General features: G+C 45.9%; 2 protein-coding genes and 1 pseudogene across 2 annotated transcripts; all 3 read left to right on the forward strand.

Annotated features, from left to right (window-relative positions):
* Positions 1-62986: 62986 nt before the first annotated feature.
* Positions 62987-190404, forward strand: LOC115324323 (serine/threonine-protein kinase BRSK2). Its single transcript, XM_042286343.1, has 18 exons — positions 62987-63073; positions 140441-140535; positions 142365-142450; positions 147543-147683; positions 150063-150213; positions 152607-152675; positions 153560-153706; positions 158782-158816; positions 159703-159754; positions 166439-166551; positions 170741-170862; positions 172451-172508; positions 173190-173249; positions 176184-176422; positions 177494-177542; positions 177623-177746; positions 180484-180682; positions 186268-190404. The coding sequence occupies exons 2-18, from the start codon at positions 140452-140454 to the stop codon at positions 186642-186644; spliced, it is 2106 nt and encodes a 701-aa protein (XP_042142277.1). The 5' UTR covers positions 62987-63073; positions 140441-140451; the 3' UTR covers positions 186645-190404.
* Positions 85095-86042, forward strand: LOC115324322 (Y-box factor homolog). The gene has a single exon (XM_029984853.4). The coding sequence runs from the start codon at positions 85095-85097 to the stop codon at positions 86040-86042; it is 948 nt and encodes a 315-aa protein (XP_029840713.2).
* Positions 190405-234135: 43731 nt separating the features above from the next.
* LOC115324328 lies at positions 234136-234894 on the forward strand (annotated as a pseudogene).
* Positions 234895-263889: the final 28995 nt, after the last annotated feature.

Genomic DNA, 263889 nt, shown 5'->3' on the forward strand with positions numbered 1-263889 from the left:
AACATTCAAGGATCGAGATGTTCGCTGACAATTATTTACAGAAATCGTAATTTTGGTAATCTGAATACCCAAGCCTTCTTCGGTGACTTAGTCTCACTCTGGATATGTGTCTTCATTTTCGCAATGGGGCCCATTCCATACAATTCGATAAGATGTTTCATGTTAACAAATGGGTGCGAGGTCCAACACAGTTCGCGTTATATTTCCAAATGAACGAGATGACGCAATGCCAGACATGTGCCTAACGCGTTACTAGTAACGAGTTAATTATACCTAGTTTTTTTCGGTAACGAGTAACGTTTTTTGTTGTTTTTTATTTTTCAACAAAGGAACGAGTGACGTATTTAGTAACTTTAGGCCATGTAGCGGGTAACGGTATTATGTCATTTTAAGGAATGACGTGTACAGCAGAGTTTAAATGGCCTCGTTTTAATTATAACCAGAGTATGCGTTTAATGCAACAAAGGCCGATCGGCAACCCGAAACATGACAACATTATGATAGTAGCAACGTTTGTCGCTGAACAAGTCAGTCAAACTCTACAGCTGGGAATGTCCTTCACCCAGCGAACGCAACAAGGTTCGTTGATTGAAGCTTCTAGAATCGTGTATACAGACCGAATGTAAGCCCGGATGTTGCCAACGCGGGAAGGCACAGAACTCATTGTCAACTTAGAGCTTTAGAAGCAGAGAGGACAGGAGAGAAAAAAAGGTCAAAGATTCGCCAGCTCGACCTGATGCACAACACTTCTGTTCCTTCGAGCTTGTCTAGAACGACTTTTAGCGTCGCCGGAGATGAAGCAGGGAAACATAACTCATAAAAACTTTGAGAGGCAGCTACTGCTTAAATGCAACGACTACTGCGAAGAGAACAATCAGCCATGAAGCAAAGCAGTTGTGTATTTTGTCGCCAAAGTAACGAGAAATGTTACTCACTACTTTCGAGGTAAAGTAACGCGTTTCTTTTGAGAATCAGTAACGAGTAACGTATTTAGTTACTTTTCGGGGTAACGCGTGCATGTCTGCACAAAACACAATGAACATAGCGTGGGTACTTGAAAAGGGAAACCCATCGCGATTTTCTGAATTCTATATAACTTCGAGCCGATCAGTCGATCATTCGCGTAAATATCTGACATTCCAAACAATACCACTCGTAAAATTCGTGTTTCTAATTTGCATGACTGGAGTCTAACTTAACCGTCTGCTTTAAAAGCTTCGTCCATCAGGGTATCTTCTCACGTTGCTAGAAGACACACTTAATCGTCGAGTCGGCGTGCATCCCAGCACCGTTCCAAATATAGGGGCAGTTAAGCAATCGTCGCCAAGGACGACACGACAGAGCACGTTCGACGGTCGTTCTGGCCAACACCAATACCGCATGCCGACACGCAAACGGCGCGCGCTGTGGGGGAGGCACTCCCTATACCAGACCGCACCAAGAACCGTGTCGACACTGCCGAGGCAAAAAAACAACAAATGCGCCAGACGCCTTGGACGACCTACAAGGACGTTCCAGTTCGCGCAGCCGATCGAGTCTCAGCGCCGATTAATAATCCCTCTCGGAGCGAGCCGCGTGTATGACTATTGGAGTATGGAATCCGCGCAGGCAGGTATAGGGTAGGCTGCGTCTCGTCGGCGTTACCAGCAGCAACTTATTCGCGGGGTATGATCTCAGCCGGAAAAACCCAGCGTCACCGGGAGCTAGCTTTTCGAAGGACGCTGCTTCTAGTCGCTTTTTTTTTTCTTCTTTTCTTTTCTTTTCTCCCGTTTTCTACGTGCGAAGGTATCACGCCTTTCCCAAGAAGGTCAGAAGACGAGGAGACAATACGTCAATGGGCCAATAACACGAAGTATCGGGTGCGAGAGCTGTGACGTCATAAGGAAAGACAAATCTGAGGAAGGATTACAGGGTGCCGGATAGTGCGGCGAATCATATCGCCGTCCTATCGCGTTTCGAACGTTTCTATTTTACTACGGACACAGTTTAAAAGTGGGCTTCCGATGTGTCACGTACTATGGAGGGGGTTAAAATGTGCGTGTGTGGTTGGTTAAGCATCGAATCTGAAGTTTTAAGCGATGTGTGAATAGTTCACCAGGAGCGCGTTGCCGTATCGGTGATGAGGGCAACGCAGCGTGCTCTCTCGAATAAGATGTAAACGCAAAAATCATGTACAAAGTGATGCGTTTTTTATCTTACTAGATTTGTTATCATTCAGTTTATTTTTTTTTAACACATTAGGGGCCCCTAAGGTGATCACACAAGAGAGATAATACCGCAATACTAAAACAAAACAAAAAATCAAGACTTAGGCAGAATACAGCGAGGACAACTCAACAAAATTAAAGGAAGTGACAACAAATGTTGATGACAGGAAAAAGAAATCTGGAAACTTGAACAAAAAACAATCGGGTCCACGATTTTGATAACGGACGATGGCGGTCTGTTCCAGTGGCAGATGGCTTGAGGAAGATAGAGTTCATTAAACACGTAAGTAGAACCATAAATTGGCAAAGAAGTTGTTAAAGCAAGGGGATGTACTGCCAGGAGCTGATAACAAAGCTTTCTTAAGATCAGGACAATTATATTGTAAAGTGTTGCAAGTTTAGAATAGCAAGACAAGATCCTCCAGCACAGCTTTTAGCCTTTCCACTCCAGGGGAGCTAAAGCTGGAGAGAAGGCGGATGGAGAAGTAGGAAGCCGTCAATCATATGGCGAGCAGAAAGCTTTAGTGGAGAAAAATTGTCCTGCAATTCTAAACATGTAACAGACTAATTGCTTATGTGAAAAGAACACAGAGTCCATAAAATTTTCGTCGAAGCTGCGAAGGAGAAATACGAGGGGGACCCAAGAAAAGAAACCGGAAGTTATTTTTACAAGGCTGTGTATTTATGTTTGCACGCTCAAATTTTTTGTCACCTTCAAAGTACTCTTTTCCTAGTGCAAATTGTCACCATCTGATGGCCGGTCGTGGCAATGTTGTGTCAATATGAGACGATAGCATAATTTACCTCGTTTAAATAAATTACGTTAAGCAGGAAACATTGAAGAGTAGGTTGTTATCCTGGTGAGTATTCGACCAACTCAGCACATAAAGGGGAGGAACATGTGATGTTGACGTCAGCTTAGGGTACCTCGGTGCCAACAAGTTTCCAACAAACACTCTGTTAAAAGAGAGATAACATTCAAAGGGAGAGCGAAGGTAGCCAATGTGGTAGTACTTGTAATACCAACGAAATGTGACGAGTGAGTAGCCGTTCCAGTGTACTCTAAAAGATCTTTTCGTAAAAGAACGTTGGCCGGTTTGTTGCCCAACCACCATGTCACACCGCGCTGACGGCGGAAACAACACGAAAAACCCTCCGCCATCTTGATTGTTTACCTTCGTTCGTTGGTGGCGTGGCGTCACTGGAAACGTGAGTCTCCAAAGTGCTAGTGCGTCCGAATGGCCGGAAAGTACCGGGAGACTACGCCAACCAGAGGCTGTGATTAGAAAACTTGACACGGAGAGTATTTTTCCCCTTTATTTTATCAAAATGTTCTTCACTCGCTGACAAAGTAGATAGCGCTAACCGAGGAAAGTGAAATCGCTGATATATGTTCGGGATTTACGCCACCGTATGAAGTGCTTCTCTCCTGTTCTTTCTTTTAGACAATTCCTATTTTTACTGTGAAATTGAGTTATCACCGGCAGTACCCCAAAGCGTCTTTTGTGCTGAGATGACAGTGCTCGAAAACTGTGACACCGCAATGATCAGCCTTCCATAATCAACGCTGTCTATTTGAATACCTCCTGCTATGTCGATCGCTTCATTCTCCAAGACGTCCTTGGTATTTTTGAAACAAATCAGGTGTCTGGTAGTTCCAAGTATCAACAATCATGATCAGAGTGGTCGTTTTAATGCTTAAAGTTTTTAATACTTGCTTTTCTGAACTCTATTTATTATACTTTATCAGCGGGGGAGTAGGCAAGCCATTTTATCTATCTGGCAGTAATGTGAGCTGGTCTCTCGGCAGTTCTAAATTTGAGCACCAGTCTGGACGTTCACGATCAGAATGGTGTGACCATTTCGACAAAATATTATTTTCGTAATTACGCAGTAAAAACATTCGCAAAGTTATATTAGCCGCACGCCAGCCTTAATTATTATTAAATAACATTTTCCAAACATTTGTTTGAGTAAGGCGCTATGGATAGGGAACTAGCTCTGCCATCGAACGTATCTGTGTTGTCGTGTTGCTGGCCCGAAATTAGCTCAGCCAGCGATCAGGGCAACACACGTTGTCCAATACAAGTTGCTGCTGTTTTTGTGGTCAAAAGCTGTCATACCGAGGAAAATATTCGTTGTCGTCCATGTTGTGGTACTGTTGCTGCGATGTGAAAGGTTTGTCGGACAACACAGGGAGCGAGCAACAAGTTGCCTAACTGTTGAACAACGTGTCGTGTAGCTGTTGCCATCCGGTTGCCTCAGCATGACAGGGTTTTTAGGGGTTCTTCGGCTTGTCCGTATTTTGCACAATAAAAAGTTATTTTAAACACCCCCTAAAAATTATTTTTCGTGAAAAACCTATAAGGGGTTCTTTTTTGCTCATTTTTTTTTATGCGAAAGAGTTCCTCGTCGCCCAGTTGCCTTTCTAGTCCACCAGGAGGCGAAAGTGCTTGAGCCGATACGAGTCTTTTGGCGTCCAAAAACCTTTTAAAAGTGGATCTTTTTTTTTAAAATTTAGTACTAAAATAGTAAATTAAGTGTAACTTACGAATTTCAGTTGGTTGCAAAAATACATTTGGAATGACTATTGTTCGTAAACACTTTAATTTGAAAATTAAAAAAAAAAATCTTCGAAGTTGGGGAAAACATTTTGCTAGTGAAAAATCATACTTCGAAGCTTTTAAACTACTTTGTAATATGGCAGAATTGTGGTAAATTTACAATGTAATTCACCTTTGTCATAAGCAAAAAAAAAAGTGTCGTATTTTGGTCAAGATTCACTAACATAAAACAGAATACCATTTCTTGACTACCGATGAGTACGAAGTACACTTGAACTATACTTGTTGCTGTTCGCCTGCGATAATATTTTCTTCACCGGTTTCTCGTGACTTGCATTGGCTAGGACTGCAGCACCTGCCAAAAAGAGTAATAAAATTTTACCGATTGCTCGAAACAACGCAGCTGACTTATCTTCATGCATAAGTAGTCTCCGTTGTTTGCGTCATGATTTAGCCTACTTCGTCGATGTTGTACCAAACGTTAATTTTTCGTCCCCAAGCCAGAAATAACTGTGTTTGACATTGTATAATAAATTATGTATGAGTCTTGAAGTACCCCAACGATTGTTTTCTGAGGACTTTGGAAGTTCGGGAGATGCTGTAAAATTTGTTACATGCAATGCATTTGCACTTTTATTTCAGACTGCAAACGAAAGCAGTTGCGCATACAAAAGAGTTCGCCTATAAACACCCACTTTACAATTTATTTTTACTTTTTACTTTTACTTTTTAACATAACTTTTTGATTCCGTCGTAACTGTATACACTGACATTTGTAGATACTTGTTTTTTAAGCGCATACTTTAAGTCTTCAGCCTATTCTTCAATAGTTAGGTATTTATAAATTGCGTGAATTATATAACTTGTACATATATCCATTCAGAGTTTTTATCACTTTGTCAGCGCGAGCTAGGCCATACACCTAGCAAAACGCCCATGCATAATCCTACGCGGTTCGTTTATGGGAAATCTGCATGAACAGGTCATTAATTTGGGAGATACTTGCAAATAATATAATAAATTATAAGCTTAAGAGAATAGAGGAGCTGACTACCTTACATTATATTAAAGAGCGAGGTTGCCAAAAATCAAGATGTCTTAAACTAAAGGCTCTGAATCGTCGGTTCAATATAGTATTTATTCGTTGAAAATTCCACCGAATATATGTCCCATACCTGCCAGTGAAGGCTGAAAAAACTTGAACTGCCAGTAAGTTTTCTCATTTATCAAAGTAGGGGAAAAAATGAAAGACCTGTACAACTTCCTGTGACGCAGTTTTAGACCGCAGCTCCTGAGGAAGAGGAGGGGAGGGTACTGCGGGGAGGGTATGCCCCTCCTCCTCCCCTCCGTCTTTCACACGCAAAACGCGCGCCGTCACGTGACGTTTCGTTGCGGTGCCGAAACGTCATGGTGACGTTTCGTCACGGTGACGTTTCGGCACGGTGACGTTTCGGCACGGTGACGTTCCGGCACAGTGACGTTTCGGCACCGTCCCATAATGCACCGCGCAATTACGCCGACGGCGACGCCGCTCAAGCTGGAAATGGGCGCCTAAGAGCTGCGCTCTAAAACATGAATACAACACGAGTACGACAAGAGAATAATGCTTTTGTTTTGTGCCTTCGCTTTTTTTTTTTTTTTGCGATGCAATTTTTTGTTTTGGTGAAGTACGGTGCCTCCGGCCTAAACAGTATTCGTTTTTGTTTTGTTAACAGTACAGATTTTGTTTTTATTTATTCTTTTCAAATTGGTCTCTAGCAGAGCACAAACGCCCTCCCAGTACGAAGCAACACCTCCCCGATAGCAAGGCCATTTTGCTAAATTTTCTGCATCCCCTATACAGTAGGCCAACACGGGGCAAAGATTGACCACGAGTGTAGCGCGTCAGCGTTCGGCTGGCCAAGGTGCTCGTAATTTTCACTGATTCAGCACGAGTTTCGGCCGCGAACACTGTCCAATACCCCGCATCGAACTCCCGTAGATGGGGCAGAAAATGCATCGCTGTACACCATTTCACTCCACGCCCAACCGCAGTCGATGCTATACGGAGAGCAAGCCTGCTTCTTGCGTAGGAGTTGCAGAGACGTCAGAGCAACGCCGAGCTCTTATTGGCTGACTGAAAAAAAAAATAGTGTGTATACCTCAATGCTAAATGCCTAGAGGCCGAAAAAAAATATTTTTTTTTTCAATCAACCAATAAGAACTTGGCATCGTTTCGATGTCACTACAACTCGTGCTCACTATAGAAGCAGACGACTTGCTCTTTGCATTGAATCCAATTCCCGTGAAGCCAAAAACGCCGCGCCAAAAGTGCGATCGTCACGGCGCTCATCTTTTTTGTGCGTTGCCTTTGAGCGTTACCTTTGTGCGTTAACTTTGCGTGCGTGGTTGGTTTAGCCGGTGACAGAAAAGTGCCTGTGTTGTAGGCGTTACCGAAAAAAAAGTAACGAAATACGTAGTTACTTGTTACTTGCAGATAAATTGAACGTGTTACCGTTCCTACGTTCACTCAAAATATAAGCAACAGGTTACCTTTACTGTTGTCGGTAAAAAGTAACGTACGTTACTTTTTGCGTTACTTTTTTAAAATTGTGAATAAACGCGTTTTACTGTTTTGACGTTACAAATGTGCGTAAGCGGACATATTTGAAGGAATATTTTGTTCATGCAGAACCTGAACATAACCACCTTTTATTTCTAACGGTTCCACTAGATACTAAAAAAAAAAAAAAGTGCAAAAAAGCTCCCTAAAAAGTTAATATAGCTTGACCCATAAAAACACGAAAAAAATAAGCGCAATTTTTGTCTTGAGAAGAATACGTAACGAGTAACGTAACTACGTAACTACGTTACCAATTACTCGAAATAAGTCGCGTGAGTGCTAAGTACGTAATGAGTACATTTCTCTCTTACAGAAGAAGTAACGCGCTACCGGTAACGCAGTTACTTGTAACTCGTTCCCGCCAATGCACGGTAAAAAACGAACAAACATAAAGACAACGAGTGTCGTGACGATGCACTTTCGACAACCCTTGATCGAGTCCACCTTGCCATATCGTGAGCTACGGTCGGACTTAAAACGGAAAGAAATATACGACCTCGCAAACTAGCAGGTGTTGTACGATCCCCTCTTTTTCTTTTATTTGCCAGATAGTGGTAATCGGTGTCTAAGAACCTTAAGATTGGGGGCCCCATCGGCACTGACTTATCGGGCGGTTCACGGCGGAGGCTTAGCGGATCTTTCGTCGCGACGACTCTTCGCCGCGACAATCTCCTAGCCGTGGGCTCGAAGCTGAGGGGAGGAGCAGAGGCCTATAATGTCCGGACTGGCTTTCCACCCCTAATCAACGTCCCGGTCCTGTCATTAGGCCCGAGCCGGCATCATTCGTTCCCCCGACAACTTGGCGACGGAGGAGGCACGGCCGCCGCCCTGTCGCACTCCATTCTCCGTCCACCCCCTAAGCTGGCAGTGCGGGCAAAAGATACGTGCTTCTGGGACCAGTGGCACGTCCGTATCTCTCTCTACGTGGTCACGCTTCCGCCCATTCCCCCGCGCTAAGAGCGTGTCACGTGATCAAAAAGGAGGCGGCTGATTGGTTCGACGAGCGAGTAGCTTCCACTGCATTATGAGCTTAGAGGTTAATGGAATGTATACAGCAGGGAGTACGGGAGACGTCGTCTGTCGCTGCTTCGGGGTTCCGACGGCGTGCGGCGACAACCGAGACGACTGTAATTAGTGGCAATTTACGGGGAAGCCGAAATAAAAGAGAACGGCGCCTGCGCGCGCTCCCCGTTCGAGCGCAACGTGAAAGAACCACGCCCGTTGGGGAGCATCGGCGTTTGGTTCCAGTTGGGCAGAGAGTTTGGAAACGGCAGTGGGCTGTCGTAAAGTTTCGGTGTAATTGAGAGCAGCGTGTAATAACCACTTAGCTACGCGTAATCTGGTTGTTACGCTCGTGTTTTTTTGTTTGTGCTTTATATAGAATTGCATCGGCGTTATTTCGTGGGCCTCTGTATATTTAGATTTGTCGTCGAACATCGCTTTATCCCCCGTAGAGTTAACTATAGGGCTTAGGCTGTGGTGCTTAAAACGGAAATTCCTATTACCGAAGCTACCACATGCCAGGTATTTTTGGCGGCCTCCTAGACCAGGTTATGGTTTGCGGTAATAGGAAACCTGGCGGAGGGAACATCAAATTGGATAACAAGGAATAACCAGTTTCGCAAAAAAAAAAAAAAAAAAAAAACATGTGTATTATATTGTAATATTTGTTGCTCTAAGCAGGTTATATGCCAAGTATAAATATAGTGTACTACCGCGGGCGATATATATGAGCTGAAATAGTCTTTCGTGCTTCTTCGACGCACTTGTCAAATATTTAAAGGAGCTACGCAACAATTTTTGTACTTTGCGCAAATACCGCTTAAAACGGATCCCTAACGTTAAGGACCTATGAAACACGCCTTCGTTTTTCACCCCACGCAATAGAAGTCATAAAAAAAAATTAAAGAAAAACAAGCAGCGTTCACCCCCTCAACTCGCAGCCAGAACAAGCGGCCACGTGATCTGGAGCCGATTATATGCCGCCAGTGTTGATCATAGCCACGCGCTGGGGTTGGCAAAGCGCAGGACACGCGCTGAGTTCCAGACATTGTTATGGCTCGGCTGTTGTCGTCGTTGCAGCGATTGGACACGGGTCACAACTAGGGCTGGGCGTCGATTAAAAATTTTAACCCGATTAATCGCCGGCCTTTAATCGATTAATTAATCGATTAATCGGTCGCGTTAATTTTTTATAAATAATATATTAAAAAGAATGGGCAACAACTCGTCTTGCCTTTAAAGACATTTTACTGCCTGTTACACGGCGCAAAGGACATTTAGCATTGAGGATACATAAAGTTCAACGATTCAAAGACATATTTTTGCTCCAACTCCGAAGACAAAACGTTTGTCCACATTCTCCGACAGGAAGACAAGAAGTCAGGGCTTGGGCGACGCTCTCTTCTTTTTTTCAGAGAAAAGAACCTCGATGAGAAGGCGTTGATTGTTGTCTGCGTTTTGGCCGATGGTCCTTGCTGCAGCCGAGTACATGGGTGCTTCGCTCGTAGGTGATACTGAAGCGAATTTACGCTTCCACTGTACGAAAACGGCTTTTTGCAGATGATGCAGTGGACTTCCTTCGAGTTAAAAACTTCACCGCTGGAGTTTACTTTAAACTCAAACTTTGCAGCGATATTGCCTTTCATACTCGTGAACTCGTTCATTTTTACGTGCCGAATACTGGAACAAGTGACCATGGCGTTGTTAGCTTCCCAGCTCGTTTTTCTGCTTGTTTGTCTTGCCTGGGCGGGATGTGTAATAGATCCTCAACACGTGAAGTTTCGCGGTCTCGGGGGGATCAATTGCGGGCCCGGCTTGTTCGTCTGGCCTCGGTAGAACTGTAATGTACATCCTCGAACACGTGACGCTTCGCGAGCGCGAGAATTGAACCTTGCTCATAGCACCTGGCTGGGAACGGGCTTTTTTTGAGTACCGATTAAAAAACCGATTAACCGGTTAAAACGTTTGATCGCAGTTAAAGCCTTAATCGATTAATCGGAAGGTTAATCGATCAATTGCCCAGCCCTAGTCACAACCCGAATGCTTCTCGAGCTAGCAATTGTCACGAGCCCAAGTCGAGTGCCCACGCAATGCTCGGGTCCAATCTATGAACCGCATTCAAATATCGTCACTTGGGTGTACTGCGATCCCCGAGTTACGTCATCAAATTTTGCAAAGGAGAGATTGAATGAAAATGATCGCTTTTGTCCTTGAAATTACGCCGCAACAAAGGAGTTTCTTGGCCAATGGCGTTGCGTGTGAGTATCCTTGAGTCCCAGGGGTGCCAGTAAGCTCGTGTAGAGAGAAAAACATTTAAATTAAATATCGTTGCACAGCTCCTTTAAAGAACTAGGGTTCAAACTAGGGGTGGAATGCGAAGTTGGGGTCCCATGCGACGGGCTATTTGACAAATCAAGAGATAATAAATTTTGTGAGGACCGCAGAGGAAAAAAAAAAGGTTGGGTCATGTGTTTGAGCTCATAGTGTCGGCGGAGGTAAGCCACCGAGGTATGCTGTAGTCTAACAAAATATAATCATAATAATCATAATCATCTTTATTTCCTCAGGAGAGCCGCGGCACCGCAGAAAGGCAACAGCCCGTACCAAGGAGGCCCGCGGTGCCGCGTCTAGTGAAGAGGATTATGTGATGATGTAATATACAAGATGAAAGTTCTGATGATTAGGATATGTGTGTTAGGCCTAACTGCGTTCTTCGCGGTTGCGGTCTTCGCAATGCTGCCGTTGGCTGCTTACTTCTAGCAGGCCGGTCTCAAGCAAATGAGAGCCCCAGAGGAATTGCTCACCACGATACTGTAAAATATGCCATAAAGTGATTGTCGAGTTTCGCCGACAATCACACAGAGGAAACTGCCAAACATATATTATCCGTAATATAAGTAGCGTCATAATTGCAGCTTATATTGTACGACCGAAAATGTATAGCGAATCAATGAGCTCATCTCATGGTTTGTTTCATAAATACTATAACTAAACGCCGGTCATTTGTTTTTTCAAATGATGGGAAGTACGAAATCCGGGTGATTTCATTGCAGGTTTCAATTTACGGCGCACCGCAGCATTTATAATTTTTGTTTTGTTTTAATAGCTCGAGACCAGATTGATCTTCTGGGAAAAGCATGTCTTTCCACAGCTATAGGCAGTATACATTGACGAATGAAAGTATTAGCCTAATATTATTTAGACAAAAACTATAAAACAAAACCTCAGAGGGAGTGAGTGCGAGCGTCTTACCGAAAACACTGCTTTAGCCGCTCGAGGCACTGTGCTTACCAATTCTAATTCGCGCACTTCACCGGCTTTACACCGGCTTTTTCAGTTTCTGCAATCAGTCACAGCGACAAGTTCAATTGATTCTACACTAGCTGTTTAATTAATCTAAGAAGATGTACGGCTGTGTCATGGCGCATTTCATTTTTATTTTCAATGTTTTTTGCAATGTTTTTTATGATTGTTTTATTTTTATTGGTGATACATCACATGGGCTGAATTTTTTCTTTTTTCTTTTTTTGTTCGTGACACCGCAAATATATATTGCGAGTTTGCGTTCCTTAAACTCAGTTGTAAGTCAGCGCTACGTCCGTGTCACTTCTTTGTCTGGTCCTCGTCTTTCCGCGCTGTTTTTAATTTCCGAAGATAGAAAACGACCTTAAATTGGCATGAAGAACAAATCCAAAGACGACTCACACAAAAAGAACTGGAAAAATCGCTGTACGGAGCACCACCATCTAACACGAGTATCTTCTTTCTCTCTCTCTCTCTTTCAGCTTATTCCTGCTCAGCCAGCGCGACTGAAGCCGACAATGATACCAGGCCCGGACGATGCGACGACGCTATTACAAACCAGAAGTAATAGCTTGCCATTTAAGTAGAAAAAGGAGACACAATGTCTTTAGGACTCCGCTCTTCACCGTAAGTATTGTTTTTGTCCTCTGGGGCACTCGCGGTCAGATGGGCCTCGGCCATTAATCCGACACCATTAGTCCGACAACTTGTCTTTAACGACGCTGCTGAGGAACTGGTCGAACAACATAATCCCCCCTCCCCGCTTTTTTGTTTCTCAAATAAAAAAAAAAAAAAATTCGGGTCGGGATGTTAATTTCCAAAAGCACGCATCACTGGAGGAGAGAGACCGGCTCCGTGTAGCGGCGACGAAGAGCACACCATTTTAATCGGATTCTTCGAAATCTCCCGTTCCATGCACGCAATGGCCGCAGGGCTTAAGAGGCCCCTGGAGGGCTCTCCGTTCACGCCATAGGCGACAGCGTGGAGGAACATATACGCGCTCGCAGGGCCAGTCGTATACGTCTATCTTTCGTCACGTGATCACGTACGCTCCAGCCCCTACAAAAGCTCAGAGAGCGAGATCATGCGATGAAAGGAAGGCGGCTGGTTGGTCCCACCGCACCGTCAGCTTAGGCGGGTGGACGGAATATAGGTTGCTGTCCATCTTCAGACGCTACGAAACCGGCGCTTCGACTCGATACCATCTAGAAGACAAGGGCTTGCGCATGACGTCATCTTAGTTAATACACCATAGAGTTATTATAATGTACGCTAGAGGTTCAAGTGGCGCTAGTGTGCTGACGCAAATCGAAGCAGACAGCAATGTGTCGAAAATGAATTTTCATTTTCGACCAGCATTTTCTCCCTGCGCTCGATCACAAGAGTAAATATCTCAAATAATTCGTACGTACTAGGTTGCTTGGAACATGTCTCAGTCAGGCCGACGAAATGTCAGCCTGACGAATTTCAGCATGAGGGATATACGTGCCAAACGAACGAAGAACATCTGAAAATTAAGGAAGACGGCAAAAACTACGCAGTAACACTGGATCAGTAACTACACGTGCATGTACGATCACAATAAATTTAAGGCCACGTAATCTATTCCGATTCTAAATGAGTAAGTACCGCCTTATTGTTTCTGCTCTGAGCGGAGATGTTTGTTCTACGTTCAAAATATCACCTGCACGCTCGAAATCTTTGAGAAAAATTGGCCGATAAAAGCTGCCCGGCAGAGAAAACAATGCGAAGAGACACCTTTCATAGCCCACGGACTTTATTCTCTACGTTTTGAATGTTTTTATCCACTCATGCACGACAGGGTCATTTTCATATTGTGACAGATCTGGAATATTATCAATATATAAGCGTCACCGGAATGCTGGCGAGCCTTGAACACACTCTAAATTCCTTTCGATCGTTATTTTGCTTAGAGTCGCCGCTTGTTTTTACACACCTGCTGCGGAACACACGTTTAAGACTGAAATGTAGTGAAGTTAAACATCATTCACTGATGAAGAAAAATGCGGTAACTATAGCAATTACACTTTTAAAGTGTTAATCAAGGTACATACTATTCGGTACAACTCAAGTAACCAAAGTTTTCCGTGTTATTTTTCGGCGAACAGACAAAATGCTCGCGCGTTTTCTCATAGGAATGCACAGGAGCACCGCAAAAGTAGACTGGTTGCTGTCTGCTTCAACTTGCGTCACGGAAGTCGCATAGACACTAACGCCAGTTGAACCTCTAGCGTACATTAAAATAATTCTATGGGATGCCCGACCCGCCCTCCCCCTAGTGGCAAACACAATAAAACTAGGCGAAGGACGCCGCAAAGCGTCAGACGCGTACAGCTTGGCGTCGCCACCATGCTTAGCGCGTCGCGGTCGTTGCGAGACGCTGCAAGATGAACTGGCGGCAATGCCAGCTATGCGGAGCGCATTTTCGTCTGCTTCTTTTTGCAGTGACGTCAAAATGCCGAGCTCTGATTGGCTCTGGTTAAAATATAGTGGGTATACCTCGAAGTAACCTGCCTTGACGTCTACCCACTATCCTTCAATCAGATCCAATCAGAGCTCGGCGTTCTGACGTCACCACAAGAAGAAGCAGACGACCTTGTGGTCGTCTGCTGCGCTGCGCGGACCGATCAGAGATGACGTTTGAGGGGGGGGGGGGGGCTTTTTTTTTTTGGGGGGGGGGGGGTGGTATTGCTCGACTTCACTGGGGCCGATACCACCCAAACGTGTTCCCCAGGCCTCAAAGCAGTAGGGCGAAGGAAATTGACAGAGGTCGGAGACCTGATACGGTGGCAACATTGACATAAGAAAGAGGCTTTGCAGGAACGGGTGGAGTACCTGCAGTAGGCCTGAACGGAAGGGAGTGTATGGTTCGTGGTCCCACTGCTAATGCATCGTGCGAAAGACACTCTGCAGCCACTCTCTTTCTTATATACGGCAGTCCTGTCTCATAGGGCATAGAAGAAATGTCGGCAGAGATCTTCAAAGCATACGTGTATATGAAAAAAAGCGTATTTGGAACTTGCTTGAGGCGTGTGCGCAGATGCTTTTGCCATCATATCTGCAGCCAACTCTGTGTTTTTTGTACTATGCACATGCGCGCGGTGTGACTACGGCTTGACAGGGTGCTAGTCAGCTCCTTTCAAAGAAAACACAAACGCACAGAAGCCAATGGCCAATCTCAAAGTGTTTACTGCATTAAACTCCCGTTACTGTTTTCTAAATGGTCGTCCAATCCATGGATGATGGAGACATAAAGGAGTCCGTCATCGGACCTACGGGAAATGAGGCTTTCCGCTGCACTGCAAGCTGCTGGAACAATGAGTTGCCATTTGAGGAAAAGCAATGTGAAGGTCGATTGCAGTCAGTACTTAGGAACGTAAAAGAAACCGTGACTTTAATGTTTGACTATAGGAAGTCGGATCGACTTTAAGGAGTTGGATCGACGACCACGAAGAACACACAGCTTACTTTGTGGTCTGTGCTGTCGGAGACACCTTCTAAACAATCGCAACTTTTATTTCTAGGATGGTAATGCACTTGGAAACTTTGTCTGGCTCAAAACATTGCGACTTGTAACAACGCTGCAGGAGGATAACTTCAAGAATGAAGTATGCCTCCTGAAGGCATTTTACGGGCATCATGCAGCAGTTAGTTCAGAAATGCAAGCCGGCTGGTGCGAAGTTGTTAAGATGACTAATTCAAAGCTGGAAGGAGTGATGAGGTTTCTCTCCAAGTACCAAAGGGATCGATGGGTTAACAGACACGACCATCGAACCACCTGCATTCTGTCGGAATCTGTCGTCACTGTTTTCATTGGTTCTCTATTGCCTCGACGAGAAGAAAGATTTTAATTATCGGTTTCATTTCTTAAAACAAATTTAAAAAAAAAACGTAAAAAAATTTTAAATAATAAATAGAAATGCTCACATTTATTTATTAATTTACTCGTTCTGATTAAACTGCCGGCCAACTTTTGAAGGCCAAGGCATGGAGTATGAAAAACACTAGAAAAGGTCAGCATAGCCAATTAATACAAATAAACATCTAGTAAAACAAATAATCATGCAGTTTAGTCCTTAGAGTCCGTTCCACAGAAGAAAGGTTCCTCCATTGCACTAGAAAGTGTAGCTAAAGAGACAATTCACGTCACGCTGCGGGGCAACTCGTTCTACTCGCAAACGGTGCGCGGAAAAAAGGAACATTTTGAAACGTGTTCCCCGCAACAAAACTCACGAATTAGTTTCCCATGCTTCTGTGTTGTGTCACGGCTCGCGTTACACCCAAGATAGACATCAAACTCTAAAAAGGTTTGTTATGTATGATGCTATGTAAACAGCCTAAGCGCTTTACTTTCCTTCGACATAGCAACTCAGGCAGTCCAGACTCCAGACGCAGTATGTAACGGTGAAACATCTCACTCTATACTACACGAATTATAAATGAACCTAAGAGAACATTTTTTTTTAACCCACTGCAACTAGTCTATAACGACTGTGAACGAGGGTCCCATAAGATGTCAGCATATTCGAGTAAAGGACGGATTAGACATTTACACGCCGTTATCTTCGTTTCAGGAATACACTGTATCATATTCCTTCGCAGCGACCATAGCTTTCCAGACGCTGTAACCATAACCTTCCGAATGTGAGAAGTCTAGCTTCAGTTATAGGTAATTGAAATACCTAGAGACTTCTATTCACTGACTACTGCCAAAACACACTGGAGCTGATAGTGTAGGGGAAAGACAACGGTACCTTCTGCAGCGCTGTTTTCATTTGCCTGCATTTATTAACGTTCAAATCTATTTGCCGCTCTTGACACCACAAAAAAATACTGTGAGGGCTATGATCTAAACATTTTAGATCAGAAACGCAAGCTATTTTTGACAACAAACAGTATACGGACGTTCGCGAAAAATCGACACAGTATTGAGGGTTTATCTGCCATCAAATCATTGATTAAAACTGAAAAATGCAATTGTCCCAGTACCGAGCCCTGGGGTACTGCAGATGGAACGGATAATTCAATGGATTCGGCTTTGCCCGAAGACACGAGCTGTTTACAGTTGGTAAAGTAAGAGTCTAACCATTTTAGGAGGCAATCATTATCTAGTACGTGCTTTAACCATATACGAAACCATGTCGAACACCTTTGCGAAATCTTGGAAAACAGCATCGACTTTACATTTATTATCAATTATTATAGCAAAATTATGGACCGTGTGGAGAAGTTGTGTCACTGTCGAGCAATATTTACGGAACCCGTGTTGTTGATCTGTCAGAAACGCTGTAAATTAGAGAAAAATTATAATGTGCTTGAAAATGAAATTATCAAGAACATTACTGCATGTACTCAACAACGACACATGGTATATAATTGCAAACCTTCTTTTTTTCTCCCTCTTTTGTATAGGCTCTACTTTGGCTACTTTCCAATCTTGTGACACATGACCCGTTTTTAAACTGCAAGAGTGAATTACGTAAAGAAACTTGGAGCACCGTCCGGCATACTTTTTCGAAAAGCGTTAGAAATTCCATCTTGGCCAGACAATTTTCTAATGTCTATCCGTAGAAGGCTGTCAAGAATCCCTTTTAGAGACTACTAAGCCACTGATCCTGCGATTGTGAGAAGTGAATGTTGGCAAGACAGAGTTCTCAATAGTGTACAAGGATGGAAAGAAATGAATAAACTCTCTAGCGATGCACTGCTCATCGACAAGCGTCTACTCGTTATGACTAAACTCCTTAATTGTTATACATTCATCTTGTATGTAATGTTCCCAAAACTTCCTTGGATTTTCTTTGATGAAGTTATGCATATTGATGTTGAAGTAGTTATAATGGGACATGAGCAACTAAAGCGCGCATTTGACGTAGGAGAGAAGCGAAGGAAGCAAACTATTTAAACTTGAATTATTTCTACTAAATTTATCTTTCGTCTTAGATGTAACATTTCAAGCGTCACCCACAGACTGTGCTTCTTTCTCCTGGCTGATTTTTCAGGGACGAACTTGTCGAAGAACGGATTGTTTGGATAAAGGTCAAACCTTATCCACCGACTCCCTGTTAATCTCGGAAAACACAAGAAATCTATCGAGGGCCTCTTCCAAGAAATCAAGAATATCGATCTCATTTGCACGAGTGAAATCACAATAGCGGTTATTTTCGGTTTCTACGTACTTATACCGCGAAGCAGAGCGGTCGCAGACAACTACAGGGCATGGACAGATATGAGTTCTGCGATTGACACATCAAGTACACTTTTGTTAAGGGTCTCAGATAACAATACAAGGTCAAGCAGCGACTCGCTAACATTTGACATGGGCGTGGGACTTTTATCTACTCGGCTAAAATTGTTGCTAAAAACATTATCATTAAGATGCCGCGAATGTTGGGAGTTCCCTTTGCGCATCACCCTTTCCCAGTCTATATCTGGCAAATCAAAATAGACAGCTAGTACCATACGGGAAAATTGCTCAGTTTTGGTTTGAAAAAAGTTGAATAGTTTTGAAGAACGTCGATATTAGCTTGGCACACATGTATATTCCTCCAACGAGCATTGATTGGCAACCAAAGTTTATGAAAGCCCAGACTACTTCGCAATCATGGTCATGTTGAATGAACGTGCATGAAAAGATTTCCCTAAGCAGAAGTGTGACCCCAGCTGCTCTCGAAACTCGATCGCATCGAAATACGTAAAATCCAACAAAGAAAACATCACTATTAGATATTTGGCTGTGCAACCAAGTTTCGTTTCGAGCCCCATCGATAGCTCTTTGGAACGGTTGATGATATTTGCGTCACTGCTGTCGCCTGCAGTAAATTAGCCAAAATTGTGTACGTCAGTGGGATGAGCGACTGGACTTTTATTCGTGCTCGAGTGTAAGCGCAGTGGTATAGGCCTACACAAACTCCAGCGTTTACTTGGAGATCTGACTGAGGCCTCGAGGTTCCAGTACTGAATAGGCTTGCCTTGTCAGAGAGGTATTTATACTCTTCTCAAATCTATATTGACGAATCTACGTATGGAAATGAGTACAACTAGGAATCTCATGATCTAGTTCTCGACGAGACTGGCACCTTGGTTGCACTAAACAAGCGTTCTACTAGTTTTAAAATTTTGGTTTTGGGGAGAATTTAAGATTTTGTCAATTTATATTTCACAATTCATAACAATTTGTTCGAAGAGGTTGTTACAGTAATCTACGAGCAGAGGTTCAAATCGTTTACTTTTCACTTTCTCGCTTATAAACAGGAGTAAATACACACCGAGTGCATCTTCGCCACTGCCGGCAGGTTAGGATTGACGCTGAGTTTAACCATAGCAGCAAGTAGCTCTTAATACCTCGTATTAAACGCGAAAAAACAACAACCACTTAGGTTGCTATTTTTAATATGCACTTTTTTCGCAAGGCATCAACATTTTTATTGGTTTGATCGCATACATAAAGACGCACAACGTAAAACGTAGCTAAAAATTGGTTGTGAGGTTAACCACCTGACGACCAATGCCCTTCGAACGTCGGTGCAATGAGGTTTCAAGAATGATTTCCTAATTGATATCCTCCACTTGATTCCTCATTCATTGCTTCATAATGAAAAAATCGTTGATAAATACAATGAAGTGGTATGAATTGCCGACCACTTCATTATAGGCCGGTCCTTTCCAAGCGTGCACCATTAGGCTCAAGATAACAAACTTATGCAAAAGTTGGTGATAGAGGCTAATTCATTTTTTTTCACCTAATCTTACACTAATGATAATAAATATGCCTTTATTTTTTCATCACATAATGAAGAATAGGCCGGGGAAAAAAGTTGTGAAAACAGCTCGACGGGTCCCCGACCTCCAAGCATATAGGGGTCAGTGAGACAGACACAAAGGATAACGTGCACCTACTGTTCAAGAGTACGTCTTGAAGGTCAATGCTTCGAGGGCCTGACAAATCAACGACGGGTGTTGCGGTCACGCCCCTACTGGCTAGGCAATGATATCACCGCCCTATATATAGGGCGGCGATATCATTTGGTAGTTTGGACGCAGGTATACCTGCGTCCAAACTCCCATTTCCGATACAAGTGCACCGCTATCCCAATCTTCGCTGGTGCACACGCACCTCGGTAATGTACAACGGATAACGGAAGAGCAGTCACGAGACAAGATACGTACGCAGTGTTTGTGCTCGTTACCGAAAATATGTAACGAAATAGCCTCGCTTGTTGGAAGTTGGTCATAGCTTAACGCGTCGTTGAGGTTCGTTACCGTCTTGCAAAAATAACTGAAAACCGTTAACGTTATTTCCAAATCTAACGATTGTTATCGTTGCGTTAGTTTAGATTTCTGCATCTGGCAGTGATAAGCCGCAGTTATGAACCACGACAGTAATTAAACTTTTACAGAGCCATATCCGAAAATATATTTATCCTTCGTTTACCAAATTGGAGAACGCAGCGCAGTTTCGATGGTGCGTTGACTCTCCAGAGACTAAAAATGGGACTAAATTTTGTGAAAAGCAATGGGTATCGAGTAACTTAATTTTAAAGACGGTACCGTAAAGTACTAAAGAAATTACTTTGTTCATTAGCCGTTTACTGGATCCTAACGCGTACGTTGTCACTACAAAATGCAACACCCTACTAGCTTGATTCAGAGTGGGGGTCCGGGTCTCCTGAACCCCCTCTTTAATTCTGCATGAGTAAAACTTAAAGAGCGGGGGGGGGGGGGGGGGGGGGAGCCTCATATATATGATACCCTAATCCCCCCCCCCCCCCCCTTCTCCTCCCTGGAAACATACCTGCGTCCACCCTTGCCTGCCAGTAACAATCGTTGCTGTTAACACATTGCTTCGAATACTGGATTTAGGACACTGGAAGTGAGATAACTCTATTGGTAGAAAATAAATTTTCCGGAATAGCTGCCAACAGGGAAAAAAATTTTGAAGGAGAAACCGGGTTTTAAAAAACGGTTAAGATTTTTTTGTCTTTCTTTAATTTAAGCGCGCAGGGTTCGCTCACTGAGCGAATCCTACGCACATATTCCTGTAAATGGCTCGGCTTCTACTCACCAAAGTATTCGGCACGCATCTGTTATGTACTTAGTTCAATTATGTATAGGATACAGGGGTACGTGATGCGTCCAACAAAAGCGATATGATACATTAGCTTCAGAATGGCATATACAGGCTCTTATTATGTTTATATGCATATAGTAAGACATAAACATTTGAATTCCAGTATTGCTACAACAAAAGTCGTTAGTTTGTCCCGAGCGGCAGTTATCTTGCGGGAAGTAGACAGTGTGTTTAGAAAATTTTGTGAATTGGTTTCAAAGCCGATAGAAGGCTTCAAAAAAACGTATTAAAAAATTTGAAAAGCAGTTACGAAATCAGTGTGACAAAGAAACCTTTAATCAGTACAAGATGTACAAAAATGCAATCGCGCTGCAACGACAATCTGCACAACAATTTCGGGAGCAAAACTTTTTTATTTTTTATTTTTATATAGTTTTGCTTTGCCACACAAGTACAACTGCCCAGAAAAGACGAAGGTCTAAATTTCCTCTCCAGCTCTTGAAGACTGTTTTTCAAGAATGATTTCAACGGGGATTAAGCACCGCGCTAGAAACCCTACAAAAAAAAAAAAAAAAAAAGAAACAGGTTCGGTAAAAAGCGCCATCTTTGGAAATACGGACATCTCTGGTTTTATTATGCAGAGCTCCCACATAATCATGCTGGGCTTACACCGGCACCACGACCCGCGTTTTTTTTTTTTTTTTATATCAAGGTTATCGCTCCTTTTATACTAATGCGAGAGTTCAAAGATATAAATCTGATAGATATATTGTGCATTTGACTTCAAATACGTCAGTTGTTGTCAATTTAGTGCGGCAGGAGTTTCGGCGACTTAGGTGTTGTGGCGAGAGCCTTTCGACACCTTATGAGAAAATACCAAGAAAAACAGCGGCTGACCAGTGTTTTTCTAGAGAAAATTTGTAATGTTCAAATAATATTTAAAGAACCTCTTGCGCGACTTCCGAAAGTAGCTCTGACTCCGTTAAAAGCCCGAAGTTAATTCAAAATTGTTCGACGACAAGGACAAAAACAGTCACCCGTGATCAAGGGGCCGAACTGGCCTTGAAACGTCGGGCTCCATATCAATTTTTTGGTTAGAGTTTTTCTTTTCTTTCAAAATTGTTCAAGCGAAGAGACTGTCCGCAAAATTCAGAATCGGTGACAAAATTATAACATGTACGCAAAACGTTCAAGAATTTAAAAAAAAAAGACCTTGTTCAATGCACGTCCTCAGTCTGTCACGTTCATTGCGCGACACAAGTGATCGCCTTTTCTAGTTTTCTTCTCTCAAAATCAAGGGGCTGTCATTAAAACTATACTAGTGTGGTAGAAAGTAGTCATTCGGAGGACTAGCCGGGTAAAAGTTTATACCCGCCAATACCCTTTCGAAGTGCAAAAAATACCCAATGCCGCGCCCGCGCTAAAGGTGTAGCGCTGTGCACATCCATAATTCTCTGAAACTGTTACGAACACGTCTAGTTCAAACTCTGAGATTTGTTTGTGATAGCGTGTATTTCTATACAAATCACGCGGCACCACAGAGTTGAAAGTCGCTAAAGCTGTAGCGTTTCGTGACCGTGAGAGCACGATTCTCTCTCTTCCGCCCCCTCAAAAAAAGAAAGCACGTCGGGCAAACAGCAAATCAACAAAAAAAAGCGGTCAAATCCGGGAAAGTCGGAAATTTCAGGACCATTCAAATTCGGTTTTCACGGACCACGAACGACAATGCCTGCGGCGGGGGAAACGCTAACAAAAGGAGCCGGTGGCGGACAGCGAAAAAGGACTCGTTTTTCACGGGGGACTTCTCACACAACTCGGTAACTCGGCTACAATTCATGGTTCTTTACATTTTTCTTTTTTTTATAGCGTCACAGTTATTTTTCTTACAAATACTCTCTGGGTCTGAGGGTAGAGGGGACAGGATGAGACGTGCGTTAGGCGGCCGGATGACCACATCGTCATCGTCATCATTCGGGCATGCGCCGTTATGCGGCGGAGCTCCCGGCGGAAGTCGAAATGCCGGTTTCCGGTCCAACGAAGATTGGTTCCGCTAGAGGGACCTCGGTGCTCTTCAAGGCACACCAAGTCAGAAAAGTCGGTGAATTGTTATATTTTATTCCGAGAAAAAAAATAAAAACAAATGGCCGCTTTACGTTGGTTGATTCACGGTTGGATTCGTAACAACAAAAGTCAACTACTTTTTTTTCGATTGACACGCATTATTTTACATTACCCAAATGAAGTGTCCAACTGATTTATGAGCGTCCTTTGCATCGTATCAATAATTCGTATAACTGGATTACTGCACCTAGAGTATGGTATTTACTCGTCCCGTTTGTGCTACGTAAATATACATCTACAATCTTCCCAGCGTCGGTCAGTTTTAGCATACACAAAACATATTTTGTGTCTGCGTTTTGGTTTTCTAAGGTCATGTTAAAAAGGAAGTGGTCAGCTAATCGCATTTCCGACGTCACTATACTTCTCATTGTTTTGGAAGAAAAGAAATAAAGCCAAAGCAATAAATTACAAAACCCTGACTTGGTTCAGACTGGGGCTGACGTCTGCAGGAAAGGTTGATATTGGACTTCGTAACAAAAATTAAGTTAATCAATAAAAAAAAACAAAAAAACTTGGCCACAGATTGGAGTGGGACTTTAGCACAGAGCTGGGCAGTATCGCGAAAAGACGTATCGCGATAATATTCTAGAGGTAGTTACCTCCAGTGTATGTGTATCTATATCGAGAAGGCGATATTCTCAAAAGAGTGTTTGTATAGCAATGATATACACTCACTATGTATAGCGTATCACGTGCTCCGTTCACAGAGCGGAATTGACTGATATAGCTCGAGGCGTCCGTTGCGGTAGAGCGTAAAGGCATACAGAGTTTGGAAAACAAAAATTAAATGTATATTTTACTGCAATACCTCGAAGAGCTAAGACATAGCCTTCTGACGTTGTAACTGAACATGACATCATTCGTAAAGTAACGGAAGATAACCTAATTCGGGAAGAAAAAGTGTTTTAGCACACGTCTTTCAGTTTATGTATTACTGTTCTGCATGTTTCGATATCCTGTTGCTATTCATTATAAGTATGTTCAAAATATTTTAATAAAAACATTTGAATATATGTTTTCTCTAGTTGCATTTTAGCCTTCCAGTACATCCATGGGGGACCAGTGACCGAGTGGACTAGCGCACACCATGCTCCGAACACGTGAAGGGAAAGCTCGCGCTGCAGAACGCAGAACTTCTCCCTCCTCGCCTGCCCGTTTCGATCTCAACGAGCATGGTACCGGCGCCCGGTCGTGTACGACTACTGTGCGGTGCACGTCAAAGACCCACATGCTAGCGGTTGTACTGCATTGGCTAAATTACTCATCTACAACTGAGACAACAAACTCCCATCGGGGCCGACTAACTTCCGGCTGTATAAACATACACACAACCCAATCACAAGTACAGTACATCTATCTTAGAACCTGTATTCCCAGATACCTTTTTCTACATCACTGTTCAGCACTGCCATATTAACAAACATAGCAACGGTAAGACCGTGCGCGAAGTTTAAAGAGAGTGGATTACACTGCACCAACAAGAGCTGAGTGCACCCAAGCATCCTCCATCACTATACAAGGCACGTGATCTTCGATGTGGTGGTGGTGGTAAAAACTTTCATTGAGTCTGTTCACTGATGAAGCCCCCAAGCCGTCTCAATCCCCAAGCTCTGGGACCAACGCCGAGCGAACTCCGTGAAACCACGCGGGGCTCGGCGTTCCGCGAAGCCGCCTGTTGAGTGAAAAACGGCGAATTCGGGGCGCAGCAGCAGCTTCGACACGTGCAATCCCGCCCACGCCATCAGTGACGTCACGCCGCTCCCGAACAGCCGATACCCCACGAGCCGAGCGGCACTCCCCGTTCTCGCGAGGACAACACAAAAGTCAAAAAGTGCGCGCGCCGTGTCGTGCGCGTCCCTCGCCACCGACCCGACGAGCAACATCTGGCTTTAATTGTGAGAATTTCTGCGGCCGCCCCGCCGCTATTTATAAGTACGGGCAACGCGTAGCCGTTCTCCGCTTAGCGTACGCGTGCACGGGTCTCGCGCTGTCGTGTCGCGTTTACGATCGTCTCCGGTTACCCTTAAGCCGACAGTGGGGTGCGCGAGCTACGCGCTCGCCGTACCAATCATCCGCCTCCCTTTCCTTTGCGCATGCGCAGTAATGACAGTTTGCGCATGCGTAGTGGCGTGACGTTAGACGATTGAGTTGGTGAGGCGTACGAACTGGTCCAAGGAAAACGTATAGCTTCCAGCACACTGTCAGCTCGGGGGGCGAACGGGAGCGTAGGAGGAGGCACGCACGCACGCCGAATCGTGCCCGCCGTCCGAGAACAGAAGCGAACTGCTCTCTCTCTCCGGAAGCCGCTTTTCGGCGTCGATGGTTGGCTGACTCCGCTAAAAGGGGTTCGCGCGGCCGTCGGGGGGTGGCAGGTGTGCCGAAAGCCGCGTGCACGACGATCACGGGGAGACACGCACCACTCTCTTTCGAGCTCGCTTTGGATCGCCGTCCGAAAACGAACGGCGACCCTCGGCGGCCCTTGCTAGGGGTCCGCTAACGCCACGATCTCGTATAGAGCCAGTCAAGCAGGGCCAAAAAGCGCTCCGTCACGCCGGTCGTCGTCTTTGTACGTCTGCTATCACCGGCTAAAGGAGTCGCGCACGGTAAAAGGCGGAGCGATCCCGCGCTTTTCGCTGTACGTGATTGGTTCAGCCGGTAGACGGCGAAGCCTCTGTCTTAGTCGCTCTTTGACGTTCGAATATTGAGCAGACACAAAGGCGGCTAGCTTCACGCGTCTAGACGCTAATCATTCCGACCAGAGCTCGGTGTTCGGACGTCTCCTCCGCGTCTCCTCCTCTCCCTCGGTGTCTGCCCGTATACACGAACACACTGTTCACATACGAACCAGCGTTTGCCCACACCGGGCGTGCGCACTGCGCGTGTGCAGAAATCAGATTCGTCCGAAGCGAAGCTTCTGCGCATGTGCCATGCCGACAGCAGCACCACACCAGATGCGCGACGTCTGAAGATTGAGTTGGAGTATAAACTCCGTTCACTGCTAATGGTGAATTCAGGGGGTCAATCACCGGCCAGTCCTTGTCGGTGGCACCGGTGAGTAAAACACGCGCCAGCGGCGCGTCATGTGACCCTACCGACCCGAGCACAAAGCGCCGACTGGAGCTACTAAATGGGCTACGCTTAGAGTGTCGGCACCAGGGTGTAAGATAGGCAGGTGGGGAAACGGCCCATAGAAGCCTACCGCAGCGCCGTGACCGGATTGTGTACTCGTCTGCCTGCGGGTACCCCCGATTTGCGACAGATGGCGCTGCGGCGAGAAGAAAAAAATTGGAATCGAATTTGCATGGAACTTTATGGGAGAGTGCGCAAAACAAACCGAGAGCACGACAGTCCTCCATTGAAAATCCACGAGAAACCTTCTCCGTCAGTTTAGCCGGTCGCCACCGGTCGCCCACCCGGAGTGAGAGTTCGCGGTGCTCCACATAGATGGCGCCACAGAAAAAGAGAAACCCGAGGAGGACACAATCCGGTCGTTCATCTGGCTCTCGTTTCCCCACCTGTCTGTCTTACACCCTGGTCGGCACTCTCTTCCCCGATCTACTAGTGGGCGCCGCCATCTTTGTGCTAAGTGCACAGCAGACGCAACTGTCGATCGTCACAATTCAAAAATGCCACTTCTTCAACTTTAGATTTGGTGTTAGGAAGCGCCACTTTAGATATGGTGTTAGGAAGGTGACATTGTTTTGCTCTGTCGGTAACTGTTGTAACGCTTCTGGAGGACGAAAAAGCGTTTTTTTCTAGCGATCTCAAATAAAGCTTCCCTGATTTGAAGCACCAAGACGGCTCATGGCTTTTTCCTCTTAGATTTACCATAGGCTTTTTCACTTTTGAACTTAAAAATTCGCAATCTTGATTATGCTTGAATGTGAATGGTGATGTGCTACTATGTTTGAACCAGATGTTATGAACTTTGTTACTCTGTCGTTCATTTTTTTTTTAATTTTTTATAGTTATATTTTATAGTGTGCTTTTTACTCCATTGTAAAATCCTCGCTCATGTATTGCATCCGTAAGGATGTTTTTGAGCTAAATAAATTAAATGAAACGAAGTGTCTTTACTCTGAAGCGTAGCTTATTTAGTGGCGCTAGCGCCAACAACTTGGGTTTTTTTATTTTTTTATTTTTGCCTGGTTTGCGCGTAAGCTTTGCTAACGTCCTCCTTGAGTAATCTCTATAGTACACAATTAGCACGCTGTATGCGTCAACAAATATTAATTTCGACTCTCTGAGACGAGTCTAAACACAAGTGGCTTCCAAATTGTTTAAGAAAAATTGACATTACCACACTCCGCACGGCTTACATGATCTTAAATGATAGAATTCATGGAAGGGCAGATAAATAAATCGATACGGTGCTGCTCGCACACAAGTAAAGTTTCAATATATTTTGTTTGGATTTCCGAAGAACTGTTGCAATTTTACAAGAATCCCGAGGAGGCTTGCGAGCGTCGCTTTTTATAATCTATTTTACTGTTATTATAGTTTTTTTTTTGTTTTTTGTGGAATTCTCAGTCTTGTCATTTCGCCCTCCCCGCTTGAATTTGTTATGCCTGCTCAAACGTCGAGGTGCTTCACTATCCACAGATTATTTTATTTTATTCTTTACAGCGGTGTAATAGCACGCCGTGTCCCCGAGCAAACTGACCGTGCGCCAGCTGGATAACTTCTATCAATAATTTTAGCTTCCTTTACAACATTAATTATCTTTATCTTCGTTGTTTTTGCTATCTTTTCTCGGAGCACGAAAGGGTGTCTATCTCGATGGCTTCACGGGTTCGTGACTCGAACCCGTGATAATAATGGCGATCATTGTTTCGTTTGGTTTTTCTCTATCCCGATAAGGATGTGAAGATACTGAATAGGCTGACAGTCAAGCTGCCTCGTTACGGTGTGCAGCCACTAGTAACGACGCCTAAGTTGTCTCGGTTTTTAAAATCACTGCTGGCCAGTTATCTGCATCTGGAGCGTTATCTGAATTCGCAGGACACGCCTCTCCGTCCTCCGGAAATTTTAAAACAGACCGTGACAGGAAACACTATATCGCCTAAGCTTTCTAACAGTCGCATTTTTTTTTTTTAATTGTTAGTACCGATAATTGCGTTCGCTCTGCATTGAGCATCGAAATGGGGTCGACCACAAGATAATTAGAGAAATGCGTAAATTCTATGCGTACTTATTTAATGGCTCTGAAGCCCATCAACTTCAAACTAACCGCTTAAAAAAAAAAAATAAAGCACGAAACATTTTTTTGTTGGAGCATCCCCAGTCCTAAAATGTTGGCCGACGGTCCTTCCCTTCGTGAACAACTGAATGGTTGTTCACGTCATGTGACGTGAGCTAAAGTCACGTGACCTATATACCGATTCCGTTTCCCCGCTAAATTTAACGGTAAAAATTGACGCCACGTGACCGATACACCAATTTGCGTTCCCCGCTAAATTTAGCGGTAAATTTGGCGTCACGTGACCTAAAGACCATCAGTTTTCCCACTAAATTTAGCGGGGGAATCGACGTCACGTCGTCACCTCGCTACACGTGACGCACACATCGATACAATTTTCCCACTAAATCTGGCGAGAAAATTATTGACGTCACGAGGCCTAAACACCAATTTAGTTTCCCTGCTAAAATTTAGCGGGTAAATGAATAAACATAAAGGCTCTTCACTCCCTGAAAGGATGGTTTAAATGTCTTCGAAATACTTTTGAACGATCGCGCTTTAAATACTCCGTTTCATGCATTATAAAAATCGCTGCCACAGTTTTTTTTTCGATGTCGAAGTGACAATTATATTGTATTTTACAGATTATTTTTCTAAAGGACTGTCTGAGTAGTGTTAATTATTTCCTGGTACGATGACCCTGTCACACTGGTCATACAAAAACTGTATGCAAACATGTTCGAAGCCCACACGTGTATGACAGATCTGTACGTAACGCGTTCCAAGTAATGGATTGCTTGTAATCGACTACATTTTACTGTAATTTTGTAACGATTTAATTACTTCCTTTAAGGAGTAACGATCTTTGTAATTGAATTACTTTTTTGCTGTAATCGATTACAAAATTACCCATTATGATTTTTCTCTTTTTTTATGGGTGGGGGAAAGGGGGGGGGGGGGGTTCGATGTGCTGGGGTCACTCAGCAATAAGCGACGGTCAATTCTTTTTCTTTTTTTCGAAACCATATTAGGCCATTTGACTGTGCTTCATTTTCTGGGGACATTTTTTTTTTTTTGGGGTGTGTGTGTGGGGGGGGGGGGGGGGGGGGAAGGGGGGGGGGGCACCGGCGACTACGTTCGGATATTGAAAACGACGTTACTCTTGTGAGTAATGTATTTAAACAGCGTTCTTTTTATTTTATTTTTTTTACACAAGAGGTATTGGGTGTGTCGGCGTCACTCACTCAGGTGTAAACAAAAGCATTCAAGGTTTTCTTTTTTTTCGGAACAACTGCGGCGAGATTTTAAAGGCTGAACTCCATGGAACGAAATATGGGACGACGGCACGCTCGGCTTTGCGCGCGACGTAGCTGTGTTGATTCCACGCGCAAAGCAAAAGCCGCCGGGCAAAATTCGTCGGTTATTCGCAGTATATTCGTCCCATGGAGTTCAGCCTTAAGGATTATGCTACCGTAATAAAAAAAGTTGAATGAATGGTGGGGCAGTATATTTTGTGACATACTTGCTCTCTATTAGATCGGTGTTCGTTTAAGAACGCCTATCACCTATCAAGGCCACGGAGATCAATGAGAAGCATTCACGACACGTTGTACTTACTTATTGCCGGTACCTCTAAAGCAGTAGTCCTCAAACATCGATGTTTCGCGGACACCTTGTGGATTGGCGGAGATGATGGACGATCCCGTTCGTGGTGACGGGAAGGGAAAAGCGTAGTCTAATTATGATAGCTATTTAATAAACGGATTTAACTCAGGGCTAGTGTGTTTTGAATGGGCGTTGCATAGTACGATCTCGTGGTGGGAATCTTGTTGTCTCAGCAGTAACAGCGGTGACTTTAGTCGACCGAAAATTACATCACCAAAAAATTATTTTTTAAAACTTGTTATGGTAATGACTTTTGCAACGTAACTAATACGTGAAAAACTCCTTTAAAAAAATTGCGAATCAGCTCGCATTTTGGGCACGGCGAGTGTACATCGACGTACGCTGATCGGCGATTTTCGGAAGTGCGTTGCGAAGGCCTTTTAAGTTCCCGTGAAACATTAACATATGACATTAGGGACCTTTAGCAAATCGTTGCCATGCTCCGCGTACCCCCAGTACATGAGCCTTTGAAGCATGCTTTTAAGCGCGCGCCCGGGTGATACCGTGACCGCAGGGCGCGCGCTTAAAAGCATGCTTCAAAGGCTACGGTAGTGCGGTATGCTGAGCACGGCAACGGTTTGCGAAAGGTCCCTATTTGTTGCGTGTTAGGGAGCCCGTCATAAAGTCAGCACGCTTCCCAGTGTTTTCAATCTGCTTCCGAGACTCGCCCGGGGGCCGGGACCACCTTCCTCCCGCCATCGGGCACCATAAACGCAGGCGCACACGTAACTCGGCTTGATTGGCGAGCGCTCAAGGTCACCGCGGCCCGATTTCTTCGAAAGATATCGAATCACAGTGCTCGCGGCAATCCACACTGGCGTCTTTGGTGAGGGCGATTTAGCTTCTTTTCTTCGCGACGCTGTCCCGTGCACGCACGCACAGACGCAGGTATGTGTACGCCTCTCCGCGCGGGAGAGAGGACGGACGCGTTTTAGAAAAACGCGTCGTGACTAGAGTGCCAAGGGTTCAGAGTGCTACCAACTGCTCGATCGGGGGTCACGTGGACTCTATGGGTCCTGTTTGCAATAGACCCGTGGCTCTCACGTTTGCCAGGCGCCCCAGGCGAGCGAAATCGGATATTTGTAGGTCGCGTTTCTGTCGTGTTTCGCGTTGCGTCCTTTCAAACGCTCTGTTCCTGCCCGTGGACGGACGCAGAGGGACGCTGACCGACGCTAGTTTACTCCATCGAATCGTGGAGGTTTTCAGGTTGCGTTTTAGTTGTTCAACGTGTCGCGGTCTTTCAAACGCTTCGTTAGTGCCCGTGGACAGTCGTCAAGGGAAGCTGACGAACGCTAGTTTACGCCCGTGGATAGTGCAGGATGGAACGCATCGGACGCAGCGTCACGTCAGCATTAAGGCTAGCCCACATGGCGCGTTTTTCTCCGGATTTGCGTCGCGTCTGTGCCTGCGCTTTGACGTCACTTCCGGCGCCGGGACGAAACGCAGCGTTTTTTGGCGCAATCTGGAGGAGCCGGATATTTTGCGTCCAGGCGTCACGCCTCCCGCTGCGTCCAGAACGCTACCACCAATGAACGGCCGTGTTCACTAGTTGCAAGGAGCGTTTGAATTTTCTCCACTGTTTTCGCCACTGTAGGACTGCAGTTTTCGCCACGGACCTTGCGACAGTGGCGATAATAATAATAATAATAATTTTTGTTTCCACAGATTGCGATACTCACTCGGCAGCGTGAATGCTAGGCAGAAAGGTTGAGATCCTTACGCAGGTGCGCCTGCTAGCCCGCCGCCAAGTAGGGAAAGGCATACGGGAGAGGAAAATAAATACAAACACTTAAAACAGAAAGATACACATATAAAAACGGGTAACAACACAGTGCCATTCCAGGGCAGAGCGCATGCACGCACGCACGCGCACACACACACACACGCACAAGCACACGCGGGTGTGCGGAGTTTACAAAATTTGCACGCCCGCGGCCTTAAATAAAAACGGCTTAGGCCCCGCCAACGCTCGCAGCAGGGCGTTAGGTCCTTCCCCTGCGGACATCAGTTTACCGTACCCTTTGCACAAGTGCAAGGACTCCTTCGTACTCCGCGGGAGAGGCTGACGCTCCTTCAGCGGAACAGAGAGAAGTTAGCGAAGTACAAAAGCGTCGTGAACTCCGACAGGCGAAATGTAAAGAATGCAAGGACACCGAGAGACAAAGATACAAAATTAATACTACCCGCAACAACGCAACCTCTGTAGCGGCCAGCTGTAAATGTTTTGGCGCGGGAGATGGTGATGCCGATGGCATACCAAAAGGTGGATAAAGCATACGCACTAAAAATTATAAAAATAAAAATGTGTGCTTACTATTAATATAATTAATTATTACGGCATGTGGCTGTTATTTAACGCGCGATTTCTATTTAAAATTTGTTTTTGGTTTTTAAGCGCGTCTGGCTGCGTTGGGCAGACGCTTCGGAAACGCAGACGCGAAGCGCTTCCCGATAGCGCTGCGTGTGGTTTGACCGGGCGCACGCGTCTAGCTAAGCGCGCGCGCCAAGCCGAGGCGCGCGTCTAGACGCCCGAAGAAACACGGCTTGTGGGCTAGCCTTACACGGTCGCGTATCGCGTACAGTAACGGAGCCGCAGCTCTTTTGTGCACGTAGCGTCTCGTGGACGCTACAGCGCCCCCTGGAGAGAAAAACAGGCCTAAAAGAAAGCGTTGGTCGTCTGCAAGAGCCTCAGCCGTTATGCCTGCTTGCCTCCTCTCCACGCGACAACGCAAGGCATGCGCACTAGCGATTTAAGCCGAAGTCGGACTGCTCACACATTGTATACAAAAGCACGATGTTTCCTCAGTCGTGTGAAAAACGTGTTTTTTTCATTCATGCGTATGCCTGGAACGTGTCTGAAGACGGCTGTTGCATGCCTTATACGAAAGCTAGGGTCGTCATACACGGAAAAAGCCCGCATCAGTGTTTACAGACTGCCTTTCGTATGATGTATCAGAAGTCTGTCCGTGACTGAATACGCCCAGGCGGCGTCCGCCATTCGATTTGCGAACGCTCTCTGTGTCTTAACTCGCTCCCTCTCTTAAATCTGGGCTCTCTGGTTCGTGTCGCGTGTGTGCAGGCAGCGTCACGGAGGCTTGAACTGTCTGGCGGCGCGACAGAGCCGAAAACGGGGCTTGCATGAGCAACTCGTTTCCCGGCAGCCGACTGTGGAGCCAGAAAGCAACGGCTGCTCTTGATAAGAACAAATATTTCCTTCTTGTTTTTATCGAGGTCAAGGCCGCGTTACGGTAACCTTGATACCTTTCTGCTTCCTCCTCTTCTCCTCGACACGCAAGATGTGGCGTCGGACATCCTCGCCGCTGGAGAGGCGGCAGAAGCGAGAGGAAGCGGCGTCGAGCGGAGGAGGGTGACACCACACGCGCTCCGCGCGTCTGCGACAACGTTTTTACACCCTGAAGGGCGGATAACTTTTGCAGTGCGTTCCTTTGGGAAGTGTCTCACGTCGTCGCGACTCTGGGGATAACAACAGCCATCTTCTCTCGTAGGGGCTGCGATAGAATGCAGGGGTTTACCAAACGTACATGCATCAGCTCGCATTCTTCATCAATCAACCTACGGAGCACCTCAAATTAATATATAAAGCGAACAACAGTCTTGTTCGAAAACGCGGAGCGCAGAGAGGCGATTAGAGAGAGTTTTAGAATAACGTACGCAATTTTAGCGCACGCTAGCGTTAAATTTAGCGCTCGCGTTAGCGTAGACACTAAGCGAGAGAGATTTAGAATGGCGTTTCTCCGCCGGGACGCGAAAGACCAAGCATCTCGTAGCGGAAACGCCACCAAGATACAGTCACAGTTTTTCTTTCACACACAAAATGCGGTATAACTTGAGAAAGAAGAAGTTTTTCGGTCCAGAGCAACATTTTAGATTTGTTTAAACGTGAGAATGCGACGCGAGCGGTCGACCGCGGTTGTGTCCGCTTCCATCGCTTCGACAAGAGAGGTCTCGTGTATACTGACCTTCGCACACTGTACCTTCGCGGAGAAATGTTCCCGCGTCGCAAGCATCACCTTGCCGGTGATCCTTGCCCACCTTACTGGATTTTCCAAACCGAGCTCGAAATTTTGTCCCGTATTGAAAATCGCAGTCGCGAGGATGCCGCCGCCAAAGCGGCCGCAGCCTTGGTCCTGGGAGCCACCATTTTTGTACTGTGCTCGTCTTGGCTTTAGCCAATCTCTCATAACGAATTCTCCTTGCAGGGGTGCAAAGACTCTTTGCGTACTCCCGCAATTTCTGAAAAAAAAAAAAAAAATGCTTACGCTAAAATAGCGCACGCACAGTGCAAAACGTGGCTAGCGTTCGGCGCATGCGCAGTGGCAACGACGCTGTTCTTTGCGTACGCACAGCTTTACCGTGCGCTATTCTGAAACTCCGTAATAACGCGAAACGTTCCTGCGTGGGCTGAGTTTTCGAAGCAAACAGCACAAGGACAACTTTGTCATCGTGCGGTTTGGGCGTCGTTATTCTATGGATCGCCTCCACTGTCTCACCGCGTGCTCTACAGGGAAAGAAGATGCCCAGAAGGCTTTTTTAGAGCCCACGTGCCTAACTCAGTCAAACTGAGATTTTTTTTTTTTATCTCCATCGGGAAAAGGTGTCATTGCGCTGTAGCCGAGTAATACATATGGTACAGCACTGTTCCCGTGGATCCTTACGCGGCTTAAAATCTTGATTTGTTGCTTCTTTGCCGCCGGACATTGAAGGGCGTCTTGGTCCTTAGCCCACCTTTCTCAAAAAAAAAAAAAAAAAAACAACTCCACGCTAAAATTACAATTTTTTTTATGGGACGGCTAGACTGCACGATGCCATATTTTACAAGCACCGCAAAAGAAGATATCTATGAGCGATCTATTTGTGTTAGAATACGCATCGGCTGCAAGAATGTGTGGGAAGTGGAGTTAGCGTCTGTCTAAGCTACGCCCCGAGAAACCGAAGGGAAAGGAGAAGCCGAACGTCAGACTGGTGTCTGGAATGCGTTTCTAACTGGTGCGTTTACCGCGTCCAAACAAGTGGTCCCTCGATTCTCGCCTGATGACGTCATGCAAGTGTCTCGCTGCCGCCAGTCGCGATCCTAGCGGCGTCCCAACATCTTTGGTGTATGTGGCAGATGCCTGTTCGCTGCAGGTCGCCCTCCAGTGTGGGAGTTCACGGAAGCTTATGCAGCCAGAAGTGGGGACGCCGCGACGACAGCGACACTCGTGTCCACTCGTGCTTTTCGCCAGCAGTTCTGCGACCAATCGCCAGGATCGCGACGTTCGACGGCAGGACACTCCGGTTTCTGGGACGTCATTTGTTGCAACTTCGGGACCAGAGGCCAGATTCATAAAAAAAACATCTACGACAACTTAGCTACGAAGTTCGTAAAGTTACGATCATCGTAAGATGAGGCGAGAACGGTATTCACAAACGCGTTCTTAAGTGACAGGAGGAAAGTTACGACCTCTTATGGAGAAACGAAGATTTCCGGTGCTGTTGCTATGACGACGGCGTCTTCGGCCACACGAGCAACCAATCGGAGAGCTCGGAATAGTTCAGAGCGCGTGGATTTTTAATAACAAACACAAGCTGACTACTCGTTGATAGTCAGCTCTGTGTATGTCCTGTCCTGTCTGTGTGTAAATGTTTAGTGTTCAAGCTGTTTCTCATAAACAGAGGTGGCCTTTCCACCAACGCTTGTCTGGGGTTCGTGTCCGTGCAGTGATATATTGACTCTAACACAATTTAAACGCTTCGTTGACTGCTACGAACTTGATCGCTACGAAGTCAACACAACTGTCATCGTTGGTAAAAGCCCCGTGCCAGTTGTTTGCAAAGCGACGTAGATAGAAACAAACCGCCGTTGTGTTTTTTAACGGCCTCGGAAATGTAATAGCGAGCTGACGTTAAAAAAAAATACGTTTGAACTACGAGAGTGTCAGCGAGAGCCACGCAAATACCTGTTCACACTCGGAGCGGTCACGCGCGTTTAATCGAAGTGCTGGATTCGCTCTGTTCGAATGCGTGTCTTTGTAAGTGCTTCGGGACCGATTTTGTAGGATTGCAACTCGATACTGTCGTGACACTCGGCAAAGAAAGGTTGGAGCGTCATCGCGTGGCTCCTACGAACTGTTATAGCTTGAGAGTGACGTAGCGACGTGTTCAGAAGAAAATTGGCATACTAATAATAAAGTGTACATACCGTGTTGCGAAGGTAATCCATACCGCGTTTATTTAAGCTCTGTATCACACAAAACAAGGAGATAGAATCATCGAGAGTCCCTTTTCGACGACAGCGTTCGTCATCGCTGCCTCGGAAAACAAGGAGATCGAGATGACAAGGGAAAGAGATTGACCTCTGAGTTCAGCGATCAAACTCTTCAAATGGGAAGGGTCCACAAGGGTCGCACGGGCATATTCCATTCAGCAAGCCAGCCGGTCGTGGGCAGACGACCTTGGCCAAGGATCGCCGGAGCAATGCTGCGCCGGAACAGGTCGGAGTACCCGCTAGGCCTATATTCTGCCGAGCTCGCATGGTCGGTGAGATCGCCGCCTTTGTTGCTTTTCACGGATGCTTCTGGACCCAGCGTTCACGTTCGTCGTGGTCGGTTTCAAGTAGTTCTTCCTTTTCTCTTGCTGCTTGAAGTCGGGACGCGTGAAAAGAGCACGCAGAAAAATAAATGCCCGTTGGTGTCGGCCATGTTGATTTGATCGTAGAAGTGCGTAAAGGCCTGTTCCCACATGCAGCGGAGCGCTATAAGCATAGCGCTTACCTCGCGCTAAGCGCGTGCTGATGGGAGCGTTCACCAGCTTTGCATCGCACCGTCAAAACTGTTGCTCATGGCAGACGATAAGTAGCTGACGGCACGTGAGGAGCGCTACATCAGCGCTTCGCTGCATGTGAGAACCGGCCTTAAGACAGCTTCGGAGCTGTCGCAGGATTCTGTCGTAACCTGCGAAAAAAGTTACGACAATTTCGTTTCGAGGATACGGATTTTCTCTCAATTTTGTCGTACGCACTTTTTTCGTCGTAAGTTCGCTTTGAGAATCCGGCCTCAGTTCTGATGTATATGGGCGGGAGAGGACGCTGAACGCACCAGTCGAAAACGCGCTCCAGGCACAGTAGCCGAACGCTGGCATTTCATGTTCTAACAGGTTTGGTGAATGCAATGGAGACATAGGCTGCTAACCTTAGGTCTACCCCCTAATCGTTTCAACCAGAGCTCTGCGTTCTGACGACTCCGCGAGTTCTCTCGGCGCATGTAAAGGTGCTCGCGCTTGAAGCTTTTGCCGCAGTCCACGTGAAAGTGAGGCGGAGTATAACACTTTTTTTTTCAGGCCCCTGCCTTTTTCAGGAACTTCAACACCATTATCCTGATATTAGAAAAAAAGATCTTGAAACATCCTCCTCGATCGTCTTGTAGATTAATGAACCCTACTTGCGTGTAGCGCATCTGCGAATCCACTTATATCATATATCATATCATGTCATATCATATCATATCATATCATATCATTTCCCTAACGCATTGAATAACTTTTTCCTTTCCCCTTGCAATATCAGAATGAAATGTTTTAACGAAGAGCATCATATCATATCCAGAGCGTGCCCACGAAGGGTTCCGCTTTACGTTTGTGTTATGTGTTGAATATTGACATTGTTTGCATGTATTATATTATCAGTTTCTCGGTTACCTGTGCGGGAGTCCCCTGTCGATGTTCAAATGCATTGATGTTTCTTGTTGTTCTTTCTTTTATGTTTGAAGCTTAAGTCTCATTCACGCCCTCGCCCTCCCCCCCCCCCCCCCCCCCCCCCTGCATTGATGCTTCTTGTTGTTCTTTTTTTCGTTTCTTGTTCCTTTTATTTTTGAAGAGTGAGTCACATTCCCCCTTCTCCCCCCCCCCCCCCCCTTTTTTTTTTCTTTACGTAATGCCCTCCTATATGACCTTGAAAGGTAACTGAATGAAATAAATGGAAGGTGAACTGAGGACAACGAAGCCTCGCAGCTTTCCTTACGTCGCCATGGGCACGCAATGTCCGGCCATTACATGCCCAAGCTTAGGTGTCCGTACACTGAACAGCTGTCATGGTAAGCCATGGCAGCTGCGTTAGGTGTACACGTTCTTATGTGTACCGGTGCATTTATAAAGGAATCCACATGCCGCAGCCATCTCGAGTACATACCGCCGTGCGTTCGTGTAATGATTGGTACCCCTGCGAACGTAATGAGCTGTTTCTTTCGCGTACTTGCCAGTGTTTAAGAACTGTTTGGTCTAAATCAGGGCTGGCACGTGACTTTTAAGTCACATGCTCTTTGAGCATTTTGACACATCGAGATTTAATAAAGCTTGTGGTGACGAAAGGCCTAGCAAAAGGCTCAAATAAAACGTTGCAATTCATATCTAAAATAAAAAAAAAAAATGGGGGAGGGGGCGGGGGGGGTTACGTTACTTCCTTTAACGCTAAAATAAGTAAGAGTATAGCTTACAAATCGGCAGCACTTCGTTCAAATCGGTGGAACTTTTTCTGATTTGTTAAGCGTATATTCTGGGGTTCCACAAGGCTCCGTGTTTGGCCCATTGCTTTTTCTAATATATGTCAACAGCTTGCTTTCTATTAACAGTGACAGGCCAGTAAAACTAAGAATGTTTGCTGATGACTGTATAATACATACAATCCTATCACTTCCGTGGACGACCAAATTGAACTACATAATCCCTTATCTGGTATTTCGACATGGTGCAGCGACGATAACATGAAAATCAATATCGGAAAACCTAAGACATGCATATTACAACAAAAAAAAATACATTATGTTTTGATTACGAGCTCGATACTTTTAAGCTTTACAAAGTTGATAGCTACAAGTACTTAGGTGTGATTACCACGAGCGATCTGAAATGGAACAAACATGTGGACTATGCAAAAACAAAGCAACAAAATAACTCCGGTATCTACAAAGAAGGCTGCTTAGGACACCTCCTTCGGTCAAGACTCTTGCGTATAAAGCTTTAGTAAGACCGACCGTAGAGTACGCATCGGAAGTCTGGGAAACCTGACAGGTCACACTCTCAAGGGAGGGAGCATTGAAAGGTACTGTAATTCCATGGCAGTGCGCTCAATCTTTTTTGCCTTTAGGAATACTACATCGGTTACGGCGCTGAAGCGAAAGGCAGGTTTGCAGCCACTAAGAAAACCGAAGAATGTTGCAGCGCCTGAAATAGTTTTTTTTTTTTTTTAATTTATAATAACCTTCATAAAATTGATAAGTCCAAATACGTGAAGCCGAAAAGCAACCGGCTTGATCGCTTACATCACCCGGTTGTTCTAACTGCCATTGATACCGGTATAAATATTTTTAAGCAGTCATGGTTTTGTTCAGGCGGTAGAGTTGTGGAATGAACTTCCTGATGGTGTCGTTCGGCACTGGAATTCCTTTCCGAATTCAAAAATGGCGTACGCGCATTGCTTGAACTGTAACAGTGTCACGCTTCTTGTATGTGTATGTGTAAGCGTATACTGTTGGGGTGCGGTTCGTACTGATTGCTCGGAATGGTGATGTTTGAAAGCAGTGTGTGAGGGGCACATTTTTGGGGTGCGGTCTTTAAAGATTGCTTTGAATGTTGATAGTTGAAAGCAGTGTTGTATTTGATTTCTAAGTTGTTTTTTTTTTTCACCGCCTCATGCCTTGGCCCCTGACGGGGCTGGCAGTGTTGTAAAATAATATTAAAAAAAAAAAACAAAAAAAAAAACAAACGACTCCATATGAACAGCCATACTAAACTTTTGACAGTGCCCTCTTGTGCTGAACGAAGTTCGACACCAACACGTTGTTTACAAGCAAACCCTCGTTGTCCCACACCTGGCGTGGGCACTGCGAAACCAGATTCCGTGAGGTGAAGCATTTGTACATACGCCGTGGCGACAACAGAGCCTGCACGGTGGCGTGACCTCAGAAAGTTGAGTGGGTGTATATTGGCGATTCGTATTCAACAAAGCTAAAGCGGTGAACGAGAGCATTTTCGACAGAAGTTAGTCTGTTTGGGGAAAGTTACATTTAAAAAGGAACAACTACAACCAAACCTACAAAAAAGATTTCACCCGACGTTTCGAAACCTGTTTGTTTTTTTTCATGGGGGGGGGGGGGGGGGGGGGGGGGGACTAAATCGCGTGGAGCAGCAGTAGCTGTCGTGTTCTTCTTCAACTCGAAATTTCTACTTTTTCAAGACAGTTGGTTTCTTGCTCGCTGTTGTCGTCAGATGGCTTCATCCACAGCACAGCACTAAAGTCCCGTGATAAAATTCACGCTTGCAACAAGTACCGCTAAAAACGCGCCAGACACGTGACACGAGCGGGTGATCGGCCGCATTTCAGTGCTGTGCAGACATTTGCTTCCAAGGGTCGCTCGAGACACGGGCCTCGTGCACTGGCGCATGTGCACTGGTGCATGACAAACGCAAACACATCGACGGGCTTACGTGTACGTCCATGGATTATGCTACCCGACAACGGCAAGGAACGAAAACCCACCTGTAGAGATAAAGAAGAAATTTCGATTTGTAAACAATGAAGACAAAGATGGAAGCTGCGGCTGCTTCACGCGATTTAGTCACTCCTGATGAAGAAACCGACCAGGTTTTTAAACGTCGCGTTGTAGCGTTCTTGGGTTTTGGTGGAGTTCTTCCTTTTTAAATTTAAATCATCCAAGAGGTGTGACTAGGGAAGAAACAACGCTATCCAGCGCTTCTTGTACAAGATGACTTGTTCAGACATTTGCGTTTCAGTCTGACCTTCCGAGTTACGACCTGTTGCGCTGAACCAGGACGCGTTGTACGGACCTCGGTTGCAGCAATCATCTGGGCGTAAGCAGTTGAGAGGAGTCGTCACGCAGTCCGTCACTCTGAAATGCAAATGTCTGAATCAGCCTTAAGACGATATGGCGGAGCATCAACCTGCGTCTTCGAGCACGACGTTGTCGAAGTATGAAACGACAGAGAACAGCGAGACGGCGGGCGCCGAGCAGGTGCGCTATACGGAGACGACAGACAGCCGGCGACGGCCCCCATGTCGCACATATTAAGCTCCCCGAGACCACAAAACACACACACACACAAGCAGAAAGAAGAAAACGCCAAAACGTCTGCGACCCATGTCGCCTCCCAAAACGTGCGACTGCATAACAGCAGGGTCTATACTCGGTTCGCCCCGAAGCTGACACCGCGGTGAAAGCCAGCTTGCTCGCCGTATAAATCAACCGGCTTCCTTCCATCACCTGACCCCGCTCTCTCAGCGTGGGTTTGAGCGGGATTGGGATCACGTGACGAAAGCTAGTCATTATGATTGGTTCAACGAGCACGCCGATTCCACACCACCGCGAGCTTGGGGGGTGAATGGTGTCCAGAACGCCGACGGCGTGCCTTGAGAGTTGCAAAGCACACCGCACCCCGCATTCTAATGAGCACCAACGCTGCCGTCATTTCGCCACAGGGGGGGGGGGGGGGGGGAGGTTTGACAAGTGATCCGCACTCGAGGAAGTTTTTGGCCAACCCCGTTTTTGGTTATGTTATGTCCAGTTCTCGCTAAGACCCCCCGCCGTTCTGGTAGACGCCGCTGTTTCAAAAGGGCGTTGCTGTCGTTGGGAGTGACTGTAGTCGGGAAAGAGAGGGGGTGATGGCGGCGAGCGTAATACCCTGCCACCAGAGCGGCGCCGCGTCAACCAAACGTCGTCAGTATAGGGTCTGCTTAGAGTCGTCGGGAGTTTTTTTTTTCTATTTTGTTTTTATTGTGTTTTGTTTCTGAGTTGCAGGATTCCGCCTCACCTGTCTTTTGTTTTTGTGTGTCGATTCGGTGATGTCGTGTTGCGACAAGAATGGAAAATGAATCTGGCGTAGTTTTTGGTGATTCCCAAAAAGCGAAACAATTAAATATCTACCCGCTCAGGCAGAAAACGTGAAACCTTTTGTCTACAGTTACTGACAACTCAAGAATCGACGGGCTTATTATGTTCACGCTTATTGCTCTGTGATTGGTTCTTCGATGTCTTAAGATTGGTTCACACACCTGCGTGAGTCAAACCGAGTGCGAAAGTAGCGGCTTGCAACGTAAAAATTGCTATGGCAACAGCTCAAAAAAAAAAAAAAAAAACGAGTAAAAACCGGTTTGGTTGGAGCCGACACAGCTGTTGCCATAGCAACCCGTAAAAGGACTAACCGTCGTAAGTCGCTGCAGTCGCACGCGGTCGGACACAACGCAAGTGTATGAACCGCCCTCTATCGGCGAAGGCCGCAATTTCATGGACTGTCAAGTGATGACAAAATGCTCGCAACTTGTAACGCCCTGCGTTTACTAGACTGTCAGCGACTGCAGTAGACCTAGCCACCCTGTTCACGGCAAGGGTGGAGGCTTGACGAAATGTTAGGATAGGTGGCGCAAGCTGCCGCCCGTTACAAAGGGTATATAGCCATTACCATCCATCCATCCGTCCAGCAGCTCCAGTTGTTAGGGCGGGATGAAGCTGCTGCCGCACAATGTCTTGTGGAAACATTCACGAGAGCAGAGATCAGGCAGTAGGCATAGTACCGAGCTTTTCCGAAGATATACTGCTCATACATCAAAAGACAGTGTGCTAACACCAGACACCGCCGCAATATTCGAGGATCGAATGCCGCGCGCCAAGTTTTCTCATGGAACTCATCGCCACGCGGCATTCGAAGCACGCGTATCTCGCGGTGATTCGCGTTCCAATCCGTATGGACCCCACCCCGCCTTAAAGGGATACTGAACCGAAATTTCGAGCTCGCTAAACAAGGCCGGGCGGACAGGCGGGAAACTGTAAAACCAAAAAAAAATAAAAAAATATCACTCATACGGCGATATATCTAACGGATCGCCGTATTTTTCGGAAACGAAGTGCGCGACTGAACCCGGCCGACGAGGCCCACGAGACAAGGCACGTCACGATTCCCATTCTCTCTCCTCCTCGCTACGTCCCGTCAAGCTGGTGAACTGAAGCGAGGAGGTGAGAAGCGAGGCCGCTTCTCCTCATTCCCAAATTCTCTCAGAGGACAGTTACGTCAAAGAACTCGCTTGATCGCGCCTTTCTTTTCCAAAAGTACGGCCATCCGTTAGAGATATCGATGTTCGAGTGATGTTTTGGAGCTCGTAGCGTCCCGTTCAACACTTCTGCAGCCGTACTTTGCGAAATCCAAATTTCTGTTCAGGATACCTTTAAAGGGATACTGAACCGAAATTTGGATTTCGGGTCAGTATCGCAAAGCTTTAGGGCCTTCGCAAAGCCCTAAAGCTTTGCGACAGCAGTGTTACAAGTAATCCAATAGACCCTTTCCGAAATTGAATGCCATCTGGTGGTGTGTAAAGCAGTTTAGGTTTTGCCATATCAATGGCGGAAATGGACTTGTATCGGCACCATCACTTTCGCAAGTCAACGGCACGCGAGGAATTGTTCAGTATGAGTTCTTTTTCGATCACTTCCAGTTCGATGGTGACCAAGAACCTGCATTCAAAACAAAGCTCCAACCCACTCAGATGCCCTGAGAAAATTCTATACACCAAAGTGCTTTAAACTTTAAAGCCGATTGTGTGCAGCCCACAGATTGACTGAATCTAAGTTATTAGAAATAAACGCTTACGTAGCTCTTGTGTTCCATTTCTACGTCGCGTCGTGCTGACCCCCCGAATGTACAGGCCTCGCAAGATCTGCTTAGGACCATCTTCAACGTCTTCCTTTATCAGTCACTAGAAGGCCGCGCGCCATTGGTATGGTTGATGTGGTGGCCAGACTGAATTTCAGAAAGGGTCTATGGCCTGTAATCGATTGCGTTTAAAAGCTATTTTGTAGTAATTTTAATACATTTGTATGAAAGCAATCGCGAGAGTAATGTGATTACTTTTGGAAATACTTAAATTATTTGTAACTGTTGCTATTTTTACCTCCCCTCCATAATGGCGCCCTTTAACGTTTGTACAAGTTTGCTGCCGTTCTAGAACCAGGTCTCCGACAGGGGGCTAATGTACCGAAATTGGTGAATTAAGAAGATAAGTATTTCCTAGTTTGATGACCCTAATCCAACAATGGACGGTACGAAAATTCATTTTCAAACCCGTGCAAAAAAAAAAAAAAATGGTCCTTTAGAGGATCTGATGTTATCGGAGAAATGAAGGCTACTCGTTCAAGTAGCGTGGTCCATTACTTATCTTCTCAAGTAATCGAGTATCTAGTTGAACGCTCGTTAAAGGCCCACGTACCACCTTGGTTTTGATGGGGAATATAATCCTCTTATCATTATCCTCTCCTAAAGTGCGAGGGGAGAAACGGCGTAGGGCCAACGTAAACAGTGGAAAGCACATAGGAAAGGAGGAGGCCCGCAAATGTAGAAAGCGCCAATAGTAAATGTTTATTAATCGATTCACTTTTTCGAGTGACGTGCTTCATGAGGCTGGCTCGAATACGTCAGATGTGCAAAGCACGTATATGTATCGGACGTGGCTCGTTTGTGGTTTGACGTACGAAGGAACTTTTGTTGGAGAGAACGACAGATTTCGTGTCTGTAACTAGATCAACCTTCTGACGTCACGGAACGGCGGTGGCGCTGCTGCAGGCAGTGCGCATGCGCGGATGCTTCACCTCGTGCGAATCTAGTGTCAGCGCACGCGCACAGCTCACGTGATTTGGGTCAAAGCGCACGCTTGGTCGTAAACATCGCGTTGGTGAAGAAACTCGGACGTGCTGTTTTGTCGTCTAGATGGTGGTTCGAAAGCTATGAACAATGTAAAGTAGAAACGTATTGCACGCGCATGGGGAAAATCTGTGACAGGATTACTGGGGGGGATGGCTTATGAAATTCCGCTTAACACGTATCGTACCCATTCGGTCATAAAAGAGGGAACGCAGAAGCCCTTTGAATTGAGTGAGCACATGCTTCAACCTCCGTCCTCCGTGTTTTAACTACGCAACGTTCGAATAAGAAAGAAAAGAAAAGAATCGAAGGTTTTATTCGAAATTCTCCCTTTAGCTGAGTTCAGTTCTGCGGACGAATTGGTCAACAAGTGCGGAGCAGCCTTTCTCTTTTTTGTTTGGACGGGCGTTCTTTCTTTATCTATTTATTGTTTTTGACCGCTGTCGTGCAAACCGGTTTTTGTCGGTGGCGTGGTGCTCCTTCTTGGCTCACGCTCAAGATGGTTTCGACTGAATGAAGGAGTCTTCGATTTTATTAGCCTTCGGTGTGAGTTTTTTTTTTTCCTTCAATCGCCTGCATACGCTCGAGCATTGAGACAATTCACAGTTCAAGATGTAAAATTAAATTTAAAACAAAAAGGAAGGACGCTTCTTTTATATATGTGCTACTCCAAAAAAATTAAAAAAAAAAAAACTTTTTTTTTTATTTTTTTTAAATAAAAGGGGTACAGTTTGCGTCAATACCAGCTTGCTCAGACTAGTGCTATTCGAAAGGCGTAAAATATTGCGTAAGTCGCTTCGGGTATACAGAGCTATAAAACCGATGGCCATTTTGGGACAATAGAAATCTGACAATTCTTTTCACCCGCTTTTTTTTTTTCTTTTTAACAGCGCAACGTATTCGGTGTTTTTCGCATGACTTTAGTGCTGCGCCGACCTAAACACTCCTGGACCAGCTCTTACTGCCGCTTCGCTGTACCTTCATTTGAGTGTCAGAACTGCGGCCGATGTCTGATCCAGAACGGAAGCTAAGCGTATTAGCGTAGCGTAGTCCACTCTTGAGTTCGCCAACAAACAGGAGCTTTTTCTTCGAGATCTTTACTTTTGTCTCTTTCGTGATTTGCATTAATTGTAAAAAAAAAAAAAAAAAAAAAAAAAAAAAAACAGTAGGTTGACGCGTTAGAATCTTCACGGGCTGTGATCTGGATCGAAAAGAAGAATGAAATGGTCCGTTTATTGACGACATTGTTCTCGTGTATCACTACTGAGTGATGCACGTTCAAGACTCCAGGCTAGCAGTGGTTTTGCCCTAGCTGCAGGTTAAAGTTCCCGGATACAACGGTGGCATCCGACGCCCAAAGGAGGAGCCTCGGCTAACTGCCCGCTGTCTTAAACATGCACACAAACAATTGCTTCTTAGTGCCGCAACACCAAACAGCCCTCTAAAAAAAAAGAAAAAAAATTCCGTTTTCGAAAAGTTTTTTGGCGCAACAACAACTCTTTCAGCTGGTGAAGAACAATTTCAACTCAAACGTTTATTTTTCCCTGGCACACTAAAAAGGCAACTGAATGATGAAGAACTCTTTCGCATAAAAAAAAAAAGCTTAAAAAGAACCCCTGATAAGTTTTTGACGAAGAACCACCTTCCCGCCTCAGTTGCTCAATTGCTAACACCACTGATATTGTTATGTTTAAAAATGCTATTACTAATATGTGCACTTTATAGTTAATATTTTACAGCACTCTCCCCTCTTCAATGTACTTACCTTGAGGGTATTTGAAATAAATAAAAAAAAAATAATAAACCCTTTTAGGGTGCGCTTAAAATAACTTTTTAGGCTGCAAAATACGGACAAGCGGAAGAACCTCAATAAAGTATTTTAAACCAGACTTTTTCTCTTTTTTTTTTTTGGGGGGGGGGGGGGGGGGTTGTGCTGCGCGAGCACACGGTTTTTTCTTGCGTCTCATTCGCACGCGTTATCGTGCGAGGGACACGCCAAACAAAACAGCGCGGGCACATATATTGACTGTTTACATTAGCAGTGGGTTGGGTCGTAGCCACATTCGTAGCGCAGGAATCGACAACCGTATGCGCTATGGTTATCGATTCGATGCGATTGTCGATTAGACACGATTGTCGATTGTGATTGGATGGAAGAGAAAGAAGCAGAGTGACTAGGTGCTTGCGATCGGTTTTCTCGCAACTCCAGAGCCCTATAGACCTTTTCTTCAACGGCGCCGCCATATTGAGAATTGCGTCGCTGACGACGCCGTCTAGCGGCTTAGAAAAAGAAATACCGGCTAGTTCTGGCAGCACAGCTATCTGGGTAGGCAACGGTGTGGGTAGGGGGGGAACTTGGCTAGACTTGGCTATGGTGGGCTGCCATAACTTGGTTGGAGCTTGTCCGGCTGAATCCAGCTGGCTACTCCCAGGCCATCACCTTGCCTCCTCGAGAGAACGAGGACGAAGACGGTGGGGTGTTTTCATTGAGTTTCCACAGCGAAGTATATATGAGCAGTTTAATGTAGTCTATGCAGGTAAGCTCTCGACATTTGATAGCTCCATCTTGAGTGGTGGCATGTGGACTTTTTCATACCTTTCACATACCATGGGGCTTGCAGTGATAACCTAATTGGACCACCTGCACCGGGAATTAAAATCGGTCCTCTTGTCGTAGACGGAGTGGTCGTGAGCTTAAACGTGACGTTGATTCTGATACGAATCTCCCGCGATTCCAGCTCACAATCGACTGACTTCATAAATAAGGATTCTTTGGGAAAATGCGAAGCTCGATAACATTGCAGCCGCACTCGCGCTGCAGCTTCTTGTGCTCATGGCACACTTGCTGCTATTGTTCTTATTCTTTTTAAAATTATTTATCCATCGACCACGCAGTGGTAGCCAGACAACCGTAGATTTTCGGAAATTGCAGCACGGTGAGAAGGAGTACTCGGAACTAACTCATGCACGTCGTCCGTTTGTGAGCCTTTTCGCCTATACCCTTGGCGGTTGCATACCCTGTGTCAGCGGGCAATCCAAAAATGCACCGGGTCGAGGTTACGTCAGTTACTGCCTGGTTTGAGGTTATGCGAAAAGGGTCTATAGATGGAAGGGTGGTAGTCGCAAGAAGGCGGAAAAGGCGGGGACAGATTCTCCAGGATTTCCCGTGCGCCTCTTCGCGGACACTGGTCAGTGCGCTAAAATGAATTTATTTGGCTACAAATACGAAGCAGTCAGGGCAGGAACATATCGCAGGTGACGGAGATGTTGACGATTGTTAAGAAAATGAACACGTTGAATTTTAAAAGTCGCAAAGGGGAAGAAAACGAATCCTATTTTAACGCGCTCGGTGTTTTCGTTAAAACTGCACGATGCAAGAACGCGCCGTCGAGAACCATTCGGTAACAGCAGCACAAAGGCCGACAGTCCCTGCCGTCTTCTCTACCAGCGTCCCCGCCCCTCGGTTCTTCGTTCGTCCGCAAGAGGGCGAGCGACGGCTGGAGTTGCGAATACTGTTTCATCCATGTAAACGCATCCATCTGACCGTATACAGCCCAGCGAATCGCGATGGAAGCGATCAAATGCACCCCCGGTTCCCCTGCTTCCTCCACTCTTACCTAATGATAGTCGGTAAAGATCGATCCCATACAGCCCGGTCGCACCCACGTTCACGCGGCATCTGACAGCGTTGCACGCCTTTTATGAAACGTAGATTGCCCTTTCTCGGAGCGCTGAGGAAACCAGGTTACCCTACGAAACATCATACGGAACGGTCGGGTCGGTAGCTTTGACATCATTGCACCGATGAATCTTTTTTTTTTTTTTCCCTCACACATATATGTACGACAAGTTGCCGTGCATGGCTTGGGCAGAATCTATATACCAGTACACCTAGTTCGTAGGAAAGGCCGTTTGGAGAAGGGCCAGTCAGCTAATACGTGGCTTGCACTGTCGTCCCATTAGCGGCCATTGTGCGACCTTGCTGGTGCGCGCGAACCAATACTGCATCCCATATTTCCTTCCACCAATTTGTTTTCCTTCTTTTTTGCAAGAACCAGTTGGAGTGATTACTGGTGCAGCATGATGACGTCAGGTGGAGGCCAGGAATAGGAACCTACTCGTTAAAAGGGTAACAGTACATGAAAAGTGACGTCTGTAGCAGATGTACAACATTTGTATTGGTGCGCTATTCGTGTGACATGTGCTATATATATATTGTTTTTTAGATTAAACAAATTCCGTTAAAAACATTCGTAGCGCTGTGGTTATAGACTGACGGTATTCCAGGCATCGCTGCTGGGTTAGTAGAACAGTTTCAATTTGTATATTTTATGTTAAAAAAAAATATTTTTACGTTCCGCAAGTTTTTTTTTTTTTTTTTTTCGGGTTTGGTAAGTTTTACTGAGCAGGCTGGCATTTTCAACTCGATAGTTGAGTTCTGGCACATAGCATTTGCGAAAATTTAGAAACGATTAGAAGGCAAAGTGTGTCGGAAATAGAGAGTTTCAGTAGATCGGTCCGATGACTGCGATAATGATTCCCGTTGCTCAGCCGCCGCCTTTGCGGATAGATCGTATCGTTACCGGGAGTCGTTATCGGGGGTCTCAGAGCTATCGGAACGATCGACTAAAACTCTATTATTTATGTAAGTCACAGATGCCGCCTTTTTTGATTTTTTTAAGGTTAAAGTTTTTGCAAACCTAGTTTGAACCCAAAATTAAAGGTAGAATTGCTGAACATGACTTGATACAAAATGAAGAGGAAAACACGAGGTAATTTTAATTTTTCTCTTTTACAATTTCAACAAATTAACGTTTTGCGGAGGTAATGGTCGACTTTGTTGACGTATCAATATGATCTCGACTTCCTGCATCCTCTAATTGTTAATAACCATTCTAGCGACGAGTTTGTTTTAATTTTTTTTATTTAAAGGAAGTAGTCAGGCGATGTTAAAATTAGGGGAGTCAAGGATCTTTTTATTCTCCCATCTACTTGAACGCACAAACGTCAATAACGCACGAACAAAAAAACAACAACAGGATATGCCACAACACTTCAAACAAAATGGAAAAATAAACACAGTGATTAAAACAAAAAGTAAGAAAAGCAATTCCGCATATTCTTCGAACACTTCCACATAAATGATGTAGGCAACATTAAAAATGACAAACAAGTTAATGAATGCAGGCGAACATGTCTCAATACTTGACCTTTTCTTTTATTTTTGTTTAATGCGAAACGGGTTATGTACAATGGGACAGTGCGTAAAGTAAAGAAAATGTCCCACGACTGAGTCGTAACCTGAGCCGAAATGGTATTTTTGGATACTTCTCGAAACGCCACTCGACGAAATGACAACGAACCTGTGCTGAACGATTGAGCAAAGGTTTCGTCCCTGCCGTTTCCTCGAGAACACGACATGAACGACAACCCAATTACTTATACCACTGAACCTCTTCAGGCAGGGTGTTCGTCCCCGTAGTTTCCACAAGAACACGACATGAACGACAACGCAATGACTTATACCCCTCCCCCCAGAATTTCCAAGACATTGTACACAAACCCGTAGCATCACCCGCCCTGCTCGCACAACCAACGGCAGCGCAGCAGTTTTGCTCGTGTAGGTGCCATAGCAAGAAATGATGGTCACTTATGCACGACCATGAATGCCGCGGCTCGTTTGGAAAATAACGATAACTACGTAGAGCTTCATTCACCTACCGCAGACAAAAAAAAACACAAGGCCCCAAGGACAGATTGGGTAAGGTTAGCCACGCGCCGTTTCCGTACAATCGCAGTTCCAATAACAACTCCAGAAGCCATCCGGCGAGGTGGCGCCATCTGTACCCATCGAGGCGAACTGCCCTCTGCTTCGCCTTATGATGAACCGCGGGGGGCGCTAGGAGCCATCGAAGCCAATTCAATGCCGCGTGAGTGTCACGTGACATTCGGGAGGGTGGGGCGCAGGGACGCGCGGGGCGCGTAGTCACGTGAGGCGTTTGCAGCGCTGGATTGGCTCGGATGGTTTGTAGCGTCTTTTGCGGTCCATCGGGCCGGTCTCAAGTGTCACGAATCTGGCGAAGTTTAAGCTTCGATTTTTTTTTTAAACTTTAAAGTTAGACTTAAGCTTGAATTAAAAGGGCACTGACACTGCAGGGGTCTTAGTTTGTTCATTGTCTAAAACAATGCAAATTGTAGACATAAAAAAATAATGCAAAAAAATATTTTACGCGCGCGCGCTTTTTTAGTGTGTTTTTATCCCTTCTTTTTCTTTTCTCACCTCCTCGCTTCTTTTTTTCTTGTGACGGAAACGGATATGAATTTAGAAGCTCTGTAAGTGAGATTTCTAAAATATTTAGTAACGGCATTCGCAAAACATGTTTTTAACGCAATTGCAAACGCACTACGGCTTTTTTTTTTTTTTTTTTGAGATATTGAAAATTGGATGATGTCTTGTAAGCAGTGAGAGAGTGCAGGCGAGCTGGTAATCAATCGACATCTTGTAAACCCTGAGATGGGGAACGATAAAAAAACGGACGAACACAACAAAATCTCAAACGCAGCTGAAGTTTTATTGATAGAAACATACCAATAAATAGACTTTTACACAAAAGGAAAAGAGTCTTCTGGCTTTTTATCCTCCCTCGAAAAGCCCGGCGGCACTCGGCACATATAGCACTGAGGGAGGATGATCGGTGAATCGGAAAATCAGACGAAGTTCTCTTTTTTAGATGCCCGACGACCTCTCAGACTTTGAAAAGGATATCGTCAAACGCTAATAACAACTGCTTTTGGTGTCTGTGTACCGTAGTTTCGGTTGTGACTACGCCGGGGCAGCCTTTCACGCAGAACCGGCGCAACGTGGCCCATCACGTCCCTTACAAAAGTCCACTGCGCGTTCTCCTCGACCTCACACGGTTTCAAAGAATTTGAAATCGCTGAAAGGGCCCTAAAAATAACTTTAAACTCGAAAATGAAGCGCCGTCTGCTCGCAGCGACAGGCGGCATGCACGGAGAAGAGCGTTTGATTGCGGGACGCGGGTCAACAGGACACTTCGGGTCGGGACGGTTCGGGGGCGCAATAGAAACTTGAGTAAGTTGCAGGACGACTCAACCATTGACGTCACTGCAGTGGCGCGGATCGTGCAAAAACTTCAAACTCGGCTTTTGTATAATTTTTTTTTTTACTTCACAAATATTCAGTTTTTACGTTTCGAATTTTGAGGGTTAATGTCCAGGCATCGGTTTCAATCGTATCAAATAATAATAATAATAAAAAAAGATTTGACTTGTCAGTGCCTCTTTAAGTTCAACTCTTATGGGCCGAAGATATTGAAAACGACCTGACGCCACTTAGCGGAAGAGGGGTGCGATCGGATTCTCGAATGTATTGTTCAATACTAACTTACTAGCTAAAGTACTAATATATGTGTTTTCTTTTATATTGTGTAAGGTTTAAAACCAACTACTGTATGAAACAAAAATTAAAAGCTAAATTTGTCGTGTAGCTGTTAAAGGAGCGGTGCAACCATATTCAATTGGAATGTTTTTCCCTTTACGCGAGCTTACTGGCACTAGTCGAACTCAAGGATACTCACACGCAACGCCACTGGCCAAGAAACTTCATTGTTGCGGTGTAACTTCAAGGACAAAAGCGATCATTTTCTTTCCTTTTTTCCTTTGGGAAATTTGATGACGTAACGCGGGGATCGCAGTACACCCCAATGACGATATTTGAATGCAGTTCATAGATTGGACCCGAGCATTGCGTGCGCACTCGATCTGGGCTCGTTATAATTAGTAGCTCGAGAAGCATTCGGGTAGGGGGCCCGTGTCCAATCGCTGCAACGACAACAATAGCCGAGCCATAACAATATCTGGAACTCGGCGAGTGTCATGTGCATTGCCAACCCCAGCGCGTGGCTATGATCAACACTGGCGGCATATAATCGGCTCCAGATCAACTGGACGCTTGTTCTGGCTGCGAGTTGAGGGGATGAACGCTGCTCGTTTTTCTGTAATTTTTTTTTTTCTGGGACTTCTATTGCGTGGGGTAAAAAACGAACGCGCGTTTCATAGGTCATTAACGTAAGGGATCCGTTCTAACTGGTATTTGCGCAAAGTACAAAAAATTGTTGCATCGCCCCTTTAAGCAGCGCTGCTAAAAATTCAAACTTTATCGAATTTGACCAAAAGATCGAAGGTTCACCGATCCAGTCGAATCTCCAGGTTCGCCAAAACTTCGGTAAATTCTTTCCTAGCCTGAACAAATATACCTAGCCTGAACAAGCATCAACTGAGCCGACCACAAAATCTCTGCTGAGCCACTAATTTGAACTCGAGAGAAGATTGCGCTCTTGTCTCCGGAATTTAGATTGCCATTCGGTCATAATGTTAGGTAGCAACTTAGTTTTTACTGTCCCCCCCCCCCCCCCCCCCCCCCAGTCATCCTTCTTTTTAATCTTCTAACCTTTTATATTTTTAAGATATCCTCTCCTTTTTTTCCTTCTACGCTTTCCATGTCACTTTCTTCCGTTTATTACTGTGGGTGTGACTCGGAAAAAAAGACTCGTTATAGCTTTGTTTTGTTGTTGCCAACTGAAAAGAAGTGCACGTCGACCCTGGTTCCGCCTGTGTCTTCTTTCGTTGTTCCTCAACTCAACCCAAACGCTCGTCAGTCTACATCTTCTAACCTCAAAGTCGATAGACCTACACCTGTGCACCGAATAGAGCTAGTTCCCGATATATCTGCCAATTCTATCAACCCAACCCAAAGGATATAAGTTATAACCGAAAAGCACCGACGTATCGTGGTTATCCCGAAGTAGGTTTGATGATTTTGATTCATCAGAACTCTTGTTGTGAAGAGAGGACTAAAAATCACATTAGAAAAACATAAAAAAACACGCGTCCTTGTGACGTTCTTTGCCTCGTTTCTGCGCTCCCTCCACTTCTCTCCCCCCTCCCCCCTCTTTTCTTGTTCTTTGAATGCCGTTGTCCTAAGTTATCTAGTCTCCTCAGCCTCAGAATGTTACATCATCACCAGCTTTCATGCGTGACCACAGCGACCCTATAACTTGGTCCCTATAAACTAGCCCTGATAAGCTAGTTAACAGGAGTTCCACTACATGTTCGTTATCTGAACCCATTATCACTCAGGCTGCCAATGCCCATTTAATCTCTTACAATAAGAGCGCAAACTGAAATAAAAAGAACACATGCTTTCAATATATCGTTTGTAAAACAAATACCCCAAAATATAAAAAAACAACCTCTGTTATATTAACGACGCTAAGCTGGACATCAGAGTTACGACCGTCTGATAACTTTTGTTGTGTTCAAGCTGCTGTAGTTCAGCAGTCTACCAACGTGTAGAAACTGGGCGAATGGACTGGTGGCGCCATCTCTTTTGCCTCATGGTAAACACAGCTACGCGCGTGGGACTACATACATGAGATGGAGGGCGAAAGAGGGAGCGTGAGATGCTTGTTGGGATCAGTGGCGGTAAAACTGGCTGACAAAAAACAAAAATGAAAACTCACAAGAAAAAAAAAAAAAAAAGAGGAAACGATATATATATATGTATATATATATATATATATATATATATATATATATATATATATATATATATATATATAGGCCGAAAAATTTCGGACACTCTCATATTTCCTGGAAGAGATATAGACAGAAATAATACACTCTATACTAATTAGAATCTCAGGAATATATATTTTTTATTCTTAGTCACGGCGTATTTTTAGCATTCTATTAAATATACCACCTTTGCAAAATATTTAATTCAACTCCATCAGAGTGGAGAAACAAAATATCCGCGAGGATTGTAAAAACGTTCATCTCACGGCACAAATCTGCATTATTATTTTAAGGTATTAATTTAAAAAAAAAACCTTTTCAATTCTCAGGCAAAAAAAAAAAAAATGCAATTTTGTTTACGGTCAGGGAGGATATTTTTCTAGGATAGGATTCGTGTCGTATAAAATATGTAGACACCGCATAAAAAAACACGGGCCGATGATATAAAGTAAACAAGACGAGCACTGTCCCCCGAGTCCGAACTCAACATTCATTGAAAAAGAAAGCTCAAGCAAAAGAAAAAAAAAAAAAAAAAAAAAAAAAAAACACATAAAATGAACAGACGTCGTGTTTCTTCTTTTTAGTATTTTTTGTTTAAAAGAAAGTCAATTTTATCCACACGCGGTGACCAACTACGTCATCTGTGGCTTTTTTTTTTGCTTGAGTTGCTTTAAAAAAAGAATTTTCAGTTGAGACTCGGCGTTCGCCCTGTTTACCTCTTTCACAAATCCTTGTCCTTTGTGCGCTGTTTTCCTAAAAAAAAAAAAATAATTATATAAGACGAATTAAGTCGCCTGCATCGCCTCTTTAGTGTGATATATTTGGAAACTTTGTTTACGGAATTCGCAGTGGAGCAAAACAAGGGATTGAGAGAGGTTTATTTCTAAAGGTCGACGAAAAACCTCGGTTTTCTGCGAGGAAGATAATCCTCTTAGTGCTCCCCTCTCCTAAGTTGGGAGGGGAGTCAAGTTGGGGCAAGGTAAAAAGTGGAGCGGATATAGGAAAGGAGGAAGCTGGTAAAAGTGGAAAGCCCGAAGTGTACGTCGGGTCTTCAAAGGCTGACTCACTGGATTTATACCATTAATGTTTTTCCTAAGTATAAAACGAGCGCTGCAATTTCGAGGCGTGTTCAAGTTAGGAACGGGTATCTCCTTACCAATGTTCCAGACTGCAGCGGTAATTTGGAGCAAACTAAGAGATTGGACGACAGTGGACCAATAAACGGGGCCCAACATTTTGGTTTACGAAGCCTAAAACAGACAGAAAAAGTAACGTAAGCACAAATGTAGTCGGTGTTTGGAGATGGTCGCTCACAGATCGAATTACAACAAGCAAATACACCTTGCTTTGAACACACCATTGCTCACCATTAATCAACTACGAAATTTCTATGCGCATTCTTACTACGTGTTTCTGTATGAATTGCGTCAAACCAAGATATATTTTTATTTTATTTTATCGTTCACTTCTCGAGCCGTATGTGCACCATTGAAGGGCGCAGGGGACACGTCAAGCCACTGTGCAGTTTTTTTTTTCTTCGGGTCTCCATTCAATAATTTAGTGGGAAATAAAAGTTCACCTATTTTTTTATTTCTTTTGTATTTTAATGACACACACGCACACACAAACATACACACATACGCACACGCACAAAGTACACACACACGTACAAACCAAAACATATGGACGCACAACATACATACAATAAAAACAAAGAAAAAAAGAAAGGAACAACGCTTGACAGGGAGGGATGCCAACAAGGTGCAAGACGTCTGTCTCTTCATGGAGCGATAGAGTGACAGGCGGGGCGACACGTCGTGAGACGGGACATTCCTTTTATGAATGGCTGCAGCTGCCCGGTCAAGCGCTCACCCTGTCTTACCCGGAAAGACTGCGAATCGCGTTTCTGGGAGGCCGTCTAATCACATATTCCAGTTCCTCGAACCAAACGCCCCCAAAACTTTGACTGCCGGATGTGTTTACAAAGGTATATGAGCGACGTTCCATAGCTTCGTCGAATGACGTTTGAAGACTTAGAGAAGCGAACTCGACATATTGAACGAGAGTTCCAGCGAAGCTTCGATATTCACTGAATTGCCTCAAATTTGGTCCAGGAAACATTAATAGACATATCTGAACTAGTAACCAAAATTACAAGTCAACATTTTTTTTAACGATACCAAAAATAATGTATTCTTAGACTGCCTGCTCAACTTGCAAGTTAAATACAGCCTGAGCTCCCCGTTATACAACTACCACTAGTATCAATGTACCAGGGTGATGTTGGCCTGGCTATCCAATAGTATGCTCCTGCACGCCAACACCTCTAAGAAAGAGTAGTATTTTATTTAAAAAAATAAAAAAAAACATTCAACGAAAAGGAAATTTCAATTTTGTTTTATAATGAGATTCTAAAAAAACAAAAATTAGGTGAAAGTAAAATGTTTGTTAAAAAGATGTTGACATCCTCTCTAGAAAATTAGCATCAAACTACGAATCCGCGTATATATTTAAACAATAAAAAAAAGTCTTCCGGTCAATTATGTTTCAACAGTTGAGATGGCCACCCTCGTTGTGAAGCGAGTTTCCAAAGCTTCCCGCCCGACTTACGAACTTGTTTTCAGCACATTCCTTTTCAACTTGATTAATAAAGGAATGCGAAACTAAAATAAGTAGCTCGCGAACCACAACGGACGGCACAGGGAAACCACAGATACCGTAACACAACATCGAAGTGCTCGCGGTTACGATTTCACTCTGCCATTTTCCAGCTTCCACCGCAACCCTACCTTTTGATTTTTTATCTGTCATTTAGAGTTGACCGTTTTGTGTTTTCTCTGTATCTCGCCGAATCGCTAAGTGACCCATTTACGCGCTTAATAAATGTTTTTATAAATGAGTTTAATAAATACGAAGGCGTGGCGAATCCCGTGCATTTTCTTATCCCTCCGCCGCAGTCAATGAGACTGTGGTATTAGAAGACGAGGACGGCGAGGAACGTTTCACAAAGTAAAAACCGTGAGCATAACGCATTACCCCTTACGTTTCTTAAGTTATCGATGACCGTAGCAGCCCAAACTTCGTTTATCTATTTATCCTTCAATTCACAGTCTCGCTTCCGTCACCGTCATTGCAGACGTAACTATAATATATGCAAATATAGGATAAGCACGGGAGCGATGAATGAAGCATTGCGTTAAATGTAGGTGGTAGTTCCTCCCCGTTACTTTTTAATTTTATTTAATCTTAAAAAAAAAAAAAGCTTTCAGCCTTTCCACTTTAGTGAAGCAAGAAGACCAGCGGAACTGTAGAATAGAAAGTAATGGCCGGCTGCAAGTCGACAAGCCAGAGTGGAAAGGCTGCCGCCATCTATGAGCGACGGCGGCAACCAGATACGTTGCTTGCCGCCGTCGCTCATAGATGGCGGTAGGTGTCCAGAGTTCGGTGTCTTCATCTCTTTGCGGGGGACACGATCCTGGGAAAACTAGCCCTTAACAGCTCCACTGTAAAAGCAGTTTATATAAGCGGGTGGTTCAGTAATTACAGGGTCTAGCAAACAGGAAGACCGATATTTGCGCTTTAATGTATCCCAGTTTTGCGCACCTGCATCTCCACAAACCTTAGAAAAGGTAAAAAAAATAAAAGAAGTAGAAGAGGCTCGACGAAGCGGGAGAGAGTGTGATGAGGACTAATCGTTTGCCGGCGGGCAACCGGCAAGGTGCCTCGAGAAAAAAGGGAATCCTGCAATTAATGACACCCTCGGGGCCCGGGTATGCAAGAGGACTGGAGAGCACTCGCGCGGCTTCGATTGCGACCAGATCGCTCATATGATAAAGAAAAGAAAAAAAAAAGTAAATAATAAAGATAATTTCCGTGTGTATCTTTTCATTCGGGACCCTCATTAAACTCTGCTGGGCGGCAATAACGCGCAGAGATTATCTTTCGCGAGCCAGTTCTGATTTGCCCCGGAAGCAACCCCGATTTTCCTTTCGACTTGCCGAAAGGTTTTTCCTGATGTAGATGGTAGCCACCGGCACTTGAAGCCCCGGGATTGCGAACAGAATGCTCAGATGATAAAAGTGTAGTAAATAATAAAGATGGTGGCTTAATATGTTAGTAATAAGTCATCGCTAAGGCCAAATTGGTCTTATCAATGTTCGAGTAAGTCTATTCGAATGTGCCGTCAAAAATAACATTAGGGCTCTTTAGAAGATAGCTTCGATTAACTTAATAGCGAAAACCGATAAGGAAACGATGCCCGCACAAAGACGCGGTGGGCGTATTTGGAATAGTCATCGTAGTTATCAGAATGATCGATTAAATCTCTCTAATAATGGGTAAAAGTGGTTAGACATGACCCGATGTAGTTAATTTTCAGAGCTGCCGTGGTTGGCGTCGTGGATGCCACTGGCGATTGCCACGAGTGCTTGGTGTTGCATGAAGTAAGTGAGTAAACACGAAAGAAGTTTCTCCAACCATCCAACATTACGCTCAGCAACTGGATACCGTCAAAATGGGATTTCGCGTAACTGGAGGAATGTTTGAAAACAAGTGTTTAAAGCAGACGACACGAAGACTCTCCCTTCGTCGCGTTGTTAATGGCTGGATGCCGGGGCTCCCCTATCTTCTCTCTCTGCGCTGCGCGGCCGACGAGAAAACTTGATATCCCTCTCTTTGCACCAAGAGGGGAGAGACGAATGGTTTCTCCTTCCCTCCTTTCTTACCAGGAGGAGAGAGAAGAAAGGTTTTTCTATAGCGGCGACGAAAGCCCACGAGCTCAAAATCTCTCTAAAGTGTCGCCCGTAAAGCGAATGCTTTCAGAAAGTGAAAACGTATAAAGTAAGTTACAGCTCAAGAAGGCAGGGCGAGGGAAAAGAAGGTTGGAGACAGAAGCACACGGAACGCCGGAGGGGAGAAGGGGAAGCCTCCGTCCTCTCTCTAGTGTTCCGTCTGCTTCCTTTTCCCTGGCCTTCCTTTCCCTCGTCCTACCATCTTGAGTTGCAACGTACCATACTAGTTGCGTTTTTATGCGTATTCGTTTTCGTATATAATATTTCGGTAACGTTCGCGACAGGACGTAATATTTAAGTGCGCAGATGAGAGGCAGCGTTAATTTTAGCCCCTCTGAGAACAAGATGAAAAGGCTGGCACGACCTTTACGTAATGGGCAGTGATTTCGCTAAGGGCTTTGTATGTTCTCTCGGGAAGCCCTACGCGTGAGATTAGCGGGCGGTCGTTCGCGGGGCTTCACGCTCTCTCGAAAAAAGCGGCTCGGCTATATCCACATTTCATTTACAACGAGCCACGGCCGACACTAGGAGCCATCCGAAGCCAATCCAGCGCAGCGAACGTTTTATGCGATTAAGCTCGCCGCGCGTCTCTGCGTCCCCTCTCGAAGGTCACGTGACGGTCACTCGGCGTGGATTGGCTCCGGCGGTTCGTAGTACACGTCGCGGTTCAACCTGAGGTGTAACGGAATGCGATGTCCACAGACGGTTTCTGGACGCGGAGCCTTTTTCGTTCGCTCGGCCCCGTACCCTAACTCGTCGGAACGGCATGGAAAAATGCAAGAAAAACTAGGCGCACATTTCGAAATTAAAAATTTCACGGAAGGGAGCTCAGATTCTTGGAATTTTAGTTCTCTCGAGTAGAAAAGACGACATCTTCCAATTAGAACGGAGGCTCGACTGAGTTGACCTAAAAAACTGCGAACCTAACCCTGAAAATGAAAAACAAGAAAAAAATTAAAGAAGGCACTTGAGGCAGGAAGTCTTGTCCTTCGTTCATAAGATGATCATTGCAACACAGGATTTTTTTTTAGTGTGTGTGTGTGTGTGTGGGGGGGGGGGGGGGGAGCTTAGCCGTTATCTCACTACAAACTCTTCCTTTTAGATATATTCCAATATTTCAGCCCGAAGGCGACCGTACATGTATTGAGTATTCATGCGAAATCCATAAATTGATCGACACAATTATATGTTTAATACATACGTAATTATACTTAACATTACCATGGCGCAGCCGATGACAGTTGGAGAAATGGGAGAAAATCATTAGATTAAATTTACCCTAATATATATATATATATATATATATATATATTGCTTTTGCTGAATACTGAGCAAAATGAATCATCGATATTCGAAACCAAGGAAACGCGCTTTAGTTTTAACGTGAAAATAAAAATAAGTTGAAAGCAGCATCATGCGAACGTGAGAGGGAAAAAACGGGACGCAAAAACCGTTACGACTTAGGGAACCGTATCTGCAGAATACATCTTGAAATGCCCAAACGGTGCGAGTACTTCCAGGTGAGAACTTGCCTCGGGTTTTCTCTACATCGTTCGATAGGACTATATCTGACGCACTTTGTGACAAAGTACGTTAATAATGATTTATGTATTACACAAGCTTCTTTGTGAGCTAATAAAGCAGGAACCTGTCAAGTTGTACTGCGTCCAAGAACTTTTCTCACGTGCGGACAAGTGTTCATTCGTATGCTTAGTGCGAATTATGAATCGGGCTTTTAAGCAGCGCGTTGATCTGTGGTTCGGAAAATACGTTATGTGGTATCGCCACCGCTGGAGGAATCCCTCGAGTGTGATGCATCACTCCCAACGCCCGGTGTGAAAGTGAACGTGCTACCCGAAGAATCAGCGTTGCGTCGGAAGTCCTGGCGTACGTGTCTCGGTGAATAAATAACTTCACCAAGATTTACAGAGTCAAAAACGTATCTACGTATGACGCTTTTCTCAGGCATCCCCGAGGTGCTGCCGGTGATAGCTCCTGTTAATGGAAATCACCAAAAGAGGATCAGCCCATATCTATAAAATTGGCTCAACATTATATAAGAAAGTAGCAGAATAGCCTTGAACTTAAGAAAAAAAAAAACACTTTTGAATACGGCGTGGCCATTTTCACCTCTTGGCGAAGGTGGCGTTGTCGTAACCGCAAGGATACGGCGCTGGTATTATTTTGCATATAAAAAATGATTGACGTCAAAAAGTTTTTAATACGTGAGTGACAGCTTAAAATCGCGGGGCGTGGGGAATTTTGAGCGCCTCATTATCGTTCCGAAGGGAGCCAGATTGTGGAATCAAATAAGATCAAACCAAATTTATTTGACATCTATTTTACAGGATGTCAGGGGCACAGACAAAAAGCCAGCGAAATCCAGCTTGACTGGGTCTGCATTTCACGCCTCCCCCTCCTCAAAACACACCTACAAATACCAACGCATAAAAATACCCCAAAACGAACGAATAACTGAGAGCTTAACAAACCTTTCGTAAGCTCTCAGTTTTGACAGTAAGTATTTAAAGGCAATTAAAATAGTCAGTGTTTGTCCTAGACATTACAACACGATAGACAGACTTTTGTGTTTGAGTTGCGTTTTGGGTGTCGCACTTCTGTCATTCTGTTTCCGTAAAGTGCGTAGACTTTAAACTCGTTATATTATGTTGGCCTCTGGAATAAACCCGAGAATGTACCGGCTAAACACGCGACAAACAAAAACACTGTAGTGTTGAGAATATTTTACAACAAAATTCACTAGTGGGACATATTTTTCACATAGAACGCAAGTAAGGATGTAATGTTGTAGCAGACTTGTCCTGCTATTATTATTTTTTTTTTGTCAAATACAAGAGTTTACCCATGCTTAACTATACTACTTCATGAGATATGCTGTGCTGCGAAGTGACACGGAACATACAGATAAACTATCAGGTTACAGAAGAGGATATGGCGTTCGGTAACCTTATAGTTTACGTGTATCTTCAGTGTCACTTCGCAGCGCACCATACCTAATAATGTCAAACCAACCAGTCCAAATCCAGGCATGGTTTCTATACTAATTTAAACACTATTCAAACACTTTATCGAATCAGTAATTGAATTAGTCAACATAGTTCAAATGCAATCAGGCATTGACCTACATTAAACGACCTAGTTCTCAGCCAATCCCTAGGTCGTTTCACTTTTGCCACAAGTACTCCACACGATGCGAATGGAACATTCCATATGGGATGCATCCACCGCTCCCGAGCGTCCCGCGCGAGACACCCATCGCCGAGAGCATGCCCTTCCTATCTTGCCGAGTGTGTATCGATTGAAGTGGCCGGACCCCATGCCACGCATCCGGCCCGAGGACGGGACAAACACGTGTTCCACAGAGCGACCCAAGAGAGCGACGCTGCCGCCACCGCGGAGAAAAAGGAAGAAGGCGGCGAGCGACCCGCACGCCCTTGAAAGGCATCGCGCGGCCGTCCCGTTGTTGCCACATCCCGCGGAGAGAGAGGGCCCACTGCCTTCTCCGAGAGCCCGTTGCGGCAAAACGCCGCAGCGTGTCGCCCTCGTCGGCGCGCGACGAACCCAGCGTGCTTCGATTTAGGAGTGCCTCCTCCCGCTCCATCTTTGTCACGTGGGTTGTGGGCCACGTTTGCAGCGCAAGGTTGGAGGAGGAAAGGGAGACATCGATCGTCAGTGCTTCTGTCCTCTCCTCCTCGTCGACGCACCCAGTAAGTGCAGAAGGCTTGGCAGGAGGCGGCCACCATGACGCAGCGAGAGCTCCGGACGGTTTTGAGTTGCCCGTTCTCCCAGATCTGGGCTCGCTCCGCGAGCCCTCGTTCCGCGCAGCCGCAGAAGGGCGCCCCCCTCGGGTCCTGGATCGATGCCCGAGTCCGGCTGCGGGCCTGAGCCTCGGCAGTGGACGCGGTCGGCAGCAGGCCCAAAACGGCAGCGCAACATGGCGGCACTCGTCGGCTCCCTGCCGCCCCGGCGGATACGGGCGAGACCGTAGCGGCCAGTGCGCGCGTCGCGGCAGCCAGCAGGAGTCGGGGCGGCTACGCCCGGCCGCGGTCCGTGCACATCGGGCCCGAGCCGGCGGCTGCTGCTGCTGGATACTCCGGGGCATGTGCCATGTCTGCGGGCCCCGCTCGGGAGCCCGGCGCTGGTCCGGCGGGCTCGGCCGCCGCGGCCGCCGACTCGCACCACTTCCAGTACGTCGGGCCGTACCGGCTGGAGAAGACGCTGGGCAAAGGGCAGACCGGTGAGTGGCACGGCGCGCCTCGAAGCGCAGAGACGACGACTGCGGATGAAGTGATTCGCGACAACCGCAGGGAGGGCAGATCGAAAGCACACGGGCCGCGAATGAGAGATTTTGCTCGAAGGTTCAGAGTAAAGGCAGTGCTGTGTCGCGCGCCTATTCTGCGAACTTCTCAATCGCGGATACGAGCTGAAGCTAGAAACATTTAGCTGTCAGAAATATCGAGAGTAGTCTTTTTTTGCCTGCGCCGTCAACCTTACGTGGTCACTATAATAATCGGGATATCTGCCTTGTGTCTCGTTTCATTTGTGCAGTCACGAGTTCGCGACTCAAACCACAATCGTTAGTGCCAACCATGAACGCCTCTTATATGTGACCAGAAGGACTTCGAAACACGCTACTTCCATTTGAATTGAATTTTTCATGCAGTTTTTTTCCCCGCTCTGCAAGCTTTCACGAGCTTATGTATATATTCAAGGTGTTTCGTGCTCGGACGGTCATCAAAGACGGATTTGTTTGCAACGTGTAAAAGGGCGGACTTTAATCCAGGAAAAGTGTCGCGACGGAGCCATGTTCTGAGGACACACGAGGCGTGTGCGTACGTGGCGGCATGGATTCGGTGAGCCTAGCGCGACCCGAGGTTTTCGGCTGGCAACAGTGAGCGGCAGAAACGCCGCATGCCGCTGAAGTTGGCGCACGGAATGCGACGAGCTCAGTCGAATCATACAATATCGCATGAAGATAAATTCTGCGTAAAAAAAAAAAAAAATGTTGAAAAGGGATAGTTACATAAAAATCAAGGTTTAGACCGGAATATTTTGCCAAATGTACCGGAATCTAGGTGAACATTTGTACGAGCAGTACCAGCACGTATATATGTTCTTGCGAAGCACACGGAGAGCCAATCATAGTTATGAAGGGAAGAGGGGCGCCGAATTAGGATGTAGCAATAAATAATGCTTGGAAAAAATAATGATTCGTTATGATTCCTGATTAGTGAACGGAACGCTGAGGATCACAGGCACCAGCCACTAACTGAGAGCTAAACGTGATACGTTCCTTGTCAGTCGCTATGATTTTTTTTTGTAACCGTCATTGGTTAGCTACTCTGCGTGCTTTGTGCGAATGTCGACATACTGGTTCATTTTATGAAAATGTAGACCTAGATTTGGTGTGAACAGGACTCATTAATAGGATTCGTAATATCGTCGGCCACAAATATTGAACGCACCTGGGTTCTCTGATTGTTGCGAGTCACAGTCACGAGTTTCGGCAAAATCACAGCATTGCATACATTCTGTGTTCTTGCATATTTCTTGTTTGTACTTAGAGCGCCATGCAAGTTTATTGATTTTGCTACAGGAAGTTGAACATCAAAACACACGCGGAGTTTTCGTTTAAGAAGTGCGCGTTACCACCCTAGACGTGTGAACTTTATTTTATTTTTCTTCTTCGAATTGATACGGATAGCCGCACGCTATGCGTCTTCGGTAGGCTCCATCAAAGCCAGTTATGCTTACAGAGTTCGGCTGATCTGTGTTTCTTCTATGTTACATCTGATCACCTTTCGGATAAAAAAAAAAAAAAAACGCGAATCGCTGGTTTATACCCTGTTATCAAGAGACACACATTCCTTTTCCAAGGTCACTCCCCACTTAAAAAAAAAAAAAAAAAAAAAAAAACACTGGTGGCTAGGAAAGCTTTTTATTACAGCTTATATGCCTCCCCACCATTGTTTGTAGACTGTTAGCGTCTCCGAAAGACTGCCAACCTCTCTCCCCGTACATATGCTACGACTGGTTCTACACAAAACGATCGTACAGTAAGTTTTGTGCCCTCCGAATTCCCTAGGATTCTACGGCATTGCAACTAGCTACAAGCCTCCCCTGCACAATAAGAAAATGGCCGTATTGTAATTACTGTGCCGTCCCAAACTTCTAGAAAGGGAACACATTGCCACTGGCAACAAGTCTGCACTATACAAAAAAAGAACTGCAAAACCTTCAACACTAGTCCAATAGTTCAATGTGGGAAATAGGGGTGGGGAGGCTGCCGCTCTAAGTGAGACCTGGGAACCTGGCCATGAATCTTGTTCCCCACCCTTCGCTGATTAACGCGGATAAGACGACGCCGGGCAAATGGAAAGTCCCAAACCCAGCCTGGTGTGGGGCTAAAGAGCACCGTCAATCTTGGCCGGATTAAGAGATTACCTGCAGACGAGGGAGCCCGCTGGAAACGCGTTGCTCTTTGCTTAACACCGTCCTTACGATGCGAGGGTGGACACAAAAGTAGACTGTCTTGTTACGCGGAGGTGGGGAGCGACGTTCTAATTGCGACCTTTGGGATGGTACCGGAACAGAGTAATTCGCTTATGGTTGTCCAAGCACGCTGTTTCTTCAGGAGAGCGGCAAGGCTCGCCAACTTTTAATGGGTACTGTTCCCGGGCGTTAAAATAACCCTACGGCACGTGACTGAAAAAAAAACAAGAAGAAAAAAAATATAAAAAAATAAAACATAAGTGTTTGCGAATTTGTTGGGCGGTTACTATTTCAACTGCTTCTGCGGCAACAACGGAGCATAGTGTCTTGTTCGTGGAAAGATTTCTTACATGGGATTACAAGAAACGAGGAAAATACATTGAATGTAAAACGCACGCTTTGTACCTAATTAATTAAGCTTTTATAACAATATTTAAGGCTAGTTAGTTTATTTTGAATCGTACCTACGTTTTAGAAGGAAAGCAAACTATTGCGAAAACTACCGAGTTTTCTCAAATTGTGTCGTGTCCATATCCAAATTACAATAACTACAGTGTGCATTCGCAAATATTCGAGGGTAATTCAATTAAATTAAAAAGAATAATGTATAATTCTGGATACGTTGAACATAAAGACAATCAACTGCCTCATGAATCGAATGTTCAGTGGATTTGTCCCACCGCCAATGTTGTAGTCCGTTAGTGCGCTCTGCAAGGGGTGCTCTGCCTCACGAAGCCACGTGTAGAGGGGAAGCACCTGCTAGGAGCGGCGTGGTGCCGTGCAGGCAAGCGTGACATCAGTTGCAACGATCGCTGTGCTCATTGTTTATATTCCAAAAGGAACTTCCTGGGACGGACTCAGCGTGACAACAGACATTTAGGCAGGAGATAGAGTTCCTGAACGAGCCAACTCGCTTAACAAAACGCCGTTTGGGGGTGTGTGGAGGGGATGCCTTCTTGTGAGTGTTTGAACCTCCGCGCTTTGTTTGAACCTCTGTGTTTATGTGTTCACTACATTGACAGAGCTTGGAATAATTGTTGTGTAAATCATTTGTTTTAATGTGGACATCTAAATGTATTAATAATTAATAAATCGCTGTTACAAATTGAAATTTGCTCGCTTCCTCGTCTAGGAACGTCGGCATTCCTGTTTGTTATCATACTATAAGGGAATGCACATGAGACTTCTGATTTCATTGTTTTATTTTTAATCAACGGCAAAGCAAGTCTTACTCACATATATCATGTTCAAGCTTTAAGAAATTGTCTCCTAAACCAGCATATATGCTGCTGGACGTTTACGGCTGCTCCGACCGACTTTCCTTAAATAAAATATTAGGCACTAGAGCACCCACAAAATAGTGTAATGCAAAATAGATTAGTCACGTAAGCCAACTTGTCCAAGTTTCACCTGATCCAGTCATTGGGATTATATAAAGTTATGAACCATCGCCCGTACTTACAATCGAGTCAGTAATTGCAATACGCTTGTTCTAGTTCAGAGTTTACAGTTCGTATAATGGGGAAACAAAATCTCACGTTAAAAAAAAAGTACTTTGCGTAAATGTTTAAAAACTAAGTTGGTATCTTTATGAGAAGATTTCAATTCCATGTGTTATGAGAGTCAATATTTAATTATCGCTAAAATAAAGTTTGTAACTTTTTCCTTCACGTTATAGAAAACTCAGACATGTAATCACATCAATGTATGTTTTATGTACATAATGCGTACGAGCAGTTACCAATGCAGTATGAAATCACTTGCATTGTTTTCGGACAAGTTTCAAATATAAAAAAATCTGACTGATTGAATGCACCTTCATAAACATAAATGACTTCGCTATTACTTATGCGTGGGGATACCCACGCATAAAACCACCACATTTCTTTTAAACAGGGTGGAGAAGAAAAATCAGGATGATTCAAATCGTGACTTAGACTATGATTTCGATCACACCAATTTTACTAAGGTGATTTAAATCAAACATTTCTCGCATAAATAATCTCCCACTCCTCCTTTTTTTTGTTTTATAATCTTATTCTTCGTATGAGGATTTATTTTTTTATTTAAGTAAAACAAATCATCGAGCAAGAAAGATCTATGGCAGGCTTAACACGAACAAAAAGCGGACTCTTCTGAGCAAATCAGAGCATTGAGTTTTTTTACTAACGAATTTGTCAATCAGTTATGTAATTCTCTAATGCAAGCCAATCAGAAGGTAAGAAAAATGAATGGTAAAATAATACGCTATTGGAAGCAAATAAGAAGGCGAAATAAAAATAAAATAAAGCGCTTTCAGTTACTAAAACATTCAAGCTGCATTTGTTCTAGATATGACAGGGAAGAGTAAAAAGTTGTTAAAAAATCTGTGCTTCAGAAGTTTAAGTTTACAGTGATTCGTTTTTTATCATTGTTTTTATTCGTCGAACGGATTGGTGGATCTATCTCAAATCAAATGAATCTGAATTAAATAAAAACATATCGGTTTTACTTAATTAAAAAAATTACGATATTTTTTTTACTTTGTTTTAAACTAGATAATAACTTCGAGCATTTACCATTATACTATAAAATATACGCGCGTTAGATTCACATATATTGCACGCATAAAACGCCGACCCAGGGAATGCACCCTCATAAACGAAAATGACTTCGCTGTTTTTTATATATATATAAAAAAAAACGGAACAAAAAAGCAGAAAGGAAAACAGGTGAGTAAATCTAAGAATAAAATATCAAAAGTAAAAAAAGAACAGAAAAAAAAAAAAACAGAAAGCGGTAAAGCGAACGACGACACCTTAGGAGCACTTCCGCACAGCTTATTGTCCTCCCGAACGCATCGTCACAGCGAAAGCGAATCCGACGGCTCCCAAAAAGAAACGGAACGACGCCAATTTCATTTCGGGAGCCGCAATTTTCCCTTCCGCTGCAGGTACCGAGGCCCGCCAAGTCGGTCTCTCGTTACTCAAAGCTTCGCACGCGCGCGCGCGCGCGGCGATCTCTGTTTTTTCGTGTTCCAAGTCATTGCTGTTTTCCGCGGCGCATCGCTCCAAAACCCTATTCTTTCACGTTGCCAGGGGCAACCAAGTGGTTGCGGCTCACCCTGGCGGCCATCGTCCTCCCCTTTCCCCTTTTTTTGCATATTGGATCAGGCCAGCCGCAATAGATGCGCTGCCAAACTTACTCTCCGAATTTCACCCGCATTCCACGTCGACGCTGCTGTTCTCAACCTAATGCACGTCGTCCGCTGTCGCAGCAGGGGCGGATTTAAGGAAGGGTTGCACGGGTGGGGCGAGTGCCCTCTTCTATGTTTACCGAAAAACACGACGTTCGCTGGAGACATGAGAACAGAACTATCTGCGCCTCAAGCACGTTTGCTTTATACGTATTGTGTGCTCTGAACATGTCTGAAGGCAGTGTTTTGTTTGACTAATGTGACATGGTCGTCACACGAGAAGAAAACACGCCTCAGATAATATCTGCACACTGGCTCTCTTGGTGTCGCGTTGCAAAAAAAAAAAAAAAGAAAAACAAGCGGAGCATTTGCAGGTTTATCGCGGGTGACTTTTGCGGTTGAGGAGCAGCGAGTTTGGCCGATCGCGATTGCGCTGGGGGTCACGTGATCGCGCTCCACGCCATACGCCCTTTCTCACCTTCGGTCGACCGTTCCCTCGGCGCTCTAAGCTTTCGCACGCGAGAGTGGGGTGACCGAAGCGTACGCCGGAGCGAGTTGCGGCTGCTCGACGGCGTGAACGTGCGCGTGAGAAAGAACGTTGTCGATTTGTAGGCGCCGGCAGTCCTTCCCTGGGTGTTAGGACGAAAGGCATTCGGCGTCAAGATTACGCTTCAAATAAATACGAAGCGGCACATAGGAGAGAACGTTACCGAGCAAAGAATGAACACGCTGGTGGGACCAAGCAATTTATTCAGCACGTGCGCGAGAACGCGTTTGGTGCTGGCCGTCCTGCGTGTGATCGATTGTGGCTTACGCGAGATACCGCTGGGCGCAACATCACAATAATTTTTAGTCAATCCCGCAATGTCATCGAAATGTCGCACAACCTAGCGGAAAACCCACTAAAACTTTTCACCATCTGAATTGTGGAACTGGGAATCCAACTGCATTGTTTCTGGAAAACTGGAAACTAGATTGCACAGAAAACAATCATTAGTAGAAACCTCAAATACAGATATATTTGCAGTTCTATAATCCAGATAGCGAAACGTTACGTATTTTTTTTTTTATTTTGGTAATTAGCTGACGCTTTCTATTAGCATATAACATCGCGTGATTATCCGCGTAGCTCTTTCTTCTTCTTTCTTCGTGTGTGGTGACGCATTCTGCTGACGAGCGTTGGACAACTTGGGGTCTGACGTCTGTCCAACAAAGCATGGGCAAGCGTGTCTCTTCTTCTGAAAATGAGACGTTAACGACGTTTCGCCCACTTCATGTCGCGTGAGGATCGGTTATGGTTTCGTGGACGTAGCAATCTATAAAGACCGGGTACACCTTTTTTTTTTTTGTTCTTTCGAAATCTTGTTTGGGCCTAGGTGCGAAAGAATGCCCTTATTTTTGGAGAAGTGGAGATCTACGTTCGCGGTGCGAAATAGATGAAAGTAGAAAGGGGCATGGCGCAAAAAGGTGATGAATTCTTTTCCATAAGTAGGGCTATGGGTTTTTGATGAAAGCAATAAAGATTCCTCTCTTAAAATGTGCGTTGAATGAGGTTTCTGCGCTAAATACCGATTTTTTTCTTGGTCACAAAAATAAAATAACTCTGGAGTACTTTACTAATGCTTAAATTTGGTGTATTTTTGGGTCACGACAGAAGCTAATCTAATGGCGTGCAGTATGAAAGCTGCTTTTCAGGTTTTTGGCTTCTCACATATTGATCGAGTGAAAGCGTATATTTTTTAGGTTTTCTTTCTGTGGACTTGTGAGGCAAAAAAAAAAGGAACCTAGTTCTTTCATAACAGTGAAAGCCTTGAATAGAAACTGCGTGCAGTTCATTGGCCAACGCTCCTGTATTGTACGCTGATGCTCGTAACAATTAATGCCTTTTATTAGAAAGTCCAAAGTGGGATTAGCAGCGGAAAAACCCTTGAACATCGCGCATGAATTTATTACAAGCTTTTTATACTTCCAAAAGCGTTATATGACTTTGTTTAAAAAAAAAAACAATATTTATTTCAAATAATGTGGTTTTGTTTCCATTTTCGTCTGTTTACGTGCGGACATCCGAATTTTGTAATTTAAAAAAGTCGTAACTATAGCAATATGAACACCGTTAAACACCAAATACAGGAACATAAGAAATTTAAAAGAATTGATATATAATAAGCGTCAATTTGCAATAAAATAAGTAGAACATTTGTCGACTTTTGCAGTAAGCAAATCACAAAAACACGGCACCAGATAGCAAACGAAGCCAAATGGTCTTTTTTTGCTACCTGGTGCCGTATTGGATGTGCCGTGGCGTGTGGGAAAATTTTGGATATTTGGACATAACAGATAGCTTTTTTTCATCGCCTTGTAATATCACTTGTTGGGAAATTGGAACAGGAGAAAATTGTTTCACAATATTTGCAAAGCATGGAAGTAATTACGGTGTATAAAATGAAAATCGGGTTTACGAAAGGCAGGCTTGGAATCTTTACAGACAAATACCCGCGAGGTTTTTTTTTAGGAATATTAATTGAGGGAATATTTCCGCAGTTTCGATATTTCTTGCATTCGGTTGTTCGCTTTCCACATCTGGGCTCCAACCTTTCATCAGTGTATAATTTCAGTTGCTGTCATTCCTCTACTTAACGATTTGACATAAGAAGCGAATTATCTTCTTGTGAGGACTTTATTTTTTAGAAAATCTTAATTTTGAAGCAGATTGGAAAACTAAGTTAATTAAAACATTACAAAAGTAATGAGAGCACTTCATAGAAGTTTTTTTCTAAACGAGCGCGCTTACTTCTTCAAACAAACAAACAGACAAACAAACAAAGCGCCTATTATGAACAATACGTGAGCTTGCATCAGAATTCCGTAACCTCAAGCACCTGCCCTGACAGTGTACCTTGCATGCTCTACATTAATTCCGTTTATGAAGGGCTATAATAAAGACCAATCATCACTGAAACACGCCAGTAGCGTGTAACTTTGTTGATTTGTTTTCGCGGACATAACAATTCCCATTTGATTCATTTGGTCGCCAGGGCACAAAAAAATCTTGTCGTGGCAAGCAGCAATTAGTCAAAGTGCTCTCCCGTCTTTGATCGAAAGTTTCCGGGAATCAGAACCGTGCCCCAAAGCCGTTTTTGTGCTCCGCATGCAAAATTACTTCCCGCCAATCATTGTAAAAAAGAAGAAAAAAAGCAGAAAATGATAGCTTAAACGCTTTTGTACATTAGGAACCTTTTCGAGTAATTATTTTCGAAGGTTAAATGTGGCTCGGCATCGTGTAGCCGAAAATTCGATCGGAACACGATGTGGTAGCTCCGATGAGTCGGGCGCGAGGATCAAATCAATTAAATTAGCGCGAGTGCGGTTCGTTTAGTTAATGATCGAGCTCGAAGAAGAATATTTTAAAGTGACACTCCAGAACCGACTGCTTTTTTTTTTTTTTTGGCAACCAAGTTTGCGAAGTTTTTTAGTTTTTAGAGGTATGAAATTGACAACTTTGAGGTGATGTTCACCGAATCAATTAAAAATTCCGCGCGGACAAAACTAAAGTGAGTATTCTTTTGCGAGACTCGTGTGAACATTGGTAGATGGCGACTGTGGGGAAATTTGGTGGGGGATTTCGCAAGAGCGCCGATCGCTATAGAGACAATCTACTGGTTCGTATGACATTTAAAAAGAATATCCGTTGTACCCTCATATCTATTCTTGGTGATTAAATTGACACCCGCCATTTTTGTTTATTTCAGAAATTCGCCGATCCTTCAGAGAATTTATGTACGGATCCGGACTGCTTGCTGCAGCAGTGTTATAAAAAAAAATGCAAATGTAGATGAACGAACTTCGGCTGAATAAACACCAATATATCTTTTCCGCAGCAATTTACATCGCCTCTACTAAAAACAAAACAAACAAAAAAAAACAAAAAAAAAAACGAAGAAAAAAAGTCACACAGGAATGTCATGGAAATGCCAGGAGACTAATGCACAAGTTCATAGCTGGCCTCACTGTTAGAACTGGGTCACATCAAGAGTATAATGTTTTCATCGAATACTAGTAAAACAAAATATCCGGTTCTAAAATAGAAGGCGTGGCAGGTTTTAGACGAAACGCTTATGATCAACTGCATTAAAACGAAATACAAAGATATTTTTTTTTGTTCCCCTTATAACTCAAGAAAAATGGTGACGCCCTCCCGAAAACTCATTCTCCTGACTGTGCCTATGCAAAGTGCACGTCCGGAGCAGCTCGCTCCATCTGTTGGTCTGCACGACCTTTGCGCTCCTCGGCGAACAACCCAAAGCGTGTTTGCTTCTTTGTGCCCGTTTTCTTTTCATAGACGCGGGTCGAGGCACGAAGATTGAAGGCGGGTCTCCGAGGTAAACAGACGCCCTATGGACTTGGTTTCTTTGTTTGCGGTCTTTAGCGCTTGTGCCCCCGTTCCCCTCCTCTCCACGGCACAGCTCTGGGAAGTTTTACCCGCTGTATTCTTTATCGTCTCTCTCGACGCGGTCAATCGATAGAATTCCGAGGCCTGTTTGAGCTTTCCATTTTACTCTCGGCACGTTTGAACCAGCCGTCGGGAGTTAAAGCCGACATGTTTCGTGCTCGGAATGGATAGAATCCGTTCAACTTTCTTCCTTTGTCCCCTACACGTATACAAAGAACAAAAAAAACACTAACATCCTCGATAACGCCCTGGTGCCTTGAGTTAGGCCAACATTTTTGTCAGAAATTTCAATGGTGTACAAGAAAGAAGAAAAAATAGCCCGTTCATAATGCATGTATGCCCAAGAATCGGAAGTTGAACCACCGATTTTGAGATCACGGAAAGTCAATGACTTATTCATTGGAACAATAAAATAAGCACGGGTCACGTTTTAGGCAAACCCTTTGTCAGCACGGCCACATTGATTTTCCGCCTCTGTTCTCTTAAAAATTTCTTTATACTCGAGAGGAAGCTCACGCCGTTAGTTTTTTTTAGTTTATTTTTAGGTTTTTAGATAAAAATTTACTTTAAGCACAGATTACTTTTTTCGCACACTTAATCGCATATGTCTGTACAAAAATGCCATTTACGTTACACCATTAGGAAACAAATGTCGGCATTATGCGTTCCTTTTAACTTAGCTTCTCTTGTGAAGCGCGATCAAGAAAGGGGGGGGGGGGGGGGATCGGTGGCCGAGTGGGCTAGCGGACACCAGCTCGGAGCAAGTTTTGCGAAAGCTCGCGCTGCAGAATCCATAAATTTTGCGTTCAGTCGCCATTCCTGCCAGTTTCGATCTGATTGAGCATCGCACCGGCATGTGGCCGTGTTTCACTACTGCGCGGTGCACGTTAAAGGCTCTAGGCCAGCGGTTGTACTTCACTGGCTAAATTTCTAATTTACAGCTGCGAGACAAGTCGCCCGTTGAAGCAGACTAACTTCCGGCTGTATGAACACACGCGCAACACAATTCATTCTTGTCAGCGACGCATTTTTTGATGGGGCGTGCTCCCTGATTCCTTTTTTTTGTAATCCATTCGTCTTCTACTGAGTATTTACTTGAGTTAGTAATAACTGATTCATGCTATTTGACGTGTGACGATTAGCGGGCAGGGGTAAGATTTCGTACATGAATTTCCCCTGCGGCGTTTCACGAACCCTTACAGTCTTACCGCCGTAGAGTGTTTCTTCTCCACTCAGCGGAATGCTCAGGACAGAGTTTGCAAATTATTACAAAAATAATGTTTTACTGTAGCTCAAGTGCCTAGAATGAAATCGCCACCTAGACTGAGAAGGAGCATTACCGTGCATGTATTATGCTAACACCCCTTAAAAAGAAGTCTACGCGTTGTGACCGCCCGCAGCGATAGCCACGAATGCGTCTGAACCATATTTTGAGCACGCCTTTCTGGCGTTATTTATATCCACTCCGTGGGGGTTCAGGCTTCGCGAGTGTTACAACGCACGTCTTCAATGCAGGGACACCAGTGCACGCGACCAAAGAAAACAGGAGCGTGCAGGTTCAGACAGAGAAACGCTTCGGGGGAAAAAAATGGGGGGGGGGGGGGGGCGATACGGTGTCCCCTGAGGCTCTTCTGCTTCGTTTGGCGGAGCCCCTTTCTTCCTTGTTAATAGAGAGAGAGAGAGGGTGAGAGAGAGGGCCACGTTCTTTCCCCAAGACGCGTTGTCTCGGGATATCTCAGGAAGGGGCAACACGAGCAACTCGAGATCGGGGGTGCCAGCGTGCCTCTTTGCAACTCCTCCCCGTGCTTACTCCGCGTCTTTTCCCAAAGATAACAAAAAAACAAAACACGAAAGAAAAGGGATGAATGAGGCAGTCTCCTCCCCGAGCCATCGGGTCTTCTTCCCCTGATCACCAGACAATGGGGAACAGCCTCCCGGTATTTTTTTTTTCTTTTCTGGGAGGAACACAGAAGCAGAGTGCAAGCAACAAAGCGTTGCTGTGGAGTTTGTGTCTGGGGAAGAGGAGCTCGGTTTTTGTGGCGCAATTGGCAGATCGGTTTAGGGCCCACCTGACAGCCTCCAGGGTTTTTGGTGCAACGTGCCTGGAATGGGGAGTTTGGGGACAAGATGGGGAGAGAACGCCATAGATCCAAATCGTTCGTTTTGGAGTCGTGCGGTGGTCGCCCAAAGAATATCCCGGTGGGCCAAATCTCCGTACTGCTGTGAAATGATGGCAATGGAACAATTTACGAGACACGCACGTTACATTTTAGTAGAGATAATACTTTTCGATCTTTATTTAAGCAATGGCAGTACTGCACGGCAGTTCCATATTTGTTGTTGCTGTAAATACAGTAAAAAAAGAAAAAAGAATAGCCGGAATAGGTGTGAGTTCCTTCTTTATTTTTAGTCTTTGTTATGTGGAAGGACGGGAAAGAGTGTTTTCGGCTTGAGTCTTAGCTGTGACGGTTCTTGACCATTACAATATCGTGATTTTGGCTGACATTCTATTTCTGTGGGTTTTTGAGGCTACTGACACAGCAGGCAAAGCGATGCTACGCCCGTGCCGAGGATCCGGCCAGGAAAAAAGAAATGTGGAAGCAAAGACGAAGTTATCAGCACGAACATGTTGCCTTGAACCGCCTGAATGAAGCTGGCAGTGCACGGGGAGCGTGTTTGGTAGAGACGCTGGAAACAAATACTCACTGAAAACACGGAGCTTCGGCTACGCTCGCAATTAAAGTCAAATAATAAAACTAGTCGTTATTTGATTAGACAGCAGGAGCTCAGTTTACGAGAGTATGGCGATATTGTTCCCCACTGTAGCAGTGATGGAAGCGGCATTTGACAACTTCCAGAAGGTTCTGTAGCAGACAAAATATGCGGAGGGCAAGTTCGTCTGCTTCTCAAACAGGGGTTTTGGTGACGTCAGACCGCCGAGCGCTGATTGGCTCTGATTGGAAGGATAGCGGGCAGGCTTCAATCGAACTGCCTTGAGGTCTACCCGCTATCCTTCCAATCAGAGCCAATCAAAGCTCGACATTCTGACGTCACCGAAACCCCTGCGTAAGAAGCAGGAGAACTTGTGCTCCACATTCGTTTGGAGCAGCCATTGACGCGTTTGGAGTAGATGCCCAGATCTGTTAACACATGACTAAACAAAAAAGTGATTGCATCTTTAAATCAGTTTATTTTTAATTACCGAGGGCTCCTATCTGACATTTGAGCAGACCACTTATTTGCTTTGTAATAAGAATGGACAGTGCGCAAAAGGAACAGAGAACCTTATGTTTAGAAATGATGCTTTAGTAAGAGTAAGTTATATTTACAGTGGAAACTAAAAATAAATAAACTAAAAGGTTGAGAAATAAATTATAGCAAAAACTTTCAGTTGGGATAAGGCCTTTTTCTCCTACCACTTCTATACCCGGTAGTGTATTGAGCCTGTAAATATACTTATTGTAAAATGCCAGAAAAAGCGCAGTCTACCAATAAAAATGCTTTCCACAAGTTCTGTGGACCTACCAAATTTAATATTTTAATGTTATAAACCGCAAAAACAACCGCCCACAAGTATTATGAAAACCTACAGCTATGCGTTAAAAGGGGCGCTGCTCTTTAACGGTGTTGGAACCCGAGTAAAGTCAAAGTTCGCTGCTCTTTCGATCGACAGCTGCACGCGAACTACATTGACTACCGTATTTATTCAAATACACACCCTCGCTTTTCTCCCCCTTTCTGGGCGCCGTTTTTTATTTTTTTTTTATTTAGAGGCAAACTTACAATGAAAACTAAAGAAGTAAGACAAGTAATACTACTGAGCATATATATATTTTTTTTTTGTTAATAGGTATTATTAATACTTTCTTTCGCGATATTTTCCCAGCTGTTTGTTCACCCCCATTCGCGTTCCCTAGGGGCCATTTTAACGGAAGAAACGTTATAGGCAAGGCTATGTAAAAAAGGAATGTTACAAAAAAAAAAAAACGAAAGCTAAGAGCGACAGGAAAATGAAATACGGAAGTGAAGTGATTAGCACGACGCAATCAGAGTCCCGTAATCACGTCACAACTCGCCACACCACGTCACGTGATGTGGCGAATTGCATTGCGTGAGGGGTCATGTGACCACGGGGCGTGATGCGGCGTGAGTTGATTAGCCTCGGTTTTAGCGGCTCCAGCGAAATTGGCGGCACTTAGCGGCTAGAACAGAAAGCGATGGTGGTAACTTCGCCAATTTTCTCGAGCGAATCAGATATTTCAAGCGGTTGGCGGTTTAAAGACGACGCCGTGAACGTAGGTTAAAGAACGCGCGATTAAACTTGCCAACGAACCGCATTCTACTGACGTTCACGGTCCCATAACGTGTTCTACGAACAAGAATGTTTCCCCAGAGATGACCGAAACGGTCTGTGAGAGTTTTCTTTAGTGTGATTGTGTTGTGAGTTTGTTTGTAAAAGGGGAAGTTAGCCATCCTCGTTGGTCGTCTTGTTCTCTCCGCTGTAGAAGAGAAATTTAGCCAGCGCTCTATTAGGGTCTTGAACGTGCATCACGCAGTAGTGGTACACGATTGCACGCCTCACCCATCTAGGTCCTATTCAGATCGAAACGGAAAGGGGTGGGGATTGAACCCAGGGTCCAATAGCTCTGCAGCGCGAAGTTTCGTTCGACGTGTTTTCAGCTGCGGTGCGTTACCGCAATATGACCCGAATGCCGCACACGACTCCTGGACAGTCACCATCTGGGCTCTTAAACAACAATCCCCCCGCCCCCCCTCCCCCCCCCCCCCCCCCCCTAAAAAATTACCGACGTTTGCGACATGAATTGACGCTTGCGACAAGAGAGGCGAAATACAGATTTTAGGAAAGCCGGGTGGGCCGGAGGAATACTCTCTATGTTTGATCGAGCTCTTCAATTCGTTTTGCCTTACGACGTAGCGCAGTAGACACTACGATCCATCGGAGTCAATCTAATGATATAAGAGTGTCACGTGACCCACAGGAAGGTCGCAGCGGCACGCGGGGCACTTCAGTTACGTGAAACGTGCACCGTGCTGCGTTGCATATACTTCGTCTCACATTAAGGCCGAACGCAACAAACATTCGAAAATACTCACGCTTTTCAGTGCTGTGACGTCAGTGGAAGGTAGGCTTGCAAATCGAGCGGACAGTCTAAAATTAGACTATGCCGATAATTTCTTTCGTGCTGCCAAGCGGGTGCTGGAGTGAGCTTTCAAAGCATTCGTTTTGCGCCATAAAACTGCTTGCAATCAGTTCAAAGTAAAGTCTATAGTTCAAAAAGTGAACTCCTGCCTTCCCATAATATCACTTTTTCAATGTTGCCAGTAGAGACTCTCACCTTGAAAAACGCGGTGAGGACCAACATTGTAAATGCAATAACTTCGAGAGAAAAAAAAAAGAAACGACCTTGACCCAATATTTGGATTACTGTTTCAGCGATGTTTGTTGGTGTGTTTAGCAAAATTTTAGGCAAATCGGGGGCTATGAGAAAAACGCCGGAGTACCTCCTTAAGGTGAAACAAACTATGGGTGGCTCGTAGCGTCGGCGGCGGTCCATCGAAAAGTGAAGCGTGGTGTAGCCTGGATCGATAGACGCCGAGAAGAGACGCTGCGGGAGCAGCCGCTCCTTCTCCTCTCCTTCTCGCTTTCTTTCTTTCCTTCTTTCTCACCCAATCTTTGTATTTCTATTGTCTTTGCACGGAGTTTTATTCTCCGCGCGCACTGGAATCCGTAAGGCTGCCCGCGCGCCGTTCCGTTCCTGCTCCAGCTCGTCTCTCTGTCGGCAGACCCAGTCTTTCTCGGAAGTCTAGCACGTTCTAAGAAAGCCAACTTCTAGAGTCTCGCGCGCTTCGAGTTTACACGGGAACGAGACAACCGAGTCCAACGACACGAGTTCGTTTCGTTAAACTAGAGTACCGGAGGCCTTAACTCGAAAAGGGCGGGGACGATTACGCCAGAGAAAGGAGTCCCAAGTGGAGCGTAACCGGATATTTCTCGATACTCTGATGTAGAGTCACTACGGTGATATGTCGTCAGCATTATTCTCTTCGTGCCTCTTTATCGTTCCTATCATCATCATCATCATCCATGGACCTGCGTCGTGGGTCGTTTTTAGACTAGTCGGTCCTCCTTAGGGAGTTTTAAAAATTGGGCGCACCAAAGCTTCGGGTCCACTAGCAGGTTGGGCTATCATCAGGCAAGGGTCTGATGATAGCTTTTTGTGCAGTATACCGGGGAAGTCATTATCAATTATACACCGCAATAGAAGTACTTTTGCTCACAGTGTTCAAGCGGTGAGTATAAACAAAGGCTGATAGTCTTTACGACTACCCACTAATCATTTAAATCGATGCTCAGTGTTCTGATCTCCTCGCGCGCTTTTATCTTCTCCTTTTTCTCGGTTTTCCGCCGTATTGATGCTTTGAAGCATGTGGTCCTTGCTGATGTAATTTCTAGAATTAAACGGAAATATGCCTAAGGTTTACGTTCACTGCAGGCCACTGTCTCTCTCCGGGCTCGTTCAACAATAACAAACATCGGTACGGATTATTTTGCGCCCTTGTTTTATCCAGCCTCTATTGGTCGATTGCAACTGCTTCAGGATCAAAACTAGAACTAATTAATTTTGTTACTGATGCTTTATATCTCTTTCCTCGCCTCGGTACTGCACTTTTTTAATTTATGGCAGTGCAACCTCACCCAGCCCGACGTTACCTAACCTAACCAAAAATCTAAATGCACATATAAAACAAAAAGCAAAAGCTTTTTTTATTTTTTGGACGGGCGAATAAACATGTTCTCTTCCTGGTACTTTGGAAGTGAGCTGTTTATCTTTTAAATAGCTGTAAATACAATGAAAATTGTATATCATATATGTAAGTTTTTGAAAACAAAAAAGAAGAAAAAAAAAAGTAGAACTCTTCTAAGAGACCGAACATTGCGTTTTGCTAAAAAAAAAATAAAAATAAAAATACGGCTTATCGATTTTGTGAATGCGCACAGTCCGCCAAGCAGCTCTTTCCAGGCGTGTTTTCCAGCCTTTTATAAGCAGTATTGCGTAAAAGTGAACACACGTGAAGCGTCCGAGGACCTCGGCAAAATGACAGAGTCATCCGATACCGAACTTTGCTCCTAGACTCGTACACAAACAGCTCACCGCCTATCGTGTTCGGAAATCCGAACGTTGTCTCCCATATAGAAATATCAAAGCGGCGTTCAGCCCACGCACACGCGCACGTGTTTGATGTGTGGGGGGTGCACTCACGTTTTCTGCTTCGCGCGAGATCGGTCATGTTCGTTTTTTTTTATTTGACCCGTGTTGCAAACGACACCACCCATCTTCACTAAAACCAAGCAAAGCAAAAAAACAAAAAAAAAAAAACATCTAGGGATCGATAGTAATAAATATATAGATAAATAAATAGATCGATAAAGTAATAAATATGAATGAAGACGAACGGGTTCTTTCCATGTTGCTTGCTCTGTCATTATTAATTTATGCGCATAAAAACGGGGAGGAAGGGCTTCGTTGGAAGAACAGAGGGCTACTCATACTAAAATAAATAAAAGAGAAAAAGAGAAAAGAGTAAAAAATAAATAAATAGTAAAACATGACGATCTAGGTGAAAACCTATTTCAAATAAAAAACACAGTCTGATACACGTTAAAAATGTACTAGAAGCTCCGCTTCCAGCAGGCAGTCTTTGCATTTCATCGTGATTTAACTGGGTGTTCTCGTAAGACCCGACGTGCTACCGAAACTAGAAAGCTCACATTTTCTGGCACATTCTTAACTTATTTCTGACCATGACTACAATATAAAAACAGAAAAAAGGGCGGTGAAGCACGTGCTCAGAATTACGCTCTTTTTTTGCACTCGCCTTTCCACTTTAGCTTGAACCACTGCAAAGACTGCAGACCCGTGCTCATAGCTGAAGGCTGCACAAATGTTCATGCATCCCGATCATTGTTTAACGGGGCCCTGCAAGGGCTTTTTTACTGGTTTTTAATTTGCTCCGAACCTGAGCGCACTTAACGTAGTAACTTAATGAAACTTTTCTTTTCTCGAATTTCGCTGTATTTTAAAAGTGACAGGCAAATTAAACTACAAGAACAGGCAAAAAATAACCTCCTTCATGACGTCCTTGGTTGCTTGAGTGGCCGTGAACTAAGGGAGGGGTAGTGAGCTCAGCGAGCGGTCAGGGCTGCCGCACTCCGTGTCGACGGCTCAAGAGGGCGCCACTAAAGCATGTCCTGGCTAGGCTGTATGAAGCGGGCAGCCAGGGCGGCTCGCATTACATTTGCTGCGCGATTAAACACTAATTCGGCATGACACTTTATTGGCCACAAACGACAGCAAACACGGGGTAAAGATCAGCTCAGAACGGGAGCCACTTCGCGCTGCCGTACAGCTAAAAGGCAAAACCGCAAGCCAAACCTGCTCGCGGCCTTGGGAACGCTCGGAACCGGTCGGATCCTCCAGTCCACACGACCGCATCGCCGCCGCGTACATCCGGGACCTTTCTACGCTCGCCACTCGTTGATGTCTGATCCCACTACACCTTTCTAGTATGCGCCGCTTTTTCCACCGCTTGATGGCGGGTATGTCGACGGGTCATTTCTTGTTTCCGTACTTTGTAAACTGCATTTGTTTCTTTTCCGGTCTAGAATAGTGAACAAAAACTACTTTTATGAATAATTGAAACCATGCGCGTCACCTATATATTGTATTTCAACAAAAAAGAAGCTTTTAGCGGCTCCGACCAGTAGTAAGCCCAGGACCAAACACGTCCCATATCGCGCGCTTTCGGCACCGCGGGTCGCCCCCGTAGGTGGAGGAGGTTTCCGCGTTGTCCTGTTAAAATATGACGCACTTATGTTTAGTTACTCTTTCCATGCCTGCTGGCTTGCCCGAACCTTAAGAGAAGTGGAAACCGCAAAAAAGTTAGACGCTTAAATAGGCTTACAGGGCCCCTTTAAGGCTTAGAATTCGATTGTGCCTGCCGTCTTTTCGCCGCGGTCCTCGTTAATGGAAAATGCGAAGTAACCTTAGAGGCTCTGTCCCGCTGTGAAATCTTAAGCACAGGAAGGCACCGCGCTTGCGGACTTTCGCCGGGGAGCTATAGGGTCATCAATCGCGGGGAACCTCATTGTAAGCTTGGGCCCCAGAAGCTTTCCTCCGGGAAAGATTGTTTGCCGTCGGGTCGCTCTTGACCCCCTTAAGGCTGGGATAAATGCGGCTGATAGAATCAGGCTTCCCGTGCTGTGCGATACCTCATTAGGCACGGGATAGAGTCCCCAAGACCCCCGGGGGCCGCGGGGCAGAGGCCCGGATATGAGGCCTGTCAAGCGACCTCGATGAGCGCCTGATCGAGGGTGCACTCTAGCAGTCGCCGCGGGAGAACAGCTTTGACGGAAGATGAAAGAGTTGGGCGTCATGATGGACTGTGGACCGGTGGGGTTCGTCAGTCATGAGCTACTGGGCTCCATTGCGGTCACCGAGATAATTGGTTTGCACTAGTTTGCATTAGAGTCACTGGTTTGCACTGTGGCGTGTTGTACGTGTTCCTGTTTAGTGCGTGTTAAGGATCCCGACGTTTGCTAGGTTCATCTTTGTATAATTGGTGATACGGATCTAGACGGGCTCTAAAACAATTTAAACACAGCCCGTGCTGACGACTATGCATGAACGCCTCCTAAAGATAAAAACAACAACTAAGGATTACCGTAAGCGTAGGTAAAATAGAAAGGTTTGAATGGGGATCAGTTGCCGAGCGCGTTACTGCACCTCGGCTCGAAGCACGTGTAGCGAAAGCTCGCTCTGTAGAACCCAGTGGTCCTGGTTTAAGTCCCCACCCCCGCATGTTTTGATTTGGATGAGCGTCGTACTGGCGTGCGGTCGTGTATCACTACTGCGTGATGCACGTTAAAGACAACCCAGGACAGCAGATGTACTACACTGGCTATATTTCTCATCTACAGGTATAGATATACATCAGACGTCCATGAAAGCTGGCTAACTTCCGGCTGTATAAACCGACATGGTAAGCGGGGTTTGAAAAATTTCAGTTCCTCAGGAAATTTCGTTTCACTGTTGACAAACGACGACAATGAGGTGCAAGCCTGTTGAAGCATAATTCTGAAAACTCCAGACTAGATTTTTCAGAACCATGCTTAGACAGGCTTGCACATTATCGCGACCGTTTGTCAACAGCTAAACGAAATTTTCTAAGGAACCGGAAGTTGTCAAATGCCGCTAACCTATTATTATTACTAAGCTTTGTTTCGTCTTTTACCTGATCTATCATCCCTTAAGTACTGTCGTCTCCTCGATAGTTACTTATCTCATCGGCTGAACTTTGTGCGAGTATCCGGTCGATTATCTGCTCCTTTTTTTATCTACTTCTGGGGTTCCTCAAGGCAGTAACCTCGGTCCTCTGCTGTTCTTGGTTTTTGTAAATGATCTAACTTCCTGTATTAAGCACACGCGGTTTTTGTTATTTGCTGATGATATTAAGTTGTTTACAGCGGTTAAAACGGTTGACGATTGTGAATGTCTTCAGCGCGATATAGATTCTATTTCGGCGTGGTGTTTTTCAAATGACCTACTCTTAAATGAGTCAAAGACGAAAGTTATGTCCTTTTCTAGGAAGCGTGAAATTCTGAGTTTTCCCTATGTATTAGATTCCACCAATATTACTCGCGTTGAGGTCATCCGTGATCTAGGCGTTTTTATGGATCCTGCAATTAATTTCAACCATCACGTGACCACAATTACGAATGCTTCCTTTCGAGTGCTGGGAGCCATTACACGAGTGACACGCGATTTTTCTAAACCACTTTGTATTTTACGTCTGTTTTCTTCACTGGTGCGTAGTCGTGTTGAATATGCCTCAGTTGTCTGGAACTGTATTGGAGTGACGAATTCAGGCTTAATTGAGAGTGTGTTTTGTTTGATCGTTATTTTCAACCGAATTATTTCTATAGTTATGAGAGGATTTGTGAACTCGTGAAGTTAGACTCGTTGCACAACAGGAGAACAATTCGTGAACTGACATACTTGTTTAAGATTGTAAATGGTATAATTGACTCCCCAGAGCTACTCAGCCACATCTATTTGCACGTCCCTCGTCAGTCTTGTAGACTTTATACTTTGTTTTACCCTATCGACTTTTATCATGCCGCACCCATAACACGCCTACAACTGACTTATAACCATTTAAAACAGATTTGTGCGAATGCTAGCCTTGATATATTTTATGAAAAGCGTAAATTTCGACAGTGTGTTGAGGCTATTGCTCTTTCCAAACGTTTCGCTTTTATCCTGTTTAGCGTTGTATTTCTGAAGGAATAAGTGCACCACTAAGGAGGCGTCAAGCGGTTGGTGGGTCACTGAAAACAAGAATAAACATAAACATAAACATAAACATATACATGTTACATTTTTAGTGTTTTATTATTACAACGATAGAATTTGTTGTCATTGACCGAAAACGTTGACCAAAAACCTGTGAGCAGCTACGCTAGGAATGAACTGAGAGACCTATATCTCGAGATTCTGCAAAATAAAAAAAGACAATAACAGCGCTAGAACAAGGGCGTAGGAAGGCGACACTTTCGGTGGCCATTCTACTCTCTCGACGGCTTTGATAATGCTTTTTTTTCTTCGCTATCCCAGTTAATAGTTTCGATAAGTTAGTTTTTAGAATGTCTTTTTATAATCATGTTTTGCTCATAAGAACTGAATCGGCGCTTGTAGCTAAAAAAAAAAATGAAACAATCAATCCACCATGAGCAGTCAGATTAAGAAACTTGACAGGGTTTTGTTTGCAAATACCTGAAATATCCAATGCCGCATTGCTTCAGAAAGAAAGCTTGGGCAGGTCACGGACATTTTGCCATTTAAAAATATCCAAGTATATCATTTAGAAAGTACCCTAGAATTCAACCCGATAAATGGTCTCTTCGTGTCGAAACCCCCGAAGTGGCCAGGGGGCGGAAATCAAGTTAGAAGAAGAAGCCGCCCTCGCGGCGTGACCACGAGCGCGATCATTCGAGTCCCGAGAGCCGAGCACCCGACGAGATCAGCGGTGCCCGACCGTGGAACAGCGCCGGGCAGCAGCATGGGCGACTCAGCGACGACCACGAAGAAGCCCGTGCTCGCCGAGCGGGTGCTGGGCACCGTGAAATGGTTCAACGTAAAGAACGGCTACGGCTTCATCAACCGCAACGACACGCGGGAAGACATCTTCGTCCACCAGACCGCCATCACGCGGAACAACCCGCAGAAGATCATGCGCAGCGTCGGCGAGGGGGAGACCGTCGAGTTCGACGTCGTCGTAGGCGAGAAGGGCCGCGAGGCCGCCAACGTGACAGGTCCCGACGGCGAGCCCGTGCAGGGCTCCCCTTACGCCGCGGACAGAAGACGCTTCAGAGGTCGCTGGTTCCCGAGACGGGGTCAACGCCGACCGATGCCCAACCCGCGTCGCGGTGTGCAGGACTCCGACGACTTCCACGACGTCGTGCTCGTGCCTGACTCGCCGCGGCCGCAACCGCCACCGCAGCGATGGTTTCCGCCTGGGAGACCCTTTCTACGCCGCTACTACCGCCGTCCAAGAGGTATGACCAGGAGCTCGCTACCCGCCGAAGACATGAGACCCCACTTCCAGTTTGAAGAGGAGGACGAATACGAGGACACCCGAGTCCAGCGGAGGCCATATCGACGCTTCTACGGGAGGTATTTCCGCAGGCGCGGCGGAAGGTCTAGGAGTGATTCAGAGTGGTTCGACATCGAGCAGGAGCCCAGGAACGCGCCGGGTTCGTGGCGCAAGCCGAGGCCTAGGCCGAGGTCGGCGTCGCCTTCGAGGGCGTCCGCCGGACGTGACCAGGAGTTGAGCAGCGAGCGCTCTTCGGCAGAAAGCGTTGGAAGCGCTCCGAAAAAAGACGGAAAAAAAGAAGAGCTCGCTGCGTCCGCGAAGGGAAGCGCTGATTCCAAGCATTCCTCGGAGAAGAAGGGAATTTGCGAGGAAAAGTCCCCGGTGCAGACCAAGGAGTCGGTCAGCCCTTTGTGAAGGAAGCCACCTTGCAGCGGCCGAATGGTTTCTACCACGATCTTGACTTGGGAAGTAAGAATGAACTCTCCTCTTCTGCTTGTCTTTTGACCCGCATTTCGTGCATATTTGGTCCGGCTACCGGTCGTGTCTTAGAGGTGCGAAAAATTGAGAGGAGGTTTCGCTTCAAGTGGATGTTCTGCGACGAGTGACTTGAGCGCGATGACTGGTATCTTAAAACGAGGACGTACCCTGAAAAAAATGGTAGAGTTTTCGTGTCATTTTTTTTTTCGTGGAATAAAGATTTCTTTAACGCAAATTGTGCGAAGGCTGTGTGCATATAAGCTTGAAAACAAGATTAAGTTGACCAGAGCCTCAACTACATTAACCCTCCTCGATATGTTTGTGGCAGCAAATATGCAACTAAATGTTGAAGGTAAAAATTAACTTATAGTGCGATTGAAGATGAGTGTGTTTAGCACTCGGGATAAAAGGTAGCGTCGTGTGAATACAACGTTTGCATTGATGTCATATCAGTTGCCTCTGTACTGGTCTTGCTCCTGAGCACTGTTTGCGCCACAAAATGTATTTTCTTTGACAAGAATGACTACAAGCATAGTTAGATGACACACCATGGAAGCCACATTTTAATCATTAGCTTTATTCAAAGCACTCTGTTGGCCATCAACGCAATTCGGTGAACGGGGGTGCAAGCTCATAGAGCAAAAGGGCGTCGCTGCCGTTTTAATGCAAAGTACTATGAAGTGCAGGTGGAGGGATTCACATTGGTCTAAAGATAATTACGTTTTATTTATAAGCTCCTTTACTCATGAAACAAGAAAGATACCGAAATACATTAGGCTCATAAATTAAACATACATCAACTCTACCTGCCTGTTCCTTGAAGAACCAGAAATGACGTCGAGTAGGAAAAAAAGAAGAAAACCCAGGTACGAAGCTATGCATTGACAGACCCTATAAGTTTCAATTTGGGTAGGGAGAAAGGAAAGAACGTAAAAAAACAAAGGGGCGAAGGAAAGCGTTGAGTAAAAGAATGCGTAGCACGAAGTAAACGCGTACGCTATCGAAGAGAAACGACCGCGCCAAATTGACGTCTCAAGCAAGGGGCGACTAGCGCACTAGCACTCGAGCTGCAAACGCGTCTTACCGCACACACAGACACACACAAAAAAAGTTATCAAACAAAAGAAGAACGCAAGAGAAAGTACGATCTAAAAGGCATGTTCTTCGAAGAGAGAAGCGGCGAGTCAGCTCGCGATGGAGGCGGAAGAAGCTGGGGAGGAGGGATCGAAGACTGCTGCTGCTGCTGCTGCGGCTGTGGCTGACGAATTGGCTGCCCGCTTCCTCCGATAGAGACACACGCTGTCGTGTTCCTTCCACGTGATGCCTGGGGACCCACCTGGAACCTCCAAGTTTTCCCCCATCTCTGCGAGTTTCGGGCGGCCGGATGAGAAGGGCGTTGTAATTTATCAGCTGTCCGATTCCAGCACGCGCTTGGCGGTGGGGGAAGCGTGGGTGACGCCGTGCTGCACGGTGATGGGAGGGACGCCGTCGCGTGTGCCGCGCTGCCTCTTTGAACGACGCGTTTTTGTCCGCTTCCTGTCAGGGCGGGACGGTGTGGGTCGGTGTTTGTTCCCGGACACGGCGGGAACTCAGGTGTGGGAAGATTGTTGTTCACCGCTTTTGTTCGCCTATGACGACGCACTTGTTCAAGGTTGCGGTATTGTTCGTCAAATAGGTGCGTTTCGAAGGTTACGCATGAGAGATGCCCGTGATGAAAAATAGTCCTGGACGTACGGGATTATGATTCCAGCGTGTTTCGTTCTTTGTACGCTTCCTATTGAACGAGTCCTTTCCAGAAATTTCCTTTTGTCGATTATGTTCCTATATTTTAATGCAAATTCAGCAGAACATTATGTTGCTTTCAGCGTTGCGCTTGCCCTCCATTGCATCTAATATATATTTTTATTATTATAGATATCAAGCAGATCACGACTGATTTGTAAAGGCTGTGTGTGCACCTGATAGTGCGCCACGCTCATTTTTTTAACTGTATTGTTTCGCTGGCACTCTTGCGTGAACAAAAAAAAAAAAATGCTTACGCAGTACTGCGGTGTGGTTTAGATAAATAAGCGTCTTATTCATATTTACATCTGCGCGCAACATTAGCCCGGAGGACAGCGAAGCTTTCATCCTGACTTAAAGCGAAGGAAACAATAACATGACAGTTTCATAGCCATGAAAGCTTCTTTTTTAACGGGCCTGCCAACCATTTTAGAACAAAAAGCCATACAAAAGCTTTGACTTCGCGGCTGTAACCTCCGCAGAGCTCCAGTCAGGGCATCGCTCAGGTGTTCGACGCAGACGAACGTTAGACGCGGACTGGCTTTGACGTCAAATGCTTTTTTTGGTTAGGTTACAGTGTTTTAGAGGGGGTTGTAGTGGCAAGAGCGGCGGCCACTTTGTGAAGATTTTGCGCGTAGACGACACTATGGCGCTGCTGTTCTGTGCCCTATAGAGTGCCTTCATACACACGCGCGCCTTTGCTAGGAGCGCGCCCCCGTCAGCCCCATCATCGGCGCTGTTCGGCGCTTACTACTGTGGTTTGACTGGAGCTTTTCGCGGTGCGAAACAACTGCTAATGATGTTCTGTATACTCTGTTTCACCTTATGATAACCCGCCCCCCCCCCCCCCCCCCTAGTACTGACACATCGTTCAGCAACGCTATCACTTGGGCTGCAGGCTTAATAGCTGCGAAAGAGGTTCTACGGTGCTACATTTCGGAGAAGCGTACCGCGTCACCCTCGTCGTCTTCTTCGTTCATCGCACACGTGCCATTAATTCTCCTAGGGCACAGAACTCCAGCGCCACTCGCGGTATCTACATCGACCGTCTTCACGCGCTTCATTGTAAGCGGGCGCCGCTCTTGCCACTACACCCTTTAGAACACTGTAGTTAGGTTAAGAGGGAATTCAACCACTATTTATTTGTACCCTTTTTCTTATAGGAGGTATTCACTGGACGCCATATTTGAGAGCGATGTTTAGAGGGCATGCTCAAAACGAGCTCACATTAATAGCATGCTAAGACCGACAACCTTGGTGGTGCTAAATGCACACTCCAAAAGGACTGCGGAAGCTCGCCGTCAGCACGCGCTCAGCAGCAGCGCACATACGAGTTGCATCTAGTGCCACTAAATAAGCTACGCTTCAGAGTAACGACACTTGGCCATATTGTGTCTTAAAATCATGGTTGCCAGTTATCTGAAGCTTTATCTGAAATCACAGGAAATGCTTTTCCGCCCTCCACAAATGTTTAAACCGTTCGCGACAGAGCAAAGCAATATTACATGACCTTCCTAACACCGAATTTAATTCTGAGGAAGTCGCACTTTTGAATCATGACGATCGGCAGTTGCGTCTGTTCTGCATACGAGCCAAAATGGCGGCGCCCACAACAATGACGGGGAACGGAGTGCCGATACTCTAAGCGCAGCTTATTTAGTGGCTCTAGTTGCATCCTCACAGCTGCGCATGCAGGTGTGGCGCTCGAGGTGGGCTTGGGCCACGGGCTGTTCGCCGCTGATCTCGAGCTAGATCTTCGCTCTGCGTCCGCCGCTGCCGGAAGCGGCCAACGGGCGGCGCGATATACGAGCCAGCACATGCGTAGATTATAGTGACTTACATAACGTAGAATAAGCTCTGATTTCCGAATCGATTCGAATTTACAACCACGTTCGAATTTATCAAAAAAGCAAGGTGCGGTGTTGCGGCCGTTTAAACCATAGAGTTATTATAATGTACGCTAGAGGTTAAACTGGCGCCGGTGTGCTGCTGCAAATTGAAGCACACAGCAACCAGTCCGAAATTGACTTCCGGTAATGCAGTTCTATGGGAAAAAGCGAGTGCATTTTCTCTCTGCACTTGATTATGAGAGCAAATATCACGAATAATTTGTACGTACAAGGCACATTGGAACATTTCTCAGTCACGCAGACGAAATAATTGGTCAGTTACAGCATTTTTATTTGAAATTCGTGGCATGAAAAACGGTGCTAAAACCGCTTCTTACGTGTATTTATTTGCACTGTCGGACACTGTTAGCTCGAACACGGCGTTGACGCTTTCCAGCATGGGGGATATACGTGCCAAACGAACGAAGGACACGTGGAAAACCAAGAGAGACGGCAAGAACTACGCAGTAACACTGGATAAGTAACTCCTTATGCATGCAGACGATCAAACTAAATTGAAAGCCACGTAATATACTAGTAGTCAGATATGCAATAAATAAGTACTGCTTTATTCTTTCTGCTCGTGAATATGTGCGAAGATGCTTGTTCTGCGTTCAAATCATCAGCCGCACGCTTCGAATCTTTGCAAATAAGGGGAAGCAGAGAACAGGAGCCCGATTAAAACTGTCCGACATAGGAAATAATGAAAAGACACACTTTTCGTAGCCCACATACTTTATTTTTTATTTTTAACAGATCGTCAAAATGCACGACGGAGTCATTTTCATATAGTGAGTGACAGAACGGGCATATTAGCAATATATAAGCGCCAACAGAATGCTAGCAAACCTTGAACGCACTCTACATTCCTTTCGATTGTTATTTTGTTTAGAATCGTCGCTCATTTTTGCATACCTGCCATGGAACAGAGGTTTGGGCCTGAAAATATAGCGAAGTTTATCATCGTTCAGTAGTAAAGAAAAATTCTGTAACTAAAGCAATTACACATTCACCATATCAATAAAGGCACATACTATCCGGTACAACTGAAATAAGAAAAGTTATTCGTGTTATTTTCCGGCGAAGAGACAAAATTCACGCGCGTTTTCCCATAGGAATACACAGGAAGACTGGAAAAGTAGACTGGTTGCTGTCTGCTTCAATTTACGTCACGGAAGTCGCATAGAGAATAGCGCCAGTTCAACCTCTAGCGTACATTATAATAACTCTATTGTTTAAACCACCAGATTTTGCACGCAAACGTTGTTTCGCAAAAACAAAACAAAAAACAAAACAAAAAAATCAACAAAACAAAGTTTAAGGTAAGCAATTCAAAGCTAGTAAAATTTCAAGAATAGAAATAAAGCGGAAGTTTTAGGCTCCCTATGTCTTATATCGGGATGCTCTTCGTCTTAATGCTGGTTTGCAAACCCGCTCCCAGGAGGGGGTGGAGTAAAGCTCCTCTATCCTGGGAAAAGTGGCGCCATTCATTGTTGTGGAACACGTGCCGCGCGCCACTTCTGGGAAGAACATGGCGTCTGAAATCTAGCTAAGTTACAGTGAACTAAAAGAGGAATAGTGGAAAAATAGCCGGCCTCCAAGTTAGGCCAGGTAGCGCTGCTGTTCGATTCAGGAGCACTCCTGCCAGCGAAGTTCGCGCCAAGCGTTGCTGTTTTTGATCTTAGCGGTTCATTATTGTAGCCTATGTATGCGTTATGGGCGTCTATGAACTAATGTTTAAAGCTATAGCTTGGGCAATTGAGTGAAAACCGGGGTAACCAGTCTTGCATGCTGGCGCGTAGCGGTGCGCATCCGTCTCCTTTCTCTTCGATTTCATTGCATATAGCGACAAGACTCGAATCTATGTAATCACAATGCCATGCACTTTACATTCCCCCCCAAAAATTGCTATAACGACCATAGACACTACAGAAACCATCTGAGAACGTACGCGATGCCATATCCTGTGTCAATTCACACGGCATCGTAAAGGTACCTTTAGCTTAGGTCCCTTAGCTGAAGGTACCTGTAGTAAAAGGCGTTCTTGATCTCACGATAAATAAACGGAGCACTTTAAGTTGATGTCGATTAAATTCCTGCTAAACCGCGAGAGGAGCACGTGATAAACAATTATTCCTCGAAATCCGTTTGACGCGCTTTTCTTCTTACTATTCTGTGTGAAATATCACATTTAAAATATAAATATTATTTGCATTTGCTTTTGCGGCACTTTTTTTTTTCGCTAAGTCAAAGGGCGCATCTAAATGAGTCTTGCTTTAAAACGTCCGACCCAACTGACAACATTGGCCCTAAATCATCTGCGTTTACGAGTTTCCGTTGCGAGGAGACCAATCATGCCTCAAAACGCGCTCAAAACAGTCAAAACGGTTATATTTCTGGATTTTATTAAAAATCTCCAGCGCTTTCAAGCAAAAATTCAGGAGCCGTACAACCTTCATTACGTCTTCATAATTAACCTAAAAAAGAATGAATACTCTCGTGCATTCCTGAAACTTAGGTTTGTGTAGCGAAATTCGCCCATTGAGCGACGAGCGGTTGAATCCCCCTTAAAGTACTAAAGTCAAGAGATCCTTGCAAAGGAGCGCCATTACGTTCCCCGCCCGCTACAAACAGATACTAATATACAGACGATCAAACCTCGCGAGGTGATTGGCTGATCGGTCTTAGTTGCCATGACAACCGCCATTTTGTTCCATTCAAATCTTTCAAAGGGACATTCTGAACCAGTCGCACCTAGGGTGCCTTCATGTGCGCTTTGCTTAGGGTGGTGGCATCTCGCCATTTTGTCCCACACATTTATTTTTATGTTTTGTTCAAAAGCGCGTGAAAGAGCGTGGCCCTGCACGCGTTTGTGGCGTTGACTGTATTATGGCGACATTTTGTTTTCGTCGATTTCTTTGTATTTTCCCCGTGAGCGCGTGCTGTCGGCATCGGGTACTACAAAGGGTGGCATCACCCTAAACATAAGAACATTGAGGCACCCTAGTCGCACCTAAAGCCCCTTTATCCTGGAATAAGTGGTGCCATTCTTTGTTGTAGAAATGCTCGAGACACGTGCCGCGCGCCACTTCTGGGAAATTCATGGCGTCTGAAATCTAGCTCAACAAGATTGCCATGGAGCCTCAGCGTAATGAAGATGTTCTTTGCCAATATAATTGTCTTTGGCGCTCTGCATCCAATCCACCTTATCAATCATCCATATTTCCACAGATCTCTTACTACTCTATTGTTGTTCTCGCGTTTTTAAAAACAGGAATTGTTTTTTAATTGATGCCGAGTATTTGTGCGGCATGTGGTGGTGGTGCGAAGATGTAGGCCTGTTTCGCCGGTGAGCGGGTAACAAAATCTCGGTATGCAACAAATGCCTCGATAAAGCAACCTGTTACCGGGACATTGGACGGGCTCAGAAAGTATCGTGAGGACCAAGATTATTGCTCATTTCATGAACCAAAATGGCGACCCTATGGAGAGCTTGGCGCTACTTTTCCAGGATGCAGTAACCTTAGTCCTTCATAAGGTAAGATATTAAAAAAATATTCGCACGGGATTTCGTATAATTGACATGTTAGATACGACTACACGCCCGCGCCAGAAGCTTTGACAGCGGGGGTCAGCATGCGTGGAGCAGAGTAAAGTCGCTGGATCCTGGGGAAGTACCGCCATTGCCTTCCCTGTCTGCTAGCCGAACACAAACAAATACTAACTTAAGGCGACCAAACCCTGGCAAGGCAATTGCCTAATTGGTCTCCGCTGCTAGGGCAATCGCCATTTCGTCCCTTTCAAATATTCGAAGCTTCAATAGGGTCGTTCTAAACCAGTCGCCCCAAGATCACCATGGAGTGTCATCGTACTCGAAGTGTTCATCGTCAATATAAGCGTCGTTGACACTTTGTATGCAATCAACTTATCAATCATGCCCATCTCCCCAGATCTCTTACAATTATATTGTTCTTCTTGCATATTTCAATACAGGAAAATTATTTTGGAATGCCTCCAAGCACTGACACCGCATATATGGTGGTGGTACAAAAATGTACGCTTGTTTAGGCGGAGTGTGGATAGAAAACTCTCGGTATACAAGAAACGTCTCTAAATGCTACACGCCACCAGCGAATTCTGATCGGCTCGCCAAAGAATGGAGATGTAAAGAAGGAATTGCTCATCTCATGAGCCAAATGGCGACCCTACGGGGATCTTGGCGCTACTTTCCGATGATCTAATTACTTCAGAAAAGAGAAAAAGGTAGTTAATCTCATAAACATAAAGTGGGTGTTCTCTCTAACACTCCTATAGGCTGTGATGTTTGATATTGATTACCACAGGTTTCTCAATTCGACGTTGTCTGCAAAAGCGAAAATCTCATATGGGTTAACTTCGGTGTGGCTAAACCCCGTGGTCATAAATCATATAAATTTTTTTTTCATTCACTCGTTTCAAAAGCAAAGAAAAAATATGTTGCCCAATCTTTGTTGAACAAAATAAATAACCTACTCGGTGCACGTTTGCAAGGTGCTTTCGGTATTCCCTCCGACGGCATGTATCCAGGCTATTAAATCATAGAGACACACAAAAAAACCAGAAAACCCGCGGATCGAAGAAACCACGCTCACGCGTTTCCGCGTCCCTCAAAGCGCGGCGTCGCGCTAAACCGGCGTCTCCGCCCAGCAGTTCTGACAGCGGCATCGACCCGAACCGATCTGCCGAACTGAGTAAAAGGAGCCAAAAAAAGGGAGTCCGGGTCGAGGGGAAGCAGGCAGCGCGGCCCGCACACCGCCTGCCGTCCCATCCGAGAAATCCAATCGATCCAAGGGCGCATAAACGGAGACAGCGAGACAAAGGAAGGTGTTTTCGCTTCCTCTGCCTTCGCTTCGTCCTCTGTCGGCCTCCTCGCCACATAAAAGGGAAGCGAAGCAAAGAGGGCGCCACGCCCTTCTGGCCCCAACGCGGTCTTTTCCTTTCCGCCGTGCGCAGAAAAATAGGGGGAACAACTTCGCGAGAAAGCAGAAAGAAATTATGTTTTTTTTTTTTCGTGCAGTAAGTGGACTACGGCTACAGACCTCAATCGATCTGCCCAAAAGTACAAATGTTGCAACTAAGGTTAATATATGTCGAGAGAAAGTTTGTGTATTCTTTCAGCACACTTCGGTTTGCAAATCGCGAATCTTGTGATCTTCAATTTAAGACGAAAAAGAAAAAAATCGGGAAAAGAAAACGAGTTAGTCGGTAAGTTTTTAAAACAAAGTGAAGACCATTTCTTTATTGTATGCCATTCAAAGATTATGTTATTTTTTCCTCAGTTCAAATAAGCGCAAACAAAGAGTTGTTTACGCATTGAACCTCATAAATTTTTAGTTGAGTAAACAAGAAAAAAAAATTGCCTATTCGCAAAGACGCACCAGAAAACAAATATTGCGCAACCTATAATCTCATACAATTGTGTTGTCCTTTCTGGCTGATAATCAGACACGTTGCCTGGGGAAAAGAAGTTAAATGTCTGATAAACCTAAACAGTGCGACGACGACTGGTGTAGCGTTGCTTAACATACTCGCAGACTATAACAAAATATCAACTTGTCAATGTTTATTTGTTTAGCTTGTAATCACAGTATAATGGCTTTAGGAGGAGATTGTATCCGTCTGGTGCACGTCTTACGAATAAAGTCCCTTGATGTTTTTTTTTTTTACAAGTCACCACAACTAAAGAAATGACGAAGCCCATTCCGCAGGAACAAAATGGCGTCATTCAGTTCACTCTTTGGCTGTGCGCCGCCATTAGCTTCCTGAAGTCTGCACCGTCACGCAAGCGGCGCTTCAAAGAATGTCGCTATATCTAGGAACCTTACTTAACGACTAGTCCCAACAGACGAGTATTGAGCAAGACATGCTTGGAGACATATGCCAAACACACACTATTATCAGCCTGTCAGCGCGGCACGCGAAGGGGATACTGAACCGAAATTTCGAGCTAACAAAACAACGCTGGACTCTGCAAAACACGCACAAAAAAATCACTCATACAGCGATATCTCTAACGGATCGCTGTATTTCGGGAAAAAAAGTGCGCGACTGAAGACCGCCGACGAGGCCGACGAGACACGTCACGTCACGATTCTCATTCTCAGGAGGAGAGAAGCGAGGCCGCTTCCCCTCCTTCTCAAATATTCCAGAACTATGACGTCATAGCCCTCGCTTGTTCACACCCTTCTTTTCCAAAAGTACAACCATCTGTTCGAGGTATCGATGTACGAGCGATGTTTTAGAGTTCCCAGCGTCCCGTTCAAGGCTTCTGCAGCATTATTTTGCGAAATCCAAAATTCGGTTCAGTATCCCTTTAAAGGCCTTCAGAACGAACTCCTTTAAAACAACGGAAACCAGCGCACGCAGATGAGTGCAACATCGTGAGCTAATTAGCCGATTCTTTAAAGGAGTTTGTTCTGAAGGCCTTTAATGTGCCCGTCTTACAGAATATTAGGAACTTCTCCTAGGGTGCGACCGGACACAAAAGCACCTATAATTTTTTTTCTCTCGTGTCGACGAACAATGTTTGTTGTTCGTTTGTATGACGCGAATGGTCAAGTGTGAGCCTACTCAACATTCGCAAACGTATCCATTTTTGTTTGCGTCCACCCAATGCTTCAACTTGGGCAATTTACTCCGTTCACGCGGTCTAGTTCTCTATCATTCCCGACAGTACATATGCTTTAAGCGAACTGCGATAGCGATTGCGCTTTCACAATAAGCGGTGTGGCTATACGTGAAGCTAAATGTGTTTCTTGCTCCCTGTGAGATTTTACATGCCGAGAATCCGAAGTGTTTTTTTCCCAACCTTAATCCCGGAGAAGGAGGGACGGGGGACTGTGGCACGCTAAGAAACGCTCAGAAACAAGCTCGGAGGAAGCGACAGCCGAAAGGCGGGAGAAAGGAAGACTGTTATGGCGGATGGCAAGCCGCCGCCCCCTTTCTTATTTTTCATATACTTAGTGTTTTTTTTTTTTTGTTTATTTGTTTTTTTGTAGACAAGGATTGCGGGCTCTTTCTTTGTCTTTCCACGTTTCCTGGATTTTCCGTCCGGGCCCGGCGTTCAACCCTCGAAAAGCGCTGAAAGTAGCTTGGAATGGGGGCTCGTCTATTCCGCTTAGCTTCTCAGGGCCGCGGGCTTTGGGCAAACCCGGGATATCTTCGACGCTGGGATTTTGTTGTAGCGCGGCGGGAAGAAAAATCCGCGGCCGGCCTTTGAAGCCCGGGATTTACGCTTCCTTATCTCTTGTCGTGCCGGTTTTTACTTTTGTTGTTGTGCGTGCCTGCTAAAAAAGGTGAACAATCTTTTAATCATTATTTGATCTCGATGAGATCGACGTTTCGTAAAAAAAATAATAAAATAAATGACTTAAAAATATATTTTTTCTGAAAAAAAAAAAAAAAAGGCTAGTGCTCGCCACACACAGAGCATGCAGTTGACTTTGGTTCGCGCTTATAGTTTTGTTGACGCGTAACATGAAATTAAATCGAATAATTTGTATATGTGGTGAGAAGTCAGTAGCGCCGTGTTTAATGTCACACCTGGTTTCTCGGTGCACTTATTTCCGCAATTAAAGGAAAACTGAAGCAGTTGTGTATTTGAGGAATAACACCTAAATCGTCTTAATTTGGCCACCAGGATAACGAATATCGAGATTATTTCTAATCTGGTGCACGGAGTTAGTAGGAAATCATTTTCAAAGAACCACTGAAGCCCCTTCTTCCCGGAAAATGCGCGGGAGCGAAGATTCCGAAAACCTATTAGAGGTTTTCAGAATCTCCGCTCTCGCGCATCTTCAGCGCCTGTCAAAGCTATGCACGCGCACTCTTGATATTTTCAGAAATGTCAAAAAAGGGCGTCATGACTGTTCGGAGGTTTTGCGTGTTTTCTCGCGTTTCGTTACATCTCCATGGAAAACGATCATGATATATAAATTCACGGGATAAAAATAGTCTAGAATAGAAATCTAACTCGTTTTTTTTTTTTTCAGTACCCATCTTCAGCTTATACTTTTAACTTCAGTGTAAACATTTTTTTCTTGAAACAGTTTCAGCCAGATTGTCGCACACCGCAAATAAAACGCGAAAGCAATTGTATGCAAAAAATGTAAAAAACTGGGAGACCCGCCGAAAAAAACAACAACAACCGGAAATCGGGTTTTTCTACGCGCTATTAATTCGAATAATTGTCCCGCACTGTTTGTACCCTTTCACCTGGCGCTAACAAAATGAGACCCATGTACCTGTTAAAGAGCATTCGCGCTAACAACGTCTCGCTGTGTGTATGCGACACCATGCAACGCGACCTCGCCCCTCCCGGGAAATCCCGCGCGCGGGAGAAAATCGACTTTCCGACTCCGCGGAAAAAGAGCGGCCGTTCCTTCTTTTATTTTTTTGGTGACTTTCTTCGCTTCCACTCTCTGCTCACGTACTCGGCGAGTGCGCGCGTGGGTTCGTTTTATACGGCGAGCCATTCATGAACAACGACCAGGTTGCCGCCATCCGCAGTTTTGCGGTTGGGTTGCCGTGAATAGAACGCTACTGCAAACTGCTCGATTCACCGTCCCGCTCCCTTCCCCTCTTTTCGCTGAGGTTCGTCCATGTGAACGCACCTGTAGTCGCTAGAAAAAGAAAACAGAGTGAGAAAAATGAAAATGACTGAACAATGTGCTTCTTTGCAGAGGAACGCAGCGGGAAATGGGGGGTAAAAAGAAAAAAAAGGAAAGAAAGGAGAACCAGGCGTGCTCATTACAACCGTTCGCTGAAGGGTAATAATTGAAACATGCGGGGGCGGAGGTGGGATGCTCCGAACTTATGGGAAATGAAGCAAAATGCATCGCGGAAGGTTTTTACGCGAGATTGAAAAACAAATTAGCTTCGTGATGTCAGCCCGCCTGCTGAGAACATCCTTGAAAAAAAGAAATGTAAACACAGACACAGAAAGAAACATTTCTTTTAAAAACAAAAGAATAAAAAGTGGGTTCAAGTGCAAAAGGGTATTAGGTGTGCTTTTCGCGTTTAAGCTGCTTGAAAAAACTCTTGAGAGAGGAATTTTTTTTTTACTTTATAAAAATATATCTAGCAAAATATTAATTCCGTTTCATTCTCCGTCGCAAAATTAAAAAAAAAAAAAAATTTCTTATTTTTTTGTTGAGCCAACGGAAATCTTATTTAATGAAATGAAAGCAAGAAATCTTAACGTTATATGAAAAGAACTAAAAAAAAACAATGCAGATCTGCCAGTCAAGAAGAGCTACTTTAACACTTCGTAAGGTTACGTAGGCACGTTTATCAAATATGATGAACGGAATTTAAGACTAGGTTTCAGTACAAACATCGCAGGTCTCTGGCGGGAACTTAGGGACTAGGCTCGCAGAAAAACCTTCTTCACGTAAGACACAGCAACCCGCCCAGAAGGCCCCCCATACTCATCGAAAGCCCAGCGTGTGGCACCTCGATATGCCATACCGATGTAAGCACACCGGCCCTCCTTCCAACTTTATATTCAAAATACCTCAACAACCCCGCGTGTAAATCTTCCAGTTCATGTACATGACACTCTGTTCCACCATACGCTACACCGAAAAAAAAAAAAGAAACCGTCAACTCTACGAACGCTTACGTAAACACGACCGACTTCGCGCTAAAAATCGCGAGTCAACTTAAACAGGGCCTTTCCGCGCGCGTGTGAAAACATTTCTTTTCAATTAGCTACCTTGAGAGATTAGCATACCTGCGTAAATAAATCGGACATTCACACACACACTTTAAACAAAAAGAAAGGAAACTGCCCAATATTTTACGTGAGTGCAAAAGTTTTTACATGTCTCAAAAAAAAAAAAGTTTTTTCGGGTATTTTTTTTTTCCTATGTGTGGGCGGTTTGTTAACGTTATACCTCGATCTTCTCTTCATAGTGTTAAGCGTTCGGCGCTTTTTCCACTGTCCGTATATTCTTGTTTACTTTCTTTCCACACCCACCGATGAAACTGCGTCAAAGCAACATGCGTTTTCACCATCTCCTCGCACATATGTTTTCTGACGTCTTATTTCGGTTAGATTAAAAAAGACTGTTAATGTAAAACGTCGCCCTTTATTATTTTTTAATGACTTTTTTCTTTTTTCTTACAAATGTACTAACAGTTTGCTTTGGATAAGCCGACAGCCATGTACTGTAGATTTTTTTTTAGATACGAGCATTCACGCAGATGTGCTTTCCTGGTTTACCAGTGGGATGCCCGTTAAGTGCATGTGCTTGCGTGTACAAAAGTACGCTCTTAACCGTGCTTCCCATTGCATGGAATCCTAACCAGCACTGTCCCTTCTTTTACGAGATTCCACCGCTCAACGATGCACACGTTTTCACCTTACAGCTAGCGTTCTAGAGCTGTTTTCTTTCCAAAACGAATTCTTCACTGGTTTTAGAATGGACTACTCTGGTCTCCATCAATAACTGCGTAATTCGAATTGAAATACATTTTAACGTGTAAGGAAGCTGGCGCTCAGAGTACACTCCAACTAATAATCAATGTCGACAAAAAACAACAAAAAAACAACAACAACAACAGGGATTTATTTTACCGATTTCAGCTTGAAAACGACCAAACACTTTTTCAACTGCCTACAGAAAAATGTCTACCGCTCGCCCTGTTTTCCCTTCCGCTTGTCAAACTTTTTTTTTCGCTTTTAAAGTGTTCCATGCGACCGACACCATCTGCTGTCCAATGCAAACGAACGATTCCCCCCATTTTTATCCATCGCGTCGCCAGAGGCCCCTCCCAGCCTCAGAGCAGAAAAGTAAACGAACTGGCAGCGTGAAGCGACGGGGCATCTCCTCTCCGGGCCGGCACAGCATCCATCTCTCGAGTTCCTCCCGAAAAGCGGCGCGTAAACCATAAAGCTATCTGGGCCGGGAAAGAGCAACAGTCCCCGAGGGCCCCGTAAAGAGCGAGAGAGGATCCTGGCCCCTACAAAAGGGCCGTCCGCCACGATTCGGCAGACGCGAGCAACCCTGGGCTCCTCGGCTCAAAACCCCCCCCCCCCCCCCCCCCCCTTTTCCCCGGTCCGGATCGATATCCAACGCGCCGGCGTCCGAGATCTCGAAGGCATGGCATAAGACGAATTCACTCTTGGTTGGTCTTTCAGTATACACTTTGTTTTCTCTCTTTCACGAGTCTTTTGAGCATCTATCCTCGTATATCTTCCAGTTCAATGGGGTGCTTGGAATATGCATTTTGGGATTACAGTTTGTAGTTTACTCGAAGGATTTTCGCACCTCAGTCCGAACCAGCGTCGGAATATGTAGATATTCAAAACTCAAACTTCGGTAGCGCCCTGCAACGGAGCTGAGACGCTAGGAAGAGATAAATATTGGATAATCTGGGAAGACTAGTATCTTAGCTTTGAACGCGCAGTTTAAAATAAAAGGAAGTGTGTGACGTGTTTTGTTTTTAGACGGTGGGAACTTAGTGAGCTTCAATGGGCGTTTAGTGTGTCCACTGCAAATGAGGGCTTTCGTTGCACCTGCTGCGAGCTGATGTACGCAAACACACTCGGCCACCGATTCGCCCAGTTAAATGTCCATTAACGTATTAAATGTTCCTTAACGAAACATAGAAAACCTTGTGATCATGTGATTCTAGGATGTTAAGAAACGCGTCTGAGCGAGAACAATTTTAAGGGGCGTTAGTTAGGAGACAGTAATCCTCACATCTCTGTTTTTTTTTTTTAAATTTATACTGTAGTTCCAAACTTCGTACCTGCGTGGGTGTATTGATCGACGAGGACATGTTCTAAGGCTCGTCTTTCTTCTTCGGTTCCTCGTTGTTGAAGATGCCGCCGTGAAGCTGCCTCGTTGACAGCATATTATCGGTGTTTTTGTACATGATCTTTCTTAGCAAAATAACGCGTCGCTGTGAAAAAAAAAAAAAAAAGAAGTCTGCCAAAAGCAGCTGTCGTATCCCTGGTTTCCTTAATTAATCTGGGTTGCACTCCATTGTCTTTCTCTGAAGGATGCTTTTTAATACCTCAATTGAGGACAACGTAAAGGAATGAGAAGTTGGGCACATCGAAGACAACGGTGACGCTTGTTTGGGATGAAAGGCGGTGTGTGTTGTTTACATCGAGATAAAGGCGGCGTTAACTCAAAGCAAATTAGGTGCGGTTCGAAGTTCCGCTCAAAGCATAGTTGTTAATAATAAATATCTTAATAAATATTAAAGGCTCTTTAATCATAATAAGGGTGAAGTCTGGTTCACGCCAGTCAATGGCCCCCAAAAGGTTTTATCAGGCGGTCTTGTGAATTAAGAACGTGTTCGTGTCTGTTCCCCATGTTGTTTTTGACGAGGGTATTACTTAAAAAAAAAAACAATCGGGAAGATGTTCTTGCCGCCCTCCCCCTTTTTATTCCCCTCTTTCTTCTGTGAGTGAATGATGGTGTTTAGACTCTTTGAATGTAGAAAACGTTTTCTAACTTATTTGAAATGATATGAGGGTTAGATAACAAATTTTCAAGGTTTTCCCCGGCTATAAATAATGGTTAAGAATGGTAGCGTGTGGGCAACATTGACTAGAAACAGAAAGAATAAAACAAACAAAGCTTCTAAGACGCTTGCCTTACATTTTTGACAGTATGTTAAACTTCATTGTCAGCGGAGAGCTATGAAGGTTATGCAATGGGCTACAATCATTGAATTCAGCAATGAATCTTAACAGACTTCGTTGTCTTGAGAGAGCATACCTTGCTGAGAGTTTTTGTTTAAAAAAAGAGAAACTATGGGCTTTAAACTTTTTTTTTTGTAACGAGCCAAATAACTCTTTCAGTGTTTGTTTCATTAAAACAACGTTTAAAAAGAATTCTAAAAACTTTTTTCTGCAATTTGTTTTTGTGTGGGAGATTGGGGGGGGGGGGGGGGGGGGGGGGGTTGGTATCGTTCCTTCATTTCTCGAGAAGTATTCTAAGCTTTCTGTAAACGTAACAACAAGAAATACGTAAGAATTACGGCTTTTTTTTTAATACGCCTTATTTTTAGGAAATTAAATATAAATTTTTTTTCATGAAAATAAGAAATGTCGCGATTGGAAAATAATTGGGCAACATGCTTGGAAGTTACGCGACTGGCCTATATTAGGAGTGGTACTGCACGCTAACTATATATATATATATATATATATATACGGAAGAAAACGCACTTGAGACGGTTGTTGGAGTTTTTAAAACATATTATTGGTAAAGTTGGTCGACGTTTCGGCCTGAGACAGACCTTTTTCAAGACTGGGTCTGTCTCAGGCCGGCAGGGGACGCAAGCCTGTCTCAGGGTCTGTCTCAGGCCGAAAAAGGTCTGTCTCAGGCCGAAACGTCGACCAACTTTATCAATAATATGTTTTAAAAACTCCAACAACCGTCTCAAGTGCGTTTTCTTCCGTATATACTTTTCCTCATCCTGCGCTTCGTTTTTCTCTCTCTCTCTCTCTCTCTCTCTCTCTCTCTCTCTATATATATATATATATATATATATATATATATATATATATATATATATTTTTTACCTGCAGCGGACAGTAAATGTGTATAATAGGTCTGACAAACTTCCCGCTGTCAAAACGTACCATTCAACGCAATAGGCCCTTCTCAAAAGTGCATGCCATTTAGTAGCTGCTGCACCAAGTGTTCCGAGTACCCCACTGTTTGGGCGCGCAAACTGAGCGTGTATTGGGCACGAAGGCTGCGTCAGCGTTCGGCGTGAATTCGTACCAGCTCGTATCCAATCAGAGTGCTGCACCAGCCTTCGGAGAGGATTCAGATTCAATCGGACGCTTCGTTCCCAAGAAAATGGCGACCGTCAATGTTGCTCGACGGATCTTTTTTTTTTGGAAAGGGGCTATTACCAATACTCTCCCCAAGGTTATCGCGAGTGCCGACAGGCGGGTAAGCCCCTCGCATAGAAATCCGGTAGGGGACGCAAGCCGGATAAAGAAGAACGTATGCCTTTTGAATCAAATGGGGGAAAACTGCTCTACTATTCCATGAATACAAAAAGTACTGAGCGAAAGCGTATTTCGCTTTATTCTCTGCATTTCCTATTCGTTGAACGAGCCTTCAAAGTGTACACATATACTCTGGTTGGAATTACGCTCCCAAGCTTCAGCTCAGACGCCTCGCTCTTGCAACACTATGCACAAAAAAAGTAAAAAAAAACAAACTATATCGCTCTCTCAACCACTCTAAGTGCACACGATAAGAAAAATATCCTTTGCCATTTGTTAGGTACCTAATGTCATAGGAGACGCGAACAAAAGGTAGGCGAGCGAGTTCGAAATCGGCTAAAAGCCCTGTAGGCGGTCGAGCTTCCATTCCTCGACCGACAAGAGCCCTGAAGTACCCGCCACCGTACAGCCGAAGAAAAACACTTTCCACCGGATTCCCATTGATCGAAACGGTAAAGACGCCATTACGGCGAAGGGAGCTATTTTTGGACCGCGACGACGAGAGAATGCGGCAAACGGCTCTGATTGCGGAATTCAAACGACTCGGCGCATTGTTCAGGCAGCGCAGTGCGAACTCTTCGTGCCAACGCAGAGCGTCGGGCCTTGCGGTGGTCGGGCGCCGCTATTCTTATAGACCCACGGCACGCATGCTAGGTGGCGCTTCGATCGGCCATCGACCGGAAGCGGACCACCGGAAGTTGGGTTCGTTACAGACGATGCTTATCAGCAATCCTCCCCCCCCGTTCCTTCGTGTACCCCGAGGGCGTGGTGTCTGGGAGCGGTCCCCGCTTCTCCCCGAAACCTCGTTTCGGACGCCTTGATAAAATTCATTAGAGACGCGCGGCGCTGGAGAGACGAGGTGTATGTTCGCTGTCAGGGTGTTGACTCTGCTGTCTGGAGGACCCGGCTGGATTAAGTCCCCCCCCCCACCACGCGAGGGGGGTGCGGTCGGAAAGTCCTCGGGCGCGGATGGGGAGTCCACGAGAGCTGATTTTCCGAGCTGCATTGTTGATGGCTGGACGCGCGTCACGTCGCTTGAGCGAAAAGGGCAGCTTCTGTTTGATAACCACGATTGGATCGCGGCGTCGCGCTTCTGTTTCGGCTGCCGTGATGTTTTCCTTGTATAAGGTGCTTGCACGAGGCCATGATGCAACGCCGCTTCCGGTTCGAAGTGTCCGCCGCAATTTATGTCGGAGGAATTTATCTTCTTATGTCCTATGTCTGCTGTGTCTCTCTGTGCGCGGAAGCAAAGATTTCCTTTATAATGCAATTAAATGCAAAGGGGCAAGCGAGCTGGACAATAATGATGAGTCACCTAGCTGTGTTTGGAGATTTATGTTTGTCCCTTGTCCCTCTTGTTCCCCTTCTCCAGGGATTATTTTCATCATTATTGTCCAGCTCGCTTGCCCTTTTGCATTTAATTGCATTATAAATATAACATTAAATTGCAAGCTTCACCCCTGTTGGTGTTAGACTGGTGGCATCTGATAAAACCCGTTTGCTATACTGACGTCTAATCCCCGGTTAGCCCAGTTGGTAGAGCGCTCCACTTGTAATGGAGAGGTCCCGGGTTCGATACCCGGACCAGGCGGATTTTTTCGGTCGCTCACCAGTCACCTAGCTGTGTTTGGAGATTTATGTTTGTCCCTTGTCCCTCTTGTTCCCCTTCTCCAGGGATTATTTTCATCAAGCTTTCCTGATTGCTCGAGTTCTTTCGCGTTATGATCGACCGCGCCAGCCAAAGCAGTCGGAAACATAAAGGAGCACTGGGTGGCAGCACTCGGCTCTCCTACATACTGTGGTCTTGAATCGGACTTCACATGAGCTGGCACTAAAGAAGTCAGCTGGTCGGCGGGCATAAAAGCCCCTGCAGACGCCGCCAAAGCCATTTTTTTCCTGAGTCAGCTTGGGTATAACCGTCCCAAATACGCCCCCGATTCTATAAACTTTTTTTGTTCTGTGTTTGGAGCCGTCTGGTTTTCCGCTCTGTGTTAGTAACACCAAAACGACGCCAGCAAAGAATGGTTTACGTACGTGCGAATAGGGAAAATAACAGGTGTCATCGGAACAGCCGCATTGAGTTTGTTGTCGTAATATTTGAACGCGCTGCTAGGTAGCGTGTCTAGGAGTGTCGTCAGATGCAAGAGCACTGTACGTAAAGGTGATTGCCACCGGAAAGACGACGGTTTCCGGTGAAGAAGCGTCGCTTCCACTTTTGTGAAGCCGCTCAGAACTCTGAGGTAATGAGCCACGGTAAAAACATGGCTGCGACGTCGCCAATTACTTGAGGTACGATCATAAAGAGGCGCCACTGCTAATATTTATGTACGGGGGACAAGGAACACACGTGGAATTCGAGAATGGGCCAAACACATCGATGAAAAGTGTCTGTGTAAATGCTTCGTGAGGCTACTCGAATATAATGCGTAAGTTGTGATATGTACATGGGCGGTAGTCGGTTGCAGTGGTAAAACTCACGCAATATTTATGTCAGACAATATTTTATGATATGACAGAAATATGATACGACAGAAAAATGAAAGGATTGTTGGCGGGTGGGCAAGTAAACCAATGTAATCATTTATAGTGCCTATGAGCGACGTTAAGAAAAAAAATGTATATGTACACGAACCAATGTGCAATTGCTACTAATTCCTCATTAATTGCTTAGCGTACTCTCTTCGGCAGATTATCACCTCATCGTAATAATAGCGGTGCCAAAGTATGACTTTCTAAAGTATATTTTATCAAATAATAATCTAAACGGCTAGAAAAAAACTACAGTTAGAAGATAAAACTGTCCATGACTAGTCGTTTAAAACGACTTGTTACAGCATTATAACATTTGTTTTAGTTCCGCACATGTTTTGGTCAATCGGTCAACTTTAGTCAGACATAGTATACTCTATTATAAACTATTTCCTCTCTCTCTCTGTCGTGGCCACGTGCATATTGCATACATTCCGAAGCGTAATATCACCCGTGTGACATTTCTGTGCCTACGCATACAGGAACGTTAGCATATACACACCGAGGATTTCACCAGTCTAAAGGTTTATAACAATATATTTGTACTAATCTATATGAATATCCAGATCTGCTTCTGAGAATCTCTCTGCAACCTTAATTTATTTTCTCTCTTTCATACGATCCGCATGACCCTCATACACACTGCTTTATCCCTGAACAACCCAATCAATGACACAGGCTGTTCATTTGTCTCGGGGTAAAGCAGGCAGAGGCTGCTCTTCCTTCGAGAGTTATGGCTGGCGAAGCGAGCCTGAAATTAACGTCGGGACGTCGCAAACAGGGGCTCGCTCCCCAATCTGCATTAGCGGCGGTCCCCGCCGCCGCACAATTTTCTCCGGCTCAGGATTAGAGTAATCGAGAAGGGAAACGGGAGGCTGCCGCCGATCCTCGCGGCCGACTCCGTTCCCTGCCATGGCAACCCTGCGGGTCAAAATGGGAAAAGGAGAGGGGGTCATCATAAGACAGGATGCAAACCGAGCGAACCACGTCGCGTAAAACTGGGCGTGCCCCTCCCTTCTCCCGTCTTACTGTTTACGAGCGCTGTTCTTCGCCGATATCACGGAGCCACTGCTGCCTTAATGGCCTTCTGGGTTCAGGGATGTGTGTCTCTCTCTCTCTCCCTTCTACCCCGTACCCTCGCACTTGGTGACCTCCTCCTGGGCGTCCCGTGCTCCGCTTTACCTTACAACGGACCGCAACGGACGCTACGAGCCATCGAAAGCCAATCCAATCCATGGTTTGTACTCACGTCGCGTCAACGCCTTGCTGCCGGGGGTCTACCTTCTGATGTATAGATATCTCCCACCACTGAATTCGTTTTTATTTGGCAAGGGCAAGTAGGAATAACAACCAGCATGATGCAGTGACGTCACGTGCAAGCCATGCATACTGCGTGAGCGTTACGTATCCTTCGGGAGGGGCGCAATGACGCGCGCGACACGAAGTCACGTGGTACGTTTGAGGTGCTGGACTGGCTGGAATGTCTCGTAGCGTCCGTTACGGTCCGTCGTCAGGAGAGACGCAGTATGGCAAAGGCGGGGTCAGCGGCTCTTATATTTGCTTTATGGGGCAATTTGTCCCGTCTCCCTTTTTTTCGGCGTCAGCGGAGAGAGGGTGACACAGAAAAAGGGGGGGGGGGAGGAAGAGGGATGGGGAGTAAGAGGATGAGGGCGGTGCAGAAGGAGGAATATGAGAAATGAAATTCGCGTCGTCGGGCTCGTTTCGCGTGACGTGGGGGACTATGGGGCGACGAGGGCTCGCGTGTTGAATTCGAATCGCTCCTTGGCGTCACGGTTCGGCAAGCTTTCCGTTTTCAATTTTAGCATCAATCATTTTGTTTTTGGAGGGGGGGGGGGGGGGGTGGAGGAGGGGGTGCTTATTTTGCGCTCTGCTTGCGCGGAACATATGAACGAATATTACGAATACATGGTGTTAAAAGATTTTTGCAGTGAGAAAGTATATCCGAGAAAAAAAAAGCAAATCTTGCTTTCACGTGAATGACCATACGGTCTTATATGTATAGCGGCATTTAAAAAGAAAAGTGTAGTATTTTCTACATAAAAAACAACAGCAGTAATGATTGGTTATTCGACCATTATTTATTTCGAAAAAGTTTAGCACCCAAATTCTCTGAGCATATCTTGTTCTTGTTCTCAATACTACTTCGATAAAAGACAGAAAAGCGCAATGCGATAGACACTAAGTACATGAACTACGTAATTAAAGAATTACTTTTACTTCACGAGCATAGACAAAAGAAAATGACAAAAAAAATTACGGTCACAAAATAAGTGAAGATAAAAACAGTCCTGATAGAAGCAAGCGCAATACTGCAAATGTAAAAGTCACCGGAACTAAAAAACAACAACAAAACATTACACTCATTACTGAACAATAAGACACCACTACAATTGCAGGGCAAGCGGCTGGAATAAGATGCTTGATTTTCGAACCTATATTTTCCTATAGAAGCCAAAAATGGACGCGAATAACCAATGTTACCCTCAATAGGATGTCGTTAAGGATCATAAACAGGAGTATATTTTTTTACCCCGCATATCTGAGGTGGCAAACATTGATAATGAGACGCAGTCACAAGCAGACGTAAGTGCAGAAAATGACGTCGTTTGTCGTCTGATTCTCTGCATGAACACGGTAATAGTCTGACTCTATTTTTTGTCTTTTGAATTTGTTTGTCATTCAAAGTAGCGCAATTTGGTAGGGACAAAGCGAATTAGACGCTTTTCGTGTGGCTTTGTTTGCTGACAGCATTTCCTGGTGCGAAAGAAGTTTTTTTTTTTCTATCTTTTTTGTGCTGGTGATTGTAAATTTAGGAACATTGGGCTTTTACTTCACCCACCGTATCTACATTCTGATGGACTCTGAGCTTTCAGCAATTTTCAATTTATTTCTAGAGTATGACAAATTCTATGGTTCTTTGTGCCAGACACAGAGAAATTCAGCAGGCTGGCCTCGTTGAAAACGGAGCCTCAGAATGTTTAATCAATAACGCGCTGCCGCGGGAGGCAGTTAGAGAGATGAAGAAAGATATATGAAGTGTAACCCGAACCCGAGTAGACTAGAGCGGCGGAACCGTCCAGGAAGACCGGGTCGACCTGAAACAAAAATAACGGTCCACGCGAGTTCACAAACGCGCAAACAAAGGACAAAACAGAACAAGAAAGTTTCCCAGCCGCCTTGTCATAAACTACGCCCCACCAAATGCCCGCCCCGTAACTCATCCCGTGGAGTGTCGCGCGACAGGGCTCCAAAGAGACGCCGGTATTTTCTCGCAATTTATCGAACGGAGACGCAGACCACTGTCCAAACGCTCCCCCGACGCTTCTTATCGAAATGAAATAAAAACCCAAGACCGTGATCGCCAGCAATAGCGTGGTGCCGCGTTGACGGACGTGGACAACAGCTGGTCCCTTTTCCAATCCATCTTTTCGCTCAAGTAGGAGGCTTAACTCCATTCCACCTTACGACGGAACACAGAAGACACTACGAGCCATCTTAAGCCAATCCAACGCCATGAGAGTGTCACGCGACATTCGAAAAGGGGCGCAGAGACGCGCCGAGGTTCTTAGTCACGTGATTCGTACGCAGTCTTCGATTTGCTGGGGTGGAGGCCCGCAGTGTCCTCTTCGGTTCATCGCAAGGTGTATCCAAGTACAGCGTCGGTTGGGGGAGAGACGCGATCGCCGAAGCTGACTGGTCAGCGCCCTCGCGGTGTCAGCCGACCCTCAATATCGTATTATTTTTGGATTATCCGCACCGCTCCGCCGGCGCTCCTTCGCGGTGAGCCGTTGGGATGGGAAGAGGCGGGGAGTGAGGAGCCCTGGCGGGAACCTAGCTCCCTGGCTTATTTATGGCCGGAATTACATCTATGAGCCGGACCATTTGTCAGATTCAGGTGGCGCGCGCCTGGAGGCACGTGCAGCGCCGGTTCGTGCATGCGTGTGGAGCCAAGCGCATTGTGGCTAGATGACAAATGGATCGTTTGGCTGAAGAGGGAGAATATGTTTCGACGCGGAATTCGGCGATGCTGCTGGTCGGAGTCTGTGCGGAGCTCGTGTGACAAAGTCGTAAGCGGGTACTTTTTGTTTTTACGTTGGAGAGAAAGATTTACTATTTAGAGAAAAAGAAAAACTGAGGTAAAGATGAAAAACTATATTTGATGAAATACGACTAGGCGTTTTAAAAAAGGTAAGAAGGATGGAGGTCATTTTTCAGACCTGATTTTATTTCCGGGGTATGCGAATGTTTGGCAGAGGCGCGGAGAGGGTGAAAAACTTGGTGCGTGGGGAAATAGAAAATGAAAAATGACACTCGTGAGTTATCTTGAAACAGCGAACGAGCACTTTCTGCTCACGCATAGGTGTTCTTTTATGCACATTTTTAGACGTTTAAAGTCAGAAAATGACGTCGAAACAATATCAAGACAGAATGCTGCAACTGAGATGAATCTCGCAAGACCAAAATCAACCAAAAGCAAAAGCACAATCCCAGCGAAAGTTGCGACACGTCACGGCAGTCGTTAGCATGTGCGTCGCTTTCACGCATCAGAACAAAAAAGACATCTAATCATATTGTCCAAAACGTGTTTTTTTTTTTTTTTGGAGAGTGTGAACGCGCGTTTTTTGGCACGATCTTTTGGCATTGACAGTGCTACAATAAAATTTTGTTATCAGCTTTTTTTTTCTCTAGAAAACGCGTTCAATGGGTATTCGGTACTACGAAAACCCAAAGTATAGAAGCGTTACAGTAGCTGTTCATGGGCACCTTCATAACCAACCTTCAATTTTTGTTCGCTGTTATTTAGATCACTTCGTTCCATGAGTACCCCTATAAGACAGGATAAATTGCCATTTCTGATCCGACTGTGTATTTCTCCTCAGCATAGTCCTTTGTGGAGGCTCGTCAAAGCCTGCTTCAGTGGCTTCGTATCTCGGTAAGAAGGTTAGCAATGGCGGCTGTAATCTGGTACGTGCGCAAAGCGTCCATGGAGCGGGTTATTAACTTTGTGGCATAGCTCAGCGGTGACGGGTCCGCTTCGCACGCAGTGAACCTAGCTTCGATTCATGCGGGCAGCGGCCGATCTTTTTCAGTTGTCAAGTTTCCGCCATAATGAAGGGTGCCCGTATCGATCGTTTTGACCGAGGGACGTTGGTTGCGGAAAAGGGGCAGTCGCAGATCGAAAATAGGACCTCCTACTGCCAGTTCAGTCTAAACCCTTTACACGGTATCTTCGATAAAGACCATTCATGTAACTGCATGTGATAACCCATTTTATTGGTTCAATAACGAGTCTTGAGATCTCGTTGCTGACCGTTCGATTCCCCCATTACTTCTACCGTCTTTTTTTTTTTCAATCTAACTAAGAAACAAAGCCATTGAATGTAGAAATATACTAGCAGGATATTGAAAAACAAATCTTAATAAAGATCCCCTTTGTTCACAGATAAAATGTGACAAAACAACAACAACAAAACTCTAATGAGGTGCTTTTGAGTGCATGAGGATGGTAGCTGACATGAATTTTGGATGCGGATTATGTGCCAAGAGGTTCCAGCGACTTTGATGCCGCAAAACTAAAACGTTGAAAGCGATGCCGGCGACAAGGCAACTTATAGTTGTATTAGAACTTGCATAAAACTACCGAGGGCCTAATAAAGGTGCAAAACCTTTTGACTCATGGCAATGGGGTAGACGCGCTCACATATGATCAAATATGCATATATTTGCATATATGAGGATTATATGCAAATATGCATATATAAAAAAGTTTACATAAAATAAAATATATATTTTTTTTGCCAAAGGAGAATTGCAATAAATGGGTGAGTAGAGCAACAGTTGTAGAGCTACAGGTTAACAAAACCCCGGACCACCCACTTGATGTTACTAATGCAAGGCACGAAAACAAAACACAACTCAAAGTTAGACAATGCAAAGCGCTACACACAACATTCGAAATGAAGTAAAAATAAAGTCGAACAAAATGCACCCCTGTTTTAACGCATAATACAACAACAAACAAACGATTTACTTACGCGGCAAACAAAGTCACTCCAATTATAAAATTATGTAGCTCTTTGTTACTTGTGTACCATTTAGAGTCTGGGGAAAGGGAGAGTGGTACCAACGGCTGCGTTAATGACGAAAAAAAAAAGAAGTATGGTTTAAATTTCCACGGTTTTGCGCTCTACAAGCTCATTCTCACAAGAATGAATTGATACTAGTTATGTTTAAAACAACGTTCTATTTAGATTATAATCTAATTTATCATTCCCTCCTATTTCATGACATTATGTCAAACCCTCGAGTACGCAGTTGTTTATCCTAGCGAGGTAATATGTCGTTAGCGGCAACCTATCATAAGTTCATATCGAAGCTTTGCATCCTCAACGCTTCATCATTGTTAAAATAATTCAAGAATAGAAGAAAAAAAAAAAAACGGTTCAACAGACGGGCTTGTTGTTAAATTAAAAACAATCTATAAAGGTTGCTAATTCACATATTCGTTAACGAAGAGAATGAAAATAAGTGTAAGTGTGTTTCACGACGTTATACATATTGCCTACAAACAACAGCAACCGAGTTAGGAGAACATAGAGAAACGAACTGAATTGAACGTAGCGCTAACGGCGAGAATGAGGGCAAGCCTGAGCGTAGATAGATATCGCAGTCGCCGCTTATCGGATACCATTAAGGTAATGAATTTGCGCTCGCGTGTAGCTAATTGAAGCGACCCGCGTACGCCGCACGCCGGAAAACTTTCCTTCCCACGCGTAAATATTAGAATGACCTCTCTCGGTAGCGCTGCCGAAAAGGGTGCTGGTCCCCGACAGAGTGGCGTTCCGCCTATCCTTCGCGGTGCATTCCTTTCCGAACACGGTTGCTAATATGCGCCAAAAGGATTTCGCGATGGATTCACTAAGTGTATGAAATAAAGGGTAGGGAGAGGAAAATAAGGCGAATTGCACGAGAGAGGAAGTGAAAGAGTGCGAAGGCCCTCTGTATAAGACGAAAGGAAATGAATTATAAACATGAAAATTATAATTATTTGAATTCGAATGTTTTCTTTTGTTTCTTTTTACTTTAAGGTTGTTTTTCTTTTTTTTTTTTATTATTTGGAGTTTTTTAGTGTGAGTGTGCAGTTTCAGACAAAACTTCATTGTTTACAGGAACTTATTTTGGAGCATACAGGATTGGAGATTCCTCAACCTCCAGGCCCGAATGCGCAAGGCCCGAATACTTGGAAAGCGTCCTGGCACCGATATAAAACATAAACAACATAAAAATTTGGTGCCCGAAGAAGAAAGCTGCATCTAAAACAATCGAGTCCGGGCTGTTATTCGGGTGAACGCAAAACAAGGCTGTAGATGAAGAGTTTTTTTGTTTTTTTTTTTCTCTCGTGAAGGTTGGAATTTTTTATTTTTTATCTGAGGCTGACTACAAATGGAGTTTTTTCGGTGTTTACCTTGATTTAGATGAAACCGGTTTCGTTGGAATTTCGAAGGAGGTTTATTGGTATAGACTGAAAACACAGATCCCTAATTAATAATAAAAATGTGAATAACAAATACATTTTTTTTTTTTCAGTCTGTGCTTCGTAAAACGAAGCGAAAGAGTGAACAGACACCCCGAAACACGGTGACGACACATCGGAATGACGGCGGAGAATGCTCCGTAAGAAAGTTATGGCAGTGAATAAACGCTGACGTAAACGCGAGCAGCAATCTCGTCGGGAATGCCGAGGGTGGCACCCATGCGGCGCGCACTAAACGAGGAAGGCGAGGGGGGAAGACCGCCCCAAAGCAAACGTGCTGACGCGGCGATGGGTTGCTCCTGCACGGAGGGCTTCGCCTCATCGAGCTTTGCGAAGTGGGAAAGCGAGCTTCGGCGGAGCAAATCAAATCTCTGCGAGGCTGGAGGGAATGTTCCGTCCGTCTCCAGGGGTGAACAGGTTATCAGCCAGACTAAGGTTATCAGCCAGAGTACAGTAACGGACGGTATGAGAACGGCAGGGCGTTCCTTCCGAATGCCTGGCCTCCATCTAGCGCTTTTCACAGCAACAGCTGTTAGTGGCCCGTTCCCCGGTCTTTTGACGGCATGAGCTTGAACGAAAAGTTTTCCCGCAAAGTTTGGCGGGAAAATTAATGTCACGTGACCTGACGGCACGGAACCTACAAACAAATACAGGCTCCCCGCTAAATTTAGCAGAAAAAATTTAGGTCATGTGACATTTTTGTTTTGAGGAATCTACGTCGTTTATGTATACAAAACTACACGACCAGACCTTTTTCGGGGTAAGTTGTTATGAACCTAAATAAACGCCGAATTACGCCTTTGTCATTCCGTTAACGATTCTCAACTTTCCTACTAATGCACAAAACGTAAATATTTGGCAAAGATACTTCAGACAGCTTACGTGTAGGAACGCGAAAGCATTCCAACACCCAGCGCATTGCAACAAGCAGCGCGCCAGGTCTTCCTATCGCAGACGGCGCTGCGGCTGTAACATCCCGCTCCCCCACTGCGCAAGCGCGGCGAACCTTGCCGGCTTCTCAACGGCTTCTGTGACGAGGCATCTGCAACGCTTTTGTTTTCTTTGTGTTTGATTTCTGACAGGCTTTGACCTCCAGCGGCCGCGCCGGCTTCCGTGACAAACCATCTGATGTGACGCGTCACAGCCAATGGGGATTTAGGTGCTGCTTTTCGCTGTTACGGGACTTTAAGCGCCGTTTTCTGGATGCTACTGAAAACGGCTACAGATGGCGCCGGCATCGCTCTCTGGGACAGTGAATGCTTTCGCATTATTAAAATATAAAACAAATAAGTCGTTGCATAACCAGGCCGCTAACATAATAAAACAAAACCGCGTGGATAAAAAAAAAAAATGCCGGGTTGCCTGAAGCGATAATTACAACGCAGGAGAAGCCTCCGTGGTTTTCTGTCGTTTCAATATTCCGCGAGTTTCCAGCAAGACACTAAGCGGTAAAATTTGTCGAACTTCGAAGCGTCGCGCATCTCAAACAAGGCGCACCGAAATTGAGTGACGGATTGGAACACCCAGCGCAATGGACCTTCAAACTCTCACGTGACTCACAGACACATTTTTATTGGCGCCTCTCAAAGCGCTTCGATACGCTTTCGACCCGATATTACCGGATCGAAACCGTTCCACGGAAAAAAGGCTTAGCCCTAGCAGCACTTTGGTGGGGGGTTGGGGGGGGGGGGGGGGGGGGGGGGGCGACTCTAAAGCCACGCGAAGGGCTTAGAAGACCGCGAACGGTGCTAAGAAACGACCGCTTAATAGCGTATAAGTGCAGCGGCCCTCTCTTTCCACGCGCTTGTCGCCCGTAAGCGTAAAATCAGACGACAAAAAAAAAAAAAAAAAGAAAACGGAGGAGAAGCTTGAGCCTGCGGTTCGCGGGGGCATCGAACCCGAGCTGCCGCTCGCACGCCACGCACACACTCTAGTGGCACGTTCGGCCGCGAGGGGAGCACTCTGTTGGCTATCGCGGACTTCGCTGCCTCCCTTTTTTTCTTCCCGCGTATGGTTGTGGCTGTCGAGTGTCTTTTCGGTCATCGCAGTTCCGCGGGCTTCCTCGTAGAGGTGGCAGCAACAGGAATTTCCGAGAGATCCCGGGAGACCTCCCCGCGGGCGGGATTGTGTAACCGTTACGATGTTCGCTCGTGCCAACCCTAGCGCTTCATCTACCTGGAAGCGGCAGGATGCAGTCTTTATAATCATCAGGCCGCGCTCCCACCGATAATACATCATACAAAGTGACCTGCGAACATAGCCCGATGCGTGATTCTTCTTCGTATGACGGTTCTTTTAGGTTGGCCGTTGAAGGCCTGTCTGTTTGCGAGCATGCGTAGCATGTATGAAACAAACATGCTTGGAATACGCTTGATGCATGCCCGAACATGATCGACTCTTTTCGAAATTTCGCACAGCGCCCTTCCGCCGTTGCTGGCTCAGGTACTCTAAACGTCTATTGGACACGAGGACTGCGTCAGTGCTCGGCGAGGACTCGGATCCAATCGCGCGTTTCGTTGAATGGATGGATGGATGTTGATACCTGTACTCTTTGTAATAGGCGGTAGCTTGCGCCACATAGCCTAAGTCTCCGTATCCAAGCGACTGCCAATGTTGCTCAACAAGCTTTTGAAAATGGTCTGTATAATTTACGGGCACGGTGACCGTGACCTTCCGAAAAAAGATATTCAGGACACGTCGTTGCGAGGAGATTTGTGGGTCTGTTCTGCTGGCTGTACGCTCGTTCCGGCTCAAACACTTCGTATAGGCGGTGTGTTCATGGGACGCCATATTTGAGCAAACTGTCATCGGGACAATGCTCGGAATGAGCTCACATTTATATAGATTCCCAAGACAGGCAATCTTGATGGTGTGGAATGCACGTTGCAACGGCGCCATCGATGCTCGCCGTCAGCACGCGCTGACCTGCCGTGCACTCAGCTATGACAGCCAGTGAATACCGCATGTATCCTGGATGCGGCACAATTCGGTATCTCTTATCACTAGGAGCTCAGAACGCACGAAAAAAATAAAGCAATCACAAAACAGGTCAGCACGCAGTTTGTTTTGCTTTTTTATTTTGCGTTCTGAAATCACAAATTGTTAAAGTAATGTCAACTTCGTATTCTATTCCTGGATAATCTCAGGTGCCGAGCATCAGAACTTAACAATGCTTCGAGCAGACGGTGGGGTCGCTAAATATTTCTAGAAGGCTTTAGTGGCTCGTAATAGTGAATAAGGCGTTCGTTATGCTCATCGTGTTTTAAATGAAAGAGAAAAAAGTGTGTTCAGTTGAGAAAAACATGATATTTTTAGCAGGACCCATAAATTCTGGTGAGATTTGGTTGTAATTCACAGAAAGCTATAATGAAACATTTGTCTTTATGAAATAATAGTGAATGAAGTGTGGGTTGCTGCCCTTTTGTATAGATTTAAAAGATCCTGTTCTTTCAGTGGATTATACCATAAGAAAAACACAGTTCATGTTTTTTTAGAAGCATTGTACTTAATATTTTACGGGATTAAGATTTAAAATGAGAAAACCTTGCATAACAAAGAAGTGTCACATAAACGTTTGGCATAATAAACGACCATTTAAGCACTTGTTACAAGTCATAGGCCAAAGTGAGTTCTCAAAAACGGCTACAAATCTAGACATACAAAACATAATAAAGCGTATCGCTATTTTCAAACTCACAATATTAACAAAAAAGAAAACTGCTTTAAAAATCGTCAACAAATATTTACCCCAAATGACTTCACTCAGAAAACGCGATTTCACCTGTGAGGTCGTCTTAGCGCTTAGCAAACAAGTCGGGAAAATACGAAAGAATTGTTGAACTCCAAACAACATTAAGAGAATGAGGCAAGGGAGAGCTTTGAGCGAGAAATAAAGGCTCTCTAATTGGTAATTTGAGTCAAAGAACGAGGAATCGGGGCTTCAGAGCGGAACGAATGGAAGTCAAGGTTAATTGCATGAAAAGATCAAAAGATAAAAGACGAAAAAAAAATGTGGGGAAAGGAGGGAGGGGGGGGGGGGAGGGGCACAAGCTAATGATGAAGCCTTGTATCGACTAATTATTCGTCAGATCCCCCTGACAAAACAAAGCCCGTTTATTTTTCAGTTTGATATCCGTTCCGGCACGGGGACCGGAGGGATTTAGTCTCGCATTCATTGCTTACAAGACAAGCAAAAAAATAAACTTTGAATAGGAAGGTTTTTTCTTAGTTAATTTTCTCACTCTCCTGTTTCCGTTGAATTACTGATCAATACTAACTGAGAAAAGAAGCTTGATATGGAGATTGCAATAACAACGTTCCGTCTTCATAAATTGTTGAAACAAGCCAAACCGGTCGAGTGGTTGGATGTCCGTAGGAAAGATATCGGAGATAAATTAAAAAAAAAAGCATTCTTCATTTATATATCTAAAGAAGATAAGGTGTTAAATTTTTCACGATGGAGTCGGCTCACGTAACATAACAAGACATCGCCAAAAGGGCAGGGGTCTTCTCCAAAACCGATAGGCAAAAAAAAAAGTTGAATATTATGATATTTTGTTCCTATTATTAAATTATCTCCAAAGCTTTAATAAGACATACGCAATAACTTTGTTCTGTCTTATTCGACGTATCTCCTTAACGTTTCTCTAAATTGTTTTCCAAAGAAACCTTGCGATTTATCATGGTGGATATTCGTGACTGAAAAGCTTCGTTTAAGGACAGTGCACATTGTCACGTGCATATTTACAGATTTTATCATTTGGTTCTGCAGATGTGAAAAGACGGGTTCAGTAAAAGTTATAGGCTGGCACGAGCATCTGTGCGAAAGACCAACCGAAAATCACGTAAAATTCAGAACATGCAAAAACTGTTCCACATTATTGACACATGGTATAAATTTCATGCGATGTTGGATTTACCTTTCTCGGGTATGTCATTCAAAATATCAAAAGTGAAAAAAAAAATGGACTCTTAATGGCACTCTTTTGAAAGTTACGAAGGAGGGATGGTGCCACCTAGATGCATTCTTTGAGAATTCCACTCCTCCCAATGGTCAGCGAAGCAAACCGGCGATCGTAACTTTCCTTGCAGAGCTCGTTAATGGTAGTCGTCTTGCACAGAACGCATATCAAATATATCGATCGAAAGCGACGGAAAAAAATAAAATCTTTCGAAACGCGAAAAAGGTCGACGACAATAGCGAGTTTTAGAATAGGGGGCCTCACAGCTTTGGGTGCCCTAAACAGCTTGGGGCGTCCCAGTGCGCATGCGCAGAACTTCTGCGCATGCCCACTGCGATGCCCCGAGATGGTTGGGGCACCCAAAGCTGTGGGGCCCCTTATTCTAAAACTCGCTATTAGCATTTTCGAATACTGCAGGCGTGGCCTTAATAGTTTTACTATTAAGCCTCGGTATCCCTTACGTTGCATCGTCCAATTCAAAACAGTTCCAGAAACTCGGGACCCTTGGAGAACCGACGTCGTCTGCCAACTAGCTCCGCGGAAGCACGTTGGACCGGAAGTGTTGAAGGCACGATGCGGCGTCTCCGACGCGTCAAAGCCGTTACTTCCGGCTTACGTTCGCAGACGCACTCTGCCGAACTTGGGGCACCTCACTTCCGCCGAGGGCCGCCACTGCTCTTCGCTCGAGGAGCAGGCGAAGAAACATATCCGCGACGTTGCGAAAAGAAACTCGAGGGAGCTTAAATTTGAGAGAGGGGTCAACTCAAACCATAAAGAGCATTTGCTAGTTAATGGCGGACGCCTCTTGCGTAATGTTGCCTTTTGCCCAGATAGGTCGCAAACGCGCACGCGTGGCAAGGAAGCGGAGAAGCAGAGACGTTTGCAGACGATCACCACGTTCGTCTCCTTCTCGCAGCGGCCGCTTAAAAAATTGGGCAGTCCTATGTTAATCAACAGTACAAACAAAGCGATGTCTGCGACAAGTCACGGCGAAGTCATTGGCTATCGGCGTCGCGTTCACGCATCATGGGGTGCGTGAACAAAACGCGTTCGCAACAAAATAGATATCATATCATTTTGCCCTAAACGCGCTTGTGTTATTTTTTTTTTTTGGGAGAGCGACAAGCAGGCAACACCAACATGATCAACGAACGTCATTTCCAGTGATGGTAAGCGCCCCCATACTAAGCTATCGCAGTAAAAACGGAACCACGATCGAGCGGCTGGGAACACTCCGAAATATAGGCACACCAGGGAAAGCCCGCAGCGTCTCCGGCTGCCGACTACATTGATCGGCAACGCAAACCCGGAGGTAAAAAAGAAATGAAAGGAGAAAGGCGTCGCTGGGAGACGCTCGGCACGGAGGAGATAGGGCCTCCGCCCGCTAGGACTAACGAGGACAGGCTTGTTACGCTGCCGCCCCGACAAACACAAACAGTGCCCACCCGTGGTTTCCCTACGTGTATACGCGGCTCTCTCGTCCGCGCCAGTCGTTGGAAGGGAAAAGTGCGCGGGGAAGACTCTTTCGACCGCCGCGCCGAGGGAGGCCCCGTGTCCACGCGAACCATTAGTACGATGCAGAGGGGCGGCTGTCGGGGTGTCGTCGGACCTTGTGTGACTCTGACGAATGGCACTTTGTCCTCGGATGAAAGTTAGGAGTCCGTGTTGCTCGGGTTCTAACTTTTTTCTGGTGCCGCGCGGAAGCCGCTGGAAGTCGGAGCACTTCGGCGCCATACTTTGTTTTGGCTCAAGTCCACATGCAGCCGACGCGACGAGCTAATGAGGCAAATCAGACAGAGTCGAAAGCTACCCATGATCGTATTCGTCATGTTTTTGTACGTGTTTTATCATCGCTGAAGCAGTCACAAATAAAAAAGGCTTCAAACCAAGTGAACTTTTATATTTCCCGTTTATTTTTATGTACCGTATTTACTCGAATTATAGCTGCACTGTTTATGAAGAAGACCTGAGGGTTCGCTTTTCCGCGCTGCACGCGGCTTGCCAATTACCGCGATCGGCAGCATGATTCCAGTGGTTTACAGGACAGAGATAACGTCTCCGCGCGAAGATACCATCCGTGAAGATTGCATTTGTATAAAGAATCGTGTTCTCGAGATGGTTATTCGCTCTGTTATTTATGCGCAATGCGATGATTGGCTGCAAATGTGTTCTGTGGGAAAGTAGACGCAAGGGCCTTGTTCATAAATAGTGCGGCCATTACTCGAGTAAATACGGTAGTAATTGACATTTTAAGAAACCCGGGGAGTGACTTATCACATTCGCGATTTTTGCTTTGTGATTGGCCCTCCAGCGTTCTTATCGGCTAATGCCACAATCTCACTGACTGCGGACCGATAACAAGTTACTCGTGGCTCCTCCAGTCCTACGCTTCTGAACCTGCCAGCGACAACGTCGGTATACAGAAATATTATGTCGGCCTTATGTTTACGTGTCTCGTTATTTTGCTCCGTTGATGTCATTACCGTTATTATGCGTGACACCATTCCCGTTTTTAGACACCAGGGTGTTCTTTGCACAAAATGCAGGCGTTGTGTTAGATTTTCGTCCCACGTGCATGATCGACTGGAATTTTTTCACGCTTCGCGGCACGAAGGAATCGGATATACTCCGTTTGACCTTTTGTTGTACCGCAGCGAACACTAGAAGCGCGAGCTCATAGCGTTGGCAGCTCCCCTTAATGCACGTGAGCTTGTGCCGCCGAGACTGTGCCCTAGAGCGAGGAGCTCGCGCTCGTAGCCTTTCCTGCGGTACATCATAAGGTGAAATAGAGTAGGAACGCGCGTGACAAAAACTTTGCGGCAGTTGGGCTTCGACGATTTGTCACGTGCTCATATTGACGTATTTGGTAGGATTTTTCGCGTTTCCATACGTCAAAATGAGAGTCGCGCGAAGGCTTCAACTATGATCGTGTTGATATTTAGTTCGCAATAGCTTCGAGCTTCCACAGTCATCGAGTTTCGTCATTGGAGACTGGTGATCAGTGCGTAGGACCACAACAACAGATGGTGGCAGATTAAAGGAGCGGTGCAACCATATTCCATTGGAATGTTTTTCACTTGACACGAGCTTACTGGCACACCTGGGACTCAAGGATACTCACACGCAACGCCGCTGGCCACGAAAATCCTTTGTTGCGGTGTAATTTCAAGGACAAAAGCGATCATTTTCATTCAATCTCTCCTTTGCAAAATTTGATGACGTAACGTGGGGATCGCAGTACACCCAAGTGACGATATTTGAATACGGTTCATAGATTGGACCCGAGCATTGGGTGGGCACTCGACTTGGGCTCGCGATAATCGATAGCTCGAGAAGCATTCGGGTAGTGCGCCGTGTCCAATCGCTGCAACGACGACACCAGCCGAGCCATAACAATGTCTGGAACTCAGCGCGAGTCCTGCGCTTTGCCAACCCCCAGCGCGTGGCTATGATCTACATTGGCGGCATATAATCGACTCCAGATCACGTGGCCGCTTGTTCTGGCTGCGAGTTGAGGGGATAAACGCTGCTCGGTTTTCTTTAATTTTTTTCTGGGACTGTTATTGCGTGGGGTGAAAAACCAACGTTTGTTTTATAGGTCATTAACGTTAGGGATTCGTTTTAAGCGGTATTTGCGCAAAGTACAAAAATTGTTGCATCGCTCCTTTAACCCGAAGGCTTTCGCTCTGCGCGTGGCATCAGAATAGAGGTTTCTGCGCCGCGCGTAATGTGAACGTGCAGCCGGGTAAAGTTCGTCTGTTATTCACCGCATAGTCGCTTTAGGTGACCACGTGACCACGTGAGATCACGTCATGTCACGTGTCGTCAGGGCGTTATGGCACGCAACCCTCGTAAATTTAGCAAGTGAACGTAATATTTTTTTTTTACAGCTTGCTGGGTGGGGAAGAGAGAACCCAAAAACATCACGCTAAATATAAAAACGAATATGTTTTTCGCCAAAGAACAATACAATTAAATTGCGCAACATTTAAAAGCGTCGAAACGCGTTTCTTTACGGAGAGGGAAACTTATCGTGCGTCGTCGGTTTTACAAAAAAAGAAAGATTGAAAAGAAAAAGAAAGCACTGCGCAAACTACATTATTTCTATTTTTCACTTTTTGTTTCTTCCTTTCTACGTTCTTATCCGAGTGTAAGTACATATAAGAAAAGCACGTCGGCAAATATTAATCGACCGCTAATCGGATCTTTGTTTCGTTTTTTTTGTGTGTGTGATCGTGGATCTTTGCATATCTGTATTCATATTTCAACCGGTTTTAAGATTTCCTTTTCTTTTTTTTTCTTGGTTGGGCTTTAATTTCAGAAGGGCGGTGATCTCATTAAAGCGGTTGAATCCTCAAAAACACAGACTCGGATTCCAGGACGCACTTCGTGTTTTTAGGGAACTAGTTTCGTTAATCCCGAGAAAGCGAGACAACGAGGCCGGGGGATTAAAGAGATTAATCCGCAGGATATATAAGGAGAGGTCAGAAGAATGGAGCAGGAGGCTCCCGCAGCCACGCATACCCGTATCATAAAAGAAGAAAAGCCGTTCGTTGTGGGCTTCATCAACAGCATATTCCAGGTTTACGCAACAACCCGTATAGCGCACCCTATTTTACGTCATCGCCGCTCAACGCTGACAGCGAGCTTCCAAGCGCGTTTTGTAAGAAGATGCCGCGTTTGAGCGGCACTGACGGCAAACAGGCAGCAACGTAAGCCAACCAACGGTTTTTCGAAATATCGTTTTGCCTTTTTTGTGGAATAATAGGGGTCTTGTTTGCGGAGTGCCCGCGTGCTCGTAAGTGAACGACGACTACTGTCGTGCGGCATCTTGTTTAAAGTATGCTGATGACTTTTTTTTTTTCTTTTTAAGTCTGGTGAAATATTGTTTTTGAAAATTATGTAGGTTTACGGTTATCGTTACGTAAACGCGATTGACTCAGATTTTTCATATTTGAAATTGAAGTAAGTGAATCCAGAAAAACACGTTCCCGACGATATTTAAAAATGTAAGTATCAAAAAAGCAAAAAAAAAAAATAATAAACACCGGACGTCTCGATGCACACAAGCGGACAGTTGCCCATTATCGGCTTGAGCTACAACGCTTAATTTCGTAAGAATACAAATTAAATCATGCAATTCAGAGAAAAGGCCCCAGTCCCACTCGACAATTTCTCGACAGACGGTGCTCCAGACGAGCCCAATAGCTCTGTTAGCAAACTTTCTTGCGCTTGAGTGTCAGAAAACCGCAAAATATAGTTAGGAAAATAGTAAGTTTAGTTTTACTGGGGTAGCTGAGATTTTCTAAAAGATTCTTATTCTGTTTTGTTGTAAAAAAAATGTTGGTTTTGTGATACTAGACTCCAACAAAACAAAACGATAAATAAAATACTAAGCTGAACATTTACAAAAGAAAAGTGTTTACCTTGGTATAGCGAGTTTTAATGAGAACATTTTGTTTTAATTAAAAAGAAAGACTGAATCAAACTGGTGCTAAATATCCTGTAATTGCAGAAATTTTAGATTTATCTAAAACGTTTCGAATTTTGTACATTGACGCGGTCGGCTGTTACAGACCTTCGTTTTTTTTTTTTCGTTTTTTTTTCTCTAGTTCCTCCACCTTACCACTAAGTCCAGATGTGTAGTTATCGTCTACGTAAATGACATTGTATCCCTGTCATCAATGTCAGCTACGTTTCAGTTTGTGAATTCCGTTTGGGTCGTACAATATCTCAACAAGTCGCGGCTCGCTTAGTGATGATAACTTGAGCTTGGAGCACGCCGAATTCCTCCAGATCTGCCAAACTGTTCGCTCACGTGTAAACTCAACTATGATAAGTCATTCGAGCTCGTATGATTCCCATTATATAAGACGTCACTGTTGTGCCGTAGCAGATGGTAGTGCTTGGAAAGTATGCTTAAATAACCAGACAGAAGTAGCAAAAACATTCACGATCTTATATTTGTTTCGCTGTCAAAATGAGTATTTTTTTCGAATGAATAATTGAGAAGTATTTGGCTAATCCATAAACACAGTTTACACTACTTTAACTCACTTTTTTACATGTAGTCGCAGTAACACCTGGCATCAGTGTTCGTTTAGTGCAGCATTTATTTATTTCCTGAATATTTCCTCAGGATCAGATAGCATAAAAGGGAGGAAAGCAGGTAGGAATCAGTGTTGCGGAATGGGCACCCCCATTCCATTCCAATTCCATTCCGGGGAATTAGAGTTTGCGATAATTCCATTCCTTTCAACTCCTAGGAATGGGGACAATGGGCCCATTCCCACTCCTGAAATGGCTGAGTCGCTCCATTCCATTCCTCCAATTCCTAAACGTTTAAAGTGTCACTTGACAGCTGCATTACGTTGCAGGGTTGGGCAGAAATATTCAGAAATATATTTGGAAATACAAATACTGGGATAGATTAAAATAGTTGCTAAGATACTGAGACTCAAGTCTCAAATATATCTATAAAAATGTATCGTGATACGTATCGGAAATACATTTTAAAAGAGGCGAAAAGTCTTTGGAAATGCAAATACAGGAATACATCTTAGGGAGGCAGAAATATAAATACTGATAATACAATACATTTTTCAAATTTCTTTGAGACGCCAACTGAGATGAGGCTTTAAGTTTGAAGTGGAAGTTTCTTTTTTTTGGTCCCGAAATTACTTTTCCGCGGGCTTGGCACTTCGTCTTGAAGGTAGTGGTTCCGGACGAAGAGTCCTAAATGGGTTTAAAAAACGTTCCATCAAGGATTGACCGCGGTCCCTTCCCTTGCATCCTGTCTGACTGACCAGTGATGCGAAAAGACTTCGACCTCTAAAATAAATTACATCAAAACATCACCACTTCCCTGTCCAATAAGGGCGCCCCTGTCAGCACTGATCACATGACGTCACGGTGGGATGAACTAGTATTCTTGAATCTGTAGGTGTTGCCTTGAACATGAAACTTTACCCACGCTGCTGTATGAAAGAACAATACATACTTTCGTTGTAGCTGACCTCATCGAAGACCATGCAGGCGGTTGCATTTGGAATTTTCGAAAAAAGTGGACCACCTGAAGCATCCTGAAGCACATGTCTTATCTTCTGTTACGGTTGAAAAATCGATACTGTGGCATCCCTGTTGCGACGGTCCTTCCTGCCGACTCTCCGCCTCCAACGCATGAATGACAGTCTTCAAGTCTAAGTTTCGCCTGGCACCATTCAAACAGAGACCTCGTGGATTGCGACCTGAGATGGCCGGCACAGGTGTGAGCTCTTCGAGAAACAGCGCTCTCGAGACGAGTCGAAAGTGTACGAAGTCTGGGTCCGCACAGCGAGGTCACGTCTGGCCTCCTTTCTGGGTATCGGATCACCAGAGCAGCAGGTCACGTTCACGTCGGCTGATGACGTACCAGCCGTGCAGACGCATTCGGATATGTGTTGAACTTCACTGGTGAAAGGCGCCACCGCCCCCCCCCCCTCCCCTCCCCCCTCTGTTCTTTGCTTTGACGCTTGTTTTTTGTATTGCATTTTTTTTTCTTTTGCGCATAAGTCTGCTAGGGCCTTACGCGGGTTCGGAGTTTCCCGCTTATTTTATTTCTGAACAACCGACTCCCTGGCTGGCTCGGTATAGCTGAAGGTAAAATAAATAAATAAAATATAAAGAACCTGGCCCATTCCATTCCCATTCCATTCCCCTGAACTTTGCCGCCATTCCATTCCCATTCCATTGCGGGGTCGCGAAAATGCGGAATGATTCCGGAATCATTCCAACTCCGGAGTGGCAACTCCGCAACACTGGTAGGAATACGCGCAGTAAAATAGTAACGAATAAACAATATTAGCAAAAGAGACACACGATTGTTTGTCTCCTTTCTTCAGTCCCGCCCGTTTCGCTGTACGTTTAAAATAAGCAACATTAATTTCATAAGAAAACAGTCAAACAAGTTTTGAATCAATGCAAAGGTGGTTTGTGATAACATATCGAATCAAGTTAGGGTCAGTGATGGTAGGAATCAAACAGGGGAGGTTTTTTTGGATTTTTTGCTGGTTGAGGAAGGAATGAAAAGTGGAATGCCTTGTTAATGAGCTTGGAACTCCAATTTGTCCCCGTAAGATGGGACGGGTAAAATGAATTTTAAGAAATAAGTATGAAAGTAACATTTCAAAATACACAGAGAGAAGGAGAAAGAGAGAGATTTTTATTGACGTGATACTTACAGTGCGATGAGAGTCCGATCAGATGAAAGGAGCTGATTGATTTTGGATGGACTGTAATGCAGTGACGAGGGTGTCATGACCAGGATCCCAGATGGAGGCTGCATAGTATAGCTTTGGTCTGATTAATGTTTTATAGAAAACTAATTTAAGTGAAGCGGGTGACAGTCAGAGGTTTCGTTAAAGATAACCCAACATGCAGCTAGCGGGAGAACGCATATGCTGAATATGGGGGTTTCCATTAAAGGGGCGATGCAACGATTTTTAATTCGCAGCGTATAATGTTTGCACTCTCTTTCTTGAAAAAAGCAAATAAAAGACACGGCTCAGTTTTTATTTAATTATCGCTATTCCGCTGCGTAATAGCAAAGCAAAGAAACGGGAATATTTTTCGATTTGCAGCCGCGAGTGGCAGCTATGGGAACTACGGAGTGACGTCAACCCGGGTGTGGTGTAATAAGTGGTGAAGATGTGTCTTTACCTGTTTAATATAAGTCTAATTTTATTAATTTTGACGTTTGAACACGAATGAATGCGTCAAAAGCTTCGTATTCTCGAAACAATATTATACTACTCTGTTAGCAGCGCCGTTTGTACGAGGCGCACGAAACTATAGCCTCTGCTCTGCCAAGCTCTGCTGCTATGGTGAGGGGATTCGATCATCGCGAACAGCGCTTCATCGTGTGACCGCTGTCCGCGCTGACGTTGCGATTTTGCGGCCACATTACTCTCGCTAGTGGCACTGTGCCACGGTTCGCGAGGTTTCGTTTCACCTGTGTCAAGCACGACTTGCCGCGCACGAGGGCTTCCCGCCGCTATGACGCCCCTTGTTGATTGCAGCAAGCGGACGCGCACAATGGCTTTCAGCGGCCTCCAGTAAACACCTCGATGACATATTTGTCCGTTTCCAAGTCAACACCGATAAACAACGTTGATTTGCATTTCCTTAGGGTTGTTTGAAAGCTGGTTGTCTCAAACACGCCTAGCAATGCGAATACACACACACGTTCAGACGCAAAAGGGAAGATGGAAGAGGGATGTGACCTTACAAATAGCCTTCACGAAACCCAGACAAATCTACAAGCTTAACACCCCCCCCCCCCCCCCCCCCCATTTAAGGCTGAACACACCGCTGAATCAGGAATAGGGCACATAGGGAAGGACGCAACAGGGGAAACCAGATCGACTGTGCATTTTCTCCGCAGGTGGTCGGCTTGAAACATGAAAACAACGTCCTATATGTGCAAGCTTTAAGACAGTGTTTCTCCTCCTGTCACGCGTTTCCCCGCCGCGCTGTGAATGGCCAGCGATGTCTGCCGTTAAGCAGCTGTGCCAAATCGCACTCCGGTTCGGCAATTCGCGTGTTTCGAAGAGACAGCGTGCGCTATTAGTTTTTGAAGAGGGAACCCAACCACAAACCGCCTTCCCCCGGTCACCCGGTGCGCCCTGCGACACGTCACTGCGCACGGGACACGAAAAATGGCGTAAGAGTTGAGGGCGGCAGCGAGGCCAACACCGCCTAGAAGACAAGGCCGCAATGCTGAATGAGATGGCGTCATCCGAGAAGGCCAACGTTGGACGCAGGTTGAAAATGAGGGTTGTGCCAACGCTCGCCTTCGAGTCACGTTTGAGCCGAACGTTGGCGCAAACGTCGTGCCCAATTTGTGACCAGCGTTGGCCTAGGTCGTGTTGGCGAGGCGCCCAAAAACTTTAATCTTTGGCATAAAAAAAAAAAGAAAACTAACGCGCCCGGGAAATATTGGGTTTCAATTGTTTACACGGGACGTTATAAGCAACACCTCTCTTAATAATTTAATCGAAGTCCACAAATTGTTTGCACGACCCCTTTAAAGGGTACAGGCGAAGTGAACACCTGATAGTTGTTCCAGAAAGTTGCAACCAATGTAGTAACAAGGGCTGTCATTTGGATTACGGGTCTCTTTCGTATGTTTCGTATTTAGCCTTAAAAAGAAATAAAAAAGGGGGTGAAACGGGGAGTGAAAAAAAACAAAAAAACATCAAGGGAGCGAACCACTGCGCCGCAAGCTTCGCAAACCAAACAACAGAACTGTGAAAAAAGTAAACAACAAAGAATAAAAAGTAGAAGAAGAACAAGGGAAGATTCCAAAACGCTTTGAGAAAGCCTCGCCAGCTGTGCAAAGTTTGACAACTACAAGAAAACAAAACGGTACAAAAAAAAAAAAAAAGGACGGGGCGACGCTGACACGGCGTCGCGTGCCTGGAAGGCTAGGCTGAAATTTGCGTCTGATGCGTTTTATTTCATAGACTAAAAAAATCGTAACTTTTTTTAATTTATAACTGTGCCTACACTCTATTCGGGGACATGTATTAATAACCCAGTAAATTCTTCGCCTCTCTGCCTTCAATAACACTAGATCGCATTCGCAGCCGAAGCCTGGCGGAAGTCAACTAGTGCGTGCTGGAGGCGAAGCATCAGCCGGTTGCTGAACCTGTCAGCGATTGTGAAGATATTTCTTACAGAAACGGCCGCTTTCGAAGCTGTTTGCTCAAGCAGCGCTTAGCTTGGCCCAAATGTGAAAGCCGTGTCGTATTATTTCCAGCCTCGCCGTAATCCTCGGGGTCTGGAGGATCAGCCAGCGGACGCGTGAAGGCCGCGTCGAGCAGATCTAAAGGACGGATATTTTTCTTCCGATACTGAGGAAAACCATTGCATAAAATATTTTTTTTTATTCTCTTTTTTTCTTTTTTTTTTTTGGGGGGGGGGGGGCGATAAAAAGAAACAACCGCAGGTTCTATGTCGCGTATTTTTCTTCTTTGTTGTAAAAAAAAAAAAAGGGGGGGGGGGAGTTAAAGCTTACCTTGCTACGTTTTTACATCTCGTGAGAGAAAAGTTCTCCCTGCAGACGTAACCAACGCGAGTTTAATTCCCTCCTGTTTGTGATCTAAATGAGCGTTGCTCGGGAGACATGACGCCCCCAACACAGATGAACTCGGTATGTCTGCTTTTACTGCCCTTCGGCGCCCTTTATTGTACAAAATATTCGTGATAATAATTCGCGTATTTATTCCGACAACTGTAGATTTTGATACATTAGCAGCTTATTCAAACCGTTAGCGCTATATTCTGAAAGAATCAGAGCTATGGGCAATGCTTAATATATTTTCAGGGTGTGACAAATACAGCTGGTTTTTTCTAGCCTGTAGCATGGACATTCAAGAGCCCAGTTAACTCGTAAGCCGGGGTCACACTGCTTATGCACCATACAAAAGCGAGTCTGCATGCAGATTCGAACGCCAGTCACCGCGAGATCCGTGCTTCGAATGCCGCATGGCAATGACGGTGACGAGGAAACATGGCGCACGGCATTCAAACCCCAAATATTGAGGCGACTCGCGTTTGCAGACTGTCTTTGGTGTGAAGTACGAACAGTGTGGCCACAGCTTTATAGATAACTGGCTAAGATTTTTTAAAGATAAAAAGGGGCGTTTCGTTGACCCAACAGGACTTGCCGCTGTTTATTGCCAATTTCGACGAAATCTATGGCACCTAGAGGCTAGAACAGAAAGTTGTGGCAGTAGGTTCACTCTTAAGCCTTTTTGAGCGACCCAGATATTCACAGCACCTGGCGGTCTAAAGAAAAAGCCGGAAATGTAGGTTCAAAAACACGTGATGAATACAGCCAATATATGCTTGCACAGACAGACACGCACACACACACAAATATATACAAGGTGTGTTTTTAGCTGCACCAAATTTTCAACAAAAAAAAAAAAAAAGAAAAGCTGCGTTAGGGCACTTTTAGTTATGCCATTAACATACCCGACCTGGCGCCCACTAGGAACCAAGTATTTTGTGCAAGTAGGCGACTAATTAATGGAGATCTCTTAATTAAGTTTTTAATTATGATTTTTAGAGGGCTTATTGCATTTACGAATGCATATATATATATATATATATATATATCTATATATATATATATCAATATCGCTCTCTCTCTCTCTCTCTCTCTCTCTCTCTCTCTCTCTCTATATATATATATATATATATATATATATATCTTGTTTTGCCAAGGCACTTTTTGTATTAATTTTAAGATTTGTATCGTGGTTAGGCTGTATTGAGATAAGCAACGTTACGTTCACAAAGTCCAGCAACGCTTGTTTAGCATTCACACACACACATACAGAAAAAGAAGAAATCTCTGAACACCAAAGTAAACCGCTTCTTATTTTCTGTTCTTCTATTAATAAATATGGAAATTATCGAAATAAAAGAGTCGCGGGAGTAATTAAGGCATACTGAAAATTCCTACATTCAGACTTGGACCACCTTATTCACACGGTAGTTTTGACAACTTGAAACGTACAGCCTGAAAGGCTTTGAATGTTGAATTTTCCATTTAACAAGGAACACTGGTCTTGGAGCTTTTTCTTTTCCATCACCCTAAAAAAAAATAAAAACAAGCTTGTTAAGTTTTTTGTTCCGATTTCATATATCTGCTAATTTCTCAGTGAGGAGAATTGTCCTCAAGACAATTGAAACTCGCCTGCCTTTGTTTGAAGGAACAATAGGGAAATATACTGCTCAAGAAAATATCGTTTTTAACATATGGCTAGATACTACGAAGTGTATAGGGTAGAAAGTTGGAAGTCCTTTTAAGATTAACCCATCATTAGTGAGTTTACCATACTTCGAAATTCAAATCTCATCAATGCATGACTAAAACTAATATGACAAAAAAAAATTCTACACCTGTATTGAAAAAATCTGTTCTCAAGATTGTATGCTACGAACATTTTGGTACACGTTTCAGGAAAGGCTATGTTTCTATCTGCCCTCTATATTGAGATATCACCCCTGAAAAGTTTGAACGAGTTAAACAATTGTTTGTTTTTTTTAGTGAGAAAGATGTTTTAGAGACAACTTCAATGCACAATCAGCCCATATAGACATTTTAAATTGATTTATATATTAGATATTTATCCACGAAATTAGAAACTGGCAGATTCAGAAACAATAGCTGTAGAAGTCAACATCGCCATTTTCAAAGGAATTAAGTTTTAGGGAGTTTTTGGCTCCAAAGACCCATGTACCCCCTTAAGTCCCTTTTCTGCAATTCCCAGACGCGCGTGTGCAAATGGGAAAATAAGGACTTGAATACCGTTGCTTGGCTCTTGCCTCATCAATATTTAGTTTAAACTAATTTATATCTTCAGGATTGTTTCTCTCTCTCATTCTTTCTGTCTCTCAGTTCAGTTATTTGGTAGTTACTTAAAATTAGTGTACATTGTCTGCATCAATTCCAACGCCAAGGTAGCCTGACATGGAAAGTTATAGAAGAAACAAACAAAAAATGAAAAGCACATGGCACAGCAAATGTATCTTATCTCACTCCCGCAAATGTACCTTATCTCACTAATTAAAGGGGTAATGAAAAGATATCGGGTTGGAATGCTCACGACTTTGCAGAGGCAAACTGGTCCTAGTCTGTCCCAAGTACACTCGCACAGACCGCCACTGATTCAGAAGCCTCGTTGTCGCAGTGAAATTGCGAGGATAAAAGGAGACTCTTTCTTTCAATCTCGCCTGCGCAAAGCTTGATGAGGCAATTATGGGATCAAAATCACTCGCCTGATGACAGTCGAGGGCGGCTCATGGTTAGGCACGAGAGCTGCGTGAGCTCCCGACTTCGGCTCATAACAATAAATGCCTGGGCGAACACTCGGGACGAGGCTTGTGTCCGCAACCACTCCAACAATGCCTGGAGCTCAACACGAGTTTTCTATCTTGCCAATCCCAGCGCGTGGCTGTGATTACCGATGACGGCATAGGACAGGAAGCAGGCCACGTGACCGCTTGTTCTGGCTCCGAGTTGAGGGGATGAACGATGCTCATATTACTCAAATTGGTTTGGCGACTGCCATCGCCTAGAGAGAAAAACTAAGGCAAGTTTATTCAGGTATAAGTGTTAAGCCGGGATCACACCGCTTATACATCATACAAACGATAGTATGCAGACGCTAGTCAACGTAATAATCGTGGTTCGAATGCCAAGTGCCATGTTTTCTCCTCGAAGTCATTGCCATGCGGCATTCGAAGTACGAATCTCGCGGTGATTTACGTACGATTCAGTACGCAGACTGTCTTTTGTATGGTGTATAAGCAGTGTGAACTCGGCTTTAGGGCGTGATGCTATTTGGTATTTAGCGAAAATTGAAAAATAGTTTCATGGCTCCTTACACACCACACACACAGACACACACACACACACACACACACATATATATATATATATATATATATATACTCTTTTGCTCATTGTTTCACTGACACTGCCCGGCGTCTCAGGTTTTAGCGAACGCATTCCGCGAACGCTAATGACGTAGTGCGTCACATCGATCGTGCTTCGAATTAATTGCGGGCATTTTAACGGGCGTGCCTACACGAACGTTCTCCATTGCCTCGTTCTCAAATTCCGGTCTTTAGGCACGTTTTCGACCGAAATCAGAGCCACTCGCAGAACGACGACAAGCCCGATTCGCGAATCTCGTGTTCGTGAATCAAACCTGTAGAATGGAAGGTCAGAGTGCAACACAGAACGGCGGGAATCCGGTCGCTTGTACGACATGGTTCCCGTAGACTTTTGAAGTGGAAGCTACCAAAACAAGGTCGGTGCTTTCAGCTACGTTACAGAGTCCTTGTCAAGCACGCGCGCTCGCACACTGGAACAGTCGTTCTGTGCTATACGCGCCGCGCTTGGAGCTTTGACTTGGCTCACACATATTTTTCTTCTTTTTTTTGTTTCCACATTATGCAAGCCCCGTGATATCTAAAGACGAAGTTTTTTTAAACACTCCATTATAAGTTGTGTGCCGTTGGTTGGGTCTTAACCTTGAGCATCGAGTCCCGAACATGCGCCATTAATACCACGGTCAATTTTTTCGAAACGATATCAGTGGGAAGCACCCAAATGTCTACCTCAGAAGTAAAATACGGCTACAGAAGCAACACGTTAGCAAAAACACACTTCTTTGTAACGCGTTAGTACGGCAGTAGCAACTAAGAAATAAGTAAGAATGCACGAGGGCGTGAAAACTCTAACAGCAATGAAGAGATAAACCAGATGCCTCGATTTTAATGCGAAAGCATTAACTGTCTCATGGAGCGAGGTGACGTCATCAGTTTGAAGCGCGGAAACGGCTCCAAGTTTCCGCGATCACCTTCGGTTCCATTGGCTGGCGCGCGTCGACGGGGCTCCCATTGGCCGCTGCGCCATGGCCTCCGAGATCCCGAAGCGCGTTCGCGCTAGTACGCAGCACACGACAAAGGGAGTGGACGAGAAGACGACAATGAGAGCGGACGAGCGGCTTGCATGCTTTCGCATTCACAACTCATAAGAAATACCTCGAGCTTTTTAGACCCCGTAATTGTTGTGCCTCAATTTAGTCAGAACCGTACGATGGCTCACTGCGCTCGTGCACTTGGCGGGTACGTCCTATCAGACATCTTGCGGCTCGTCCCTGGCAAGCCGGCAACTTGCAACTCGGGGAACCGGGAGTTCGCAATTAGCGCCGAAAGTCGGTGCCATCCAGACGCGTGCACCGGTAACGAAGTTAGGGCTTTCCCGCATCCGGACACGACGCAGGGAATCTCGCCACCGGTCGGGGCCCTCCGACGCCAAGGTGCGGACGGGAGACTTAAGCCTAATGAGCGAAAAATGGGCTCCCTCTACCGCCCCTGCCGAGCCTGCCATGCACTGCAACCGTCTCGCACCCACACGCGGAATCAATTAGCGGCTCATCGCGGCACGGACATCGCCTCGTGCCCGCCCCAGTCTTCTCCCCAGCCGCTGGTGCCCGTCGCTTCGCCCTGACTCCGCAATTAAGCAACCTGGTAGCGCGGGGAAGAGCACTACACGTTGTCTCATTCCCGCGATGGACTCGAGTCGGAGCCATATGCGCCTTTACTTCCAATCAGAAGCCAGATAAGAAAACACGTGGTATGCTGCTACGATCATTTAAGCGTGGGAGCAATCTGCCACGTGATTTCTAGACGGCATTTGATTGGACCTGGGGTCCCTGTACCTTTGCTTCGAGTCCTCGGTAGGGTGAAAGGAAGGAGGGGAGTACTCGGCGCTAAAATGCCTTTCTCGTTCTGGGAGGGTGCATGTGCTCCGTCATTAGGATAGATTGTGATTCGTATTATATGGGCTTGGGGCAAAGTTGAAGGTGTCACGTGGGTTTCTGCGATCCTGGTCTCGACGATGCCGTGATGTTCGATGAAGTTATTCTGAAGCATTTGAAAAAAAATGGCTAGTCACCTCGCTTTGAAGTTTGCGATGAATGAGAGTAACGAACTTTATTAAAAATGAAACTCACAAAAATTTATCAATAATCGTAATATCAGGTCTTGTTTTAAAGTGTGGGGCTAAAAATGCCAATTGAATAGTCTAACAGAGCAATAAAAGATCTACCTTTATCTCTCAAAAGATGATAAGGCTCCCGAAACGATACTGCGGGTTTCCTAGGAGTCGCTTTAAATTCACTTGCACCTTATTTATTAGTTCGTTTTTACACAATATGTTATATTTTAGTTTTACAATTTTGCATTCTAAACGTGATTAGTAAGGGTTATCGTCAAAGTAAGGCGTACCGAAAGCTTCAGTACGTTGCGCCAAATAGTCATTCAGGCCCCCCAGGCTACCCATTAATTAAATACAAACACTGTCATTTCATCGCGTTCCACGGTAGTATATGGAGTGGAACTAAGCACAGTGTAACACCTGCACGTAATAATCAAAAATTTCGGAGATACTGTCGCCGATTATGGCCACTTGGACGAGGTTTCCAGTTTAATCTTTGCAGCTCGCAGAACCCATAGCAGAATGTTTCGCTCTTCGGCGTTACAATCGTCTAATTCCGAAGGATAACAACATGCTCGGGAGTCGGCCACGTCTCGCCTTTCTTAGGTTGTCCCTAACTGTGACACTTTTGAGAGTGAGAAATTCTGGAGATGCGTCGGATTCAAACGTCGATCCGTTTTGATCCGGTCGCGCGCCATGCTTCAGCGACACGACCTCATGAAACAGCGATAGGGCACCCGCTCCAAACGATGTTCCTTAAGGGGTATTCACACGAGGGAGAAATCCCGGGGATTTCGCCCCGTCACGCGCGCATCACGAGATGAAAACGCGAGACTTTTGCACATAGCAAACCCTGACGTTTTCGTCGTTGGATGCGCGTGCCGGGGAGAAATCCCCGGGATTTCTCCCTCGTGTGAATACCCCTTTAGCAGCGCTCGCGCAGGAAGCGCAGAAGCAATCAAGCAAGACGCCGCTGACCGACTGGGCTTTCCGTCGCACTGCGTTCCCTTCGAAATCCCGTTAGCCAGCGGCGGGGGCCCGCGTTCCTGGGGCTTCCTCGGCAGCGGCGGCGGCGGCGGCGTCCGGTCGATGGGCCGAAATGCGGTCGACCCGCGCGACGCGCTTCTGACGCAATCGCTGACGTCAAGAAGCGACGACTTCAGGCGCCGCTGAGGCCGTTTTCTTTCTGGAAGCGTCCGGGGCGAGCCACGACCGCTTGATAGCTCATTGCTGCTTTGGCCTGCCGCTTCGCCGGGAGATGCGGTGGTACAGATGACCCGATACGAAGCACAGCTGTTGTAACGGGGACGGTCACGGTGACTCTTCACATAATGCAGTGTGTGAATGAAAGCAGAGCGGTCACACTGATCATACACAATAAGAAAGACATGGTGTTCCCCGCAAACGTGATGACAGAGTTATGTGCGTACATGCCTTAAGTATTTTCGAGCAACTTTGCTTTACACATATATGTTCGCCACAAGCTGTACTGTGATCATTGGTAAGCGCGCCAGACTCCGTAGCCCTCACAGCGGCCACCTTGAACGCTTTCTTTTTTTCCCAGCCAAAAAGGTCACTCGGTAGGCCGTTTTCAGCGGAGCGAGGACCTGAATCGAGAAGCCGTGGGCGAGCGATCGTTCTTTTCGACGTGCGGGAGACAAAAAGGGAGCCTCGTCCCACGTTCCAAGAACGCGCGGGACGTTGCCAGGGGACAGTAGGATTCCGTCAAGGGAAAGAAGAGCAGCTACGAGGCGGCGATGATCTATGGGGCGCTGTTTGCTGCTCAATTGTGAAACCCGGTGCTTCCCTAGACGACCTGATCGATTGAGTCTTCCGCGGCCTTGGACGCTGGGTCGCCCGCCTGCGTAGTGCTTCTGCCCAGGCCCGATTTGGGGGGTTCGACGCTATTGGGGAACGTGTTGTTGGGATTACTTTGGCGCCCTGCGAACATCTACCTCGAATTAGGAAATTGCGGAAACGACGTTTGAGGAAGTGCTTGGTCGATTTTATGCCCGAGGGTCTTAGGCCCCACGCCGTTGTGACGCAAGTCTTGAGGAGGCGCAAAGGCGGAACGTTTTTGCACAATTTCGCAGCGCCACGTATTCTGTTATGTAACTGTCTTAGCCTCGTGTTTCATAACGCGCTATATTACTCCAGAGAGGTTCGTCGTGTCTTACGTCAGCTATCTGCAGCAGCAATACGTTCAGGGAACGTATGCATTCGAGCCAAAAGGCAGCAACCAGACTCGCTTAGGTAATCTTCTATTCACTAGATGCATACGTGATAATAATAATAATTATTTGAGAGTTATAATGTGTTCAAAGTACAACCTCTTAATGCAGGCCGTCTATGAATCCGAGAAATAAATAGGGATAGTTGCGAAAAAGTTGCTTACCTAGACTTAGATGTTCTATATATATATAAAGAAAAAGAACTTGGGGGCGATTAAGCTTCGCCTTTAAGAGTGGAACGCGATAGCGTCATTGGGACCAGTTCGCAAAGCCTTCTTAATAAACGCGTGCTCGTTGACAAGCCGTACAAGCGTGTGTGCGTGGTCTAGTCCGTAGCGTCACGTGTCACGTGACGTCCCACGTGACTGTGACGTCATGACCCTATCGACCTGCTGGCGCGAAAATTGTTCGCTAGATTTGACGGGAAAATTTTCCGCTAAATTCGGTGGGAAAACTTTCTGCTAAATTTGGTGGAAATAGTTTCCGCTCAATTCGGCAAAACATTTTCTGCCAAATTTTGCGGACAATATTTCCGCTAAATCCCATAATGCAACACGCACAGCCACGTGTGATGTCACGTGTGATGTCACGTGTGACACGCGTGGCTGCGGGTGTTTCATTATGAGATTTGTTTTTCCCGCCGACGCCGACGCCGACACCGACGCCGCAATTTCTTCGGCACGAGCTCCTTAACGCTGTCGCGTTAAAATACACCTACGTGTACCTTCTGTCAAATTTCTTAGAGCGCCAATCGCTCAGCCAACTGAGGTGCTTTCGTGAATGACAAAGTCGGGTAAACTTTTTCACAAACACATTTTACTTTGTGAGGGTACACGATGTTTCACATGTTCACGTAATACTTACTATAATGTTATGTTGCAATTAAATTTTTCTGTTCAACGAGTATTGTATCTCGTTTAAAACAAAGGCTTTTTTTTTCGATGTGCCTTGCAAAAAAATAGACGCAATGCTATTTTTAAATTGTAAATTGCAAAATAGCTGCTTTCTAGTTTTGGACATCTTATCTGAAGTTGTTTGGTTCGCCAAGTATAACAAGAAACATCTAGAACACACATGGAATCCTAATCGGGGTCGTTGTTATAAAGTCGGTGTCTACAAGGCGTTTGAAATGAAGAAAAAACCCTCCAGCGCAAATTTGATAGAGTTATTTACCCCCAAATATGTGGGTATGCTCCTCATTAAATTTGGAGGTGCATTGAAAATATCGACTGATAACAGAAATTTCAAAAACATGGTGTTGGTGGTCATAAAATCAAAGCGAAATAGCTTCTTTATATCTAATGCCCATTTTCACAACTTAAATAGGTTCCAGAAGAAAAAAAACGATGAAAAATATCTCGTCAGGGTTTGTGTTTAACTGAGGCGAACATCGCAATAAATCTTGAGAGGCGATAAACGCCCAAAGTACCTCGACGGCCACTAAATATCCTCTCCTATCTTTCCGCACGGTACGCTTCACGCTGCTTTCAAACACAAACCAATCCGCGTAGGAAGGCCAAAATGAACGTGCAGGAGCAATTTTTTTTTTCTTGCAAATTTTTGGAGGTGTTTGCATCGACGCAGCAAATATGAGCTCCACGCACCATGGGCGCACGTGGATTTTCTAGATAAACGGCAATAAAACTACCAGAAGCATTAGATCCGGCATTTTTCATTGGAGGTCAATTCATCTTTGCTTTCTGTTTCTTCGATGGCCATTTTATTTGAACCTCACGGCGTTAGATTCCAAGATGCAATCAATCGTGCGTCGTAGTATAATGAACCCAGTCGTAGTGGTCTAAACGCGTGCCACCACGTAGAAAAACACGAAAAAATTAAACAGATTGCACAGCAGTGTCGTATGTTCAGCGTTTTGTTGTTCCTCTTTGAAACACCACAAGACATATTTCTATTCGATCTGCGTGGACGTCACTTATGTCGTTGGCACTTTTTCAATTCAGTTACGAGCCGTTGATGCCCCCCCCCCCTCTTCCCCCCTCCCCCATCTTCCTTCACTCCCCCCCCCCCCCCCCCAAATCACCCCCTCTCTCCCTCGCACGCACAGAAACACACTTTGTAGGCCATGATTGGTGGACCATGTGCTCTGTGGCAAAGTATACCCGCAGGCAGTTTTTGGGGTGTACTATATTGATTCTACTAATGCGGTGAAGCAAGAGGAAAGAGGTGACTTTAAATTGTCACTCTCTAGCATTCTTACAGCACGTACTATAACGCACCAGCTCGAATGAAAGACTTCGTATTACCATTTCGTTCGTTCAAAAACAAATCAATAACGTACTCAAGAACAAAAAACCGCCCCCCCCCCCCCCCTTCCACACCCCTATCAACAGTGCTAAAAGAAAAAAAAAAAACTTGTTTTTCTTCTTTTTTACAGTTAAGTAGTTATATCATCGAGAGTGACAAAACGCCGACAATGCCCGGAAAAGGCTGCCTCAAATGAACGTTCATCTTCAATTTTGTTTTATTTATTCGTCGCAGAATGGTCATCATCGTTCAATAATTTCGAACAATAAAATATGCGGCACCGAACAACGCAGTGCTGAGATAAGAGGGAGCCCACTCTCTGAACGGACGAATCTAGCTCCTCGTCCAAAGTTCTATCGATCCTGTGGGGTCCAGTCTGTGTATTGACTGGAAAAAAAAATGTCTGTAAGCAAACTCGGTCGGCTCGCACGGTCCCGAGGCTTTAAATTTATTGGCGTTTCCGGGAAGCTGGGCAGGTCGCCCTTGTCGCGTCATCATCGTTTGTACTCATCAGCGCGTCTCCCTCTGTCCGTTCCTAGGACTCGTCAAGATGGGGATCCATTGCGTGGCGGGACGCAAGGTGGCCGTGAAAATCATCAATCGTGAGAAACTCAGCGAGTCTGTGCTACAAAAGGTGCGTTTTGTTTCATGTCTAAATCACACACAAACGCACGCACGCACACACGAACATTCACAAAAAAATCTACTGGAGTTGTTTTAAGTATGGTGCTTGAGACGCGTCTCCGACCGGTGTGATTTAGCGTCCTATGGGGAGCGCAAGTTCGTCTGCTCCTTTTGCAGGGGTTGTGGTGACGTCAAGAAAACGCGGAGCTCTGATTGGCCCTGATTAGAAGAATAGTGGGTATAGACCAGGGTGTAAGATATACAGGTGGGGAAACGGCCCATAGAAGCCTGCCGCAGCGCCGTGACCGGATTGTGTACTCGTCTGCTTGCGGGTACCCCCGATTTGCGACAGATGGCGCTGCGGCGAGAGGGAAAAAAAGTCAGAATCGAATTTGCGTGGAACTTTATGGGAGAGTACGCAAAATAAACCGAGAGCACGACAGTCCTCTATTGAAAATCCACGAGAAACAATCTCCGTCAGTTTAGCCGGTCGCCACCGCTCGCCCACCCGGAGTGAGAGTTCGTGGTGCTCCACATAGATGGCGCCACAGAAAAAGAGAAAGCCGAGGGGGACACAATCCGGTCGCTTATTTGGCTCTCGTTTCCCCACCTGTCTATCTTACACCCTGGTATAGACCTAAATGCTAGCTGCCTTGAGGTCTACTCTTGTATCTTTTCGCCAGAGCCAGGCAGAGCTCGGCGTTCAGACGTCGCTAAAACCCCTGCGAAAGAAGCAGACGAACTTTCTCTCCGCATACCACCCGTGCATCTAAATGGGTCCCGATATGTGGCAATATATGAAGTTGCAGGAGCCGGTGGGTCACCTTGTTCCGGCAAAAAGCACCACTGAGTTTCGCTGTCCTCACGGCGTTCCAACTGGCTGTCAAACTGGACAGCGACGTACAGCAGAACGGCTGTCTTTCGATTAATCTTTGCTACCTGCTCTGACACCGTTAGAATCGCGGCAGGCGACAGAGTGAAACATCTGTGACGTCATCAGACGGAAATCGAGGGACCACATTTGAGGACGCTGGCAACACACCAGTCGGAGATGTGTTCCTGACAACGTAGTTTAAAATCCGCGCTGCCATTTCGCTCGTGCTCAAGATGTTCTTTGTAAGAGAAGCATAATGCCTCTAGTTACTCTCAAGCTAAGAATGATAGACGAGTTAGTTTTCCTACATCTACAATGGTTCATTCGCCTTCTCAGGTATCTTAATTCCGTTTGCAAGCTTAACGTTTTTTTTGTTTGTTTGTTTTTTGCATAAAATTGCACGTTAATTTAAGCAAAAACAATTTTTCCGGTGGTAAGAAATGGCTTTTTAATGTTAAAAACGTGTTATTATTTAATTGCGCGAGTCTTGGGTTATACTTGTCACAATATGTCTACCTTGCGTCAGGGAGACAGATTGTCATTAGTCGAATTGAGTCAAACGTTATTTCTAAAAAATAAGCCCGATAAAAGTAACGTCAAGACAGGACAAAGGGAAAAAATATGTGACTTCGGACAACACGCGCTGATGTATCTACACATTTTGTTTGTGATTTACAAGCGATCGCTACAATGAGAGTTATGTTAGTCAAACGTTTAATAGTTAAAAAATTGGTTTTTTTTTTGGCGTTTGAGCAACTGCAGGAAGCATTGAAGTAGGACGGTAAACTGGGACAGTTGGTAACAGTAACAGTTCTGACAAAGAACATGAAACGAACACTATCGCTTTCGTTTTTTGTTCTTCGTCCGTGTCGACTGAGGCTGTATTTCATCATCTTTAGAATGCATTCTATTTTTTTTTTTTTTTCAAATAACTCTTTTACGGTTTTTATATGGTTTTTCCTCAGGTCGAAAGGGAAATCGCAATCATGAAGCTCATCGAACACCCTCACGTCCTGGGACTATACGACGTCTACGAAAACAAGAAATATCTGTGAGTACGGCCTTTCTTCTAGAACCATCCACATATATGCAAGAGAAAGACCGAAAAAAGACGTCTGTCCAGGCTGAGAAATGTTTTTTTTTTTCAGCTACATATACATAGGAAAAGTCCGCAACTTTGTAAAACCGATACCTTTATGCAAGTAACCCATAAAATCTGATAAATATAACGAGATTCAGCTTTCGTGAATCGCTCTAAATGTTAATGTGCAAGGATTTTCGAAATAGCAATTTCAAATATAGATGATAATTGCTCTACATTTCACGTCCTGCGGCGTTAACGGATGGTGAAATTGACGACGACAATCCGCCTCGATATAGGCAACGCTACGTTAACTATTCAAGTACTATATAAATATTGTCCAGGTTTTGTCATTTTTTTTTTTAGTTCAGCGATGGAAGTGGCAATTTGCCTTTGTTAGCAGGTTCTGTAGCAGGCGAAATATTTGTATACAGCAGCCACTGGGGGCTTTTGGAGCAGATGCCAGCATCTGTTGGCACAACGCTTGAATATGAAAAAGTGATTGCATCGGGAAATGTGTTTAATTCGAAATTTTTTAAAATATGGTTTTGGTCAGAGTAGGTTACAATGATTACTAAAAACAAAATGTTTGAAAACTTAATAATAACGCAACACTTTAGTTGGGATAAAGCCTCTCTCTCTTCCCATTTTTACATCCGGTAGTTTATTCAGCCTGTAAATATAATTATTGTAAATGGCCTGCAAAAGCACACGTCTATCAATAAAAATGCCATCCCACAAGTATCATGAACCTACCAAACTCAAGACTTGAAGATTTTATACTGCAAAAATAACCACTCACAAAGATTTTGAAAACCTACATATGCGCGTTTAAAGTTACACTTCGCACTAGCGGCTTTAGAACCAGAGTGAAGTCGCTGCTCTTTCAATCGATATATGCAGGGGAATTTTTTCTTTTTTTTTTTTTCTTGTCGCAGTTTTTTTCTAATTATTAATTAGGGATTTTCTTACGAGTATTGAGCAGAGGTTTCCGAGCCTGTAGCGTTAATCCACGCCCTCAGGCCCCTCACCCAAGTCAGCCGCTGCTCCTAGCGTTCCGGTGCAAAGCGGGGAAGCTCGACGCGGGCGCGCCGATGAGTGAGGCAGAACAGAGGAATGTTGCAGACATGATAATCAAGTGATCTCACCTGGATTACAAGATCCTGGTTCTGTTTGATCACAGTAGCCGCCATCCTACTATTTTGCACTGTTTTATGTCGTCTTTAAGCACCTGACATCGCCGACATAGTCCGTGAATTTAGAGGATGTCGGCCAGTCAGCTTCATAGCGCGACCGTCATGGCAATCGTCCATCTTCCTGTACGTGTTCTTTCATCGACTAAACCAAGCAAGGGCAGCCAATGTTCTGTGACTTGCGTTTTTAGTACGGGTGTTTGTGGTTCTGTGTATTCTAGCCGTCCATTGTGTTCTTATCTAAGATAAAACAAACTATACGATGAGTGGAGATGCTGCGCAATACATATTTGTAGCATTTTGCGTTCCTCCCACTTTTTATTATTATTGGAATCGACCAATATTAAAATCTCTATATTTTTGTTTTGCCCAAGACCGCCTCGGCGCAGATTTGGAGCAAATCCTAGCAAAAATATCACTTTGGCGCAAGTTGTTGGAGATGTTGCCTTCATGGCGCAGTCTGGAGCCAACTAGCGCAGCACTTCCATTACTGTTCATTATAATAAAGTACGCCGACTGCATTTGGATCGGATATTGGTATTTATAGCTTGCCATTGATCAGTCCATGTTTGCCAATTATTTGAGGAAGAACTGACTTTTAGAGGCATACCACGCAAGATGTAGCGAAACATTTATATAAAAAAAATAAAAAGATTCTACCAAACTTTTGGAAGTTACTGTAAACAGTTGAATTTGAATGTAAACCTACCGTGTCTTCATTAGCTCGCTGATCCTGCCGTGGGAGAATTCAGGGGAGCAACGGCTTTGAACGCGCCCGCTCTAAATGCCTTCTAGACACGCAGGGGAAAAGGCAAAATTACAGGTTCATCTAGCCAGAGGCGAAGGATTTATATTCGCACCTTTTTGAGCAAAAATATTTTCCTCTATTTTTTTTTTTCGTTTCACACCGCGATTTTTATTTAGTTGCAGGCACAAACACCGATACTCGCATTAGTTGTCTGCGTTCAACTGAAACTGTAGTTCGAGCTACAAACGCGCTAAACTGGTTTCTTGTGCATTAAAAATAAAAAAAGTAGAAGGAGTAATCAAATCGTAAAATAGAAAGAAGCGAAATAAAACCCGAAGAAATTTAAAAAAAAAAAAAACGAAAGAAAAAACTTTGGAGGTTTGGTGGAGCGCAAGTTCGTCTGCATTTTCCACAGAGGTTGCGATGATGTCAGAACGCCAAGCTCTGGTTGGCTGGTTGCAAAAACAAAATGGCGGGTAGACTTTAAGGAGTCTTGCCTTGAGGTCTACCCACTATCCTTTCAATCAAGACCAATCAGAACTCGGTGTCGTTCTGCTGTCACTGCAACTCCTCCGCAAAAAGCAGACGACTTCCTCACCGCATTTAAATAATTGACCCAAAACCAGGGCCGGCTTGCTACTCTTCGTTTCACTTTAAGTGTGAGTGTAGCAGAAGCCTCAAGAGCGAGCTCCAGGCTTTCAGCGTCCCTGCCAAGCACGCGCGCTCGTGCAGTGCAAGAAATGTTCAGGGCCACATGCTCGAGCTTCTAGCATTGGCTGCGTCTGGACCACCGTGGTCTGGACTTAAGCTAAAACCGCGTCTCAGGTCAGACTGGGTGAGAGAAAGCACTGGCAAAGCCAGCGAAAGAGATGAGCGGGACTCAAACCACGTCTGAAGACGCTCGCGCAACCCAGCCTTTGCAGTGCTTTTTTTTTTTTTTCCTCAGTCTCGGCTGAGACGCTGTTCTAGCAGCCGGTCCTAGTCAGTCAAGCGGATGGACTCAAATAAGTTTCGAATCATGTCTGACACCGTGCCACGCGTCGTTTACGAGTCGGTTTAGGGAAGGTCCAAGAGAACAACCTAAGAGTAGTTTTCCCGCTCTTCAAACAGATGTATGGTAACCCCATTATCTTTTTTTATAGCTTTCATTAGTAGACTTTCTTTTTCAACATTGAAGCGCCATTGGCTCACATCTTAGGTCTGCCATCGACTGCTATATTCTGACTGTTTCTGCTGATAACCTGCCAATGGAAACCCGAGCAAAAATGACGACCCGCGCACATCAACCAAAATGTACGAAGGCGATGTTGTCGTCCAAGCAGCCTATTTTAGGACAACCATACTGCCGCCGGCCCTTTCCTTCTGGTAGCCCAAATAGAAATACGAACCCCAAATACCGAAACAGTGATTTGTCTTCGCTGTCTTCCACACCAAACTAAGACAAACAAACAGACCAAATTCGGTAAGAAGAGAGAGACGGGGTCAGGGAAAAGGGGCGGTGGCCCACAACACTCACTCTCTCCCTACGATGGACCGCAGCGGATGCTACGAGTCATTCCAGCCAATCCAACGCCGTTCTTAGCGTCACGTGACCTTAAGGAGGGTAGGCAGCGACGCCAGGGGCGCGCAGTCACGACTTGACACGTTGACGGCGCTGGATTTGCTGGGATTTGGCTCGTAGCATTCGCTGCGATCCGTCGTTCGGTGAAACGGAGTATAAGCAGCTCCGACTCTCGGGAACGAATCAATGAATGGAGAAAACTTGCTTCGCCCGTAGAGGGGGGTAATGGCTGCGTGGGTCACAACCACACGCAGGGAGCCCAATCACGCGAGAGCCAGCCACCCCTGGTGCGACCGACTCGCGCTGCTGCTAGTGTGCCTAGAGTTCAGAGAGTTTACAACTTCTGGATCGAGATCACATGGCGTCTTCCATACGAGCCGCAAGGGGGTGACGAACGGGTTGATCGTCCGCAAGCGTCTTCGTTCCTCCGGTCAATTTTCTCGTTGCCGCGCGAAGAATGCAAAGGATGCGCACTTGCGACCGATCCGCGCAAGAAGCGTCCGCCATTAGGTTGCAACCTCTCTTCGTGGTTTGAGTTGCTCCCTCTGTGAATACATGGGCTCTCTAGCTGCTGCGGCCCCGGACCCGAGAGAGCGGTCACGCGACGTCCGCGCCAATAATAGAGCTCCCGATGTCCGTCGCCGCTGGCGCTCGGTTCAGCGGAGCGAGTCGACCCGGCGCATTCCGGGCTCTTCCCAATGCGTTCCTCCGCGAGCGAACGGGGGATCGAACGCAATAAAGACGCAGTCGGAGCTGCGAGGAGACACGAAGGAGGAGAGGGGATTCTGTGCACTCCGAAAAGCAAAAGCAAATCGGAACAGAAAGGGTAACTGAGGCAAGGAAATTGTGAAGTGACGTAGCCGGTGATAGACCTTGAAGCGAAAACATTTCGATAAGGCAGAACGAAAATGAGACCTAGTGATACTAACACTAAAAGTGAGAAGAACAGGAAAAAAAAGCAATTTGTCTAACTGTAGGATGTCCTAAGACTGCCATAAATAGAAACGCAGAGCTCGAAGTGCCATAACTGTGAGAGTTCCCGAAAATAGAATTCAATCTCATGCTAAATTGCGCCATCTGCAGGGATGGAAGAAAGAAAATCGACAGAGCGTCATCGGGAGATTATCGACCGAAGGATGTTGGAAAAAGAAATTCATACTTCAAATCAAACGCAGGCCACTGTTCGAGGGCCCTGGTGTGGACTCATATCCCGCTATGTGAAGGGACGTCAACTTTTTTAATATGCTTGTTGCATCATCCTGGCCTTGAAGTCTTTTGCTCCGCATACCTTTCGTCGTCAGACATTGCCGTTCTTTTTTCAATATATTCCTATTCCGTTGTGCCGTACTTACCATATTCTTTATATAAATCAATCAGTAAGTAAACCAATCAATCAATCGACGGAACAACCAATCAATCAATACTAAGACCACTATTGTGAATGCTGCTTTTTATCGATCTGGTTCTTAAATTAGGTCTTCATGGCAACAACAAAACACGTGTTGACAACTTCTACGGGTAAATCAAGAGTAGAGCGATGTACCACTCAATCTGTTGCAGCTATCTGATCCTCGAACACGTGTCCGGCGGAGAACTCTTTGACTACCTGGTGAAGAAAGGACGACTCACACCCAAGGAAGCACGGAGGTTCTTCCGGCAGATCATCTCAGCCCTGGACTTCTGCCACAGCCACTCCATATGGTGAGCAACAACGCTCTTTCTCTTTACGGACACACATACATATGATACATACACACGCACGCACGCGTACATGCGCACATGCACACTCGCGAGCACGTGCACATGCACGCACTTGTATGCACGCTCGCACAGGCACAAGCACAAACAAACACACACACACAGACCAAACTAAGATACAAATGCACGTGCCCCGAGGAGACAACACTGAAGAGAGACACCTATAGGAGCACAAATGAAACAGGAACGCCATACAAGATGGTAGGAGGAACGTGAGAGGGAACATTCTGGAGTCATTTTCAGGCTATATGGGCAAGGTTAGTAGAGAGGAGACAAAAACTTTGAGCGGCACTAAAGCTCTAGTTGGCTGCATTTGGCTAGGATTACGGTTTCCGACGTTGACTCCATTACAATATCCAGGGGAAGCAGATATATTTACTGCGATTGTAGGGGCAGGACTGCAGCATGCTGGGAACATGTGTTTTCTCGTGGGGTACAGCTGCCACGTGAAACAGACTGCTTGTAGTAATCTTGATTGAAATGCATGCGGTTATCTCGCGGAGTTTGTATGTTACCGATCAAGGGACAAGCAAACATGTATTCCTACTTGGGGGCCCCATAGAAATCAGAAGCACAATTCTGTTTTTAGAAATCAATTCGCGTAACAGTAAGTTCATATGAATTACTGCATGTAAGTTTCTTAAGAGCACGTTTCTATAAAAGCTATCTTCGAAGTGCCTGTTATGTTTGCTAGACAGCAGTGAAACTAACACTAAATGTCCTTCTAGCTGCGCTTTATGTAATGCGTTGATGTCTCGAAACAAAGCAACGGGTTCATAGCAAGAATAGTTACAAGCAAACATTTAAAAACAAAAAGTTTCTTGCGTGTTTTTTTTCCTCCTCTACATCTGTAGCTGCCTTGCTGACACATTTAAACGGTAAAGTCTAGTTTAGATATATATTCAAGTTCTAGATTTGTTTTAAAAACATTTATACGCGTAAAACAACCAGCTAAAAGAACTGTTTGTACTAAATATCTATATTTTACACTATAACGATGAGCTCCAGCACATTATGTGTATACGCAAATTTCTTACTTTGCCTTATGTCATCTGCATTTCATGATGTATTCGCATTTCTCGTGTAATGCGTTCTGGCAAGAAACTTTGGGGAGTACGCTACCTAAATCTGGATGTCACACTTTATGTATTTATATTAGAAATCCTGCGAGTCTTGCGGCGTACACAGGAAGGAAAACAACAAAATACATCACAAATATCTACTCACGCATTCGGACAATGTAACTAAGCAAACGATTCGTTTTAATTTCAAAGGACTGAGGATTACAACCATAGACAACTTGCCCGGGGCTGAGCATTAAAATCATTTATGGCTTGGCCAGAAATACGGAGGTGTATTTACAGACATCGTTTTTGTACTGGTACAGAGAAATAGGCCCGTTTTAAAAATACGCGCCATTTAGTAGCTGTTCAGCCCATGTGCCGTCGTTTGCACACGTTGTCTTATGAGGTAATGGACAGGAGGTCTGCGTCTGCGTTCGGCGTGAATTCGGCAGAGCTCGTATCGAAAACCAGTGCTGCGTCAGCATTCGCCGAGGATTCGGATCCGATCAGACCCTTCGTGCCCCAAACATCGCGAACTTCAGTGTTGCCTGACGGGAGTTTGAAAGGGTCTATTGTTTTAGTGTTGCTCGTTCTCAGACAGTGCGACGTTGCATGTTGCAGGTACAATTCAAAACCAATTTTTTTTTTTTTTTTTTTTTTTTTAGAGCGCAGTTGTTAAGTGCCCGTTTCCGTGTTTCGCGGCGTCGCAGTTGGCGTAACCGCCCCACTAAATTTAGAGGGAAATTGAATACGTTTTGAGGTCACGTGATGTCAATTTTCCCGGTAAATCTAAAGGAGAAACTGAATTCGTTCATTGGTGACGTGAAACGAAGTCATGTGACGTCATTTTCCCCAGTAAATTTAGCGGGAAAACTGAATTTGTGTCGAGGTCACGTAGAGTCAATTTTCCAGCTAAATTTAGCGGGGAAACTGTAGGAGGAGGAGGAAGGGAGGGTACGGTAGAGGAGGATGGGAGGGTACGCAAGAGGAGAAGGGGAGAGGAGAAGGAGCAGGAGAGGAGGAAAGGAGAAAGAGCGGAGGAGGGGAGAGTACGGAGGAGGAAGAGAGGCATTCCCTCCTCTCCGTACCCTCCAAACTTCCTCCTCAAGAGCTGCGCTCAAATTTCGTACTACAGAGATTTGTAAACGTCTTTCGATTCCTTTCATATCTTGTTTTGTTGTGGCAAATAGCACGCGGAACAAACATTATTGAGTGTCCTTAGCATAGGCAGCTGTGACAAGCCTGCTTTGGTCCTTAGTCACAGGGACCTGAAGCCAGAGAACCTCCTGCTGGACGAAAAAAACAACATCCGGATAGCGGACTTCGGAATGGCCTCCCTACAGATGGAGGGCTCCATGCTCGAGACTTCCTGCGGCTCTCCGCACTACGCCTGCCCAGAAGTTATTCGGGTGAGAGCAGCTTCCGGTCTCGGCCCTACTTCCGCTTCCGGTTCTGTCGCGCCGTGCTTTGCCTCAGGGAGCCGGTAAAAGGATTCCCGCAGTCAAGACGGCAGCGAGGCGACGGCGCTGTACCGCATAAAATAGCGCCAATTGATGCTAGCACGGGGTCATTTTCCCGAAAGTTAAACATTAATATGACTCTCAAATAACCTTAAAACGCCTTCCTCTCACCATTCCTAAAATATGGTTTGCATAGGATAGGATCAGTGTGTCCTAGAAACAAATATTAGCAAATTCTCATAATTATGGCAATTTTAGAAAAAAATATAGTTTAGATTGTGTCCTATGTGCTATCTCAGCATTTGTTTTGTATCTCCTAACTAGCGCAGAAGTTTCAAAGGTGTGACCTTTTGTTTTAGCGATGTAAACTTTTAGAAGTTTGATTTAAGAAGTCGTATACCTACGTCAGCTCAAATTTATGATATGATCTCAGCGTCCAGTGTTGCTAAAGAATTTATATTTTTACAAATTTTATAAGAAAAAGAACAAATGTGAACGACCTGAATGTCTGTGATATAACGAAAGATATATAAATCTATTTTAAAACTTGTGCCACCCGTATTTAATTTGTAATCATGCACACTGTTGAGAACATTTTCAGGAAAGTTTTACAACAAGAGCAGTTCAATCTGGGCAAAAACCTTATATTTTATTAGCTAATAAATAAATAGGAATAAATGCGCACCTCGTTAATGTGTGAGTGGTTGTAACGAATCGTTTATAAGATATTTTTCACAATATCTCGATGAACAATAACTTGCAGTGGCAAGTTCCTGTCGTGTTAAAAATTCTAAATTCTAACTTTAAATTTTTTGTTCTGTTTTTTATGAAAAAATATGTTCATATAATTAGTTGTGTCTGTCGTATAAAAGTCAAATGACGGTCAATCGCGTAACGATCAGGTGTGTCGCGAGTAAACCGCAGCACGGGTCAGTCGCACTAAATAAAAAAAAAATAATTTAAATCTCCAACTTGTATTTAGAACATAATCATGCTGCTTGATGGCCAATTAGATGTTTAATGGCAGGTACGAAATGCAAGGACCAATACCCTCCACGTCGCCTGTATTCACCTCGAAAAAAAAAATGAATGCTTCGGTGCGCGCAAAATATTTTTACTGCATACTTTTCGCGTAAAAAAAATGAATTTGTTTGTCGGTGTAAAGATATTAAACTGTTCGTCAAAAAAGTGGACATGCTCCCAATTAAATAATAGTGTGCTTAAACATCAGTTTACTTACTTTTTTCGAACAGACCAGGTGGCGCATTTCAGAAGCTTTTGAAACGAAGCATCCCGCGCCAGAATATTTTCAAATCTAGACAGAAAATATGAGTCTACACTTTCATGTATGTTATTGCAAACGTTAATATTGCAAAAAAAAAAAAAAACATTCTTATTAGCACAAAAAATAAAGCCATAAAATAGCTATCGCTCATTTCAGCTTGAGTACGTTCTACAATATGTGTACTTAACGATAAAAATGAACATCTGAGAGCTCGACTGTGTTTTCTATGGAAATAACAAATGAATAATCTATTGACCAACATAAGATAGTAAACTAATGTCAATGTCGCCAAATTAACTTTTTATGAAGTTAAATCTTTAATGTTTGGGAGAATGACCATTCGGCTGTGCGTGCCGAGCTCACGTCCCGTCTCAGCGGGATTTTAAGACTCCACTCTACATCGTATTATTTATAAAATTAAGCGCCGGGGTCAGTCGTGCAGACGTCTTCTTCGAATAACATAACATAACAATAACATAACAGGAGCAATTTGGTTAGTAGGCTGTAATGACTGAGCAAGCTGAGAAAGTAAATCAGAAGCAGAGTAGGTTAATTGACTCAAACATCAATTCGAAGCAACCACTGAAAACAGTGTTTAAAGCTTTCGACTCCTATCTTAGGATACATTTACAATAAGGTAGACGATTGATACAAAATGAGTGCGCTTGTTGAGTAAGCATAATTACCTTGGATAGAATAAAACTTGGTTAAGTGTGATGTTATTTTCAACAGTAATGTTTAACAATATTTTCAACAGTATCGCGCGATGGCATAACTGAACGCAATAAAAGTACGGGCGCGAGCTCGCCTGGTAACAAACGGACGCTGAACTGCGAAATTAAACTCAACCCTGAAATTATGTAATTAAATCTTGGGGTTTCTGGAAGTGTGCAATTATATATATATCGAAGAATGGGGTAGTCTAAATAACTTCCACGAAAAGCTGTACTTGCGATTGTATGCTCCAGTGGTAGGGTTTCATTCATTTTTTATAAGACTGTGCTTCGAACTTTGGGTGTCTTCAAATGCTGACATGTTCGATTCACGTCACTCACAGGGAGAAAAATACGACGGACGACGAGCCGATGTATGGAGTTGTGGAGTCATTCTCTACGCTCTACTAGTGGTAAGTAAAAACAAGAAACAAAAAATATTCTGCTCATCAAGTGTACATAAAAATATTGTTGACAACTTAACTTTCTACAAATCTACCATAAGCCTGAAAACCCCAGGTTCTTGAGCTTGACATCAGAAATATGGGGCTGCACGTCCTAGCTGCTTAATACTAACTAAGGTAAATCCTTCAAAAGTAAAATGAAATGCAACGGGGCTGGAAGTCCTCATTATACGTGACTGACATTCTGCCCCTGAAATTCCCAATTTAAATACGAATTGTATACCTATACACGCCTGCGACTTGGGGATAAAGTCACAATAAAAAAATAACCTGAAATAGAACTTAATATTAAAGATTACAGAGCGATGTCCCGATATAAAACTCGGGTGTGTGGCTGTGAAGCCCCGAATCTAAAAAGGGCACATGAGACGGTCATACCGGATGCAGGATCGACTCAATATAAACTTTAGCTCATTCATGGCAGCGTTACGTACCAATTCTGACTGAATAAATATACACCGGATAAGCGCACATCCTACCCTACTCATACATATGACGGTCGTTGTTCAGCCGAATGAGTAAGAACTAAGACAAAAAGAACTCAGGCACTCCGATTACTTTTCTAGATCACTACATGCAAAATAACTCAAGACCCTTACGAAACATGTCCGCAAGCTTCGTTTTATGTTGAGGTATTTGCGTAGCCGATAATATAGACGCTGGCCCATAGGTCTGACAGGCACGCCCCCTCGTGCCATCAAAGTACATTCCACGGCATGTCGTTTGTGCTCACGACGTTCTTCCCAGTGTCACTTTAACGCAAAACGAAGTATGCACGATATCGAAGTATACAGAATGTGACGAGCATGCGAGTAAAATGGCGCCTAACGCAGGGTGCCTTACCGTTCGACGACGACAACCTTCGCCAGCTTCTCGAGAAGGTGAAGCGAGGCGTGTTCCACATCCCACACTTCGTGCCACCCGAGTGCCAAGACCTCCTCCGGGGAATGATTGAAGTGAACCCGGAGAAGAGACTCACGGTGAGTGAGGCCTTGGTCGTCGCCGGTAAAGAGAAACGCTCGCCTGGTGTTCAGCAAGAACGTGCTACCAAAGAAGAGTTTGCTTTTGGGGCGACAGGGAACAGGCACAATGCAAGCACATGCACTCAAAGCGCAAATTTACGACACATTTGCTGCACACACACACATATAGACAATACACACACCGTGACCGCTTTGTGTGCTGCTCGATGGTCTGCATAGCTTGGGCAGCCAATGCATGCTGGATTGACCGCGCTTTGACGTCTATTGAATCGAAGTATCGTATGAGTCCAATTCTAGACTTTTTTCAAAGGACTGCCCCGTACAATGGCGGACTAAAACCGTAACGTCAAGGCACACTTTATGCGTTTGGTTGGATTTGAATTTTTAACGCAAAAACGCACCCACAGAGAAAAGTAATGAGCGCAATGACCTTGCACACTCGACGCTGTTTGATTGGCTCGTCGGATCCTAGCGTTGGCCGCGCTTCGACGTTCGCGCTCTTATGCAATGACTTGCACATTTCACGACGTCAGTTGTTCCGCCATTGTGCAGTGGTTCCGATATTCTAATGACCATCACGTGGTTTCTGAAGGCGTCTATTCTGCTGCACTGTACCTAGAACACGGCCTCGACTGTATAGACTCTCGCTGCCTTATGACCTCTCCAATAAGGCATGAAAACACCTATGTTTCTAAAGCGGCATTGGCACATAATTAAAGGGGAACGGAAACAAAATGACCAGACCTCGAGCTCTCCACCTCTCGCTTCAAAATCGGCACCCAAGCAGCGAAATGTGTATCGTGCTCGTGTCGTCAATGGCTCCTGCACAGCTAAGGGTACTGTAGTTGCGAGCGTTGCCGCTTGATGGCGTCAGCACTTACAATCTCGCCTAGTATAGTAATGTCTGAGGACTTGCCCATGACGTCATTCGCGTCCATGCCGGTATTTTATGTGCCAAGAGCGTTCGGCTCACCGTGTTAGTTTCACAACCGCCGCTCGAGGACATCATTTACTAGAAAGAACCATCAGTACCCAGTAATGGCGACACATGCAAGCTATGTATAAAAAGTATTCACTGGGTGGCATTCACTGCGGGGGGGCGGGGGGGGGGGGGGTATGGTTGGCCTGGCAGAGGTCTTCGCATCCCCAGACGCTAACGATTACACTACCTTGGGTATGTTAACTTTCACAGTGTTTCCACAGCGTGCATTCCAAAGCAGCTCTCACCTAACGTCTTCCCAGACATTAGGTGAGAGCTGCTTTGGAATGCACGCTGTGGAAACACTGTGAAAGTTAACATATACAAGGTAGTATACTCGTTAGCATTCTCCGCCAAGTTACATTCAGGACTAAGTAACTCCACGAGAGAGCCATACTGCTGCGAACGGCCGCTGCTTTTTAGAAGCCTATTACGCGGCGGCTTTTTAACGTAGCATCACAGACCGCCACCAGGCGCATTTTTGGAATCTATTCATTCGTTTGAAAATTGATTTTCTTGACTTTTCGGCCGGCAGCCGAGAAACAATAGTCTAGACTGGTGTTTTGGGCTGCCGCCAATATAGACCAAGTCTGAACAACAACAACAAAAAAAATTTTGTTTCCGTATTTCTTTAAAGCCCCTCGATATGTTTGCGTTTGTTTTGAAAGTACTGTCAGATGCTCCAGTGCACGAGACCCGTGTCTCGAGCCGCTCTTGAAAGCAAATGGTGGCGAAGCACTGAATAAGAGGCCATTGGAAGCGAATGGCGGCAGAGTACCAGCTCCTCGCACGTGTCTTGCGCGTATCCGCAATGGTTCGCGGTACCTGTGAAAAAACGCCTTTATCAAGGGACTTAACACATAGTAGGATCTAAGCGCAACTCGGCGGGCGAGAGCAGCGCCACAGCGCGGCCGTAGGATGTGTCACTAGATCCACAAAGCGGCCGTAGGATCTGTCTGGGGGACAACTTTCTTCATGTATGCATGCAACCAAACGTGCGGGAGCGCGCACTGGAGCGCTGATCAAAGCTGTGCAGGCGTGCTCTCTATCTCTCTTTGAAAATGCCCCAGAAAGTTGTCCACGAGTATGGACTCTGGTCAAAGCAAGCTGGAGACGTCGACAAAGAAGAAGCGAACGCGTAAATCGTGTTGAAACTATCGCGGAGCCTGCTATGCCCTGTTTTTTATGATGGGCTACAAAGTGCCATGGGTGTAAGGTGCTGCTATATTCTCAATGACTGGCGGTGAACGTTAATCCTAAGTATGAATTCTGGGAATCACTAGAAAAAGCATTATTACAGCGCTGCTCGAAGACCCGAATGCTGACACTCCCCGAGGTAATGCCACGGTACAAAAATCTCAGGGTGTGAGCATTTTCTTGGTTATTCATTTGATCCATCAAAGCAATGACCTGCTAAATGCCTCACTAAGTGAATAAAGGACCCTACGCACACACTGTAGATGGGTACTTGTTGACAACAAGGTTCTTTTTTGCATTTTGTTTCGCGAGGTGCTTAGGGATTCATCGCTAGGTAGCTTGTGGAAAGGTACTCCAAAAGTCTTCCCCAATGTTGACGTGCTCTTCAGGACACGACAATACACCATTGTTCCACGAAAAACAGACTCCTTTGAGCAGCAGGGTTAGCAGGGTGGAAGAGCGAGAATAGTTGGGTGCCAACGTTCCCACGCAGAAAAATTCACATTCTTTCCCTTATGACGTAAAAGGCCGTATGGAAAAGAAGCGCTCGAATCCGGTCCGGCCGTGTCTAGACATACAGCCTCCAAGAGTGCGAAAGACCCATTTGATAAAGCAGTTTCATGAGGCTGTGTTAAGTTCGCGTTGGCCAGGCTTGGGGTGAGGATACAAATAAACGGTTGTCTTATTCTCTCGCTAAATATAAAGCACTCCCGGCCAAGATATATGCTTAACCCTGACGCCTTGCCTGCCTCAGCTGATGGATTTTCATGTTGTGGAAGACTGCACGTTCTTTGGGGTTGTACTGTCTGACATTGAAGTTACAGTCAGTAACCTTCCCTAAAATTACTGAGTACAATTTGTGACGCTAATTGTCGATGTTATGTCACTCTTGAAAGCTGTATTGATCCAACAAACCCTCAAAATAGGGATGCTATAAAAAATTGTAAATTTGATCTATGACAATACCATTTCGGGAATGACGCCCTTTATTTGTTGTGTAATATTGCAAACATTGAAACGAACGTTGGAGTGATCTTGAAGATGTCTTAGCAAAACATTATCGCTAACAATTTATGATGTAAGTTTACATCAAGTCAAAGGCAATATTTCACACACTATACTATCCTAGGTCTTGGAGATGGATTTCCAAACATAAAGATGACAAACCTGTGTGTGAAATATTGCGATATTGCAAATTGACTGTGATTCTTGAAAGTTTGCTTGCATGTGGTGAAAATATGCGACACGCCTTTGAGATCCAGTGTCTCGACCTTGACCTTAACATTTATTTATTTATTTATCGATACTACTAATCCTCATAGGAGGATTTTTGTAGGGTGGTACAAAAAACACAGATGCATAACCATAGTGCAGAAAAAACAGTTATACAGAGGATAAAAAGTATATGAAACAAACGGAGTGGATGAGACATAGTATGTTCACATCATGAGCGCTTCGACATCATCCATGAACTGTTTCAGCGAGCTAGCGTGAACAACGTGTCGGGGCAAACTGTTCCATTCCTGGACTGCTAGCGGAAAAAATGAAAATTTAAAGCAATTATTTTTAGGTTGGAACTCCCTGAATAATTTCCCATGGTTTGAACGGGTTTCTCTTCCATCGTGGGGAATAAGGTATTTAGACTTTTCTATTTTAGTCAAGTTATTGGCTATTTAGCATTTATTGTGCACTTCAAGAACCAGTCCTATATTGAAAAACTGGTTCTTGGTATATCAAAACTGACGCGACAATAATAGCTCATTTTATTTTGTAAGGCAGATGCTGAACGTTTCGGTACCGCGTTACTACGCCCATAACTGGCAGGAGGTACATTAGAAATGAATGAATGAATTCCTGAATGAATGACTGAATGAATGTATGAATGATGGCTCTACAATCGCTCAAAACATTACTGTACTGCATCCTGACTGGGGCTTTTCCTCGGCATCTCGGATTTTCCATGCTCCTGCCAAATGATCCTATTGGCTGACAGCGCAGAGCCGAGTCACCGCGGTATCGAGCGGCGGCCGCATCGCGCAGTGCTATTCGAGAGCCAGTGCGGTGGCGCCATCTGTGGAGCGCTTCGCCAAATACGCGATAGAGGTGCGCCCAAAAATAGGGCAACATTGGGAACACGCCTTCCTCTCTTTCTTTCCATCTGTCCCCCCACCTTTCATTCGTTATATATCTCTCTCCCTCACAATCCTCCCTTTTTTTTTCTTTTTTTTTTAAGGGGGAGGGTGCTTTTTTTTTTTATTTTATTTTTTTTTTTTAAATTCCACACGTCTAAGGGGAAATAGCAAAGATGCGGAGGACCAAAGATTAGGACTCTAATTACGTGCTTAAAGATCGTCTCTCGTTTGTTTTGGTCTTCTCTAATCTTGCTTACAGGCGCAATTAGAGTAGCTGAAGTTCTCCCTACGAAGCAATGTAAAAGCGAATAGCAAGAAGCAAACGTCTGTAGGCGAGCTGCTCAGGAAAGGTAGTCTAAATCCCGAACACGCAGGAAATAAAATAACGAACTGTGTCGTCTTGTCCGTTATTTTATTTTCTCCGTGTCTTAGGGTTTCCATCATGATGGTAAAAGCAAAGTTTTTTCTTGCGTTCCACTAATTAGCTCTCATCGTGCAGACGGTCAAAACAAGGTCAATAAGTTCGGCCGGGAAAGTTCAGGAAACTTTCCTATACCTTCAATAAAAATTAATTTGTGCTTACACTAAATGTCCCGATAAAGCGTTGGTAGTTTCACCATACAGCGAGAAGAAATCATGTATACGATCCTTGTATTTCCCATAAGTCTCCTGGGTACGAACGCGTGCTTCGTGCTCAAAGCTCGCAACGTAATGTGCTTCCGCAGTTTGGCTAAATAGTGTCCATGTCTATCTCCCTTACCAAGCTGGCCGACGTGACGAAGCATGCTTGGGTTACAGCGTAAGTTACTCGCCTCTTTTTGAACGTATCATTGTTTTCCATGGATGAACTGTACGTGAAATCAAGGGACAGGTTCGGAACCGGCTCGAGTTGTTTCTAAGCAGGGTCTGAAAAAATAATGTACCCTAATTACCAATAAATTCAGTTCGAGTTATAGGGATTCACCTTGCGAAATAAAATAAGTCAAGACGCGCGTGTTATGCCTGACTTCAGTACGTTAATTTTTCCTAGTTTTAACGTACACATCTCCTCGCAGCACGCCATAATATTGAACTTCTGATAACAGCTCTTGGATATACTTTTCCGTAACCATAACCAATGCAGATTATTGAAGTTACTACACAAATACGGTGAATCAAAACATAGTTTGATTTTATTTTTGCTCGATACATCAGAGAGCAGGGGCCAGCTATACATATAGGGGATTAAAGTTACGAAAAAAACAACATATGTATATTAATACTCCTTTTTGTTAGATCTGTTTTCAAGTAAACCGATGAGGAAATGAAAAGGACAATATGAAAACCATCAAAACCCTTCATAAAACCCCTCTGATCAGCACAGCGCCATTGGGGTCTATACTATAGCGACTATACTACCCATGCGCCAGAAGACACGCGGGCATGTTTTCTTGATCGGAATAAATATATATATATATATATATATATATTATAATTTGTGTTGTCACAAAATTTAAGTAAAGCACTAAATCAAAAACCAGAACCCGTACGAATGACATTCTACAATTAAGTTACATGAATGACTCATTACTTGATGACTTCCGCCATACGTGGATGACTGGGACATCGTAAACTGCGGGAAGCATGCTTTGTGCCGCAGCCAGATTGCAGTTCTCGATCCTTTTGGTTCTTGTTCTTTTCTACAGCGGAAGCAAGACAGAGCTGGAGTTGGAGCTGCCCATGAGGGAAGTTGTGCAGGTGAGCATGCACACATTTTTTTTATCCAAAACATAAATTCGTCTGAAACAAAAACAAAAAAAAGAGATGGGTGTGTGTGTGTTCATACAGCCTGAAGTTAGTCTGCATCAACGGGCTACTTGTCTCTCAGCAGTAGATGAGCAATTTAGCCAGTGCAGTACAACCGCTAGTCTAGGGGTCTTTAACGTGCACCACGCAGTAGTGATACACGACCGCGCGCCGGTACGATGCTCATCCAGAGCTAAACGGGAAAGGGTGAAGATTGAACCCAGGATCCCTGGGTTCATTTCTCATCTACAGCTGGGAGACTCGTCGCCCCTGTGAGGCAGACCAAGTTCTAGGCTGTATAAACATACACACAACCCAATTTTTTTGCAGCGCGAGTTTTCGCTCCACGTGCTCCGAGCTGGTGTCCGCTAGCCCACTCGGCCGTCGATCCCCCCCGAAGTTCGTCTGCTTCGTGCACAGGGGTGCGATGATGTCAGAAGCCGAGCTCTAATTGTTAAAAATATTGTGAAGGAAGAAGAAGAAGTGAAGTTCGGATTAAAAGGATAGAAGATAACAGCAGGGGCGAGATACGCTGGGAATAAAGCGTAACAACTGGTGTCAGAAGTGGAGCTCCGTTCGGGACACCGTCTTCCGGCAAGCATGGACCCTCCTCGACAACCTGACGATGGGCTTCCGCAACCTGGAGGAGGAGTCATCCCGCCCCGATCAGTTCCTGATCCCGTTGTCTCGACCGCCATTGCAGCTCTGCTGGATGTCCACCACCAGCGGGCTGCCCAAGAGCTCAGGCAACGCGATGCGGCTCTCCTGGAGGCCATTTCAAGCTCCTTCGAGAGAACATCAGTCGCAATCGTCGAAAGCATTCGAGCGCTGGCACAACCAAGCTCCCTACCAACCGGTGAAAATGATCTTCCACCCACGGCTCAACCGACCATCGATCCGTCTGCTACGTATCTCAAGCTACGGGCGCCACAATTTGACGGCACCAGCACCTGGTCCGCCTACGCGACACAATTTCAGATCCTCGCTGCCGCCAATCGATGGACCGACGAGCAAAAGGCGCAGGTACTTGCAGTAAATCTCAGAGGTCCAGCATTACAGGTCCTTCACCACATGTCGCCAGATTCTCGTACGTCGTACACCTCTCTAGTCCAAGCGTTGCAGCAACGCTTCGGCGATGGGCATCAACGCTACCTACACCACACCCAACTGCGCCACCGGCGACAAAATTCGGGTGAGACGTTGTCTCAGCTCGCTGACGACATCGAGCGTCTTACAGGCTTATCGTTCGTGGGTTCGCCTGAAGAGACTGTAGATGCCGTTGGCACTGCGGCTTTTATTGATGCAATTGCGTCAATTGAGATTCAAAATGCAGTCCGCTTTTCTCGTCCTCAAACACTTCGAGCCGCCCGCATTTATGCGCTAGAAGTGGAGGCCGCCCGTAATGCATCACGATTGGCTACGAGGCATCCACCTGCAGCACCCGCCTCAGTCCTACCAACGCTGATCTGCTGGAACTGCCGACAAGAAGGACACAGCAAGATGCAATGTCCCCTTACACCCCCAGATGCCCGACCAACGGGTGCTCAAGGAGCGTCACGCAAAAAAAAAAAAATTACTTCTACTTGCTCGGTAGCTTCACCCTCATCCATCTACCTCCAAGGTACAAGAATGCCGTCCCTGTGCGGGCATTGATAGACACCGGAGACACAAACTCAGTCGTCCGACCCACAGTCTTCGACCAGTTACATCTCTCAGCCATGCCTGTGGGACCTGACGCCAGTCTTCAAACTGCAACTGGCGCTACCCTTGCAGTTTTGGGACAAGCCAATGTTCCCTTCCAAGTTGGTGTCCCGCAGACGACACTACCTGTGGTCATAGCAGAAGTAACTGACGACTGCATACTAGGAATGGATTTCTTAAAGACCCACAAATGCGTGCTCGACTTTGCTCAAGGGACCCTTCACGTTGGGGCACAGGCATTTCATCTCGGCTCGGCGACTGTATCAGTGTGCTATGCGAATGGGCTGCCATTAAACTCTCTAACACCGTGTTCTCTTGGTCTCAAAACTCACCTTATACCTCTCTATGCTGCCACTGCCCCTCGCCTTCAAGAGAATGACGCTGTTCAACTGCAGAGTTTACTTTCACGTTTTTCGGCTCTATTCAGCAGTAGCGACACTGACTTAGGAAATACCAATTTGGCTACGCACCGCATCATAACCAGTGATGAAGACCCCATTCGGCAAGCGCCTCGTAGACTACCACTGGCGAAGCGTTCACATGTGAATGACCTCGTTGAACAAATGCTCAGACAAGATGTCATTGAACCAGCCTATGAACCCTGGTCCTCGCCGATCACCCTTGTAAAAAAAAGGATGGATCAACTCGATTTTGCATCGATTATAGGAAGCTAAATCACATCACAAAGAAAGATTCTTTTCCACTACCACGGACAGATGGTATCCTAGACGCGTTCGCGGAGTCTACTTGGTTCTCCACCCTTGATCTCAAGAGCGGCTACTGGCAAGTTCCCGTACATTCATCAGACCGCGAAAAAACAGCCTTCAACACCGGCAAAGCGCTCTATCAATTCACAGTCATGCCCTTTGGGCTATGCAACGCTCCCGCAACATTCCAACGACTAATGGAAAAAGTCCTCGAGGGACTAACCTGGTCCGCTTGCCTTGTGTATTTAGACGACATTGTTGTCCTTGGAAAGGCCTTCACCGAACACCTGACTAATCTCGAGTTGGTGCTCAAGAGACTTCAAGACGCAAACCTGAAGTTGACCCCTAAAAAATGCACCCTTTTTGCTCGGGAAGCCCAATATCTAGGACACGTTATGGCAGCCAGTGGCGTCTCTCCTGATCCACTGAAGTTATCAGCAATCACCGACTGGCCATCTCCAACATCAGGTGCTGACGTGCTGGGCTTCCTCGGCCTGGCGACGTACTACCGGCGCTTCGTTCCTGGTTTTTCACGAGTCGCCAAGCCTCTATATGCCTTGACCGAGAAGTCCAAGGTATTCAAATGGTCTACTGAATGCCAAGACTCCTTTGACGCACTAAAGTCTGCGCTAACGTCGCCCCCAGCGCTGGCTTGCCCAAGAGACAACGCGCTGTTCCTTCTGGACAGAGATGCGAGCAATACCGCGGCAGGTGCAGTACTGTCTCAACAACAGGAAGGCCATGAACGAGTAATTGGCTACTACAGCAAAGCCTTCACAAAGCCAGAACGAAACTATTGCACCACAAGTTGTGAACTTCTCGCTATTGTCAAGGCTCTTTCCCATTTCAATCACTATTTGTGTGGCAGGAAGTTTATAATCCGCACAGACCACGCAGTGTTGACATAACTTCTTGGTTTTAAAGAACCAGAAAATCAAGTTGCCCGCTGGATAGAACATCTACAGCAGTACGAGTTCGAGAGTAAACATCGTGCAGGATCACACCATAGCAACGCCGACGCCCTCTCTAGGCGTCCATGTAGTGAGGGTTCCTGTCGACAGTGCATGAGCATGATTCGCCGTAATTCGGGCCTGAGTCGCACCCTCTGCCCCGCCACCATCTCCAACAGCATGTGGTCACCGCAAGAAATACAAGAGGCCCAGTCACATGATCCTGATGTCAGCCTGTGCGTCCAGTGGAAACGAAACGGCCGTCGGCCACCACGTTCTGAGATATCCCACCTATCTCCAGCAGCATTAAGCTATTGGGCCCAGTGGGACACACTAGAGTTACGTGACGGTCTTCTGTACCGACGCTGGGAAACACCCACTGGTGACCGAGTCGTGTGGCAACTAGTTGCACCACCCGAATTCCGCGCCCAAATATTTCGACAGCTTCACAGCAGGCCCGAAGGAGGCCATTTTGGCGTCAACCGTACCCTTCAGAAGATACGTGAGCGTTTCTACTGGTTTCAGTGCCACAATGATGTCAAGTTGTGGTGCCGTCAGTGCGACCTGTGCGCTTCGCGTAAGGGCCCACACAAAAAAGTACAGGCTCCATTGCAAGAACGCGTCAGTGGAGCACCATTTGAACGGGTCGCCATAGACGTTCTCGGTCCTCTACCACGAACGCAAACTGGCAACAGGTTTCTCCTTGTCATTGTAGACTATTTCTCGAAATGGCCAGAAGCCATCGCTATTCCTGGCCAAACCGCCCCTGTCGTGGCAGGTCCTTTGGTAACTGGATATCCCGGTACAGCGCACCCTTGTCATTACACTCACAACAAGGACGAAATTTCGAGTCACAGGTCTTTCAGGATGTCTGTCGACTGTTCAACATCACCAAAACAAGAACGACGCCACTGCATCCACAGTCCAATGGCCTCGTGGAGCGTTTTAATGGCACCATACTGCAGCATTTGGCGATGTTTGTCAACGACCATCTTGACGACCGGGACTGCTTTGTCCTTCTGTTCCTCTACTCCTACCGAACAGCAGTTCACGAAGTCACCGGGTACACACCCGCCATGATTCTTTTTAGACAAAAAATTCGCATGCCGTGCGACCTCGCTTTCTCAAGATCACCAGACCGTTCCTCTGACCCCGCGTCTTATCTTAGTGACCTGATGATGCGTCTCGAGCGGACATACGACTTTGTTCGAGGGCGCCTGTCTATCGCTTTCCAGCGAATGAAGGCACGATACGACGAGCACACCACGCAAGAAATGTTTCAACCGGGAGACAAAGTGTGGCTTTACAACCCTCTGCGGAAACGGGGGCTTTAGCCCAAACTACAGCGTAACTCGCAAGGACCATTCATTGTTGTCACGCGCTTGAACCATGGGGTTCAACCGCGTGCAACGCAATGCTCGTTCGCGCATGCTCGTGGTTCACAGAAACCGCCTTGCTCGGTACGAGGGCTGCTCAGCTTGAACTGAACTTACTGTCATTTATTTTTTGTGAGGGGATAGCGTGACGGAAGAAGAAGAAATGAGGTTTGGATTAAAAGGATAGAAGAGAACAGCATGGGCGAGATACGCTGAGCATAAAGCGTAACAATACAGTGCGTAGACCATAGTCCCAGATTCCTTGAGGTGTACTTGATATCCTTTCAATCAGAGCCAATCAGGACTCGGCGTCGCTCTGACGTAACCGCCACTCCCGCGCAATAAGCCGACGACTTGTTCTCCGTAGAGCCACTAAATGAGCTGCGCTTAGAGTATCGGCACTCCGTTCCCCGACATTGTTGTGGGCGCCGCCATTTTGGGGCTTGTGCAGAGCAGACGCAACTGCCGATCGTCTTGATTCAGAAGTGCGGCTTCCTCAGCAATATATTCGGTGTTAGAAAGCTCTTGTAATATTGATTTGCTCTGTCGCGAACTGCTTAAACATTTGTGGAGGACGGAAAAGCGTTTCCTGTGATTTCAGATAGAGCTCCAGATAACTGGCAGCCATGATTTTAAGCCACAATATGGCCAAGTGTCGTTACTCTGAAGCGTAGCTTATTTAGTGGCACTAGTTCTCCGCATATATAAAGTTGTAGAGTCGCACCTCTTGATACCTGCCTCACTAAAAAAAATCCTTTGTGCTCTAAATGAAAACAATGAGCTCGCCACAGAACCGAGCACAGCAAGCACGAGTTGCTCGTGCAGGCTCTCGCTCTTGCTCGCTCTAGTGGATCTCGGGAGCCGGTGGTACAATAATAAAAAGAAGACATGCCTTTCGCCTAAGCTCCGGGCCGGACATCTCAAATTCTTTTCCGGCAACTTCGAACACCGCCGACGAAGTAAACATTAATGTTAGAACGACTTTCTAACGCAAAAGCGGAGAGTGGACGGTCGCTTAAAGTCGTGGTCACACTACTAATACCTCATTAAAGTAGAAGTTTGGGCTAGTTGGTATTTCATGATTAAAGATTAAAACAGCGCAAGGACACGGACAAGAACATGAAACAAACAGCGCCTTGTTTGTCTACCTTCTTGTTCTTGTCCGTGTCCTTGCGCTGTTTTAATCTTTAATCATGTAATACCTCATGCAAAAGGCAGTCTGTCTGAGGATCGTTTCTTCCTTATTTTAAGGCCCTGTAACATTGGTCATGCAAAAACTGTCTGCAGATTCGTTCAAAGCGTACACCCGTGAGCGATATGAAGGTGAGCAGTCATCTTCTTGTTTTGACGCTCCTGCAAGTCTTGGAACAAGCTCTGTTCCAGAAGAGGGCTAGAACGTAAAGTTTAGACCCTTGGCCACGCACCATTTGAGACGTTGAGAGTTAATATAGCTTTAGGGAGCCTTAAAACAGGCAAGAGACCAGGTAACGTGTTCACCTTCATATTTCCGGCGGGTGTACATATGTACGAACCAAATGTGATTAAGGCGTGCCCGCAGATAACTCTATCATCATGTCCGCAGACAGTTTTTGTCCGCAGACATGATGTATGAGCAGAGTGACTGGGTTTTAATCACCTAACAACATTATCCAGAACGTCGTCGCATATTTTAAATTTTTGATTGCTCGAATAATTCCGATTTAATTAAAGCTTCTAAACAAATTCATTGTTACATTTTTGTTTTGTTCAAACAGCGAGAATACGTGTCGTCTCAGTGGGTCGTTTTTAGGAGATCGTTTGGGTACCTTGGTTATTCTGACGTCCTGACTTGCTCTCTCTTTAACGCCGGATTGTTTACACTTGTGCTGTTTTCTGAGTGTTCTCATGTCTTGTCCACAACAGACCCACATCATTCCCTGCGTGGACGACATCGACCCGGATGTCTTGTCGAACATGACTTCTCTAGGATGTTTCAAGGACAAGGAGAGACTGGTCAAGGAATTGCTCAGTACGACGTGAGTTAGCGTCGCTGCACTCCCCTGCCGCGACTGCGCGCAGCAGTGACTCATAAAATAGAGAAGCCATGTTTACGACTGGCACATTATATAAGTACACCGACGACGATGGTTAATTAAAGACGGAGCAAAGTTATTTAATAATTTAAATGTACGAGTCCAGTTCGGATGATCAATTTCTTCATTATGTGTGCTGGTTGACTGCAACATTCCGATGAGGGTAGACAATATCGTGCTGAACAATTATTGCACGTTGTTATCATTGTCGGTGGTGATTACTTTCTCCGTATTGATGCACATTAAATATTGGTGGTTGGTTGACATTTTTGTACGTAAATTTAGGACGGGCGTATTTAATAATAAATAATAATGTCTTTTATTCCTTTGAAAAAACACTTACAATAACTGGCCCACAAAAGCAAAGAAGATTGCTTGTCCGTGGGACCAGGCAGATCAAAATCTTTACAAAATAAAAGGAATAGAAGGCAGTATTGCAAGTAGCACTATAAATAAAGAAATTAAACAGAATTGTAAAACACAGCAATATTTGCGCCATGTAAATGAGACTACTCTCCATACGAAAATCAAACATATCACCGAACACTGAAATTCTAAGAAATTTAAACACCATACGACTCACGTGGAACATACCAAAATAGACAACAATTGAACATCAACATCGCATAACAGAGAAATGACTCAGGAAAAAAACACACTAAACAACAGGGAAATCAGAAATGACTCAGGAATGACTCAGGAAAAAACACAGAAATTACTCAGGAAAAAACACTAAACAACAGGGAAATCAGATTTTACACTCTAGACACCACTTTTTAAGAGCTTTCTTAGCCGTTCGCATGGATAATATACTAATCAAATTATCGGGTAATTTATTAAAGAGGGAAGGAATATAATGACATTTTATTCTCTTTCCGTAGTTCGCAAATATTCTGGGTATTGCGTACCTTTCAAGCACCTCAGATTTCTCTTTTTGACCTCAATTTTCGATTATTATGTTGTAGGTTTTAAACCTACAACATAATAATTATGTTGCCGGTCACAAGGGGACCAGCTACACTCCTACATATAGGCTAGCCTATCCCTGCTATGAAAAATGAATTTTCAAGATGCATATTTTTCCGATATACTTTATTTGTATTAAGGTTGTCGACAGTCGCTCACGCAAAGGCCCGTGCACACACTTGCGTTTGCTTAGGACCGACTTCTTGTGACCTCTTACGACGGGAGAACTCACTGGCACGCTAGCGACAGCTGTGAGGCGATCCTGGAATTGCATTCGAAGGTTCTGCGCCAATTTCGAGATTAATTGTACGTATTATCTATTAGAAATAATTGTTTATAACATTGTCAAAAATCTTTCCAGCCAAAAAAACAAAAAAAACTCGAAAAGTCGAAAAGTTGAAAATATACGGAAACTAAGTGTTTCACAGCCATACGATTGTTGGCGCCTCTCGGCGTGGGAGAGTTTTAAGAGGCTTTAAGAGGCGGGCTCTCCGAACCAGTCGCAAGTGTGTGAACGGGCATTTAGAGCGCTAGTGCCAACCCGCAAGTCGTTGGATTTGCAATTCCAACTCATGATTCTCCCGAATGTCTCGCCTCATTCATTCCTACGCATGTTTGACTCCTTGCGTGTGCATGTCAGTAAAACACTCTTTAGTAGAATGACGGCTAAACTTTCCGGTGAACCATATGAATCAGTTTCTTTCAGGTGCACGTTATGATATTTCAAAATCCTATAATTGTACCGCATGAATACACAGGGTGTTCTTTTAAGCTTTACAGATTCGTAAAAAAAAGCCGTGAAAACTACATTAATGCGGTCCATGCAGGTTAGTTATACGGCCAGGGCACAAAATATAAGGGACTAAGTGTCACGATAAATCGGTTAATTAACTAGAATATGGAAATTAACTTTTCAGTTAGCGGGAATAAAGACTATACTCCGTTTCACCGTATGTTGTACCGCAGCGAAGGCTAGAAGCGCGAGCTCATAGCGTTGGCAGCAGCCCAAAGTTAGAATTAGAATTATATCTGTATTCTTACTAATTTTAAACGTTTATTAACCTATTTATTTAATTAACCGACATATTGCGAGGATTATCTCCTATATTGCGTCCCCCGGTCGTACAACTCATTTCTACAAACCAGGAAGGTTTTACGGCTTTTTAAAAACAAATCTGAAAATCCTAAAACGAAACGCCCTGTATTTCTTAGACCTGAACGGTGAAAAACAGCGCAGTTAATAACAAGGTCAACAAGAAGGAATTCACGCATCACACAGCGTTAGTTCGCTGTGGCTACTAAGAGGATGAAAACGGCAGGTCATTTTCTTTCCGATGCCCGGCCTACAGTGCGCGCTCGTTGCCTTTCATCTGCTTTGGCTACGCGTGCATGCTCAGTGCTCACGAAACACTGAGGCGTTATGAAAGAAGCTTGCGATGGAGGCGGCACAACTAAAGAACTTCCCCACCGTTCCAATCCTAATAGTGAGTAGAGTCATAACCTCATATATACTGACAAAGCCTGGCAGATCGCCGCGAGAAGCGGCCGCCGAATAGGAAAAGGTGGAGCGGCAGACAACGGATGAGAGGAGAGCCTCGTGACTGGCGCCTCGCTGCGGCGAGACGCCGAAACACACTTCTTCCGAGCGAACAGTTCTGTTTCGGGTCCTCGCCACTGCAAAAGCTGTGCCCTGACGTCCAAGATCCCCCAGAAATGCATGGCTCTTTTATGCTCTGTGCTACCAGATCCTCGCGCTCCAAATCTGCGACGGGGTACTCCATGGCTCTGTCGTCGAACTTTTGGGTTTGTGAATATAGAGGAGGTTATGGTAGAGTGCATTGTGTTTCTGCTAAAATAAAAAGGACGCGGAAAACAAGACGAAAATTCAAGCCATGGAGAAGTTGGGAACTCATAGGGCAGCAGGAGTTTGACCAGAGTTGTTAGCCGAACATTAAACCGCCACAGCGTTGTCTAGAAGCAAGATATCTGTGACATTCAACACCGGGAGAACGCTGGCTGACCCTGTCCAGTTAGAAAAAAAAAAAGCCTTTTTTGGCTTTAATGTGCGAAGAACTAAAAGCGATAGCCGTAGTAAGTTCGCGCATTGCGGGAAAAATGGCGTCGTCTCGTACCAGAGGACGGAGTTGCGAAGTGGTTAGTGCACATTGCCGTCGTGGTTGACGCCATAAATGCCACTGACGACTGCCACGAGTGCTCGGTGATCAGTAAAGTAAGTGGGCAAGGCGAGAAACTGGATGCTCGCTTAAGTAAGTAGGCAAACCGACCACCAACCTCTTGTTGGCCATCAGTGTGGACGCGACACCGGTCGCGAGCCGCGGAAGCCAGCCGTTCCCTCCGCGCTCATTCCTGGGACGGAGTATGGCCTTGGCGCGGCGGCGCAATTATGAAAAGTCAGTGGCAGTGACGACGCAAGCGAAGGCGCATGTTTCCCCGATGTTGTTGAGCGGTGAAGGGAGGGGGTAATGTTGATGTTTAGCGATGAGCGGAGAGAGGGACGCATGCAGATAAACGAGGCGAAGCTCTGCGAGCAAGGAGGGTGCAAGGCAACGTATTTTGGCAGAACATATATTACGCTTCGAGTTGGGTTCGAGAAGTAGAGATGTCATAGTAAAGTCAAACGCGGTGGAGGTTTCACAAACCCTCGAGCCTTACGCGCTGAAGCTGTATAGTGCCAGAGTGGGATCTCGTATAACGCAAGTTTCAAAACACCTGCTTTGATGTTATCGTTAGCAGGCGACGTAAAAGGCTATCCGCTGACACTTTTTCGTCGTCGCACCGCTACTAGTCGGTCGTTGTGGCTCTCCTCTCTTTTATCATCGTGTGACACGGCCAATGGAAACATGCGACTTCTCTCTCCTCGCTTCATGAGGAAAGAGAAGAAGGGTCTTTCCATCGCCGCTGCGATGACAGACAACAAACGCCGACACCAAAATCCCTCCAAAGTGTCACCCTTAAAACTATCAATTAAAAGAAAGCAAAAAAAAATTTAGAAATTTTGAAAGCACGAGATTTCGCCGGAAGGATATCAAGAGAGACCCTACATGTCCCTTAGAATAGCTTGCACGCCAACGTTTCTTGTCTGCGCGAGTAGAAAAGCAGCTGGCATCATGTGCTCACGCGCTTGTTTCGTTCTGCTCGTGCGCAGCCACAACACGGAGAAAGTGATCTACTTCCTGCTGCTTGACCGGAAGCGCCGGAAACCCTCGTACGAAGACGAGACCGAGATCATTATCCGTAGCCGGTCCGAATCGGGTAAGGAAAATAGACGTAAGTCCTTCGGCTGCTTCTACCTTCACACGCGACCGCTTCATACCCACGCCACAGGGCAAAGTGGAGGTCATGTATATCGGATGACATTAAGTGATCGGCGAACCAGCTCGTGATGTTAACTATGATCGAAACGCGCGCACTGTGCCGCGCCAGAAGTGGCGCGCGTTTAATTGGTCGATCAGGGAATGTCATTTGTTGGAAATGACAACAACTTTGCCATGTGACTAGGGTATTACCTTAATCTATTTTTTTAGCTTCAAGTTACAAACTGGAATAACCTGGAATGAAAAAAAAAATCTAGAAGTTTTAAAGTGTATGTGTTTTGCAGATCTAATTTTTGTGTTGTTGAATGTGCGTTTGACAATTAAAGAAATCTAAAAGTCAGGGAAAGATTCTAATTCTATCTCGGTGGAGCTGATGTCATACGTGCACACCGATTGGTTCAAGAAGACAAAGCTCACAAAGTACAATCTGACGCTGAACGGCACCATGATCAAAATCGCCGAGTAATTTCGCCGTACGACAAAGCGGCATTGCACTGAAACGGGCATGAAACTCAGCCCTCGCAGTGCGCCAAGAAAGATAGGCGAGAAAATTCAGGTCGGAACTCATTTAATGAGAATGCGATATGTTTAGAAATTATTTACCTTGAAGGCTGAATATGTCAAGTATGAGGCTGAATCTGAACCAAAGTGGATACATACTAAAATATTGTATTGTTGGAAAGCAAAGAGTCTCCATTACATTACCGTATTTTGGACTATAGTCCGCACGGCGTGTATAGTCCGTACTTATTGACGAATCCGAACGTAAAATGATCCTACACAGCACATCTTGACAAATGCCTGACGTATAACCTGACAAGGAAGCTTGCCTCATACATAAATCAACATTAACATGCTCCGATATTTTTGTATCTATGACGTCCTGTCACAGTGAACAGTCTAGAAAAAAAAATCCTTGTATAGTCCGCACCTGTAGATCGTCCGCATCGGGTAAAATTTCAACTTTTTAAGATGTATTGTCGAAAGAACTATAGCCCTGAAAATACAATACAATTATTTAATGGTAGCATGCTGCTTCTTAAGGCGCCTCCATAACTGCCTTGAGGCCCGCACGCTATCAAATCCAGTCTGATCACGTAGAATGGTGAACTGCTGAAAGGGTCCCCAATCACCTGACAGTGGCTACGCATCGACAGTTTCGTATTAAGTGCATTTGACAGCGAGTAGTCGTAAATGAGTAGCAATTTCGTTTACGTTAAATCACTGTAGTAGCTCCTAAAAGTTATATTGAATAAAACAATATTGATATCTTAACCTTGTAGGCACCAGTCTTCGCTTATTTAAACCACAGGAGCATTTCTCACCAAGGATCGAGGATGGGTTCGCATTTTTTAACCTCCAAGCTGGTTTTTTATAGTGCATAAATGAATATTTTCTAGAAAAACAGACTTACTACGGACTCAGTTCAAAAGGAATGAATGCTTAGCGCGTAAAACAATTACCTAGTGCGTGCTTGCATTGTTGCTGTATATGTTATGTTGTGTTGTGGTTTGGCTACAATATGTCTACTTATTTATCAGCTGACCCACCACGGAAAAGAGTGGATACGTGTCAAGTCAACGGAAGAGCGGGTCCCAGGTGAGAACTCAAGAGCTTGTACATACGAATGATGTGCACGACATTTTGTGATGTGTTGTGAGCCGAAGGAGGAAATATTTCGAAGATGTAATTCTAAAACTTTCATGTTCGAGCGTTCAGTGGCTTCTAAGACATAAATCTGGTTTCAAAGTTGCATCCTCTACCAAAGGTGTTGCAAGTAAACAACATTATGTTACATAATAGAACTGCGAACATACGTACTTCGGAAACAGTACCACGCTTGTTAGAATGATGATGTGCCGTTTTGAAAGGTTCTACTGCGGATTGAAACAGATATCATTTTATTAATAATTTTGTAATTACTTCGGAAGAAAATCATGTCTTTTAATAAGCCTTTTTAACACAAGTGTATGGGCCAACGTTTTAGAGTGGCGCAAAATCTTTAAATCGAAAACGAAGCATTTGGGAAGAAGGATGGCCGTAAGCGACACAGGCGACCAATTCCCTACTTCAATTTCTACTCCTTCAGATGATTATGACCCGCGTCAAAATAAGGCTACTGCCAAAATATTTAGTGGCTTCGATGTCTTCCTAGGAGTTCATAGAACAAACCCTTACTTTATAAAATCATTTTATATAGATTGCCGTTATTCAGCTCTTATTTCTTTTGGGTCAAATACAAAGCAAATTATTTAACCTGCCTCTTTTTGTTTCACATAGATATTCCTTCGACATGTTGAGCGACGGATCTCCGATCACGCCGCGGAGGTACCCGTACGGGTAAGTGTCAACCGCCAACCACGAAGTAAATTGACCATCACCAACATACGTGGTTAGGTTACATGGCTGTCACAGAAGTAGCATGTTTTTAAACAGATATCAATTTAATTTAAACTCGTTCCATATGTAGAAATATGCGAATAGAGTCACGACAAATCTTTGAGTAACATCTTTTGGCGGGCTAGTTCTTTCATGTCTAATGAAGTAAATATGCTGCGCAGAGGGCGAAGACAGAGGCAGAAACATGTACGACACATGAAGCGCAGACTCGGATTTACATTATCTTGCAGATGCGCCTCATGTGCCCTTAGGGAGGTATTGGTAAATCGAATATCCCTTGAACTTGCGGTAGTACAGTCTTGCGCTTTGGGCAGTACGTCAAAGCCCAGAAGTTGCATGTATCCTTCAATGTCAAGCTTAATGTGGAGCTGACTGAAAGCAGCCCGGTCGACCGATTTTGCGCAAACTTAACTTGCGTGTTCGCAGACCGGTTGAGAGAGCTGTGACTTGTGTGGAATACGTTCACATGTAACTCCACAAATCGTTTCTGTGACGGCGTACACGGCGGACTGGACCGCGTTGGCGTGTCTGTCGGCTCTAAATGGGTCGGGGAAAAAAAGATTCCCGGATCCTTGCCGCGTGCTGCCAGCAAACAGCGGCGACAGCCGAAGCGTTCTACACTCTGCTGCCAACTTTGCTGCTCACCGACCACACACAATCACGTAGCACACTTAACCTTTATGCCATGTGACGTCACAGTGTCAAAGGACGTCACGTCAGGCGAAACTGTGACATCAGGAAACGACTTACACGAAACACGCCTCCGATATCCGCTGCAAAACCTCTTCCATTGCAAACGATGTTATTACGAAATGTGTATGTTCTGTAGATGATAGAAGCAAGTAAGAGTAGTCGAAGAATGAACATTTGTTTGCGGACTGTGAATGTATACTGAAATAATCGTCTGAAAAAAACCACAGCTGTGATTTTGTAAACATAGAAATTGCATATAGCCAGCCGGCAATGGACAGGCGGCGCCAGCAGGGTGAGAGCGCACGGTTATACCCTGTCTCGTTGTAACTTGGCAAAGGGTGAACTATAAGCCCCACATTGCGTGGCAAAGGCATCGAAATGTGCGATGTATACGAGCGCAACGCACACATATCGGAGCATGACGCAGCGAAAAGCCTGATACTTCTTCGGAGTTGAGGCGCGCTCTGGTGATATGCAGTCACGTTCCGATTGGCCCGCCAGTTCCGTAGCCTCCGCTCTACTGGCACGTTACGCGATCCCGGCTTCCTGGGATACCCAGTATTTCTTGCTTCAGACACTAGGCTAAGCGGCGCCACCAGAGTAAAAGCTCACGTTTGAACAATGCAGCCCCCACTCCCAGGGGGTACCCCATATTTCTTCCTTCAGTCGCTAGATGGCGCCAAACCAAACAGCATTGCAGGTTGCCTATAAGCGCTGGTGAGCATCTGCTCACCAGCGCTGACACAGGGTCTCATGTTATTCCCAAGACGACTGAAGGCGAAAGCCCAATCGCCGATCCGGGTGATAGCGAATCTCCGAAGACAGCGCGTTCTCTGACGACGCACTTTTGGCGCCGCTAATAGCGAGTTTTAGTAGACCGTGTTTCCCCCTCTGCTAAGCCCCTCTGCTACCCGGAACTCTACAGCCAAGGCCATCGGCGCGCAGGCGCAGTGGCGGTTTCTCCGTAGCGGAGGGTTAGCGGAGGGGGAAACACGGTCTACTAAAACTCCCTAATATCACGGCATGTCGCACGCCCGCTCTTCACCACTGCCCGAACGCTGAAGATGATATCGGTGTGCTGCGATCTTTGATTGCTTTTTTAAAATGGAAATCGACCGCCTACCGTCGTGATTTTGGGATTTCTAGGATGCTTAGAGTCAGCAGAGCTAGTAATCGCTATATTCAGGCGATCTCAGAAACCTCCTCAGGACACTTTAGGTGAGACGAAGTATAAGTGACCAGCCCAAGCCAGTTTTCACTGTTCCTTTCTATGGGCGGCAGCCCCTTGCTCAGCTGGGTGGCGTCGCCTCTTTTGGAGTTGCGTAGTCTGAGAGTGACTCCAACTGCTCGACCTGGGTCACGTGATTTATGGGCCGCGTGTAGGATGCAAAATAGACGGTTGCGAAAGCGTTGAACGTCTCTAAACGCTTCCTTCTAACCTTCCTCTATAGACCTTTTCTGCAAGTGCGCCGCCATCTTGAATTGACGTTACTTCCAGTATGGGCGAAAACATTGTTTTGCCTTTGCCACGCCAATAGAAGGCATTTAGGATATAAGCGTAAACATCACACTTTGTCGTTTTGCCTCCCCTTTATTTTTTTACAATTTGCAGGTTGAAACGTTGGATTATTTTTCGTCGCCCATACCGGATACGCCTAATAGGTGGTTGGAGACGAGAGTACACAGAAAACGTCTATACTCCTTGTTAAGGGACAACGCACGCATGCAGAAGTGCAAGCAATTTGCGCAAACTATTAAATTGATAACGGTCCCCATTACTTGAGTTGGTTCCTCTTTCAACTCTAGGCTTTATGGAGTTGCGAATGCCCATTTGCAGCCCTTATCGCCCAGGTGAAATCCGCGGAGTCACTGTACTGTGGCGCCTGATATTACTCGGAAGAGTAGCGCATGCTCAAAACACGTTCTAAGGCACAGTAGACAAATATGGCAGCGCCCAGAAGGACATTTTTATACTTCGTTTCAGCTTAAATCCATGCGTAGCCGACGCCACGTGCTAACGGGACCAATCAAGCAGCGGCAAGAGCGCAAGTCACTATGCCTTTTCTGTTTATGATTGGTCTCATCACACTCGTAACGTCGACTGCGTCAGGACCTAAGGAGGAACGAGGCAGAGATTGGGTTACGGTCGCTGATCGCCTATTTCGCGGGCGGTACTTGCAGCATGCGTCGCGGCAGCGGCGCCGGCGGCCTGCATCCGGGCAGCGGCATCCCGAGTCCCGCGGTGTCCCCGCTCAACTCGCCCAGGCCTTCTCCGCGCGGCGCCACGACCCCGGACGAGAGCCCCCTCAACACGCCGCCGGGCTCCCCGTCCCTGAGCCAGCCCTACTGGCGCTCGCGGCTCCACACCATCAAGAACAGCTTCCTGGGAAGTCCGCGCTTCCACAGGAGGAAGATGCAGAGTGAGAGGGCGCCACTGCCGCACCACACGCTAAGAAAGTCCATCTTAAGGCTGGTTCAGACACCTCTGTTGGGCTACGACCGCCTCCGACACAGCCGATTTTTAGGCCTCTTGTGACTGCTTACGACCGGTTGTGCTTGATCAGTCGGAAGCAGTCACAAGAGACATAAAACCAGTTGTGGCACAGTTGCAACCAAACGCAAGTGGACCAGTCTTTACAATTACGTCGCCTCACAAGTTGTGGGCATGGCGGCCTGGAAAACACAGACGCAGGCGTAGCTTTTCACGGTGTTCTGCCTGCATGAGCTCAAGGAAAGGGTTAAGGCCGGTTCACACACTCGCGTTTTACTGAAACCGGCTGCGACACGACCGGTTTTTAAAGCTCTTGTGACGGCTTACGACTGGCTGCTCTGCTGCGGAGCAGATCGTAAGCCATCAGGAAAGGCTTCAAATTCGGGTTTTAGCCTCCCCGATCGTAAGCCGTTGCAAGAGTGAGAACCCGCCTTTCTATGAAGACTGGTTCACACACTTGTGACTGCTTAGGACCGGAGGGCCTAAAAATCGGTTTTGTAAATCTCTTGTGACTGCCTAAAAACGTATGCACAGCAGCGCAGTCGGTCCTAAGCAGTCACAAAAGGCTTAAAGCCGGTTTTTAGCCTGTCCGGTTATAAACAGTCGCAAGTGCCTCTGGCCAAAACCAGCAAGATAGCAAGGCCCTTGTACTGAATATTTCTGCATGACCTTTATGAGGCCAACGCTGTGTACAGAATGTTTGTTGTAGTTCAACCCCTGATCTGTTATAAAGTATTGTAAAACATGTGTTGTTCTTTTGTTTTGTATACGAGGTAAAGTTGCAGGCTTCGGTGCTTTAGTCATAGAGAGACGATCGAAAAAATAAAGTAAGATATTGGAGACTGTTTGTTTTTTAATCCCCAATTCTGCCAGTAATTTATACCAGCTTACTGGCATCCATGTTTTATTTTTTACACCTAATCTCAGTCATGGCGTTGCAATAGGGAAATTTCTTTGAGCCTCCGTCAAGTAGGTTCAACACCTTTTGTGCTTTTTTCAGTGCCATCCGCGTCAGACGAAGTCAGCCTAACCCCCGACTCGTCGCCAGAGTAAGTGCAACATCCCCTGTGGTTCTCCAAACACGGGTTAGTTAGGAACACGTTTGTGACACAATGGACGTATCTTGTAGGCTCTCGAAACGCTCCTGGTTCGGCGGCCTGATGACCAACGAGAGAGAAGAGAGCCATGTGATACTGGTGAAGGACCGTCCTCTAAGTTCCGTCAAGGCCGATCTCATTCACGCCTTTCTGTCGGTGAGCTTCTACGATGTTATGCGAGTCTTCAGACTTAACCGTTACGCGTTACAAACAACATGTTACTTGTAACCGGTTACTTTTTTTGGTAAGAAAGTGACGACCTAATTACTTCTTAACAGAAGGAACGAGTCAAGAATTTTTGTGAATACTTGATCAGGCAACGAATGACGGTGTTTAGTTGCATCTGGAGGCGCACGTATGCAGTACAAGTACCGAACTTAGTTCTTACCCCAGCTCGGGATTGTAATTTTCACGACGGATAAACGCTAGAAAGACCATAAAAGGATACGGAAGGTATGTCATTCTTGCCACAGCTATCATTGAATTAAGGTGTTAAAAATCAAGAAAATGTTGACAAATATTGCAAGCGGCTACTGCCTCATAAAACCTACCACATTCAGAAACACGAAAAAATAACGCGTGTTTCTCTAAAATCACAGTAATACTTGTGTCCCACTAGAGCGACATACAGAAACAAAAGACAAAGACAAGCCTCAAACCAGAGTCTTTCGCGATTTGAGACGCTTTGTAGAGTAACGGAGGCTATGCTCAAACACGAGCATCATGTACGCGAGGGTGTCTTTGGCAGGCTTGCAATCGCTCGTGCTTACTTCGCGAGCACCGAACGACTAAACGCCTGCCAAAGGTACCATCACGAGCATGCTGCGTGGGTTTGAGGCTTGTCGCTGTCTTTCGTCTCTGTCTGTCGCTCTAGTGGGACGCGGGCATAACGAGTAACGTACTTAGTTACTTTTTGAGTGAGTAACGAGTAACAATCTTTAGTTACTTGATTTCAGTAACGTTTCAATATCTGTTAGTCTTCAGGACATGAAAGAGCTATCTTTTGTAAGTATTATGCGAGCTTGGGTTTATAGGTGATATAGTTTGACTAGGCTTCAGGACAGAACATAATGTTTATTTCACTTCTGACCAGAATAGGGAAAGATGTTTTCTTAAGCCGGGGTCACACTGCTTATACATCATACAAAATACAGTCTGCATACAGAATCGAGCGTGAGTCACCGTGCGATCCGTGCGCCGCATGGCAATGAGCTTAAAGGGCCTCTGACAAGCCAAAAAAAAAATTGTTTTTTTCATGCTAGGCGCTAAAATGGCATATCAGGAGATTACAAAAGAAGTGTATCACTATGAGTTGCGTAGTTCTTTTCATTAAAAAAAAATAAAAAATACGAGGCCCAATTCAAAGTTCCCGCCAGTGCACTGTGACGTAACAGTGTACCGCAAGGTGTCGGGGCGGTCAGAAGGGAGGCATCGCCGGAAGTCACGTGAGTTGTATCCCTCCTCGTGCTTACCTCGAGCGCGTGTAATATTTCTTTTAATATGTTTGTTATTCTCCGCATCTCCACGAGTGATCCAAGCAGACAAGGTTTCTTTTATTTGCTTTTCGTCGCTTAATGTTGCTAAAAAGGTAGAAGAAGAGTCAGTGAATTGACGTGATCAACTACAATGCCTAGAAGGTGCTGTGTGAGGGACTGTCCCGGTATTTCAGCAACTGAAAAAGAGATCCCACTGCATCTATTTCCGAGAAACCAACAAAGATGGACCGGTGGCTGACTGCGGTTCCCGCAGGACAGCTATCCGTGGGTAGGCGATGGATATGCTCGATGCACTTTAGTGATGAAGATTAAAACTCTAGGCGAAGTTTACTAAAACTCACAGGTCTCGATATGAGACCTCAACTGCAGGTCTGTAAGTTTCCTGCTCATCTCCCTGCAGCAGCGGCACTCAGGAGGCTTGAATTCAGGCATCACGACGCATCGGCTGCATGTGCAACTACAAACAAGTTCTGCTCATGTTCTAGACAAAACACGTACTTTATGCTTGACGTTTACTTGTACTTGTTACACTGACCAGTTCGCAATCTTTAGACGGCAGGCATCTTCAGCCTGGAGAGTATTCGATGATTCAACGACCTCGGTGTCTCAACCTTCAGCAATGCGATCGGGCGTGTCGTATGCTAGCAATCCTAATTTCTGTGAACGTTCAAATTTTTTTTCAAAACTTCATAGCTTGTTTTGTGCCCAGTATAGCTCTGTATCATCGGACTGACGGCGTGCACTCGTACACGGGCTTGTACTCGCAACGCTTTCAACATTTACCTCCATCACGTCGATCCACTGACCCTTCGTCCTCAACTTTTACAGCACGCAAACTAACCAATGGTGTAGCGACAAAGAGCTAGTGGAACTGAAACTTCGTTTTCGTTTTCTACGATCGCTCGTACAAAAAGCAGATTAAAAAAAAATAAAAAAAAGTTTAGGCACGGTCGCGGAGAGCACGAGGAGTGAAACGCACGTGACTTCCGACGAACCCACTTTTAGTGACGTAAGTCGATGCCTCCCTTCTGACCGCCCCGACACCTTGCGGTACACTGTTACGTCACAGTGCACTGGCGGAAACTTTGAATTCGGCCTCGTATTTCTATTTTTTTATAAAAAAACTACTTAACTCTATAGTGAAACAATTTTTGTGTAATGTCCTGATATGCCATTCAACGCCTATCATGAAAAAAAAAAGTTTTTTTGGCGTGTCAGAGGCCCTTTAATGATAAACTTGGCACGCGGTAATTTGAAGGACCGAAATTGCGGTGATTCGTGTTTGCAGACTGTCTTTTGTATGATGGATGAGCAGTGTGACCCTGGCTTTAAGGTCTCAGCCAAGGAGACGCAAGCAACGGACTATCGCACACCTTGGCATTCGTTTCTAAATGCAGATCGCCGACCTGAGCCACAGCGTGGTGTCTCCGATGTCCTTCCGAGTGGAGTACAAGCGACCCAGCAGTACGACAATGTTCCAGAGGAACGTCCGCTTTCACGTCGACATCAGCATCGTCGGCGACGGAAGCCCCAATGGCGGAGGTGCCCTGGACAACAAACCGGCCGTCTACTGCATCAGCTTTACGCTGATTTCGGGTACCGTATACGATTGGTCCTTTGGCCCACACAGACGCAACCACTTTTGTTTTCTGTTTTTCTTTAGTTTCGACCCTCGAGAGCTTTGCCCTTGTATATTTATATTATAAAAATGCGCCAGTCTGAAGAAATTCGCATGTGCCAGTCACAATTCCAATCAGGACCGTAGGACGTACTACATTATCTTGACCGTGGTGGTGTTTCCCTTCAGATACTTGTAGCCACCAACCACGAAGCTAGTAGTATGTATGTGGATAGTTTCTACGACGCCTGTCCCTAAAGCGTCTAAACAGGAAATCACCAGAACCGTAACTAATCACGTGAAATATGTTTTTTTTTATTAGTATTTGAGCGATAGAGTGCGAATACAAGGCGAGATACGAAACCTACACGATTAAAGCCACGGCCACACTGCTAATGCATCATTCCAACGACAGTCTGCAGACATTGATCATACACAAACTGCCTGCAGAAATGTTTCAAGCATATATCTACTACGTGAAGAAAACGAGCTTCTAACATGATTAAGGCGTGTCCGCAAATAATTTTGTCATCGTGTCCCCTGTGAACACCGTGTCTTTTGTATCTTCTTTGTGACTTATTCATCATGGTCCTGCAGCGCCATCAGGCATTATTTCAGGGGGCGAATAAACTTGAAAACGACAGTTTCGTATTCAAGGCAAGGCATTCCGCTCCTTAATAGTTTTTACAAAACAACAAAAAAAAATTTAGCTTAATTTAGTCTTATACTTCGTTCGCCCTAAACTGAAACTGCAGCCCATGCCACAATCACGAGAACTTGAGGTCGTTGATTTAAAGCGTTCTTTCACAGAACGAGCGCTCGCGCTGGAAATGCATGTCTCAAAGCCAGGAGTGCGTGCTAGTTTGAGCTTGTAGTCTTTGGCTCCAGTCTCAGCTCAAAGGACCCATGAAACGATTTTCGGACTTCCGGCCAAATAAGATGGCGTTTGGGGATGCCCCTCAACTCATACAATGTTTTCCGGGTCACGTGCGCATGACGCGCCGCGGGGTACGCGGCTTCCGGACGTGCCCTCTCCTTAGCACTGTGAACGTTGCTACAGCGAGAGCAGACTCTCCGCTCTCTCCCCATTAATAGGCTGCTAAAACCGGCCATTTTAACCGTGTGGAATGCACGTTGCAAAAGAACCCTGGAAGCTAGCCATCAGCACGCGCCCAGCAGTCTCGCAAACAGCTATGGCCGCCAGTGAATACTTCCTACACTCTGTTTCACCTTGTGTTGTACCGCAGGAAAGGCTACAAGCACGAGCTCCTTGCTCTATGGCACACCTCGGCGGCACAAGCTCTCGTGCACCAAGGGCAGCTGCCAACGCTATGCGCTCGCGCTTCTAGCCTTCGCTGCGGTACAACATAAAGTGAAACAGAGTATACTTGCAGGCAGGCGAACCAGGCGCACGAGAAAGAAAACGAACCACGCAGCTGCCGAAACATGGTTTTTATTAGCGGCGAGATGTTTCGGTGGCGCCCTCATTCAGTTATTATTCGTGACGTCGTTACCTTGTGAACAACAAGTTCGGTGGTGTTTGTAATGGGTATGGTGGAAGCCTGAAATGATAGCGCTCTCAAAGCAACACTGCCAACACCGTCAAAATTGAAGTTCTTTTATTCCTCTTATTTCCGTCAATGAGACATCCTTTGCTGACGTCATAGTCAGCATTCGGCCTATTGTGGTGGGCCGACCACAGCGACACTTTTGATCGCTCACGTCGCCAATATCGCGTTGATTACACCGCTCGTCCGGTAGGAGCCAGCCAACGTTGCTAGGCAGCGGTGCAGCGGGGAGGGGACGCTTTGACTTACTCCGGATAGATGGCGCGGCGAAAACTTCGTGTACTGAAAAAGAATACAAAAATTCCGGTTCATTTGTTTATGTTGGAACGAAATAATTTCTAAACGTTAACATTAAACTGAGAATATACTTGTTCAAAAGCGATCTCAATAACCGCACCCGCCATGACGTCACAAAGTTAGTTCCTATGGCCGCCGTACGTGAAGTCAAGTCAAGAAATAGTTCCCTTTTGTTTTTGCGGTTACGCAGCGCATTCGCGACATTTCGAGAGAAGTGGTCGTGTGTTATGGTCCTTGTGCTAAAGTAAACAAAAAAAGGGTAATAAGGTGCGCGTTCTCTCGATGTTAAAATCGTTTCATGGGCCCTTTAAGGGTAAACGGAGCACAGTTCGGTGTTCTCTTATCTTATAAATGGGGTCTTTTCTTTTTGGAGATAGAATATTGGAAGTAATAAGTGAGATGAGCGTCTCATGCCAGTTATTGGAACATATATTGTATAAATTTCCAAGCGTAAATTTCTTCGTCTCCATGGCAATGTAGACCATCCCAATTCTTTAATCATGTCGGTTACAGTCGCAAAACGGTTATACCGGACCAGAACCAAACGAGCAGCACGACTCTTAATTCTTTCCACTGCAACAATGTGGTTTTGCTGAGAAGGATCTCAGACGGTGCAGGCGGACTCTAAAACTGGTCGTACATACGAGAGATAGGCGAGCTCTTTTATAGCTTCAGATGACTTCTTTAAATTTCGTCTTAAAAATCCAAGCGCTTTGCCGGCCCTTATAACAACATCGTCAATATGTGCATTTCAACTGCAACCTGCCGATAGCGTGACGCCTAGATATTTAGTTTTTCGGTCTATTTGTACAGTTTTTTTTTTCATTCAGTTGATAACACGTTCCAACTTTTGTTTTCGTTTTACAGGTAAAACAAAAATGAACACTTTTTTACGTTTAATTACATCTTCCACCTTTTACACCGTTGTTTTATTCAGTTCAGGCCACCCTGCAGCCGTCTGGAACTCTCCTTATTTGTTATGCCCGTGTAAACAACACAATCATCCGCGAACAAACGTACCCGTGAATTTACACCGTCATTAATCTCATTAAAAAATATTAAAAATAACAAGGGTCCCAGAACAGAGCCTTGCGGGACACCGGATGTTACCTCAACAGAATTCGAAGTTTTACCATTTAAAACAACACATTGATAACGTGATAACACATGCTCTCGTATCCACTTTAGAATAGCTGTGTCAAAATTTAGGCGCGCTAATTTGTGTAATAATAGTGCGTGTGATAACGTATCGAACGTTTTTTTTTTGTTCGATACGGTATTACACGCACTATTAATAAAATAAAACACAATTAATATGTCCGCCTTGTCAACACCCCCGACCAAATCATGATATAGCTCAGTCAGCTGTGTAGTGCATGACAGCGCTTTACAAAATTCATGTTGTGATTCAAAGGAAACAATTGTGATAGTTTAGATGCATTATAATGTGACAATATAAAACATGTTCCAGTAATTTAAAACATACTATAGACGTTAGAGAAATCAGCCTGTTATTATTAACTTCTTTTTTGTGCACCGGCATCACGTGTGCCACTTTAGAGTCGTCTGAAAATTAGCCATCGTTTAGCGATTTCTTATATATTACAAAAAGGTAGGAGACAATCGCATCTGGACATCATTTATAAATTCTTGGTGATATCCCATCTGGGCCTTCTGCCTTAGCTTCATCTATACCTTTTAAAGTTCTAACAGACCTCCTATAGCAAGCTCAACTGGTGGCGTTACACTGAGCTTTCACTGATATCTATCATAGGTTGTGTTCTCAAAAGACAAGAAAACTGTATGAAACTTTTTATTTAAGGCTTCAGTTATTTAACAGTCATCGGTAATTATTTTATTATTAACCATGACATCTCCTATAGCGATAGAATCATTACCTCAGCGCTTCATATATTTCCAGAATCGTTTCTTATTCTCATTCCTCCTCTCCTAGCAGCCGTTGCAGATAACTTTCTTTTGCTTCCTTTACCTTTATCTTATACAATGACGTGAGTTCTTTTAGCTTGTTTAGATTTAGCTCTGAGCTCCTTTTCTTATACCATGCGTACATACGGTTGCGCTTCTTTGTCGGTCGCAGTAGGCAACCTGCAATTCATTTTTTTTTTTTCCTTTTGAAGTTTCGATGAGTCTATGCTCGGAATGTACTTTTTTGTGTTAGACTGATAATTTTCTGCTTGAACATTACCCATGTGTCTTACACGCTCATCTCCTCTACAAGGCATTCAAAGGAAAGGAAATCATCACAAAGCTCAGAACTGATCCCTTCATAGTCTCCCTTTTTGTATAACATGACCTTTCTACCCGAACACACTTTTTTGCGCGAAAGACGAAAGCCAAGGGTTGAGACAATAGCAGTTTGGTCACTGATACCAAGTATGAGCTCAGTGTTTTTAAAAACGGTAAAGTAGTTACAAAGAAACAAGTCAGGTGTGTTTGGATCCCGTGTAAGTACAAGGACATGCTGGCTGAGGGGTAAGCTGTTCTGCATGCATTTGAAATCAAGATTCAGTCGACTCATGGTTTTACATGCACAGAGTTTATACCCCCCTATCGCATCCAGTAGATTAAAATCGCCTTCAACCAAGTCAGTCATTCGAAACATTGAATTTGAGGTCGTGAAGTAGCTCAACGATAGCAGGGTCAGAGTAGGGAGACTGTAGAACACTCCCGCAATGAATGTTTTATTACCAGGCAACCCAACACTATACCACACTGATTCGACAGTATTGCCTGGAACGTCTAATTGGTAGCTTTTCGAAGAACTATGAACCAGTATGAAAACGCGATCCCCCTGTGATGACCTATCTTTTCTATCTGCGTTAAAAGAACTAGAAAATTCCTCGTGATCTGATACCGAGCTATCTAGTCAGGTCTCTGTTCCCAGCACCATAACAACTTGTACAGAGCTAATGAATTCATCAAATTAGTTTTCGCAATTTTGCCATTAACTACTAACACTCTAGCTTTTCTCCAGTCAATTTTCCTAACAGCACTTGGGCGTCAAGTACGCTTTACGGCAACAACTACCTCTTTTTCAGCATCCCAAGTAAACATTCTGTACATACTACAGTTGATTATAAGTTTACCATAGCTTAGCGTGACCTTATTGTTTGGATCTCCCTTTTTGTCTTAGCGTATGCTAAGACAAAAAGCGTATGCCCAAAGATGACGACGCTTTTCTTTTTATTCGAGAGTGTAGTCATCAGATAATAACAAAAAAGAACATTTTCTCTTGTGCGCGTTCCTCGCGAATTGAGCTTTTTCATTGCGAGAAGAATATTTTATTATTACTCGCCTAAGTCTCTTGTTGTATCCCAAGCCGATGATATATCTTTTTTTATATATAAGAAACCTTTACACCAATTCGGTTCTCATTAGCATCTACTGTCACTTTTTTTTTAGACGATCGGGTGTTTCAGACATGCCCTCCTGCTGTCCGCACACTATTAGGTTACTTTGTCTGTTACTGTTTTCCAAGACAGTAATCGTGTCACTTAATGCAGAGACTTGTATGATCAGTATTACTGCGGCTCCAGGCTTGCACCTTGGTGTGTTATTCAAAGTAGCTTAATTAACCGATGGATCCCAAACCGAACAGTCGCTGCGACATCACGAGAGTATATACCTGAGCACGGCTTGCTGCAGGGTGGCTGGACTTGGTCGGTTTCCTTGCGCAGGTCCCATCCGGAGGTTCCGTCGCATCTGCGAGCACATCCAGGCCCAGATACTGGGCCGACGGCCCGGGAGCCACTCGCCCCGCTTCAGCCGGCGACCCCCGACGTCGGAACTGAGCGACAGCTCTTCCTGCGGCTCGGAGTCTCTGTCGCCGACCCAGGCGGCAGACGACCTGGCACACACGCTGGCCTCCGCCGGACAGCCCATGGCGCGCTGCAAGTCCGACCAGGAAGCCGCCTGCGACATCTTTGAGCGAGAGGCCAAGGCGGCGGCCGCGGCGGCCGCGGCTTGCCACCGCCGCGTGGTCATCGACAGCCAGTCCATCGCCAACGGTCGAAGGCTCAGCTACGACCTCAAGGGTTCCAGGGACAAGGTCTGACCCCACCGGCCGTGAGCTACGAGGTGTCTCTTTTCCGTCGGCCCCTTTGGGGGGTCGGAGCGACGCATCCGCGAACAACGTGCGCGTCCGCTCGAGGCTGAGCGTAGGGCCCCTGCCGGATGGTTTGAAGGACTCCCGGAAGCTATCACTGCTATTCTTTCCCCGCGTGTCGGAGAGACAGTGAAGAAAACCGTCTTCATCCTTGGAGACAAGTTGGGCGCTTTGTTACTAGTCTTCGAGGGCAAGATTACATCTGCTCCAAGGCAACATCCCACACACCGAAGCGTTTGGGACTCGTCGACCAAAAAAAAAAATGGACTGCTGTGTACTTAAATTTAGTCTCCTGCATGGATCACCGCCGCGATGGAAGTGGCTGGTTTTGTTTGGTTCTGTTTTAAGAGTGGAGCACGGGATGACTGATTTCACACGCCTCGAGCAAAATAACTAGGTGGTTCAAGGAAAGACACCACTCGGTGAGAGGCTTCCACAGAGAAGTACGCGCCTAGGTCAGTTCAACTACCCAAAGTTTCAGCTGTCGCAGTAGTGACGCAAGCCGCCTATACTTCAATGAAAGCATTCCTCTCGAATTTCCCCTAGGATAACGAAAAAGAGTCATACTCACAGTGAGAAAGGTTAGATCCGAAAGAGTGGAATGCAGCACGATCCTAAGCTTGTCATGGACAGAGGGTCATGGGTTGAGGCAAGAAACCGATGCTACGACGTAGACGTGCGATGGTTCTGACACTACCCCATGATCGTTTGTTCCGCGTGAGTGACCGCGAAACCCGTCTTCAAGTCTCGAAAGGCTCACATAACTTATGTAAGCAGTTGTCCAAGCATAGTGCTATGTGTGTACTCGCGAATCAAACCGCTCAGTGTCTACGCCCTTGGCAAGCTAAGAGGCCACGAAAGACGTATCTCATGATCCTGTGGGCCTCTTGGACAGGAACCGCAAGTACCCCAAGTCCCATAGCCGTTGTAAACCCGCCAAACCGCTCCGACAACCCCGCTCTGGTCGGAGCGCGCTCTCCGCATGCCAGCCCCGTCTGCGATTCCCGTATAGTGTTAAACATGGATCCCCAAAACCTCAGCTTTCGATATCTTCGATCATTTCCGGAGTCCTGTTCGTCTTCGTCATGCTGCCCCGTCCTTCCAACGACGTGGACACAACGAGCAGAGAACCACACCAAGCTCTCCTTCAGTGATCATCTTCTGGATTGGTTACTTCATGAGCGAGAACAGTCGGCCATGGCTGGAATAATTTGAAACCATCGTTGCCAGGCCGTATCTTCACGTGATACATGTAAATGCATCTAAGCTAAACAAAACATGCCCGTCAGTCACTAAACCGAACGATCCATAACAATGTTCAAGAACCCTCAATGCTGCAAACGTATTAAGTCACTTCTCTTAACATAAAGGAACCAGATACGTTAGTCATCACCAATCATTGTGGATGAGCCGTTACTGTGGAAACTAATGTATTTGGAGGCTAAAATTGTGAATTTCGAAAACCCTTAGTCAAGAGAATTCGGACGCCCTACCTCTTTCTATTTTCCCTTTGGTTGGTCTTTCTTCTAAATATAGTAAACTGTGCATCCTCCAATCGGAGCTCACCTTCGTGTCTCGTTAGCCTTATTGGTTAGGGTTCGTCCTCTTATTTTCCACATTGCTTTCTATAATCAACACAAAAGTGGCAGTGAACAAAACTAAGTATATTTTGCGGATTTTAGGAATCGAAACTGCATTGCATTGTTACTTATTGTACTATTACGCATAATCGCGAGAATGCATAAGGATGAGATGGCTGCACATTTTATGTCGCCCCCTTTCAAGGAGTTTGACGGGCAATACTTAAACCGACTACAATGGGGAAATACTTTCACGCTCTTAATACGTGCAATGGCTTCCGAATCAAAATCTCGATACACCGAGTCACTCCGGTCATTCAAATGCGAACTTGTACAAATTGAGAAGAAAACTTCAGACACGAAGAAAACATATCCACCAACACGTACTCTACGCATTGATTTTGTTATCACCCGCAACTTCCAACGTTGCACCACAGGACAAATAGAACGGGTGGCTCATGTTAAAACAGGAACTGAAGAAGCGTTCATGAGAGTTTGCACCTCATGTTTCCACGTCTTTTCATTACGAGACAGATTATATATTTTTAAATTCGGGCTATTTTGTGTTACCGCCAAGCTTCTTTGCTGCGACATCTTGGATGAGAACGGTGCGCACATTACGTGCATGTAGTTGTGACCGCGTTCGTCAACTTTTAGTCCGAAATGATGCTTGACCTTTACGGTCTAAGTTATAATTTTGACGGCCGGCCATGTGCAATAGAAGTTCGGCGCGAAAGGCTCGTCCTATGGGCGATCTGGATAAGCTGACCTTTTCAAGACATCGCTCCTAAACGTTCAATTATATTTTGTATATATATTTCACATAAATGTATGTATAGAGGTGTACAAAGCATGCAAATTGAGCTCGTGTTTGGTAGTCTGTTATTTTAAAGGGCCTTCATGCAGAGGTCAAAACATTTGCTTCCTTTTTTTTTCGCTGCCAAGCTTGCAATATTATTTTTGTTATACTCAAGTACAGCCGATAACGTAGGAGGGTGTCCATGTCGTATCAGAAATCTCCAATTTGGACGACTCTTTCTATAAGCCCACCCATATGTTTCATGGTCGAGAGGGCGCGGTGAAGTTTCTGTTTCATTTTATTTTTTTAATTTTTGGGACGTGGTAAGGAAACTGTTTGAGAGGGACCTCCATTGTTGATTGAGCCCATAGTGTTTCTGCTGCTTAGCAGTTCTGCTAATATTTGATACATGCCGCTAGGGGTTCACTTTTGTGAGATATTTACGAGTCTTGATTTGAAAAAAAAAAATTGAAAGTGACAGGGCAAATCGCGGATGTCATACCTATAGACGTATTTCTTAGTTCTATTTAATTATTTCTCGTACAAATTAATTGAGACAATTGTCCCCAAACCTGCACCACAACACAACAAGAATATAAACTTGACATGTCAGTCCTACTGCGCAAATTTGACTGTTTAAAAGAGCCGTAGTATTTCGTTCGAAACCTGAAGAGTCTCGCTGTAATTTTATCCAGATTTTACGCGATTTATCACACGTTCAGTATCGACAACCGCTGAACGAGCGCGTGTGCCGCAACCTCGGATCGTGAAGTCTGGAATTCGAACCATATTGTTTTCTCTAATTTAATAAATGATCGGTTTTCAAGCGAAGACAAGATGTTTTGCCGCCAGTTTGTTTTGGAGTGGTTCAAGAGGAAGGACGGGTCAGAAACAGAGAAAAGGAAAGAGAGCATTGAAAAGAGAGAGAGAGAGAGAGTGGTCGACGTTTGGTATGCACAAGCCCAATACAGGACTCGGAAAGTTTGAGAGCGAACGTTTGTAGACAAAGCTCTGTTGCGAACTTTGCGTTTGAAGAAGGAACAGCGCACAAGATGAACGCTTCGTTGGCGCTGCGTTCCGTTTCTTCAGGTCTAGAAGCCTTAAACAAACTCGTAGGTGTAGCCAATGCAACAGCGATTTGCCCCTACTCCTCGTCATCATGCTTCTTTTTTTTTTCTTTGCTTTTTTTCTCGCGCTGCTTGCGCCACTAGCTCGAACGAACTGCTAACTTTAATTTGTGTTGTTGCTCGAGTGAGAAAAAAAAATACACACATCGCACCGAAGGTTGTATACTAGGTATACGAGTGTTTCTTATTAAACCTGTATATAAGGCGCAGTCTGTATGTATTTACTCGTCGACACCGTAAAGCCGGACTCACGCCGCTTATACATCATAAAAAAAGACAGTTGGCAGACATAAGTCACCGCAATATCCGGGGTTCGAATGCCGCGTGCCAAGTATCTCCTTGAACTTGTTGCCATGCGGCATTCGAAGCATGGATCCCGTAGTGACTCGCATTCGAATCTGTTTGAAAAAAGTCTTTTGCGTGATGGTATAAGCAGTGTGACCCCGACTTTATGCTCCACGCACCCCTGAACTGTGAGTGAGAGCAATTTAGTACTGTGTACTGACTGGACTTCACTGAAAGCCTTGTCTGGTCAGAAAGAGGAAACTGTTCAGTTACACGAAGGCCAGGGGTATTGGTCCAGCAAGCACGCGGAATCCGCTCCTCCAGAAACGATGGAAGAGGTAGGCCAACGTTATTTGTCAGTTAGATGATGAATGGGGAGGGCGCGCCAACGCGGGACATTCGTCAAGGTACGTAAAGCAGTTTTTTGTTTGTTTTATTTCCATCTTAATGTAACTGATGTTTTGAAAAAGTGAACGTGACACATTCGGTTTGAGCATGATTCGATGCGTGACACAATGAGCGCGAAAGTGTAATCAGCACGTACTCGAGGTTTAGTCAAAACCAACAGTGCCGAATACCCACTTTACCGACTGAATTGCTGCCCCGCTAGTACATTCTTTTAACAAATTAGTGATGGTCTTTATGATGTGCGACAAGAATGAAGTTAACATCGGCGATCCCGTGTTCGTGTGCAATATGTGCCTCAATCTGTGTCTCAGAAAACTTCTTATACTGAGATCAGGCAGAACAATTTGGCAAACGTTTACTGAGTGTGCGTTATCGCAAACAGGCGATTTGAACGTTGCCATGTTTTGGCTTGTGTAAGCTAGCCCCTGTCATTGCAAGTCCTTCAGAACTAACCTCACGCGCGTGATGACATGCACGGATGCGGTTCCAACTAAGAAGCCATGCTTGTCATTCAAAGCTGGGGGCTGGGTATCAATTACCACTTAAACTTAAAAATTTAGTGATCTTCTGTATACGTTTCTAAAACAAAACCAGAAAACGAAATTAAAAAGAAATGTTCATTCAATAAAGCAATATCATTACAAAAACATCAGCGTCAGTACTTGTTTGTAATTAAGCGCTAATTTTAGCGTATTAACTTTAGAATAAAAGCGAACAGTTCAATTGTTGACTTGAAAAACTGAGAATTAATTAGTAAATTTATAAGAACAGGGAATAAAGAGCCGGCAGAAACACAAACCATGGATTAGGAGAAGTAGGTAACATTATCCCCCGGCCGACTTCAATGGGCGATTTTATTAAATAAATTGCTATTTGTAAGTATACATATATATGGTTCACTGCCATCCTAATTCAACAAAATATATCAGCAGTTATTTTGATAAAAGCTTTTTAGAGCCTGAGCTCGACGCAACGCAAATGTAATAATGCAATTTGTTTCAACATCTAATTCGAAAAGATTAACAGCATTGCACCATAAACACTATGCATCTTTTGTCAGGTTACGTGATATTAAATTTCCCACTAAATTTAGCAGGAAAACTGAATTGGTGTTTAGGTATGTGACGTTACTTTTTCCACTAAATTCAGCGGAGAAACTGATTTGGCTTGTAGGTCCCGTGACGTCAGGTCACGAGACATCAAATTTACTGGTAAATTTATCGGGGAAACTGAATTGGCGTACAAGTCATGGGACGTTAATTTTTCCGCTAAATGTAGCGGGGAAGCTGCGCATTAGAAGGCCAGAAAGGTGCACCAAATCGGCGGGGGGAGAGGTGGAAAGGGGTGGCTAACGAATGCTATCGCGTTAAAACGTAGCTATAGATTTTCCACGTAATTTGCTCGGCGGCACCGCGGCAGTGACGGTATACTTGCCACATCTACTTGCAAGTAGATGTGGCAATATTATCGTCTGCGTACATGGTGAAACCCAGACCTTCGATCTCTCGGAGCCTGGTAGGCAACTCTGCCATCAGCATTTTAAATAGTGCCGGTGAGATTACTGCTCCTTGCGGTACTCCCATACAGTTCGGGTATTCGGGTCCTTTGGTATTTCCAATCTTCGCTTACAGCCTCCTGTCTCGAAGAACGTCCACTATAAAGACCAGGGCCTTGACTGGGATTCCGCATTGTTTAGCCCTTTTTATGACGGCCCAGTGTAGGACGGTATCAAAAGCTTTTGCGATGTTCAGGGCAACAACAAGCCGCTGATCTTGTTGATTTTGTTGGTCATGACGCTTTCGTAGAGCAACTTAAGGCTGTCCTGTGTGCCCAATCTCCTCCCTGAACCCAGTCTGTCTAGGGTCAAGTCTGTGGTGAGTCTCTAGGTACCGTTGTATTCTTCCCGTGATTATATTTTCTATTGTCTTCCAGATATTTGATGTCAGCGATACTTCATATTCTCTATTCCGTCTTGGGTTTTCTTTGGCTTGGGAATCGGTGTTATCCAGGAAACTTTTGATTGCCATGGGAGTTTTCCAAAATTCTATACTTGGTTGTTAATTTATCTAGAGGGCTTTGTGTGGCGATCTCAGGGAGACTCCTTAGGGCATGCCACGTAATACCGTCAGATCCCGATTAACATTTTTTTTTCAGTGTCGTGGGATTTTTTTTCCTGCTATTCGTCTTGGCGATTGACAAAGCACACCGGTTCAACCACATGTAAACATTTAATGACGGCTATTGTCCACGCCGCGATCCCAAAAGCCCCCACGCACACGCTGCGCGACGGTCCTTTATCAGCGGCGAATGACGCTCGGGTGGCCAGTTGCCCTTGGCCCCCTCGCCGTGAAGATAACCACTGACGATTGTCGGAGGGGCAACTTCGGCCAAGCGCTTTGAATCCCCAGGTTCCAACAATGTATAGGGCCACCAAGAGTATTTCCATATTCAGCTGGTCCTCCATCCCTGGCTCTGCGGGTGGCGCAGGAGTCTGGGTAGTCGCGGACGTGTTCGTTGTCTTTGTGAAGGAATTAGTGACTTGTGCAAAAACAAGTTCGCTGGCCCTTATGACCAGCTCTTCTTCGCTATATTTAGTCGGAAAGCTAAGTTCTGAGCTGCGTTTCTTGTATTCTGTCTTTTCCAATCCATGTCTCTGTAGGTCGTCCGAGAAAGAGAAATAGAAATAGAAAGACAATGAAAATCCTTTATGTTTCTCCAAGGACCACGGTACTCCAAAGACCACGGTAAGAAGATATGAATGACGCACTGTGAATCCTTTAAGAGGAATACCGTGGTATTTCTCTTAAACGTTTCAGAGTGCGTCATCCATCTCTTTTTGCCGTGGTCCTTGGAGTACCTGGTCGTTTTGGCCGTGGCCTTGCTGAGATGATTTTAAGTAATGTGGTCTTGTGTTTTTTGAATCTTTGGAGGACTTGTAGCCGGCTGGCCCAGATATTCAGCAGGTGAGTGTCTGACGCGGGGTTTCCCGCCTTCACCGAGACTTGCGTCTTGGGGTGCTATGTTGCGCTTTTTGGACTCCCAGGAGACTAGGAAGAGGGAAGTGACGTCAACGACACAGCATACGCAGATTGGGTGTTGATTTCGTTTTCTTCTGTCAACATCCAATCTGCGTTTGCTGTGTCGTTGAGGTCACTTCCCTCTTCCTAGTCTCCTGGGAGTCCAAAAAGCGCAACATAGCACCCTTGGTTTCACTGAATGCTTTGCGGATGCATGCCTCTCTTATGTCCTTGTCGTTACCGACGTCTTGAATCACAATTTCTCTAAATCAATCCTATTTGACACTCGGTCGCGCCTCTCGAACCTTGTTCATCAGTGCTGCATTCTGACTGATTATTTTATTAGTACCTCTTCTTCTTATATTATGTTGAATTTCCTCTATTCGTCCTCGTCATCTTCACTCAACAATAAAGAGTCTGGTATCGGTCACCGCAGCGTTCGGTCGCACATTTCCGACCTGCCGGGTCCACCGAGGGCACCACAAACCTTTTTGGCGACGCGGATGGGATGGATTCGGACTTAAGCCGCCTCCAGACTTCTTGGAAAAACCAGAGACTCCGCAAATCGCCTGGGAGCGATGGATTTCGCTTTTCGAATGCTTTAGAGCGGCGCCTGGTGCCCTTCAACTGTGATCGGCAATATCCGCTTCGAACAAGCCGTTCAGATTGCTCTCAACATCGAAAGGACCAAGGCCGAGGCCACGGAGCTTGCGACAGCAACAATTGCCACAGCAATCGACATGTCACGTCGCCTATAACGTTCACAGGGTCGACTATCACCGACAGTTTCCTCATAAAACTTTGTCCTCCCGTAAGCCGTCGGGACGGAACTTTCCACCTCAGCGCAGTTCGCGGCACAGTTCACCGTTCCACCAATCGTCAAGTGAGGGCGCTCCACCTACGTCAACTAGATCGACATAACGCGCTCTGACATGCCATGACCAGCGCTCGGTTTCCTCAATGGCATTAGTGCAAAATCACTGCGCCTTTCAAAAACAAACGCCCATGCGCCGAGAGACGAACTATCGCGACGATAGAAAATGCTCGAACTACGGGTACGGTAGGGAGCAATGTCAAAGCTACGACACTTGTCAGGCACGAGGAAGAACGTGCAACGGCTGCAGCCGATTCGGGCATTTCCATCGCATGTCCCGCAGCACACTTAAGCCCTTACGCCGTCCGAACCACGTCCAAATTCAGGAAATCTTCTCAGACGAAGAAGACGAACTAGTAGTTCTCCACGTGTCTACGCCTTCCCGGATGGGAATACATATCAGCGTCATAATCTACGGTAGGCCTGTACAGTTCCTCCTGAATACAGGTTCCTCAGTGTCTATCGTCGAAAAAGACATTTTTTCAAAAGTACTTCAGTAGTGATGCGAAGATCGTCCCACCGCCGGTGACACTGCTCAATTATTCCTGGTAACGTACCGAGGTACGGGGAGCCTTCTCAGCGTCAGTACAATTTAAGACACGTTCAGCGAAAATTCTCTTTTACATTGCGAATACTGGAACGTCGTTCTTGGGGATGGATGTCGTGAAAGCTTTGGATCTACAACTTCAAGGGTCCAGAATGAGCTGTTTGTACACGGAGGCCGATGAATCAGTAGAAACCGGTCCAAAGAGTTTCGAGACCGGCATGGGCATTGGCTCATCCTCTTCGGGTCATAGCTCTACGAGCCCTTTTCAACAGCACGAGGAGCCGTCGACGCTGCATTCAACACCGTCTGCACAACTCTCCGAGGGAGACGAGTCATCAGAAGCTATAGAAGCTGCATGGAGGTAGCGCCTACGACACCAAGAGGCTTCGTTTTCTTCGAAAGTTTTGACGCCGGTAGCTTCCGATTCTGACACCGAACTTTCGCCGACTCGACCGGGCTTCCCGACGTCTTTGAATGACTACGGTTATCTCTTCACCCCTAAGCTTGGCCATGTCAAAGGCTACACTCATAAGGTGAAGATCCGGAGCTCAGTGCGGCCCGTGCAGCACAAGATGCGTCGCATCCCATTAATTGCACGAAAACCTGTCACGGAAGAAATTAAGCGCATTGAAGCAGCAGGAGTAATTGAACGCATCAGCGCATCCGAATGGGTTTTACCTATTGTTGTAATACAAAAAAAATATTTATTTTATTTATTTATTTTATTCGCTTACCCACAGTGCCAGTGGCATTACAGTGGGGGGGAAGTGTACATCGATGTGATACATTTAAGCAGATATAAAGGAGCATAAGAGAACGCGCACAACAGAACGCGCACATGCAATTCGGATGTGTGTAGACCTCAGGGAAGCTAACAAGGCTGTCGTTATTGACAGCTAACCTTTGCTTCACATCAAGAAGCTTTTGAATGCGCTACACGGGGAAAAACGTTTCCCCAAATTAGACTTGGCGTCAGCATACCACCAAGTCACTCTTCATCCTGAGAGTCGAGATTTAACAGCGTGTATAACACATGAAGGTTTTTCCGCTTCAAGCGTGTTTGCTTCGGCCTCGCGTTCGCGCCATCAATATTCGAAAAGATGATGGCTGCAAATCTAGAAGGAGGTAAAGGAGTTCTATTTTATCTTGATGACGTCATCGTTTTTGAAAAGTCCACCGAAGAGCACTTGGAGCGACTGCGCCATGTTCTGCAGCGTATCGCTGAGGCTGGACTAAAACTAAAAAACAAATTCGTTTTTGACGTGCCCGAACTCCCCTTTCTGGGCCATCACATTAGCGGAGAAGGAATCGATCCATTTAAACAAAAACAGGACGTCATCAACGCGACCCCCATCCAGACGGACACTACACAACTAAGATCATTCCTAGAGATGGTAGAGTACTATAGCCGTTTGTCCCTCGTCTTGGAGCAGAAGTCGAGCCCCTGCGCAAGTTCTTCCGGTAGGACATTCATTTTATGTGGGATACTGAAGTGAACACCTGCTTCACGAAGATCAAAAGTTTGCTGTCGTCAGCAAAGGTTTTGAAGATGTTTGATCCCAACCTTCCCATAATCGTCTCGACGGGCGCATCTGGGTACGGACTCGGCGCCGTACTTCAACAGCGCAATCGGAAGGAAGTACAAACAGTCGCTTTCGCCTCTCGCACGCTAAGAACTGCAGAGCGAAAATACTCAGTGGGCGAAAGAAAAACACTCGCGTGCCCGTGGGCTTGCGAACGGCGGCACAACTACCTGTGGGGCCGGTGTTTCACACTTTAAACAGACCACCAGGCCCTAGTGACGCTGTTGGCAACACGTGGAACAGGCCATCGACCACTCCGAATAACAAGATTGTCGACACGTTTTCTCCACTACAACTTTGAAGTCAAATTCCAACGCGAAGCCGAAAACCAAGTTGCTGACGCGCTTTCTCGCCTTCAACTGCCGGAAGATGAAGGCGGTACTGAATTTGAGGAAGAGATCATTTCTTACATCGCACTGCAAAACGAATGTATAACAAAGCTTCACCACAGCCAAGGATGCAGTCTTGTCGAGTGTGATGTCTTTTGTTACGTCTGCGTGGCCTCCAAGACGAACCTTGTCATCTGACGTAATATCATTCTACGACTTGAAGGTCGATCTTGCCGTTGACGACGGCATCCTTCTGCGTGATAAAAGACTTGTGATACCGCGAGAGCTTCAAGGTACTCTCATCACCAAGGCGCACGAGTGGCATCCTGATATCGTCAAAACCCGCACGAGACTCCGCGAAATCTACTGGTGGCCAAAGATAAATGATCAAATGGAGCAGGTCATCCACGCCTGTAACATTTGTCAGGCATTTGACAAAAGCGTGAAAGCCTTCGCGACTCCACTTCAACCAGTATCTTATCCCTATCGACCGTGGTCTAAGGTTGGAATGGTCATTCTGGGACCTTTGGAGCGTGCAGAACCATCATGCCGCTACGCCATAACTCTAGTAGACTAATTGTCCAAATAACCCGAAGTACAATTTTGTGCAGACATCACCACAACAAGAGTTACAGAGTTTTTCCATCTGGTATTCTCCAGAGAGGGTTTCCCAGAAAGCATTGTTACCGTCAACGGCCCACAGTTCATTTCCAAAGAGTTCAAAGACTTCCTAGGATCTCGTGGAATCAAGCACCACTTGATTTCCATATATCACCCGCAAGCCAACGGGCAAGTTGAGAGATTTATAAGAACACTTCAGGGTCTCATCCAGTGCGCATCTGGAGAAAAACGAAAAATTTGGTCAGCGGTGGTGGACTACCTAGGACTACAGATGCACGCCTCATGCCACCACTGGATTGTCCCCCGCATTGCTTTTTAATGGTCGCAAGCCCCGGACTTGACTAAATATCTTAGGGCTGTCGTCATCCCAATTTCTTCGCAACCCATTCGAAAGGGTTCAGCGACTTCGACAGCGAGTCTAACAAACACAAGAAAAGATACAAACGTATAAGGACAAACCAAGTCGAACCAAGTCGGAGACCTGGTTCGAGTGAATAAGCCAGGGCATACTCGAAAAGAATCGAGGTCGTTCAGCAGCCTTCTTCGAATATCAGAACGTGTAGGTCGCTGGACATTCAGACTCGAAGATGGGCGTTTTTGGGACGCTTAAAGTTCGCCGCTGTCACGCAGCGTTCGTCTTCCGGCCCTATCACTAATCAAGCTTGAATGTCCGTTTAAGGGCTGAAAAAGCTGACACGGGATCTGATCATCACAGCTGGCAACCACCATCTGGACCATCACGCCGACACAATCAGCCGAGATCACTGGCTTAACGCGGGTTACTAGCGGAGTCACCTCCGCTGCCACATCCTATACCTGGAGGACCACTGGCGGAGTCACCCCTGCGTCCTGTCGCGGGATTGGCAGCTGCGCCATTTACATCGCCCAGGCTGGACGTTCTTGGAGACAGGCCAGAGCGACCCCGCCGAAAACGACGACCACCGGAGCGCTTCGGCTATGATGTTGCCAGTTAAACAAGTAGGACTGCGTTATGAATGACTGCGTCAGCGGTGTGCTTCCGACGTTGAACTATTTTATGAATAATTGTGTTGACTGTGTGACTCTGATATGAACCGTAGTTATTTCTGTATTATTATTATTTTCCTTATTTTTATTTGGTTAGTTTTCGTCTTTCGTCTTCCTCTTCTGCTATACTTTCATTTTTCTTCTTTTATCTTGTTTTATATTACACTGAAGTTCTCAAAATGGGAGGGGGGAGTGGAATGTTGTATCCTGACTTATGATTTTATTAGTACTTCCTCTTCTTTCTTTATCTATAAAGAATAAAGAAGTGACGTCATTCAAGGTGGCTGCGCCTATGTGGAAAAGGTGTATTTGCGACGTAAATGACAGAAAGCGTCGGAGTGGTCGGCCTAGGTTGCCTTAATGTCCTTCTGTTTAGGGTGATGCCACCCTTTGTAGTATCCGATGCCGACAGCACGCGCTCACGGGAAAATACAAAGAAATCGACGAAAACAAAATGTCGCCATAACACAGTTACAGCACAGTCAGTGCCACAAACGCGTGCCGGGACACGCTCTTTCATGCGTTATTGAACAAAAAAAAAAGAAAATAAACGCGTGGGACAAAATTGCCAGATGTCTCCACCCTAAGCAAAGCGCACATGAAAGTAGCCTAGGTTGGCCTCACTGATCTCTACTATAGGGGGCTGGATAGCGCTTAGCTGCTCTCCGAGCCCTGGGCAAGTGAAGCCACCGGAAGTTCGATGCTTGTCCTGGAAGTCGGGCGTGAGCTGGGCTTCCTAGGGCATTCAGTCGATATTTTGGACAGTGCTTTTTTGTGTCTTGATTGGGTTATAATACTCCCGTTCTGGATTAAATCCCGAGAATGTGGCGTTTGAACGTGGGACATATTCACAACTTGATCAACTAGAGTCTCAAAATGTTTACATTGAATGACTTCCCATGATACTTCTCGGGTCCGCATGCGCTCTTACTGCGCAACAGTCAGGCTCTCTTGAGGGAACAAGCGAAAATCCAGCGCCCTCGACGATTTTCGAACCAGCACTCGGAAGGGTTACAAAGCCTGCCAAGCGCTCACTTCCGGGACAAGCCGCTCACTTCCGGTGGCTTCATACCTGTTTGCTCAATGCGCCATCCAGCCCCCTCTAGTAGAGATCAGTGGTTGGCCTGCCTCGATTGGCCGAATGCTGACTATTGTGTCAGCAAAGGAGTTCTCATCAACGGAAATAAAATTAATGTAAGAACTTCAATTCTGACGGTGTTGGCAGAGTTGGTTTCAGAGCGCAATGATTTCAGGCTTCCACCGTGCTCAGTACAAACACCATCAAACTTGTTGGTTGCAAGGCATTGTCGCCAGGAGAGCGAACCATAGGAGGGTGTCACCAAAACATCTCGCCGCCAATATCCGAGGTAGGACCCAGGAGGCATTGCATGAGCTGCCCAAGTTAGGTATGTGCACGCGATGACCCCATGGAGCCTTGCTTTGTGCTAACTATGACCCCGTATAGCCGAGATGGAACCCACGGAGGCATTGCATGAGCAGCCCAAGTTGGGCATGTCCCCGTGGAGCCCACCTCTCTGATATATCTCTGCCCCGGTTGGCCAAGTGGATGGAACCCATGAACCCATGGGGTTGTATAAGCAGCCCAAGTTCAGCATGCCCAAGCAGTGCCCCGTGGATCATACCTTTTTTTATAAATCTGCCCTTGCATTTCTGAGGAGCCATGGGAGCATTGCATGGGCTGCCCAAGTTGGGTATGCCCAAGCTGTGCCCCTGTGGAGCCAACGACTTTGCTAACTCTGCCCCCGCATAACCGAGGTGGGACCCACGGGGATATTGCACAAGCGCTCCAAGTTGGGCATGCCCACGCTTTGCTACCGTGGAGCCCACATAATAGCTAACTTGACCCCTGCACAGCCGAGGTCGGAACCAAGGGTTTTTTAGTTAGACAGCCCAAGTTGGAAACAACCACGCTTTGCCACCGTGGAGCCTGCACCAATACTAATGTGGCCCACGCACAGCTTATATGGTACCCATGGTTTTTTTTTTACATGGGCAGCCCAAATTGGTCATGTCCAGGCTTTGCTACCGTGGAACCCGCACCAATACTAACGTGGCCCACGCAGAGCTTATATGGTACTCATGGGGTTTTACATGGGCAGCCCAAATTGGTCATGTCCAGGCTTTGCTACCGTGGAACCCGCACCAATACTAACGTGGCCCACGCACAGCTTATATGGGACCCATGGGGGTTTCACATGGGCAGCCCAAATAGGTCATGCCCAGCCTTTGCTACCATGGAGCCCGCATCAATACTAACGTGCCCCACACACGGCTTATATGGGACCCATGAGGGTTTTACATGGGCAGCCCAAATCGGTCATGCCCAGGCTTTGCTACCGTGGAGCCCGCACCAATACTATACTCCATTCCACCTTCAGTCCGAGCGCAGTGGACGCCACGAGCTATCCCAGCCGATCCAGCGCCGGGAGAAAATCGCGTGACCTGCCGTTTGAGCAGAGCGACGCAGGGAGCTCAAGGTGACATGGCGCTCTCTCCACGCCGGATTGGCTGAGATGGCTCCTAGCGTCCGCTGCGCTCGGACTGAAGGTTAAACGGAGTATAACGTAGCCCAGGCACAGCTTATATGGGCCCCTTGGGGGTTTTACATGGGAAGCCCAAATCGGTCATGCCCAGGCTTTGCCACCGTGGAGCCCACATCAATACTAACGTGGCCCACGCACAGCTTATATGGGACCCATGGGGGTTTTACATGGGCAGCCCAAATCGGTCATGCTCAGTCTTTGCCACCGTGGAGCCCACACCGTTGCTAACTTGCACATATTAATTCAGGTTGAGTCGCGCTAAACCACGCAAGGGCCGGTTGCGCCATCTCGCTGTGCCATCTGTTGTTTGTTTATTGTGGGGTGTCGGGAAGGGGGAAGCTAGGAGAAATGTGGGCCTCCGTACAGGGGCAAGTCGCTACCTAGCTTTTGGGGAATGGGAGGAATAGAGAGGAAAGAGAGAGAGAGAAAAAGAAAAGAAAGAATGATTGAGGCGTTTGAACGGGGCGTTGAATCGTTAGCTGACAGGCGAGTAGCGTGACTCTGAATAGCCCCGTTTAAACGGGCATCCGTACTTTGTGAAGGAAGCAGATCTGGCACAATTGATTAGTGCGTAATTACGCTAGAGCCGGCTTGCAAGTCCACTTTCGCGCAGATAAGCCACGGGAGCACGAAAGGCCTTCTCGGCTACTCCTTGAGTCCCGTTTGGATTTAGAAGGTCTTCAAGATTGGAGTGGGAGAGGCCGGCCGTCGCATGCCGCTGAATCAGAAGTTTCCGATGCTGGTCGTGGCTTGGGCATAGAAGAAGAGCGTGCGCTGTGTCTTCAGGGTCACCGCAAGATGGACAATACGGGTCTGACTTGCGGTCGTACATGTGAAGGCCTTTGGAAGTATACGCACATCCAGCTCGAAGCTTGTGCAGCAAGGATGCCTCGGCACGTGGAAGTCGACGTGGAGTAGTAGCGGGAGGTCTTCCGGTCGCCACTCCTCGGTGTGGATGTTGTTGTCTGAGGAATATCCCGATTAACCGGTGAGCCTCGTTAAAACGATCCAAAAGAAATGTTGGGGACGGGTCGTCATGTGCCCTAGCTGCAAGTGCGTCTGCTCTCTCGTTGCCAGGGATTCCAACATAAAAAGGTATCCACTGAAAGGCCAACTTCCAGCCAAGGTCTTCAATGTTTGCCGCCATAAATGCTACCCTTGCCAATAATGTAGTGATTTGTACATGTCGTTGAAGCTGCTAAAGGGCTCCCTTGGAGTCGGTGAGAATTACAGCTTTCGCTGGAGGTGAGACATTTTTGATTGATTCGAGGGCTGCCCAAATGGCAACTAATTCTGCAGTCGTGGATGTGGTCTCGAAGTCAATTCTGCCTGAGACGTCGTAACCCATGTCCGGAATAGTGACCGCGACCGTCGCCGATTTTTTTGTCCTGTCTACTAACGCATCGGTATATACCTGAATCCAGCCTTCATGCGCTTCATTCAGCCAGTCTAGGGCAATCGACCGCGCGGCCAACACAGGGACGTTAGCTTTACGCTGGCCGATTGGTAGCGTCTCATGTATGACTAGGGGTAAGCGGGTTGATTGCGGAGGCGTGGAACTGAACTATTCTTCAGGACCACCAATCTCACGTTGAAATAGAGATGCCAGTTGTCCCAGCTGAAAGTTTGGTCGTGCTAGAAGGCGGGTAAGAATGTTATCTTTTGTGGGGACGCTGTTGATTCGGGCATTATGCCGCATAGCTCTTTCCTTGAGTCTCAAAGAAAGTGGCCATTCTTCTGTTGCTGTCAGAGTCGCCAGATTTTCGGCAGATGGTGGGAGCCCCAAGCAGACACGCAGTGCTATACGGTGAAATATGTCAATGTCACGCATTTGGGCCGGCCCTAATCTTAGAAGAGGCAGGGAGTATAAAAGCTTGGACATTATAAGGCCTTTGTACAACTGTAGCATTGATCGTTGTGGTGCTCCCCATGAAGCACCTCCAAGGTATCGGAGGACACGTAGAAGCTCATGGCATCGCTGTAGAGTTCTATGAACTTCAGGCCTCAAGGTCACACGGTCATCTATAATCATGCCCAAGTAGGTATGGTTTGTAACCCTTTTTACTAGAGTTCCTCCGGTTGTCAGTCTCAGTGCTTGTTCTGAAGCACGGCCTGCTGGTCTACAAAGAATTGAGGCTGTCTTTTCAGATGATAGAGTCAGACCTAGATGTCAGATAGCTAGTGCTGTTGCATCCTAAGCAACTTGAAGCCGGTTTCGGATTGCCATAGCGTTCTTCGAGGGTCCAGCACACCATATTGCGACGTCATCCGCGTATATTGCCATACCATCTGTATAACTATTATGTATGGCTGGGAGACAGTGAGGTAGAGAGGCCATTGCAACATTAAAAAGCAAGGGGCTGAGCACGCTCCTTTGAGGGACTCCTTGGGTTGTTAGACGGGGAGTGCTTGTTGCGCCCGGCACTTTCACTCTATAGCTTCGACCAGTCAAAAAGGCTTGAATAAAAGACAGCAACCTGCCATGTATCCCAAAGCACTTTAGCCTCTGAATGATGATGGCATGAGGAAGCGTTTCGAATGCTCGACTGATGTCTAGAAACACACAATGAACCATTTGTCTGGCAGCTTTTTCTTCTTCAAAGGTTCATACAAGATCTCCGATCGCATCGGCGGTGCACCTGCGTGTCCTGAAGCCTGCCATTTGGTATGAAAAAACATTTTTATGGTCCAAAACCCAGGTAAGTCGCCGCATGACAATGCGCTCAAGTAATTTCCCCAGACAGCTTGTCAGCGATATAGGCCTGTATGACGAGACAAGCTCCGGTGGCTTCCCATGTTTTGGCAGAGGAAAGATCGTCGATTCTTTCCATGCTTGCGGAATGGTCCCAGTTCGCCAGATGGTGTTGAGTTGTTCCAGAAGAGCCGGATGGTATGTCGCATCGATATTTCTAAGTGACTGGTACGTTATCCCATCTGGTCCTGGGGCACTTTTTCTGCGGGGAAATGAAGCGCCTATGTGAGTTCCGCTGTCGTTAGATCAGTGTTGCTTGCTAGTTCTGACTCCCTGTCTTGGGGTTGCGCGATCGATGGATTCAGTTTCAGCAAGCCTCGGAGGTATTGCTCAGGTTGAGCTGATGATTGGGCGAACTCGTCTGCCAGAAGCTCTGCCACTTCCGCCATGGTCCTAGCAGTTTTTATGGCAACTTCTGCTACAGGGTGTCGCGACATTTTCGCTCCTTTGAGGGCTCTAACAAGGCGCCACGCCCGTTGTCCTCCACCGGGACCGCCAATTGCAGCACAGTCTCCCCTCCACTGCCATCTCTGAGGTTGTTTGGTGTGTCGTCTGAAAGAGGCATCTATGCGATTGTACCGTGACCAGTCCCAAGGGGCATCAGTGTGAAGTGCTCTTTGTTGCGCTTCACGTCTGGCAGCTCGCAGGTTAAGCCACTCCCGGTCAAGTGTAGGGCTGGTGACCGGGATCGTAACGGTGCGTGAGATTGTTTTAGGCACTCTGCAATGCAAGCCGAGATATTCGGATGGGTATTATTTTCCATGGCGGATGCGAAGTGTTGACGAAATACATCCCAGTTTATCACTTTGCATGTCTTAAGTTCTTTCGGAGAAGCACTGGGGTGAACCACGTTTATAGGAAAATGGTCACTACCTGCTGTGTCAGGCTCGGTGGTCCATATGGCATCAATATCAGGCGAAACGAGCGTTACATCAATAGTGCTTGTTGTAGTTCCTGGCCTGCAGAACGTTGCTGAACCGTCATTTATGATACGGAGATTAAGCGCTGTGGCCATTGCTTCGATCTTTCGTCCTCCGGTGTCCGTTCGAGAGCCTCCACATTGCTGGTTATGCGCATTAAAGTCCCCACAGATAATATTATTGCCTCGGCTTCCCTTGCAGATTTCTTCGATGGCGGTCGGGTCCCAGCTTCCCTGTGGTGTAATGTATGCTGACACAACCGTCGTTTCCTGTCGGCCAATTCTGACTGTGACTCCATCATATTCTTCAGACGGCGAACAGAGGTCAGAAAGGTCCAGTGAAGCGTGGTGTAGGCTTGCACGAACAAATAGGGCGACTTGTGATCTGCCATTGGGGTTCACCGCAGCGCTGTGAATCAATATGTACGGTGAGAGACGAACATCTCCGGATGTAACGTTAGTTTCTTGTAGAGCCAGGATGTCGACTTTCTTGTTTGAAAGAAATTGGCGTAGTTCAGACATGCGTGTCCGCAGTCCGTTTACGTTCCACTGCAAAATTGAGGGAAATATTGGACCACGCCCCCTTCGTGAAGTTCCAGGTTGCTGAGGCGTTTTTGAAGTCCTGTGTTGAGAGTGATTTCCTCGTGCATCGTGTCTTATATTTGGAGACGAGGGTCCCACTACCATCCTCCCAGAAGTGGGAGGACCGTCTGTAGGATGTTTGAGATGGTGCTAGCCCATGATGTATCGATTTTCGCTATGAGTGCGAAAGCAATGTTGACGGCTGCTCTGACAATCGATTGCCAGCCGTATGTTTCATTGTCGATGTTTTGAGAGTCTTCAGTTTCGTCCTTCCTTGGAGGTGACTTCTTCGTGTGGGAGCTTTGAAATGTTTCTGCGTGGGGTGGTGGCTGATGCATAGATTTGTCGTTGTCCGACGTTTGACTGGCCGCGGAATCGGTATTTAGGGCAGCCTTCTTGTTTTTAACTGTCCCTTTGAGGATCGAGTTATAAGACACTTTGAAGGTAAACATGTTCGGCAGATATCTGCCTGGTTGGGTGAATTTAAATGTAAAGAATAAAGAAATACGCCAACCAAAAAGTCGAAAAATTGTCCCAACATTTCGAAACAGTTCGTTTCTTCCTCAGGGGCGACTAAACGGGATAATAGATTCTTTGTCTTTCTTTGAACTGGCTATCTCTTCTTCTTCATCGTCGATTGCTGGTTGTCTCCGTTTCGCCTGCGCCGTCTTGATTGTATCTCGTAACCCATGAACATATAAACTGGGCAAGGCGCCTAGAGACCTATTGATGTTATTTGCGGTGTTTTGAATATGCCAGGATTCTATCAGCTGTCTTCTGCGTAGGTTCGTCTCAGTACCCAGAATGCTTGCGTCTTCAAATCCGATACGGTGGTCATTAACTTCACAGTGCTCCGCCAGAGCACTGCGTTCGCGGTCGAAGTTGCGTACGTCATTTTTGTGTTGACGGAGCCGTTCTTGGAAGTTTTTAGTTTCTCCAATGTAGGAGGCGGGGCACTGGGTGCAGGGTATTTGGTAAAATACACCCTGGGCCCTTTCCTTCGGTGGACGACTTTTTGGCCGGGGTAGAAAACGCCCGAGTGTGGTCACAGGTTTATGGGCCACGGTGACGTGTTCGTTTGCAAAAATCCTGGATAGTGTTTCACTTATCCCTTTTGTGTAGGGTATGCTGATGCGTGCAATCGGTTTAGGACGTGCAGTCCCAGTAGGTTGCCCGTCTCGGCGACTGCGGTTTAGACGGTGAGTGATCTGGCGAATGAAGTTACCTGTCTATCCATTATTTTTTAGATCACGGGTGATCGCTTGCTCCTCTTTCCTTTTGTCTGTTGCAGATGAACATATATTCTTTGCCCTCATCAGAAGTGACGAAACTACTGACGCTTTGTGACTTAGCGGGTCGTTTGAATCAAATTGGAGGTATTGTCCCGTGTGCGTAGGCTTCCTATACACTGTAAAATTCAGTGCCTCACCCTGTCTTTTGATTAGCACGTCAAGGAAAGGTAAACAGCCGCTCAGACGGTCTTACAAAAACACCGGAGGTCGCAAGTAAAGAAACTTTTGACGCTGAACAAAAGGAACGAGGCAAGACAGAGGATCGCCAATTCCGCATTTGTCACCAACCTATCTTCCAGGTCACTCTCCCCACATGAAGTTGAGGTTCTTGCAAGAGGGCACAACTACAACTTGGCCACTACACGGCTACCTCTACCCCGGATGGTCGCGGCCATAGAGGAGGGCGTCATGCACCTGGACCCTGACGTACGAGAAGGCGTCCGTATGAAAGCCATTGGCGTCCTGTCGAAGTCTACACGATATCGACCTCATAACCTTTCGAAAGAAGAATGTACAGCACTCCGAAGGCTCAGGGATGACAAAAACATTGTAATTTTGCCAGCAGACAAGGGTAACTCAACAGTCGTCCTTAACCGGGATACCTATGAAGATAAAGCCAACCAGCTTCTTGACTGCTCGGCTTACAAGAAACTCAAACGGGACCCAACATCAGCAATACAGAGAAACTTGAACAGGACCCTGGCGCTCATTTTCAAAGAACACCCGGAATCGAAGAACCTTTACCTGCGCCTCATCTGCAGAAATGGATTCGCACCAGGATTCTACGGACTCCCCAAGATTCATAAACCTGACGTTCCCCTGAGACCTATCGTAGATTTTACAACATCACCACTCAGAGCATTATGCGACTATCTCCACCGAGTTCTATCTCCTCTCACTGGAAATACTACAACATACATACGAAACTCGTGTGAGTTCGTGGAACGCATATCACAGATAAAGGTCAGCCATGACGAGTGCCTGGTGTCATTCGACGTCATTTCCCTTTTTACGAATGTTCCCGTTCCCTTGGCCATCGCTGCAACCAGGGAAGCTCTCGAGAAAGACGAGGACCTGGACACCCGGACATGCCTCAGCAGGGATGAGCTATGTCGCCTACTTGAGTTTTGTCTCTCGAACACCTACTTCACCTTCAAGGGGGAGTTCTACCAACAGACCAGCGGAACGGCAATGGGCGCTTCCATCTCAGTCACAATGGCCAACCTGGCAATGGAAGCGATTGAGCACAAGGCGCTACAATCATTCAACCCCAAGCCCCAAATATTCCTGCGGTACGTCGACGACTGCTTCTGTATCATGCAAGCGTCAGAAGCGGACAACTTCCTGGCTCACTTGAACTCCATTGAACCAGCCATCCAATTCACGGTGGAGCACGAAATGCACGGCTGTTTACCTTTTCTTGACGTGCTAATCAAAAGACAGGGTGAGGCACTGAATTTTACAGTGTATAGGAAGCCTACGCACACGGGACGATACCTCCAATTTGATTGAAACCACCCGCTAAGTCACAAAGCGTCAGTAGTTTCGACACTTCTGATGAGGGCAAAGAATATATGTTCATCTGCAACAGACAAAAGGAAAGAGGAGCAAGCGATCACCCGTGATCTAAAAAATAATGGATACACAGGTAACTTCATTCGCCAGATCACTCACCGTCTAAACCGCAGTCGCCGAGACGGGCAACCTACTGGGACTGCACGTCCTAAACCGATTGCACGCATCAGCATACCCTACACAAAAGGGATAAGTGAAACACTATCCAGGATTTTTGCAAAAGAACACGTCACCGTGGCCCATAAACCTGTGACCACACTCGGGCGTTTTCTACCCCGGCCAAAAATTCGTCCACCCAAGGAAAGGGCCCAGGGTGTAATTTACCAAATACCTTGCACCCAGTGCCCCGCCTCCTACATTGGAGAAACTAAAAACTTCCAAGAACGGCTCCGTCAACACAAAAATGACGTACGCAACTTCGACCGCGAACGCAGTGCTCTGGCGGAGCACTGTGAAGTTAATGACCACCGTATCGGATTTGAAGATGCAAGCATTCTGGGTACTGAGACGAACCTACGCAGAAGACAGCTGATAGAATCCTGGCATATTCAAAACACCGCAAATAACATCAATAGGTCTCTATACTTCGTTTCAGCTTCGGTCCAGACGCAGCCGATGCTACAAGCGCGAGCATGTGGCCCAGAACAGTGCTTGCACTGCACGAGCGCGCGTGCTTGGCAGGGATGCTGAAAGCCCGCAGCTCGCGCTTGTAGCTTTGGCTGCGTCTGGACCGAAGCTGAAACGAAGTATAGGCACCTTACCCAGTTTATATGTTCATGGGTTACGAGATACAATTAAGACGGCGCAGGCGAAACGAAGACAACCAGCAATCGACAATGAAGAAGAAGAGATAGCCAGTTCAAAGAAAGACAAAGAAGCTATTATCCCGTTTAGTCGCCCCTGAGGAAGAAACGAACTGTTTCGAAACGTTGGGACAATTTTTCGACTTTTTGTTTGGCGTATTTCTTTATTCTTTACGTAAGACACTTTGTTTGGTATGCCCGTCCTGCTTGTTGCCTGCAGTGCCTGGTTTGTGGTAGCTGTCGTGATTGGCTTTGGTGTGGTCTCCAGAACGTCCACAGTATTTTTGCCTGCACTTTTATGTACGATGGCGTACCGTGCCTCTCGAAATCCTATATTGTTATTCTTTGAGAGCGTTACAATGGTTTGCTCTTCTTTCCATTTGGGGCACGTCCGCGATGTGGCCTCGTGACTGCCACCACAGTTGCTGCACTTCAGTGTCGTTGACTGACACTCTGCAGACTGCATATCGTGATCTTCTGCACACCGATTGCATGCCTTAGGGCGTTTAAATGCAACCTTCTTGTGTCCAAATCCACCGCAGTTGTGACATTGCAGCGGCCTGTTCTTGAATGCAACAACGGGATGTCGAACATAGCCAAGTAGGACGTGGCTAGGCAGCCTCGTACCACTGAAGACTATTTTGACGACCTTCGAGACTCCGAGGCGGCGCACAGTGGCAATTTTTGTTTCTGATCGAATGTGTTGGATCAGCTCTTCTTGCGTGACTTCTGTGTCGACGTCATGGATGACTCCGATGGAAGTTTGGCCGGACGGTGGAGCATATGGCCGAACTTGAATCACATAGAGAACGCTGGTGTTGATCAATGTTTTCGTAGTTTGCCCATTTCGAGTGTGAACTGCGATGAGGTTGAGCCGATCGTTGTAGCGGGTCTGGACAGACCCCAGACCCCGTCAAGCTGCTCACATAGCAGCTTTTTGTCTGGAGGTCCCTCCAGTGTATATCTGGAAAATAAAGCTTGAATTGAACTTCGTGTATACACTCTGGGCATATCTTTTTTAAGGCGTCTGTCACCTTGAGTCTGGTAAGGGAAGTCAGTTTCTGCTCAGCATCCACCGGAGCAAAAACAACAGTAAAGCAGACGTCATCGTGTTTTGGTGAAGATATTGTGTCGGGGTTAGAATTCGAGTCATTGCTTCGGACACGTTTTCGGCCTCCTCCAGCTTGTTGCCATGGGCCTCGTTGGTCATTCCCCTGGTCCATCTCCACAGCCTCCAAGCTAGGAAATTCGCCAGTAGAGTCATGGTTGAGTGGGCTGTTGTCAATGAAAGCCGAGACTGCCGTGTCTTGTACGGTCATGATGTCGGGTGTTTGGCCATCGTCGGTGCTGGGGGCATCGTTCCTGAGCGAGGACATTTCTCCTCACAGAGAAAGTCTGGCCCCAGGTAAAGTGCCCGCTACTTCACCTGTCGATTCAAGGATGTAATGGTCCAGCGCAAGAAATAATATTAGAACGCCAGTATTCCGGGAGCACAAAATAAGGCGTACAGCTGCAACGGAAAAAGAGTAGCACAAGTGATCGATAACCGGAGCGGACAAATGGCGAAACGCGGCGCTATTGTCCCGGAGCACTCCGATAACGAGAGTACCAGGCGCGTTCAATATCTCAACGCGGGGGTGGCCAGCAGAAAATTGAGGAATAAGATATTCGAAATACGGGCTTTAGGATAGGCTGCTTTCTGTCGGCCACCCCCGCGTTGGCCGACATGGAACGTGACTGGCAATCTCGCTATCGGCAAGCTCGGGAACAATAGCGCCTCGCGTCGTGATTTTGCCGCTCCGGTCGTCAGCCACTTGTGCTACTCTTTTTCCGTTGCAGCTGTACCTTAGCCGGCAAACTTCGTCGTCATCATCGTGCCATTTCGCAGCAGCTATATAAATCAACTTACATGTTCTAACTCGTCGCTAAAGGGCGGTGCTGTTATCGTATTTAGTTTAAAGCCCCCATGTAGGCTGGTCTCGGTGAGCACAAGCGGTTCGGATTTCTAGGGTGAGTTTCCCAACTGGGTGCTTTGGTGACGTTGGTAGCGGTTGTCTTTTGAGTGTCAAATTTGTTTCCCACTGAGGCCAAGCAGCTTCATGATGTCAAATGAATGATTTGGAAGCTCGCTCTAGTACCCGCTCAAAAGCACGACACAAATGACACAAATGTTTTGCACAGTCTTTTTTTCTAGACTGCTCGCTCGACTGGCAAGCCTGCCTTCCACCGACGTCACGGCACTGGAAAGTGCGGGCATATTTGAATGTTGGTTTTTGCAGCATTTTCTTTTGCCTATTTTACAATAACAATTACGAATTTCGCAATAGTAAATTGCATGCCAGAAAGAGAAAAAAGTTATTGATTTAGAAAATATAGTTAGTTGATGCGCAGCTTAATATATCGCCTGAGTACCCCTTTAAGCGTCTACGACGTTTTGTAATCACGGTGCAGTGTTTCCCTTTGTTATGCGGGTTCGAACGCCGCGTCCTCCTTCAAGCAGGTCAATCAACTTTCCGACTAGTCGCGTCCCAACTATACGCCTGGGCCGTTCCCTCGTTATCGAGTGCTCGGAGCGTTGCGCAGTCCAGCGAACCGAGGGGCTCGTTTTGAAGGCGGTTCGGTTTCCGATGCCCCAAGCCAGATGGCGCTAGTCGCCCCATTCGTTAGCGGCTCCGCACTTGCTCCTTCAAGCAGACGGTAAACCCGCTCCCTCTTTTTAGTTGTTTTTCTTCTTCGCCTTGAACCTCCTGCGGCAAGGCTTGTGGACTATAATTGGATGGCTACGGAAGATTGGCACTAACAAGCGCACTTGGTACCACCTATGGTTGCCCCTAACGAGACGAGTCTGGAGAGTTGCTCGCGCCTGGACTTTTTCGCTTTTTATTCGCGGATATTTTTCCTTCCAATGTTCCCCTCCATTTCGAAGAGGTATAGATATATATATATATATATATTTTTATTAACTTCGTTTTTTATCGCCTCGTCGAACCAGATTTTTTTTTTTCGGAACGGCTGCAGTCACATTCTTTTTCTCCCGAGATCGGTTTACGCGTGCCGGATATTGTAAAAATCTGGGTATTCGGGGCTCTGGAACGACGTGCTTGAAATATTTTATTCGGACCATTTCAGTTCAGTCGCCAATAACGTCGGAAACCACGCGCACTTAAACAAGATTATTTTAAGCTTAGTATTGCTATCTCTTCCCTGTATGACTCACGGGAGTTTTTTACCGGATTACGGCTTGGCGATAGTTATATCAACTCTTTTCATAAATATTGCCGCAAACATGGCCGATAGGAAACGCTTCTCCGTACAGAAGATTCATGTTTACTCCTACCCTTAGTGTAATAGAAAAGGAGGCAGGCCGCCATGGAGCCTGCCAAGTTAGTCACGCCCTAGTTCGACGCTCGAACATTCTAGGCCGGACGTTTGAGATACCTAGTGTGTTAGAGTGACTCAGCAAGGTCAGAAGCCTGACATTGCTGAGTCCCTTTCCCGACGACGAGGCACACTCTCTCACCCTCCAAGCCAGCTGTCACGCCGACGTCTCGATTCTCGCTGCTGCTTTCTCGAGGCTCGTTCTTTCTTTTGTTTCTGGCCCAAGTTCGCCGATTCAACCTTTATTTCCAGTTTTACATTTGTCAAGCCTTTTCCATCTGCGACAATATAACCAAATAACTTCCTTACTGCCTCTAATCTTTTTAACGGTAGCACTTGGGAAAAGCCGACTTGCCGTTCCAGCGTCCGGCTGGTGCTCACGTGCGCTGACCGAATGAACCCAAGTTTCAGCGGAAATCTGATACAACACTCGATCGTGTTCAATGTGTGCCCACGATGGCCCTCGCTATGTGACGTAGAGCTTTCCACCTAGGTGGTGTCGGCTAGCATCTCTTCACATACAGTTGTTCTAGTGGAATGTATTCACACTCAGAAGTTATTGAGTCGTACGACCTTAACATTTGTCTTTTTTTTTTTCGTTTCGCACAACACACTCGTTGCAAATCACTGGGTAAAACATGAACCGATACGTTCTCCGGTTACGTCGAGATTTTCGCCCACCATAACGGCTTCGAAGCTGCTTTTGTTTTTCTTCTCTAGTCCGTTAGCCTATGATGGGCCGCAGGCGACGGTACGTGCCATCCAAGGAAAGCCAGGGCTGTAACCGTACCATGTGACGAGAGTGGCGCCCGTCCCTGCGCCTCTCCATAAGGTCTCGTGACACTCATTCGGCTTTGGATTGGCTTCGATGGCTGGCAGCATCTTCCCTGCTCCACGCAAGCTGCAACGGAGTATAGGTGCTAGCTATCACTCTCGTTTACCGTGGGAAGCGAGGTGGAAAGCTCAGCGCTACCGGCGGACAAGGTCAGACTTGGAGGTCCCGGCAAAAGTGCGACGGCAAGCAATATCGATGGCAGTCTTGTCGGCGTTACAAATTGAGATGGATGAAAGGATTGTAACAAGACTCGTAGAGGGCTGCGACACGCGCTCCGCTTCCAAATGAGCCACTCCGCTTCTTTGCTTCGAACCTAACCCTTCGGTCGAAGCTCGCTTTTTAGAGTGAGGAACGTTCCAGCCGGGGCGCGAACGGATGTCGCGTCGCATACTTTTGCCATGTGGGGCTTTTTTCGCGTTCTTAATCAATGCCGCCGTCGTCATTTATCCATCGAGGTTTGAACCAGAACTGAAGTTACACACTGTCAGATTTACGCTAAATACAAAAAAAAAAAAAAAAACAGAAAATGAAAACGCGTGCGAATTTTTGTTTAGCAGGTTGTTTTAAAGATTTGGTCGCTAAAGGTGTCCAACGGGGAAAAAAATCCAAAATACAGCAGACAACATGCTTCGCCAACGGTTAGAGAACACCTTTTTACCTTTCCAACATTTACAAATCCACAGCCTAGCGTGTGATCTCCACTACATGGCACGCACGTTTTCGTGGCTTCCAAAAATGGGGAAAGCACGCCCCACACGCACGAAATCTGAAGACGTTGCCGGCCACACGTTCTGTATCGAAGTCACACGTTTGCAGCAGCCCCATTTCGAAATCCGCTTGAAGTGCATCTGCAGTTATACGCAAGTGTTCCAGGCTCGCGATAATAGAGAGTTTTAGTATCGCGTATAGAAGCAAACGCAAGTGCTGTGCGTTTGCGTTAGCGTTGCGCGCTCTAGCCTGCGCATGCCCGTCGCCGCCATTCACCAATCCAAGACGCAGTTGAAATCTCCGCGCACGCTCAGTGTGGAACACGCAACACTAACGCAAGCGTCCAATGCTTGCGTTTGCACGCATTAGTAAAACTTACTATTAGTCCCATCAATAACACCCCTCGCATGCACGTGCAGAGAATATACCAAGGAAAGAGGACATACTGACTGGCCTTCCTGAAATTCACGAGAGAACTTATCTATCTCCGAGTAGTTTTTTCAAGATGCAAAACATTTTGGAGACATTTTTGACCGGCTATCTCGGAATGAACCAAGAGATGTTTAACCCTACAGACGGCGTGGATCAAAGAACAATCAAGTCATACTCACCAAAACCACCAGGGCTGTTGTTCTGCAGGCACTTGAACTTAAGCAATCAGCTTTCTTTTTAGGGCGCAGCTCTTCGGCGCCTGTTTCCGCGTTGAGCGGTGTCGGCGTAACCGCGCGCGTTGCATTATGGGACGTCACAGTTTCCCCGCTAAGTTTAGTGGGGAAATTGAATTTGTGTTGAGGTCATGTGACAACAGCTTTACCGCTAAATTTATCGGGGAAACTGAATTCACAGTTTTGCAATATGGGGCGGCACAGACCTACACACCAATTCACTTTCCCCGCAAAATTTAGAGGTGAATTGAATTGTTGTTGAGGTAACGTAACGTCAATTTTCTCGCTAAATCTAGCGGACAAACTGAGTTTGTTCATAGGTGACGTGACACGAGGTGACAGGACGTCATTTTCCCCGTTGAACTTAGCGTGGAAATTGAATTGGTGTTGAGGTCACTTGGCGTCAATTTTCGAGCTAAATTTAGAGGGGAAGCTCTGGGAGAAGGGGAGAGTATGGAGGAAGAGGAGGGATGTGTCCGGATGAGGAGGAGGGCGTAGAACTAGTATAAAAGGAGAGCGATCTATATTTTGACATATATTCATACAGGTTTTTTTTTTTTTTTAATCTTTACAGATTTGTTTAAAAAAAAGCCGTTATTGTTACACTTAAGCGGTTTGCGCAGGTGAATTACATGGCCAGGGGAACTTTATGAGGGTGGTAATGTTTGCGATAACTCAGCTAATTAATTAAAATTCGTTATTTAACTTTTCAATTAGTGAAAATAGTCAAATGGCTCCAATTATGAACTTAGAGAGTGCCATCGAAAACCACTAAATCAACTCTTTTTAGAATAACTTGAAGCTCATGAGAAACTCGGGGGCGCACCAAAGTTACCACTCGTGAAGCAGGCGCAAAGCTGGTAGTGGCAAAACGCAAATGATTTGATTATCATAGATGCCTTCATGTGGGCTTTTGTTAAGGTGGAGACATCTGGCCATTTTGTCCCACACGTTTATTTTTCTTTTTTGTTCAGAAGCGCGTGAAAGAGCGTGTCCCTGCACGCGTTTGTGGCGCTGACTACGCTGTGGCGACATTTTGTTTTCGTCGATATCTTTGTATTTTCCCCGTGAGCGCGTGCTGTCGACATCTGGTACTACAAAGGGTGGCATCACCCTAAACAGAACGACGTTGGGACACACTAGATTATCATCGCGTTCCGCCACTGCCAGCTATGCGTCTGCTTCACGAGTGGTATCTTCGGTGCACCCCCAAGTTTCCCACGAGCTTCAAGTCGTTGTAAAAACAGTTGATTTAGTGGTTTTCGGTGATTCTCTCTAAGTTTCTAATTGGGACAATATGTTTATTTTAACTCATTAAGAGTTAATTAACGAATTTTAATTAATTAGCCGACATTTCGCAAACATTATCCACCCCCGTAATGTCTCCCTGGCAGTATAACTTACCTGCACAAACCGCATATCTGTAACTTTCGCTACTTTTTTTAAACAAATCTGTAAAGCTTAAAAAAAAACTGTTTATTTCTTTTTAAATTGTTTGACACGGTATATGGCGAAATCAGAATACCTCAAGAGCTGCGCTCTAATATCGCATTTCAGAGATTTATAAACGTCTTTAATTTTTATCTTTTTTCTTGTAAAGATGCCACTTAATAAGTTTTGAAAAATTGCAGTCTGGCTTCCTTTCTTGTTCCCTTGGCGTCGGATATAAACATAACGAACATTTGTCCAAAACGTTCTAAAAAGTTTACAGATTATATAGAAACCTGTAAAGGCAACAGAATATAGGGAAACCTATGTACGCAGAAAAACCTTAAATCAAGTAAAAACTTTAGATTACCAAGTATTTACTGAATTGAAGCAGGCCCAGACATTTATCTGTTTTCCTGAGTGATTCCTTACGGAGCAGCCCGCTAGGACAACCGGTACAGGAAAACCTTTCCACCTTTCCATCATCTCTATCACTCACTTACCCAAAACAATCAGTTCAACTGTGTCACACTACTTTGTCTCACCTTGGTATGGACTAACTGCGAAGGCTGTGCAAGTGCGAGCGGTTAGCCTTGATTACCTTGACTAAAGCGAGCATAGTTGTAACCCGAGACTGGGGATACGGACAAGGGACAAAACACAGAACGACAGGGACGAAGTCTCAAACGCAGCTACAAACTTTATTTCACAGGACAAACATATATGTCACTCGCCACCCTCCGTCCCCCTCTTTTTCCCTTCCTTTTCCCAAAACTCCACCCCTTCCCTCTTCCTTTTCCCAAGCCCCCGTACATTCCAGTCAAAAACAATCTTGATGGCGCCAACTCCAAGTTGCCGACAGATCCCGTGTCAACAGCCCACACCGCCACACTGCACGAGCACTCGCTGCACGAGAGCTCGTGCAGCCGCCCAGGCTTCATCCAAAGCAACTAGCTCGCGCTTTTAGAATGCGCGGCCAACAATATAGTCTATGAAAAGGTACGACGAAATATAGACGCTTTGCAGCAGCTGCGCATGGACGCCGCCATAACTGACCTTCAGTTTTTGTTTCCTCTTATTTCGTTTATTTCACTTCATCGTTACCATAGCAGGCCAGGTTATTGCCATATTAGACTCAACTGTGTCCTTTTCTAAAGCATCGGCCTTTGAAGAGGATCGTCAACTACCGTTTCAGTGGCTCGGCATCTCGGTAAGACAAGAGAAGGTCAGCAATGGCGGCTGTAATTTGGCGCGTGTGTAAAGCGTCTATAGCTCTGGCGCACGGCCCATTCAGCATGGTCTTATCACCACCCCTTCTATATACCTTTCCGGAAAATTCCAGGAGACCATGCAACGAGGGGAATAGTGGGGCTGTTCCAGGGTCGAATGCTTCGTATATTCTGGTAGCTGCACTATTCATTCCTTCTTATCATTAAGAGCTCAGATCACGCGAAAAACTAAAGCAAACAAAAAGAAAAAAGGTCATCACATACTTTGTTTTGCTTTCCTTCTTTCGTATCTGCGTTCTGAAATCACAAACTGTTAAACCATCGCAAAACAAAAATCGAAAAAAAAAGGTTATCAGATATTCTGTTTGGCTTTCCTCCTGTCTTATCTGCGTTCTGAAATCACCAACTTTTAAACCAACGTCAACTTCATCTTGGACAATTTCACGTGACGTACATCGCAACGTCATGACGCGTGAAGCAGACGATGGGGGAAGCACAAATTTCCGGAAGGGTCTATTAACGCCTCGAAGGTTTTGTTTCTCCAATCAACGAGCATAAAAAATTGAGCAGAGTGCGGACAGCGGATATAATAGGATTATACCAGTCATTATTTCCTTCCGAGGTCGTATCGCTCCTATATAGTTTCAAGATTGTAGGAAGCTAAATATACCAATATGATATTTCCGATATGCTTTTACCGTAGCAGTACTCCCGTCCCTGCAACCTCGCGTCAAGCTTGCGTGAATAGAGACTGCACGATAAAAAAGGCGAAAGACAAAATAAAAAGAATTCAACAAAAACATATCTGGTTTGCCTTGTATACTTTGTAACTGGGGGAGAGTCATGCTTCTGTCTCCGTTTATGTGCTAGTAGCACTCGGGAATGCTTTTATTTTTATTTTTTTTTTCATTCCTGTTTTTATTTTTAAAGGAACCAAGTGTGTTTGTTCTTGTTCTTGTTTTTTCAAGCTTGGCAGTGAAGCCACCTTCTCAATCCTGATTTGTTCGTCCCCAAAAGAAGGAATCCGCGCAGGCACGAGCAAACATTAGTGAACCAGACAACGTGACGCGCACCTAAGATCACTAAGAGGCGGCTTAGGGGAACGCTTCGTGTCACTTACACAACGACGCGACACGAAACCGCCGGGGCCATCGAGCGGGCCAAGGGATGGAGGCAGGCTGGAAAGAACCGCGTTTCCGTCGCATCTCTGTCGAGCCTGATTGGCGTCTCCCGGCTGCAACACCCCCCCCCCCCCCCCCCACCCCCCCTCTACCAGAACCGTCTTCCGGCGAACCCCTCACCTAACGAACACCGCAAGCTCCAAATATTTCGGCCCGCCGCGCGGGACGCGGGGGGGGAGGCAGGGCAGCGGCGCATAGGGCAGCTGAGGGGGAGAAGACAGCTTGCGAAAGCAACCACCAGATGCCCTCAGTTTCCGCCCTAACGAGACGGTGGTGTCGGCGGTGCCCTCTAATTGGACGACGGACGACGAGCACGACCGGAGGAGATTGGCACTAACAAGCAGAATTGCGGAGGCACCTCGAGTTGCTTTTAACGAGGCCGAGCCGCCCACGCTTCCCGGCTCTTCCGCATCCTTTCATGCTCTCCCGATCCCTCCGCCGTCGAAGCGAGTCCGACAAAAGCGGTCCCCCAATTTAGCTGGCTTTGGCACCGTCGGATGCTGACGGCGAGGCCGCCGCTGCCGCTTGCTGCTGGAGCCTTCGCAGCGGACGCTAGGCCCGCGCGATATTAAAAACCGGTCTGCGGATTCGGGGATCCGGACGCCGTTAATACCACGTCGCCGGCGGTGGCTCGCGCGCACTCCAACTCAATATCGGACTCCCGGGTCGCTCGGAGGTTCCGACGACTATGACGACCTTTTCAATGGGATGAGTCCCGGTGTTTCGGCAGCGTAGGGGCACACGGCGAGCGAGCGTGGTCTATAATGCGGTCTATAACGCGGTGTACGAAAAGCAGCCGCTTTTGCCACCAGTGTTAATCAATTATGTTCCGCCCCTCTGGGGCTAGCATTCAGCACTGCCTTTAACGGTAGTGACTAATATGCAAACGAGAATATCCGTGTCTTCGGATGTTACTAGAGTAGAAGGTTTAAATCGGGAGAATACATTGAACAAAAAAGCGCTACCCCCTAGAAATTTCGTTACTTATTTAATGTGTTTACCAAAAAGAAAATACGTAACACTACTCTGTAAGTATTTCCTCTTGCGCTTAAACACCTCCAACCGGCGGAAAACCAAACAAACAAGAAAATTTGTCCATATTTATAAAAGAAAGCGCCACGACGAGAAGCTACGCCAATCGCCAAAATGCTATTGTTGGTTATGTCGGCAAGCAGTGCGGGTCGTCTGTTCGCCTGGTGTGACTCGACAAGCCCGACGTTTAATTCTTTGCCAGCTCCACATTGCTGACGTTGTCCAGGTCACGGACGCAGTTGTGAAATCTCGGACACCTGCGACTCTCTTCTTACACTTGGTTTCATCTTACGATAGACCATAAAAGCGTCTATACGTCAACGAAGCCAATCCAACGACGTGCCAGTGTCACGTAACTTTCGGGAGAGAAGTAGCAACACGCGGCGCGCTTGGTCACGTGGTACGCTCCCAATGCGGTAGAAAGCCATGGCGGCCTCTGCGATCTACTCTAAGGGAAATCCAAATTTAGTGGCCTTATCTGCCTGACCAACGAAGGGCATCCGGAACGTCCGAACGAAGGAGTGTCAATTAGTTTCGACCACCTGTAGGGTTCCTTTGACGTGCAATCAGAACCTTGTTCTCACGGCGCCTTCCCCGCAACATGTCCACGTCAGATTGCGGTCCCCCCCTGGCCGGGATTCGAACCCGCCAACATCATGGTAAGGCGAAACTGAGTATGGTACGTGGGTTTTTAATACTGTTTGCCTCCTGGGCTCTAACCTTTGGATTCAGTGGTAAAATTGAACGATGTTACATTCTAACGAAAGTGCGGCACCTTCTCTTTCCCAGGAATACATCACTTTTTCGATTTAGTCCCCTCCAGCGGCGATTCGCTTCCGCCACCGCGGTGCATTTGTCTCGTCGTGTTGTTGCAGAAGAATGAGCGCTGCCGTTGATGATATTAATGCGGCGCTGGAGGCGCTGGAGTTTCAAGATGTCTTGCCTCAATCTCCTTACAGTCTGGCTTTGCTCTATTATAACTCTGGCTTTTTCCAATATGGAGGAACATGTTAACAGTACGCCGTTCGCGTCTGGCTAATAAGTCTGCAATGTAGTACGCCATTGGGGTCGTCAACAGCCGCCCTCATTCCTCTACGGCGGCATGCAGACACTATACTGGACCGGTTGCGAAATACAGCGCCTCTGATGGGACAACATAAGCAAAACAATGTTGCGCTACTTGGAAATAAGAGATTCCAAACTTTCATTTCAATGTAACATATTTTGATTCCATAACTGAATAAAAAAAAAGTTACAGCCCAGTTACAGCAACTTACTGAACACTCCTCGTATCTCGATGCATAGCGTTAAGAATTCTACTCGGGAGCATTGAAAGGATATCTCGCTCGCACCTCTACCGGCAGGTTTCCGGGGGCTTTTCTCCGGGCGCCGCAACACCCGACTCGACGGCAGCCCGCGGACGGCCAAGTCCCACACAGCGCCGCGGAGGGCCCCAAACGGAAACGGGGGTAGCGAGGACGCGGGGAGAGGGGGGCGTCGTCCCGGAGCGGATTCCTTACGCGCGGATTGACACGCTCAATGAGTTCGTTAGAGACGGACGCGGGTGCAGCGGCGGGCCGGGCGCCTTCCGACGCCGCCGCTTAGCGTGGACACGGGGTGCGCGCACAAAGCGGCGGGCCTAACGAAGGAGTTGGGAGCGGAGCGGCTCTTCTCGTCCTCGGCGTCCGCGGGCTCTGATTGAGTGACAACGTCGCTGCCCCCTCCGCTGGAAGCCGGCACAATGCTGCCGGGGACCGCTAACGGGCAGAGGAGGAGAGGGGGGTGCCTTCATTTGCCCGTATTTGCCCGTATTTGTCCGATTGTGCCGCCCGGCTGCACGTCGGCAGCTACGGCGGCGTTGGCAGCTGGCCCCCGGACGAAGTAGCGCCGTGCTTCTCGTCTCCTGGAAAGTTGGCCGTTGCTCCTTTTCTCTCTCTAGGGCGGCGGCGCCTTCTCGGTCTCGCCTTCTGGCGTAGCAGGAATGTAGCCGAAGCCACAGTTCTACTGCTCTCATACTAGACACGCGCTGTTCCCGGGAGACATGACGACTCAAGTGTCTGAGGACGCGCCTCTCGCATCTTGGGAGCATGTTCACTACAGGCAGATGTCTTCTTTGAACATGTCTGCAAGCAATTTTTTGTTTTGTTATCAATGTTATAGGTTCGTTATACAAGAAAGAAACAGGTCTCAGAAAGTGTCTCTAGACTGTCTTCTTTTATGAGGTGTTGGCAGTGTTACTGCGGTTTTTAAACTGTTGGGCTGAGTTTACAGTTCGAGCACGAAGTAGCATATAGCTAGGGTGTGTATTTTCCGGTTTTAACCGAAAAACACCGATAAACATCCGTCGGTTACGAAAATATAAAATCGGCTAAAACCGAAAAACACCGGTTGTTGGATATTTTTGCCCTGTTTAAAACCGAAAAACACCGGTCGTTGCTAGTCTCCGACCTAGCGAAACTCTTTCCCCATAGAGGTTCGTCAAACGTGTTATCTCGTGGATCCTGCAATCTTCCAGTGTCTATACAATGGCTTGCAGGTGGCGTCAGTCCGCCCTCCTTTCTGGGGGTCAAAAGCGTCTAGTGAACGCAGTGGAAGCTAAGCTCTCAATGCCTTTCCCCTATTGTGTCTCCCATGGCCCCCTTTTGTGAAAAAATTAACGCAGCGGAGGGTAGGCTTTCACGTGCCTTTTCCTTATTGTGTCTGCCCAAGTGATGTCGGTGCAAGCCATATATTTAGAGGTTGCTGTGGTTCCTGGAAGACACTGCCAACGTCCGTGTCGCACAGGAGCGTGCGTTTTCATAATTGCGGGTTGCGAACCGCAAGGAACGTGCTGCCATGACGGCAGCACGTTCTTTGCGTGTAGATGCAAGCATGAAAGTATGCTTGCATCTACTATAATAACCAAGTGTGAGAAATAGTTGCTTCCTAGAGAAGAAGTGTATGAACTATGTGAATAGAGTTGGAACTCTCTATCTGTGATCAATCGCTTTTTTTTCACCGATATTCACCGATTTTAGCCTCGTCGCGAGACGTTTCACCGAAATACACCGGTGGTTTGAAAATAAATAAACACCGAAAAACATCCGCCGATTTTTCTCACAAATAAGCACCGGAAAGTACACACCCTACATATAGCTAGCTATGCTACTTCGAGCTGGAACTGTAAGCTTCATACAAAGTTTGCGGTCATTTCTACCAAGTTCATTTACAGCGAGAGCTGTTAAAGGGGAACCTCCCTGCAGAAGATGCGTGCGTGTACTTCGGGGAAACTCCCGGTGACGTCATCGATCGCATGACCGCTCCCAGACGCCGCCACTGAGTTTAAACGAAAACAAAAATGTCCGTCTTTTGAGCCTAGCCGGATTCGAACCTGCAGCGACCTATGGATGCCAGCAACCTGGTGTCTATATCTTCTTTTTACCCCTTCCTCTGCAATCATCCTCCCTACCAACCATATACACTAACCATGACGTCATGCGCAGGCCTTGTCTTCTCTAGGGGGTATTGGTGGTGGTCGACACCCCGTTGCTCCGGTGCATGCACGCGACCGTCCGTGCAGACGAACTTGTACGCCCTTTGGCTAGACCTCGGAAAGTCCGTGGCGGATCTGAAGAACGGAAGTATAGGAACTTTTAGAAAACCGTTCCCGTGTTCCTTGTACCGCACTACCGGAGCCTTTGAAGCATGCTTTTTAGCGCGCGCCCCAGTGGTACTGTGACCGCGGGGCGCGCGCTTAAAAAGCACGCTTCAAATGCTCCGGCAGTGCGATCCGCGGAACACGGTAAGGGTTCGCTAAAGGTCCCTAATGATAGCGATTTGTGCAAGTGGGGAGCTGCTGCCGCTGTAACACACGTTATCGGGGCGCGTCAATTAGCTATCTATATTTTTTTTCTATGCCTATTTCATAGTCTCAAGCTGAGCAACGTAGTTCAAGCGTTACATGCGGTTTAGTAGCTATGTACGAGGGTTGTCCGTAAAATAAGGTTCCCAAGGAGCTGCAGTCACGAGGAACGCTGTCACGCGGGATCTGGCGACACTGGCGTGTAGCTTAGTTCCTCCTCTCCCAGTCCCCGCCCCGGCGAACTTTCTGCGACGCTCAGTCTTGGCTTGGCAGCCGTTAGAGATGGAGCTCACACTCGTTTAGCCCGCCAGGTGCGAATTACGCTCTGTGAACCGTTTTTGTGTGCAAAAAACACCGCGCCGGCGGACATTCATTTCCAACTGTGTAAAGACTACGGAGAAAAGTGTATGAGCGTACAACACGTGGGTCCACTATATACACGACTCCGGAAACCAAACAACAATCCCGTCAGTGGAAACATCCAAAGTCGCTGAAACCGCGGGAGTTCAACAAACACTGTCTGCCGGCAAAGTGATGGCGAGCGTCTTTTGGGACAGGAAGGGGTTATTGTTGTGCGAATTTATACCTGTCGGTACAACAATCAATGCGGACCGCTACTGTGGGGCTTTGAAGAACCTTCGTTTCGCGATTCAGAACAAGAGGAGAGGCATGCTTACGAAGGGAGCGCGTTTCCATCAGGACAACGCTCGTCCGCACATCACCCGTGTAACAAACGATTTCATCAATAAATTTGAATGGCATACTGTCACACTCCCGCCCTACAGTCCAGACATAGCCCCAAGTGACTACCATCTCTTCCCTGAGTTGAAGAAACACTTGGGTGGAACGCATTTCAGAACCAGAGAGGTGCTCAAAAAGGTTTAAGCTACCTTCGCGGCGCGGCGGGTGAGTTTTACCATTCAGGCATAACAAAGACGGTACACCACAAGCAAAAATGCATTGATAACCACAGCGATCATGTCGAAAATAGGGGAAAGTCTACGCTCTTCAAAAATGTAACATTCAATGCCAATAAACATGTTTTTCACTGTGAAAAATCATTGGGAACCTTATTTTACGGACAACCCTTGTTTCCACGATCACTGGCACACGCAAACCTCATTCTAAAGGGGCGCTCTCGCGCCTGTATTTCCTACAACGCTGCCTAAACACTCTTGACAAGGAGTTAGTGTTCCCCGCTGGCGAGAATGTTCGCTCATATTCTTTAAATAACTTGTTTACTGAGCCACGCGTAAGAGTGACACCAGTAATTACTGAATGTTGTCAAAGACGCCACCCTAGGCTGACGACAATTTCCTGGACGGCGCTTCTAAACTGCTCTCTCAACAAGGCATGTAGTTGGGCTAGTTCGTGGTGCATACTTGTTTGTTGGGAACAACGCTAGAATGCGTAGGACCAGGACGAAGAAACGCACAGAAAGGGCGCTGACTTATGACTGAAAGTTTATTGGTGTGAAAAAACAAATAAACACGGAAAGGTGGAAGGGAACATAAAAAACAAAGCAAGCCGATAACACCCCGCATTGGCCACGCCTACGCACAGTCACAGGAACCTGCCACACCTTTTAATGAAATATACCTCCTAACCTTGGACAGAAAAAGCGCTGACATACGAGTCCGCTTTATGAGTCGCTATAAAACATGTTTGGTCTATCACTCTTGCTGTCTTGTTTTTTTGTTTCGAGACAAAATCTTAATATTATAGAATGACGGTGAGCGGCCACACCTACTACAATTGACCGCTAGGTTCCCCGAACGCGAAGAACGCAGAGAAATAAAATATTGCCTTGCCCTTTTTACATATCCCCCCGACTGACTAATTTGCACCCTGCCGCAGGACAGAGGGATCTGGTACATATCCCTGCTTGCACACTCAACGTACGGGGCACGATGTTTGATGTCGCACTGAACGGCAGGGCGTCCCGCTCTACTGACAGAGGCTCAAAGGCGGGACAGCTTAGATAGCGCCGAGAAGACGACAGGCACTTCAAACCTATAGGCTAGTTGATTGCTTCGGTGGGACAAGGCATGGACATACGGGGGTACAAGAGGTCTGTAGGTCGACCCTTTGTTTTTTTCTAGGTCTATGTAGCCTACTCCCTAAACATTCTCACGAGGGACTCAGCAACGCCCACAGCCCCCGCTGAGGGAAACCCGCAGAGGCAAGCCTTTTAGCCTGAGTCAAAAAATTTAAACCGCACCTATGGTGACCGAGCCTCAACAGAGACGCCCGAAGGCTTGACCCGGCTATGGCCCTTTTCCCCAATATTCTTCAGACGGGACGATGTGTATACCGTGTATACAAAAAGGCAAGGGAACATTCACTTTCTCTGCGTCGTTTTGCCCCCGGGAACCTAGCCGTCCATTGTAGAAGATGAGGCTTTTCGCCGTCATTCCGTGGCATTAAGATTTCGTCTCGACACAAAAACAAGACTGCGAGAGAGAAAGAGTGAGACGAAGCATATATTATAGCGACTCATAGAGCGGACTCGTGTGGGAGCGCTCCTTCTGTTGCCCGTGTTTGTGACGAGGTACATTTCATTACAAGGTGTGGCAGGTCCGTGTGACTACGTGTGTGTAGGCGTGGCTATTGCCGGATGTTATCGGTTTGCTTTTATTTTTCTTTTTGTTCTTCCTTACCGTGTTTATTTATGTCTTTGCACAGCAAGAAACTTTTAGTCGTGGCGCCCTGTATGTGTGTTTCTTTGTCCTGGGCCTCTAAACTCATCGAACAGAAAGTCCTGGCCCAAGTTGACGGAGCGCACCGATTGAACAATTACGACGATGACTTCGCGCTTTTTTCCCCGACGTCCAATCGGCGCTCTCCGCGAACTTTTGGCTCTAAATTTTTGTTTGACAAGTTTAGGGCCCCTGGTCCTACGTCTTTTAGCACCCTTTCCACCAAACAAGTATGCTCTCTCATCTCTTCCTTTTTTTAGTTTTGTAATATTTTTTTTTACTCTCCTTTTCACTTTTTCTACGCTGGAATGGACGTGCTCTTACTTGTCGACGCGCACATAAAGTTTCAGGTGGCAATGGTCGTGGTCAACACTCTTGTTACTACCATTCAGGACTTGCTCCAGAGCAATGGGTGTGAAACTTTAAAGTCGGGGTCACACTGCGTATACGTCATACCAAAGACAGTCTGCAAACAAATTACAACGCAAGTCGACCACGAGATCTGTGCTTCCAATGCCGCACGGCAATGAGTTCAAGTAGATACTTAGCACGCGGCATTCGAAACACGGATATCGCAGCGATTGCTCTCTTCAGACTCTCGTTTGCATGATGTATAAGCGGTGTGTCCCCGAATTTAGCTTCCACTAGTGAAGCCTGCAACGCTCACGATGCAAGGTCACCTTCATTGCGCGTAAATATTCGATGTTTCTCTAAAATTAATTCTTCAAAACCTAGCACCCGATTAAGTTACTTAGAGAAACGTATAGCTTTTTCTTTTGTTTTTTACAATTTTGTTGTAGATTGTATAAAGTTTGATAGTCATAGAGATAAAGAAGATGAAGGAAAAAATATGTTCGGCATAATATTCAAAGCAATCAATGAAAGCCATGAGTCTGCATTTGATTCATTGACTGAACACCCAATCCTTCTCTATTGTCCTAGAAGGACCTCTTCCTGTTCGGTATAAGAAAGTGGCAGGTTCAAGCTTATGTATTGATTCTCCTCAAGAACACGAATCTTCTTTTCTCGTTTTCTTTCACTCACTCTTTCGACATGTTGATGGAAGACAAGGCCATAATCGCGTAATAGCGTTTTACTCAAAGGGGCAGCTACGTCGAACTTCACAAGGAAGTGCCAGCTCCTCGGGCTTTCTAGCTCTCCCGTCGGTCTCGTAACGATCAGTGGCGACAGGAGATCACCAACGACGCAACGACGAAGACGTTAATTTTTTTCCTGCTCAGACGTTTTGCTTAACGGCAGGCGAGAGTTCGGACCGTCCCGCCCACTGAACGTCATACAACGACGATGCGCTGGCCTGCCTCACCCGATGCACGGCGTCAACAGGCCGAGACTGGTGCTTCCAAATACCTAGATTCAGTGGAGCCTCGAAATTTGAGTTCGTTCTAAACCAAAATGAACCTTCAGAACACCGTGCTGGTACCGTATTTACTCAACGAGAGATGTGAGTTGCCTAATTTCGTTTTTAACATAGTTCTAAGAACTAAAAATAAAACACTTTTTAAACCGCACCAATTTCAAGCTATGTGGAGGGCAAAATCGTCTGCTTCTTGCGCAGGGGGTAGCGGTGACGTCAGAACGCCGAGCCCTGATTGGCTGATCGCGACCCCCTATCTGAGCGTCGTCTGCTCCTTTGCAACGTCGTCTGCTCGCAACGTCGTCTGCGTCTGTCTTACCTTTCCTGCGACTTTCGAAAGTGCAGAGGCTAGATTCACGAAACGATCTTACGCCAAAAATGTGCGTAAGACAAAACTTAAGAAGAAATTCGTATTCACGAAACAAAATTTTCGTCAGTTTGGCGCAGGTTACGACGAAATCCTACGACAGCTCCGAAGCTTTCTTACGCACTTCTTACGATCAAATCAGCATGGCCGACAGCGTCGCGGTCGCGACGACCCACGGATTTTTATTTTTCTACGTGCGCTTCTCACGCGTCCCGACTTCAAGAGCAAGAAAAAAGTAAAAAAGTACTTGAAACAGACCATGACGAACAAGAACGCTGGATCCACAAACACCGGGAAAAGCTCCAACGTCCACGATTCCACCGAACGCGACCAAGCGAGCTTTGCAGTTAGGCCTAGCAGGCACTCCGCGACTCGGCGACCGTCTGCCCACGACCGGCTGGAGTGCTGAATGGAATATGCCCGCGCGACCCTTGTGAAGCCTTCCCGTATTATACTTTGATCGCTGACCTCAATTTTAGATTAAGGGGTAATTTCTTAATCTTGTTATGTCCTTTACCGAGGCAACGGTGACTCTCGCCGCTGAAAAAGCGGCACTTGAATCTCCGACAGACGCACGAAAGGCAAAGCAGCCATCGCTTTGACTAGCAGACGTAAAGCAGACGACGTTAACTGCGCCAACCCGCCGACGCCATTAAGGAATGAGGGGTCTCGCCGCACACGAAAGGAGGGAAAAAGTATTTGGGAGGGAACTTGCGGGCACTAACACGCTCACTCTCGGTTCTTAGCAAACAAACCTCGGCGCCTCTGGACACCTCGCCGGTGAGTCCTTTGACTTCCCACCTTGACGCGCGTCTGCTAGTTGTTAGACAAAAACAACGTACCGCTCGAATTATTTCGTCTGCCCTCTCTGAAAGGCGAAGTCGAGCTCGCTCGTAAAGACCCGCACTTCCGAAAGTCGCAGGAAAGGTAAGACAGACGCAGACGATGTTGAGAGCAGACGACGCTCAGATAGGGGGTCGCGATCAGCCAATCAAAGCTCGGCGTTCTGACGTCACCGCTACTTCCTTTCTCATCCGCAGAAGACGAAAATAAGCCCACTTGCGAGGCGTATATCGTTGAGTACAACATGAAAGTACTGAAAACTCCATAAACTCGAAGATGTTCCTATTTAAGGCTCCGTTTGGTTTGTTTTATATCCAGGAGGCTTTCCGTTTGGCCATTGTTTTGTAACTAAGTGATGTTGTTTTCGCGATGGCCATACAAAGGTGAATTTCAGCAGTAACTGGCCCGTATAGCTCCATGCGTTGCTGCTGAACACTTTGGCGGCAGAGTCCGTTCACGCAAATTATTTCCCATCACCAAAGTTGTGCGCATGACCGGTTAAAGGTTAATTCATCCACATCTAGTGAAATCTACAACAAATGAATATCTCATCAATATTACAGCCTCGCAAATGTGCCGTATATTTTAGGTGTCTGTATACTGTGCAAGGCTGTGTTTCTCGCTTTTTAGTAACATTTGCCTTCAGGAGAAAAAAATATCATATGTAACGCGTGATTTCACGTATACATAGCCACTTACGAGTCACCCATTACGGGTTTAGCCTCAGCCATAAAGGCCGGTTCAGACGTCCTCGTTGACTTCATCTACGCCACTTCGCGTTTCGTTGCGTTTCACTGCGTATACAATCCTCGGCCCTCGTGGATGTCATGGCAACGCGTAGGAGCATCTCGCTGTAAACAATAGTAAGCGGTTGTAACGCAGTCGGTCGTACTCAAAACCCAGGTCCTATACGGCGAGAAAGGCAGAGCCCCTGTGAGCCAGCCCCGCATAGCCCGAGGCCCCAAAACCGTGTCGGCGCTGAGGGCAGGCGGGCGGGCGGCTTCTTAATTGGGCGTTCCGTCAGGGGTTCCCTTTAATGAGCAAGATAGGGGGGGAGGTTGAGGAGGAGAATGCTCGGAAGTTGGGCTAAGCCTCGCCCGCGCCACTCGTGACTCGAAGGCCGCCCAACGAGCCAGGAAACGCACATCGGGGACCGCTGACGAGCACCAGGCGACGTTCGTTAGCGGCGGCTCTCGGCTTGGTGACGACGACGACGCCTGCCAGCCGGCCGGGGGCCCGATAGTCGCTGTCACCCTGACGTGGACCGAAGAGAGGGCTGGAGACTCAAGCTGAAGGCATTGGATGGTGTTTCGGACGCAGCAAGCCTGCTTCTGGAGCAGGAGTTCAGGGGCTTGTGAACTCGACAGTGCAGCGTTCGCTGGGATCAAGGCCAATGCAAAAACGAATAACGATTCGTCTGCACGGGACGTCAAAGGCTCATACTGGTGGTAATGTTTACTTGTTCCTGCCGAGAAAAACAAACTAGATGTTTACAAAATGTACGCTGCCGAAGGCCTTCGCACAGTTTAGCTACCATAATGGCCTCTGAGGTGGCGTCAATGCAAGCCATGTATCAACGCTACTAGACTAGCTCAGTTACCAGCAGTGCAGCTCTCTCTTCCACGGCTCACCTCCCGTCGTTCGACGCGCCACCGTTTTGGGTGGACGGCTGCTATGGTAACTGCAGCGTATTCTATGGATATACGAATGTTTCGAAGCACGGCGTCTAGATGGCGCTCCACCGTGCTCTATGGAACACACAGTTATGTAGCGAAAATCTAGATGGCCCTTCAAAAGGCGGGAGGCAAACTGAAGGGAGTTCCACAACTGGGGTAATCTAGTAACGTTGGTACGAGTGACCACGATCACATTGCGATGAAGGCATTACTTCCAGCCATCTATTTTACAGCGTGTTTGTTTCAACAAGCCCGCTTTTTTTCACACCATGGTACGATCACTGCGCAGCGCCATTTCTCATGTCGCCGCAGAGGAAGACTTACATAAAATAAATAGATTATTAGTCTAAAATGAAGTACCAGGAACTAATTTTAGCGTCAGACGTTAAAATAAATATAAATTTGAAGGATGTCAATGTTTTTCACTTCAATGCACGTTCTGTGCGAAACAAGGACGACAGTGTTTGTGCTCTTTTAGAGGACTGGAATTTTTGATGTCCTAATATTTTCGGAAAAGTGCTACCAGGATGACCGGCTCGTGTTACATTTGTCTGGATATCAACACTTTAGTCTAAATCGAACTGATCGGAGGCCAGGTGCTGTCGCCATTTACGCAGTGCAACATGAGGTTAACCAAAATCTAGACGACCTAACGAAGACGTCTGAAAACTATGATATTTTTACCTTACTAAATGGCAGTCGGATCTTTTTCGTTATTTATCGCCCGACATCAGTAAATATATACCAAATTATTTTTTTATTCGAAAATATTTGGATTTTACATCAGCGAAAAAGTTTGCCGCTGTCTGGTTGCAATTTTAATATTAATAGGATAGAGAATTCCCATGCCAGGACACAGCTTAGCATCATTCTGGGCTCTTTCGGGTATGAGAATGTTATTAATGCGTTAGCGTTAGCATTAATAGCCACATTACAAAAAAAAAAAAGCTGATGGTGTCTGTCTGTGGACAAAACAGTGGAAAGGGAAGCGCGCCGTGTTGAGAGGAGGAGAGCAGTGAAGTACAAAGGCGAGAGGGAGGTGACGTCACGGGGCGGAAGCCAATGAGCGCGAGGCGCGGTGAGGCGAGAGGGAGGCGACGTCACGGGGCGGAAGCCAATGAGCGCGAGGCGCGGTGAGGCGAGAGGGAGGTAACGTCACGGGGCGGAAGCCAATGAGCGCGCGGATGCAGGGGTGACTCTAAACTTGCAGGTGTGCGGAGCGCCTATTCCTTGGTTTGTCTTACAAAGTGGAGTGTGAACCAAGTACTAGCGCTGGTCCAAGTAGGCGGCAAAAGAAGACGGATTTGTAAACGAAGGAGGTGGGCTGCCGAAACCGGTGAACAGCGAAAGAAGCGTCAAGCAGCGGATGCCGCTGGCGTTTCTCAGGGGTCATGCCAACGCATTCCCTAAGGATCCGCCGATTGATTTTCCTTTAATGTGTTGTCGTCCACTACTCTAGGAACTATAAGTATGCTAGATCTAGTTGTTACAAATATGAGTCAAAAACTGACAACAGCTGGTACCATCTGTTACGATATCATCGACCATGCCTATCCCGATTTTGATGGCTTTTCGTTGTTGTGATTTAAAAACTAAAGCAAAACCAAACCTTTTGTCTTTCCAACCAATAACAGAATCCAGTCTGCAGCAGGTATTCCCCAGGAATTGAAATTAGGGGGGGGGGGGGTCTTCATTTTTAGGAGGGGGTTAGGGGGGGGGGGGGGGCATTGAGAATAGAGAAGTCGTGGCGAATTAAGGGGATGCCTTCAGAAAAACAAGGGGGAGATGTACACCCCCCCCCCCCTAGGGGGTGTGAAGGGAAACCACTGCTCTGCAGCATTTCAGATGCAAAATTTCTGCCATTAATTGCACTTGTAACCTCATATATAAAATGAAGGTGATGCCTACACACAGAAAAAAGGGTATATATTTTCTTACACTCCTTGTCACATGTAAGATACACGAAAATTTCAGTTGGACGTACAGCGCACTGACCTTGAACCGACGGTACAGACTTTCACGAACAGCTTGATAGCCGAGTTGTACAACTTACTAAAATCGCTAGTGTACGTGTGACTAACTACAAAAAAAAAATAATTGGGGTTTTCTTGGCCCTTCTGCAAAACCTCAGTGTTTTTTTTTTTTTTTTTTGTGGTATGATACGTACTTTAGCTATTTAATATGTCGTATTCAACTGGCATCAAACGTCTTGTTAAAGTTGGGGCCTTCAGTGCGACGTCAGTTTCCTGTATGTCGAACTGAAGTTTTGGGGTGTCGAATATTTGACAAGAGGTTTAATGGCTACAGCGTGTTTTTTCTTTTGTTTTGTATTTTAGAGTGAATGACGGTGTTTTATGGTTTGTTCAAAAGGTGCTATGATGAATGTCTTTCATATAAAACAATATCTCGGGTAATTCCTTTAAAAGACCCAGAGAAGTTAGCATATCTTAAAAAAAATATCACAATAAGCTGAACTTTTTGCAGAAAAATGTGAAGGCTCAGTCCCATGCAAACCTTTCACATTATTGAGTAAACAGTCACCTGCTTTTACATGGAAATATATAAATGGGGCTCTGCAACGTGGCACGAGAAATAACAAAATGGGAGACCTTGTAGTCAGTTATAAGAGGGTATCCGGAATATCATGGCCGAATGTTGCAATTCATACTTGGCAAACGTATTTCTAGTTGATATGGTAAAAATGCTGTTAAAAATATCACATAGAGCCCAGATTCATCAATTTTTGTAAAACCAACAAACGAAATTTAGGTCTATGATATATTCATGAGACCTAAAAACAGTAACAGCCGTAACGTTGACAATTTTCGAATGATGCCAATAGAATGTATCATCGATATTACTTCGCCGCACCTGGCACACATCTTCAACATAAGTTTATCTAGCGGTGTGTTTTCTGTAAAAATGAAACTTGTCAAAGTTACCGTAATTCACAAAGGAGGAGGTAAACACATAATGAACAATTATAGACCACTATCCATCCTGCCAATTTTTTCCAAAAAAACAATTCTCAATACTCTTTTTAAAAGATTATTCCAAAAGCATAAAATAATAACTGACTCTCACTTTGGTTTAAGAAAGGCACAACCGACAGATAGCACTCTTGCTCCAGTTTTGTTGACTTCAGGAAGGCGTTTGACTGTCTAAAACATTAAATACTTCTTTAAAAAAATTAAACTGTTATGAAATATGTGGCCCAGCACAATCACTCTTGGATTCGTATATATCAAATTGCCAGAAATGTATAAACATTGATGGGCATTAATCTTTCCGTGAGCATATAACCTCTTAGTTACTAAGGAAAATTATATGCTTCCCGAAATTCGGAAAGTAGTCTGACGTAGGTGGTCTTAAAATTAACGTAAACAAAACCAAAGCCGTCATATTTTTATTATTAAATAAGTATGCCTTTTTGACTAAATGTCCTACTTTATTTACTACACAAATTGACATAGTCAGGGAACGCAAACACTAGTATAATTTTCTCTAAACATTTGTCGTGGTGTCACCATATCAATAACTTGGTCATAAAGTTATGTAAAGTCGTAGGCGCAGTCAGAAGATGCCGTTCGATGTTACCTGTACACATTAAACTCACTATTTATCATACACTTTTCCAGTTTCATATAAATTATTGCCACCTATTCTGGGGTACGACAACAACTTCGAATTTAAACAAAATAGTCAGACTTAAAAACAAAAGAAGATGCTGCGTATTATTGCCGATGCACACCACCTGTGTCACATTCGTCCACTTTTCGAAAAAATTCAGGATTATTGCCATTACAAATATGTAAGAGTATCGTCTTTTGAGCATAGTTGTAACCCGAGACTGGGGATACGGACAAGGGACAAAACACAGAACGACAGGGACGAAGTCTTCGTCCCTGTCGTTCTGTGTTTTGTCCCTTGTCCGTATCCCCAGTCTCGGGTTACAACTATGCTCAATTTACACCAGCTAGCCTGCACCCTCACCATTGCTTCATTATCGTCTTTTGTACAAATTTCGTTTTGGAAAAGTCAAATTAATCGAGTATCTCAGGCGCACATCGGAGCTTAATGTAAAAGAAATGTCGATTAGTACATGCCACTTTGAAGTATGGTGTGTTACCCATTTCCGCACGAACCGTGCTTGGCAATCACTTCATCATACGTTGCCATCACTGCTAAATAGATATCATTTAGAAAACAGAGATACATAATTTTTGACCAAAGCTGAGTTGTATATAGGTTTTATTTAAACAAAATTGTTGTGTAAGGTGTGTTGTATGTTTTTTTTTTTTAATAATGTACTACATGATCCGCTCTCCTGTTCCTTTCTTGGCGCACGCCTAAGTTGGTAAAGGGGTATTCCCACGAGGGAGAAATCCCGGGGATATCTCCCCGGCGCGCGCGCATCACAAGCCGAAAACGCGAGGCTTTTGCACATCGCGCAAAGCCTGACGTTTTCGTCGCGGGATGCGCGTGCACCGTGGAGAAATCCCCGGGATTTCTTCCTCGTGTGAATAGCCCTTAAGAAGGAAGTATATATAATTGTTGTATAAATAACGTTGTTAATGTTTTTTTCCTGCTCTTTTATTTCTACAATTCTGCCAAAATATTGTACTTGTTTTTCATTACGACCCCCTGTCCCAGTCAAGTTACCTCATGGCAGTTTTTTTGTCTGGAGGCCCGCCAGAGTAATTATCCGGAAATAATCATCAGAGTCATTCATTCATGTATAGGTTAGTGGAAAGCTTAGAGTCTGAGCATTCGTCGAGTTGAAAGCAGTTCCATTGCAGCGCCGTGACGTTAACGCCACGCGTTAGTCCTTACAATAAAGAATCTGTAAAAAAAAGGTCACGAACCATCATGTTCCTGCGATCAGGGGGTGATAAAGTGGGTTCACTCAATGTTCGAGAGCGTCATCACTGGCTACAGTGAAATAATACCATACCCCTGGCGATACCATCATTGATATGCCGTCCCGAGTCCGGCTGTGTCATACACAAAACAATCACCTAAATATTAGAGGACGAAAAAAGATACAGCTCTAACTTCGCATTTGAGAGCGTTCCGGTCTCTAAAAATATTTTTTTTTCCGAGTACCATCCTTCCCTGCGGTGTATATGTACAGCCAACGATACTCTAGGGAAATGAGACGCCGTATCGTTTTCGGCCCATATGCTGAGTACTATATTTGGGGTCAGGTCAGAAATCAACCATCACATTTCCGTAGTGGGTACTGATTCTTAGCTATCCCTTTATATCTCCAACCATAAAGGGTGGGCATTGGTTCTTAGCTATACCTTTATTATTATATCTCCAACTATCAAAGGACGGCTGGCACCGGTTGCTATGTATTCCCCAGCTATCAGCACCGATTGCATTTTCTACTATTGCTGTATAGACGCTTTGCAGCTGCTGTGCATGGGCGCCGCCATAACTGACCTTCAGTTTTTCTTCCCCCTTATTACGTTTAATTCATTTCATTATTACCATAGCAGGACAAGTTATTGACATCTTAGATTTTATTCTGTCTTGCTCCCCAGCATTGGCCTTTGTGGAGGCTCGTCCACACCAATTTCGGTGGCTCGGTATCTCGGTAAAACAAGAGAAGGTCAGCTATGGCGGATGTATTCTGGCGCGTGTGTAAAGCGTCTATAGGTTTTAGTCGAGCTGCTTTCGTTAACACTGTAGCTGAGATCCAAGGAATTGCGTGAAAGAAATTTTACTCGATGACCTTACAAGAGACTTGCTTCTGGTCAGGTCACACATTAGCTGTAGTCTATTTTGACAAACGTAAAGTTCTCCTACAAATAGAATTTAAACCCAAATAAGAATCACGCGCTCGGGTTTTGTGCACGACACTGAGGAACCCAGACGTCTAGCGTAGACCAGGTCGATTTTGATATCGATCTTTATTTTAGCTCAAAAGGGCCGCTGTGCCGCAGAAAGGGAAGTCGCCCATACCATGAAGGCCTGCGGCATCGCGTCGAATGAAGATGCGAAATTATTGTACAGCGCTCACTATGTTTAAATGGAGCTTGTTTTAAGTTTAAAACAAAATTTCATTGGCTCTCTCTGTGTTACGCGGGAAAGTACATACGCGTGAGTTTGTCACAAGGTCGCCCAAATCCATCACTAATACGGTATTCCCAGTTTATTGGATCGTACGACATCCAACACCTTGCTTATGGTTTGCACTGTGGGAGTACCTACTCCGGAGTTACTCCCCCCTGCAACTGCCATCAGGGGTAAGGCGTATCCCGATAGAGGGCGTGCTGTCTTCACGTGTCCATCACCGCGATGCTCCGGTGGCAGTCTTTTCCAGTCTTCGCCAGCGTTCGGCATGTTTCCACGTGTCCCGTCGAAGAAGCCTCCCGGCGGCACGCACGCTCCTGCAGCTTCTTTTGTATTTCATACCAGCGCCGTCAGTGAACCAAATTTCATTACGTTGACCCCTCGCTCGGACTGGCTAAGCCTCACAGCTTATATCGTGCACTCTTTCTGATCATCCAGGGGCTCCAGGTTGAACACTCGGACTGAAAGTCGGCGAGATCGCGGGGACCGCCGCGATTAGCCACTTCATCGAAATCAAGAGCGGCGCTGGCCATGCTCGTAGGGGTCAGAAATCTCGCCGACTTTCTCGCTGATGGGTACAACTCAGAGAGCTTGCTGCGCGATATTCAAAAGCCTCAGGATAAAAAGATAAATAAAAAGAAAGCACACGAGCAGGAAGGACCGAGTGGTGCCAAGTGGATGCGCCTCGTTAACGGCGCGTTGTGACTCCTGTAGAAAGTAATTTTCGTTATAGCGGGAACGGGCCGGTGCACACATTAGCGCACGCCTCAGATAACCAAATCGAGCATTCCCGGCCCCGCCGACGCGCGCTCGCCCGAACACAACGCGAGCCCGCGAAAAAGGGCAAATGCGGGCCAAGCCTTCGGCGCGGAGTGCTTCGGCGTATATAGGCGGAGAAGCCCTCTCTTCCGCGATATTAATAATGCGGCCTGGAATTCTCACGCGTCGCCGGCACAGGCGTGTGCCACCGCGTACGACCAACAGTGCCACGCACAGACGTTTAAACTCTGCTCAACCCTAAGATGATCATGCGGTGGAAACTACGTGCTCGTTGGACAAGTGATACTTTACTCTTTCACCACGTGATCACATTCTTGACCCTACCTACGCGCAGAGTCTGAGGTCGGGTGGTGTAAGGTGGACGGTCCGTAGGACCGGTGAGTTCGTACCTCGCACCGCGTTGTCAGTTTTGAGAAGAACGGACTATGAAAAAATGGCGGTGAGGGAATAGGAGTGAGCAGGGTGCCTGGCCGTCGATACCAGCAAAAAAATAAAATATTTATATGAACTTTGTAAAATTGCGAGCTTGTCTAAAACGCAACGCGAAAGTTTCCCCAACTATGCAGATGAACGATCACCGCTGAAGCGGACGGGAGTTTTGAGAGCGTGCCAAATTAGATGGTTGCAAAGGAGAATATATATATATATATATATATATATATATATATTCACCTTTGCAAGTTAGATCCCGGCTTAACCTCGAACCGCGTCTCTTACGGAAGCATACACCACTGAGCGCAAGAAGAAATTAAAACCATATATATATATATATATATATATATATATATATATATATATATATATATATATATATATATATATATATATATATATATATATATATATATATATATATATATAACATACCTTTTTTTCTCTTCGACCACGATAGAACGGAAATAATTCAATAGGATACCTAAACCAATCTCCAATCGAAAAATTTGAAAAATATCTAAAGTCACAAAACGCTCATCAGAATGCGACAGAAACGGCATGGCCATAAAATCAACGATGGCTTCGGTCGCGGAAGCTCTAGCTTCCACGACGTCATGGAACTGAGGCTGCGCGAACTATAAAATGTCAGTTCCAACTTTTAGGGATGCCCCGTCCTAAAATATTTGATGCTACGATTCTGTATGGATACGTCCTCCTGCCTTCCGAAACAGTAAGTTTGTCGCTAACGCTGACCGTCGGCGATACACCATACGCCGCCATCTTGTCATCGCACACCCCAATGACGTGCCCCTGGCGCCCTCCAACATGGCGGAAACGTTAGGTGGCGCCAGCATCGCTCAAAATGGCAGCGCACAGGAGCCTTATAGTTGCAAACATGTATCTACAAATTTTTGTACCGTGATGACCGTCGTGCATGCTATGATCGACACTATTGCGCAAGTGTTTTTTTTTTTTTTTTTTTTTTGGGGGGGGGGGGGGGGGGGGGGGGAGGCGTTGGACTAACACCACCTATAGTAAAGAAAAATTTACAGGGTCCCTCATCTTATCTCTAAGACGACTCGAAGGCGAAAGCCCAAGCGCTGATGTAAACGTGATAGCGAACATCCGAAAACAGCGCGTTCTATGACAACGCACTTCTGGCGCCCTTTCATTGGTAGCTCTCGTTTTGGTACCTTTCGTGTCTTCGACGTGTTTTCCTACTTTTCTTGTCGTCGACGTGTTTTCGTACTTTTCTTGTCGTCGACGTGTTTTCGCTGAAGTACTTTGAAGGTCGACTGAATGATAAGAGATAATTAGGCGTTCGCCTTAATAATTAAGGCCTGCGAAGCTACACCTCTCCCTCCATGAAGCGTCGTCTCAGTCGAATGACGCCAACTCGGCAATAAACCGATCTTTCCGGCCAGTTTGGCTACGTACACCATCGTTGCCGCAATGCATCGAGGGAACTTCAGTTTTTCTGCACGTGAGACAACCTCGCATGCAGGAGCTCTGCGCGTGCAGAGACACTACGAGCCATCGCGGGCAGTGCCACCTGGCTCCGGTGAACTAAAGTTATGGCGGCTTTACGCACGCGCCGAATGCTTGGTGAAGTCGGTCTATAGACTTTTTCGCTAAATCACCCAAGTACCAACGAGATTGCTGGGAATGTAAGTCCACGCTCCGGACCTGCTGGCGTCTTCAACAGTAACGGTTCTAAAGCAAAAACCTAAACCATATGGCATCTTACACGTGTTCGTCAACGCCTTGTTGGGGTTATGTACTTCGAATTTTTCAGAGATGAAAGGCGAGCGCGTCCGGCACGTAGACGTATGCATTCCCTGCATTCTCGTTGATAGGTCTATTGGTGACAAGATGTTTTCGCGGCGCCACCTCGCGGGCGCCTTCCTGTGACGGAGCCGGTAAGATGCGAGCAGACGACGCGCTAAGTCAAAGGACGTAGGGGTTGTGCTAGTTCGCATCGATGCCGATTAAAAACTGTTTATTTATGAAAAAACATGTCTGACGTTTTTGCGACTGATCTTTCTAATAAATAACAGCGCCTCGCAGTTGCTTTTTATGGTAAATAAAACATTAAAATGTTCAAACACAGGCCTGGAGCTTCACATTACAGCTTGCGCGGCGTGCGTCAGGGCTATTCACAGCCTCTGATTCTTGTTTCTACGTATCGGTGGAGGTTGCTGCAGAAAAAGGTCTTGCATTCACCAGAGTAAATGACGTGCTGTCTTAAGCCTGGTTCAGACAGTTGCGTTTAACTGGGTTTGACTGCGTTGCAGCTGCAAGAAACCAGGGCATTCCTGCTGCTTATATCGCGTGCCAAGATGATTCCTTGAATTGGATTTCACGCTTCATTCGAAGCACAGATGTGCCGGTGACTCGCTTTCAGTTCTCGACGCAACGCAGTCAAACGCACTCAAACGCAAGTGTCTGAACCGGCCTGGGGGGATCGGTGGCCGAGTGGTCTAGCGCACACCAGCTCGGAGCACGTGGAGCGAAAGCTCGCGCTGCAGAACCCAGGGATCCTGGGTCCGAGCCCCACCCCTGCCCGTTTCGATCTGGATGAGCATCGTACCGGCGTGCGGTCGTGTATCACTACTGCGTGATGCACGTTAAAGACCCCAGGCTAGCGGCTGTACCGCACTGGCTAAATTTCTCATCTACAGCTGGGAGACTCGTCGCCCCTGTGAGGCAGACCAAGTTCTAGGCTGTATAAACACACACACAACCCAATTTTTTTCTGAACCGGCCTTTAGCTGTGCACGCGCGCACAGTTGTGGTGCAAAGCGCAGCACACTCGTTTTAGTTATATTGAGCTTGCCGATACCGACGCTTCCTTCTACCCAAGCGTGACTCGAGAGTTGCTGCCACACAAATTCTCGTCAGAAACTGACGCTTAGCTCCTCCCGATTCGAATACGGGGCAAAGAAGTTTGTCACATCGCGACTTCTGCTCGAAAGAGAAGCAGAAATGTTAATAAAGTCTTACATTGTCAGTCATGGCCCGGAAAATTCAGGTGATTAATTAGTTTATTCTATCCATTTTTTTACTAAGAATTGTTTGCAAATTTAACATCGCTGGCTGGGAAGCGTATCACGCATTAGGGTTCGCAAAATGAGACATACAAACGGTAGTAAATCATAGCAGGTGTATTCCCCATTTTTTGGGACGGTGAAGTGTCACCGGCTTACTACACTCTAAAGAATGCCTGCGCGTCTACTTACCCGCAAAACACTCGAAGAGCCAATCTCTGCGATCTACGAAATCAGCTCAGCGAATGATGAAGCGGAACATCGGTTTATACCTACAAATGAAGTCTGTGCTGTGACATTACGCACTGCAAAGCGTCATGCTTGCACTGCGTAGTGACACAGCGCAGGCTAAATTTTTGAGATCTAAACAAATGTTCCACCTCATCATTCGCTGAGCTGATTTAGTAGATTAGAGAGATTCGCTCTTCGAGTGTTTTGCGAGTAAGTACACATTAAGACATTTATTATAGTGTAGATATAAGACTTCGATCGCGAGGACGCTTTGCACGTTTCGCGTCTTTCGGGTGAATAAGTAGGGATTTAAAGGGGCGATGCAACGATTCTTGTATTTTGCGCAAATACCGCTTTGAACGGATCCCTGACGTTAATGACCTGTAAAAAGACCCGTTTGTTTTTCACCACACGCAATCGAAGTCGCAGAAAAAAAATAAAGAGAAACGAGCAGAGTTCACCCTCTCAACTCGCAGCCAGAACAGGCGGCCACGTGATCTGGAGCCGATTATATGCCGCCAATGTTGATCATAGCCATGCGGTGGGGTTGGCAAGGCACAGGACACGCGCTGAGCTCCAGACATTGTTATGGTTCGGCTGTTGTCGTCATTGCAGCGATTGGACACAGGACATTACCCGAATGCTCTTCGAGCTATTGATTACCACGAGCCCAAATCGAATGTCCACGCCATGCTCGGGTCCAATCTATGAGCCGCATTGGAATATCGTCACTGGGCGGTACTGCTACCGCCCAGCTACGTCATCAGGTTTTGCGAAGGAGAGATTGAATGAAAACACTCGGTTTTGTCCTCGAAATTACAGCGCAACAAAGGAGTTTCTTGGTCAGTGGCGTTGCGTGCGAGTATCCTTGAGTCCCACCAGTGCCAGTAAGCTCGTGTAAAGGGAAAAACATTCCAACTGAATATCGTTGCACCGCTCCTTTAATTGAAACGACACCGGAAGCCAGCCACCGCTTCTTCCTGCCAGTTATTTTAAGTAAATGTTTTTGTTCTGGTTTACAAAACCCAAAAAGGAATGAACTTGGAACTAATAAGATATGAGCACTCACAAACACATTGGAACCAACAGGATACACAGAGTCGCTTTCATTGAAGTGCTCTACACACGCGAGAGGTTCTCGAATTTTGTTTTCATATTTTAAATTTCGATGAAACATTCCTTTCTCAGTTTTGACTTGGCCGAATCATTATAAAAAAAATACACCCTTTTCCTCCTGTTAGGTGACGTAGCGGGGTTAAGCGCTTGGCATTCTATTTTCCTCATCCAGCTATTTTTACTGGTGTAGAGAAGAGCACACCATCATCCGAGCGCTTCAACACCTAAGGGCCAAAAGTGTTCGTTAGCACGACAACGCGTGCCCCGGTTTTAAAGTTTGTTAAAATGTCATGCTACAAATATCGCTTCACCAAATAAACACAACGCGTGAAACAGCCTTACCCAAATAGTGCACGAAGCGAGCTGACGAGCCGAGTGATCGAAGATCTTCACCTTCTGCCCCCAGTCTGTCCTACCCGTGACGTCACAAACTATGATGATGATAGCTATAGGGAAGCGCCATTTGTAGTTCACACACACCGCCAATATACCTTTCCGAAAAAACAAAAAGGCTGCTGCCGGTTCCATTTTTAGTGCTTGTGCGTATGCGGCGTGATTTGTTGGCTTTCCGATGCGCCCAACATGGCTGAGGAGATCGTAAGCTGGGCTGAGGTCTGGTAAATATTGGACTGGTGTATAAGATGCGATTCGGTGGCTTAGTGCGTTAACACATTCCAACTCGCAGCACGTGGAACAAAAGCACGCGCTGCAGCATGGCGTGTGGTCCTCTATCTACACACTAAGAAAAAAGGGAGCGTGACTTGCTCCCTGAAGGGAGCAAATGTGCTGACACAACCATTGGTCCCCTAGGGGAGCAACGGGGACGGGAGCAACCCTTGCTCCCCTACCGTTAGTCCCTCAAAGTTGAACCCCCAGGAGTAACTTTTGCACCCTTGCATTTAGGCCCCTGGGACGAAATGTTGTGCCCTTACCTTATTTAGTACCAAATTGCGCGCTTACACACCCAGGTGGCGCTAATCAACGTCAAATTCAAAGTTGGTAAAAAATGTAGTATCGCTGGGGCAGAACTTTTCCGCGCTCATTACATTCACACACGAACAACGCTTATTTCACATTAGCACACGTTATACAGATTTTAACAAAGACAAGGAATTAAGAACACAGATGACACACACAACACACACGCGACGACACACACGCGACTACACGCTATTTCAATCGTCACCCCAAAGCCTACCCATGCGCCTTTTATACTGATCATATGAGAGGAGTCATTTTGTCAGTGACCATCTCAACCGTGAACGACGTTACAAATATGGTGCTGGTTTCGCACCAACATTGTTCTCCAATATTGTGGCTAAACTTTCCAAGGAGTGTATCTCTTACTAAGAAGTAACGGTACACAGTAATTATTTGTGACAGTCTATAAAACAGCGTCCCCATAGGCTCCCAGGAGCCATGTTCTCGCTCTCCCGCATAGCTTCCCCACTGTGCGCATGCGCGTCTCCGTGGCAACCCCATCGTCTCTTGAAAAAAAAAAATTTTTAAAGAATACAAAAAGAAAAGAAACGAGAATTTATCTTTTTGTCTTTGGAAACGTTTTTACCACGTGCTAAGTGATAAAAACATTTTCTACGTTCCAGTTAAACCAAAAAGAAAATATAAACGCTTTCAAATCACGTTCAAAAGTATGCAGAGGGGAAGGACGCCAGGACAATGCTCAAAAGCGGCATGACTAGTGCATCAACAATGGATGCGCTCGAGTCAGCGGCGGCTTCCACGACGTGCTGGTACGGAGGCTGCGATCGTTATAAAGTCAGCTTCAACCCTTAAACATGCCCCCTCTTGCAATTTATGATGCTACGATTGTCTGTGGATACCTCCCCCTGCGTTCCGAAACAGTAAGTGCGTCGCTAACGCTGGCCATCGGCGATGACGCAGACACCGCCATCTTGTCCGCCCGTCTTTTTCTCCCGCGCTCTTGTTCCCGCGCGCCTTTCGCTGCGTTTGCTCCCGCGCTTTTGCACCCGCGGTTGCTTTTGCTCCCGCGCGCCTTTCGGTTGGTCCTGGTCGAGTACACTTAGTCCCCAGCATTTGCGCACGGTACCTAGCTTGAACCAGATGGTCTCTTGTGGGAGCAAATGGGAGTTCAGAGGACCAAATGCTGCCGTTAGTCCTTTCAGACCATCTTTTTTCTTAGAGTGTATACGTGATGCAAGTTGAAGACCCCGGGGCGTATTTCAATGGATAAATTTCTCGTCTATATTGGGTAACAATGTCGCCACGCCATACTTTGGCAGACGTAACTCCCGTGTCTAAACAACTAATGAATGTTCTGTTTTGTTTTTGTTCGGGAATTGAACCCGAGCCCGCGATGCCGATCGTCCAGTGACCCGCTCATTGGACACGAGGCCTAGCCGAGTAGTGACGTAGCACTCGCATCCAATGCGCATCTTCGCTCGATCTTACTGTGATGATGTCAAAATTCTGGCGTACAAGCTTTTGGGTGACTTAAAGCTTTTCGAAGTCGTTCTTCATAAAGTACGGGAAAAACGCCTTGTGTGTTCCTGCACTCGTGCGCTAGCTTTTGCCAGTACTTAATTCTAAATAGCAGTAGCTAAGTCGCACGTTTCTACCTAGTGTGAGCACAGTTTGGAATCACCGGCAAACATCACGAAAAACCATGCATCCTCAAAACGAACAACGTCTCAGCTATACATACGCTGCTTAGCGAAAGGTTCTTCCAAAAAGAGCGATCGCCATCGAAACGGGCCTTGGGTGTTCCCGACATGTGGCGCGGCGTCTCCGAGGAGTTCCCGGATGAGCGGAGCTGGTCCTCGTCCCTTTAATGAATGTCTCTCGATCGATCTGCTCCGAGATTCGAATCTCCGATTCCCGCATTCCAATTTCGGGCCCGTGATTGCGTCCGCGCTACGGCGGGCATTGCGCGCGTTGCTGCCCCGGCGGGACCAATGAAAGACGGAGCCCGGTTCAATAGCGTCCGACGACGACCCCCGCGCCAGGACGTTTGAAAAACAATATAAAAAATATATATATTCGTCCATTTTCTTTCTTCTTTTTTTTATCTCTCGTTTGAAAGATTCCTCGTGTTCGCTTCGAGTGAGAAATTGAAGGAAGATAAGCGAAAAACTGTGCGCTCGAATGAATTTTTTTTTTTTTTTTTAAGAAGAAAAAAAAAATGGCCGAAGAGGAACGGCGAAAAAGCGATTACAGCGCCTGGTCTCGCTGCTATGAGACGGAGAAGAGCACCGTGGCCTTGTCTCGCAATAAAAACGGACCACTGTGGAAACAATGAATACGATCGTCACGGGCGATGTTGCTATACAAACATGTCTTGAAAGCTTTCTGTTTGATGCAATCGGGCACCCGGAAAACACACACTTGATGCGCGTTTTTTTTTTTAAACTTTATTTATTTATCTATTTATTTACTTCGGGTAATGTAAAGGCAGGTCTCTCGAGGCGGCCGTGCAGATATGTTAACGCATGTCGAAAAACCAAAACATGATTGTTTTGGTTTTTCGTAAACATAAACTGTCGTTTATGTTTACGATTCTTGCTGGGGAAATCGTTGCTCTGTCGCTGTTGTCGCCTTATGTCACAGACTCGTTGGTCGGCGAACGATTATTAAGATCCTGGAGAGTCGCCGCGTCCGGCGTTTTTTTAAACTGTCACTGAATATACGTGTGACGCAAAAAAGGAATAATTGTTCCAATTTTTAACTGCACTCATTTTAATGAAATTCGGACGCGTGAAAGTTTTAGAACGAGAACTTCTGATTCTTATAGTTCGTTAGGACTAAAAAAGAAAAAAAAAAAGCGTTTCGAGGAGAGAGCGTTTGCAATTGAGTTTAAATTTAAGGTTAAATGCCAAGTGTGAGTTTATTTCTTATTGAGCGTTCGAGCTCTGCTCAGGCGCTTCGACTTCAAGAGCGTTGAAGAAGAGGAGGCACTTACTACTGTCTGCTATCAACTTCCATTGAACGTAGACTACTCATTGTTGTTGCAGATCTCGAAGGAAGACATCTTTTATTTTCCAGTCGTTTATTTGGGTATCGTCAATGGCACCTCCGACACAACATAAGAACGGAAATGCAGGACTTTCAGTTGTGTCGTCTCGAATGCGTTCTTCCTACCTTCGGTGAGGCTTCGGGTGTCTCGTGAGCTCCGAGTGCGCACGTATGACCAAAGCACAATAGAAGGCAACGAGCGCGTACTGAATCTTTAGCAACAAAAAAAAACCGTTTTGTGTTTTTTTTTTTTTTTTTGTGACTTTTCTCAAGATTTCTGAAGCAGGGAGCGGATCCTAGTTAATTTTAAGCGGCATTCACACGGGGCAGAAATCTGCAGAGGAGTGTGCGTGACGTCGACAGCGGCTGCAGTTCCCTCCTCAGCTTCATCATTCATGACATCGATGAAGTGCCGTGGGAAGAGCGGTCACCGTTTGCACTCCAATTTAGGGGTTTCCAGTCTTGACATCACCGTAGACCAATTTAGCTGCTTAGGCACTTGACAGTGGAGAAAATATTATGAAAAACACACTGATCAGCCGCCAAAGAGGGATTTTTCGCACCTCCCTCCGTCCGCCGTGGAGCTAACGTTACAGCGCCGTATCACGAAAGCCTGACGGTTTCGTTGCGTGTTGCGCCATCCACGGGAGAAATCCCCGCGATTTCTGCTCCGTGGGGACACCACTTCAATATCGGGGACTCTGCGCGTTGAGATTGCATGCCCTTAATTCAAGCGCTCACTTGTAATACAATCATTAGTAACGAGACAACACGCTCGTGTTTGTATCTACAGCCCTTCTTGCATTTAATATACTCCTTTTTGAAATTCAGTCAGGCAACTTGGATCACTATAATCATCTCAGTGTATGGCACCTGTTCCAAACTAATGGGAGCCTTCTTGAGGCTGATGAAAGATGGGGTTGAAAATACAACCAAGCGGATGATACAGGAGGCTTGTGCGTACGAAAGGTCAGTACACCAAATTAGACACAACGGCATGCGTAAGGGTTTATTTGGGAGTGTTCTAATGAATCTCTTTACACAAATATCGGCTCTAAAGCCCTTTCGATGGTGGAAATTTAATTATCTTTGTACTGGTCCGTTCTTATCTTCACATCATCGAGACTGAAACAAATCAAGAAAGAATTATGAGGTGATCGGAGACCCATTTCTCATTTCACATTGACGAGTGAAAGTGGCGGTGCCCGATGAAATACAGTACAATGACTGCCGTTAGTTCGTCAAAGGTGAAACTGCTTTTTGAGCTACCAGATGGCACTGAAGCTTCAAAAAGGGTCTACCGCGTATTTGCAACTATTGTCGCCAACAGCTCCGTAAACGCACTTCTTGCTTCGTAATTCGCCTTTCCTATAATACTTATCGGCTATTGCCGCCATCTCATTTATTACAGAGCAACAAGAGGCTGGCAACTCTATATACAATCTTTTGAATTCCAGCACAATTCTTCTGCTGAATACCTTCCCCGACCGGCGATGCCAGTTAGTATACACCACCTCTGGATCGTCGCCTTCATTTGGGTCGAAATAACGGAAAGTTTACAACCAGAAACTCCGATATCTTACTCAACCCCGATTCGCATGATGTGATTTTGCTCGCGATTTCGCAACTGCGACGTCCGGCACTGCAGCTGCCAACCATGCTTGTTTTCTTGTTGTTGTTGCTGTCGTTTTTTGCTGCGCGAGCGACGCTGCAACAGCGAAATTGCGAGTAAAATTGCACCATCTGAATCAAGCGTGGGAGCTCTTTTTCTTTTTTAATTAACGTTTCAATTACAGGTATCGACCAAAGAACTTTCAGCCTTTCCACTCTGGTGAAGGAGGACCAGCGAAACTGTACTATGGTGGGAATGAAGCAATGGCCAGCCACAAGTCGGCAAGCCAGAGTGGAAGGGCTCGAAAGGTTGCCGCTATCTACGAGCGACGGCGGCAACCAGACAACCGGCAAGCCGGTCGGCTGGTTGACGCCGTCGCTTATAGATGGCGGTAGCTGTCCAGAGTCATGTGTCATCATTTGTTTGCTGACGGACACGATCCTGGGGAAACTAGCCCTTAACAGCTGCGCTGTAAAATCTGTCACCAACTCGACGCTTTCAGGCAGCTGTGCATGAGCGCCGCCATTACCAACCTTCAGTTTTTGTTTCCTCTTATTCCGTTCGCTTCACTTCATCATTGCCACAGCTGGACAGGTTCTTGCCATTTTAGGTGCTACTCTGTCCTCCCTAGCGTAGGCCTTTGTGCAGACTCGTCAGCGCCCGCTTCGGTGGCTCGGCATCTCGGTAAGACTAGTGAAAGTCGGTAATGGCGGCTCAAACTGGCGCGTGTTTAGAGCGTCTAAGAGTTCTGATGCTTTCGCGCGTCTTCGTGTCACTTACCACTCATCTGTTCCCCCAAAACTGCCCCGTGATTCCGCTTGAGGCTGCCACAGTCTAAAGGCTAATAAATGGCACCGTTCCGAGCAGCGACGCCGTAACGGATGTACCCGAACCGGCTGGAGCCAATACCCCCTACAAGACAAGGCCTGCTCATGACGTCGTCGTTAGTGGGCCCCCAACCAACCGCAAGCGGCAAACACCCTAAAAGGCGGCAAGACGCGTCCGTCTTGGCGTCTGCCGCGTGCTAGCGTCTTGTCATTGTGAGACGCTGCAAGAGGCGCTAGACAGCGATGCGTGGATTCACTAGGGATGACGGTTTGGGAGGGACACGCGGAGGCCTTATGTGGCATTGCTGGGGAGCCCCGTACGGGGCAGTCGGCCAATCGTCGGGCCGGGCAACTTCATTCCTGCCGACACCGACCTTTATTGGACAGCCTTTGCCCAGGGGCCCAAACTAATAACCCGGGGCCGGCCAAGAAAAGCCAGGGTTGCAGAGCGAGCGGCGCCGCGCGGCCCCCGCCAACAACCGGCTCGGTGTTTGTGTGTATGTGTGCCCGGCGTTGCTGCTGCTGCTGCTTCGAGTGCTTAGGTCGGCGGCCGCAGCCGCGTCAGGGCGCCCCGATCGCGCCCTGTTGTCTGGCTTGATGGACAGTTCCGCCATCTGCGCCTGACAGTCCCGGTGATTGCGATGAGGGCGCGGGTGGGGTCACGTGGGCCCCGCAGGCCCGCATTGTTCTGTCACTTAGGCCGAGATGTTAAATTAATATCCCCGGAGGCTGCCGGCTTCTTCACGGCCCGATGCCGATATCGAACGCATCATGCAAGGCCCGTCCATGCGGGTCGGAGTTGGCGCCACCGCCGTTGCCGCCGCCGGTGCCCTGGTGTGGTAAAGAGGGAAGCACGGTAATACGTCCGACGCGTCGTACTGTATACGATCCATCGGGCGTTTTTGTCGGGCGCGTGCTTGGCGCTTGATCGAAATTCCGTGGCCTCGAGCACAGGCAGACCCGACTCCAAAATCGGAGGTTAACATAGTCACCGTCAAAACCCCGCAGGGCAGGGCTACAGACGAGGATCGTATAGCGATGATGGGTCTTTTACCGATAAAGGGGATTTTGCACAGATCAAAGTTGCGGATTGTGACCCCTGCGAGCGCGTGCTCAGTCCGTACTCATCGCGACGTCAGAAGCTCTCGTTAACAACGTCAAGCTATTGGGAACTACCTAGTCTATACTAAAGGCTCGTAAAGGCAGCGCGCAGTGACAGATGCTTGGGGCTTTCTCTAGAGGACAGGTGATACGAGAAAAGTATTTCCACAACGGCCAACCAAAGTCTGCTGTTTGGTTACATGAATTTTGCCAGTAAAATTGCTAAGAATTACCCTGCTCTTCTCAGTCAGTGATGAACAAAAGTTATGGAACAAACAAATACTGTTCTTGATTCTAGTAAGAAAAACTGCCGAAGTTGGACTCTATAGGTGGAAGACAGGACATGCATAACCGACGGGATGATGCTCGAGTTTGCATTTTGCGCTTTTATTTATTTATTTATTTATTTATTTATTTATGTATGTATGTATGTATGTATGTATGTATGTATGTATGTATGTATGTATGTATGTATGTATGTATGTATGTATGTATGTATGTATGTATGTATGTATGTATGTATGTATGTATGTATGTATGTATGTATGTATGTATGTATGTATGTATGTATGTATGTATGTATGTATTTATTTATTTATTTATTCATACTGCAGGCCATTTCAGGCCGAAGCAGGGTGGGACAACAAGAAAGAAAAAACATAACTATACAGAGTAAACCGAACTTGACTCATTTTCGACGTATTCCGAAATTTTGAAAACGTTGAATTTTTCTGTGTTATTGAACTTTGCCAACATTTATGTTTCTACAGACAATGTGCTTGTGCCGATTTGTGAAAAAAAAAACAGCTAAAAACTCAGAAACGCTTACATTTCTTCGTGGAAAGACGATCAGCGACGTAAGTGAGCTCTCTTCCTGTTCATAAATGTGTGTGTGTGTGCGTGTAGCAATCACTGAGCTTGTTAAACTAAATCCTTGTTTTGTAGAAAGATTTCAAAGTATAGAATCGAATGGTGTGTTAACATCTTTTGTTTTAGTAATTTTAAGATAATGGTTTCTCTTCAGTGATAAGGAGTAGCCGGCTACAATCTAGAGTGGCCAAAATCTGAATTTGTTAAATTTATCTGATATTGAAAAAAAAAAAAGAAGATGATGAAGAAATGCTTCCAAAATATATTAATTCGGGTTGCATTCGGGCTATAGTTTTCGGGTTAATAACAATAAAACAAAACGACTTGTTTAAAAAACAAACTTACAGCTACTGGGTTAATAGACCGATCTCACTAAACGTTTGGCGCATGCGTGACGCCTTTATAACCTTAGTTCACAAGAGGCGGGAGGGCAGTGCATGAAACGCGCTCCGCACGTGCAGAGCTCCGACGAGGTTGTCGCACGTGCAAAAAGACTATAGAGAGTGTTCACTGGGCGCCATATTTGTGGGTATTGCTTAGAGCGCGTGCTCAGTACGAGCTCACATCAATAGCCTGCTAACACCGGCAACATTGATGGTGCTAAATGCACGCTCCAAAAGAACCGTGGAAGCTCGCCATCAGCACGCGCTCAGCATTCGCGCACATAGCTATGGCCGCCAGTGAATACTCCCTATAGGGAGTATTCACTGGCGGCCATATCCGTGTGCGCTGCTGCTGAGCGCGTGCTGATGGCGAGCTTCCGCAGTCCTTTTGGAGCGTGCATTTAGCACCATCAATGTTGCCGGTGTTAGCAGGCTACTAATGTGAGCTCGTTCTCAGCACGCGCTCTAAACATCGCCCTCAAATATGGCGTCCAGTGAATTTCCCTCGAGGCATTGCCCTGACTGGTCACATAGCTGTCTATTGTTTCTCGAATCAATGTGAGGTGTTATGAAGCAGGCGACATCTCCAGATATTGTGCGCGTGACACTTATGTGCTTTCCTTCAAAAACCAAAAAAAAAAAAAAAGGCTTGATATATATGAGGGCGTGTTGGGTCGTGGCGGAGCACGCGGTGTGGCGCTGAGCATGACGTTTCGCCCGACGTTACTTGGTTTCACCGGCGTCATCTGATGGATTCGGCTGAAGTGTTAATTCAGACGACGGCTCCTTTCGGCTCGAGTTCGCCAGGTACGCTCAGTAGATTTTGCGATCGGCTCTCTCTGGTGCTTTGCGAGGAAGTAGCTAGGCGCTTCGGATTTCTTGAATTGTATTTTTTATTTTTATTTTAACTTCTTCGCAGCTAACGAGATTGCGGCACGATCCTATAAAAAGACCAAAGAACGGATCACAAACAAAGTGTCCGGAAGAGCTTAAGTATCGCGCCCTGCGGGTCTTAGAGGGACACCTGACAAGGTATTTATGCGCAACAATGTTTTTTTGCTGTTTTTTTTTTTTTTGTACATGACATATAATAGTTTAACTACCCAAAACATAATTTTCGGCTCGAAATTCTTTTTCTTCCCACCCGAAAACCGTCGATCGACAAATGGCCGGTTTGAGTCGCGCTCGGTCCCTTCTCCGTGGTCACGTGCCGTTTTCTATGGTTTAGACAAAACCACCGAAGGTAATCGAAGTCGTGGGTCATCGAAGGCTCAATATTAAAAATATTAACAAGATATGATACCTATTTTTTGTGGCTTCTAAAAAATTTGCGAATACGTTAATTGAAAATAAGAAGTTAAAGAAAAAAAAGTTGCACAGCCACGTGACCTTCGGCAACACTCTTTTCCTTTGTATTTCTTCTTCCTCCCCAGTCCAGTTTCGCTTCGGTGTGAAACAATCGCGGATTTTTTTCGTTTTTTTTTTCTAAATGTACGTGAAATTGCAGCAAAATATTGATTGGGTAGACTACTGGCACCATAATGATTCCCCGAAAACTAAATAATTTGGGGGGGGGGGGGGGGGGGGTGCCAGTGTTCCTTTAAGCCGTTAGTGGCCATGATACCGTATGGTTTGTGAGTAAGCATGAAGTCCTAAAGGGGAATAGGCGTTGTTTCTACGCCACGTCGACGACGTTCGCGCAAAGGCCGGGCTTCGAGTGGAAAACAATTGGTAAGTTAGGTAATCTTGAATACCGACCCAACAACAATAAAATAATTGCGCTCTGGCGCAATATACATTGTTGCCTTTCAAATAACAAACACGGAGCATACAATACAAAGTAATAATGCTTGTAAAACTCCCGCAAAAAAAAATAATAAAGAGGCAATTACCTTTTTGTATTTCTTTAACAAAAGAAATAACTATCAAAGCAGCTGATACACATACACACGCAAACAAAATCTTCTTTCAAGTTGAGTGGGTGGCAATACCCAGCTCGTTAGGTAGTAATGATTCTCATCAATTGAACCGGGTACCTGATTAAACCTGCTGCGACCAAACCCCTCCCCCCCTTTCTTAAAAAAAAAAACACAAAAAAACAAAAAAAAACGAATGATATCTTATCCTCACCTTTAAAAAAAAAAAAAACTATAAAATATTGAAGTGAGAGGAGTGTGTGGGGGAGCTTCTTTCGCGACATCGATTACTGTGTAACTATGTAACTAACACACTCAAGTCGACGACTGTCGGGCCTGGAAGTGGTAACACGACGCGAACTGTCGGGCGACGCGCAGCCCTTCCTCATCGCTGCCAAGGCACGTTCTCGCGAGAGAGCCCGAGAGCTCAGAGCGAGAGACGCGGAGTTGCGAGCCCCGCCCACTCTGCTCCCCAATTTCGACCGGATCCGGCTTTACAGCGGATGAATGAGACTTAGACGGCGCGAAATGAAGTTAGCAGCGAAGCAGCAGCAGTCAAGAGCCCCCGCCGCCATGAAGGAGAGAGAGAGATGGAAAGAGGGAGAGAGAAAAAGGTGGCACAAAAGCCCCGGCCTGGTTTTAATTACTAGCCCGGAAATTGCTTCAAAGTCGCGAGGAAATTAAGCAAGAAGAAGAGCCCTCCCCTCACTACAATTTATTATATTTCTTTCTTTCTTTTCTCTCTCTTTTCTCTATGTCCCGTTCTCGCAGGCGAGCTGGTTCGTCCTCTCGTGCGGACCGGCGGACCGACGTCTTTTATTTCTAATGTCAGAAATCGAAACCTCATTAACGCGTAGAAATGGTCCGGAGGGGGGGGGGGGGGGGGGGGGGGGGGTGGCGACAGTGGCAGTAGCAGATATGAGAAGGATAGGCTATTGAATACACCGCTTTTTCTTTTTTTGGTATGTGCGAAGCAATCGTAATACAGTAAAAACTAAAACGGCTCTTCATTTACCGTAAAACGCCACAGCGTGACGTTGTATAATGCCTATTTTTCTCATAATTTAAGTGAGCAAAGACTTTTTTTTTTCCTCGGCATTTTTCTGGTATTTTAGAACGCGCAAAAGCTGCTTAATGTAGTTTAGTTCGTTTACAATCACCGCAACTCTACCAGTACGTGGTTACCCCCTTACTAAATGCGGCCGGGAATGAGTATACACTCAAGTTTTTACCTCCTGCGTATAGCGGAACGCTATCGACAAAACACGAGACTACGATCGCGGTATCAATGATAGTCACCGACATGTTACGAAACGCTAGGCGTCACGAGTTCCGAATAGCTTATTAGCGCTCCGCAGCCAATGGGGTTGCAGCATTAGCCGATACGAAGGTCGAACAGCCAATCACGGAACAAGAAGTGGAAATATAATGTGCCACGCTCTGCGTTCCTCAGGCAGTCAGTGACTCTGCGGAGCGTCAGTACGTCTGCTGCGTTTGCAGGGGTTTGGGTCTACCCACTATCTGTACACCAGAGCCAATCAGAGCTTGGCTTCGTTCTGACGTCATTGCAGATCCTTCAAAAGAGGCGTACAAACTTGCGCTCCGCATTGACCCTTTTCAAAAGCACATCGAGCAACATTGGCGGACGCCGTTTCATGGGGCACGAAGCGTGTGATTGGATCCGAAATTTCGCCGAGCGCTGACGCAGTTCTCGTGTCCAATACGAGATCAGAGCAAGTACGTGCCCAAATGCCCAAACAATGGCGGACTCCGATAATCGGTGCAGCAAATCAAAGATGGCGTTCATTTTTGAACAAAAGAAAACGAAAAAAAAAAAAAGGTTTTATATTCGTGAAGTTAATGCAAGGGTGTAGACGAGCTGGTCTATTTAAGATTGTGTTTTGTGAAATAAACCTCCGCTGTATTTGGAGATTCGTGTTGTCCTGTCCATTTGTTTCGTGACTCTCCGGGACTAAAAATGTCAGTTCTATAGACGTTTGCAAGTACGGCCTCTCTGGGCGCCGTCACCTTGCTGCTGGTGTTGGTAGATCGTCTAATACCCAATTCACACGACAGCGTAAAGGTATACCTTTAGCACAGGTACCTGGAGCTGGAGGTCATGATCACACGGCGCATTAAGGTCCCTTTCGCTAAGGGAGATCCTGTGTTAAGCGGAGCTCGTCAAGCTCCCTTTACAGCTACAGGGAGTAGCCTCGGACCCACGAACTCGAAATAAAAATCGCAGATATATGAATATATCTTGTTTAATGCATTATAACAAATGGAATATATATAAGTAGCAAATTATGAAATGATTGTGAAGACAAATGTGGTGGAATAATACATTGACGAGGAACGCATACTCCAGCTAGCACGTAGCAGCGGCGCACGTGGAGACAATGTCTGCTACAAAACCGAACGCGATGGACCACTGCGAGCTCTTTTTCGAGGTTGTAGACGAGTCGTCCCTCTCTCCAGCCCAGGATCTTTTATCCTCGTCGTCGTCCATCCCTTTCGGTGGCATGACTGGCGTAACCGCAAGACTGACGGGGTTCGTTTCTGCCGGCCCACCAACTCCACAGAGATCTTTGCGGAAAAATGGAGCTGCTAAACAGAAAAAGGTCGGCCACCTCACGATGGTAACTCGTAAACGCTGATGATTTAGGGCCAGTGTAGCCAGACGGGTCGGATGTTTTAAAAAAAGGCTCATTTAGGTGCACCCTTAAATTTAGATAAAAAAAAATAAAGTGCCGGAAAAGTAAACACAAGTAATATTTAGGTTTTAAATGTGTTATTTCACACACAATAATCAAAAACTGCGCGTCAAACCGATTTCGAGAAATAATTGTTTATCCCGTGCTGCTCTCGTGGTTTAGCAGGAATGCAATCGACATCAACTTAAAGTGCTCCGTGTATTTACCGTGATCAAGAACGCCGTTCCCTACAGGTACTTCCAGATAAGGGACCTAAGCTAAAGGTACCTTTACGCTGCCGTGTGAATTGGGTATAATAGTTATGCATTGCTGAGGTGTACCCACGGCTTCCAGACTGGCGTCGAAACATGAATGGATGGATAGGTGGATGCTAAAGGCGGTCATTTATAACGGGCTGTAGCTTGCGCCACCTAGCCTATAAATTAAGAACGAAAAATAAGTATTTCCTTCCTTCGCCAATTTGCTTACCCTCTGGAATTTCGAAACTATTTCACCAGGCGGTGTGGGATATCACCAGGGTAACCTTTGAAGGATCGGGACACTAAACTAAACCAATCATCCCCCGTTTCTTCCCCCGGTGATGGAGTCACCAATTTGCTTCTGGGCAAGCCTAGTTGACGTTACTCTGGCACCGGGCCCATTGGAAGACAGGGTGGAGACTTTGGGTCGGAGCCACGCCGGAGGGAGTCCCACTTTTCCTTTGTTCCGCTGTCCCAAGCTGTGTCAGTTAGTTGTACGTCATTCGATTCTCCCTAGATAATTTCCACCAGTCTTCCCATCTCCTCTTTATTATTAAAATGCACCTATCATCGATTCTTTTATTCTCGTCTGCAAACCTTAGCGCTCCGGCTAAATTCGTCACCCCCTCCGAGAGGGCGGGAGCAAACCCTGTACACCTTAACACCACATGTTCTACTGTCTCGACTTCCCCTTGGCATACGGCACAGCGCGTATCCCTTTCCTCATACTTCGCCCTATATGTCCTAGTTCCCAATACTCAAAGCATTTTTCATTCATGGTGGCCAGACTAGCTCTCGAAGCGCGGCGGCTTGCAAACGTACTTGTTGTCGCAACGAGAAAAAAAAAAATGAAGTGTTGCGCATATTCATGCGCTACTCGAAGTAGCTTTTATTTTAGAGCGCAGCTTTGAGGTGCTCGTTTCCGGGTTTCGCGGCGTCGGCGTCGCCGTCGGCGTAACCGGCCCGCTAAATTTACCAGGAAAATTGAGGTCACGTGACCTCAGCACCAGTTCAATTCCCCACTAAATTTAGCGGAGAAATTCAGTTTCTGGGCTAGATTTAGCGAACAAATTTCTTTTCACCGCTAAATTTAGCGGGGAATTTTTAGGCTAGATTTAGCGGAGAAATCGACGTCACGTGAGCTGAACTCATGTTCAATTTCCCGCAAAATTTAGCGGGGAATTGAATTGTTGTTCAGGTCACGTGACGTCAATTTCACACGAAATCTGGCGGAGAAACTGAATGTGTTCATGGGTGACGTGTCACCAAGTCATGTGACGTTTTTTCTCCCGCTAAATTTAGCGGGGAGACTGAATTGAACGAGGAGAGGAGAGGAGAAGAGGGGATGGAGGAGGAAAAGGATGAGGAGGAGAAGGGGAGGATGAGAGGATACGGAGAAGGATGAGACGGATACCCTCCACTACGTACCCTCCCCTCCTCCTCAAGAGCTGCGCTCTAATTTCGCATTACAGAGATTTGTAAACGTCTTTCATTTGTTACTTTCATTTTTACAAAACTTGTTCGTTGAAGGAACAGACGATGCTTTTAGGTTTTAAAAAATGTACTTCTTCGCAAAAAAAAAAAGCTAATCTAAGGTGCACTTACATGTATCATAATGCAACGCATGTAGGGAGAGATCAGTAACATTTCACGAAATGCCGGACTTTTTTTTGTCTGTTTCTTGAGAGGATAACATGTACAGTATTAGAATGGTCTGTAAGCCTATCCGATGAAAAAGAACGAAGGAAAAAAAAACAGTTCTTCTACAAGAACAATTGATGCGAAAATTACCTGATCTAAGCGACTTAAGTTTCATTACGAAGCGACATGTTTTGTGCTTTTTTCCGGAAGATTAAAAAGAAGAAAGTTGCCGCGTAGTTTTCAAGTTCCGTGACGAAACTCCCATCTCTCTGCGTCTCTTTTCCGAAGTACCGCGCGGGTACCCAACAGCGCCAACCGGCGGCGGCGAGGGCTGGCCAAACTACGCGACGCTGCTCGGGCGGGCGAGCAGCTAAACTCATTTCGTCGCTCGGCCACAAAACACACACGAACGACGGTTTCCATTAGACGATCCCTCGCTTCTCCTTAAAAAGGGATCCAAGCTCCGAAAGCTACGTCCTCCGTTCCGTAATTACCTTTTTTATTATTTTTTTATTATTATTTTTCATCTTCTTTCTTCGCATCGCTCGGCGTCGAGAGAGCTCAAGAAGTCATTCCGCGCCGGCAAGTGGCAGGGGCTCTACGATAGTGCGCCTACATTTCAGAGTGTCTCCAACCCCTCGATCGGGGGTCACGTGGTTTACGAGCCGCGTTGGCAACACGAGCAGCAAGGAGGTGACGAATGCGTTGATCGGCCGCGAGCCCCTCCGTCTCTCTGCCCGCTTTCCTCCTTGTCACGTGACGACGCAGCGCTTGCGCACTCGCGCCCACCACTCACTCGCAAACGCTCTCCGTGGTATCAGTTGCTCCCTCTCTTACATCTCGGCTCTCTGCTCTACGCGAGGAAGGGAGAGCCGGGAGCGACGCGGCGTTGGAGAAGATGGAATTATAATGGAATGCTCGATATATTAGGCAATTGTAATGAAACGCGCGCGGGGGTACACTCGAAATTAAACGCCGGGGAAACGCGAATTTCAATTACGCTGCGTGCGCTCGGGCCCGCGCTGATTGGATGGATGGCAGGGGCCCCGCGGAGCGACCATTCAGCGTCCGCTGGCACGACGCTTTCAAGAGAGAGCGTGATGCGGCTGCTGCTTCGGGCAGCTGCCTTTCTTCTCGTTTTTCACTAGCGACTTTGGGTCTTATGGAGGCCGATCGTCGAACGCCACCACGTGGAGAATGGCGGCACTTTGGGAGGGGGGGGGGGGGGGGGGGGGTTCTGCGCCCCCGCAACATGGTTTTCATTGATGTCGTAGCACTGGCAAAGAAAACAATCGCTCAGCTGAACTGGTTTCCCCAGAGCTCGGCTAAGGAAATCTTGTTCTCGTGCGCGTTTAAACAGCAGAACTAAATAAAAAAAAAAAAAAAAAACAGACGCGGAGTTTTCCGGGGACATGACGGAAGCATAGATATGTATGCTTCCAACATGTCTAAAAACAGTTTTTTGATAACCGTTATGACCGTCATACAAGGAAGGAACGCGCCTCAGATGCAGACACTGTGTTTTGGATGATGTACCAGCAGTGGGAACGCAGCCTTACCGCTCATTCACACTGGAAGCGGATCCGCGTTCGCAAAGCGGTTGCGAACGCGGTTGTATAAAGATCCACTACAATTGCACGCGCACTTGATGTCATCGAGTGCGCGTGCAATCGTACTGGATCTTTATACAACCGCGGTCGCAACCACTTTGCGAACGCGGATCCGCTTCCAGTGTGAATGAGCCGTTAGTGTTACATCGCCGCTAAGAACACGGATTATACCGAGGGTTCTACGGCGCAATTTTCGAATAAAACAGCGTGAAACACGCTGTAAAGTTCAGAGCTGGCCAATAATAGAAATACTGTATTCATAGTGCAATAATTAAGTTAATTTTGGTAGCAATGAGTGATGCAATAACTATTTTTTGTGTGTGGTTATTATAGTACTCGTACAAACTATCCTAATGTTTTTTGTTCGTCTTTATAATTTATTTATTTTTTGCTTTGTTTGGGGCGTAATTTTTGTGCGCGCACGAGAAGCAACGGCTCTTTTTTGCTTGCAGAAAACAGTATCGACAGGATGGAAAAAAATTGGCAAACGTATGGCAACGAGGAAAAACCTTATGTTACTGCGGAATGCACGAGTCTGTAACAAGAAAAAGCGGTTAGTTCGTTGGAAGTGTACAATACTTAAAGCAGGAGTACACAAACACACAATGCTATTGTTCGAGAGGAAATTGTGACGTCAAAATAGAGAATCGGAAACCACCTGTTGCCGAAGCCCTATGACGCTTCTTTGAACACCCGAATACGACAAACCAACTGCGCATTTTCTCAACTGCGCGAAATCTTCTCTACAAGGGGACGTTATCCAAGGGCAGGATTAGATGTTGCAAGAGAAAGGTTTGAGACAACAGTGACCTTCAAACAGACGTGTGCATTGAAAGTAAACATTTTACAGAAATCTCTCTGGTTCGGAAACAATAACTAAAGGACGACAATCCACCAAGTCCTCGAAATAGCGAACAAAACATTTCGAGGCGTACACGGCTCTTCTTCAGGGGTGACTATGGCCATGGCTGTTTAGAAGCGGTGCTTTTCGATCTTGCTTATCCAGGCTAATGGCGGAGCCTTCGACATGGACTGTTGGCAAAGAGCCAAGGCACGCAGCTATTTAAGTTTCCTGGCGTCCTCTGAATGTGCCAGGATTTCATGAAAACTCCATGCCGTGAATTCGCCTCTTCGTGGCTGGTGTTGCTGGAAGCGATCCGGTGCTCTTTCACATCGCAGTGCTCAGCGACTGCGCCGAGCTCGTGGTCCAACGTTCGCACGTCATTTTTGTGCTGGTGGATTCTTTCACTGAAGTTCTTTGCCTCGCCGATAACAGGCTTGAGAGCAGGTCCACAGACTAGCAGTTCGTTGTATATACTCGTTATCGCCGGCTTGGCTCTGCTACCGTATTAATTAGAACAAACAACATCATTCCTCTAGAATCCCGAGGAAGCTAGCTAGCTTAAAATTCATTTCTCAGCTTTGGTATCACGAACTTCGCCTTGAGTCTTCATCTTACATTCAACGATCATCTACTAGACAAACTGGGCATGACTGTACACAAAAAAATAACTCCCGTATTCGGTCGCACAAGTTCCTTTAAATACTCCTTTTTCCCCAGAAGTATAGCAGATTGGAACTCTTTGCCTCCCCATATTTTTACTTCGGATCATATGTTACTATCAATTGAACACCTTTTCAAGTGTGATTTGTGTTATATGTGGTTCATGGGTTTTCATTCGCCCCTCTTTTTCTTTTGATGTATAAATTCTGGGTATCGTGGGATGTAAAACAGCATCCGTTCCTGCCTGGGCCGGTTCACTGGCCTGCAGTATATTGTAAATAAAAAAAAATGTAGGTGGCTGGGCAATCCGTGCCTGAAACCTTATAAACCACGCCTTGCGTTTTTTAATGCATTAGCATTAGTGCCCTGGTATATGCGCTGACCTTGGACTGGTTGGAGGACACATATGTAAAGTTCGCAACGTCGCCACGGAATGGCGCCACAGCCCCCCCTAGTGCCTAGTGACCTAAGATCGCCGGCGATGTCCCCCTTCGCGAATTTCGGCAGCGCGCCGTGGGAGACAGCGGGTGCGTGTCAAGCCCCCCCCCCCCCCCCCCCTCTCCGTTAACGGCGCTTTGTGGCGACAGTCTGCGGATGGCTCATTACAAAATATCAGGGATGGGCAGTATTTCAAATACAAGTATTTGAAATACGTATTTCAAATACTTTGTGTATTTTGCATTTGTATTTAATTACAAATTAGGTCATGTATTTGAGGTGTGTATTTAAATACTAAAACGTGGGTATTTCAAATACAATTGTAATTAAATACAATTTTGTGGGCGAAAATACATCCCTCAAATTTATTGCCACTGTCCAGAGCAGGAAGAAAACTACGTCCTACACCGAATGCAGTGTCTCTCTATCAAGCACAAGCGTTTGGTGACTTTGCGATTACGGTGCTAGTCCAGGGCAAGAATTGCGAAGAAATCGATGTTCACAGACAGACTGGCTAAATAAGTGCCTGTGACAACTTGTGATGCTTTCCAGCCTGATTTCCCTCCATATTTTTGCCTGGAACATTCTAAATGCGGGGGTCGTCCAGATTTTTGTAACTGGTGCGAGTTGCAAGTAAAAAATTCTCTAGCTAGTGCTGCGCGTCTTGGTCGTCTCGGTTCTTTTTGGTCTATGCCAAAATGTAATCGACAAAAAAAGCTGCTTAAAGCTCTGTACTTTATTCACCTACTACGTCCAGGCTGATTACATTTTTTGTGATTATATTTCTATTACGTTACTAGAGCCTCGCACACTAACTCCCGAATGTGCAATGCCAAATTATAATGCGATGCCCAGAAACCCGTTGCAGGTTCCCTGAAGTCGCTGACGCAGATTTTGAGGAATGTATTTGAAAAAGTATTTGGAGGAGACCAAATACATTTGGTTGTATTTGTATCTTGTATTTAAATACGTATTTGTAAACGTAATTAGATTTGTAATTAAATACATTTTTGACGAAGTATCTTGTATTTGTATTTCGATACATATTTGCATGTATTTTGTCCATCCCTGCAAAATATTGACCTACTTTGGGCCAGAGCCGCCTTGGGCCACCCGTACACGCCGCTTCGCGGCGCCACGCCAACGACCCAGCACGCCTCTAGCTCCGCTGTCCGCTACTGCACCTTGCTTGCTTGCTACGTGTTACGTCTTGCGGCCGGCGAGAGGGTGCGAGCTTTCTACGACCTCGGAAGCTCCTGCGGCCGGGTTTGGAGACCTGTGTCAAATATCCTCCTCTATAATCACAAAGCTTGGAAGTTGGACGACGGAGCCATATATAGTGCCCGGTCCCAGATATGGAGCGCGAGGATCTGGTAGCGGAGAGCATCAAAGAGCCATTTCTCAGGGAACCTGAACGTCAGCGCACAGCTTTTGCAGCGGCGAGGACCCGAAACACAGTTGTTCGTTCGGGAGAAGTGCGTTTCGGCGTCTCACCGCAGCGGGGAGCCAGTCGTTTGGCTCTCCTCTCATCCGTTGTCCGCCGCTCCACCTTTTCCATTTCGGCGACCGCTTCTCGTGGTGATCTGCCAGGCTTTGTCAGTATAGGCTCCTTGCACTGACGTCACATCGCACACTTTTACACTTTACAGGCTGCTTTTGTAAGAATTTTGAGCGACAGGTTAATCTTCTGTAATCTTCTGGGGGGAGAATAGCGACGCCTGTACAAATCCGGGAGGTACAAAGGAGGGTCCTGATAAGAGAGGAGCTTTCTCTTCCCCTCTTCTTTGGAGGGCAACGGAAATGACGTCCTGTGTAAGGAGGCTATGCCTGTGTACGCACACGGGCTGCGGTTCCGTTCTTCGGCGGGCCACACCGGTCTGGACGCGCAGTCGTCTTATCATGTCACCAGGCCGTAAGCAGACAATGTCGTCGTCCCAGTATGCACAACGTGCACGTATGCGCAACAACGAAATTGCTCTGTCGTTTCCTGCGCATTGCGCGCAGGTCCTTCATGCACACGCTAAGAGACATGATCTGCTTGTTGCACCAGGAAGAAGAGGGTTTTGAGAAATGTTTACGCCACAAAAAAGTCCCGAAAGGCTGCATTTACCGTGTTTTCTTATATATAACTACTGAACGAAATGCTGACGCATTTCTTGGAGAATCAGCAACGATTTCGGTACATTTTTTTCTTTCGGCGGACGATCTTTTGGACGGGACATGAGCCGTCTAAAGCGTTGATACCGGCTTGTATACGCTACGTTGTTTCCTCCACGCTTTCCAGCGCCTCGCTTTGTTCCTTTGATGTAGGGTACGGAGATGTGGGAGGTCGAGCGAGGCTGCGTACTTGCTTGAGAATGGTGTCGGTAATCTCGGGCTTGATTACGGGACACGAGGTGGATAAAGGTAATCGCGCACCCGATCTTGTTTGCTTGATTGCGAACGTATAATGTTCGCTATGTTTTACCAACAACGTGACTGGGCAGCTGCATACTCGTTCCTTATGCTCGCTATACTCAGCGGGGTATTCAAGAAAATTAGAAACTACGCGGGAAAGTATCTTTACTACGCTCGTCGTACACCTCCAGACACCGTGCGTACAATATGGCGCATGCAGAAAAAGTGAATCATCTTAATGTGTGAGCAAGCTACGTGCAATAGCATTGCTGGTTTCTCCAACTTTCCATGTTAATCACATTATCCAAACCAGTCCCATGAC

Source organism: Ixodes scapularis, unplaced genomic scaffold, assembly GCF_016920785.2.
Source record: "Ixodes scapularis isolate PalLabHiFi unplaced genomic scaffold, ASM1692078v2 PGA_scaffold7__128_contigs__length_106722199, whole genome shotgun sequence".
NCBI classification, from domain to species: Eukaryota; Metazoa; Arthropoda; class Arachnida; order Ixodida; family Ixodidae; genus Ixodes; species Ixodes scapularis.

Excerpts from the sequence above, each read along its gene's own strand:
- LOC115324322 (XM_029984853.4), top strand. The coding sequence starts at position 85,095 with ATGGGCGACTCAGCGACGACCACGAAGAAGCCCGTGCTCGCCGAGCGG.
- LOC115324323 (XM_042286343.1), top strand. The coding sequence starts at position 140,452 with ATGGGGATCCATTGCGTGGCGGGACGCAAGGTGGCCGTGAAAATCATC. Across the intron at positions 158,817-159,702 it reads AAGCATGCTTGGGTTACAGC|CGGAAGCAAGACAGAGCTGG; the intron begins GTAAGTTACTCG and ends TCTTTTCTACAG. Across the intron at positions 180,683-186,267 it reads CAGCTTTACGCTGATTTCGG|GTCCCATCCGGAGGTTCCGT; the intron begins GTACCGTATACG and ends TTCCTTGCGCAG.